Consider the following 279,251-nt stretch of genomic DNA (forward strand, 5'->3'; position numbering starts at 1 on the left):
AGGATGATTGTGTTAAATAGAGATATTTCTCTTCATTCTGATTATAAGCATAAATAGCGATGGGAATTCTTTTTATTAGCCCCGGAATCATCATTTATTGCTTTCCCCGCGCATCATGCCTCATATCTATCGTATCTCTCAAGAGGCCGGCTTATAAGGTGGAAAAAATATGTAGGTATATAGCTAAAATGTATATTTTTGTAGGAAAAAAAAAAGAGAAAAACTATATAAATGGGGAGGAATTATATGTGCAATTTCGCATTATGCTCAACTCTACACTATATGTCACACATCTGCTCTGTATAATTAATTTTTACTGCTGTTGTGTGCATTATATCCTTTTTCCTCCGTGGTGCAGCACCTCACAAAAGTAGCGTGAGAATATGATTACGCGCTCTCATTCTATCTTGCTGTACACGCGCTATAACCCACTCTTTTAGTTCCATCATCAATGTTTTCTCCTATTCTCTTTACCCATGCACCCATACATTTGAGCAGGGGCAAAGGAAATGATGCGAGCTCCGCCTCAAAGCCTGAGGTCTCGCCGGAGGTCCAACATTGCAAACAGTAGGTTTCTGCCTGCCTTCCGGCCTGCATGTGTTTTCGCCCCGCTACCGCTTTAATACTGAATATTCGTTTTGATCGCTTCGCGGATTTTTAGCGCTATGCGTGCTTTAATTGTGGGATTAGCGCGCGCGTTGCGAATTTCATAAACTCTCCAAGTAAAAGTGTCTTTAATCTGCATTTTTGTGCACCTTGTGCGACGTTCTCATTATTTAATTTTTATTTTTTTATGCTACGTGTGTGAATTTTGTGGATTTATTTAAAGAAATAAAGAAGGAATAAAGTGATTGCGATAGAGCGAAACATTGTGAAATACTTTAATCACAAGAATTAATGTTATGTGCTCAAAGTGTAGCACATGAGTGTTAAAAAAATAATCAGGAGCTACGAGGAGAGCTATCAGTTTCATGGGACATGGTCTCAATATTTATCAATTATGCAACAAATTTTACTATGTATAGCATAAGATATCCTCATTGCTATATATGTACAACACGCACATAACCCACTCAGTGAACTCAACTTTGTGTGATAACTTTGCACAGCACTCGACATTTCTCGTGCATTGAGGGATATATATACAATCTCCACGTTCGTCTTGAAGGAGGAAGAATGTTCTCAAAGTCACATTCCATGATATGAATAATTTTGTGAAAATTTACCCAACATATTTATGGTGTTTCAGATGAGATTATTTCAGTGATTATCCCACATGGTGCGTGCATTAAATTATTCTTCTGCTCTACATTATCACAAATTAGCCACACAATTTTACCTCCATAAATTCATTCAAAAAAAGAAAAAGAAAATTTAAAGAAGAATAAATAATGTACAAGTGCAGTGTACGGACAAGGATTGTTGTAGTACTTTCTTCACACATACCGAGTGTGCAGCAATGATTTTAATAATTACAAAACACATCTTCTTCGACGACGACAACTTCCTCAAGTGGATGTAGTGCAATTTAATGGCATATTTAACACACATGTGAAGTAACAAGAAAGAAAAGAAAAGAAACCACGCATCCCAGTGGATTTATTGTGACAATATGGGAATCAACAATTTCCGACCTTGGATTTTTGTCATTGCACTTTTGATTGAATTCGTAGTCCAAGTAAGTTCCAACCATTTCAACCCATCTTCTTGTCTAAACGGCTCTGAAGACGATTTTAGATAATCTCTCTGCCGGAATCGCTCGCGTGCTCACAGAGTGTGGTGAAGAAGAGGCAATGTCAATTGCTCGCGGGTGTTTCATCAACTTGCCACTGTTAGTAGCAGGTTCAATGTGGGATTTTTTTTTAACATTTCATTCATTCACAAGAGGATGAATATATAAAAATTTATGTAACACTTTGCAAAAGAAATGAAGCAAAATTAAATTATGATGCGCCCAGGTGGCTACATAATGCCGTGAATATTGCTTTAGGGGTTGAAGTTGTTTTTCATTGGATCTTGAAACTCATCTTTGATTATGTATGAGAGGTGAAATAATGTGTTGAAAAAGAATCACAACCTAAAAGAAGAAGAATTTTCAAGCTTTCGGAAGAGTTAAATGTCTTTTGATGACTTATTTTCTTGAGAGTTAAATCGGTCTAAATACGTTTAAAGATTTTTTTAATGTTTCATTCTTTAAGTCTTATAAAATTTAAAAAAAATATTATTCTTTTTTTTAATTTTTCGATTTACTTCTTACGTTAAAAATTAGGGAAGTTTCCAAAATAAACGATTCATAATAGAGAAATATCCATTGACAATTTTTTCTCTTGGTGAAATCATCTTTTCGGTGAAACTCGATATAAAATAAATAAAAAATAACAATTCATTCTGTAAAATTTTTCCCAAACTATTTTTTAAGCCTTTTAATTTTGAATCAGAATTCTTGAATTGTTTTTTTTAAGATTGACAAAGATTTGCGTTGCTTAGTCTACCCTAATTATTCATTCTTAAGTTTTAATTTTAAGTCTGAATCGGGATATTCCCAAGATCCCGAAAATGGCAATTTCTGTTTTATCTGGAGCGCTATTAAAAGAAAACTTCCGGTATTGTGGGAAAGTCCCAATTTCGACTAAGAGTTTTATGCACAATACATGGGGCAAGCCCCCTTGCTATAACATTTAAGGAAAACCTTTGGTTAAGAAGAAATATTCATAAAATTTTATTGTTTTTAGAAGACTTCTAAAGGAATCTTTTCAATTAAAACACTTCTTAACAAAATTTATTAATTTTTAGAAAATATATTTCACGTGTAACCTCATTGTAGCTTTAAGAAGGACTTGGGTACCAAAAAGTTAGGAAAATGCATTTTACTTTGTTAAAAATAAAAATTATATAGTGAAGAGACTCATGGGAAAATTTTCTGTGCACAAAATATCCTCTAAAACTGGTTTATTTAAAATCCACTATAATATGTATTTAATGTCGCATCATACAATGTACATAATACGTATAGAAATAATCTTCCCATGAGGATGTTATGTAGTACAATCTCATGGTAATTTGCTAATTTAAATGCTTGCAAAAATGAGTCACAAACTATTTTACATTATCTCCCCTGAAGAGATAATTCCAAGAATAATTTTAATATGTATTCTGGAAGCACCAGCGATATACACTTTTATGATGAAATAAAAATGCGAGCTTTTTCATTGAGAAAATGATAAGATTTTTGTTTTATTATTTTCTTTACGCTGCGATCGGTCAGAGAAACATTTCTCACATTTTCTTAGAGTTGGAATTTTTTTTCTTTAGATAAATCTTCGATCTTATGAGTTTATAGGCTACACATAAATACTATACTCGCTGCTTCTACACTTGGCATGGTTTTTTTCTTATAATTGCAGATAAGCTCTTTTATATAAAAGAAACTCGAGGGTTTTATCAATTAAATTCCTTCCATGCGCGTCTCATGAATTTGTATTTTTTGCATAGAAATTTATTCAGAAGGATTAACCCTGAAAATGAATTCTTTTTTGCATTTTTTCTTCTTCCATCTAATTGATATTCTTATGTCTGAAAAGGTTCCCCATAAAGCTCGTAATATTTTATGACCAGAAGCACCACCTCGGAGATATTTCAAGAAATATTTCTCCTGCAAAATGCCCTTAATTGTTAAGTTCATTTCAATATTCGCGTAATTAAGTGAATATATAAAATCTAATTATAGGCTAAAGGCAAGCAAATTGTAAGACAAAAGGGGGGTTGAACACCCAACAAATATGTATATTCACATGCGGTGGAAACTCAAACCCTGCGTCCGAGTATAAGGTCTTCTTCTTGTATAAACGTTGTATGAATGTTTTTTTTTCGAGAACTTTTGAGAAAGAACAAAAAGTTGTTTTCGCAAGAAAATACATAAATGTAAAATACTAAATGTTTTTAATGTACAATGAAGAAAGGCATTATAATGTTTCTTCTTTCTTATGTACAATCCCATGATAATTAGAAGAGCGCGGCGCAATCGCCAAAGAAATAGCTCCTCTTTTACCCCATTATGTTGAAATGAACCGTGATTTCTTCTACGCTTAATAGAGTCTTCGCGGCTTCTCTCAGCACTGTCTTCTTTTTTTTCTCTTCTATTTTACCCAACAATAATAAGCAATTTAATTTTAGTAAAAAATCACAGCTCCAAACTACATTTTTGAGAAGTTCCGTATACTGTTTTGTCTGCAAATATTTGCAAAAATAATATAACCGTGCGTGGAAGAGGCATTAAAACTCTGTCGAAGAGCCATTGAAGTTCATTAAATATCTCTCTATATAATTAGTTTACTGTGAGACTATTTCATATATAGTTATGAAATTGTCTGTGAGAGAATTAGATTTTAAAGAGTAATTCTATTTCAATAGAACATGAAATTAATTGGAGTTGAATGTGAGGAAGTTGCAGTAAATTCTTTTTTTAGTATTAACTCGGAGTTTTCAGGAGAATATTCTTCCACGATCTAAATTGAAATTTATGTATTTGTTACTATGAGAATATTTTAATTAAATCTTCTCAAAATATCAAGAGAAAATTGAATGTTTTGAAGTAAAAATTTAGATAACAATTCTTGAAGATCTTACGGGATTTCTTAGATTTTCTTTAAGGAATTCAGGCAGATGCTTTAAATTATATTGAGAAAATATGTAATGAAGGTTTTTTCCAATTTTTATTTTAAAGAGAATGATTAAAAATTAATTAGAATCTATTAGAATTCTTCGTCATGAATAAATTTTTAATTCCAAATAATCTTACGTACAATAGAGCCTGATGATGGCAATAAATTTCTCGAAACGTTGTTGTAAAGCATATGCTGCAACAGGGATCCCTTTCTTTTCGTTTTGACTTCATATCAATTAATGAATTGCCTTAATTTATTATTCAAACAAAATGTTCAAAAATAAATAAATTTTACACAGAATACAATGCGAATTCCCCATAAAAGCTACTCAAAAAAAAAATTAACATTGCATTCTTTCTCAATTAAGCGATTCATTTGTAACACGCAGAAAAATGAGGAAGATGCATTTTTTCCATAATGTCGGACAAGCAACTTCCAGAGCATATAAACATTTATTGCTGGGGTATGTGGTATGCTAGTTGGAGATATAACTTTCATCGCCACGGCTAAGGTTAGAGCAATTAAATCTATGCTGCAAATCCACGCGACTAGTTGAAGCGCCAGACCATCATTCCTTTCCTTGTAAATCACTTTGCACAAAAAGGGGGTAATGCTGTGGCAGAGGTAAGCACGAGAGGGAGGACAAGTCTCTTTTGACTGACTTTATATTTTCAAAACAAAATGAACATTGCACTGCGCCTCATAAATATTAAACTCCTCACACCACACTCTGGGTGAGCATAATGAGCATGCTAATTGAGTGCAAAACACTTTCATGAGACGACAAATTAGCCGTATTTATATGCTGTAATTAAGTGATAATGTTGTTTTCTTCGTTCATACATAAAACCAGGTTTCCTCAACTGGAAAATTCGAATTACAAATCTTGGAAATATCCAATAAAAATAGCCAATTGTTGACGGGATATTGTTGTGGAATTCCAATGGAAATTAGAGCTTCACGATTGAATGGTAATTAGATATTTTTTCTTAATGCTTTAACAAAAACTAAATTGTTTTTTTCGTTTCAAAGGATGCCCTCCCTGTGCCACTGCCTTTCGGCTATGCTTAAAGGAATATCAAAGTTCACTCACAACTGTTAAAGGATTACTAAATGGATGCTCCTTTGGGAATGCCAGTACACCTGTTCTTGGTGGTTCAAGCTTTGTTCTCACCGATCCCCAAATCAGTTCGATTGTTCTTCCATTTTCTTTCCGTTGGACGGTAAGTCATTCTCACAACAACAAAAAAGCTTCTTTTGCATGCAAAAAGTGCGAGAAATTGTCATCACTTGGTGCACAAAGTTCCTCCGCAGGGAATGCTTCAAAGTTTATATGTAGGTACACTACACATAGTCTTGTTGGTAACACACAGGAAAAAAATTATCCTCAAGAAATCCAATGTAAAACCTTTGCAATTGCAATGATGAAATGCTTCCCATATCTTCGCCTCTCTTGTAGCTTTGGATGGGGTTTCGGCCAACAAGTATGATAGATAATGCCTACAAAACAATGGGCAACATTCACGAAGTAAAAGACAAAAAGTTCCCTCCATGTAAGAAAGATTTTATACATGCAATCAATACCCCGTTTTTCAATTCTTCCTGGGATGGATACTTTTTTTTATAACTATATATATAATACCTACATAATATTTAAAATATGGGACATGTTTAAAGGATCTTTCTCTCCTCTTACTAAACTTTGTCCCCCTCCCCTCCCTCCTCGCCCCGCCGATCGAATTGTATGTTCTTATTGTTTGAGAAAATGTTGCACTTTTGACAACAAACCCCATATTTCAAATCGTGTTAAATCTAATAGTACCTATACCTTAACATATCTCTCTTGCATCGTGAGTTGCTGCATTGTACAAAAAAAAAGATCATAGAGAGATCGGAATCAAGAGATGAACAATGTTTGGTTGCTATTGATTACGAATGCCATCTCAAGTGGGTGTCACACACGGACGGCAATTAAAATCGTGTTTTGTGACTCTTGTGGCACTTGACACTGCTTGAACTAAAAGAGTTGAGGAATCTCAATGAAAAAAAAATATGCTGGTTTTTTTTATTTAAATTGAAATTCATTTTATTAGAATTTTAATTGATTTAGAGAAATTTTTTTCAAACCAATTAACGTCGCTATAGATGACAGAACGTTGAAATGTCTGTCAAAAAGTCCTGTCAAATACTTCTGTCAAATTGGAAACTTCTGTCAATTTCGAAACTGTCAATCTAGGGGTTATTGCTGCTGTAAACTTTAAATAAAAAAAAATATCAAACTAATCAGTAATAAAAAATACATAAAATATCGAATCGATCGGAACTCATTAGGGAGGCAACTAAGAAGAGCAGGAACCTAATAACGTAACGTCATTAACTGGATTAAACCATCACACACGGTGAATTAATTCAGAATCCCTCGTAATATATAGAAGAAAGAACCCCTCTCATATACCAATTTCATCTGTACATCCGCCAGTTTGTGCTTCTTCTTCAATGCTAATTTATAAGTCATTCATAATAATTGGAAATACCGCGCAGAAATATGTTTTGTAATGGAAATATATTTGTCTCACGACTACTTCGCATAGGACTCCCTGTCATACATATTTCAAAATCAATGTCTATTCCTTATCTCTTCAAAGTAATCAATTGCAATAACTTATGCTTTAAAAAAGAACAAATAAAAAAATAACATAAATGTTGCTTCCCAATAATAATAAAAGTTCATTCTTTCCTTTGGGAGAGAGTGAGGCAGAGAGCGAGAGAGAGAGAACCGTGGTGGAATCACAATACCCCCATAGTTTAAAAGATAAATATTTCCTTTTTGATTGTATCAGGGCGCGTGTAAAACATTTATGAATGTACAATGTTGGCAGCATCGCAAGCATATGTATTTGTGCTTTGACTATATTTTGATGTTTACGATGCAAAAACATCCACAAAAATGTACAACAAACCTCCGAAGACATATAGCATAATTCTTGTATGTATACCTACATTATATATATTTTTTCAACCTCACAACATATACCTACTTTTCATTAGCGAAGACTAGTCAAATAATTATAAGTTGAAGAGCAATAAATTACAATTAGTTTAAATTTTCCTTGTTGTGTGTTTCCAATTTGACTTTGATTGAATGTAAATTTTTATGACTTCGTTAGAAAAAAAATCAATAATTATCCTATACGATGCTTTCGGCATTAAACTCCGCGAGCTTTTAATCCTCAATCACAAAACCTCCATGTTGAGCTAGCAGAGAGAGATTCCTAACTGTTCAAAGCATTGAGAAAATCTTTCAATTAATTTTTGCCTTTTTCTTCTCTTTTTTTATTTAAGTACTCAAAAAACATCAACATAATGTCAAATAAACCATTTTATGGGATTTAGAATTTAAACAGAAAAAAAAAGTAATCCCAATAAATCTATACATGTTGGAATGAAGTGCAAATAAAACGTGTAGGATGCAGAGTCTTTTTGCCTCACAACAATCTTCTTGGAGCGCATCAAGAAAGAAGCAAAAAAAAAGTCTTGAATATGATGCCGCGAAAAATGCTTGTATATTTGAAATAATTAAGCATGAAAAAAGTAATAAACCATTTTCATCTTCTTCACACGAAGATCCCCAATGTTTCCACCGTGAAGAGTTTTAAATTTATAAAGTACTAACAAAATAATTCATTGCCGTTTTGCAATATATCTTGTAAAACAAATGTGGTCATAGGCTTTCCTTTGATTTTCAAAGCGCAGCTTCGTCTTGTTTTTTTTTCTTACTTTATTTTCATGGAAATAAATAAGAAATTTTTAATAAACCGTAAAATGGAATATTACCAAGCTATGTATTATAATTCGTCTCATTAGTTCTTGGAAGCTTCTTCCTAAGCTTAATTATATGTATTGTTCTGTGTTATGTATTTTTCTGTCTTTTAAACAAAACGTCTCTAAACAATACTTTTAGTTTTTACTGGAAAAATCCTCATTCAAGTTTTCTGGGAATTTTTATAATTAATTTAATTTATTAAAAATCACTAAACAGGAAAATCGAATTGTAACAATAAAATGCGTGTGTACGCTAAGAGTGCTGGCAACGAACTGTTTATTTCAAATATAATTCAAATATACGTTACATCTTTTACATTTTTTTTTTTAAAGAAATACTAAACAAGAGAATTTAAAGATTCAGCCTATCAGGCTTCCTCACCACCCTTCCGGATCGCGTTGTGACTTGGGGTTGGCTTCTACCTGGTGGTGCAGATGGTGCTTCCACAGTTTCCGGTACTACTTCCTCAGCCATGTTACTTCCCAATGGTTGCTCTGCTACTGTTTCTGACATCTCAGGGAGATCCTCTTCCAGACTCAAGTTCTGGTCCTCGATAGAGGGCGTGGGTTCGTATCCCACTTCTGACACCATGTAACAATAAAATGCGTGTGTACGCTAAGAGTGCTGGCAACGAACTGTTTATTTCAAATATAATTCAAATATACGTTACACGAATAATTATTGATTGAGGAAACTTTAAATTCAAAAGCTTCTTTCCTCTCCAATACTTTTTGCCTATATATCCATGCACTTTCCTATACAAAATTGAAAAGCAATTCCCACAAAATTTTCAAACGAAACTCAATTTAAAATGCAAATCAAAGCGCGATGGTTTTTCTATTTCGCGCATCATGAATAAATTGTAGCATCACTTTCAGTGCTCATTATTGCAAAATGCAGGCGAGATTTTGTTGCAAAAAACACGCGAAATTTGAATTTACAAGCAAAATGGGAAATAAAACTTCCATCATCAATGTCTTTGAAATTTAATTGACAAGAACTTATAGGATTTGCATTTAACATGTCATCTCGTTAAATTCTTGTATAGCATAAACTCTCCTGACTACATTATCCTTCTCATTCTTTTACACGCTCATATTGACTTCTTTGCGCAATGAATGGCCCTCTTTGGTCAGATTTAAAATTAAGAAAATACATATAAGATTGCAATGTCTGCAGACTCAATTAGCAGTTTCTCCTTCTTTTACATTTTTTTCTCCTCTCTAAAAATTTTCATTCATTCAAAAGGAAAGCACATTTTATCGGTTAAAAGAATGAAGAGGGAAAAAAACACAGAGACTTATCTGGCGTGTTTTCTACATCATAATATTTCCGCTAGAAAATTTTGTAAAGAAATAATATTTTTTGACATTCAAATTGTTCCATGGTGAAGTTGCGCGATAAGATTATACGATGCGAAAGAAATGGAAGCTTCGTTACAATCTGAGGAGGTTGTGTTATTAAAGAGACCACCGCGGAATGCTACAAAAAATATGTATACAACATACATAAATATATGTATATATAAATCGTTAGGTGATACAATAAGTTCAACATTGGTGCCGATAATAAGAAAATATGCCTGAGCGCGTTATAAGCGTCTCCTTCTCTTCATGGCTGCATATTCATTAGTCTGAGGGAAGGCAAAAAGGAGCAGCCAGAATAAAAATCGATGTATGAAATTGTACAATTTTCTTTATGTATCATCTTCTTCTTCAATAAGTTTGAAAGACTTATCCACGTATTAAATACGTGTTATCCCATACATCCGATGTTCGTGACTACTTCATCGTTTTATATTTATATAGACATACTACATATCTTGTGTTCTTCGCTTGTTCCTTTTGTTATTTCATTCTCTCCTTCTCCACTTAATTTAACGTTAACTATTTTATCTGACCGTCCAATAATTTTGCTTCTTCGTAACCAATGCAAGGTGGTCCAACGTCCCCAGAGAGATGGACAAAAGTCTTTTAATTTTGCTTTTTTTTATTACTTGATAAGCTTATTAGGCAAATACCGATATGGATGACAGTTTTAAACAATTTTCTCAATTTAACCCTTTGGGGACCATTCGTAGAGAAAGAAATCATTTGAAAGCAACCACAGAATTAATAAAAAGTGACAAAAAATTAATTTATCAATGTTTTATGCCTGTCGTGAAAGTTATAAATCTATACTAATATTGAAATGTTAAATCAACGCACTTGAAGCAACAATGAAACATGAATTTGAGTCTCCGAGCAAAATAATCCTAACTCGAATGTTTTTTAGTGATAAATCGTATTTCAAGAATTTATCAATAATTCTGCATAGAATTTTTAGAATAGATCTTTATCGCTTCTTGGACTATTATTCTGTCCAGCTTTCTTTCAGAATGCAGCTCTTGTATCTTAATTATTTTTAACAATAAAATCATTCATCTAATTAATCTAATAATTTAAAAAAATTAAAACACTTTAACACAAAATTATTTTTAAGCAAAATTGACCTATATAAAGCAAACCCAACATTGAGCAATTAAAGAAATAAAACTTCTGACCACCATTCGGCAAAATCTGGACCACTGTGCCATGTATGCAATTCTTTAAATGTAAGAGGCCATCATACCATCATGCCACAGCACTTGTTTTGACATTTAATCGAATTTTTCTCAACAATTTTCAATGAAAGGTCCAAACTCACAAAAAAATTACTCCTCTTCATAAAAGTCATTCCAAGTTCATTATCGACTAAATACCATCTGGTCTTGTGGTGAGTTGAGAATGAAATGCTCAATCTTTTTTTTTCTTTCTCATTCTTATTATTTTATCCCGTGGCTCACCCGCCATGCGAGCACATCGCCAATACCTCAAACCTTCGCCCTTTGATTTTCATTCTTTCTTCTTTTTCTTTTTTTTCTCCCAAACAATCCCAGATTTATCTGATCGTCTCTCCTTGATACATTTCCTAACATTATTTGCTACAACACAACAATATTGACTCTACATGTTTTGATGGGTTTCATGTAGTGCGCTGTGTTACCCAACTTATCTAAGAAGATCGCATTGGTCAGCAAATTTTCATGCCACAACAGCTATATGTTTTAGCATTTAAACAGGCAACATAATTGATATGTCTGCGAGATGCGAATGAGAAGAGGTTCAGGATGCAACTGAACTTTTATTTGGATAAACTCTACCCTTTATATACTACAATAATAAGAATGTTTGATGCACAATGAAATTCGGTTGAATTAAATTGTAAAGCTATAGTTCCATTGCCAAAAACTCCTTCAATATTCTTCATTTTTTTCTTAACACACACACAATAGACAAAATGCGGCTATTTATTGTGATTCAATCACAAAAGACACTAGCTGTGAGGCTGAATTGTTGGTTAAACTTTGAAGCATTCCTTTGGACTAATTCGATTAATTCGATTTTATAGTTAAAAGATCTTTTAAAGTATGCGCTGTGAAATTAATCTTTATTTCTTATTTTATTCCAGAAATCATTTACATTGATATTGCAAGCTTTGGATTTGTACAATATATCGTATCCAGGTAAATTTTTAATAGAGAATTTCTTCCATTTTTACTGTCTTGAGGGGTGAATTTGAATTTACTAGTTTTTAGGGCAAAAACTTTTGAAAAGAAAATATCAAAAATATTCAAAGAATCTCAAATTCTTAACCATTTCTTTAACGTTTAAGTTCTAGCTTTTCCTATTCTAATTAGAGTCTCTGAAAAGTAACCCCACATGACAGTAAATTATAAATTTATCTTTAATAAAAGGAAAACCTCCCTAAATGCATTGCAAATTCAGTTTCAGAGCGATTAATTGAAGAAACAACATTCTCCGGTGTGATATTCCCATCGCAAGAATGGCATACGCTCAATCCCAAAGGGAAGAATGCCAACATCACCTACAGGTACGCGTAACGTAAGAAATTTACACACCTGATGCGATAAAATGCTCCAAATTTTTACGATTTATTCAATAAAGTGATAATTTCACGTGATTTTATTTCCCCCTCAGGGTACGCGTTCAGTGTGATGAGAATTACTACAATACAACCTGCACGACGTTTTGTCGGCCGCGTAATGATACGTTTGGGCACTACACCTGCGGCGAGAAGGGAGATAAAATGTGCTTAAACGGCTGGCAAGGTGTCAACTGTGAGAAAGCAATTTGCAAATCCGGCTGTGACCCAACGCATGGAAAGTGCGACAATCCTGGGGAGTGCGAGTAAGTCATCAAATCTTTTAATGCCATCTTTTTTTTTAACAACACTCAATAACAATTAAAAAGCGCATGTGCTGAAGAACTTTCCTTTCTCAAAATTATTTGCATAATTGGGAAGAATTTATTTGTTGTGTAAAAATTAAGCCGTTTTGCAGTATGAGATTTTTTAAACAAATAAAATTTCGTTCAAAATGGCGGAAGATAAAAAAATTTTAAAGTCGTTATGATAGTTTTTGGACGCCATATTGGTTTAGGTGACATTCAGATGACATTTTCAGCCTCTTTTGTTCGTTTTAATTTAAATTAATTAATGTAAAATTTAGTCATCGTTTCGAGTTACGTCTAACGCCGACTTACCACAGCTAGCTTACTAGGGAAAACAGCAGAAAACCTCATTCTCCACCCGCACGTTCCATTACAAAAATTCCACCAAATCACGAATTTAATTTTTAACAATCAAACTAAACATTCAAAAGGAAAATTCAAAGAAAGGAAGATCAGAAAGCGTTTGTAGGTCGTCGTGTTTAGCCACCACAAAAAGTGATTAAGAAGTGCGCAATTTAGTTAATAGGGCGCAAGATGTATGTATCATTGGTGAAATACACAAGGGGTTAATTTCCGCATAACCTCGCGTTGCAACCAGTATAAATATTTATACTGTTTGCCACGAGAAATGTCACTGAATAGTGTGAGAAATTGTTGCATAAGGATCAGTATTAGATCCCAAAGAACTAAAACAATGGCATGTCTCGGGAAATTTTTTTGCAGTTATACATTTTCGCGATAGGGTATTGGTCTTGTTCAAGCGTTCCTCATCTCTTGCTCTCTCTCTCCTTTAGAGAGTTGTTTGGTTGATTTTTTTTTACTTAAATCGCAAAAGGTTCTTTTGATAGTAAAGAGAAAGAAAGACCCTCCTGAGATATATACTACATAATTGAAGGTATATAGCAGTAGAGGAGGCAGATTTTGTTATTCAAAGATAAATGGACACAAAAACACATATATGGCTTAAAGGGGGGAATACAATGATATACGTAGAAAGTAACAAAGTCAAATTCCACGTGATTGTGCGAGAAAAAGAGTAAAAGTCAAAGTCGCAAAGAAGTATAAGAAGGAATTGTAAATTGTAATTTAGAAGAACTGCTTAGGATGTTAACACTCTTGAAAACTATTATTTCTCCTTCCACCCAACAACATATTGGTTTGGAGGAGCCCTTTGTGTTGAACCGTGCACATGAGATGCTATATGCGCAGGGATTGGGAACATGGTATCCCAAACTACAAGAGAGAGAGACGTAGGAACTATGTGCATAGTTATTTGAATTAATTAAAGTCTTGCAATTAATTAAGGAAAACACCAAACAGAGTTAATCGCCATGTAATATCAACATATTCTACTTCATCAAGTGCTGTTCTGAAACAAATTTAAGTAATACCTTTTGCCAGTTTAAATGAGTGCAATGAGAGATCTCACGAGACTTAATGCATATTAGGTAGGTAATATTGTAGCTTGAAAATTATAATCATCAGTGCAGCATTTAGCAGGTATTTAGCACACAATAAATGTCACTCAAGTTCACACAGTGGCACCAGAGTGGAGAAAATTTACCTACTACACAATGGAATCATGAACAGTTATATTGGATTAAAAGAAAATTATTTGGACTTTAGAGAGTTCAAAGAAAAGGAAGTTGATTAAATTGATTTTCCACTCTTTTCTCTAATTTCCTTCTTGTTGCGATTTAATGAAACTCATGAGTTTTTCATGAGTTCTTTCCTTAGTTGGTTAACTTGGGGGTTTCAAATCCGAAAGGATCTTATAAATTTCTTAACATTTTATGGCAAAAATGACCGTAAAAAACATCTTCTAACTAACTTCTTCGACAAATAAGTCATTTAGTGGGTATCAAGATGAGAAAATAATTTTCCGCATTTAATTTTGACCGTTATGAGGAATTTTTCCAAAATGCAAGTAAAATTTTTCATCCCACAACTTGCACACATCGCACCACCGAGATTTCTCGATTGTTTTTTACCTTGGTGAAGATCCCCATATATGGGGAGAATAATTAATACATAAAGTGCATAGCACTTCAATTTTTCATTCCTTTGCCAACTTTCTTCTGTTTCCCCTCATGTTTTTCTCATCTGCGCGATACCATCGATACCGCGTGTTGTTAGATTGTTTGGGGAGGGAAGGAGGAGGACTCTCTGTGTTGCCCATCAAATGAGGAAATTGCATATGGTAACAGTGGGTACCGTGGTCCATAATCACAGTAGGAAAATTGATCAAAATCGCTACACGATGTCAGAAGTTTATACTATGTGGCTCTCTTTGGGTTCAATCATCTGGCATCTTGTGTGTTGTACATCGCGCGCAAATTGCAACAAAGAGAGGCATAAGAGGGATTTGTCAGGGAGATGGCTTTCATCTGCTATTGGTTCGGTATAGATCACCTTCTTATGTTTTGTGCGCACCCATTGTGCACTACAATGCAATTTTTCCGCGCCAATTGAAAGACATGCTATATAGCCACTAGTTTCAAATGTAAATTCCACGCGTGTGTATGTTGGGAGATACTGAATATATAGCGCCTCTGTGTTTTGAATTTATTATAGGTATGTATAGCACTATAGGTAGGATACCCAAAATACCGCCCACAATTTATACTCTGTGAACAATTGAGAAATATTTTGTTGAAGAGTGAATAAATTACTTGGTAATAAAATCACATATAATGTTATAGGACAAGACGGGCTTCACTCTTTTGCTGTTGTAATTGGGTATTATTGTTGGGTTGTATTTATGGACGTTTTGACAAGATAAATTGGATTAGAAGAGGAAGTTTGTGTTGAAGGAAAAATCACAATTAATTTGAGGAACTTTTAATAGGAAATTTTAAGGATTTATCCTGATAGAACAGAGCTATGAATTATCCTTTTAGTGTTTAAAAGATCCTAGTTTTTCCTTAAAGGACTTAACTCTCCTCCCATAAGAAAACCTCTCATTCTAAGCCTTTAAAATAATCACAAAAAATTGCTTCAATACATTCAATTAGAAATAAATTCAGCATAAATAGCATAAAATGGGAATTTCCCACAAATTAATTGGCAACTTCCTAAAATGTGCATTGCCTACATTTTCCTCCCAACACTATCACTGTATTAAATCTTGCAAGAGGTGCTAGAATTATGTACGACGCTACAAGCAGAGCTCTCTTTGCTCCATAAGGTGGGAGGTCGACATATCATAAAATAAAATGGATGGAATATCCATCGATAAGACGACGGTGAACTTTGCAAGGAGTGCAAACACGCTCTAAACCCCCCATCGTATCTCCCAACTTCATCTGCAATATTGTTAAATGCAAACTATATTGCTTACTGTGAGTGCAAAGTACTTGAATAGAGGGATAACTTAATTTTTCATTTGCTAAATTAAACTATCTGCATATTCCGCGCGACGAGAGAGACCTTATCTCGGTCCCTGAATCTGCCATGTGTGTACTGGCACAGCTTCCTCGATGCAATTAAGAGATGGAAGTTTTCATTTTGTAAAGTATCGCGCATAGAAACAATAAATTTTAGCAAATCACAGACCCATTAGAAATATATTATGCTCAATATGTGATCACTAGTAAAAATTTATGTATCCTTTTATTACATACGCGGTGTTAGTGGAAGATGTAAAACATTTGTTTAGATTCTTTAGAAGAAAAATCGTTTTTCTTTTCTTATTTTGAATGGTTTTTTTTAAATATTCTGTGAGATTTTAAGATTAAAAAAAAATATTTTGTTGGTTTTTAGTCGAAATATATAATATGAAATAAAAGAGGACTAGTCATTTTAGTATGAATCAGTCCCCAAAGAGGTAACCAAATTTAATTTTTAAATTATCATAGGGCATTGTCAAAGACTCAAGAAAAGCGTGGTCATTTCCCGGAAAAGCGCTGGGAAATATACGAATTTTCACATTTTATGTCAAATCGGGTGCAAACTTTTTTGATTTTTTTTCTTAATTTCTAGTTATTCTAGAAAATTCTTTTCTGTGTCATATGAAAGCTATTTAAAGGCCTAACAATATATATTTAAACCATTTTCCTACGGTGGAAAACTCGCGAGATTTTCCGGCATTGAACTTTTCTTTCGCTTCCCATTTCTCCAATATTGAACGTGACCAATTTTAAAAAATCTCATTTTGTAGCATTTTTAATTATCTTTCATTTGATATAGCACTTGCAGGGGAAATCCGCTGGGAAAACTCGCTACAGAATGATTTTCCAAAGTTAAGCAGGTTTTCGCGTTGGAGGAAAAGAGATGGCCAATTTTTTTCTAGGGGAATTCTTAGAACATTCTGGAATCATCAAAGAGAAAAAATTACCTATCTCTTTTTCTCCAACGCGAAAACCTGCTTAACTTTGGAAAATCATTCTGTAGCGAGTTTTCCCAGCGGATTTTCCCTGCAAGTGCTATACCAAATGAAAGATAATTAAAAATGCTACAAAATGAGATATTTTAAAATTGGTCACGTTCAATATTGGAGAAATGGGAAGCGAAAGAAAAGTTCAATGCCGGAAAATCTCGCGAGTTTTCCACCGTAGGAAAATGGTTTAAATATATATTGTTAGGCCTTTAAATAGCTTTCATATGACACAGAAAAGAATTTTCTAGAATAACTAGAAATTAAGAAAAAAATCAAAAAAGTTTGCACCCGATTTGACATAAAATGTGAAAATTCGTATATTTCCCAGCGCTTTTCCGGGAAGTGACCACGCTTTTCTTGAGTCTTTAACAATGCCCTATGATAATTTAAAAATTAAATTTGGTTACCTCTTTGGGGACCAACTCCTAATGGTCTGACTAACCCTCTTTCAAGATAAAAGATCATTTTTAAAAGAATCTAGACAGAATAAAAGTTAAATTGTGTAAAAGAAAAATTAAAGTTTTTCCTAAGTACAAAGAATTGATCTTTGTAAGGTTTGGAACCACTTTTAACGTTTTTAACTCTATACTTTTTAACTCTACTTTCTCGAATTTGAATGAATTTATTTATTTTCTTTGATTAGATATACATCAAATTCATATAAAAGAGACTAAAGAAGACGTTCTGACTAGAAAAAGTCTTCTGAAAACATCTTAGACAATAAATATCATGATAAAAAGAGGTCATGTTTCAATGTATCAATGTTTCACGTGGACGCGAAAGGTACAGTGATACCTTCGCATTACGAATTTAATAAACTTTACTACTCTCTGGGTATGAGCAAATCTGGGTTAACCTTTCAACCGAATTTAAAAAAAATCTTTTAATTGAAATTGATTTTACAACGACGTTTTTCGTCTATTAGAATTTTTGGCAGACACTGGAAGCAAAAATTTTTATTATTTTCTATTTTAATCAATTTCTGCGATACATATTGTGGCGATTTTCTCGCCGTAGTGCTAAACTTCGGCTGAGTACCACAACGCCCCTCCGAATAAAACCCCTTGCACGGTGTGTTCACAGTTCAGTCTGGGATGAGACGCGAAGAAGAGCACACCGTGCAAGCAAAGAATACGGCGCAAAAATTTGGACTCCAAGTACCCATATCGTAACAAATTGGTGTCAGAAGTGGGATACTTCTCTCCGGCACCAGCGATTCAACTGCAAGAAAACCCATTGACATGGCGTCAACCAGAGAGGTCTGTGCTTATCTGGATGAGCTAAAGGAAAATCTCAGACGAGAGATTGATGCGCTGCAGGTATCCTTCCAAACCACTACGGTGGATCATCTAGGGGAGTTTAGGAAGGAAATGGCGGACCAGAGGCGCCTCATAAACTCCATATTGGAGCGATTGGAGCATACCCGCTCCAGCGGTTATGAAACTGCCCTGCAGACGGATCAGCCTCGCGAGGTGACTCAATTAAACATACCCCCTTCAAGCGGTCAACCAAGGAGTTGGGTAGGCGATGATGGTGCCTCGGCCCCAGCCGAGTGCCCTCCGCAATTTAGAGACTCCATACCGGGGTCAGGAGCGGCTATCGGGGGGGTAACCTTTGCACCAGTGGGTGTGGACAGCACCTATGACCAGATAATGAATTATTTAGACGAGACGGAGGTAGGATTTCCTTGTTCTAAAGAGGCGGACGCATCAAACCACCCTTGTTTACCGTTATCCACGGCAACAAGACTGCCAGATTCCGATGGAGCTTGGGGTGGAACAACCCGGGCGAATCCTCAGCGGAATTTCCAATTCAGCCCAATCACTACGATCACCACGAGGCCAGTACCGATGCCTAGGGAGGTATGGACCCATCCGGTTTCGGGGGTGATCACCTGTTCGGTTGCTGGCACCAGTAAGGCGCCAATAGGGACTATCCCTACCAGGGTAACTCAGCAGGTGTACATGTCCCCCACTAGCCCAGTGGCAGAGCAACCTTGTGGCACTACTCTGAAAAAAAAGGTTTGTATTTGAGTTTGTCAAAGTTTGTAACTCCCATACAATTTTTGACAAACATGGAAGTGAAAAGGAGTCAAAGCCCTTTTTTGTCAAAGGAGATTACTTTTTAATCTCCAAGTTTGTTATTTATAAAAATAATACCCAAGTTTGTAGAAGTTTGTTATTGTTTGTAAAAATTTGTATGAAAATCTGCATAGCACTCCTTACAAATCTTAACAAACCATTACAAGCTTGTTTGTTATATTTCGTTGCTTTTAAAATAAGAGACAATTTTTTTTAAAAAGAATCATAAAATTTTATTCACAATTTTCTATTATAACAAACATAAGTTCCGGTCGTGTCGTTGATGATGAATTTGATCTGAAGATTTCTTTAAATGTCCATCACGGCGTTACGTCCATCCATATCCTTAGACAGAGGTATCCCTGCCACAGCCAAAAAGAGTTTACAATGGGGTTCCGTGGTGTTTCCGGAAGTTTATTGGCGACGCTACTTCCTCCATTCGCGGCGAAATTTCACTTTGGTGGCTGCGTTGATGTAAACCAAACTGAAGTCACTCTCCTAGAGTTCCTCCAGGAACTCCATAGTTATCCAATTATCTATAAATAAAAAGAATGTTTAATTCGAGAATGATTCCATACACGATTGAGGCTACCTTGAAATAACTTACCATTCAATTGTGTATCTGCCTCAAAAATCCTAAACTGCATGAACAAGTCAAAAAATTGAAGATTCTCCATGAAATCATAAATGAATTTCACCTCCATTTGTTCACAAAATATCACTTTTTCTGGTTTTTTTACACTTCTCTTAAACGGCGTTCCTTTTTTTTCTATTTCTAATGAAAATATACCAAAATAACAAACTTTACAAAATTGTTCGTTAAAGCTTGTTAATGCACTAAAACAACAAACCTTTTAACAAACTTTATCAAAAATGTTTGTTAATGTTTGATTTTTTAAACAAACCAGCATACAAACATGTTTGTAAAGTTTGTAAAGAGTTTGTTCTTCCAATTAAATTTAGATTTGTTTGCAAAAATTTGTAAAATGTTTTTTAAAGTTTGTACTTTTTTGTATTTTTTCCTCAATTTACAAACTTTTTACAAACAATAATCCCCAAATACAAATAATGTTTGTTAAAATTCATATTTACCTCCAAATTAATATCCTTTAACAAACTTTGACAAACCTCGCTACAAACTACTTTTTTCAGAGTATAGGCGCCCAAGTGACCATGTTCCCACCTGAAGGCTATCGATCACGGATACCACGAAGAGTTCCCCCAGTCCAACTACAGCCGGCAGCGGTAGATGAGAACCGGTACTGGTTACGTGCAGAGGACAATACCAGGACTACACTGCCGAGAGGGTCCCTGAGACTCAAGGTCGACCAGTTTGATGGCAGCCAGCCTTTGGAGGAATATCTCCTTCAGTTTGAAGTGGTAGCTTCAGCATTGGAATGGGACATGACGGAACGGACCACTATGCTAGCGGCCTCTTTGCGAGGCCCAGCTTTAGCGGTTCTAGGCAACGTCCCCGTTAGTCATAGAAGGGACTGGGAGAGCTTGGTGTCAGCCCTCCAAGTGAGGTTTGGGCGAGACCACTTGCAAGCGCTGTCTCACGTAGAATTTAAAGCCCGAAGGCAGCGAGGCAAGGAAGAGCTCTCGGCCTTCGCGGATGAACTGAGGAAGCTGGTGCGTAGGGCATTTCCGGAGTGCCCCCCAGCTGCCCACGACCGGATAGCAGTACAGCAGTTCCTGGATGGAATCGCCGACCTGGACGTTCAGGACTGGACACGTATGACCCGCCCCCAGACTCTGGATGAGGCGGTGGTAACCGCGTTAGAGTGTGAGTCGAGTCGACGAGCGACCCGCTCTAACCGCCCCAACGTCCGTTCTGGACAGGTACATCCATCCTATCGGGCGAACGTGGAAGAAGAGTCAAACGTCAAACGACCGCCCGGACCCACCATGGACCCCAGAAGCAATGGGGGAAGGACACCAGCCCGGAGAAGGAGGGATAGAAGGCGACGCCTGCAGGAACGCCTGGGCAACCCCTCTGAAGAAGCAAATGCCCAAGAAGGAGCGGGAAATCCTGGCAGCGACAGAGAAGAAGGCACGTACAATGTCCGTAACACCAGCGTGGAGAAGGTTCCTCCGGGAAGGAGGCCAGGAGCCGACGGACTGAAAGTCCCGGGCATGGTAAACGAGGTACCGTGTGAATGCATCATCGATACGGGCGCTAGCGCGACAATTATAAGTCGCGAGTTGAACAGCAAACTAGGAAACCCAAACGAGCTGCAGCCAAGCGCCATTCAGCTGGCCCCGATAGGAGGCAATCCACTGCCAGTACTGGGGATAAGAATAGTACACCTCCGCCTAGGGGACCGGACCCTGGAAATTCGGGTAATAGTAGCAGATATCACAAGTGAGTGTCTGATAGGCATGGACTTCCTTTTACATACCCGAGCAGTGATCGACCTCCAAAGGGGATGCATCACCCTTACCCCATCGAGCGACACTGATCATATCCGGGGAGTGCAAGTCTTGAGACTGACAGAGGATGTGCAGATACCACCACTGAGCGAAGCGATAATCCATACCGGTGGAGTGGTAGCACAATCTGAGGGTATGATTGAAGAACTCGATTTTAATTCACACATGCAAGTCAGAGTGGCTCGAGCAGTGGTGGTGGCCTCTGAGGACGGGGTCCTGGTAAGAGTGGCGAACTTTAGTAAGCGCCCCGTGACAATGAGAGCTCGCTTGGCCGTGGCTCAATGGCGCCCGGTAGCTGAGGTGATTGACGTGCTCAGGGTGGACGAAGGGGTACCCATGGAGGAGGAGTCTCAGGGCCACATTGAAGAGTTACTAGTTGATTCTTTGACTCAAGTTCCGGAGGAGGAAAAATCACAAGTGCGGGACCTCTTGAGCGAGTTTCAAGATGTGTTTGCCCGAGGACCAACCGATTTTGGCCGGACCAGTTTGGCCAAACACAAAATAAACACCGAAGAAGCCTCCCCAGTGAAGATCCCGGCGAGAAGGTTGCCCCCTGTGAAAACCGAAGAGATGGAACGGAAAGTCGAAGAGATGCTCAAGGAAGGGGTGATCGAGCCGTCGACGAGCCCGTGGTCAGCTCCCGTCGTCCTTGTAAAGAAAAAGGATGGTCAGTGGAGATTTTGCGTGGACTACCGGCGGCTAAATCAGTTAACCAAAAAGGACAGTTTTCCGCTCCCCCGCATCGACGATACTCTCGATGCGCTGCAGGGAGCCACCTGGTTTTGCACGATGGACCTGCAGAGCGGGTTCTGGCAAGTGGAAATGGATCCCCTGGACAGAGAAAAGACGGCCTTCACCACCGGCAGAGGACTTTACCACTTTAAGGTAATGCCGTTTGGCTTAACCAACGCCCCCGCCACGTTCGAAAGGCTTATGGCAGCGGTATTCCGTGGCTTGCCATGGGATACCTGCCTCGTCTACTTAGACGACATTATCGTGTGTAGCGGTAGCATCCGGGAAGGCATAACCAAGCTGCGAAGGGTCCTGAGCCGTCTGAGAGAGGCTGGCTTAAAACTGGCCCCAGGCAAATGTGTTTTTTTTCGGCGGTCTGTAGAGTACCTCGGTCACGTAGTGTCACACGAGGGGATCCAGACGTCTCCGAAGAAGCTGGAGGCCGTGGCTACTTGGCCCGCCCCTACGAACAAAAAAGAAGTGCGCCAGTTCCTAGGCTTTTGTTCCTACTATCGCCGCTTTGTGAAGAACTTCGCAGACATAGCACGCCCCCTCCACGCACTAACGGAAAAAGCAAAGGCATTTAATTGGTCGATGGACTGTCAAGTGGCGTACGAGAGGCTGAAGACCGCGTTGGTAACTAGCCCCGTACTCGCCTACCCCAGAAATGAAGGAGATTTTGTGCTCGACTGCGATGCTAGTTCCGTGGGAGTGGGAGCAGTCCTTCACCAGGAGCAGGAGGGCGAAGAAAGGGTGCTGGCATATTATAGCCAAGCGTTCTCAGGACCAGAACGCAATTATTGTGTGACCAGGAGAGAGTTGTTGGCTGTGGTTAAGTCGGTAGCCCACTTTCATCATTGGTTGTATGGGAGATCTTTTACAGTGCGAACCGACCACGCCAGCCTCCAGTGGCTGACCGGAATCAAGAACCCCGAAGGTCAGATGGCCCGTTGGTTGGAACGGCTGGGCGAGTACAACTTCCGAATTCAGCACAGGGCAGGTCGCACTCATACGAACGCCGACATGCTGTCGCGGCGTCCCTGTTTTTGGGATGCTTGTTCCCATTGTGAGAAGATTGAGGCCAAAGAGAGCCAACGCGAAGACGTGGCGGCAGTGCGGATCGATCCAGTCTGTCTGCGTGAGCTGGAGGAGGAACTCGAGAGGGATTCCGACCTGGCTATAGTAAAGGAGTGGCTAACAGAGGGCAGGCGCCCCCCATGGGAGCAGGTATCTTCAGGAACGGAGAGGCTGAAATATTTCTGGGGAGTTTTTGACTCTCTCTCTCTCAGAGATGGATGTATCGAGTACCTTTGGGTGACCTCGAAACCAGGGGAAAGGATACCACGGTTAGTCCTGCCGAAGAAGTTAGTCCCCATAGTTCTCTCGAGATTACATGATCAGCCATCGGGGGGACACTTTGGGGTGACGAAGACGTTGCAGAGACTACGGGAGAGGTTTTATGTTCCCCATGCGGGCGAGGAAGTTAGAAGGTACTGCCGGAACTGCGACATTTGTGCTGCGAAGATGGGCCCGCAACGAAGAACACGAGGAGAGTTGCACCCAATGGTTTCGGGATACCCAGGAGAAAGAGTCGGAATGGATATCCTGGGCCCTCTTCCGCGGACACCAAGGAATAACAGATACGTGTTGGTCCTTATGGATTATTACACGAAGTGGCCGGAGCTGCTGGCTCTCCCAGACCAGTCCGCGGTAGCAGTGGCAGCCGCACTTGTGGAGCATTGGATTTGTCGCTTCGGAGTTCCGAGGGAGCTGCACTCGGATCAAGGCAGGAACTTCGAATCTGAGGTCATGGCCGAAGCCCTGCTTGTGTTAGGTGCGGACCATACAAGGACCACGCCCCTTCACCCCCAATCTGATGGAATGGTGGAGCGGGCGAATCGGACGATACTACAGTTTCTTTCCAAGTTCGTGGAGGAGAACCAAGGCAATTGGGACGAGCTGCTGCCGTTGTTTGGCCTCGCTTATCGCAGCGCTAAACACGAAGCTACTGGTTTCACCCCGGCTCGATTGACTTTGGGTCGAGAACTCCGAGTCCCCTTGGATCTCCTGTACGGGAGGCCAGTGGAGGATCGAGATCCACGGGAGTTTGTAGAAGATTTACGGGAGAAAATGGATGTGGTCCACGAAGCGGCCCGTCAGCACTTGCGAAGACAGGCAGAAGTTATGAAGACCAGATACGATCGATTCTCCCGCCCGTTGCAATTTAGGGGCAGTGACCTCGTGTGGTTTTTTAACCCGAAAAGAAGGAAGGGACGATGCCCTAAGCTGCAAAAAGATTGGGAAGGACCCTACTCTGTTTTGGAGCGGATAAACGACGTAGTTTACCGCATACAATTAGATCGAAAGCGACCAAGGGTGGTTCATGTGGACCGCCTCGCACCTTATCGGGGTAGCCCCATTGATCGGGGCGATCAATGATTAACCCATCCTCACTTTTTGTATGATATATCATACGCAAAATTGGTAATTTTTGTTTAATTTTTATGACGCGAATTCGCAAAATTTTCCTTCCGGGTTAGTGTTTTCCACTTTTATAAACCCTTAACTCTTTATATTAATTTTCCTGGGTGTCAAAAACATAAAATAATGTTATTTTTTGACAAAAATCTAAGTGTATCCAATTGCAATGTTGTCCGGGAACCAAAATGTGTGTATTTTAAGTGACAATTTCCTTTTTCTCTGCAATATTTTGTGCAAAATCACTTATTTATTAATAAAACTTTGTGAATTAACCAAAATATCCGTCTCCGACCGCAAATTATTTAATTATTTTGCGCGATAAACATCTGCGTATGATATATCATACGTTGGTTGAATTGAGGTACTTTTTAGGTTATAGTGCGAGTTTATTTCTGTGAGAGAAGATCTAAGGGTTTGGGAATAAAAATTAAGATTGCAGAGAAAAGAATGCCAGGAAGTGCTAAATCGGATACATCGTAAGTATTAAGAAGTACCTCACACCAGGAAATATAGAAATTATAGCGAAAATCTTGATTTTTGTAGGTCTGAGAACGAAGAAGAATAGCACATCCGGCTCTGTCCGGAGACTTGTCAGCATGCTCACAAGAAGTATTCGTCCTAGAGCAAAACATGCAACATGAGGTGGTTATTTTACTTCCTGGCTAAGCATCTATTAGCGATGAGGATAACTGTGGTAATCACGACAAGTTCAGTCTCTATATTCTTAGAACTAGAACTCTACAAGAACGCGGTGAGTTGATTGTGAAACCCAAGGATTGGACTTATAATGGATCAATTAATTAATTCTGGTCCAAAATCTAGCCAGAATACTTAATTTCAGCATAAATTATGTAATTTATGCATTTAAATAAATTAAAATCTTTGTTTCAACACTGAGAAAAAATTGAATTTTTTCAACCCCCTTTCGTTAAACGTATGATATATCATACGGTGTCTACCGACGCCCCCATGGGGGCTAAAAATTTTTTTTTTCAGGAATTATATTTCTTATAGGCTTATTAGTCAAATTCTATAAAATGAAGGTCCTAGGTACAGAAGATCTATGACCTCGTTAGCATGGGTTAAGTGGGGAGGAGTGTGGCGATTTTCTCGCCGTAGTGCTAAACTTCGGCTGAGTACCACAACGCCCCTCCGAATAAAACCCCTTGCACGGTGTGTTCACAGTTCAGTCTGGGATGAGACGCGAAGAAGAGCACACCGTGCAAGCAAAGAATACGGCGCAAAAATTTGGACTCCAAGTACCCATATCGTAACAATATGTATGTGTCTCATTTTCCATGATCGCTAGAAAGCCGATATTTTAGTATTATACTCAAAGCATTTAATTTCCATAAAACTAACCTACAAAATGTTGCAATAAAACATATAAAAATGAAATATTAATTTAAAAATTAAAGAGTTAAAGATCATTTCCAATGTAAGAAATCAATGTAAAAGATCCAACATAAATTTTTATTGGTATTCACGCCTTGCGGGGCCATTAGGGCTACTTCTAAATGACCATGCGGGACCTTTTGTGTGCATCACAGCACCAAAGATGGGTTGTTCTCACATAATATAATATTCAGATGTGCAGCAAAGAGTGGCAATAAGTGCAATAAGTCAACTTTTATAATAAAGGGAAAATACTGGGTGGAGGGGAAAACAAGACAGAGTTATGCCCACTCAGCGCATCATCAATAGATTGGTGATTGCAAATACAAATTGGACAGAATCGTGGAATAATTGCAACACCATAAACGGAGCAGAGCTCCTAACCATTTTGCTGCCGTTTGGTGCACAGAGCCATTCAAAATATGTTGGAGTGCTATCTTCTCTTGTTATTTACACTATAATTCCCAACTCTATGCTACGAGCGGTGGAGTATAGTGGAGTCTAACTGCAGCCCTCTGTGTACTGAATTTTATGCTATATGTGTGTGGCGATGGAGATTCTTTTTTGAATTTCCAACTTACTCCATACTCTCCTTTCCTTATGGACATTGAAATGAATATAGTGTATTCGCGGTATATAAATTGTTTGGGATCTCTCTGTGACTTCTCTAAAGTCTCCCCCCACCGCCTCATCGTCCCTCCTTATGCGCGACTTCCCCCATATAGCATTGAACCTCACTGAGAGTGCCTAATTGACTACAAAGTCGATCAAATTTCCACACTGTGCGCTCTGGGTAACGACACAATGTACAACAGTTGGGTGTATAAAATGCCATTTGTGTGTTGTATTACACGGAAAATGTGAAAAGAGCAATCTTCCTCAACTTTACCGCTCAATAAATCTTATTGAATTGCTTTCGCATTTTCTACTGGTAATTTTTCTTCGTCCACTTTGCACCCATTGTCTCCCCGGCAATACCATACCAATATGGTATGTTGTTGTTGTGTATACCTATGTAATATATCAAACAGAATGTATGTAATGTTTACCTTGTGAAATTGCCCCGAGAGGAGCTAACGACAATATTTTTGCCAAAGAAGAAGCCCCCCACAATACAAAAGACTCATCCACCAATAAAACTATACAATTATAACACCTGTGATGCTAAATTGTCCCGATATTTCCTTTTAGTTTTTCGGCATGCAACAATAAAAATCTCATTGTTTTCTTCTTCTCCCCGAAAAAAAAAAAGAACAAGACAGTCCGCGAGTTCACACACCGCAAGAGGAATGGCAGAGACGCCAATAATATACTCTCTATGCTGTGCAGTGCGGAGAGTCTTCTGATATTTTGAATAAATTACGCCCCTGGGGTAAATGGAATCAAAAGACCTTTAAAACCTACTTAAATTAGTATTCATGGTGGCACCCTGTAAATGAATAAACTACTAATTTGGGAAAATTAGTTGTTCTCATCTTTGTGAAAGATAAACGAACCATTTGCACGTAATATTCCGATTCACCTGCGATGCGAAAAGACATCATCGATTGCGATTAATCTATTAAATCGGAAATGAGATTATTTTGCAAATTGCTCAGAGGGAGATTGACTAAAAAGATACCTACCTAATGCATGAATATCATTGTTAAAGATTTTAACTAAAAAGGGAAATGTACTGGTAAGCTGACCAAGCTTACGAGAGCTGTGTTTCTTTCAGTGTACCAATTTTGTGAGAGTAATCTAGAACGCGAATTAGTTTAAATACGCGCAAAGTCGGGAAAAGTTGAAAAGTCATACCCTAAGAAATCTTTAGAAGGCCATATCTCGAGAACGGATCCATAGATTTTCATAAATATTTTTTTGTTTGAAAGGTCTTGAAGTCAGCTATAACATATCGAAAAATGAGAAAAATTTATGTCGCCATTTTCGAAAAATTCGAGTTCGAAATTTTCGAAAACTTTGTTTTTGACTTTAGCGCCTCTTACGGTCATTTCTCGAAGTTGCAATGTTCTAGACATTTGTAGGGTTTCTCGAAACCTTTCATTTGCGCTTGAGTTGATCAAGATCGGACCTGTAGAACCCGAGATATGACATGCCAACTTTGGAAGGCTATATCTCGAGAACGGCGACATAGATTTTCTTCATTTTTGGCATGGAGCTAGATAATATAGTCAGCTATAACATATCAAAAAATGAAGCAAATCGATAATGGCGTTTTCGAGATATTCATCGAAAACTCATCGAAAATTTTGTTTTTGATTTTTGGCCCCCTAGCGGTCACTTTTGAAACTTCGGATGTTCTAGAGAGTTGTAGGGTTTGTTGAGATCTTTCATTTGACCCCGGGTTGATCAAAATCGGTCAAGCCGTTTTCGAGTTATGGTCGATTTTCGATGAAAAATTGTGGCGGCCATATTGACTAAACGGCTTGACCGATTTTCGAAAATGAGGTATCGTTGGAAAGCTCTTGATGGCCCCTACAACATATCAAAATTTCAGACCTCTAGCTATAATAGGGGCTGAGATATAGGCAAAACAAAATTTTGAGGTTATTCAAAATGGCGGACGGGGGAGTGGGGGGTGGATTTGACCTCATAATCGGACGTCTTCCAGTCGATATTTAAACTTTGCCGTTTACCGCAAGTCTCTATCTATTACCGTTCTCTTGCAATTTAGCGTTATACTCCGGACGGACGGACGGCCGGACGGCCGGACGGCCGGCCGGAAAAAAAATTTTTGGCGCATACGTTTTTTGGAATGTGGGGACCCTAATTCGTGCTCATCCCAAGTTTGAGCCCGATCTGACGACTTTCGATTTTGCTCGGTACACAAAAGCTGTGTCTGAAAGAAACACAGCTAAAACTCGGGGGGAAAGGAGACCATAAATTCCGAATATTTGTGAAATTTTGAGAATACTTATCATGCTTGATTTAAACTCGATAATTAATCGATCGAATATTGAGAATATTGCAACTAATCGTCTAATTTATTTGTTTTTGAATGGAGAAATATTCGTATTATACGAAATACTTTGAAAATGGAATATTCGTAAAAAGAATTTTGTGGAAATATTCGACAAAATTAACGAAGATTATATGAATATTCCGAATAGAAAATAAATAATTTTTTAACACATATTTTTGTTGAAGAAATATTTTTTCAATGTTCGTTCTGTAATGCACCAACTGTTGAAGGAATTTTTCTAAAAAATATATTTTTCTAATACCTTTTTTAATGTTTTCCTTCTAGATGCCGTCCTGGATGGAGAGGTCCTCTCTGCTCCGAGTGCATGGTCTATCCCGGGTGTCGTCACGGATACTGCAACGGCAGCCCCTGGCAGTGTATTTGTGACACAAATTGGGGTGGAATCCTCTGTGACCAAGGTAATTAGTTGGTGTTCCACTTCGTGGCCAACACCAAGTATTGTAATCGTCGGAAAAACCGACCACCTCAGATCGGGCTCAAACTTGGTATGAGTACGTTTCAGACAACCCACATTCCAAAACTGGTGGTGGAAAATTTTTGATCCGGCCGGCCTGCCGGTTATCCTGCCGGTTATCCTGCCGGTTATCCTGCCGGTGGTCGTCATTTTGCCTTATAACGCGAGAACGGTAAAAGATAGAGACTTCCGGTTTGAAGTTTTCTATAGAAATGTGGGTGTAAATTTTCATTTTTTTGCATTTTCAAAATCCAATATGGCCGCCGTCCGCCATTTTGAAATACTGTCAACCACTTCCCTTATAGCTAGAGGTGTGAAATTTTAGTATGTTGTAGAGCTCAGTGAGACGTTTTCATCGATAATTCATACTTGAAAATCGGTCAAGCGGTTTAGCAAATATGGCGGCCTAAAGCAAAAAGTGTTTTTTCGATATATCTCGAGAACGGCTTAACCGATTTTGACCATCTTGGTATCAAATGAAAGGTATTGCGAAGCCCTACAACTGTCTAGAACATTTCAAGTTCCAAGAACATCCGCAAGAGGCGCTAAAATCAAAAACAAAAATTGCCTAACTTTAAGGGGCAATATCTCCCAACATCTGTTATCGTTTTCCTTTAAATTTTGATATGTTGTAGTCTGACTCAATATCTATCACCAGTCCGAAAATGAAGAAATTCTATGTCGCCGTTTAGAAGATATAGCCATTTGAAAAATTCTTGAATTTGAAAAGTTCTAAGAGTCATATCTCCTGAACTGCTTGATCGATTTTGCTCATCTTAGTATCAAATTAAAGGTTTTGCAATTCTCTACAACTTTTTGAAACATCAGAACCCTCTAGAACCACTTCTTCGAAACAAAAAATTCCAAAAACTGTTTTAGTAAAACAAAAAGTCGCCATTTTGTGTTCTGGAGATGACCTTGAAAATTATTGAAATGTATGTCAATTTATAGCCTGTTTTAATACCTTTCCAAAACTAGTCAAGAAATTTCTGTAGGTCTTATAGAACCAAAGATATGACCATTTTTATCCATCAAATTGCCAAATTTTACAAAAAAAATTAAAGTCTATACTAATTCTGCTCACAAATAGTATTACAACGCATAAACAAATTTCTACACGTTGTGGGACACCAACTCTTATAACTGGACGCGTTATGATTGACTTTCAATTGTCCTTCTCTAAACATTTTTGAATTGTATCCCACACACTGCACTCAATTGATTTTAGATATTATTTCTATTTTTTACAATGCACCCCCCTTATAAGCACTTCCCTGCACTCGGTGTGACTTGCTCGCCGCAAGGCCACACATAAAACACCCCTCGGGGAATAGTTTATGGAATCAGTTTGCCCTGCATATGGGAGAGCCCTACAGACATATATAAATCCAATTGAGGTCGCAACAATACAATAATTTTCTATACAATTTCACCCCTAATCAGTTTTTGCTTCTTGGCAGTTCTCAAAATGTTAGAATGATGATCTATTAGGTCACAGTGCAACACCCCATTCCCATCGGGGGTAGTTTGTTTGCCACAACAAAAGCGCACACACTCATCCCTCCTGTTCACAAAAACTATATGTATTTTTTTCATCCTTTATCACTCATTGTTTGCATGAGATGCAAAAAAAGAACATGTGTGAATTGGAACAAGTGCAAATGCACTGGCAGGACTATTTTGGAAAAATATTATAATGTAGACCTACTTTTGATACACTTCCACTTCTGTCGATGAGCACAGAATAATAAAAAAAAGAAGCGACATTTGTTCACGCACACGCCAAAGTTCACACGTTGGGAGATGGTGAGATATATGTAGTTCATTTAATCCTGTTCAAGTTTATCAAAAAAAAATTATAGGGATTAAATACAATTAATAGTTTGGATTTTACAGTCATTGCTCATCAATTATGGGGTTCAGAGAGGGGTTATGAAGCAATAAAAAACGATCCTTTAATGTGGAAGATAATATGTGGATTATTTATTTAAATTAGGGGTTGAAATTAGGGCTAAAAATTCAAGAGTTAAAGGTTTCATTGCAAATTGTAGACTGTAGAGGTTTTTTGGAAGGTTTTGTTTTACTGATTTTATTCAGATTTAGAAGGTTATTCTTCTTTAAATTAGAGTAATAGTTAAGGGATGGAAAAGATGGAAAATTGACGCCAAATAGGGCTAATTTTGTCTCTTAAATTGTGTGGGGTAGGTAGAGAAGATATTTGAGTGTCTAACACCATTAAACTTTAGGTATTTCATAGTTTTTCTTTAAAAGTTAAAATCCAGAGTAAATTTAATTAATTCCAAACAAAAAATTAAATGAAAAAAAATTAAAAATGTGTTATCAGACGTTATAAACAAATTTTGAAACAGAAAAAAACGTCAAACGTTAGAAAAGGTATTAAACGTTGAAAAAGAAACGTCCAATTTTAGAACAGAAAGAAACGCCAAACGGTTTTGTATGCCCTGAAGAAGGACTTAAGAAGTTCGAAACGTCAGCTTTAATAACACAAATAATTAACCTAGCATCAGACGGAAAATTTGTTTTTTTTTCAAAGACTCCTGAAACGTCAAACGTTAGAAAGGATAAGAAACGTAAAATCTTAAAATTGATTTGAAGTTTAGTAAGTTAAATCTTGAAGAACATTGATTACAAATACCTTCTTCTTCTTTAATTTTTTAACGTTCCTTAAATAAAAAAAAGAATTCTAACTAACCCCCTGATATAGCCAATAAAAAAACCTTTTAATGCTCAATTTATTGATCATTCACTTAACGAATTTATTAATTTAATGAGCAAAAATATTTTTTTGATTAATCCCAAAAAGATCTCAACTATTGTGGCACTCATGAGCCATGTATGCACGGTGGGACGTGCGAGAATACAGCACCAGATCAGTACAGATGCACATGTGCTGAAGGGCTCTCGGGGCTGCGATGTGAAATCGTGGAGCATCCATGTGCCACGCAGCCGTGCAAAAATGGTGGCACGTGCACCCTTCGAGATCCCACAAAATACGATGCAGCAAAGAATTTGAGTGCTATAAAAGATTTAGTAGCATCACCCACGGCGGTCACGGTGCGACGGATGCGTGGTATGAGCTCAATGGGGAAACCCGCCCGCAGCAGAACAATCGACAAGGATCACGTGAGAGCACCACCAATGAATCTACCTGCACCCCCGGATTTTATATGCACCTGTGCCCCAGGATGGACGGGACCAATGTGTGAAACGAGTAAGTGAGACCCAAATTAATCAATCCAAGAATGAATGTTAACCACAAAATGTGGGTACAAACACAAACACTCATACAAAAAATATTTATTATGAGGCGTTTCTTTGAATGAAATATTTTTCAATTTGTTGATGCTCGCGGGCTTGAATGCTGGGAGAGAAGTTATTCAAATGGCATTCAAGTATTTTGCTTCCGAATTCATCATTTCTTCAACTCATTCAGTCAGTCAGTGTATGTATAAATGCCTCCTTCACCCGCGAGGCTATTTGGTGGGTAATCAAAGTCATTGAAGTGACGAGTGAAGAAAGCAAAGAAAGAAAATCCCACTTTATATATCCTCCTCCTCCTCCTTCCGTGCATAGTGAGAGAGAGAGCATTAAAATGAAATGAAATGTATGAAAAAGCATGAATTAGACATGAATTAGAACTTTTCACCATTCTTCCTCCGCGTGCTGCATAATGTAGCATTTTATAATAAATTGAAAAAGAGATATACTTTTGTGTTAAATATTAGAATTAAAATGTACTCAAATGAAAACATTTATCTACATGACGTGTATATAGTAGTTGGTAAGTTAGCTGTCGTGACCATAATCGCGCCGGAGTGCACACCACAAACAATTTTGTGTAGGAGTACCTAATGAGGCTCACACTCAAAACGATGTTCACACTACATTTTAATGCAAAATTCCGCCTGGTAATTGCTTTTAATCGGATTTATATTTTCTGTTGCTTTCACACTCCACATTTCTTTGCCCTCTTCTCCCTCTCTTTGTGCCATTGAAAAAACATTTTATTAGGTGTACAACGCGAATTGAGATGGGACCGCGGCGTACTATGTATAGATACCTATATGTGGTGTGGTGTATTAAAATCATGTTTAATTGAAAAAGGGCATTTTATACTTTTCAGAGATTTAAATAAAGTCGTTTTGAGATTTTTCCGACTCTTTCTCTCTCCACCAAACACAAATGTTCATATGGATATAACACATTATGTACACAATGAGCATAAATCTCTCTTCATTTTGCTTCTTCCTTCTCATATATATGTTGGCTTCTCCTACAAAATATCCATTACTTGGTGTGCTAGTCACACAATCGTTTGTTTTAATTTCATACAACGGTGGGTGAATTTTTAATGTACTTTTTGTGTGTGAAAGAAGAAAAAGATTGGACAGATTGCAGAAGTGCAACATTTATTCCATTTTAGCGCGAATTTTGCTACCATCGCGGACTTCTTTTGCCGGCATCGCACACAACCTGTTGAATGCATATGTACATATATAGCACACAGGCGCTTATATGCTAACAAATAAATATTGCAGCATATCAGGATTCTTTTCCATTGATTTAACGAAAAGGAATTTTTGGGAATGAAATATTAATCTTAATTTAGAATGGAGCCACAAAAGAGATTCATTAATATAGTTTCTTCGGGTTCTTTTTTCGCATATTTTTGTAGAACTTTTTGACTTTTTAAGAAAGTAATAAAACTCATTTAGGGTATAGGACAGTTCAATAGTTTTTTTATTTAACAAATATAATGTAAAAGGAAAGAAATATGAAGACATTGAATGATATTTAACCAAGTTTTAATTTTTTTTACATTGAAAATTGACCTAAAAATAGGTAAAAAAAAAGTCTCTAATTTTGAACCATAAATGGTAGAATTAAATTATCCAAAAGCTTGGATTGTAAAAAAAATCTTTAAAGGGTTAAAAGAATTTTATAAGAAATTCAAACTAGAAGAAAAAAATTGATTTTCGTCTTTGAGAATTGTTAATGATTAATAAAATTATATATTTAACTAAATCAATGCGAAATAAATCGGAATATTTATGCTTGAACATTAATCAAAATCTACAAACAATGAAGGCAGATATTTACAACTAGGCGCCTCCATTGAAATTTTATTAATTTTCCTGCAAGTCCCCAAGTACCAGGCGTCTCCATCACATTTTACTTTTGACTATTTGCTAAAATTAATTCAGATTATTCGAGTGAGAAATTAAAACTGTATGTCCCTGAAATTCTATTCTAACTCATCTAAAATCTCTAAATATAATTTTTTTGGCTGAATTTATCATTATTAATTAAATTCAAATTTGCCTGGGTTGAAAATAAAATTTTCAGCTTTAGGCGCTTTAAATTTTAACTAAAGTGAAAAACTACAAAAAGAAATATTTCTTTTATGCATTTTGCATTAAAAAAAAAGTGCATTTGACGGTGAAATAAATTTCCCAAAAGCCCCAAAAGCACCTTACTCTTTCATTTATAACACATTAATGAATGATTTATAATTTTAGACACGATACAAAAGGCATATAGGTAAACATCACCATCCATTGTTTGGAATACATTATTAGTAACTTTAAAAGCAAAGAGAAAGAGAATATTTGCTCAAACAGTGGAATTCAGCTCTCATGGGACGCGGTTAAATTCCTTTTTGAAAAAAAAAAAGAAAAAACCTCTCGAAGCGCATATTTTGTGTGTTTCTAATCGTAAGTGGTATTAATGGTACTTTGAGAGTTTTGTTTATCCCTCCTATAACTCCCAAATATATCATAAAAACGAGAGAAAAACTATATACAATGAACAAGTAAAACACATATCTCGAGAAAACAATATAAAATGTTATTCTAAAATGCTTCTTTTTCTCATCATTTTTTTTCTGCCCTTCACAGCACTTCTATATGTTTGTATTTTTATTTTATATATAGATATTGATGAGTGTGAAGGAGGACCCTGTGAACATGGGGGCACATGTATTGACCTAGTGGGTGGATTTCGATGTGAATGCCCACCTCAATGGAGTGGTGACCTCTGTCAAACAGGTGAGAATATTTTGACCTTTATCGGTCAATTAAATTAATCCGTATTGAACTGCAAATGATAATGTCTTCTTGTGGATTAGATGTGGATGAATGCGAATCAAATCCAGCTTCAGCTCTTGGGCCGTGCATTAATGCCGAGGCGTGCGTTAATACACCTGGTGCATTTAGATGTTTCTGCCTAGATGGGTGGACAGGAACAACTTGTGCTAAAGACATTGACGATTGCATTGGACAGTGCAAAAATGGTGCAACCTGCATTGATTTGGTTAATGACTACTACTGTGCCTGTGCTCTTGGATATACAGGTAAGTTTCTCTCAAAATAAGAATCGTTTTTAGAATCATTCCTTCACGCAGTGTTTGATTAGAATATTTTGAATTCTTTTAGAACTCTATAAAAAAAAACATTTCATTTTCTCTTTCTTATTAGAATATTTCTTGAAAACTCGTAGTAAATATTGAAAAAGAAACTTTTTATTGAAAAGAATTATTTTCCTAACAATTTGGAAAATTCTTGTAGAGAATTCGCCCATTTTTCTCAACGAAGATAATTTTCATATTATTTTAAATTAAAGATTTTTTCAAATGAAAAATCTTTTCTTTAAAAAAAATCGAGAATTTAGTATAAAAGATAATAAAAAACTCACCGAAAACTGTCTTATTCCTCCCTCAGGACGAAATTGCGAAATGGACATTGATGAGTGCGTCAATCTGCCTTGTAGAAATGGTGGAGAATGCGTTGATATGGTTGGAACTTTCAAGTGCATCTGTCCAGTTGGATATTCCGGAACTCTCTGTGAGGTAAGAAATTTTCATTAAAGATTTTTTTGCATTAAAAATAATCTATTTTTTTAAGGAAAAAAAACTTTCTTAAAAAAATGATTTTTTATCCTTTTTATCTCAATCAATTGACCCATAAATGATGATTACATTTCGAAAATCAACCTGTCTGCATGGTCTATGTAAAAGCTTTATTTCATTCCATCCCACATCTAATCTCTCGTTTTTTGAAATTAAACTCTCGTGGAATTCTTGGTGAGAAATTCCATCATTTAAGCCAGCATGGTATGGGAGGGAAATGTATGCCGCGACTAATAGTCCTATCACTAACATATTTCTCTCTCAAACAACGAAAAAAAAAGTGCCTCCACGGTCGTTATGCATTATAATAATTCATATCTTGGCGAAACAAGTTATGTGTTATTATGTATTTATATTTTTATACAACATATTACAAGATAGCATAACACGAAGTATACCGCGAACTCTGTGTACCTAATATTTCAATCATGTGCTATCTTTTTCAATATAAAATTACAGCGTTCATTATTGGGACTACCTATATAATGTTGGCCAGGGCTAGTGTAGGGAGGGAGATACATGCCGAGATTCATGAACAAAGTGTTGATCATGCAACATAGCAAAGATCAAAAGCACTGCTGTGGCAATATTTCGCTTATGGGTACCACCACGGCTACATTTTTTTTCTCTCTTGATCTTTCTTTCCTTGACTTGTGGTGCACACCACCGGCACAAAGCTTGGAGATGATCTAAATTTTATAAAATTCATAGAGGGAAGAATAGAAGGTGATTTTTGTTTAGAAGAAGCTGTATGTTATGTAGAGAGTTCAAAATGCGCAAAATGTTGTTTTATATTTTTGTGAATAATCTATTGTTGTGTGATAATTTTTTTTCCTCATAATATAATATTAAGAATATATTGTTGAAAACAAATACTTCCATTGAAAAGCGTGACTTATTTGACGTGATTTATTAAGAAAGCAAAAACGTACATTTACCTATTCATATCTTATTTCTCAAAATTGTATATCTATCTATCTCCCCGCGCGCATTTGTGCCCAAAGAGATGGATTTTATAAAAGAAAGAAACTTTTAACATTCAAAGCATACAATTGGGTTCCATATATACCAATGTTGACAACGATGGTGTGGTGCGAGTGTCTCTAAATGGGGGAGGAGGTGTAGGTACTGTATACAAAAGTATATGAGAATGAGCAAAAAAGCAAGTGGTGGAAGACATGAATGAAGCTTTTTAATTCTTCTGGCAACAATAACAACATTTTAAATTGTGAGAGAGGTTGTACAACTCAAAAGGAAATTAGTCCTCCTGCCTACAGAAGAATAAATAATTTATCAACAGTTAAAAAGATTGATTTATATTACCAACCATCTCCAAATGCTCAATGGCGAGCTTTTCCTCTTCATCACACTTCTTAGCTTTTAGCTTTTGCTCAAATCCCTCAATGTCCAATAGGGCTGGTTTTTGAGCATCTCTTGCGCTCTCTATTCAATGTGTCCTACTGTTTGTTCCATACGAACAGAATGTGTTGTACTTTTCATCTTTTAAACCACCTCGCGCGTCATTGCCATGTACAAGAGACTTCACAGCTATTAGTCATGTTGGTTAAAGTGTTCATGATATAAACTGTCATCTATATTAACACTCTTCTATGCACAAGAGATATTTCAGTTGACTGCATTGCCTTAAACTGCCTTTTAAACTGTAGGCATGTGTGCAATGAGGTACGGCAAAATGTGAAAAGGCGTGATACATACAATTGCCTGATTAATACATGCCTCTTAACAAACGGAAAAATAATCCGATTATGCTTATTTTACATTTATGAATACATAGCTTGCTCTTTAATGTACCCAAATAAGTCAAATAAAATCCAACACCAAACATCTTATTTACTTTCGCGGGCTAAGAAAAAGCCGCGCACAGCATCTCAAATGAGTGTCACTTTTCGGACAGTTGAATCGTCAATTCTGTGCTGCGTAAACCAAAAGACGCGCCGAAGTGAAAGAAAAAAATTTCTTATGAAAAGGTAATGCGACATGTGATGAATGGACGTGCAATCGACTGTAGAAAGAAATTATTTTATTTTTCTTGATTCTTTAGTTTTCTTATTTTATTGTATGAGTAATGCCCCCAAAAATCATTCACAGTGATGAGTTCACATCTTTAACACACCGTTACTACCATTAATCCGTTAATTAAATTCAAATTATGCCTAATTGCGTGCTCAATTTTCAATGAAAAAGGACGCCATATTCCGCCATGTTGAAAAGACTTTTTAAATGTGCAAAATGGCTGTCATTTTGAAATCCTGAGAAAAAAACTGATTGAAGAATTGAACAGAATCTGGTTTAGAGACCACACATGTCTCTGTAAGATCTTTTAAACCTCCTATAAACTCTTTAATACCTTTAATCAAGACTTGAAAGTTTTTTTAACTTTTAAAAAATGCAAATTAATCAGATAAAATTGATTAAAAAAACAACGTTTTGCTTCTTTGGAAATTCTTTAAGAATACTTTAAACCAACTATGTTTAACTCTAAACGCATAATGTGGCTAAAAATGCTAAGAGAATTAAGAAAAGAATTATTCGAAAAAACGTTAATTTGCTATTTTTTTTAAATTCCTTAATGCCAAATTGAGAGAAAAATGTTTAAAGGACCTCGAGAAGACCGAAAAGTCTTTATTAAAAAAGTGATTTCCTTCATGAAGATTTGACTGCATTGGTTGTAAAACTTGTAATATTAATAAAAAAAAAGAAATTCCGTTAATTTACCATTTTTGAAGGAATTTATTTAACGTTAAATATCCTGTATTTTGATTTCTTTTAACAAGTCAATCATAACGCGTCCAGTTATTAGAGTTGGTATACCACAACGCGGATGGGTCAGTTTATGCGTTGTACTTTTATTTGTGAGCAGAATTAGTAGGCAAAGTTGATTTTTTTAATGAAATTCATCAATATGAAAGATAAAAATGCTCATATCTGAAGTTCTATAAGACCTACAGAAATTTCTTAACTAGTTTTGGAAAGGTCTTGAAACAAGCTATAAGTTGACATATATATCAATAATTTTCAAGGTCACATCTAGAACAAAAATGGCGGATATTTGTTTGACTAAAACATTTTTTTGCACTTTTTGTCCTCAAGGAATGGTTCTAGAGGTTTCTGATGTTTCAGAAAGTTGTAGAGTTTTGCAAAACCTTTAATTTGATACCAAATTGAGCAAAATCGGAGAGACCGTTCAAGAGATATGGCTTATAGAACTTTTCAAATTCAAGAATTTTTCAAATGGTCATATCTTCTAAACGGCGACATAGATTTTCTTAATTTTCGGACTGGTGAAAGATATTGAGTCAGGCTACAACATATCAAAATTTAAAGGAAATCTATAACAGATGTTCGGAGATATAGCCCCTTAAAGTTAGGCAATTTTTGTTTTTGATTTTAGCGCCTCTTGCGGCCATTTCTGGAATTTGAAATGTTCTAGATAGTTGTAGGGCTTCTTGAAACCTTTCATTTGATACCAAGATCGTCAAAATCGGTTAAGCCGTTCTTAAGTTATATCGAAAAAACACTTTTTGCTTTAGGTCGCCATATTTGCTAAACCGCTTGACCGATTTTCAAGTATGAGTTATCGATGAAAACGTCTCACTGAGCACTACAACATACTAAAATTTCAGACCTCTAGCTGTAAGGGAAGTGGTTGATGGTAGTTCAAAATGGCGGATGGCGGCCATCTTGGATTTTGAAAATGCAAAAAAATAAAATTTTACACCCACATTTCTATAGAAAACTTCAAACCCGAAGTCTCTATCAGTTACCGTTCTCAAGTTATAAGGTAAAGTTTGGACCACCGGAAGGCCGGCCGGCAGGCCGGCCGGCAGGCCGGCAGGCCGGCCGGATCAAAAATTTTCCACCACCATTTTCGTAATGTGGGATGTCTAAAACGTGCTCATACCAAGTTTGAGCCCGATCTGAGGTGGTCGGTTTTTCCGATGATTACAATACTTGGTATGCCACGATTGTGGTATACCAACTAATAAGGAAAAAATCTTTAAAGCAAAGGAAACAATTTGATTTTATTAAAAAAAAAAAGACTTCTGGAATTCAAATCAGAATTAAGCGAAATAAATCAGAGAAAAAGAAACTTAATTCGACATTTTGGGAAGACCTAAAATTGCCCAAGAAAGCAGCGATATTGTAATCTTCTAAGTCTTTAATCTGTTCAAACTTTAACAAATTAACAAAACTGAATGAGTTCAACGAAAGAAATGAAGCCATTTTCCGTCATGTTTGAAGAACTTCTAAAAAAACCGTTAAGAATCTACCAAAAAGAACGAAAAAATCACAAATTAACACGCAATCCTACTACTTGTTGAACATTTTGTAGGAAGCAAAGGACTACTGCACACCATCACCATGCCTCGAGGGGCAGTGCCTCAATACACCCGGCGGCTATTACTGCCACTGTCCAGCAGGACGTTCAGGACGCCACTGTGAACTTCCCCGGGTATCCTGCCAGAATCCACCATGTCACGGTAACACATTAAACTACATTTGCATACATAACAATTTTCCTATCAAACGTTATTCCTTTTCATATCAAATTGTTGTTAGATTATTGTGAATTTGCTTCCGCATGCAATGCATGAGATTGGAGTGTCACTATGTCTCGGCATCACGCAATATGGCTCTTCGCAGTATTTTAGGAGCACATTTTGGCGCGTTGTAATTGCAGTAAATTATATATAGTTTACCTATAGTGCCCTGATGAGTGTGTGAGAGGCTCCGCAAGAGATTTTGTGTATAGTAGAGAGTCTCAAGCTGGAGAGTATAGGGTAATTAGGGAAATTGACAGAACCTATATAAGAGAACGTTATTGTTGCGTGGCGCATTTCTTGATTAACGACATTTCTATTTTATTACAATCGCCACGGGAGAGAACCTCACAGCACAGCACAGCATCCCCGGCGCAACCGTGGAAGGAGATTCTCTTGTTGATTGCATTCACGACTTTCTGTGCGAGATACAATTACAAATCTTTTTCACCAAGGCATGCCTTTTTGCCCTGATGCAAAATGAACGTTTTATATGTATATTTATAATGCAATAAGATACACATATCTATTTCACAATTTTCTACCCATGACACTCGTAAATCACGAATCTCTTTCCCTGATAAAAAAAAAACAGCCAGAAACCATTACATCTCTATTCGTTCGGTATGATATTTTAGTAGCGATGGGACAAGACATCGAGCTTTTACAGCATCTAAAAGTCTCTTCTACAACATCATTTTCTTATGTTTCTTGGCCAAAAAAAAAATAATTCTCTAAACAAGATTCATTTGATCAAGTAAATGCTACACAGAGCTTCATCTTCTTCGTCTCATCCTCTTTGAAGATTCTGGATGTACACCACCGCAACTCAATGGGACAGACTTATCAATTCCCTGCAGTGGCAATGGGCAGTGTGAAACATTTATGAATGGACCATTTTGTGTGTGTCAACCAGGCTATACGGGTCACTTTTGTGAGCACAGTGAGTGTCGCTTCTTCTCATCCCAAAATGAGCACAAAGAAGTTAATTTAATTTCATGCCATGTGATCCTCCTAAATTCATCGAATTCTTTTCTCAGATCTCAATGAGTGCACACCAAATCCCTGCAGCAATGGTGGCATCTGCTTTGATGGCGTCGGTGACTTCACATGCGAATGCCTACCAGGTTGGGCAGGTAAGAAGCTAAAACAAAAAAAGAAATGGGAGCACCGGGAGCACACACCTCCCCGCGATTTGTACAAATTACCATAAAACACCATTTTGCAGGCAAAACCTGCTCCGAGAGGATAACACAGTGCATGCCGGGTCAATGCCTCAATGGGGGCACATGTGTCATTACTCTAAGTAATTCACAGTGTCTATGTGCTAGCGGCTGGGGCGGTGCCTTCTGCACAGACCCCCTGGATCAGTGTCAGGGTCAACCGTGTCACAACGGTGGGAATTGCGAATCAGGACCCGGGTGGTTTCGATGCGTCTGCGCCACAGGATTCTCAGGCCCGGATTGTCGGATTAATGTAAATGAATGCTCACCCCAGCCATGCTTGGGGGGTGCAACCTGTCAAGATGGTATTGGGGGTTTCACGTGTATCTGCCCGCCAGGAAGGCAAGGGACACGATGTGAAATTTGTAAGTATTCACCATTCAATTTAGCTTTGCACCACAAGCTCCACCAGAATATCGTTTTTTTTTTTTAGTTTGGTTTTTGGGAGGAGTTTATTTTATTCTCCTAAGAAATTGCAGCTGAAACATATTCTTAAAAAAATTACAATTAATTAATTTCTGAGTTCTGTTTGTTTTACCTGGTAGAACTTTAGTGCAAAGTTGAATTGGATAAACTTTATAAAACCAGAAAAAAGTACATTGATTTTTGCAAAAATTTTATTTTAAGTAAATTCAATTCAAGTTTCAATTAACAGAATAAAAATGGAGATTAATCTTAAAGATTTCACAGAAAAACTCCCCTTATTTCTCTATTCTTGGTTTAATTTTTAGTACATCATTTAGCACAGATTTAATTTTTAATTATTATTAAAATTCGAATGACTTAGAATTTATTCCAATGACACCGGTATGATTAGAACTAATAAAAAAACTTTTCAGCTATTTTAGCCAAAGACAATGGTAAGCTAAAAGCGTTAAAATGACCAAGACGTCGCTGGCCAAATAGAAACGAACAAAAGACACCGCTTATTTGTACTAAAAAGTACTACAACGTTTATGATTTTTGTTGTATTTTTAAAATCTTATTTTTTATGTTTTTATGGTTTTCGTTTGCTATGTTTGAATTTTAAATTTTAACAGTTTGAGAGTGAATTCTTTGTTCTAATTTTTTTTTAGTACTTTATAAAAATGTCCCCCATGCAATCATTCAGCCATATTGGAAGTTGTTCTGGTAACACTGGTAATCATGACTGTTTGAAATTATGTATTTGCAGTGCTCTCAGATCCAGCTTCCGTGTGCTATAACTCATCCACACTTTCACCCTACAACCCACTAATCATCTCACCGATTGCGGATGGTTCAGTGAACGGTACAAGAGATGCTGTGGATGAGACAAAGTGCAATAGTTGCACGTGCGTCAATGGGAAGCCAAAGTGCACAAATATTTGGTGTGGTCTACCCAATTGCTCAAGATCCACCAAAGCTAATGCTTCCATGAGTTGCAGCACGCACGAGGTATGTGTACCAGCACTGGTGGAGACGTGCCTTGCTCCACCGTGTGATGCACGTGGTGATTGTCGAGCACTTGAACCATCACGCCGTGTTGCTCCACCAAAGCTACCAACGTCCACAGACTGCTGGCCGAATCAGGCTATTTTGGGGGAACAATGCTCACGCATTACCATCCTAATGGATCCTAAGCTAATACCGCGGGGGACAACAGTGGAGGGCGTGTGCCTACGCCTTAGGAGACATCTTGCCGATAGACTGATCAAAACACCACACCTAGAAGCAACAACGGCATTCATTGTTGTTCTCTGTGATATCAAAACCGGAAGCAATGATACGATAGAAGTAACATTGGTAAGTTTTGAACAGTTTTGAACGTTTTTACAGAGAGTACTAAAACTAGCCCTACTCTTTGCAGTCTTCTCCCCCTGGTGGAGCAGCAGGTTCCACAGCTATAAAGGAAGCTGTAAAAATTCTCGGGGAGATCCTATCGCGCCAGGGAACAAATCTAAGTAGTGCCACCGCCGAAGCAGCTTCTTTTGTATCCATTGTGGAAGTTAAGGTTGAAACAGCCATGATATCCAGTGAATCAAGTAATTCCAATTACTTGGTTGCCGTAGCGTGTGGTAGTGCAATAGCAGCCCTATGTATAGGTGCCATAGTTACATTAATGCTCAAACAGAGAATATCCGGACAGAGTGGTTCGGGTGTTAGTCTATCCGCTGCAACAGATGCAAGTCGGCATGAGGAGGAAAAATCGAATAATTTGCAGAATGAAGAGAATTTCCGACGGTACGCTAACCCATTGAAGGGAAGTTCGAGTTCCCTACGAGGTGCCATGGAGTTGAGCCTAAATCCAGCACCTGAGATTGCGCCAGTAAGTAGTATAGCGGGTCCAAGTGCCCACCATCGATCGCAACCGCTCTTCCCGGCGTGCGATGCGGATTTCAGCGAGAAGGATACAGACAATCCAAATGGGCATCGAGGATCACAGAATCTCCTGTTCAAAGCTCAAAATCCCGAAGTGCGCAACAACACCGTGGGGACCTTTGACAATTCCCACAAAGATTTCGGGAAGAGAGCAATAAATTGTCAAGCTACAACTAATATCCTACCTCCGGACTCAGATGGGCTCACAGTTCACGTCTGATGGAGGGAGATGCGGTAGCTCTGATCCTATACTCTATGTTCAAATAAATCTTGCACTTAAGCTCCGCCCTTCAGATAAGGACGTAATGAAATACAAATAAATAAGAAGAAGAGTGAAGTATACGGATAAGACTTAAAGAATCAGAACTCTGATTGGCTGAAAAATTCTTTTGGAGTATTTTTATTTTTCAGTGCAAGGTTGATTCGAACAGAGTGTACATTTAGTTAGACACGTTTTTTTAATATTTGCCCACACGACTATAAGAATTTCTTTTGCATATTTTTGCCAATCAAGTTGCCATGACTTCCATATTTTTCCGCTGAATTTTTTGAATAAAAATATACAAAATAAAACCTATTTTTATTAAAAAGAAAAACATTTTGTAAAGAAATTTAAAAAAAAGAAAGAAATCCCGAGAAAACTGTTTAACGGAAAAGTGTGATATTAAAAATATTTTCTTATGGAAGAAAACATTCTAATTAAATTATTGTAAATATAGAAATGAAAAAAAGAACTATGTAATAAATTAAATTCTTTTTTATTTTAAAAATGTAGCAATAAAATAAGAAAACAAGCAAAAAAAAAACGAATTTTAGATGAAGAAAAAAATAAAATAGTAGGACATAATAAAATTAAAATAATAACTGTAAAATAGATTTGCAAATTGTATTTAAAAAAATGCTTGTGATGAATTTTATGAAATGAAACACTTTTAAATTTAAATAAAAAATAGCCATATTTTAGTACTTAAATGTTATATAGCTTTAAAACGCTACACACATCACTGAACAGTAAAAAATAGGATTTTATTGCACTTTTTTAGTAATTCCCATTAATTGCATTTTCTTCTTTTTCTCTTTAATTAATAGTTTTTAATAAAAAGTTGTTTTCATTCCCCGTGAAAATCATTAATTTTTTTTTCTTTTGTAAACGATGATTGTTTTCAAGCAAGACATAAAAGGATTATTTTCTTTATGTAAAACAATTTAAAAAAAAAAAAAGGTACATAAGAATCTCCCGAAGGACGCAATTACAAGTGCAAAGTATTCAAATGAATAGTTTTTTTTTTATATTATTTATAATTGCATTTAGAGACAATAAAAGTTTTATATATTAAACTCAATGTAATTCAGGATTGTATTTATTTTCCACGAAATCAAGTCTGATATAAAAAAAAATGAAAAGTAAATAATGTGAAGTATAAGGAAATAAAACTGTATTACCGCATATTTTATGAAATAAAAATTTACAAAACAAATCATAAATTTTTTATATCAATTTCAGCGTATTTGAATGTCTTGAAACATAATTTTATGAATTTATTATTAGCCTAAAAGTCTGAAGAAGGGATAAAATTCTACGAAACGTCGAGAGAATGTCACGATCTTCTTCTTTGATCACTTTTAAATTAAAACGAACATATTTTTAAATTGAAAGACTTTAAATAATAATGATTTAAAATTTTATTTCTTTACTTTTATTATTTTACATTTTAAACTCATTAAATTCTAAGCTTTTGCTCTAATAAAGTTTTTAGGAGAAAATTTTAAATCCGCTAATAAATTCTCTTCAAAAGAAAATTTAATTAAATTCAACATTAAATGTTCAAAGAATTTCTTGAGCAATTCCATTAAATTCATATTTAAAAGAAATCATCTCTTCTGTGTGATGCTGGTGCTTAAATTAGATAATTAAGGACAAGTTGTGCCTTTAAAAAATATATTTTTGTGAAAAATATGTTATAGGTAGCAATTTAACCTTCAGCCTATTCCCTCTTTTTTGGCCAATTTCATTTAGATAAGTTTTAATTTTTTTTAAAGAAAAATGTCTTTAATACTTAAATTTTTTTTCAAAGAAACTCTGATAGTATCAACAGGGCGTGATGCCTTTTATCTCATAGAAAAAGTAACATTAACCAATTTATTGAATTTATTGGTAATTTGAGGAAGAAAGGAGGTGAAAATGTTTATGTTATATTTGCTCAGCAGATACGGACTGTATGCCAACTGTTTCGGATGGCGTAAAGACCTTCAGGAGGCGCTCCAGGTATTCCGGGAGGTAGAAGAAGCTGGAAAAGGTGAGGAGTATCACGATGATAACGACAAATGTATCTGTGTGGAATACGAAAGAAATTGAGGTGTGTCAGTGGGGCCTTCTGATAAGAACAGCTTGTGAGTCCAAATTGCTACGATACTCACTGACAAATCTCCTCTCCCATGGCTCCAGAATTGATATACAAGTTGCCATTGTGTAGCGATAGTAGAAATTTTCCAAACTCTTCTTGATACTGCTAATCATAATTCTTTTTTTTTTATGAGGGTGGAATGTCTTCTTTGGTTCTCTCTAACTTTATATTATTTACAACAAAATCCCAACTTGTTGGCACTTTTGCTCAATATAATCACAATTCACGAGGAATTTTCACAGAGTTCACCTTTCTCGCAATCACACAGGTGCAATGGATTAATCACAATATTAATAACACGACGTTTTTTCTCCAAACCACGATAAATTCCAAAATAAAAACAAAACTTTCCCAAAGAGAATGAATTGTTTCACTGCGTATTATTATTAGGCTGTCCCCACTTGGGGGTGTTCTAGAGAAGATGATTCATGTGTGGAATGTTGTGGAGGTTTTTTTGGGACCATCAATAATGTTTCATTGAATGGCCGTAGTAAACGTAGTAAAGTTAGTAAAGTAACGAATGAACGAGATGGAATGAGAAAAATACTTTCCTTTCACTCTGGCATTTTGTGTAGGTGAATTTTTTTAGTGTGTGCGTGAAATGTTTGTTTGAACTTTAACGAACTTTTTTTTGCATTTCGACAAAATTCGCGATTTCTTTGTTTTTCCGCCATTTTTTTGGCGTAAAACGCATTTTTGGAGCTCCTGGGGCACTTACAGGTGCTCTTGCGACCCCGGGGAGCTCCTCCGTGCGAAATTTGGGGCCGGCGGAAATTTTGACGGTTGGGGATTTTACACGCACTTTTTTTTCCCGGAAATGGATTTTCGCGACTTTTGGAATTTTTGATGCCAATCGACGCGGCGTCGCTTCCTGGTCACAAAAAATACAATATACCCGGGAAATTCGGCGGAAAACGCGGGAAAATTGCAAAAAACTGAATGTGTGAGGGAGACGGATAGCGGTAAATGCATCCATCTCATTTTCTCTTCAACAAAATGTACCAAAAAAAGGCGCCAAATTTAAAAAGTAGTAAAAAAAAAAAGCATGAATTTTGTATGGGGGCGCTATGAAGGGGCGCTCTGGGGGGGAAATGAGTACGCCCATTTGAAAGCGCCTAATATAAGGAATCTTTGTACCAAATTTCATCGCGATCGGACCAACGGTGTAGAAATGCATAGCTGAACAGACACGAAATCTTAGAGAGAAGATTTTTCAATAATTTAATTTCTTTTAAAATTTATGTAGTTTAGTGTAGAATGGAGCATAGAATTTAATTCTTTTTTTCTTCAATTAATAACAGAGATTTTTAATCAATAAGAAAGATTTTTAAGGAAAGAAAAAGATCTTAAACGTTTAACGTTTAAGTCTTTTCTTCAATAAATTTTGCTAATCATTGCTTTTTTCACCCTAAAACAGACGAATTAATTCGCAAATTAAATAATTTTAATTCATCATGTTTTCTGTTACTTACGTAAAGTTTATGCGTAGAATAAAAAAAGCTCTTAGCGATTTTTTCTTCTTCCAAAAATCAACCCAAAAAATTTTTGCTTTAACATCTTATTCAATTCAAATGCAAAAATCATAAGCTTTTGTCTCTTGCCCCTATGGTGACCTTTCGGTCCTGAAGGGATCTTCCTCAGGTCCTTGAATTCTCCAAAAAAAAATATGCATAAGGAAAATCAAAAGACGATGAAATGAGACCAAATTGAGGGCTTAAAATTCATTAGATTTTTCTTTATTAAACAGATATTTTTATTGTGAGAATTTTGTTTAATTTTCAAATAGTTCTTATCAATCAAATTCAACTCTATTCTTCCCAATTTAGAGTCTAATTTGTAATAATCTAAATTAATAAAATATTGAAATTCTTGTAAATTTATTTCAAATGTTTCTTCTTCAATATTAGAGCCACCAATAGCTCTTGAGCCTCTCACTTTCTTCAACAAAGATTTTATGATAATTTTTTGATTATTTTTGTCCATAAAATTGACTAAACTATCAGATTGGTTTCTTAACTAAACAATAAATCAATAATATTATTGAGAGATGCAAAATGATAAGCTAATTGACCAAAATGACCACATTATATTGCAATCTAATGAATCAAATCCATTAAATACCGATAAAAAGAGAGATTCTAATCACAACTATATCGACATGTTCGATGAAAGTGGAGCATTATTTAGCTACCAAATTCCAATCAGTGCTGACCATGCCCAACATATTGCAGCCCAATTTTTTCAGCATAAAATTTTACATAAGTTTTGTCGTTGTTATCATTTTAATCGGACTCTTGCAGAATTCTCTGCAAAACCTATGGAGGGCATTTTATACGAAATCTTTTGCATTCACCGTTGATACGAATTAGTGAGTAAAAGTTTTCTTTTTTTTTTTTAATATAAAAAGGAAAGTAAAGATTTCTTCTTATTTAATGGGAATTTTTTCTCAGCTTGGACTGGAATACTTCCTTTCCAGCTGTATCAGTCTGTGAGGTCTTCAATGGGGAAAGAATGTGGGATCTCAATGAGAAATACTTCGGGGCGGATAGAGATAAATTTCAGGATGAATTTGTGGCTGATATTGCCTTCTTCAATGGGCTCTGTTCATCCTGCAAGTCCTGCATGCAGAATCAGAAGGTCGAATGTGGAGGGAATTTTTCCGCAATTGTCCAGCAATTTAGGACACCGTGTGAGCATCTTATAACAAATTGTGCTTGGAATGGAAGGAATTTTAGCTGCTGCGACGCCTTCCTACCACTTGAGACGGAATTTGGGCTTTGCTACACCATCAACAGTGTCCACACGACCCCCAAGTATGGCTTGAAATTGCAGAGTAATCGCGATATGGGGCCTGGAACATTGGATGTATTTGCCCTGGAAGATGTACAAATTCATCTTCATTCCCCAAATGATGTACCCTACATCAATACCGAGCATGACCTCCAGGAGACCATCTTGTGGGGGCTGCAGAAGGAAATAATTTTCAGTACAATTGAGATCTTCAATGATGCGAATATTGTGGAACAAGGACTCTTCCAGAGACGCTGCAAATTCCCCTTTGAGTTTGCTGAGGAAGATGGTTTGAGGCTCTATAGTAGCTACAGCTACTCAACATGCGTCACATCTTGCGTTGCTGAAGCCCAAATTGCCATCTGCAACTGTACTCATCATCTAATGCCACCTAATCTTGCGCCTAATCAATTTGGTGAGTGGAAAAGGAAAGGACTTTATGCTTAATTTATCAATCTTGACCTAAAAATATTGAGTGATTCCTTATTTGAGGAGTTTCCTTATTCTTTTTCGTATTTATTTGTCAAGGAAAATTAATTGAAATGTCATTGATAAATAAACAAATTAATTTGGAAATTCTGGAAGATTTCAATCAATAATTATCTCTTCTTTCAGAACCTTTGAAAATCTGCAATGTTGAAGGATTGCAATGCCTTACGGAAAATTTTGGTAAAATGATTTTTTGAAAATATGAAAATTTTCTGACCTAATTCACCCCCGTCTTCCCTATTAAATTAATGTTTTTTTTTTCTTCCAGAAATATTAACAGAAATTAGGAGAAATTGCAAATGCTTCATTTCGTGCGAGGAACCGGAATATAATATTGTCTACAGTTCTAACGAGTAAGATATTTAATTATTTTGAAGGATTATTCTCTTAAAATTAAATTAATAATTCTTTTTTGCTTTTTAGTTACTTTGGTGATGATTTGGGGAGTCCTATAACGATTAAATTGGTTTCACTCCCAACTACGAGATTTATAAGGCACACAGTAAGGACCACGTTGGATTTTATCAGTAAGTTGATCCTTAATTCTTCTTAGAAAATTCATTTTACTGTTTAAATCGTTTAAATTTTAATTGTTTTAGTTTCAGTTGGTGGCATTTGTAGTCTTCTCTTTGGAGCATCAATTTTGAGTACAATAGAATTCTTGCACATCTTTAACAACACTATATTTAATTATGTCAAAAGATTCATTTCAAGGAAGTGCTGCAGTTCAACGAGGAATGCAAAGAAAAATAAGAAAATGTCGAAAATGTATTTGAAAAATTATTAAATACCTTACAGTTCTTTTGGGAGAGTAATTTATGATTAATTTTAAATGTAAAAATTGTGTTTTCTGGATTATAAGAGGCTGATGAAGGTCGCCTCACAATCGAAACGTCAATGGAAAAAATATTAAAAACTAAATTAAACAGAATTGAGCATTTTTATTCGTTTAAATTTGAATTAATTCCCTTAAAATATTTTTAGAAAAATGATAAAAATCCTTAAAATTTTATTTTTTTGATAAATCGTTTTATGACCGTTATTCAATTTTTTTTTAAATGTAAACATAACCTCTCGGTTTGTTTTTATTTATTTTTGTGTTGTTTTGGAAGTTCGCACGCATCAAAATGAATGTTTTTCTCAGTGATATCCTCCCACTCCTGACCAAAATACTCAAGGATCCAACAATCCCTGAAATTGAGAAACTAAATAATTCTCTCCGGAAGTGCAATGATGCCCTTCCTGGTAAAATAATCAATGAAATCCTCCTGAGAGTTATTTCACAAATTGATTCTGATGAAATCCGGTAAGAAATTTTCCCGTGAAAATCACAATAAATTCATTAAAAAAAATAAAATTTGGTTTTGCAGGAAGAAAGCAGAGATTCAGTGGCATCTCATTGAGACAGTTGAGATCCTCCTGGGAAGAATCATCGTGGACAAGGGTAATTGTTTCAGTACAATCCTCATTGTTCTCCTGAGGCAACTCTATGACTTCAAATCCGGGAATCTCCTGAAGACTTCGGAGGAGCTAAAAGGCTCATCAGTGCGATGTATAAGGACTCTCGCACAGAGAGCAGCAAAGGATGTCATTGAGGAATTTTTTAATGTTAAAAATCGTACATTTGTGGCCAATTTTCTCTTTACCTGCGTCCAAATAATTGAGCAGGAAACTTTTGGAGGACTAAAGAAGGATGTCATTGAGTGCATCCTTAGTTTCCTGCAAATCGACGATAAGGCAGATCGGGGGGATGTTGTGTTGCGAAGTCAAATAGCCGATGTGATCTACACATTGCTGCCGAGAATCCTCAAATGTCTCATGCAAACAGCCCTGGAGGATTCAATTCAGGGACATCAGCTCATTGGTGTCAGTATTAAAGCCATTGGGCAGATAATTTGCTTGATTTTGGAGAAAACTGAAAAGGATTTTGATGAGAAATCTCCAGAATTTGAGGATTTCGGCAGAATTATCAAAGAGCAGGAGGAGGATTCAGAAAAACCAGATATTCTGAAGCTTCCTCTGAGTGAAGTTGATGGGAAAAGAATCCTCCGGAAGGATAGGGAATGGATTGAAGCAGTGGATAAGAAATTGAAGCCCTACTTGGCCAAACTCCTTGTCTTCACACAGCATGATCATGAGAATGTTCGACGGGAAGTTTTGGCTGTCAGTGAGGATTTGCTGAGGAAGTGTTCGGATAATTTGCCAGATTCCAATCAGAATCTCCTCCAGATTGTCTTTATTATGTGCTTTGATGAGGATGAGGGAATTTCTAACCGTTCCAGGGATTTACTGCACTTCCTCAAAACTCATTCATCGTATGATTCCTTCGTGAGGGATGCAGAAGCAATAATTCAATCCCTCCTGCTCATCCTCCCACAGGGAATACTCCGAGAGGATGACTATAAGCAAATTATTGGATTTTCCATGCTCCAGAGTGCCCTGGATTTTATCTCAGACACTGAACTCCTGACACTGATTGTGGATGAATTTTTCCTGGAGAAACTCTCAACTATCCTTATCCTGGGAGCGGAAATGGATACAAAAAACTCATCTTTGCTCGAAGAGAGCCCCTTTCCGGATAGTTTAAGACATCCTTGGAGGAGATTCAGGTGGCTCATTAGCAAAAAGCCCCAAAAAGCTCTGGAAAAGATGTGCAAGGCGCTCAATAGGGCAGAAGTGAATTTAATTGTTTCCTCACACTTCCTGAAGATCCTCGCGGAGAGAAACCAGGGCAGTAATTCCGTCTTGGTGATCCTCAACTTTATGGCTTCAAGTTCAAATGATCAATGCACATCATGGGTGCTAGAATTCTTCATGGAACTCCTAAAAGACGTCCATTGGAACCTATCGCTGCAGATTCATGCAAATCCCAATCAAGAGGAAGATCTTCTGACCATTGAAGATGTAAAATACAACATTATTCATTCCTGCTTAGTCCTGGAATGTGTGGGGAATTGTGCAGCTAAACTTGGATCAGTTTTTCATCCATATCTCTTCAAAACCATCCATCGTGTCTTGGCAAAAGCAGGAAGTTCCAATTCCTGCGTAAGGGCAGCTGCTTTCACAGCTCTTAACCACATGAAGGCATCCCTTGGTTCATCAAGCATTCAGGATTTTATCGGTACAAATGCAGACTACATAATTTTCTACATTAATAAATTCCTCAAGAAGCCCTACACGTACGAAGATGGTCTTGGACTGTTGCAGATAATCTTGGAGTACAGTTCAGAAGATTCCAGGAATTCCTTCTACTTGGAAACAATCCTGGCAGGACTTTTGCAGAACAGCGCAAAAGCTAAAAATCCAGAAATTCAAAAGACTCACTTCAAAATCTATCATTTGTTCTTGCTGAAAATCCTGAGTTGGAAATCAGGAGATGACCAAGGGGCTAAAGATGAGACAGAGGAGGAGATTTTGCAGAAATGGTTGGAGATTTTGCAGCTCAAGGATGAAATGGAAATTGAGGAAATTCACGAAGAAGAACAAGAAATGCTAAATTCAGATAAGTTAGAAGAGCAGAAAGGAGACGATCTGACGTCAGATCAACTTCAAAGTAAAGCAGAAGCTGGAGAAAAAGTTAGAGCAGAGGCAGAAGCAGAAATTGAAACAGCTGCCGAACCAGAAAATCTTCCAAACCACATAAAACTAACAGATGAGATAGTACGTCTAGTCAGCAAGTACATTTCCTCCAAAGATCAAACTCTATGCCTTCTCAGCTTGGAGCTTCTAACGTCTGGAATTGCAATTCTGACTCCCTATGAAGATAAACTCCTTCCTGTTGTTCATCTAATTTGGTTCCCACTTGCAGAGAAGTTTAAAAGTCAAAACCCAATTATTCTCCGACAATGCTTCAATCTTCTTTGCCTCCTTGCACAATCATCGCGGGATTTTATTCACAAAAGAACAATTTCCGATGTTATTCCCACAATCAACAAATTCCTCGCTGAAGCTGCTAAGAAATCTCACCTTAATTCACAGCAAGGGATGTACAGGTGAGGAAACAAAATGGAGGATCCTTTTAAATCTTTAGTTTTGACGCGGAAGCTTCAATTGGCCATTTATTCACACATTCTTTCTGTTTTTGTATGATTCTTTCCTCTTTTGCTCTATTTAGATGCTTTAACCTTCCTTTTGAACAGTTTTGTTCATCTAAACCCAAGCTTTTGTGTTCTCTTCCAAAATGGCTGACTTGACGCTCAAAACTTAACCTCACATAATTTGAATGTCTAACCGATCTCCAAATGAAACATATCTCTCTGACTTTTCAGATTCAGTCAGGAATTCAAGCTGATCCACACGATTCTCTCCCAGTATGGCCAGTTGATCTCAGACATTCAAATGGATGAGAAAAATCTGGACAAATCCATTAATTGTGCTTTGCGCTTTCTGGAGAAGAATCAACCGGAGGAACTTCAGAAGATCGCCTTGGATTTCTGCCGATCTCTCCTCACCTACGACGCACCCACAATTTACCTCAAACTCTACAAATATCCGAAATTTCAGGAAAAATTAATCAGGTAAAGCAAGAAAAAATTCTCTATTCAATAAAATCTAAAATTTTATTTGCAATATTTGAAATTTTGTACTGAAAATTTCCTTGAATGGGCCTATTCGTTTTGAATGAAGGACTCCAGTTGCTCCTGGAGCTTCATATTGATCCTTCTGAGGGATTCCTTGGAGAGATCTCTATCATAGGTGCTCTTTAGCATTTGCATGATCCCACCAACATTTTCTATGAATTTATTGTAGCGAGTCTTAGTCTTCTTTAGCTCTTCTGATTGAATTCTAACGACTTCTAACGTATGCCGCAAGAGAGCTTCCGTGCACAGATCGCCTAGATTTTGAAAAGAATACTAATTAGAATCTTTTTAAGAATCTTTTGGGGGTTCTTTGATGACATACGACTACTTAAATTTTGTCCAGAACGTCCCAAAAGTCTCCTCTCCCTTTCCGATAGATTCCTACTTGATCGCATTGATTGATCTAGATCTGAAGAACTAACATGCGGAAAGGATTCTTTATCAATTTCCCTCGAAGATGATTTAAAGAGGTCATCTGTTGGCATTTCGTGTGATTCCAAGAAGCTTCTTTCGCTTCGATCTCTCGAGAAGGATTTATCTAGAATCCCAGGAGTTGCACTGAGATCAGGGAAGGATTCATTGGCTATATCTTCGAGAGATTGCTTGAAGATCTTACTGAAGAATCCTTGACCACTTTGAGTACTTTTCTGTGCAGAAACTTCCGCACTGACCATCTCCGGAGCAGACTCTTGACTTAAATTCTTATCAATTTCCAAGACAATATCCTTCCTCGCAGTAGCTCTGCCTCGCATTGAAGGTGGAAGTTCATGGAGACTCTCTCCAAAGATTCCTCCTGAATCCATTTCCTTGGATGTTAAATAACTCCTATCACGTCCTGATCTACTGGATAGAGTACTCCCTCGGCCCGTGCTTGCAAATTCAGGCACGGATTCATCAACAATTTGACTGAGACCCTCAACGATTTGACCATCAAATTTCTGAGCATCCCCAAAACTTCCTGCAATCCGAGATACCCCTGAGACGTCCCCAAATAATCCTCCCGTACTCATTTCGTGCGATTTCAAAATACTCAAATCTGAATCAGCTTCCTTCATCACGGAACTCTTTCCCGGAAAATCCTTTTTTTGCCTGTCCAGGGATAATTCAAAGCTCGAATACTGTGGAATGGATTCATCTTGAATCTCACTTAAATCGTCCAAATCTCCTTTTGATGCTTCCGCAGGACCTAAACTAGAGAATTCCGGAGCTGATTCTTTCCCAAGTTCACTGAAATTCTCAAAGAGTTGGCTAAAATAGCCTTTTTGACGCTCTTGGGATTGATTTTCTGCCTCAAGGGATTTGAAAAGATCATCCGTTTTCATATCATGTGATTCCAAATGACTCCTTTCTCCGCTTGAAAAATCCCTTCCGGATCTACTGGTGAACGCTTCCTCTGGGAAAGATTCCTTCTCCAAATCACTACTGGAAGTTAATCCAAATGAAGGAATCTCAAATGTGTCAGAACTAATCAGTTCTGGGGAAGATTCTTCTTCTAAAATGGAAATATCCGGGTCAATTGTGATCTTAGGTATGGGTCTCTTGAAATAATCATCCGGGATAACTTCCCCGAACTCTGTGTTCATTTCCGCTGAATCCAGGAAACTCCCCGCATGTCCGGAAGAACTCAAATCCGGGAAGGTTTCCTTTGATAAATTACTCAAACGTCCAAATGAATTCTTCTGGGCATCTTGGAGCTTCTTATGTGCACCAGGAGACAACTGGGGATCAGTTGTGATGAGCTCTGGAAAGGATTCTTCATTAAGATCACTCAATTGTTCCTCAATCTCTGCAAAAACTCTTCTCTTTCCGGCAAAAGGATCTTCAGGCACTGCAATGTCCTTAAACAAATCCCCCGTATCCATTTCTCCGGAAGTGAAGAAACTCCTATCATGGGGCTGTGAAGAAGCATCCAAGGATGAAGCTAAACTTGAATATTCCGGCATTGATTCTTCTTGCAATTTATGGGATAAATTGGATAATTCTTCCACAATTTTCTGCATATTTGTGCTTGGGATTTTCTTTAAATTCTCAAAGTAACTATCCGGTGCGGCTTCCCCGAAATCCGTGTCCATTTCCGCTGAATCCAAGAAACTCCCCGCATGTCCGGAAGAACTCAAATCCGGGAAGGATTCTCTGGATAAATCACTCAAGCGTCCAAATGAATGTTTCTGGGCATTTTGGATTTTTTTGCTTGCATCAGAGCGATCGGAAGTTCCCTGGGGGTCAGTTGTGATGAGTTCTGGGAAGGATTCCTTGTCTATTTCGCTCAAATTATCTTCTATTCCTGCATAATCTTTGCGATCTCCCACAAAGGGATCTCCTGTGTCCTTAAATAAATCCTCCGTGTCCATTTCCCCGGGTGTTAGGAAGCTACGATCCTTTGAGGAAGCCCCCAAGGATGACATGTCAGTACTTGAGAACTCTGGCATCGATTCTTCTTCCAGCTGATGAGATAAATTTGCCAATTCTTCCACAATCTTCTGCATATTGCCCCTGGTATGGGGATCAGATGTTTTTGGGAGGGATTCACGACGCTCCAAATCAGGGTAGATTCTCTGAATCTCAATCTGGACATTTTTAATCAGCTGCAAAAGATTACCCAGCCTCTCTTTGTCGGGAATTCTGCTGGAACGAACACTGGATGCAATTTTTATGACATTCTCCAGGAGATCATTGACGATCTTCGTTTGGGCATTCTCAATTGCCTGGATTCTCAGCTGTGACCTACTGGTGGTGGGTACTTTGGAAAATCTCAATTGTTTGGGCCTTCCGGGAGCTCTCTGGGTATTCTGAACAACCCTCTGTTGTGCAGTTTGTGCAGCTCTTGTAGGTGGTTGAATCTTCACATTAACAGCTATTCCTGGAAGATCCCTAATTCCTTTTTCTCTTGCTGTCGGAGCTACAAATTCAAAAGGATTTATTTTAAGATAAGAATCCTTTATCAAGGTATCCCATCTTCTCACCAATTCTTCGTTCCTCAACTTTCTCTTCCCGGATTCTTTGCACTTTCGAATAATTAATTGGCCTTGAGGATTTTCCGTAGAAAAAATCAACTTTAGAACTAGAAGCATTCTGAACTGCCACATATTCCTTCCTATCTGTTGATGCCTCATAGTAGTAGGAGGATGTTGGTATTTTACTAAGCCGTGGGATTTTTCCTCCACCTCGAGCTAAAGACATCGGAGGCCGTTACAATTTTCAGACGTAGACGTTACAAGAAACAAATTTTTAAAAATTGGTATAAAAATTCCGCAAATGAATTTTCTCGCCTACTTTGTGTACACTACCGCCCCCAAGTGGTTGTAGTTTCGTCGTCATCCCTTCCAGAGAGAAAATTTTGCATTTTTCTCGTGTAATTTTAAGTCATTATATTTTGTTGTTAAAAATGTCTCAAGAGGACCCCGGCAAGGATAGCAATAGTATTGAGATTAAGGACGAAAAGAATCCCAAAGCGGAGGAATATAAGGGCAAAGCAAACATACATTTTAATAGTAAGTAAATCGGGTGACTTTTTTTCTCATTCTCCAACTTTGACATAACCTCACTAAAAATTTATCATGCAAAATCAATGCGATATGATTTTTTTGTTGTTGTATTCTTTTGCAGAAAAGGAATACGATAAGGCCATTGAGTGGTATACAGAAGCAATTAAATTGGACTCTGACAATGCAGTTTACTATGCAAATCGGAGTTTAGCTCATTTGCGGCAGGAGAGCTATGGATATGCCCTGCAGGATGCAATTTCTGCCGTCAAGGCTGATCCAATTTACATCAAAGGTGAGGGGGATGTTGTGTTGTGTGGGTGGTTGTGTGTAAACCAAATGTTTTTTGCTTGTATTTTGGTAGGGTACTATCGGAGGGCAGCTGCTCATATGTCTCTAGGAAAATTCAAGCAAGCGCTGAGTGATTTTGAGTATGTTGCCAAGAGAAGACCTCAAGATAAGGATGCTCAGATGAAGTTCAAAGAATGCCAGAAGATTATCAATAAACAGAAATTTGAACGAGCAATAGCCACAGAGAAGAAGGAGATGTCTCTAGCACAAATGTACCGAGATTTGGATGGAATTTGTAAGTAAAAGAAGCTCTCAGAAGCCGGCCGGAACTTTAAATAATAATTTAAAAAAAAAAATGCTTCTCCCCCAGCAATTGAGGAAGACTACACGGGACCCAAATTGGAGAATGAGAAGGTCACGGTGAAATTCATGCTGGAACTCATGGAATTCTACAAGGCTGAGAAGAAGCTGCACCGGAAGTATGCCTACAAGATTCTCTGCGATGTCGATGAGTATTTCAGGAAGCAACCATCCCTGGTGGATATTCGTGTGCCCCCATCGCAGAAATTCACCATTTGCGGCGATATTCACGGGCAATTCTTCGACTTGATGAACATCTTTAAGATCAACGGCTTGCCATCTGAATCAAATCCATACCTCTTCAATGGAGACTTTGTCGATCGGGGCTCCTTCTCAATTGAATGCATCTTTACGCTTTTTGGCTTCAAACTCCTCTATCCGGATCACTTCTTCCTGGCACGCGGCAACCACGAGAGTGTCACGATGAATCAAATGTACGGCTTCACGGGGGAAGTTGTGGCCAAATACTCCAGCACAATGTCCGATATGTTTACGCAAGTCTACAATTGGCTACCACTGTGCCATTGTATCAATGATCGCGTACTCGTGATGCATGGGGGGCTCTTTTCGCAGGATAACGTCTCCCTGGATGATTTGCGAAAGATCGAGCGCAATCGTCAACCACCCGATGAGGGGCTAATGTGTGAACTTCTATGGAGTGATCCGCAGCCCCAAATGGGCAGGGGACCCTCAAAACGGGGAGTGGGCATCCAATTTGGACCCGATGTAACTGAAGCCTTTTGCCAGTTCAACAATTTGGACTACGTTGTGCGTAGCCATGAGGTTAAGCATCTCGGCTACGAAGAAGCCCACAATGGGAAATGCATTACAGTGTTCTCGGCGCCTAACTACTGGTAAGTCAGTTATTATATTTTTTTTAAATATTTATTTTGTTGCATTTATTAGTTTTATTTTTTAATTTTGAAAAACTTTTTTGCTCTTTGCAAATACGGGGTTTTAGTTATTAAAAAAAAAATAGAATTTGATGCATTAAAAATGCGATTTTTGACGATTTAAAAGTATCATTCTTGACGGCTTTAAGAAATTCAAAAAATGGGATTTTTAACAGATTTTAAAAGTAATTTTTGACGTTTTAAACATGCTTTATTTCATGTTTAAAAAAAAAGTTTAAAATGCATTTTTTAAGTTATTTTCAAACGCATTTTCTGAAGTTTTGAACATACGGTTTTTTTTTGTTTTGGAGGAGTAAACAGACCTTTCCATCAAAATCATTTTTATATTTTTAAAAAAGGTTTTTTTACGTCTTATGAACACAGTCTTAGATGTTTATCAACGCAGTTTTTTGACGTTTTGAAAATGCATTTATTCTATTTTCAAAATATTTTTTGTATACCCTAAATAACGACTTTTTGATGCTCTTGAAATGTTTTCTTTTGCTTTGTTTTTTTTTTTCTTGAAAATATGGTTTTGAACGTTTTAAATACGGAAATTTTGACATTTTGTAAAAGCGATTTTTGACCTTTAAGAAATGAGAACTTTTGACGTTTAAAGAATGAATTTTGTTATAATTTGAAAACGATTTAATTTTTGTAAATCGATTTTGGATTGATCGCATATAGCCCTTGTTGTTGAGCGCCTTCAAAAGTTTTTCCATAGTGATGATGATGATGACGATTTTGGATTAAACGTCAAAATAACTTGACATTTCGAGAAAACGCGACATTCTAGCGACGCCTTGCTTTAAGAATCTTTGTTTAAAAATGATTTTTTTGTTAGTTCCATTTCACTTTCACTTTAATGGGTTTCTTTTAATCCATTCTTTCATGCTTTTCAACAGTGATACAATGGGTAATATGGGAGCCTTTATCACAATCAAGGGAGACGACTTGAAACCTAAATTTACAACCTACGAGGCTGTGGTGAGTGTCTAAATTTATTTTTCCCAAATTTAGCAATTTTGCAGCAAATAAATAAACTTTTTTGTCTCAATTTGCAGCCTCATCCAAATGTAAAACCAATGGCATATGCAAATTCCTTGCTGAATTTGCTGATGTAGTCAAAATTATCCTAGCGTGTAAATAAATTTGGTTTGTACACGAAAGTTTTAGGAATATATAGATGCGAGATGATTTAGGGTTACAACAACAACAACAAAAGACAATGTAATGAAAATTTACAGAGTCCTTTAAGTAAGAAAAAAAAGAAGAAAATTTATATACACCCTCCCAAACCCCCTTAGTAAGAACAAAGAAAAATATATAAGAAATTGTGTAGGTTCTTCCTGAAAAAAAAGCATTCACACACACTGAAAATTTGAAAATTATCAAATTTTCCATTGCTATATACTTTTCAAATTTACTTTTTTTTTCAATTTTTAAGAAAATATAAAAGAGAAAAATTATAATTGATGAAGGTTTTAATGATTTGTATAATTTTAGTTTTGTTTTCTTTTAACACTCGGAGGACCGGGCAATTTTCACTTACGCGGAGGATGAAATTGGACAGAATGACCAACGGTTTTTTTTCAAACATTTCAAGGAAATATGGAAGATTGCATTTGCAAAATAACTATGCGTGCATATTTTATTCAATTAATGGGGGGATTTATTGCGCTTCGCGCAAATTTTGGATAAAAAAATATTATAATGGAAGATTGAAATCAATAGACAATCTAAAATATTGGTTTTTATGGGTGCGCTGAAACCACTTATCAATCTCAAAAGAAAACAATTTATGGAGGCTACCTGAAGGGTTTTTTTTTTAGATTAATCCTTGTATTTGCTTATTTTAAGTATTGAATTTTCCGGAGTTTTTATGTAAAAAAAAAAAGTAAACAACACTTTGACAATTGTGCAAAAGAGTATTTCGACGTGCCCGAAGATTATGAACCATATTCCTATCTTTTAACACAGGAGTATGGTTCATAATCTTCGGGCGCGTCGATTTTTTTCGAAAAAAAACCGTTGGTCACGGTGACCATTTTCATCCTCCGCGTATATTTTCGACTTTGACCTTAATTATCTTTTAAAAAGCAAAATATTTTCCGGATTTTCTTTAGCCTAACTTAAAGTAATTGAAATTCCTTCACATAGACGTGGTATTTATAACGATAGGTTCAATACATTTTAATCTATGACGATTTAAAAACTCGAAATGGACACGGTGTCCACATAAATCCTCTAAGTGTTAATAGATGCATTTTTTAAGATTCCAAACTGATTTTTTTTCTTTTTGAACGTGACATTTCGGAAATGTCAAATGTTTTTGACAGCTAATTTCGAAGTAATGTCAATTTTTGTGATGAAGAATTAATTTTTGATGCGGGACTTTTTTTTTGTCACATTCCTATTCGCAATCGATCCGTTATAATTAATAATATATTCATATATGTTTCACCATCACACTGGTTTAAGCCGAAACTAGTGAGTTTTTGGTGATTAAACTAGCCCCGAGGGCGGGTTGAGACGTCAATTGAGAAAAGAAAAAAAAAAAACAAGTGCGTGTCGTTTTCGGTCTTATCTTTTGTTTTCGTGCACTGGTGTGAAGAAGAAGAATGTCTGGTGGTAATAATTTAACAACAGACGGAGAATTGAGATATATGATTCAGTGGTTCAATGAATGGAGTGAGCTACAGCGTCAGGACTTCCTGCCGATCCTCCTGGAATGCCTCTCACCTGAATCCTACGTTAATGGTCTTGTGGGTGGAATGGCAGAGGCATCATGCAACGATAAGCCAATGAGTCTCTTTCAGTGTCGTGTAAGTTGTTGTTGTTGCTCTGAACTTAATTTCCTCAACATCTAATGCACTTTTAATTGATTTAAATAATCTTTCTTTCTTTCTTTCTCTCCGTTTGCCCTCTCACCGTGCAGGTCAAGTTGTTTCGTGAGTGGTCAAGTAAATGGCCTCAAAATATCAAAGAGAAATTGAGTGAGAAAGTTGCAGAAATTGATCCAACATTTGGTGATAAATTCACAAATGAACTACAAATCCTCCAGACAAATGGAACCAATTCATCAGTGTCCGAAGCCTCTGATGCTGTTAATGATCACAATGATAAATCCCCAACAGCTACGCAGGAGTACTAAAGCAACAAAATTAATTTAGACTTTGAAGGACCTAACTAGGACGCGCCCTAGCTCTACAGAAGACGAATAAGGTTGATCCTAACATCCAATTGCGAACCTCCTTTGCAGCTCTCTTTACTAAAACATAATTTATATTATTATAATCTAGTAGTTTCAGTAAATTTTATACATACTACTCCCCATGGAACCTTATCCCACAGTCCTCACCAACCTATACTACCCCGCCAAATATTTATAAACATAATCATTATATTGGAGCCTACATTCCATGTGTTTCAGATTGTGATTGACACATATTCAAAAAAAACGTTAGAAGACATTTTTTCTAAAAAAAAAAAGAAATATTTTTTTGAAATAATTTTTATTATTAAAAATATATAAAATATGTAATTTCTGAATTTCCAGAATAAAACATAAATTAATAAAAATTCTTGTTTTATTGCGCCTAGTGGTGGGTATTTGAACTAATAATTTTGACAACTCTGTCACTAAGCCGCCACCTCATCTGTGGTGCAAAACGTCAAAGCCCATGGCGAGGAAGTTTGGTATTTAGCGGAGTGAAAGTTTTCAAGAAAAGGGAAAATTAAGCACAAAATGCATCCGTGGATAGTTAAATTATTTATTTTGTGCATCTGCGTATTCGGCGCACGTGGCATAATGTTCAACCTGCTGCCGAATACGCAGAAATGCCTGCGAGATGAGATGCAACCGAAACAGCTCGTAACGGGAGAGTACGAAGTGACGGATCTGCCGGGTCAGAAGGTTGACTATGTGGTGAGTAAATCCCTCCAACATAAACCCCCTAAATCCTCAACTAATGGCACTTCCTTCGCCAACAGGTGCGCGACTCAAAAGGACACATTTTGTCACAAAAAGATCAAATCTCACACGGGAAGTTTACATTCTCATCAGAACACTACGAGACCTTTGAGATTTGCTTCGTATCGAAAGTATCTCCACGTAAGTTAAATTCTCCTTCTTATCCACGTTGAAAAAATTCAATATGGGATATTTTGATAAGAAAATTTGCCAATAAATTACCTTTTCTATTGATAAACAGATCAACGTGGGATGAACCATGACGTGTACCTTTCAATCAAGAAGGGCATTGAGACCAAGACATATGAAAGTGTAAGGAACTTGTTATTTTTTAATATTTCGGGGTATTTTTTAAGGAACAATCAGCTAGTTGATTTGTTGAAAAGACAGGAAGTTATTTAAAGAAAAGATTTAAATTAAATAATAAAGCTTACAGAAAAATAATTATATTGTTCAAAGCCAAGAAGAAAGTTGTAGTAGGTTTGGAATATTTTAATATCAGGTTTTTGTTTAGAGAATAAGAGTTTAGTAAAAAATTGTAAATGTTGAAATTTGAAGAAAATTATGAAAAAGTAGAGGATTTCTGATTTATTCCGCTGAGCGAGATATTACGCGTTATTGACGCAATCTGCCAAAATTAGACTTTCCTGACCGCTGAGGAAGACGCGTAAACTGCGTCGAAAGCTCCGGAGATAATTGTTTTAATTAGGCTGGATTAAGACGCGGGTTCCCTGCCGATGCTTCCGGAAGGAGTTCTGTATTCCTAAAGTCTCCTTTTTTTTGTTTAAGAAAACGTCAAATTATGTAGTTAGACTGAAAATCAATCGTTAAAAAAATAAATGTCAAATGTCAAAAATAAATTATGTCAACCGTTAAGGAAAAAACTTCAAATGCTAGAAAAGAATCATCTGTAAGGTTATAAAAAAATAGTCAAATCTTAAAAGAAAAACAGCTAAGAAGAGGCTAAGAAAAGCTTTGATATAAATAAAAATAAAGAAACGTTAAATAAAGTTAAAAATTTTAAAAGCTAGAGAAGAATCGTCCAACGTTAGAAAGAAGTGTCAAAAGACAGAAAAAACACGTCAGAATATAAACAAAAAGCGATAAAGGTTAGAAACTAATCGTCAAAAATTGTAAAATCACATTATAAAGTATCTTTTCAGACTTTATGTCTTAAGCAAATGGAATTATTTCATTAATAATTTTTATTGTTAAAATTTAGACTTAAACAAAACCAAAAAAAAGCCCTTAACACTGATAAAAATTTTCGATCAGCGTCGGGATTTGAACCCACAACTTCAAGCATAATTTCATGTAGATCGTCTCTATCATTGTGCTACAGAATTACTTAAATTCGCTCAATTAAGGGGTCGATTCTGACAAATATCTTTTCTTAAGATTCAAAGCGAGAAAGAATCTTTTTTAATTTAATAATTTCATTTTAAATCAATTCAAAAGATCAATAAATCAAAAAGTTGATTGTTCCATTTAATTCTACATTAGTTTCTTAATTTAAATGAAAAATATTCTAGCGAAAATTTAAAGTTTTTTATCTCTTTTTTTGGGTAAAAATTCTCAGTTTTTTCCGGTAAATATATTATTGCTTACGTTTTTCCTTTCTTTAAGGATGTGTTGAGTTGTTTGCACTAAATTACAGAGTTTGGAGTATTTTATCCTTCACTAATCATCAATCCTTTATTTATTTATTTTTTCATTTTTTTTTAAATTTCTTTCATAGCTTAGCTTTTAGAAAATTGTTTAATTTTTATTAAAATTTCAAATTAATTTTATTTCTTAGTATGGTGAGGCGGCAAAATTGAAACCACTGGAGATCGATATGAAGCGCCTTGAGGATCTTTCGGATTCAATTGTTCAGGATTTTGCCATAATGAGGAAGCGTGAAGAGGAGATGCGTGACACGAATGAGTCCACAAACAGCCGCGTGCTGTTCTTCAGTATTTTCAGCATGTGCTGCTTACTCGGGCTGGCCACGTGGCAGGTTCTCTACCTGCGGAGGTACTTCAAGGCGAAGAAACTCATTGAGTAGACCAAAATTCTACGATTTTCTTTTCTTTTCTTTTTTTTTGTGAGTAATTAAGTGTTGCGAGGGGTGGGGAGGGGGGTGGGTGCAAGAAATGAAATAAAGCTTCGCGCCAGATCATCTGCCGCATCGAATAAATCATAAATTCGTTTCGCGATATCACAAAAATAAATTATTAGCCGGTCATGAAAAAAATAAAATCTCCACGGGAGGAGAGAGATATTTACTTATGTATGACTTTTTTTTGTCTTTGAGGGTAAATAAACACTTAATTGTGCACTTATTGGGCTTTTCACTACAATTCGTTCCACACCATCGCATTTGGCACGGGCGTGAAGTATTTTATTAATTCGCAAAAATTCAATAAAAATAAAATTTCGAAATTAAAATCGCTTCATGAAGGTGGCCCCCTTGAAATGTGTGTGCGGTGCCCCAAAGGCAGCGAATGGAGAAGCTGAAAACCGGCTTTTCTGACGTGTCGCGCATGGTCTTTTCACGAATTTTAGTTCCGCTGGGAAAATTCGTATTTTCTATCTCTTCAACATCGACGTTTCGGTGTTATTCATCTCACAACATGCCCACACAATAAAATTTCCGCAATGATTTCAGGGCATGATAAAATGCTCGTGTTTCGGATTTCTTGGAAGAATATTAAAAATTCTACAAAATACATAATTAGGTGATGCGATGACTCCAACAAGAGGAATTTCGTGGATTCTCTTTTCATTGCGGATTCTTTTGATAAGAAAGGTGATTTTTTTTCTTGATGATGAGAGAAAGATTCCCAATTTAGAGACTCAGGGGGATTTATTTGTACCAATTCTATAAGGAAATAGAATAATTATAAAAAAGAATTCTGTATGATTTTATAGAATAAATCGCAATTGAAAATAATTATTGTTTTTCAATTAAATTAATAAGATAAGTTTCCACGTCAACTAAACCTTCTACAGCTTTAAAATATGCAGCAAGATTTAGAAAATTAGCTTTAACCATCATAATTTTTTTTGTCTAAAATTTGCGCGAAGTGCAACAAATCCCGGCGAAGCGGGGCGAGGTAAATTGGAGCGAAGCGACAATTTACCTCGTAAAATCTATAAGCAGAACACGAGAAACCGATACGTTGTTTCTTTAGAACACCTCAGAATGTAAAAAATAGAACTAGAAGAAAAAATAATTCTATAAAGCACGAAATATCATAAAAATCGTAATATAAAACGTATAGTACGTAGATAAATCCGAAATTATTTTCACGGAACATGAGAAACTAAAGGATTGTTCCGTAAAATATGAAAAAAAAAATCTCTAATAACGTTCTACTGAATAGGAGCACTGTAAATTCGTTTACCCGAATGTGAAAGATCATAAGAAAAGGTAAAATAAATAAAACAAGTTCTGCAGAACATCAGAAACCAGAAAAAACGTATTTCATTCAAAAGAATTTTAAGTTTTTGAAAGTCTTTCAAACGTATTGTGAAAGAATTTTCTCCTATTTTGTTTTAATGGCGTATAGTAAAACAGTTGTACCAGCCGGGTAAACTTTTTCTACCGTATGGTAATTATTTATTTTATTACACGTCACGTAAAAATCAATTCCCGAGAAGTTCATGCGCTCTTAACGTGTTAAGAAAATATTTCGTTAATCCTCAAAATTACACAATTTTTTGATAAGTCTAATCCAGATCTTAAATTCAGATTTAAACTTCTCATTCTGCCTATAATTTTATGATCACAAAGCGTTTTATTTAGCATTATTTTGAACCTTTTAAACGCACAATTATTCTTCATTTTATTTTTTTTTTTTTGGATTCATTCCATATCAGACCGAATAAAATCCACCACAATTGAGAACAACAGACAATGCCTTAACTTAACCACATCTTGCTGCCAATTTATTTTGTTTTAATTAAACCTCTTGAACAAATTCCTTTTTTTCCAAAATGAAAAATAAAAATTAAAAATTTTCAAAGTCGTTCTGTGGTTTTCACGATGGCCACAGGCGCGGAAACAAGACAAACTTCTCTCACACATCTCTTATTTTACCCAAATTTTCGCACTAAAATGCCCATTCTTTTTGAGAAACCATAATTATGCGAGATGTTGCGGGAAACATTGAGATGATTTTTCTGTGTGATGAGTCCATTGCGTTGAGGGGAATCACCGGCGTGATCATGGCGCATGGCTCATTGGCAAATACACCGCAGAGACATTTTTGTGGAATAAATTAAAGAACAAGATTTCCCGCATGAAGATGTGTGGTATGTTGCAGATGGAACGTTCTTGGGATTTTTTCTTTTACTTGCGGATTATCCACAGTTGCAATCAAGTAAACAAGTTCACCTGCAGAAGATTGCTGCACAAGAGGGATAAAAAAGATCTTTCCCTTTTGATGGGGAAGACTGTGAGGAGAACTTTGGGAAGGAATAGCCAATTTAATTGAAATAAAAATCAAGAGAGTGGGGGATTCCGCACACGTATAGTCGTATCGTCGTCTGGTCATCGTCTGTGCGGGTTTCTTTGGTGGAGCTCTTGCTGAAGACAGCGGACTTCACGGTACACTTCCACAATACTACAGTCTCATTTGGGCTCTTAACGAAATCACAAGCACTGCTGGAAGTTGGAGTTGTGGTGTGTTTTGCCATTAATTGCTCATAAGTCTTTCCCACCCTGTCTTGCCTATAAAACTAAGCATCGACCGGAAAGGCAGATTCAGTGTTGAAATCAGTGCTCAGTGATGTGTTTCCGTTTTATCACACAAAGAACTTTTTCAAGGAAAATGTAGAATCTTTCAGTGAAATAGAATTCATTTCTATTTAAGCTCTCTCAAAAGCCAAAATTAATTTAATTTCTTATTAAGAAATTTTCTCTGTGCACACAATGTGCTTTAAAGACTTTTTATTTATCATGTGCTTTGCAATGACCCGAAAGATTTTTTTCTCTGAATGATTTTTCTTCATTTCGCGTGTGTCTCAAGAAAACAAATCTCAAGTACTTTTGGTGTACTCTCTGTGAGAGATAAATAAATAAAAATAAAATCAAACTTAATGTGACAAAAGCAGTTACAATTTGTGCCTTAAAAAATAAAATCTTCAATATAAATCCCTGAATCACTTGAGATTTACTGCAAGAAGTATTCGGGATTTTATTATAATTAATTTTATTTTAAGTATTTGTGTGTAATTAAAGTTATTACGTGTTGTGTGTGCCTTTAAAAATGATCATCTTAACGCTCTTACCCGTAGTATTATGTCTCACAAATATTGGTGAGTTGAGCTCAGTTGAGAAGAACAACCCATCATCGTAAATTTAATCACCTGACGAGGTGGATTTTACAGTTACAAATTTAATGCCAAAATAATGAGATTATGCAAAATGAACATTGCAAGAAAATATGCAAGAAGATCTCTTTGAAGACATTTTATGTGATTAAAAATAGTCAAAGTTCATTTTCCTTTTATGATAAATAAATTCTTGAGAATATTTTCATTGAGTAAAATTAATCTGATTTGTATTGATGAATGGAGAATATTTGTAGGGGAAGATGGGGTAAAATTGGGCTGAATAAAATACAAAATTGAGATAGATTTGGAATTTTAATTTTGATATGTTAAAGCTGACCTCAAAACTCTTAAAACAAACGATTAAAGCCAAGGAAAGAAAGTAAAAAATTTATCGTTGGTTTAGAAGTTGAAAATTCCTTGTAAAATTTAGTTTTTAGAACTGAATAGAACTGAATGATTGATTCCGCTTGACCGAATTTGTTCCAATTCGACTTTAAATCAAATGTTTTGGAAAGATCTGAATCCTAAAAACGTACACAGAAAATTTCTTCCGGACTTAATTTAATTTAATTGGAATTTTTTTTATTTATTGAATTTATTTTTTTTTTACAAATTATAGTTTTTTTAATCCATTTTTTTTCATTTATTGATTAAACAGTTTTTTAAAGAATTAAAGAATTTAATAACATTGCAAATAATTAAATATTAATTTAAAACTTTGAATAGAATATAAAATTCCAGGCTTTTATTTGTTAGTTCATTCAGTCAATGGAGACGCCTGGTAGTAATATATGTATATATCTTTCTAGTATCTTATTTAAATATAATAAATTCATCTGGAGATTGCAGTGGAGACGTCTAGTCAAATCTTATTCATTTTATTCAAATAAATTATTAACAAAAACTCAATTTCTTATTGCTGTAAAAAAATTAATTTTGTCCCAATCTTCCCTATTAATTTTCAATATAAAAACGGATAAAATTCAAAACATTTATTGAAAAATAAATTATTTAATCAAATGAAAGACTCAAAAAGCCACCCAATTTCTAATCAAAAATCTTTCGGGACTCAATTGAATGTCTTCAACAGCCTCTGCCTGGGATGACTTCAATTACTATGACCCCTATCCAGATTATTTGTACAACAATCGACGATCCTACAGGAGGTACGATAGCCACGAGGAGGACATCTTCGACAGGCCGTGTCAGTGCATAAAATTAAAATACTGCCAATCATTCATTGATATCCTCTCGCGCACAACAACCACAACAATCTCCCCAATTCTCGCAAAGAAATTCCGAAAAGCCTCCTGTGGATTCCGCAATGCTGAGCCTGTTGTGTGCTGCCCAACACCCAGCACACGGTATGGGCGATTTAATATAAATAAACGCGATCGTGGACCAACAACGGAGGAAGCGTGGGTGTGGGATGTGGAGAAGGAGGACAGGGACACAAGCAATGAGGGCTATGATGGTTGGGCTGGCCCAAAGAATCGTTTCAATCCCAACAACTTCCACCACTATGATCATCATGATTACGACCGAAAGCCCGGGGGAAAGTGGAGAAATTCCTACCATCCCCACTTTGAGGATCCCGACACACGGAAAAATTGTCCTCCAGGATTCTCCAAAGAGTTCGATCTCCCAGAAACGGTTACTCCCGTTGCTGATGATGCAGCAATAAGCACCACCGCTACACCTGAAGTGTCAACAATGGACACAAAACTCTCCCTGATAAATTCGGAATTGTGTGGAATTTCAGTGAATACGAGAATCATCGGAGGAGAAGATGCTGGTCCAGGACAATTCCCATGGATGGCAAGGCTGGCATATAGAAATTTGAGTGAGTATTTCTTTCTTTTCTTGAAGGGGAAATAATTTTGTTTTTCTTTACAATAAATTCGGGTTAATCCCAAACGGGGATTTACATTGAATAAGAAGAAAGTGAAGGGATGGCCCTGTGAGGTCATTCAATCATGGACAGTAAATGAATCACATAATATAGAGAGACAAAATATAGGTAACTGAATCAATGGAATGCATCATAAATTCCGGATTTTATTAATAAAAATTTCAACAACCTGTAACATAGGGTGTCCAGAAGAAAACGCAACTCATTATTATTTTTGAATGTTTTTAGATTTTTTTTACAATAGTTTTTTAGAGTTTGTAGAATAAAAATAAGGAATAGAATGGAAAGATTATCCTGATTATTTTTCAAAAAAAATCTCCGTTTTTGGAAAATATTTCATTTAAATTTCAATTGTCTTACAAAATAATTTTTTGTTTTCTTTTCCGAATCTTTTTAGCTTGAAAATATGTTTAAATTTTTCAAAAAAAAAGTCTTTAAATTGTATTAAAAATATATTAGTTGAGGGAAAGGGGTTTATTCATCTTGGAGCTCTAATGCAGCTTTTAATGAACAGGTATAGGTACAGCAACCTCGGAAAATCTCGTAAAAAAAATTACACCGAATTTTGAAAAAAAAAGTCATAGGTAGAGTTTCTTCTTTTTAATTTTCCTTCTGAGACAATTGAAAAAAAATCACGCGAGATTAGTTAAAGAAATATTAAACCACGCCTTTAGCTAATTTACAATTAATATTTTCTTCCATGAAGCATATGCTTCATTGGTTTTATTTTAATTATATTATGTACCAAGAAAACTATGAGAGATCATTGATTGATGATTAATAATAAAAATACCTATGCTTCATACGGCAAGTGGAAAAGAAGTAGGTTCAAATAAGGGTGTGATTTATGTTATTTTTAAATAAAATTTTGCCCAAAAATTAAATAATAGATTAGACTTATTATTAGTTTTTTTTCCATCTTCATCTCCCTAAAAACCTTGAAAAATATTTAAAATTAATAAGAATCTCTCAATGATATCGATTATATCACATCGCAGCGTCATAATGAATAAGCTCCTCCTTTTTAGCCTTTTATGTCAACATTAAACGGAACTAAAATGTATAATCTCAAAGACAATACATTAAGCTAATGCACTACTTCCGACAAAAATACAGAAAACAAATTAATATACAAAGTGCTCATCTGTCGCTCCAAGAAGGGTTTCAAAAATATGAAAAAATAAATAAAATAAGATTCAATTCAGCGATAAATAACTCAACTCTTAGAAGTTCAGGGAGAGAAAAAAAATAGCCAAGGCTGCGGAAAGCAAAATTATGAAAATCCGAAAAATTATTGTGCTTGTGCCGATTGTGCCATAGTGATAAGGCTAAAAGCTTACAAATTAACAATTTTTTATTATATTTCGTGCACACCACACTATAAGAGCACATAATGTGCTCTAAATGTTCAAAAAAAAAATGTGACGAAATATCGTTTGAAAAAAATGTTTTCGAAATTTCTCGTTTGTTGAATCATAAACTTTCAATTTTTATTTTTCATTTATCAATAAAATTTCGCATTGACTTTGTCTATAGGAGGGGAAGGAGAGTCTGGGAAAGTTTAATACAAAATAATATAAAATTTAATTAAATGCTGAACAAAAGACAAAATATTTATTAAGATCATGGCAAAAAAATGTCAATTTAATCACACACCCGCACAATGATGTTTTTCTTCTATTTTATGCTACGAATGAAGAGAAAAAATCGCAATAAAAACAGCAAAAATTAGGTATTTAAATCAACTTCCGTATTAACTTGTGCCTTTGTTGCCAACAAATCTCTTTTTTTTGCAATTAATGTACTTTGTGAGCTTTTTTTTTCGCTCTTCAATGTGGAAATTAATTCTGTAAATTCATTTATAATTTTTTGTAGCGTCTGGAAAGGTAACATATCGATGTTCTGGATCAGTAATATCAGATAGATATATTGTGACGGCAGCTCATTGTGTACGAAATTTAATTGATGATCTTCAGGTGTAAGTAAACTTGTGGAATTTTTATTTATATTCTTTTCCTTCTTCCCAAAGAAAAAAAAACAACAATTTGCTACAAATTGGATTTGGAAGCGTTTCATTGTTAAAGAATTTCTTCTTTTTTTTCATTCGCAGAGTTATGGTGCGATTGGGTGAATTGGACACGCGGTCAGATATTGACTGTAATGCCGAGCAAACAAGGTGCACAGAAGCACAAGATTTTGAAATTGAGAGGATTATCCCGCATTCAATGTACGACACACCAAAATATGCAAATGATATTGCGCTCATTCGGCTGAGAAGACGCACAAATTCATGTAAGAAGCTCATTTTCATTGCTAATTAATTAATTGATCCAGTGATTTATTTATAGCGATAGTGCTTGTAAAAAAACGAGTAGTTTTAGTAGAAAAAAAAATATTCAAGGGGCAGACAACTGGGGAAATATTAAACTCAAAAACACGAATATTCATTTCATATTAAGAATAATTGTTGTTATTCTATAAGAATATTTTTCCATATTTGAATTTGAAAAGTATTGGGTGTATTTTAATTTTTTAATGAATATTCTTGACAAATATCGAGAATACCAGAAATATTTAAAATATTTAACGAACATTTTTGAGAAATATCACATAATGAACCTTATTCAGCCACCAATAAACCCTTGAAATCTTTGAATTTTGTACTGAAATTTCAAGATTTTAAGCGAATTTCAAGGGTTTTTTGGTCGCTGAATAAGGCCCAATAATCCCTATTCTTTAAAAAAAAATCTTAATTAAAGTGAATATTATAATATTAATTCAAAAATATTTGTAATATTTTCAGACTATACTTCACAAATATCAACAATATTTGTCATTTTGTAATATTGAACTGTTACAGGTTGATTCGCTTGATTTTGAAATATTTTGAATGTTTGCATTGGCGTTACTACGAATATTCTTGAGGAATATTGATAATAATAAAGAATAGTTTAAAAAATCGTTATATTTGAAAAGAATATAGAGATAATTCGTAATATATTTTCAAAATATTATTGAAACATTTTAAGAAAAGTTTTCGAACAAATTATTCATAAGATTAAAAATATTTCAAGAATGTAACAATTATTATTTTAAAGCAAATTTTTGTGAATATTCCAAGACATAGGATTTTTCTCACATGTTAACCCCTTTAAATGAGGAATTAAAACTTCAGTAAAAAGCATCTTGTTCGAGTAAGAAATTCATATAAAGAACAAATAGAAGTTTTAGGGGAACCAGGGGCTAACAAGAGACTTTAAACTTATTTAATAAACCTCTTAAATTTGTAATTTCCAACCACTTTTCAAAAAAAAAAACTTCAAAGAAGTCTAAGATTTTCAAATGAATTTCTTCCTTCCTCTAACAGCCTTCATAAGTCCTCTGTGCCTACCCACTGGTCAGTACGCCAATGTACCACAAAATGCTGACACGAGGGCCATTATTGCCGGTTGGGGATCGATGACCGCAGGTAAGTGCAAAATACCTCAAATAACTTAATTGAATAATTCTATTCTCTGGCACAAAACCAACATCCGTCATTACCCCCATTCCTCCGGAATTCTTTTCTTAATCAAAAATCCCCTCTTCCCTCCCCCTCTCTAGAACACGTGATGAAATATCTTTTTTTTTTGATTAATTAAAATCTGTGTGCGCGCGATTAGTTCTTGCGCAAATATTTTTCTGAATTATTGGAATAAATCAATTTTAGAAAAAAAAGCGAATAAACATTAAATTTTTGGTGACATTGAGCGGATTTTGACGAGATGAAGCATAAAAAAACCCGAAAAATATGCAAAAATTAAATATTTGTGTTTTTTCTTTCCCCACATCCAGCGAGCAATACCCCAAGTCCAACGCTTCAGTGGGTGAGATTGCCAATTGTGGATAACACAGGATGTGCCGATGCCTATAGGCGCTTCAGTGCAAATTCCCGGACTCCCATTATCGTCTCTGATGCCCAGATGTGTGTCCAAGGTAGAGAGAATATGGACGCGTGTCAAGGTAATTGGAAATTTATATTTGTTGTCAATGAAATGTCTTTTTCGATTTCAAAAGCCAACAGAAAGAGCAGCAAAAAAAAGTCTCAAAGTTAAGCAAGAACAACACAGGGCGACAAAGTTTTGTTTTTAGGGATTTTCTTTGTGAGAAATTTTGTTGGTTTTTTAGTCAATTGATTATTAATTAATTAATTAAGTATAGAGTGAAAATGAATAAAGATTTGTCAGAAAAAGAACGATAGAAAAAATGTAGAGAAAATTAGTCAGGATCGTTAGGACTATTAAGGAATAATTTAATAATTCTTTCATTCTTCAGACGTTTCGTGGATATTTTACCACCTTCATCAGGCTGATTAAGATTCAAAAAATAAATAACTAATTTTAGTTTATAAAAGTAATAAAATGAATTGAAATGAATAAAATTAAATTCCTTTTCAGGTGACAGTGGTGGCCCACTAATGAGTGAGGGTGTTCCAGGTGCCGAGCGGTATACCCTACTAGGTTTAGTCTCCTTTGGACCACGTACCTGCGGTGTGTCAAACTTCCCCGGCGTCTACACACGAATATCCTCGTATATTGATTGGATTATGGAAAATATACAAGTTTGATATTCATTCACTAAAAAAAAACTTTTAGTTCTTACACGTTCCCTCACACAATAGACTTTCTCAACATTGTGATGTTTAAGAGATTTTTTTGCAATAAAATAAAGAAAATCTACCTCCAGAATGTAAATAAAAATCCCAAAAAACTTTTTATTTTTAAACGTAGATTTAAGAAGAAAAAGAGATTAAAGATAATGACGTAGGTTTATAATTTTTTTATATGTAGTGCTTTATAATTTATAGACAAGAAAATGCTTTATATAATAAATTGAAATAAAAAAGTAAACAACAAAGTGTCGGGAAAATCCCAGACACGAGTTGAATATATAGGAGAAATAAATTAAAATGTTTAGTCCAACGAGATTTCTTTTTAAATTGCTCTTATTGGATGCTAAAAAAAATCTCTCACATAGGTGTCTGATGGTCAACAAGGCAGCAACAGGTTTATAAAATAAAATTTTAAACAGTCGTCCCAGAGCATTCCACAAGTGCTCATCGTTTTACAGTTTCCTTGTGAATCCACACCAAAAGATAAGTTCTTTGGGGGATTTTCTTTTGGCAGCAAAAGTTTACATATAAAGAAATTCTGAGAAATGAGTCTTCAAGTGAAACATCTCTGTGTTCTAATCATTCTGTGGATAAGTTTAATTAACGCAGGTAAGCTAATAATCTTATCTTAACAGTATCGAATTTAGAAGAGATTCATCTTCAATTTAAAAATAAAATCTCGTTCAATCATTGTGTAGATGATGATCCAGCAACAACCGCAGCACCTGTTACACCTGGAATATGCATAACACCCGAAGGACAAGCAGGAGTTTGTGTAGACATTAAAGAATGCGCCCATCTCTTAAATATCCTTACTAAGACACCCTTATCAGACGAGGACACGAAATATCTTCAAGAGAGACAATGTGGATTTGTCAATGGAACTGCTACTGTAAGAATTTACTAAATCTTCTCATTTAGCTTTCAAGCGGCGAAATAAGCCTGTAATTCTTGGCCTTGACCGCAATATCATTCTAGGTCTGTTGCGATGTTGAAGAAAAGAGTCCCTAATCCTGACTTAGTTGATCTGACTTCATCAAATTAGACGCACAATCAAGCAGAAGACAATGGGACTGTGTAGGATTAATAACTATCTTTCAGAGAACACTACGAAGCCAATGACTATCCAGATGTTTACACAAGACTACCTATGTTCGTCTACTGGATCTCCAACATCGTCAGAGCATAAATTCATTGCATATTGTACCCTAAAATCCCTACAAAATGAATCTCGCAACTATGATTTTTTATTGCCCAATTAAAGCATTTTAAAATGTAAAATATTTTTTAATTTATTTTAAAATTAAGTAATTAAAAATAAACTTTTTATCTCTGGATATTTTATTCTATTATTAAAATGTAAAAAAAAACATCTTATACCCATGTATTATCGGTGTATTGTCACCCTGTAAATTAATATTTATACAATATCAAGTTTTTGTTGATGGTGTATATAATTACATATATTTTTCTTGTAGATGATATGTACTAAAAAATCTATCGTATTATATACCTACTGCCTGATGGTCAACCAGCAACTGGTTTTCATATTAAAATTTAAACAGTCGTCCTGGAGCATTCAGCAAGAGCTCATCATTTTATAGTTTCCTTCTGACAAAGTTTCATGTTCTTGAGATCTTTTCTTTTGAAACAGAATCCCGTTTTAAAATTCCCGAAGAAATGAATTTTCGTGTTAAATATCTTTGTGTTCTAATCATCCTTTGGATAAGTTTAGTTAACGCAGGTAAAGTCTTTAATTTAGTCTTAACATTAAATTACCAAACAACTTGAGCATCGGATCTAGAATTTTTCTTTTTCAAAAAATCCTTTAATTGTGTAGATGATGATTCAGTAACACCCGTAACACCTGGAATATGTATAACACCTGAAGGACAAGCAGGAGTTTGTGTGGACATTAAAGAATGCAAACATTTGTATAATATCCTTGCAAAGAAGAGACCTTTAACGGATGATGATAAGAAGTATCTTCAGGAGAGACAGTGCGGATTTGTCAATGGAACTGCGACTGTAAGAACTTATTAGCCAAGCGAAACAAGCCTGTAATTCTTGGCCTTTACCGGTATATTTTTAATAGGTCTGTTGCGATGTTGAGGAGAAGAGGGAAAAGAGATCAGTCAACAGTCTCCTACCTAATCCTTACGAAGGAAAATGCGGTGCACAAACAACTTTCAACCGACTAATTGGTGGAGAATTCGCAAAAATTGATGAATATACCTGGATGACTCGCCTCAAATACAAGTCACGTATGTAGATAACACATAGTACAGACAAAGAGCAAGCAAAGACAACGGAAAAAAATATTTTTTCAGCTGAAAAGGAACCTAGATTCCTCTGCGGAGGATCTCTAATTAACGATCGATACGTCTTGACTGTTGCGCATTGCGTTCGGGCTGGTAGGGATTGGGAACTGTATCAAGTTCGTATAGGAGAGTACAACACATCTACTGATCCCGATTGTGAGGAAGATGACTGTGCTCCAGCTGTAAAGGACATTGCAATTGAGGAGCAGATTATTCATCCAAATTACAATTTAAAAACAAGGACAGGCGATATTGCCCTGCTTCGACTTGAAGAAGCCGTTCAGTTCAATGACTTTGTTCAACCCATCTGCCTCCCAATTGCTGATAACCTTAAGATCAGTTCCTTTGACGGAAAAACTCTACACGTGACCGGATGGGGAACTGCAGGAGGAGGTAAGCAAAGAACTTAAGCAATTTGATTTTAGACTATAGAACGATCCTATTTTCTACGTTGTATATAGCCTTAGGAGCTGCCCCTACCGAAGTTAAGCAAAATGTACGAGTACAAGCAATTAGCCTTGAAAGGTGTAATGAAATTTACAAACCCTATAAGGTAGTTTTAGGACAGGAACATCTGTGTGCACATGAAAAAAATGTAAGTTTTTGCTTTTTATCTATCCTAATATTTATATAAAACATAAAATATTTACTTTTTCTTAATATACAGCCCAGTGAAAATTGTAAGGGTAAGTTAACTGATTTAGGATTTATTTTTAAAGAAATTAAAACTTTTGACAACTTCATTTTATTTCCTTTTATGCAAATTCAATTTCTAGGTGATTCTGGTGGTCCTCTGATGATTCAAAGTAAGTTTATTTTGATCGAGAAGAATTGAAAGAAGTTATCTGATGGACTAACTAACTTTTTAAAATACTTTTTATAATAGATGCAAAATCAGGCAGAGGACAGTGGTACTGTGTGGGATTACTATCTTTCGGGGCTCGTTGTGGAGCACAGGATTATCCTGAAGTTTACACAAGAGTATCTGAGTACGTCGACTGGATTTCCCAGACAGTCAGAGCATAAATTCATTGGATATTTTTCGCTAAAATTCCTAAAAAATGAATCTCTGTTAAATATATTTCTATAACCCGAATAAAGCATTTTAAAATGAAAATCTATTTATAAATTATTATTAAAACAAAAGAATTTTCCTTTTAATTTATTAAACGTAGTATTTTCTAGATAACAAAAGGAATTTATAGAGGTAGACTTTGTAGGTCAAATTTTCCGCCACATTCTCTGGAAAGTCTTGTTATCATAACGAACAGTAGACGTACAAAATATTCCGCAAAATAATTTGCAAATAAATCAAATTGAATTTTCTTTATGCAATAAAATAGTTTCTAAATCACAAAAATGACATTCAAAAATGCATTGAACGTGACACATTTTATCAGTTTCATATTGAATTTACGATTTTTCCTCAACTGTTATCATGAGAAATGTTTTATTATGTATTTCTAACAAATAAAATAATAAAAGAACAAAATGAACAAATACAAAGTTAGTTCAGCTATAAAGATTTAAATAAATTGTCTATCTTGAGCGAAAATTTTAATTGCTTCCCATGGGATTTTAAGAGGGTGCTACAAAAAAAAACCAAATTAGAGTTTAACCTAAAGTTTTTGTTAAGATTTTAGTATGACTTGTCCGGTGGTTCTAGGTCATAAAGTTTTTTTTTGGTAAGCCCGTCAAATGAATAAGAAAAAATGGAAAGAAAAACCAACACGAGATTGTTTTTCAACGTTTTAATTCGTAAGAGCAAACATTTTTATTTTAATATCAAGGAAACGTCTTAAATTGAAAATAACAAGAAAAAATCAAAATAAATGTTAAGAAAAAATTAGCTTATGAAGGATTAAGTTAATCAATAAGATCAATTCATGGAAACATTACAAAATTAAAAGAAAAATTATTTCTCATAAACAAATAAAATTCTACTGGTTTTCTTTATTTACTTAACCCATTAGATACCAGTGTTTGGGTTTTCTAACCAAAAACTTTATTATTTTTAATGAATTATTCTAAGAATTAATTTTTGATCTAATTCAATCGGTAAGAAATGTTTTATTTGAAAAAAAAATCGGGAAATAAATCACAAAAAGTTTCAAAACATATAAAAGGTTTGCCAGAATTCTTTCCAGGATATCCGTTGAAAGAAGGTTTTATCCGAAAGATGAATTGTGAAGAATTTTTAACGTTTTTAAAGTATTTTTTTTTATAAGGAAATCTTTTAGGTATGCTTTTGAACGTTTTAAAGTTTGACAGAATCGTCCTTTTTCAGGACATTCCTTACACGTTTATTGTAGGTTTTATCATTGAGTAATTCAAGAACAACAGGCTCAGAGAATTATTCAAGAAAGCTCCACAACTTAAGCAAACCATGATAGCCAATGAAAGCCCTATGTCCGATTATTTTTAGCCAATCACAGGTCTTCTTTCGAGCATAAATTCTTCTTCTTATTTATTTATATTTCAATATCAATATTTATTCGAATCAAATTATGGAAACTAATGGGTTAAATGCCGATTAAAGTAATATCATGAGTATGATTTAGTAACTAGTAAGTTAATCTAATGTCATGTAATTCTATCTTTATATAGGTAATAAAGTTATTACATTGAATTGATTATCATTACCGCATATATTTATCTTTTAGTATTTCTTCTTATTCATTTTCATATAAACAAGTAGATTGGAAAAGCCACACGGAAAGTATATAAATAAAAAGAATAAAAGATTGAACTACGAGTTTTCCCACAGATCAGAATTCCCAGAAAGCTTCATCATCTTATATACTTTATCAGCTATGAACTCTGCGAATGAGAAGATCATGGATCCCTGATTAAAGCGCGCGTGTGTTTAGCCTTTAGAGAGTAAATATCAAATATTTAATTTCAATGATCTTCAATGTATTGTCACCCTGTGAATTAGTATACAATCTCAAGTTTTTGTTGGTTGTATATACCTATATATTTTTCTTGTAGGTACTATAAAATCTATCGCATTATATACTGTCTGGTGGTCAACCAGCAACTGGTTTATATATTAAAGTTTAAACAGTCCTCCCGGAGCATTCAACAAGTGCTCATCGTTTTGCTCTTTTCTCGTGCGTTTTTGGTAAAATAAAAATTTACCGGAGAGACCTTCTTTATGGTTTTTCCCCTCTTTTTTTTTTTGAAAAATAAAAGTATAAATATAAATATTATTCTGTGTGTGCCAAAAGATCCCAAAATGAGTGTCCAAATAAAATACCTCTGTGGTCTCATTATTTTGTGGATGAGTGTCGTTAAAGCAGGTAAAGGTCAAGTGCAAAAGTCACGGGGAAGAAGATAATTTCTTCTTCAGATTGAGAGGAAATCGAGGGAATTTTCTTAGAGGAAAAAAAGTTATTTAAACTTTAAAATAAAAGAGAAAATTTCTACTAAATTAGCGGCTAAACAGCGGGCTATGCGTCACCAGTTGCTTAACGACTTTTCGGGGGATTTTCATTGCAAACCCCCACAACCCATGGCTAAATACCTATACTATGGTAGATGGCATAATCATATCTCTCTCTTTTTTTTCTACTTCTTCATTTTTATTTTAAATCACGTTTCAATATAATAATATGTAAGATATCCCCCCATTATATGCTCGTGGTCTGGCAAAATTTACTTGCTAAACCAGCTACACGACAATATGTACACACAACTCCTTCTCTTCATGTGTTTAAGACAACGATCTGGGAAATACATCCATTAACACACAGAGAGTAGAGTTTTTCAATGCCAAAAAATCTTTCCAGCAACGACATACACACAACTTTTTTTTTTTAGTCATTCCTCTTCATTGTAACAAATAAATAAAACAAATTATCACTCGGGCACGATTTTTAGGAATTCTTCTTCACGACAATGCGAAGAAATGCCCATTTTTATTCTTCTAAAAAAAAAAAACGTTTTTAAATGCAAAGTTTGATTAGTTCTGCTTAAAGGGAAAAAAATCTTTCTTGTCTGGTTCAGCCTTTTCAGAAAAATCATTGAGTTTGCTGACCTGAACTCTTTGGGACTTTTTTCTTATCTTTAAAAATAAATTCTTAAGAAAGTGAAGAATATTCTGCGAAACCAATTGCTGGATTTTTTTTGTTCTTCTTTCAATGATTGCATTTTATTCAATGGAAGTTTAAAGAACAAAAGACTTGGACTTGTTTTGACTGCAAGTTCTGCAATTTTTTATCGCAAAGAACTCCATGAACAAGTACAACATTATTTTTGAAGGAAAACAATTTAGATAAAAGAAATATTACAAGTTGGTATACTTTTCGTGTTTTCCTCAATAATTTAAATATTCCTTTTGATAACCTTTAAGGAAAAATTCGAAAACAGCTTTGAAGCTTTCAAAAATTGACGAAGTTTTCAATGAATTCACGAAGGAGACCATTCATTTTGATGCTTTTCTAAAATATTCTTTTCAAATATTTAAAATTTTTTAATCATAAAGAAGTCTATTCATGTTTATTCGTCTTCAGTTGTAGCTTTTTGATGAGCTTTAAATCACAAAATCGTTTAAGAAGACAAAGTCTATTCATGTTTATTCGTCTTCAGTTGTAGCTTTTTGATGAGCTTTAAATCACAAAATCGTTTAAGAAGACAAAGACTTTATTCGTTTTTTTTAATGAAAAATTTTATAAGGATTTTCGAATAATATTGCAAAGGAGACTATTAATTTTTCAACTATTTCAAATAACTAAAAACTATTTAAGATAAGTCAAATATACTTTTAATTTTTCTCTCTTATAGTTAAAAAAAATTCAAAATGAAGAAAAATAAGCAGAAGCCACGCCCCTATTATCTTACTTTTCCTTTTCAGCTATGAAGCATATGCTTCAGTGTTCTAGCAGATAGTTTATTGTAAAAACAACAAATCAAATCAATCAAAGCACTGAAACGTTCACCCATCGCAAAACAATAAGATACCTATGAGTTTTAACATTATTTTTACAAATTTTTCTGATAAAAAAAAACTAATAAACATAAAAAAAAATTCTTTTTCATACAGATTATTCCGAAGTTTTTGGATACTGCGAACTACCTGAGGGTGGACAAGGAACATGCGTTAAATTGCACGAATGCAAGGCTTTGTACGATATTCTTGCCAACAAACGACCCCTAACTGAATCGGACAAGCAGTACTTGCGGGAGAGGCAGTGTGGTTACTTCGATCCAACAGTTGCTGTAACATTCCATCTTAACCGACTTTCTGAACGAAATTCAGTTAATTCTTTTTCTCTTGCAGGTTTGCTGTGCCGTGGAAATTAGCAGCAATTCAAACTTCAACAACAACCTCCTGCCGGATCCGGAGCAAGGAATGTGCGGTATTGATACGTCCAACAGAATTTACGGCGGAGAGATAACGAAAATTGATGAATACCCATGGATGACATTGCTGAGATACAAGAAACGTAAGAAAATTGACTCCTATTACATTTTTAAGTAGCAGAAAAGCTAAAAGATTGAAATTTTCAGCTGGAAATCGCTTTGGATTCCACTGTGGTGGTGTTCTGATCAACAACAGGTACGTCATGACGGCCTCGCATTGCGTCAATGGCCGTGATATTCCCGTGGACTGGACTCTGTATCAGTGTCGTCTTGGCGAACACGATACAACGAAAGATCCCGATTGCGAAGAGGACGACTGCGCACCAACACCAAAAGACATTTTAATCGCTGAAAGGATCCCACATCCCAACTACAATCCAACCTCGAGGAATCAGAGGAATGACATTGCCCTACTCAGACTATCCACAACTGTGCAGTTTAATGACTTCATCAAGCCCGTTTGTCTACCATCAGCTGCACACCTGCGAACAAGTACCTTTGTTGGACAATCCATGGATGTTGCTGGATGGGGAAAAACTGAGAGTGGTACGTACAACTTTCAAGCTCTCTGATCTAATCATCTGCTTTAAACTTTTTCGGATCTGATCATCTCCTAACCTTTCTTTGATTTAATATTCTCCTAAGCTTCTAACCTAATCATCTCCTAGGCTTCGTTCGATCTAATCGTCTTCTAACTTTTTTCTGATCTAACATCTTCTATAACCTTTATCTGACCTACACATCTCCTAAGCTTCTTCCGATCAAATCTCCTTTCTTTCCTCTTTACAGTAAGTGCCAGTAATGTAAAACTAAAGGTTCGCGTTAATGGAGTTAGTCAAGAGAGCTGCAATGCAATTTACAATCGACAAAATGTAATCATAGGAGAAGGACAACTCTGTGCTGGTGGTGAAAAGGTGAGTTTATGATCAATTTTTTTGGCGTCAAAAATGGCGTTGTAACGGATAAAATTCAAATAATAACGATTCATATATTTTTCAGGGTCGTGATTCTTGCAGAGGTAATTTGTTGACCTTTTTTCCTTCTTTTTGTTTATTAAAAATTGCTAAATATTTTGTTTTTGTTAAAACATAATTTTAGGTGACTCTGGTGGTCCTCTTGTTGCACTGGGTAAGTTTTCATAAAAGTTTATTCAATACAGTCTTGAATTTCTTTACGATGAATTTCAAAAATGAATTTTAAGTCTATTGACAGAGTCTTCTTGACAGAACCTTTCTGACATAAAATTTGACAAATTAAAATTTTAACTTTCAAACCTCTACTGTCAAAAATCTGACAGATCTTCATAAAATTCAATTTTTGACAGAATTTTTAAAATGTTTTTTGTTTCTTTGTAATTTTCAGATAACAAATCAGGCCGACCATACTGGTACTGTGTAGGTCTTGTATCATTTGGACCCTCACCCTGTGGTCTTGAAGGTTGGCCAGGTGTCTACACGCGTGTCTCTGAATACATTGACTGGATCTCTCAAACCGTTAGAGCATAAATTCTAATGTGATTTTATCTACAAAAAAATGGATCTTTGTACTGCTGTTTTTTTTATTATTATAAATAATTCAGACTATAGGCATTTTTTTAAATGTAAAAAAAAAGAATTTTTATATAGCAGTTCTACCAACTTTTTACTTCCAATGAAAAGAAAAACTAAAAATTCTCAATAAAGTGAATTATATTTTATGAAAAATTAAACATCTTTCTTTTACAGTTCTAGTTAAACAAAATGGAATAACTTACCGGGATGAGATTTTTTTACAATTTAAATTCTATGATCATTTATTCCTTTGAGAGAGTTGGATATTTTTATGGTCTTGTAGTCACTTCGCAACTGGATGAAATTCATCACGACTGATTTATCCAGAGAGTTCTGCAGACAGATTTAAAAAATTAAAGATCTTCAAACTTCCTTTGAGGAAAAGCAGTGTTAAAGGATCTTACCAGAGTTTCTCCTCCACAAACTTCTTGGAGATTTTCGTGCTTTACAAGCAAAAGATTGCACAGAGCATGTAGAACATCAAAGAGTTGTGTCACAAGTGGGCTCTTGAGCTCCCTCACGCACTTTCTGTACTCATTTACATCGCAAATTGCACACATTGCACCTAAAAAGGATTAATCTGGTAAAGTTTTTGACTCCCTGGAATGGTTCAGGCACCAAATTCACCTGCAGTGTTGAACTGAAATTGCTGAAGATGATCAAAGATCACTCGATGCAGCCTCACACCCATCTCCGTCATGATTGACGTGAGATTCTCCCCATCAATGCAGCACTGAATCTGCTGAATTGCCGGCATTAGTTGCTGCACAACATGCAAGCATGCTGGCGATGCAACTGTATCAATATCCGTATCGGGTTTAAAGTCTGACTTTCGCTGCTCATTCTGCAGGTAAACCTTCACCCATCCAACCAAGGCATTGATTGATCTGTCCAAGCCCGAATCAAGTTTACTTTCAATCTGATCCAGCATAATCCGCTTCTTTTCAATGCAATCAATATATCGCGGCGTTGATCTACGGAGATTTGCATTTTAATCATTTCAATGGGAATCCCCCCAAAAAACCTGCTTCGAAAAAAAAACTTACAAAACACACGGAAGAATACTTGCGCTGTATGTTTTCTCCAAGAGATGCACAACAGTGTTGCTCTTTTGGACACAATCGAAGAAGTAAATTTGTGGATGAGTCTTGCTCTCGGCAAGTGGAATGGCATGGAGGCCAAGCTCAAGGGCATAATCAACATGTTCGTGCATTAGGTAGCGCAGAAGAATATCCGCCAGACGAATTGCATTCGATGGCAGTTCAGTTTTCTTTGATAACTGCAACGGAGATTTTATTTAAGTCTATTCTATGCTGGTACTGAAAATTGGCTTAATATTGAATCAATGATGATCAAATATTGATCAATCTGATTGATGAGCAATAATTCCTCAATTATTGACCAATTATTGATCAATCATTAAAAAAAATCAGTGCTTTGCGTGGAAATTTATTGAGAAAAAATTGAATTAAAATTTGGCAATTTAAAAAAAAAGTTTGTGTGGAAAATTACTTAATCGTTGATCAAATATTAATTGATTCATAATTGGCTCAATGTTAATTGTATCAATATTGAATCAATGTAGGTTCACATAGATGATTAATTATTGATCAATCCGATAGATAGAAAATAATTGCTTAATAGTAGATCAATTATTGATCAATCAATTAAAATCAGTGCATGGAAACTGATTGAGAAGAAATTGATTAGAAATTGAACAACTTAGAGAGGCTTCGCAAATATTAAGCGATTGACCGCGGATTGCATGAAAATGGAGTAATTGAGCATAAACTGTTTGATTGATCAATTATGGACCATAAATTGACTGATTGATGAAAAAATTAAAGAACAACATTTGATCAATAGTTGATCAATCTTTGACCAATTAATGATTTTTTAATAATTGGCTCAAAAGAGAATCAATTTACGGAGTAATTAGATTTGACCTAAGATTCATCAATACTTGATCAATCGATTGACTCAATCAAATGATTGATTAATTATTGATCAATATTTGATCAATCTGATTGATTCAATCACAATTGACCACTTATTGACTCAATCAATTTGTTCATAAGGATAGTTTGATGAGCAAAGAAGGAAGACTCACCAGGCGGCACCTCTTGAAGGCCATTTTGGACTCTTGAAGAAGATTAATGGCCAATTCCTCCGAAAGAAATGTCTCCCCGCCATAATCCTCAATCTGGGCAATATTTATATTCGCCCTGGTGCCAATGAGCGCCTGAACATCCCGCTTTAGCTCCTGGAATCGCTCAGTTTGCTTCTTCTGATGCTTCTTCCCACGATAAAACTCTCGCAGCTCCGTTGAGCACTTTCCATCCAAAACTCTCGCTTCGGTGTCAATGTATGTGGCCAGATGCTTCGCAAAGATGTTCATTGTAAGCTTAGCCAGGAGATCATCATCACTCTCCATGGTGAATTCCGACAAATCATTCGAGAGCTTCATTGTACGTGAGTACATGTCGTACAGTGTTTTGAGGTATTTATCCTCATCCCGGCGATCCTCGAGCTTTGTCTGCGCGTACTGATTAATCTTCAGCTGATAAATGTTGAGGATGAACTTGGACATCACCTGATCAGGGCTGGCAAAGACTTTCTTTATTATTGCATAGTGATGCCGACACATGGGGAGGATTCCGCCAAAAATATCCTTCCCCCCATACGTGGAAGCCTGACTCTGCTCAATGTATGCATCCACACACTGTGAGTAACCCTTGAATTGCGACAGGATCGATGCAATGTGCTTCATCTTCTCAATATCCTCCATCTTTTGGGCATTAGCAAACTCCTCAATGAGTGCCCTCTCAATTTCATCGTACTTCCCCTCAATTTTCTTCTTTGCCTCCCCAAATTTATCCGTTGGCAAGTCTTGGGAAATCGTATAGAGCTTCTGAATGATGTCTGCAGCCTCAAATAGTTTGGTTTTGTCACTAAAGATGTCATTTATTATCCTTCCGGGAATGAGGAATTCACTCATGTGGTTGAGCAGCCTCTGTGCCTCAACTGTTCTACTTCGGGGCGTATTGACATTCTCCAGCTGCTCTCCCAGGTGTATTATCTTCCCCGCAACGGAATTTATCTTCTCATCCAACTGATGGAACCAATCAACAGACGTCTGATGCTTCTCCTGCAATTTATCCACATTGCTCCCATGAAACTTCTGCTCCTCCTTCAGGGCTTCTTCGAGCTTTTCGCATTTTCTCTGCTGCCTCTCCTGGAGGATTGTTAAATCCTTAATTGTTTGCACAAAGGTCTCATGCAGGAGATCAGGATCAAATTCATCCGGTCCCAGCTCATTACTTGTCCTCCAGGTGAGCCGTTCAATAAACTCCGCCACATCAAAGGGCTCCTAATTGGGGAATTTGTGATTTATCAAGGTGAATGTCTTGTGGATTAGTTAATTGCCATTACCTGCTCCAATTCTTCCATATGAGACATCATTTTCACTTCTTTTTATTTGCACAAAAACACACCATTCAAAAAATCAAAATATTTTGCTTTGCTACGAAGCAAAAAACAATGAGAATCAGAATCACATAAAAAGTGATTCATGGAGTGATTCAGCGAGAATCAAGTGACGTGAAAGACCCATTGCATTGTTCTTGTCAATTTTGTACAAGTTTTTCGTGATAATTTCTTCAGAAAAAACCATTCTTTGTGCTTAAAATAGTGCTGAAAAGAATCTTAAGTTATTCTATTTTATCAATAAGCATTCAGTGTTGCGAACAATGTCTGCAATGAGTCCCGAATAGTAAGTTTTTCCGCACCTTGTTTTTCCACGGCCCTCCCGTCGTCGAGGTGGCCAACATTACGTCGTCGTCTCTGTGCCACCTCCATCTCTCTCTCTTCTCTTTTCAAATCATCAAAAATTCCCAAAAATTCACTAATTTCCCACCTCCTGCCCACTCTTTGGGGCTTCCCAGTGGCATTGGGGTGACTTTTCCGGGCTCTGCATGCCCCCACCATCCTCCCGCAATGGGGGATTTTGCGTGGAAAAAGGGGCAGAAATGGGGGCTTTTTTGACAAGTAACAAAAGAGTCGTCAGCTCCTCGTTTTTCTCAACCATCATCACCACACAATACGAATAATGAAGACAGAGAGCGCAATTCGTGATACGAGACGCGCATTTGATGAGTCATACGGAAGAAAAATCACTGTGCGGGGAGACATCCACCAAAATCGCCCCTCATGCTTTCCGGAATGGAGTACAAAGAGCACACAAAATGACCCAGAAATGGGCGTTTCTCTGTGACCCCTAAATTCCGATCAAATCTCTCACTCCAGGAAGACCACAAATTGAAACCCTTTGTTTTTTTGTCTTTTAATCTCTACTTCCAGTGACTATCTGTTCAAGCTCCTCCTCATTGGTGACTCTGGTGTTGGAAAATCCTGCTTGCTCCTGCGTTTTGCGGTAAGTCAGCTTCTTCTCCCCCAAACACTTGTCCTCACGAAGCTCTGAAAAGTGAATTTAAAAAAAGAAAGAAATCTAAAATGTTTTTTTTATTCCTTTCAGGATGACACCTATACAGAGAGCTACATTAGCACCATTGGGGTAGATTTTGTAAGTCAAGAGATCCCTTTTTAAAGACACCCAAAGGACCCTACATACTAAGAATGTCCCTCTAATCCCTTTTACAGAAAATTAGAACAATTGAACTCGACGGGAAGACCATAAAACTGCAAATTGTAAGTTTATACCTGCTTTCATGCCTTTTCTTTCTTTTCTACGACAGTTTATACTCTTTAAAATAGTTAAGCAGAAGAGATGGAATTCTTAGAATTTTTTCTCTCAATAATACCTTGAGGATTAGTCACAATATTTAATAATTAAAACATTATTAATTAAATACGTGAGAACTGGGGAGAGAATAAAATTTGAAAACTTCTTTTTGATTTCAAAATAGAGCAATTCAATTTATGAATGGATTCTTATCTCAGTTCTTGGGATGTTTAAGAATTCTGCAAAGACAATACGGATTTTCAAATTATAATAAAAATAAGATAAAGTCCCAAAAAAAAAACTTCCGAGACAAAATCTTCGTTTATTTCCTCATTAAATTGCTTTTTGTGCAATTAAAATTCATTTAGATGATGTTAAGACAATTTTTTTTTAATTTCCAAAAGAAAAGATTAAAGATTGGTTAAAGGTTTTGTTTAAAAAAAAAAAGAATTTAATGATTTTGAGACACTGATTGGAGGAAAATCTGCAGTAAAGTTTTTAAAGGAAATAAGCTCAGAAAAGTTCTTTAAAGAAAACCTTTAAACAAGATCTTTTAGAAGCTGACTGAACTCAAACTTTGGTCAATTTTTTCGCTTAATAGATAAAATTTCATTTAGATCTAACAATAAAATATATTGTTTATTATAACATAAAATGACAAAGAATTGTTTAAAAAAATAAGAAGAATTACGCATTCTAGACAATCTTAAAAAAAATCTATTAAAGAAATGCCTGAAGTTAGCTCTTTTTATTTTAGTTTTTGCCTTAAAATCAATTTAAAAAAAACTGAGAAAAACATGATCTCAATCACTCTTATCTGATCCTTTATACTCCATTCTTATTTCACGTGTTTTATGAGACATTTAAGCCTGGTGAAGCTTATGGAATTTATAATTGAAAAGTAACTGACAAGGGAACCCTACAAAGAGCACAGTACTAACAAATTTTTTTTGAGGAAAATTCTTTAAAAAATAAAACAAAAGCTCGTACTAAAAGTCATAAAGCACTGAAAATTCTTTTTAGTTGCATTTTTCAATTTTTTTTCGATCAAAAACTTAATTTTTTTTAATGAGCAATAAATTTTTATCTCAATAAACTTTGAGCTAAAGGAAGTCATGCAGCCAGTATGGGCAAAGTACCTAATTGAAGGAAACGCAGAAAACAATTTTAACCTACCCAGTCTTGTAGGGCATCAAAAAAGGATAAAGAATCGCCAAAAATATTTACCATTTTCCACTGGGGTCACAATGAAAAAAGGCAATAAAGTTTTGTAAAAATTCAAAAAAATTTGCCGCCATTCGCCATTTTGTTCATTTCAATGCATGAATCATATGTTTCAATGCTTCGTCATGAGCTTGTCGATGACAGTTTGACATTTCATTTATTTTTTTTTTGGAGAAAATAAAAAAAAATTGCGTATTTTTTTAATTTAATTATCGTGGTAAATGTGTTTTACGTGTTGTTCAAAAGTGATTTTTACATTTGAATACCTGAAGGATGAATTCCCGCACAGCTTGTGACCGTCTCAGCGAGCACATCTCTCGTTACAAAACAAAGCAATCCAAAAACATTGGTCGTGGATCGTCTGGAAGATGGCTTTTTCACGAATTGAGAGATCCTCTGCGCTGGAATCCTTTGCGTTTCACACTACCACGACGGACAAGACGATGGATTGCTGGTTTTGTGATTCCCTGGATGTTGTCACGCAAAACCTTACGATGTTTCTTGGCACCACCTTTCCCAAGACCTTTTCCACGACCAATGATGTGCTCGCTGAGACGGTCACAAGCTGTGAGGGAATTCATCCTTTAGGTATTAAAATATAAAAATCACTCTTGAACAACACGTAAAACACATTTACCACGATAATTAAACTAAAAAATACGCATTTTTTTTTTATTTTCACCCAAAAAAAAATAAATGAAATGTCAAACTGTCATCGACAAGCTCATGACGAAGCATTGAAACATATGATTCATGCATTGAAATGAACAAAATGGCGAATGGCGGCTAATTTTTTTGAATTTTTACAAAACTTCATTGCGTTTTTTCTCTGTGACCCCAGTGGAAAATGGTGAATATTTTTGGCGATTCTTTATCCTTTTTTGATGCCCTACAAGACTGGGTAGGTTAAAATTGTTTTCTGCGTTTCCTTCAATTAGGTACTTTGCCCATACTGGCTGCATGACTTCCTTTCGTTTTTTTTTTTTTTTTTTTTAATATTTTGCATACCTAAGCCTAATTTGATTTTTTTAGGCAATTAAATTCAAAGGAAAATCTAGTCTTTACCGGACACACTATAATGTTCCCTAGTAAGAGCATTAAACCGTTTCATTAAAGAAATTTTTACTTATATTGGGTGGTCAAGATAAGATGAACCGTTCTTATGGGCTAAACCTAAAAAAGCGGTCCATGTTACAACCTATGCAATGTTTAGTTAGTTATAGAATGTTCGAAAAGAAACGAAAAAAAAGATATCTTTAAAAAAGATTTAAATAAGCGAAAATAAAATAACCAAAGATAAAAGAATAGGTATCTTAGGGCCATGTCTACGGTTAAAAGTTTGTTAATTTTTATCTCTCAAAGTTTTGTCTTCTAGACAATTAAAATATTTTTAATCTTTAAAGTCACCAAAAGTCTGATTAAATCACAAATTATTGTTTCAATATTTGAGGAATCTGTGCTCTCTTTCTTTGCGTACACTGCTTTTCTTATCAATTTAGCCTCAATTCCCAATTAATGTGAATTAGAAGAATTAGAGATTACGAAAGGAAAGAGAAAGAGGGAGACAAAGATCAAATTAGCTTCATTACAAAGCCATTATAAATTAGTAAAACTTATTGAGCTTTGTAATATTTTTTAAAGGACATTTTAAAAGAAATTTTAACCTTGTTTTCATTAATCTTAAGAAAATTATCTTTAGTAGCAATTTTAACGTTTATTAACTCAAACGCGTGTTGTTTGAACAACAAATCTTTCGGTGCGTCATGATTTTTTTTTCAACATTAAAAATGACGTCATCTATGCTATTCATCCAACAACCTTGCTATATGTATAATCTCATCCGTCTCCACCCATGAGTGACTCCCTCAATGTTTTGGTGATCGTTTGAAGATGAAATATTGCAATTTTTTGCATCATAAAATGTTTAAATGAAAATTCGTTGCAATTTTTGAAATTTGAATCCTTCGTTTTTTGACATTTCGATCTGAAAAAGGATTTTCTTCAGCGTTTTGAATTCTCAGAGAAAAAAAAATTGAATAAATAAACACACGATCTTTATGAAGTTTTCTTAGTGAAATTGACTATAGAGATAAAGGCAGAGGTATTTTGAATAAAAATAAATATTCTATACTCTGTTCAAATTAACTTTGCACCGGGGACAAACCCAGAAAGCGATCGGTAGTAAATGAAAACCGTTTCATTGGATTTCTCAGCCAATCAGAAAATGTCTTCTTAGTAGATTCTTCTTCTTCTTCATTTACATTTCATTCATAATTTATACCTACGAATAAATTCAATTCTAACAAATAATTAAAACTTTTGGAATAAAAGTGAATTAATAAATATTTCAGTGGGATACTGCTGGGCAGGAAAGATTCCGTACGATCACGTCGTCCTACTACCGTGGCGCTCATGGTATTATTGTTGTGTATGATTGCACAGATCAGGAATCCTTCAACAATGTGAAGCAATGGCTGGAGGAAATTGAGCGTTATGCATGCGAAAATGTCAATAAACTTCTCGTAGGCAATAAATGTGATCTCACAACAAAGAAGATCGTTGATCATACAACGGCTATGGTAAGTTTTTTTTCTCTCTTTATTTTCTTTTCTTTTATTACTAAAAGGATTAGAATTTAATGATAGAAGTATAGGGAGAAAGGATATTAATGCAATGAGGATTTAAAAAAAAATTCTTTAGGAGTATGCAAGCCAATTGGGCATTCCATTCCTTGAGACATCAGCCAAAAATGCCACAAATGTGGATCAGGCTTTTATGACAATGGCCGCGGAGATTAAGAATCGCGTTGGACCACCATCGAGTGCAACGGAAACTGCTGGGAAATCAGTGAAGATTGATCAGGGGCGTCCAATTAGCGATACCAAATCTGGCTGCTGTTGAAAGACCTACGTGCGTGCGTGCGTGCGTGCTGTTTTGTAGAAGAGGGGTGAAGGCGACGACGGCGGCGGCGGCAAGAAAATGTGCACCATCGGCATTTCGTTAATTTTTCTTTTTTAATTCCAACCATATTTTTTCTTTTTTGTTATTTCCTTTCTCACACACACACACGTTGGAAAAAAAATCAGAAAATCAGAACAGTTGAAGATGATAAACAAACAAACATTCAACAATTTAACTTGAATATAAGGAAGCAAAAAAAAATACAATTTAATATAAATAAAAAAAAATAGTGGAATGAGTATCAATTGAGGTTTAAAAGAAGAAAAGATTTTAAGATAAACTTAAAATACGAAAAAAATATATCAGAGGGGTCTCTGAGGCAAGATTATACATAAATGAAAAAAAAATAAAGAAAATATTAGAAAAAGTAAACAAGTTTGGATTAGAATGATAAAATCCAAGAACTTGCGGGGGAGATGATTAAGAGTGTTGTAATTTAAGAATGAAGAAAAGATAAAAAAAAATATTTCACACATAAGATTTCATTATATTATTTGAGCGCAAGTATTCGATGGTTGGCTGAATGCAGCAGCACTATTTTTTTCTTTTAAAAATTTATTAAATATCATTGAAGATTTTTTTAATAAAAAAGAAATAAAATGAAGTATTTGGCGAAGAAGACAAGAAGTTTTTTTCCAGGTTTTGTGGACCCACACAGACACACAGACGCTAAATCTTCTTTGATATTTAATAAAGAAAAAAAGAAAAGAGTTATAAATAAAATATAAATGAAAAAAAAAAATGACTAAGAAGTAAATAAAAAGTAAAAAATTTGTGAAGATGGATTTAGATTCAAATAAAATACACACGTAACAAAATTTGTTTTTTTATTAATTAATTTTTTTTAGCATTGGCGCACGTTCTGTTAATTTAATAAAAAAAAATATTTTTTGCAAAATAATTTTGCAAGAAAAATCCGTGACAATGCACAATGGCCAAGAGAAAATAAAACTTGAAGAAGTAAAAAAAAAACTAATTTTTCATTTTTTTTTAAAGTACATTGTATTTTATAATTTATATACATATATTATAAAAAGTAGAAAATATTTTTTCTCTTTATTCTGTATCTCAATAAAATAGAGAGAATTTTCTATGATAAGAGATCAAAAGAAAATCTATGTGTTATGTGCTAGTTAGTCTAATTTGCATCGTATACATATTTGCTTATTGCTGTTCCATCTTATTATTTTTTCTAGACTCTACATTTTAATTCTAAAAAAAGAAAAACAAGAAATTATATCTGTAGGTCCTAAAAAAGAGGAAAAACCCAAGCTAGGTCAGCTAGTTTCCAACACATTCGGTATATAAATAAATTTAATTGATTAAATCCAAATCTAACGTATCCTTGTCGTAAACATTGCTTCCTGATGGCTCCTCTGGCGTTGTCTGCATTTCGTCTTTGTCCTTTTGCAGCTGTAACCTTGTTCTAGGCTTCTCCGCTACCTTCTGCCTCTTGGGCAAACTTAAAAGGTTAATTTCCTGTGAACTAGCATTGGAATCTTGTGAATCCTTCTGGGATTTTTTTACAGGATGCTGCTCAAGTTCAATGCTCCTCATTGATGTATTCTGTGACGATGAATTGACCTTTAAACCATCCTCCAAGGATGCAATGTGGCGTTTTTTGCTATTTAGCAGCAAAACCATCTTCGACAGCATAACATTTTCCCTCTCATTACTCTTCTCGATGAATTCCTTAAATTCCTCAGAGCACTTCCCATAGATTCGCTGCAGATCCTTCAGTTCTGTTGTCTTGACCTCCAATTGCTTCCTTAACTCAATAATTACATCCATCATTGATGTACGAATATCAGCCTCTGGGACTTCCGGCAGCTTCGTCATCCGGACAGACCCGTAGAGAATCTTTACATCCTCAACATGTGTCCAGGTAAATTCATTATTCTCCTCGGAGAAGTCGTAATGGAATTTATCAGCTGCCGTAGTTAGAGCTAATTTGGTACTCCTGAAGAATTCCTCAGGCGGTACTTCCAAGTCTTGAGCCTTGCTCTCTACCTCCCAATTTGCAAGGAAGCCCGTCCATGCAATTTTCGGGGATGTCTCCTCGAAGATCAAGAGCAAATCAATTCCCGTACCCTTCCAGACACTTTTCACAAAAACTTTTTTACCATTTATCAATGAAATGCAGCAAAAATGAACATTTTTGCAATCTAATGCGATATTCTCGTCCATTCTTTTGCTTTATTATTTTGCCTTTTAAATTTTGTATAAAGTGAGGATTTATTTGGGAAGCCTCTTATATACCTTAGGGGTTTATCAGTTTGGAATTTCAAAGTCTGCTTAACTCATTGAACAGTAATGGATCTACCGGGATCTACAAGATATGGAAAATGCCCTATGAACTCTGTCTTTTAATGAGCTTAACATTTCTAGAGTTACGTGAGAATTTCTTTCGGTTTAATTTAATTCAAATCTTACTTATAGAACCAAAGATTAGATATGACCTTTTAAAAGGTCCTTAACTATAACACTTCTCTAGATTTTCAATTCTGAACTATCATTCGATAGGTCTCATCCTCAACTAAAACATTAAATTTTGGAGAAAATCGGTAAAGTATGTTTTAGATATTTTTATAATTTTTCAGAACTTCCATTTGAGCCTTATTTGATCCAAATCGGTCAAATAGACCCGGACCATTTTTTGATTCAAAATTAAAGTAACCATATTGGTTAAACGGCTTGATCGATTTTGAAGAATAAGCTTTTAATTTAAAGGTCTATAACATACCAAGGAGTGAAATTCACGGATTGAGTCTCTTTAGCCAGGTGTTTTACTGTTCTTTATATCAGGAACTAGTTTTTTACATTATGCCTAATTGTTTTAGTCTAACCTTAAGCTTTCTAAATCTACACTGAAGTTTTTTAGTTAGGACTAAGTCTTTTAGGCTAGTTTTAAGTTTTTTAGACTAGACCTTAACTTTCTTGGCTAGGCCTAAATTTCTTAAGCTATGCCTAATCAATAAATTCAGTTTAAGTCTTAAAAGCTTGGCCTTAAAAAAAAACTTTTGGCCAGCATAAAAAACAAAAATCTAGTTTAAAAAACTTTAGCATGTTTTAGGAACAGACTTAGCCAGATAAGATAAAGGGAATTTCACTCTCTTTAAATAATCTAAGTAAAACACATTTTAAAATAAATGTGATAATGATAAGGTTAAAAATCAAATACCGCAAAGAACCAAAAACGTACAAAATGAATAGAAATCGGTCTCAAAGTCTACTTATGGGTCAACTGGGCTGTTCGAATGGGAAACGAAGCCGTGCGAACGACTTCTTCGCTCTCATGCGTATCAGCTGTTTTTATATACAACCGAACGGCTGCTTATGTACAATAGTAGCCCAAGAAGCAGCACAAGTTGTCAAATCCTCGCGTAATCTTCATTCATGAGAAAACACGCAAAACCCTGAGCTGATTTTTCTTCTCTTATTTTTTTTTTTAAATTGTGCAAAAGTCTGTTGGTTGTTGTAAAAATTGCGAAATGCTTTAGAGAAAAGTGCCTCAAACCCGGTGTGGCTTTTTGCTTACAACAATAAAGAAATCCAGTGATTGAGGTGAGTCTCCTCATTCATTGTTTGCTTTCTTATCTCTCATCGTGAAATTTTCCTTATTTATTTTGTTTTTTTTTAATTTAATTTCTTCTGGGAACACGAAGAAGTTCTTTCAAGAGATAGGGGCAAGCTTATGAGTTCGTGATAGAAGCTCTCTGATTTATCATTGGAGCTGTGAAGACATGGCACAGAAAGTGAGTGAGCAGGAAGACAAAAAACTTGTGCAGAATTTGTGGATGACCTACAATAGTCAAAGAACCTCCACCAATGAAGAGGTAAATGTTAATGGGTGTTTTATGTAATTTTATGTTTAAAGAGAAATCAAAAAATTCTTTGTTTTTGCAGACCATTTGGTTGGAATTATTTCTCTTTCACCTACAAAAGTGTTCGGAAGAAACATTCTCGTCCATAAGGGACTTTTTTTCAACCACTGATTATCCCCTTGGGCAAATTTTAGCGAGTATCTTTGTTAATTTTATCAATGGGGATGATGGTGTGGCACAGAGAAATCGCACAGTGGCACTCCAAGTGCTGCAAAAGATGAATTTTGACCAATGTGATGAAATCTTTGCCATATCACTTGTTAGAAAGCTAAAGGTCATGCCATTTGGGCTAACAGACACAGAGTACCTTCTTGAGTTTCCCATTTTTTGCCCAACAATTAATTTGCTGAATTTATCGAGTAAATTTGGGATAATTCACATTGCTGAATGTGCAAAAAATGAAAATTCCTTCTGCCAAAGTTGTCCGAGGAAAAGTCTTAAATTTGAAGAATTTTTAACGGATGAATTTAAATATTTTCGTGATAAAAGAGTTGGGGAGAAAGAAGAATTTTTGGCTGTGTTGCGAGTCTTGCAGAAAATTCTGCAAACTCAAGAAATTGATATAAATAGGAATTATTTATTTACAATGGAATGTCTCGATGTGACTGCCATAGGCATTGGTGGTGGTGATGATTGTGAAAAAGTCACTAATTCTCAACTAATATGGATTGATATTTTATCCATGACACTGCAGAATATCTACTCAAAAGATCTAGCCTTTATGCAGAAGATTTCTCTGAAGAATCTAATTAAATGCCTAATTGGGAAGCATAAGGATTCAGGACGTGATACAGCAACGTTAATTTACTATTCCTACCATCTCTTTACCATTGTTAACAATACGTTTTTCGTGGAGAATGCCAGTGGGGATGAGAAGGAATTCCGGGAATTTATCGTTGAAATTGAATCAAGGCGGGGGCTCCTAATTGAAACCTACCGAACTTTAATGGAAAATAATCCCGAAATGAGTGCGAAGATTGTTAATCTCTGGATTGAGATTTATGTGAATTTCAAAGAAGTAGAAGTGCAGCATATAAAGGAAATGCAAAAGAATCAAGTTCTAGATCTGAAAAAGGATCTATCCCATCATTTTGCAAAGCAACAACCATACAGAAAATTTATTTGCTTCCTTGAATGCCTTCTGCTGCATATTCTGCCTTTTTGTATGACCAAACAAAGGGGGAAGATTCTCACAACGCTCAAGAATATTGGCCTGTGTTGTTGCAACTGTGCTAGGTGGTCTATAAAAATCTTCCTTGATCTCTGCACAGACAACAAGCTAGCTAAGCAAGTTCTGCTTCTCACACGAAAGGCAATTTCGACGATTTACAGAAGTAACTGCCGAATGTGCTTTGAGAAGACTTCTATGCAATTTGCAGACGATGATCTGATCAATAACTACCGTCTAGCCGTTCAGACTATCCCTGAATCCTTCATCTATGCCCATCTAGCTAGTTTGCCTCCATTTCTTCCTTTCTCGCTTCAAAGTAGAATTCTCCTTGACATCCTCTGGCCGATTTTTATCAAAATCTCCAATTCTAAAATTCCTGAAAATCAGGACTTGCGCCAAACTCCTGAAAGAGGCTTGCTCCTTCAGACAATGTCTTCCTACCTTCAGGATCCCGTTCTTATTAGAATTTTCCTTAATACCGAAACTCTCGATCATTTGAAGGGCTCACTCCACGTGCCAAATTCCTTCCCTCACGTCTACAGAATTTTTCAAAATTCCCTTCAGCACCTCTCAAAAATTGAAGATCTCGAAAATGAGACTAAATACCTCCTGGAGAGGATCATTGAAACCTTTGTTGAGAATACAAAATCAACGGCTCAAGTACTTAAACTCTATTTCCGTAAAATTCATCCACACATTGTGTGTGAAAATGAGAATCAAGATGAACTCCTAAAAGGACTTCAATCAAATTCAATCCTCAAAACTCTCACATCAGGGGGATTAACGATAAATGACGTGCTAGATCTAGCTCAAATGCAATGGACAATGGCTCAAAAAATTTCAATCTGTGATTTGGGGAATTTTGAATGGTATTTCCGGGAGAAATTTTTCAATTTGAAAGATATTTTTGCATTAACAAAAATCCTTCTTTCATTCCTTCTAACTTCTGCGCGAACTTCCCAATCAAATTATCAATCCAAAGACTTCCTAAATGAACAAACTGTTGAAACTCTCCCAATTTATGGGAAACTCACTCAGATAAAAGCAAAGAAAGAATTGAGAATTCGTGAAAGTTCCCATGAAGAAACTTCCAAAGATTTCCCAACAATTTTCCCCATAAGGTATGATCTTGAATATGAGAAGATTTCTGCAGAAATTTTACTAAATGAATATTTTGATACATTTGCAAATGAACGAAGCCCCACTGAGTTTTGCATGCAAACACAGCATAATCATGAGGTTAGTGGCAATAGAGAAATTACGGGGATTGTTGTGAAAAATGATACAATGCTCGAGAAGTTCAATAAGTTCTTCCTCAATGGGATTCTGGGTTTTGTCTACCATCCAAATGAGAAGAATCTGGCCAAGAATGAATTGGCTGAGTATGAAAAGAGAATTTTTAACGCATCCACCGAAGCACAGAAACCCAATGAAGTCACAAAGAGGAAAATTTGGGATATTTTTGAAGCAATTTTCGGTACATTTGTCGCGTTAAATTGCGAAAATGGTAAGTTTGTGTTTCTTAAGAAAATTTCTTTGTGGTTTAATGCTTGCTTTGAGATTGAATTACTCCGCTGCACGTTCTTTTTTTTTGCTCTTTTACCTGCCCATACCTTCTTTTTATTACTTTTTAATGAGGGGGAAGCCCTAGAAAATTATCTACTCAATAGTTTTACCTTCTTGCACGCAAATATTCTCTCTTTACACATCACTTTAATTTTAGTTTCTTCACGACGCTCTGAGAAGCATGTTCAGAGTTTATTTTGCAAAGTTCTAGAAATTTTCTTGAATTTTTTGTTAGAAAAAAGAAATTCCTCAATAAAGAGGAAGAATTGTGGATTAATTTAAAAAAATAAATCTTGCAGATTACAAAATGCTACCAGCTCTGTTGGAACTCAAAAAGCTCATTCATCAGCATATAGAAACATGCAGCTCAGTGGAAAGTGCCAAAGCAATTGTGTGTGCCTTAGAGACAATTCTAACGGTTGGGGATGTGTCGTCCCCCCAAAAAATCCTCAATGGCTCAGCAGACACCCTCCTCCTTGAGGAAAGTGAATCCTGCGAAGACTTCACCACCCCCACACAGAGTATTGATTTCGATGTGAATGACGGAGAACGAAGTGATGAAGACACCACAAGTAGCTATATAACAGCCGAAGGGAGTATTTGTGAGAGACCAACAAGCCAAAATGTTGAAGAAAATGTTGAAATTCATGAGAATTTCTGCAAAATTATTCTTGATGTTCTCTTTGAAATCTCAGAGTTGTGCCTAAAATCCCCCACAATATGGGAAGATCAATTAATTGGATTATTTGTGAAGCTAAAGAGTGTCAAGCACATCAATCAGCTCCCAATGTACCTCATCAAGGGCTTCTCCACACTTCTACAGTGCCACGACAACAGACTAATTTACGTACAAAGAGCAATTTTGGATTTAATCACAAATTTGGACACAACAGAGGCACTTTGTGCCTTCCTGAAGCTCTTCATGGGCACAGATCCGCCCGTGGAGTTGCTCCTGCAGAAATTTGCCAAATTGGCAACATCAAGGGATGATATCAACGTTCTCGTTGAGATGAAATTCCCAACAATAAAAGGTAAAGAATTTTCGAGAAATTTTATCTACTTAATTCAAAGGAATCTATTAATTTTTTATTCTTCTCACGAAAATTCGGAAAAGGGTAGAGAAATATCCAAGAAAAGCATGAAAAACTTAACTTTATTTTTCAACTGTGGGAGATTTGAAAAGAAAATAACAGAAAATACATAAGCCACGCCCACATTGTATGTTACTTTTTATTTCAATTTATAAAGCTTATGCGAAAATGTCTGTTTTTTTTTCAAATTAATTGATTTAAGGATTTAAATTCGAATTGATTAAATAAATTTTCTGCATTACTTATTTATTGTTTAAAAGAAAAACCAATGAAGCATATGCTGTTAGTGATTAATTAATGATCGATTTAATGAGCTTAAAATTGTTATTAGAATTTTCGGCAATGAGAAACAATGATTGGAGCACATAAATACCTTTCTTTCTCTTTAATACTTTTTAATATGTAATGCATTATGCTTATGCTTCAGAGATCAATGATAATTTCGACAATCTTTTATACTTTTCAAGCCCAAAAATTGTCAAAGTTTTATGATTTGAATATTCTAGACGTGAAAACTAATAGAGATAGTTCCTCTTTATGCGTAAAGCTTATGCTCCAGAGATCGATGATAATTTCGACAATCTTTTACAGTTTTCAAGCTTAAAATTGTCGAAGTTTTATGATTTTAATATTCTAGATTTGAAAACTTCTAGATAATTCCTCTTAGTGTGTAAAGCAGATGCGTCAGTGCTTAGTGGATGATTTTTTAAAAATCATTTTCAAGCTTGAAATTAAATTTAAAAGAATAGAATATTCTAGACTTGAAACACTTAGCTTTAATGCTTGATCGACGATTTTTTATTTTTTTAAAACTTAATTTTTTGTTTGCTTCAAATGCACAGAGCCTATGCTTTTATGCTTGACAGACAATTTTTATCGTTATAAAGAGGACAAAATGTGATGAAAAATGAATAAACTCCTTCAAAATATTACTTTATTATTTTTTTATACAAAAACAATTCTTCAATATTTCCTTAAATTTCAGATTACATGATAATTGAGACTGAACCACTCACAAATGATCGGATGCAACAGATTCAGATGAGATCCTCAGTGGTTGCTCCATTGGATTCAATCCCATTTTTGCCGTGGAAAATGCTTGGATTCACCGTGAGTTTATGGATAAAATTCAATAATTTCCCGGATCGTGCAGACGAAGGTGTTAAGGAGGCAAAAAGACTAAAACCAATTCAAAATTCAACGCATATCTTTTCAATTGGCTCCCAGAAACTCATGCTGTCCATTCAGATTGACAACGCTGATCCCACACTTTTGCACATTCAACTGATTAGACCCAAAAAATCCCTCGCTAGATCAACAAGCCTCCAGAGTTGTGAGAAGATGAAGGGAAATTACCCATCTGGGATGCAGAGTATGCTACATTTAACAAAGAGCGCCCTCCGGAGTAATTGGAATTTGGCAAATCTCATTAATAGAGATGGAACAACGGACTCTGGGGCATCATACCTGCAGACTTCAATCAACATTCACCTCCCAACGGAACGATGGACTTTTATGACATTCACCGTCATTCCAGGAGATTGTGAGATAGCCCTGGAGATTGCTGTTAATCTCAAAGAGAGATACTTTGCAAGAATCCTTTGTGAGGAAGTACCGAAGGCAATTAAAAATTCAAACATCAGCCTTCTGGCTGTTGGAGACACTCAATTTGCCCAAACAACGTCTTACCAGGGATTGGGGGTGAAAAGACTCAACTACAGCATTACGAATCTCATGGTTTTTAAGGAAGCAATAATGGATACAGCTGCACTGGCGAGTTTTATGAGTCTCGGTCCAAATTGCAATAATCTCATTGCTGGACAAATTGAAAATTCAATTCCAAACTTTGGATTCGTGGCTCCGGCTTTTTTTAGTGATAACATCAACACAATTGAGATTATTCGAACCCTTCGGGAGTATTTACTCTTCTCATTTTCTGCTGAAAATCCTTCCATTGTCATGGAGTACGTGAGTAATGGCAACTTCGGGACACCCTTGGAGGTAACAACTGGGAAGCAAACTTGCAAATCAAGCAGAGTTAATTCATTTTACACGGCTGTGCTGCAAATTGGAGGACTGTCTTCATTGCTCTTCCTCTTTGCGCGTACAGTTGAGCTTACAGACAGTTCACGCCTTCAGGCTGAAGCTCTGAGGATTCTCCTGAATGTAGCTCATTCAAATGTTGAGCTGTATACGGAATTTATTAAAGGAGAATATCTCAATACAATTGGATGTGTTCTGAGAAGTGCCAAATGCTGCAAAGATCTTTACATGTTGCAGGCAGTCATGAATACGGCATTTGATCAACCAATAATGGAGAATGTTGACGGTGCCTTTGTCCTGACTAGCAACAACAGCAGCCTAATTTATCCTGAATTAATAATTTTCATCATAAACAACTACAACGATTGGCACGGAGAAGATGGAGAAGTTCTCGAATTCACCTTGATGATTATCAAATCTCTCACAACTCGATCAACAAAGGACATCAACATGCAGCAATTAATGAATATTGATCTTCTCCCAAGTCTCATAAATTTCTGCAAAGTATTTTTCGTCGGAGCCACCCCACCAATAAATATTACAGCTAAATCAGCAAAGTTAATTGTTGAAATTCTCTCAGCATTCGGTCCAACACCCCCAACAACATCATTCATTGATGAAATTGCGAAGCTTCTACTACTCCTACATGAACCCAGCTACACGTACATCACGCAAGATCGTGCAAACTACTACTACCTCCTGTCGAAGACCACCCCAAGTCCACCGAAATTCAATAAGATCGCCAAAACGGCTGAAAGGATCAAATCCAAATTCCACATTACGAACAAAGGGAACATGTCACCGTACAACCTGCTACGCCGGAGGATGCGTAGTGTCTCCATGGATTGCGTTTATGTTGAAAGTGAGAGTAAATGTGGGGATTTTGATGGGCAAAAGGAAAACTTCCACGAAACATTGAATGAAATTGTTGATTTAGCAAAATCCGACAATCGCATCAACAAATTATCAATGCGCGATGTCAAGAAGTTGGGAAAGAACATGCACATTGAGAAGATTCTTAAAGGGAGGCGATCACTGCAGAAAAGTCGAAGCTACAGCAGGAATTCACTGGAATTCAAGAAAAGTGCTGCAGTTCTCAATCACTTGCAGGTCATTTCGAAAGAATGCGAAGCAACATCGACAGCTGCAGCAACAACAACAACAAGCAAAAATGCAATCAGCATTGCAATTGTTCAGAAGGAATTAGTCAAGTTGATGCAGAGTTTTATCATTATTGCGCCTGATTGTGCAATAAATGAAGTCATTACACACTATGTGACCTTTCAGCTGCTCCTAATTTTAGCCAACAACCCAAATGGTTACGTCAGAGCGGAGGTTGTCGTACTCCTGGCAAATCTATGTGATAGATTGCCACAGGATCGTGTAGTTCAGTACTTTAGAGCAAATTACTTCCATCACATTGCCAATCAAATTTCAATTTATCCGGCAAACTATGCTCTCATGATGTCTTGTCGGAGTTTAGTGATCAACAGTCAATGCTGTGAAGCTTCAAAGCTGAAACAACGTATTGGAATTGTTTTGTTGATTGCAATCCTTCCGCAGTTGATGCACTCCAACAAATATTCTCTGAAGTCATCGCTTCTTCTCATTTGCAATTTGTACGAGAAGAATATCGAGCTGCGATCATTCCTGATTGAATGTGGACTGTTGCCGTCGCTTGTGAAATGTGTCATCAACTTGTACGTCAAGGAAAGTCGTGTTAATTTTACAAAAGGAGTCGCATCGCACATTCTTTTCACATTGTACTACTTGGCAAAGATGTTTCTAACATCACTCGATCAGCGTCAGGTGCAGTACCTGTGGAGTCTGCTGAACTATCTGGATTACACAGAGAAGGAAACGTGCTCTGCATCAGTGAGTCAAGGAGTTAGAAGTACCCAAGCACGAATCCTCAACGGATTGCTAAATGCCTGCCAGCAAAAATATGGCTACGTCAAGATTCTCCGGGAGCGGACAATCAAGTCAATCCGTTCAGCTATCTACCTGCGCAAAACCAAACTAACTCTCACCGAAATGAAAATTCGTTTTCAATACATCATGGAGAGGAGTGTGATGTTCATTCAGAAGAAAGGTATGATTAGAATTAATTCTTATAAGAATCTTTTAGTAAAATAATTGTAAAAACTTTTCTTCCAGACTCCAAATACGAACTTCAGGATGAAGAAAATGAGCTTGTTCGGACAATAATCAAGTTGGGACTTATTGGGAGAATTAAAATAGGATCCATCATTATATGGTCACTGTGTCCTAGTCGTGGAGTTGATCTTCGCTTCTTCATAATACGCTGCCTATCGCATCTGATGAAATCAAAGCACGTGATAACTTTTGGCTTCAACTTATCTCTTGTAAGTTTGTTACTATCAAGCCTGTTTCTGAGCAGCTTCAACAATTTTTTACTTTTCTTCAACAGATCAGGACTTTTGCGAACTACTTCTACGCCGTTGTAAGTGAAATGCCAGGCTTTATCACAACGAATGAGTTTATAATGCTGAGCAAGTTTGTAAAATTCATTGGAGGCTCAAGCAGTGCAACTAATGCTGACATTGAAAAGGTAAAAGACTTCTTAAGAAACAACAAAAAGCTGGAGACACGTACATAACAACATTTTGTTATTCTTACAGGCCACACTGCGAATTGACGAAATCAGCCGGGATATTGATACAATTCACTCAATGGAGATTGAAAGGACAGTCCATGAATTTGAAGCAATAGCCCTATCTTGCGTGGAAACATCCTTGAAGGTTACGCGCCTGTATTCAGAGCTCCAGAATACCGAACGACGAAGTCTTCTAAACCAAATGCGTTGTGAGAAGAAGTCCACATTCAACTGGAAGTATTTTATCAACCAAATGACCCACGAAGGGGCTCCATTCTACAATGAACGCTACTCAACGGTATCCTGGGAGATTGACGATACGGAGGGACCTAGTAGAATGAGGTTGCGGTTCAAGAGATGCAATCTAGGCATTCCTGATCGTTTCCTGCTTTCAGAAGCGAAGGAAAAGTACAAAAATGTCTCACCTACACCACCTCTGCAGTACTTGTTGGAGTCTCTTGAAAGGGAAAAGAATGCTCTATCTGATCAGGTCTTGTACAACTTCCCTGCAGCCTACATTACTGCTGATTCTGAATTTCTCGGAGATTTAGTTGTGACGGAGACAACTGTTAAATTTTTCCCAGATGATGAGAAGAGAGAAATAATTATTGTGGAAATTGCAAATATCCTGGATATCTGGCTAAGGCGATACATGCACCTGAATAAGGGCGTTGAGCTCTTTATGGTTTCCGGACGATCCCTCTTCTTCGTGCTGCGCGAGGTGAATGACAGGAAGATTTTCACAAAGTATTTCTCAGACAAAATCTGTGATTCCTCCAATACAAAGTGGCACTACTTTATGCTGCAACAATGGCGAGATGGGCAACTAACAAATTGGGAATATTTAACGGCACTGAATCAACTTAGTGGGAGATCATATCAGGATTTGATGCAGTATCCGGTGTTTCCGTGGATCCTTTCGGACTATCAGAGCAGCGTTTTGGATCTCACAAATCCAAATATTTACAGGAAATTCGATAAACCCATTGCCATTCAGCATCCTGACTGTGAGGAGCACTTCAAGGAGATGTACGACTACCTATCGCAACCTGGGAACCGGAATGTCTCCCACTTTGCCTACCACTACAGTTCACACTACTCCAATTCAGGCACAGTTCTCAGCTTTTTGATAAGGATTCCCCCTTTTACGGGGATGTTTATCAAGTACCAAGACAATAACTTTGATCTGCCCGATCGAACATTCTTCTCCGTGCGGCATGCATGGCGTCTTGCAAGCAAAGACTCCCAAACTGATGTCAAAGAACTCATTCCGGAATTCTTCACGTTGCCTGAGATGTTTGAGAATAGTGAGGATTTTGACTTTGGCGTTCGTCAATCGGGAGAACGTGTGCATCATGTTACCCTTCCACCGTGGAGTAACAATTCCTCCCGACTGTTTGTCCTCATCCACAGGCAAGCCCTTGAATCGGACTACGTGCGAAGTAAACTCCATTTGTGGATTGATTTAATTTTCGGGTACAAACAATCCGGGAAAGCTGCTGTTGCTGCTACAAATGTCTTCCATTCAGCCACATATCCGGAATTTCCGGAGCCCGCATCGACAGATCCTGTCGATAGATCAGCCTATACGACAATGATAAGGACTTATGGGCAAATGCCGAAGCAAATAATTGCCTTCCCACATCCACCGGCAACGAAAACAGATCAATCCTACGACTACCAAACTTCCTTTGGGACGTACACAGTTAAGGGATTGAAATGGGGCATCTATACGGGATCACCGCAGCTTCCTGTTCCAGAATGCGTTGCAATCTACCAACAATCAGACGTGCAGCTAAGTAGGATTGTCTGCATGGAGACAACGAATGCAGCGTATGGCCTGTCTCAGTGCGAGAACTACATGCAGGGCATTGAAATTGATACCTTCTACTGCATTACGTGGAATCATGAGGATAATATTGTAAGGATTAGATCCATCGGGGAGGACGTATCGTACGCTAAGCCACTCTTTCAGTCCTCCAACTTTGATCCAATTACCACCTGTGGCACCAACGTCAATTCCAATCAACTCTGGTTCGGGCATCAATCGGGGAAGATTGTTGTGTATCAATGCAGTGATTTTATTCCGGAAAAACTCAACAAAACACGCTACATGATGCACTCCCCCCTGGCCAATACCATGTCCTACAATTCAGCATTCAGAGTTTGCAAATCCTCCGGAACATTGGGCAGGAAGATTAATGAGAGCATCAACAGGCAGATACGTGATGTGGGGAGCTTAAAGTGGAAGAAACCAACAACGCTGCTCTTCCACGATGGGCAGGTATCAGGGATAAGTATCTGTGTGGAATTCAAGATTGCCGTTTCCATTGGCATGGATGGGAAGACGGCGATTTGGGACACGAATACTCTTGAATTCATCCGACAGATCTCCCCGCCAAATACTTCAGCGCAAATGCCGATAACACTCACAGCAATTAGTCCAACACTTGGGGACATTGTAACTGTGCACTGCAACGAGAGTGGTACAGAGCAGATCTCTGATGAGGAAATTGAGGTCGATGAGGAGAGCTACGAAGTCACAGAATCCAACATTGATGACTTTGTGAAGATCTCCATGAATTTAACTGGGAAGACCCTGATGAGGATCCACACAATCAATGCTAGCTACGTCAGTCATGTAACGTTGAATGAGAACATTCTATCTGTTTGCTACAGCAACGTCAAGGAGGGATCGGGGATCAATGTGATAGCAACTGGCCTAGAACGGGGTATTGTGAAGCTCTGGTCGAGTTGGGATTTAAATTTAATCCGCGAAATTGATACACAAATGACCGATGTTGTGGATATTTCCTACTCAACATATCAACACCTAATCATCCTAACACGTGATAACATCATCCAAGTCTGGCAATCACCGTGTCTTCTGGGGAATGCCCCCAAATTCCCACAAAGTATTTTTCGCAATAGCCAGTGGAGAATTTTGTAAATAACAAACTAATTTTCCCTCTTTATTTTTTGAATAGCTAGGAAACTAAATAAAACACAATATTTGAACAAAAATGGATTTTTGAATAAAGAATGTTAATATATTTTTTAGAAAGAAAAAATGTCTTTTATTTTACTTTTCTGGGATTTATTTTCGAGAATTTTTCATTGGGAAATTTTCTTTGTTGTTTCCTCTTTCATTTGCAACTGATTTCATCAAAATCGGTTGGCTAGAAGTCGAGTAAAATGTTATTTTGTGTTAAAAACTTGCTTAGCAAGAAGCTGTGAGAAAATTCAAAATGGCGGATAGTTAGTTGACTTTAGACTTATAATACTTTTCAATTCCTTAATAAAAATTCCATTTTTTACTACAAAAAATCTCTTTTATTCTACTTTAGAATCCTTAACAATTCCTTAATCTTATCTTTATGCTTATCCATTAAAATTATGCTCAATTGCGATGTATCCACGAAGGTGGCAGTAACAATGTTGGGGAAATGCGTTTCCTTCCCGGATTTGTAGTTAAAGAGTAATCTCTTACTCAAATAATCCCCATGGAAGCTCACGCTGGCGACTTCCTTGTAATCCCCATTGGTGGTGGATAACATTTCAAGGGAAAGTCTCATCATTTCGGATGAATCTAATTTTTCCGGAGAAGCATAAATCATGCGAAAATGCTGCTCGAACTTCCCATAAATTTCCTGAAGATCCGCAGTGAGCTCATCAAATTTCTCTTCAGCTTCCTTTACAGTGGACGTGGCACAGAAGGCTTGTACGGAATTTCCTTGACTCCTGGAATCCCCTGCGCGGGAGTAGGTTCTTCCATTGGCAACCAAGGAGAGGGGTAATTGTGTGGAGAAAATTGATAATCTTGTGATGTAGCTCAAGAAGCTCATCATTGATCCACCTCCGGAGAGGTGTAGAAGATTAATCTTGCTCTCAGCATCATCTTCGAGGACACGAAAAAGCCTCCCCTTATCTACACCAGCTGCCTCCACAATGACTGATCGTACAAAGTCCGGATTAGCGAAGTAGACAAATCCCTTCTTTGCCAGGAATTTTTGGCAATAAATTGGGAACATAAATTCAAATCTCGCCAAATCTCCGCGGGAATACAAGCAGTGATCATCAACTGTACTGACCATGCTGTGACATTGATCTTCCGCAGCTGGAACTTCATCCTTTACTGGGCTATCAAAGATTATCCCTTCCTGCGTACGAGGATGAATTCCATTGGGAATTTCGAGGAATTTATTAATAAATTCCTCTTCAAAATTGTACGAGTTCTCCTTGAGATCTTTCAATGTATTCCTCAGGGCTTTTCCTTCGGCTTTTAGTCTTTCAATTTCTTCCTCCCTAAGTGCCTGATTCTTTAGACTCTCCGCAATATCAATCCTCTTCCTCTCCAGGGTGCTTTTCTCCTCCTGGAGCTTTCTGTACTTATCCCATTGCTCATAGAGTTTAGTGAGATTTATTTGAGACTTACGTTTTGCTAGATTCTCCTGAAGTCCCTTCCTATCCCCGAGGATGCCCTTGAAGTCCAAATAGGGATGAACTGAAGCATATTCTTCCCTGGCTTTATCACCCGTAAGGTAAAGTGCTGAATATTTTCGCAATTGCTGCCAAGAATAAATGTTGATTCGCTTCAAAAGCATTGCTGGAATATTGCAAAATAACTCAATTAAATATTTCTTTATTTTATTTGAATTTATTAACTTACCTCTCATTGATAAATCTCCCTAAATTTCACTGAATCCGGAAGGAAGTGTATGATATTCCTTTTTATAAGAAAGTTTGGTTATGTTTTTGTTTACACCAATTTGACAAAAATTCGCGACAGCCGGGTTTTTATCACGCTTTATCAGATTTTTTTTTCTTATCAATAAATTCCACCTCAATTGCGCCTGCAAGTCTACATAAATACCGCATAAATAGCAAGGTATGTTTATCAGCTTTATATCCTTTTTTATCAGAAGCATTAAATAGTGAGATTTTTTGCATAAAATTCATAAAATAAATTAAGGTGTCTCAAAGTTCCCAAAACATATGTTAATTAATCTTTCTTACAGGTGCTGAACTCTAGCAGGTACTACTAAAGATCAACATAATCAGTCGTCTAGATAGAGTCTACCAGTGAGGGTTAAAAGCAACAGCAATGAGTTCTTCAAACAACCACATTCTCTACGGGGGCCCTGACCCAGACATAACAGATGGTGAAAAATCTCTCGGAGAGCTCGTCTTGAACCGCTGTGCCCTCTACAGCGACCAAATAGCCTTGGTAATGGACTCTACCTCTTGAGTAATTGACAGAGTATGAGGTAATCCACGTATTAAATTAAATTTGCACAGATTGATGGCGTCACAGCGGAAGAGCTAAAGTACAGCCAGCTTCGGCAGAGGAGTATTCAATATGCCAGGATTATGCAGGAAGAGGGTCTCAAGGCAGGTGACGTGATTGGGATTTGCAGTGAGAATCGCTTGGATTTTCCCTGCGTCCTCTTTGGTGCCTTCTGCCTCGGGATCACCGTTGCCCCACTCAATTTAACATATTCCGACAGTGAGTAAACATAAGCATTATTACCTCATTAGCAAACAAATTTCCCTATCAATTCATACCATGTTCAGTTCACCTGCGATAACGTCCAGCCAATTAATACCACCCCCCCCCCTATGCTACCACCTATTGACTTTTGAAACACAATTTTATTTATCTCTTATCAATTGAACAACGATAATAACTAGTTGAGAGATATCAGCAAAAAAGGCAATTCAATTGATTAAAACAAGAACCCCCGCAATCCTTTCCAGGTGAACTTCATCATTCCCTGAATCTATCAAAGCCAAAATATATTTTTGCATCACCATATGTGATTGAAAAGGTCGCACATGTGGTCAAGAAGAATGCCTTTGTGCGGAAAGTTGTGGTTTTTGGGGAGGATAATTTCTCCCTGAAGGGTATTCAGTGCAGCAAGGATTTCCTCGAAAGTAGACGCTACCCCGATGGCCTGCCCTTTTATGCAAAACCCATCAATATTAAGGACACTGTTGCCCTCATTTTGTGCTCCAGTGGAACCACTGGACTACCAAAAGGTGTTCAGCTAACACAGTATAACATCCTCGTGGCAATTGCTCATATTGGGTAAGTAAAAAATATTCAATTAATTTTAAAGGAGTCTATTCACTTTTGTACTTTTCGTGGAAGAATTTAAAGAATATTTTTTTAAATCTTGCTAAGAATCACGAAACATTCAAGAAAAGCCAGACAATCGACCTTTGTAATTAGCTGATGAGAAAATAGAAAAAAAAAACAATTTGCATTAAAAATAGGCGAAAGCCACGCCCCCATTGTATGTAAATTATTTTTTTATCAAATACATGCAATACGTAATTTGATGGAAAATGATCGATTAATTGGACAAGAATTCTATATAAATTTAAAGGAAAATTATGGCTAAAATGGAGAGTATTCTTCTTGTATTTTCCATTATAATATTTTTATAATAAAAAGTGAATGAACTCCTTTTATTTATTCTTAAACTCTTAAATTCTCAAAATATTAAAGAATTTTTGCGATTTATGAGCGTTTTGGGGTAATTTTCCACACCACTTCCCCTTAATTTATACTTTATTACTTTACAAGTTAATTAATTTTTTTAATGCTCAAAGTCTTTAATTAGTTGTTGTGTATGGCGCAAGAAAATTTAAAAATAATAACTATTATTTTTTTAAAGCTTTAAGAAGTAATAAAACAAAAATTTAAATGGCATAAAATATTAAAATAGAAAAAGAAAAATTATAAAGTCCTAAAAGTAACCTTTAAACCAACAGAAAGATCAGAAAAACATTTTAAATTTTCTCTTTAAACTACAAAAATTTTTAAAATTATTTTTCCTTCAATTTTTGTAGAATTAAATAAGTAAGAAAAATATCCTTTAAAAAGTTCTAATCCTATTTAAATTTCCTTCATTCTATAGACTGGGAGTCTTTTCAATTGATATGCCCAGGAAAGATATGGTGATCCTTGGAATAATTCCTTGGTTCCATGCCTTTGGTAAGCTCCTACCTTCATCTTTTTTTTAACGTTTTAACCACTCCTAAATTTTTCCGTAAATAGGTTGCCTAACCCTCTGCGGAATGTCTTTATCCGGCATTCGGATGGTTTTGCTGCCAAAGTTTGAGGAATTCCTCTTTTTGAGCTGCATTGAGAACTACAAAGTCACCCAAATGTTCCTTGTACCCCCACTAATGGTTTTCCTGGCGAAACATCCACTTGTTGACACATACGACATGTCAACTGTTGAGGAAATTATCTGCGGAGCTGCACCACTTAGCAAAGAGATTGAAGAGGCAGTGTCAAAGAGAATTGGAGTTGTTGTCAAGCAGGGATATGGAATGAGTGAAATGACTTTGAGCACATTGTTACAGACTAACCTCCGAAAACCAGGGAGTGTTGGGAATCTTCGTCCTGGGATGTGGGGGAAGGTAATTGATCCGGAAAATGGAAAGATCCTGGGGCCAAATCAACCAGGAGAGCTTTGTTTCAAGGGATCCCAAAACATGAAGGGCTACATTGGAAATGATCGAGCCACTAAAGAGACTATTGATGCCGACGGATGGCTGCATACGGGGGATATTGGCTATTTTGACGATGATGAGCAATTCTTCATTGTTGATCGTCTGAAGGAGTTGATCAAGTATAAAGGCTACCAAGTACCACCGGCTGAAATTGAGGCTCTACTCCTGACCCACCCTAAAATACGCGATGCAGCCGTTGTGGGACTTCCCGATGAGGCTGCTGGTGAACTTCCCTTTGCTTTTGTCGTCAAACAACCCGATGTTGATCTCACTGATGCCGAAGTCATTGACTTTGTGGCAAAGAAGGCATCACCGGCTAAACGATTGCACGGTGGGGTTAAATTCCTCGAAGAAATCCCCAAAAATCCCAGCGGAAAAATTCTTCGTCGTGAATTAAGAGGCAAACTTAAACAAATGTTTAAGTCTAAATTGTAAAAAAGATGTCAGGAAGGAATTTTACTTTGGACTAAACTTCCGTTTTTACTGTCTAAAATTGAATGTTGTGAAGAAAAGTATATAAAATTCACAAAGATATACTCAAAGAAATTTTTAAACACAAAAGTACTTAAAGGTTTTTAGTGGCCAAACTTTTTTTCAGGGAAATATAAAAATAAATTCTTTTTAAATATATAAGTTGAAGGCAAGAAAAATTTTATTGTTCTCTGTCTGTGAGTCTATATAAACCCGTAACCAGTAAGACATTAAACTTATTTGTCAAGTGAATGTTGTAAGATAGAGTTCTGTGTCTCCAAAATGGATATTAATGAGAAAAATATAATTTTTGGTGGTGAACAAAAAACAGATTTGGTTAAATTTTTTGGTTCTCTCGGAAATTATTTGTTGTATGAACTTAGCAGGAATAAGGATAAAGTTGCAATTGTAAGTGAACGGGTTTACTCTTGGTTTTGGTTGTTCTTGACGCCTAATTTGTGTGCAGATTGAAGGTGAAACTGGGAAGGAAATAACGTACGGAGAAATTAAGGAGAAAGCCCTCAATTTAGCCAAGTTTTTCAGTGAAAATGGAGTTAAATCAGGAGATGTGATTGGAATTTGCAGTGAAAACTGCAATGAATTTATCTTTACAGTGTATGGAGCTATTTTTGCAGGTGTTACAGTAGCACCTATTAATTTTTCCTACACGGAAGGTCAGTTTGTTCTCGTTTTTTTTTGTGAACTGTTATAAAAACTTTTATTTGCTTTCTTCAGATGAATTTAAACACGCTTTTCAGCTGATAAAGCCTAAAGTTGTTTTCGCAACACGATTTAATATTAAAAAGATCATCAACATCGTCAAAGAATGTCCTTCAATTGAGATGATCATTCAGTACGGATGGCCAGTAGGCTTAAAAGAAATCTCATATTTTTATGAAATTAATCGCAATCAAAGGAAAGATTTAAAATCAAATGAAGAATTTGTAAATCCTTCTGAGAATTTAGACCGAAATGCCGTGATTGTCTTGTCCTCAGGAACAACAGGATTACCAAAAGGAGTTCAAATAACTGAGAGAAACTTTTTGGGATTATTTACTCAAAATATGTAAGAAGCTTTAAGCGTAAAGAAAACCAAAGACAGACTAAAACTATTCTCAATCTTTCAGTGATGGAAAAGCACTAAACGGCAACGATGAATGTGTAATGTCCTGCCTTCCTTGGTTCCACATTTACGGTCTTATAGGAATCATATCTACTGCTACCTTAAGAATTGTCCTCGTTTACCTTCCTAGGTTTGAAGATCACATTTTTCTCAGTTGCATCGAGAAGTATAACGTCAAAAGCACATTCCTAGTTCCACCTTTGATGGTTTTTCTAGCCAAGCATCCGTTAGTTGATAAATATAACCTGAGTAGTTTGTATGAAGTACACTGTGGAGCTGCACCGCTTAGCAAAAAAGTCGAAGATGCAGTAATGGCTAGGATACCAAATGTAAAAATAATCAGACAAGGATATGGTTTATCCGAAACAACGGCCGGTGTATTAATAATGCCTAAAGACAGATACAAAACAGGTAGCGTTGGAACTGTCGTTATCGGGACTTACTGCAAAGTTGTTGATCCTGAAACAGGGGAGATCCTGGGGCCAAATCAATCAGGAGAACTCTGCTTCAAAGGACCTCAAATTATGCGAGGATACATTGGGAATGATGCTGCAACAAAGGATACAATGGACAAGGACGGTTGGCTCCATACAGGAGACGTTGGATACTACGACGAAGATAAATTCTTCTTCATTGTTGATCGTTTAAAGGAACTCATCAAATACAAAGGCTTCCAAGTTCCTCCTGCTGAGTTAGAAGCTCTCCTTGTGGCTCATCCAAAAGTCCTTGATGCTGCTGTTATAGGACTTCCAGATGATGCTGCTGGAGAACTTCCTCTGGCTTTTGTTGTCAAAAAACCCAACACGGATGTTACAGAGAAGGAAATTAAGGACTACATCGCCAGCAAAGTGACCAACTACAAACAACTACGCGGTGGTGTACGCTTCATTGATGAAATACCAAAGAATCCAAGTGGGAAAATTCTACGAAGGGAATTAAGGGACAAACTAAACCAAACCAGATCCAAATTGTAAAATCAGACGCGAATAAAGCTACCTAAAGTTTAGATAACTAGCTTAGCTTAAATTTTTCGACATATTAAAGCGTTAAAGCCAAGATCTATCTGAAAAAGGCCAGGATTGCCTACATATAGTATATTACCTAGGTTTAATAACGAAAAAATAATCAATAATGATACTTAAAAAATTTATTATAGAATAAAGTACTTAAGTGTGTTCGATGCGAAATTTTCAAGCTTAATTGTATATGAAATTCAAGATAAAAATTTTATAGTCATATCTTGACTTTATATAAACAGCAAATCAGTAAGACATTAGCCTTATTTGCGAGTGGTTGTTGTAAGAGATAAAGTTCCCTGCAAATGGCTAAAAAGACAAATATTATTTTTGGCGGTGAACAAATCACAAACTTTGCAAATTTATTCGGTTCTCTTAGCAAATATCTCCATTCAATACTAAACACGAAAAAGGATAAAGTAGCGATTGTAAGTTTGAGATTTATCTTTGATCTTTACCCTTTTATGCTAATTTGCTCTTTTACTTTCAGATTGAAGCTGAAACTGAGAAGGAAATAACGTACGGAGAAATTAAGGAGAAAGCTCTGATCTTGGTTGATTTTTTCCATAAGAATGGAATTAAAGCTGGAGATGTGATTGGAATTTGCAGTGAAAATTGCAATGAATTTGTCTATACGGTCTACGGAGCTCTCCTTGCAGGTGTTACAGTAGCACCTATTAATTTCTCCTACAAGGAAGGTGAGTTTTAGAATTATTTTTTTAAAAATTCACCTAATTTTTCACGCAAAATTTTTCTATTTAACAGGTGAAATAAGTCATGCCTTTCAACTAACAAAACCTAAAATAATTTTCGGAACAAGATCCAACATTGACAGGCTTATTAATGTTGCCAAAGAATGTCAATTTGTGGAGAAAATTGTCCAGTTCGGATGGCCATCAGGAATAAAAGGAGTTTTATACTTTCACGACATTATTAATGACCAAAGAAATGCTTCAAGAACAAACCAAGATTACGAAAGCCCTCATGAAGATTTGGATCGAAATGCTGTGATTGTCTTATCCTCGGGAACAACAGGATTACCAAAAGGCGTGCAGATTACTGAGAGAAATATCCTGGCATTATTTGGGCAGTTTATGTAAGCTGAGCTAACTATAAAAAGGCTCTAAAAGATCTAACAATTTTCCATCTTTTTCAGTGACGATAAATTCTTTGAAGGTACAGGAGAACGCATAATGTCCTGCCTTCCTTGGTTCCATATTTTCGGCCTTGGAAATATCCTGGCTTTAGGAACTTGTGGTATAACTTTAATATCTCTTCCGCGCTTTGAAGAGAAACTCTTTCTCAGCTCCATTGAAAAGTACAAAGCAAACAAAATACTAATGGTACCACCATTGATGGTTTTCTTGGCAAAGAATCCATTAGTTAGTAAGTATGATTTGAGCAGTCTACGTGAACTATACTGCGGAGCTGCACCGCTTAGCAAGGAAGTGGAAGATGCCGTAAAGGCCAGGATACGCAACATAAAAGAAATCCGTCAGGGTTACGCCTTATCCGAAACAAGCCTCAGTGCGCTATTTTCCAAAGGACGAACTAAACCAGGAAGCTCTGGAACTGTTGTTAGTGCGACATACTGCAAAGTTGTTGATCCAGAAACAGGAAAGATCCTGGGGCCAAATCAACCAGGAGAACTCTGCTTCAAAGGACCACAAATTATGCGAGGATACATTGGGAATGATGCTGCAACAAAGGATACAATGGATAAGGATGGATACTTTCACACAGGAGACGTTGGATACTACGACGAAGATAAATACTTCTTTATCGTAGATCGTCTGAAGGAACTCATTAAATACAAAGGATTCCAAGTTCCTCCTGCTGAACTGGAAGCTCTCCTTGTGGCTCATCCAAAAGTTCTAGATGCTGCTGTTATTGGACTCCCTGATGATGCTGCTGGAGAACTTCCTCTGGCCTTTGTCGTCAAAAAACCCAACACGGATGTTACAGAGAAGGAAATTAAGGACTACATTGCCAGCAAAGTCACAAACTACAAACAGCTACGCGGTGGTGTACGCTTCATTGATGAAATCCCTAAAAATCCAAGTGGAAAAATTCTGCGAAGGGAATTGCGGCTCCTTATCAAGAAACCACAATCGAAGCTTTAAGAAATAGCTGAATGATAAGTAACTGATTAGGCGGAATATGGGTATCTGTATCAATTGATAAGCAATCTTCAGTAGGTTTTTGATAAATAAGCATTTAGTTGTTGGAGAAATTCAAAGCTAAAGGATTAAATGTAGATTAATTTGCATTGTGTTCGTTACTATAGAGTTAGAATAAACAGACTTGGGACAGACTTCTTTACATAAAAAATCAATTTTAATTTTTTTTAACAGATCAACATGAAAGAATTTATTAAAATTAATGTTCTAATGCAATTCTGATTCAATAAGACTTAAGAATTTTATTGATGTATCGGCTTTGAGCATTTTTTGCTGGCTGGTTACGCGCGCATAGCACATTGGTTGCATAAGTTTTGTTGAAATAGTCAATGGAAGCAGCGACTAGAGCTCGTTCTTCGTGTTTTTCCGTACACAACTCGCATGTGGGGTTCAGAGAGCAACCACTTTAAAGTCATATCTTAGTCTTGGGCGATGTTCAGTGTCGCAGTTAATTGAACCGAGCTGCCCGTGAAGGTTGTACACAACAAGCAGCACCATCCAAGCAACAACAATGAGTGACGAAGAAAAGTACATAATCTTTGGTGGAGAACGAACCACGGATTTTACAAAAATCGTCGGATCCCTTGGGGAGCTTCTTCTCTTCCAATTGAACAATAATGGTGACAAAGTTGGGATTGTAAGTACATTAAATGAGCTCTTTTTCCAAATGTAATCATGACCTAGTATTTGAGATAAGGAATATCTCATTCTTGACTCCCACAGATAGACGGGCTGACGGGAAAGGAGACAACTTACAGAGAAATTAAAGAGAAAGCCCTTCATTTGGCTGAATTTTTCCGTCAGAATGGTGTTAAGGCTGGCGATGTTATTGGAATTTGCAGTGAAAATCGCATAGAATTTCCCTTTACCGTGTTTGGTGCTCTCCTCATGGGGGCCACGGTAACAACACTCAATCTCCTCTACACTGAACGTGAGTTTGTGTGCGCAAAAGCATAATCAATAGAAAGTACATGTGTTTTGTTAAAAAAAAATGAATTGAATCAATTTTCATACCCAAACGGTCATTCATTTAAAAAAGCTCGTAAATTTGAGATCGGGTCGTTTTACTGAAATTAAATTAGGGAGACCTAAGTTGAGTAAATTTTAGGTGGCTATCCGGCTAATAACTTTAACGGGTTAAAAGTGATTTAAAATTAAATTAAGGAAATTAGTTTCGTGTAAAAAATATCAGAATATTACAAATTATGAGATAAAAGTATCTGAATTCATAATTCGGGTCTAAATTAAACGTTTAAAGTTCAAAGGAGATATACAATTTAATTAATTAAGATACAAAGTATCTTAAACAAGTTAGAAATCCTTAAAAGAAAAAATCAAATTGAGTAGAAAATTAACAAATAAAATACAATGATTGAAGCATAAAACATTCTTTAGGTCCGGAACTATCTAAAGCTAGCACTACAATTTAAAAATTAAACTCTGATAAAACCCAGGTTGACTTTCTAGTTCTAGAAAATTTATTTCTTCAGAACCATTCTTATAAACTTCTTTAAGAGCAGCAAAAAGTCAGTTCCAATCATTTCTTGTCGTTATAAATAATTTTTATGTGATATTTATGGACTCGTGATGAACCGTGAAAAACTGATACCTTAGTCATAATTACTCTATTAATTGTAATCACTACAGCTAGTTTTTGTAAGAATCCCTTTAACAACTGCTCTATCATCAAACGTTCTCACGAGAAAAATTAGTCGGAGCCGTTAAAAAATTACCCGGTTTAGGGCTCTGAATTCAATATATTCCCATTGCTTTAATTCTACTTTATTGTGAATTCTCATAGAAATGTAAATTGAAATAATGCATTAACTTTATCACTTCCAGGTGAAATGATCCACACACTTCAACTGACGAGACCTAAAGTTATTTTTGGAACTGAACTCGCCGTAGAAAGGCTAATTGATGTTACGAAAAAATGTCCATTCGTTGAGAAAATTATTCAGTATGGCGACACGGAGATCGTTAAGGGAGTGCTGCTCTTTCAGGACATCCTCAAGGATGGCAGGTATGCCAAGCCTGAAGATGAGTTTGTAAATCCACCAGAAAACCTCGACCGTAGTGCTTTGATAATGATGTCATCGGGAACAACGGGGCTGCCCAAAGGAGTTCAAATTACCGAAAGGAATATCCTGGCAACGTTAGGGCAATCAGTGTAGGTTAAATTAAGCTCTGACTTAAAGAGAAAGCACAATTAAATTTTCTTTCCTTGGTTCTTGTAGAGATGCACGAAGTAAACTCTATTCAGAGGATATGGAGCTGATCATCTTGAGCATCATTCCGTGGTTCCACGTTTACGGTCTAATGACCCTTATTTCATCATCAATCGGTGGTATCGTCTTGATCCTGTTACCACGATTTGAGGAGCACTTATTCCTTAGTTCAATTGAAAAGTACAAAGCCACTCATGCCTTTATGGTGCCACCATTGATGGTTTTCCTAGCCAAGCATCCGTTAGTTGATAAATATGACTTGAGCAGCCTTCAGGAATTATTCTGCGGAGCTGCACCGCTTAGCAAGGAAGTGGAAGATGCTGTGAAGGCCAGGATTCCCAATATAAAGGGAATAAGACAAGGATTTGGTTTATCCGAAACAACCCTCAGTGTTTTGTCAACAAGTGGAGAAACAACGAAACCAGGAAGTGTTGGAACTGTCGTTATTGGGACTTATTGCAAAGTTGTTGATCCTGAAACAGGGAAGATCTTGGGGCCAAATCAACCAGGAGAACTCTGCTTCAAAGGACCACAAATTATGCGAGGATACATTGGGAATGATGCTGCTACGAAGGATACAATGGATAAGGACGGATGGCTCCATACAGGAGACGTTGGATACTACGACGAGGATAAATTCTTCTTCATTGTTGATCGTCTAAAGGAACTCATCAAGTACAAAGGCTTCCAAGTTCCTCCTGCTGAGTTAGAAGCTCTCCTTGTGGCCCATCCAAAGGTCCTTGATGCTGCTGTTATTGGACTTCCAGATGATGCTGCCGGAGAACTTCCTCTGGCCTTTGTTGTCAAGAAACCCAACACTGATGTTTCAGAGAAGGAAATTAAGGACTACATCGCCAGCAAGGTTACCAACTACAAACAACTACGCGGTGGTGTACGCTTCATTGATGAAATACCAAAGAATCCAAGTGGGAAAATCCTTAGACGAGAATTGCGACTCCTTATCAAGAAGCCACAATCGAAGCTATAAAAGCAATTTGCCAATCATACTAAATTTCTAACTGATAAGGTGATTGTAGTCATTTTTTATGCCAATTTTTCAGGTGATTGTTATGTAAAGAGAAATAATTATATTAAAGAGCGGAATAAGATTAGAGAGTGAGTTTGCAATAATGGAGAAAGTTTGCTGGAGTTTCCAGAGATGGTAGGTACTCAAAAAAAAATTACTCCCGTATCTGTTTAATTATTTTGTCAACAAGGATCTTAAGTATGTAATAACAACCATCTTCTCTTTGTCTTATCAGTATGATAAAGTCTGAGACGTACTCTAAACTCGTTGTGAATTTTCTCTTCACGCTCAGTCTTCGTGAGATTCTCGTACGCAGAAGTAATGCCTCAAGAAAGTTTCGTGATTTACGGCGGACCCGCTGTGATAGACTATTCTTCCAACTACAAAAGTTTGGCTGAATATGTGCTAAAGACTCTCAAGGAAAATGGAAATAAAATTGCAATTGTAAGTCCACCAAATATAGAAAAGAAATTGAAAGAAATTAGGCCAAGAATATTCTGCTTAACAGATTGATGGAGCAACGGGCGAGCCTATTACGTACACAAATCTCTTAGACAGGGCATTAACCTTGGTTAAATATCTCCAAGGGAAAGGTATTGGGAGAGATGTTATTGGATTATGCTGTGAAAATCGCTTGGAATTTGCAGTAGTTGTCTTTGCAACTATTCTATGCGGAGCAACACTGTCTACCATAAATCCGCGATATGTTAAACGTAAGTACAGCTTTAGAGCAAGGTCAGGGCTATTAAAAAAAAACTCGCAAAGTTTTTCAGGTGAAATAAAGCACGTCGTTTATTTAACTACACCTAAAATCATTTTTGTAACATCATCGGCAATGGAGAATGTTCAGGAAGTCTGTAAGGATGCTCCGTCTGTTCAGGAGATTATTCATATTGGACATACTTCGGGAATTAATTTATCTAGGACTCCGAACTTCAAACAGATCCTCAAGGATCCAAAGAATAAAATGACCGAAAGGGAGTACAAACTTCCACAAATCGATAAAGAGCAGAATGATGGATTTATTTTGATGTCATCAGGAACAACAGGCTTACCAAAAGGCGTTGTATTGTCTGACCTCAACATGCTGGAAGCTTTGGGAAATTTAGAGTAAGAAAATTTCTTCTCTAACATTTGAAAGAAATTAAAATAACTTTCCCTTCTTTTGCAGAGAAACCAAGAGGTCAATGTTCACGTTACCAAATGTGTGCAGCCTTGGTATTCTTCCATGGTTCCATTCTTATGGTCTCGTAACACTCATTTGCCTAATTACCAAAGGTGTGAGAATTGTCTCTTTGCCGCGTTTTGAGGAGAAAACATTTTTGAATGCAATTCAGGTGTGTTCATCACATTTATTAACACCTTCAGTTGCTAAAAATTTCTCTTTTACATTTCAGAATTACAAAGTTACGCATGCATTTGTCGTGCCACCATTGATGGTCTTCCTCGCGAAGAATCCGAATTTGATGAACTACAACCTGAGCTGCTTGAAGGAACTTTTCTACGGAGCTGCCCCACTGGGGAAGGATACTGAGGATGAAGTTAAACAACAGATTCCCAGCTTAACGAAAGTCCAACAAGGGTATGGTATGACGGAGACAACGTTAACGGTTTTAGGATCAAGAGGATCAGTTCCTGTTCAGGGAAGCGCAGGAGTTATAACGGCGAGAACTTGGGGTAAAGTTATCGATATGGAAACTGGAGAAATACTTGGACCAAATAAGCGTGGAGAACTCTGCTTCAAGGGTCCTACAATTATGAAGGGCTACTATAGGAATCCTAAAGCAACGCAAGATACAATTAAGGACGGTTGGTTGCATACTGGGGATGTCGGATACTACGATGAAGGAAAGAACTTTTACATTGTGGATCGCCTAAAGGAGCTCATCAAGTACAATAGCTTTCAAGTAGCTCCAGCTGAGCTAGAAGCTCTCCTCCTAACTCATCCTGCTATCAAGGATGCTGCAGTAATTGGAATTCCTGATCCACAGACTGGAGAACTTCCCACGGCTTTTGTAGTCTTGAAGGACAATTTAAAGGCTTCAGGGGAAGAAATTGCCAACTTTGTAGCAGAACGGGTGTCAAACCCAAAAAGATTGCGTGGTGGGATACATTTTGTTGAAGAAATTCCAAAGAATCCAAGTGGAAAGATTCTACGACGTGTTTTGCGAGAAAAGCTAGCACAGCCAAAAGCAAAGTTGTAATAAAATGATAAATTATTTCTTGAGCTAATCTGGGGGGTAATTCAACGACAGGAGTATTCACTTGACCTAATGTTTTATTATCGCTCATATCTGTTTTAGAGGTTTGAGAAGTAGAAAAAAAATAGCCGCAAGATAAGATGTTAGTTAATAAAATTCTCAATTGGTTCTCTACTCCGTCAGTAGTTGATAAAACGCCGTCTTTAAAGCACTCAGTTAGAGATTTTATTGTTGAAAAAAATGGAAAAGAATATTCTTTACGGAGGCGAAGTTCTTGAGAACTTCCCGCAAAAGTACAAATCTTTGGGGGAATTTTATTACGACAAGTTGTACGATGCTGGGAATGAAACTGAAATTGTAAGTATCCTTATGTCTTGTACACTTAAATTAGACCAAGATTAGGATTTTTTTTGTTGGCAGATTGATGCAAATTCCGGACGCATATTATCCCGAAAGGAGCTTCTAGATAAGACTGAGCGCTTGGCAGGATATTTAACCAAGCTTGGAATAAAGCCGGGACATTCAATTGCTATTGTTAGTGAGAATCGTTTAGAATTCCCTGTGGTTGTCCTTGCAGCTTTTTTTAGCGGAACTGCCCTGAATCCTCTAAGTCCCACTTATACGGAAAGTAAGTACAGACAATCCTGGTGGATCTGAAGATAATCCTGTTAAAGAACTTCATTAAAAATCTCAGAAGAAATCCTTCATGCATTCACCATTGTTCAGCCAAGAGTTGTCTTTGTATCTCCTGCTGTTATGGACAAAGTCAAGGCAGTCCTTAAGAAGTTAAATCTAAGGAGCATCCTAATCCAACTGGATGAGGATGGAAAACGTGGGAGACAAGCATTCAACTTCAGTGACATCATCAAGATCGACAGATTGAAGCCCAAAAACAAATTAAAACCACCAACTGTGGATATTGCTAAAACTGTTGCTCTCATTCTTCTATCCTCCGGAACTACAGGACTCCAGAAATGCGTCCAAATAACTCATCTAAATCTCCTGGCTGCTCTTTCAAGCACAATGTTAGCATCCACCAAGATTTTGGAATCTTTAGAGATTTTTGGGATTAACTTATTCTTCCTTTTAGGGAATTATTTGTGCACTTTGAGAGAAACAAAGATGTGATCCTCACAGTGATGCCATGGTAAGGAATCCTTTACTAATTAAATAGAATTTCAAACTAATATTTTAATTCCCGGAAGGTGCCACTGTTTTGCCCTGATGACTACGCTGAGGCTTTTGGCTTTCGGTGTAAGGATTGTATCCCTTCCACGATTTGAGGAAGGAAAGTACATAAAAGCCATTGAGGTAATTAAATGAACATAATCCACGTACCTTTCCCATAAAGCCCCAGAGATTTTGCCCAGAAAAGTGGTCAGAAGAAAAGCTTCCGGACGTTAAACTCAGGTCTTGATGATTTCTCAGTAATTCTTGCACAATTTATCACAAAAACACTCACAAATACTTTCAAACATTTAGTGAAACATTTTCTTATCATTTGGAAAATTAGGGAAATTAGAAATCACAAAAAATTGAATATTATTTCGTACAGAGAAAAACTAACCTTCAATTTCACAAAAAGGGCGCGAAGCGCTCTTTTTCAGAAAGAACGCATGAAGCAAATGCAGACTTGCTGCAAAGCGTACTTCTCTTTCTCGCGCTCATTTTTTTTCTGTGGAAAGAATTATTTTTCAAGCAAAATTGAAGTGCTAAAAATTAGTTGATTTGTTTGATTTTCAATGAAAAACTTTGAGAAAAAAGGTTCTAGACGTTAAAAGAAGGCCGAAAAGGGAGAGAATTGTGAAAATCATCGAAGAAAACGTCGAGTTTGAGAGGTTTTTTGGCAACACTGTGGGTGAGTTGTGTTTTATCGTTACAAACTTCCTTATTATTTTATTGAAATGATTGAAATATTGCGGAAAATCTTTAATTATGGCTATATTTGCTAAATAAGATTAATTAAGTGTCTTAAGAACAATTTCCATGAATATTCTTATTTATATTCTGTGCACAAAAATAGAAAAAAGTAAAAGAACTCTTTAAGAATTGTTCTGATCCGGAAGTTCCACTTCCGGATATCTTTTAACTCACACACTTCTCTCTTGATATCCTGGCTCTCCTGACTACATTCAGGGACCAAAGATTCAACAGGAAAGTTCAGTTTATTCTTTTGATGATTTACCAACAATTTAGAAAGAATTTTTCATAAATTCACAATGATACAAACTTCGCGTTTCGTCTGGTCACTTTTCTGAGCAAATCCTCGTGAAATCATCAGTATTGGTTAACAAAATCCCCCAAAACTGTAGGATTACAGTGTCTCAGTGTGTTTTGTGGCACCTCCGGTGATGCTTTGGTTCAGCAAAGCTCCAATTCTGGAGAAGCACAACCTCCGGACAATCAGGGAGATTTATTCAGGATCTGCTCCACTTAGCATTGAAATTGTCCAAAGTATCCAGAAGCGCATACCTAATCTCCAAGTTGTCTACAATGGGTACGGTTTGACGGAAACAACCACCGGAGTGCTGCATGCAGATTCCCGGAAAAGCAAATCCAACAGCATTGGGTGCCTCTGGAGGGGAATTTGGGGGAAGGTAGTTCATCAGGAGACCGGGGCTGTCCTGCCGCCCAATACTCCCGGGGAATTATGCTTCAAGGGTGGTCAAGTAATGCTGGGCTACATGGGGAATGAAGAGGAAACAAGGAATGCAATAGATGCCGATGGATGGCTTCATACAGGTGACATTGGTTATCACGATGACGACAAGGAGTTCTTCATTGTTGGACGAGCTAAAGAGTTGATCAAGTACAAAGGCTTTCAAGTGCCTCCTGCTGAACTGGAGGCTCTCCTTCTGGGTCATCCAAAGGTCAAAGATGCTGCTGTTATTGGACTCTCGGATGAGGTTGCTGGGGAACTTCCAATGGCATTAGTTGTTAAGAAATCAAATATTTCCGTGCGGGAGGAGGAGTTGATTTATTTTATTGATGGACAGGTTTCCTATCCCAAAAAACTCCGAGGTGGCCTTAAGTTTGTAGATGAGATCCCAAAGAACGCAAATGGGAAAATTATGAGACAGGAACTCAAGAAGAAATATGGGAAAATTAAAGGATTTTCATCTAAACTCTAAATTAAATAAATTAATTGGGAATTATAGGTTCTCTAGGAGTATTAAAATATTAATGCTATAGTATTAATAATTTCATAATTTTCTTAATTGATTGACTAATTTATTACACGTCGCGTAACAAATAATTACGACGTAATCTTCAAGCCCTTAATGTGTTAACTATATGTACAATAAAATTTAACACTTCAATGACCTGAGGATGACGTCGTAAATATTTCTTACACACCGTGTAATAAAATATCAATCGGGTAAGAAATACTTACCCAGTTAACTAATGTTTCAATGATTTTTTGTTGATATAAATAAAATTCAATAAATTGTAATTTTCGTTATTTTTTAGTTCTTACTTAAGCTAAATCATTATTTTATTAAATTCAATTAAGGAAAAAATTGAGAATCAATAAATAAAAAGATTTTAATGATAAACTTGTCCTAAAACACATACGGTTGTCACATTATTGCCAGCCGGGATATTGTCTAACAAAAAAATCCGAAAAATTTTTTACAGAAGCGTATAAAAATCTAAAATGTCTTAAAATTACTTAAAAAGCAGGAATTGTGTTAAAATAAAATAAGAAAAACAAAGAATAAGGATTTATTTGATTTTATTTCACATTACTTTATAAGTATACACTATTTTTACATTTTTCTCAATAAAAGGGTTTTCCAAAATTTTCAGTTGTTTTTTTTTTACTTTGAAATATCTCTATTTACATGGATTTATTCGTTACATGCATCTACCGGTGTACGTAAATGGGTTGCGAAAGTTCTAAAAGTTTTTGTTTTTTATTATTTTTACTAAAAGATAGACCATTACAAAATTTATGTATTGCCGTTCATAGAAATTTGATATTTTTTGTTGTTTAAAATGCACCATACAAAAAAGTTCTAACTCGGTTCTAACCACGTTATGAGTTTGTTTTTTTTAATATGTTGTGTATTGTATGGGAGTACGCATAGATTAGGTTTTCATGTTGATTTTTTTTAAATCAGCTTTTTTTTTGCAAATTACATTATTATGCATATCACATCACATTTTATCACAGTTTTGCAAATTTTTAAAATTTCCTACATTTTATGTTACGCTTCGTAGAACAATTTCTAAATACACTTAAAATGTATATGTATGTTATGTATATATCCAACAAGGATTAAATGCTAATTTAGGTTAGAAAATGAAATTAATTTTTTTCGCAACTACAGGCTCGTTTTTTTTTGTTTTTCGTTCTTACAAATTGCTTTCGAAACTACTTTAAAAAAAAACTTGTTTTTTGATTAACTTTAACCACGTTTTACGTTTTTTATCATTTTTTTTTTAAATTTAATAATAATTAAATTCAATAAATAAAGGAATATTTCTACCAACACGTTCACCTTTTTTTTAAATGATTTATTGCAATGCCTTAAATTAATATTAAATGAAAATAATAATTTATTGTTAAGCACACAATTTGATTTTTTGTTAATTATTTATTTTCTTGAATTCTTTCAAGGATTCATTATTCATGAAAATATTGCAAAACAGATAGAGACTAAAAAATATTTATATCATATTTGATATGAAATTTGATATTCTAAATCAGGATGTATACATAAAAGTTTTTTTTTTAGATATGTTTTTTGCATATTGTGCCAAGAGTTTTCAACATAGAATTATAATAAATTTTATGCTTATATATTAAGGAAGATAGATAACTTGTAAAGAGAATAAGGAAGTCAACAGACTATGTGGAAGTTGATTTCTTTTTCATAAATTCTTAAAACAAAAAACTTCTCCCTTTAAGAATTTCTTTTCAAAATTTGATTAATTTGTCTCGATTAACGGTCCAAAATTTTTATCAAACAAAAAAGGAAAGAAAAATGATATTTTGCAGTAAATAACAGAAAGAGAAACATTATTATGTACATCTTTCATTCAGTCTTGAGTAGTTTTATTGCATTTTCTTTTACTTCTGCAAAAGATGGGGAGGTGATTTATCTTCTAATATAACACGAGCTAATGTTATAAATTTATCCTCATTCGTGGGTGGAAAAGTACAAATTCTACAATAGACAAATACGTCGCTAAAATGGACTAGCAAACAATGGATCTTGGGTCCTATTTTATTTATGTTTAGTACACGTTAATACGGAGGTTTTATGTACAGAGTTTCTTTAGTAATTTTTTTTTATGTATGATTGCATAAAGAAATATGTTAAGTCTTGAGTGGATTAATAAATATGCTATTTGTGTGTAGAAAAGGTTTTCTTTTTTGTTCTTGAATTTTCGCCAAAATGTTTTCTTCAGACTATTTTTTTTAAGCCATGTACCATATTAAAATCTTTTTTTTCCTCTTAAAAGATTCTTTAATTAGTAAGTTGTTAGTGCCAAATTTTTTGCGGCTTCTTGACTAGAATTTCTGCGTTAGTTTTGTTTTTACTAGACCAGCAACTTAGGCCTTCTCTCAGGTTAGTATATTAGGGGGATTATTTACTGCGATGGATCATTTGTTTCAGCATAAACGCATGAACTTTCTTCACTGCATGAGCAACACGTATCGGTGTCTTCACGTGATGCATAACAGTCACTATTATTTTGATCAATAAGTTTATCATTTGTCGAAGAATTGTCATCATTTCGGTTGTATTCATAGTCATGGGATGTTGAAATAATTGGTGGATTCTCTCTGCCTCTTTCACCACGCTCTGGTGGCTTCTTTTTCCTCTGGTAGTGCCTCGTACATCGAACAGGTTGCCTCAGTGAATGCTCAGAACATTCCGATGAACACGTATAAATTATGTTGTGCTGATAGTCTGGATTGTGGAGCTGCTGGTGCGATGCCAAAGCATCACAACTACTGAAATTGCATTGATACGGATTATTGCACATTTTCTCTTTTATTCTTCTACAATTTAATAAAAGGTTTTAAACTAGAATTTTGCAGTGAAGGAAGTTAGAAGGAATTGGCAAGAATATCTCGTTTTTCTTTCAGTGTATTTATTGCAACAAATCTATTTAACTAATTCAATTGGAATATTCTCTTTAGGATTGGATTGAAGCTTGAAAGGTTTTTTTAGGCTGTGATTACAAAAAAAAAAATTCCGGTTAAGGATTGTATCCGTCTAAGAATCTGATGCTTAAAAATTTAAGTTCGATTTAAAAAAAAACTCAAGTTAGGTTTAAAATTTTGGCCTAGCCTAACTTAGGCCTAGTTTAACATAAGAACTAAAGCCAAGAGTTAAAACCTTAAACTAAGCTTATAAATAGGCCTAGCCTAAAAAATAATGTCTGGTTTTAAAATCTAGAAGAAACTGAACTAAAAAACTTAGGACTAGATTAAAAAAGTAAGAGCCAGATTACTAGACTTAGGCCTAGCTCAAAAAACTTTAAATTTAAATATTTAATGTTGGCTTTAAAAATTAAAATCTGGCTCAAGAAATTTTTTTTAGACCTAGCGTACAAAATTTAGCTTCAGCTAAAAAAAACACTTTATGTTAAAATAGGAAACTATAGCTATGTAGGCCTAAAAAGCCTTAAACCGAGTAAAACTAGGCCTACATTAAAAAAATTTGGGCCTAGCTCAGAAAACATGGGTTTAAACCGTTTAAACTATATTAAACTTTAAGCTATATTTAAAAAAATAGACCCAGATTTAAAAACTTTATTTATTTTATTTATTTATTTATTTTATTTATTTATTTATTTAAAAACATGCCCTGAGTATAAAGGTATACATACATATAGCGGACTATACACCAACCTATTTCAAAAAACTTAGGCCTAACTCCAAAATTTTGGCATCGATAAAAAACTAAAACCTGGTTTAAGAAACCGATCTAAGCTTACCTACTTATTAGTTCTCATTACATTTTCTTACGTCATTAAATCTATGAAACATTAGCGCTCATGTTTCATCTCTGAGTCTTGATAAGGTACATTTGAAACATTTTCCCAAAATTGTTGTTTAATTTATTTAATTATTTAACATACTCACTGAGAATTGTTGCAGTAGTTAATTTGTTGCTGATTGTGGCGTTGATAGTCGGAATGTTGATTTGCATGGCATTGCTTATGATGTTTAGGAACATGGTGATTATTTGGCATATTTGAGACACAACATGTAAAATGACCTACATTTTGGCAGCATTTCTGATATTGTCCACCCACCGGATAGGGTAGTAAACTATTGTAAATGTTTTCAGTGTTGTTCAGTTGCTGATGGACATCCCATGGGGTGTAACTTGAAACGGAATTCCCGCATGATGATCCACTATTTGCCGAAACTTGCGATGTATTCATTGCACTGTGGGGGGAAATTTTGAAAATATTTTCTGCATTCAGAATAAAACTTTTCTGCGGGGAAAATTGTTCTGGAACTTCTGAACAATTCTGAACTTTAAATAAAAAGGGGAAAATAATGAAAAGTTCTTACAGTCCACCGCATGATTTAGAAGCTTGCTGGGCACTTCTATCCAATTGATGATTATCTCCGGTGTAGAAGAGTGCAGGATTTGCACTTCCTGGTATTGGGGGTGGATGTTCCGGTGGGGGTGGTAGGAAATCTGTCCAATTATTGGGAACTACTGTAAATATTATTCACTTTACACACACAATTGCCCATTCTAAGGGACACGTATGACTTACTTTGCGGAAATTGTGTGTACGGGATTGACGGCTGAGGTTTACCACCCTGCAAGGCATTCGATGTGGGACTCGATGCTCCCGATGAGTAGGGTTCTCGGCTGCAATTGGAACGTTTTGTGCATGTATCGCTGGATGATCTACTGCTCCCACTTGGATTACCATTGCTAATCAACATTGTTGTTGCATAGGGTGTCGGGTTCTCAGGAGATTGCTACAAAGAGGAGGGGGGGGGGGAATGGTGCAAAAGGATATTATTACTAAACTTCCTGAGGTCATTTATCGGTGCCAATTTACCTTTTGGCAACTGTAGAAGGTGCTAAGATTCCTCGTGTCTACTTCAGCATAGTCCGTGCCAATTTCCCCATAAGATCCAGGTGTGTTGGAATTATTAACAAGGAGTTTTGCTTCACTAAGTCCAGAATCTTTATCCGTATCACCAGCACGCCATCCTCTATCAATCCAAATGCTTTCCTTTCCATTGAGAGCCAGAGCTGCAATATCGCTCGCATTGACGCTAGGGACTACAAAGGAGGAATTTAATTGAGTTTTAATAGTTTTTAGTGCTTTCCTTTCTTCAAGAACTTCATTTTGAGGTATTAGTGAAGGACTTTACGCACAATGTATGGTGAAAGTTTTATAAATATAAAAATTTAAATTGAAAATTAAACAAAGCATAAATACAATTAAATAACTCCGCTAATGCTTTTTTGCTGATTTGTTAGTGATTTTTGAGAAATAATTTTAATAGGCAAGTAAAAAATAAAATAATGACGTCATTGTTGATTTTTTTTGGAAAAAAAAATTGACAAAAAATTGTTAATTAAAATTAAAAAAAAAAACGAAGTCTCTTTGGCGATTTATTATTGTGTTGTACTTGTTTACAGAATTACACTTATCCAGCTTATTGCTAAATAAATAGTTTTTGTCAAGGTTTTTGTAATACAGAAATGAATAAACCCCTTTAATAGGAAAATTCATAATTTATTCATCCAATTTTTCGTTTCAAATAAAATCTTTCAATCTTAAAAAAAAAATTAAAAGAATTTCAAATTAAAAGAAATTCCCATACATGGTGCATAATGGCCTTTAGAAAAAGACAATAAGAAAAGTGGAAAAACTTACCATTTAAGTGATTCATCCCTTTGCTAAGTCGATGCTTTTTGCGGAAGAAAATCATTGCTGTTCCCGATGCTACAATTATTGTCACGAGCATAAGGATTAGGAGGATCATGAACCATGGTTCGTGTACAATATCCCTCTTTTGGGGATCCTCAGATGTGGATGCTGAACCACTCGGGTGTGCTCGTGGTGGTGAAATAATGTACGTGGGGTCCATAAGGAGTGTTACTGGTTGCGAATAGGGCCCTGGGCCGACTCTTGTGTACGCCACAATGCGAATACTGTACGTGGCGCCAATTGTGAGATTGTTAAGCATAACAGACATTGTGGTGGCATTGAGTGTCATTTGGGCGAGAATTTTCGATGAATTCCCAGCCTTCACTTGGATTTTGTACCCCAATATAGCACCATTGTGATGCTGATTCTGCGGTGGCAACCATCGTACCCATCCAGCTGTGAGATTCAGCATACCCGTCTGCACATTGTCAGGTGGTGCAGATGGAACTGGAGGGAATATAATGTAATGAAAAATTGAGTAAGATGGATGGTATGAGCTTATATTTTTATAATGATAATGCCTCCCCCACTCACCGTCTTCCAGTGTCTGCACTATTTTCGAATTACTCGGTTGACCTTCTACACTTTGGTAAAAGGGTGCAATGAAAAATTCATATTTGGTAAATTTCTTTAAATTCCCCACAACGTGCGTCTCCACTTTGGGGTGCATTATTGTGATTATGTTGTAATTCTGTGAGCCACTGCTTACATCACGAAAGCGTAGGTACAAGCCCTGTATGTATTCCTCATTGAATGTGATATGTAGCCTCCAGTCCAGACGTATTGATGTTGAATTTACAGCCACGGCATTTACAAGTTCAACAATCTACAAATTGTTTACATAATAACAGAAAATTCTCTTTTATAAAATTTTAAAGGAAAGCATATAATATTTCATGCTACAAATAGGGGAGAATTGTATGTGATGCGGAAATTGAGGCACGTTTAGGTGAAAATTTATGAGGAACAAAGTGTCACCTTTTCACTGAGAACACCACGGGCTGCAATTAATTTTGATTGTGGTATTATTTCACTGCTGGCACCCAATGTCTTAACACTGTGAGACAATAGCGATGGTATAGAGAGTCCATAGATATTTTCAGCACGAACCAAAAATACATAAGAAGTCGCTGGCTTTAGTTCAGTTATCTACCAAAGGAAAAAAGAAAGAAATTTGCGGGTTGTATGAGATGTCCTTTTATATAAATATAGGTACCAATTATCTTTCGTCTTTTATTCTTACCGTAATTGTTTGATTTGGCACGCGATGAGCAGCAACCACCCACCCTGTCTGCAAATCTGAACTAAAATATTCCACAGTGTAGCTAAAAGGAGAATGAAGGAAAGCAATAAAATAAATTCAATTGAAAGGTTTTCTTTAATAATAAAGCAATAATAGGGATCTATAGAATATAATGTTTGCAATTGAGAATTGACAAAAGATTTGCTGCTTATTTAACTGCTTGCGATTTTCTCTCTCTTTTGTGTGAATTATTCGTTTTATTTTGTAGGTAATTTGGAGGAAAAATTGATAAATTAGGGGAAGTGATATAGTAAAATGTAAAGTAAAGAGGCAGAGTAAACGTAGAGAGAAGAGAAGAATTTATTTTGGAATTTAGAACAAACATTAGGTTGAAATTTTAATTGAATTGTGCTCTTTATTAGCGGCACAGAAAAATTAGCTTTCAGTGAAATTTAGAAATTATTTAGAACTTTAACGATGGAGGCGCCTTGTAGTCTTTGGATGTTTCTCTTTATGAGTAAATTTAAAAGAAAATACTGATGCTCACATTTTATAATAATTAATCAATTAAAAAAATAATTTTTTAATAATTTTAAGCAAAAACTTTACACACAAAAATCCTAAATAATTCTTTAAAATAAAATATTAAATCAAGTTCAAATGAAAAACTTTCTTTCGCAATAACATTTCTCTCCTTTATATTTATTTGGTGTTGAAAAAAATTGAAAACCTTAAGAATAATGACCATCATTTATCAGACATAGTATATACGAAGACTCCGCTTAATGTTCCAAAAGAAAAATCTCTACAATATAAAGGTTTATAGAGAGGAATCGAGAGAATACGGCGAAGCATTCTCGTAAAAAAAAAAGTTTTGGACATAAAGTCGCTTCTATGGTGCGTAAATGGGCTGTAGCCTGAGTGCGTATGTGTGTTTAAGACAAATTAGAAGCAATATTTAATGAATTATGTACATTAGGGATTTAATGAAACAACACTCACCCAATTAGACTGGAAGCTTCCTCACTTTGATTCCTCCTCCAAGTTAGTGTTATAGAATTCTCGGTGATATTAATGATTCTGGGTGCTGAGGGGGGTGCTGGGAAAGTGCTCGGATCGGGTATTCGGTGAAATATGGGCGAAGTACTTTTCTTCACACTCAATGATGCTGACCACGATGTTTCACCACTCTCCGATGAGGCTGTACATGTGTACAGGCCAGAGTCTGATAGTTGTAGGTCTATATAGGGAGGAAAGAAAAGGGAGAGATTCATTTGGTGGTTGACGATGGGGAAGAAAGAAAGAAAAAAGTTTATGTATTTTGCGCGTTTCATAATTGATTTAGTCAAGGGGCATAAAATTTTAAATACGCCATTTAATGATGCATGATTTATGGAGTTTATCTCGTCCCTCGCGTGTGATGGTGGATAAAACTCACTCGTTATACGGAGAGATCCATTTTGCTGTATCATAAAATGCCGTTGCCCTGTAGCAAGTACCACCCCATCTTTGTACCATTTTATAGTGGGTGGCGGGGTACCAATTGCCTGGCATGGGAGCTGAGTTGCGCCACCGACTGGCAGTGTTTGGTTGCTTGGGCCGATTTGAATAATTGGGGGTGGTATGTCATCAACGGATGTCACCTGGAATAATTAATGATACACTGATTAGTCCATTAGTGTCATATTGTCCTGATATGTGAAAAACACAAAATAGCAAATTAGGTGTTTGCCATTTCCTCCCGCGGCTAAAATGTCTGCTGTTTTGCGCGCGAGGGATATCATAATTTAGTATGGACAATGTTATAATTTTATTGTTTTGCCCACCCCCACCCCCACCCCCATGGCAGATTTACTGTGTGGTCAGTGGGTGAGAGAGAGAGTCATAAATGTAACAGATAGGTTTGTCGGAATTTCTGACATGCCCGTCAACTTTTTGCTTTAAATACACATCAACCCCCCGAAATTCTAATGAAGATAAAGCTGGATGAGGTTTCAGCATATTATTTACCCCCGTAGGGATACATAAAGGACATGTTTATTATGCAAAAAAATCCTTTAAAATGATTTTTTTAAACAAAGAAAAAGAAAAAAATGTTCCTCTTTAGGAAGATATTTTAATTATTATGAAAGTCTCTTGAGAACAAAGAGACACAGTTTATTAACATTTTTCTTGAATAATAATTTCCTGGTGTACCCTATTTGTTTCTAAATTGAATATTTCTCAGGTTTCATAACTAATTGGAAAATTTTTAAAACCACAAAAAAGCTCGTGCGCCCATGGGAATAGAACATTAGCTTTTATACCTTGTACCCTACATTATATTAGCACAAGAATCAAGAGGAAGAAAAAGAAAGAGCATACCAGGAGCGTAGTCAGGGATTTTTTTTTTGGGTGTCTAAATACCCTAAATGTAAAGAAATTGATTTTTAGCTTAAGTTGGATTAAAAAAATCACGAAAAAAGGATTTTCAAATGAATAAAAATTTTGAAACGTAAAAAAAGTAATAATATGTTAAAACAAATGTCAAAAGTTAAAAGAGAAATGTCAAACGTTTTTCAACAAAAATATAAAACTTTAATATTCTCTTAACACTATATTTAAAAGATAAGAAACTTTAGAATCTTCAAATATTCAAACATTAAGAAACGCGCAATCCATTACAAAATGAAAGTTAAAAATTTGAAAATAAATGTCATACGTTAGAAAAATATTGTTAAATACTAGAAAATAAATCTTAAGATGTTAATTGAAAACTGTTAATTCAAATACAATATTTGTTAAACTCAATCATATTTAAATCTTGACTTCTAAATCATTTTTTTAAATTCATTTTTAACATTCTTTAAAAGAAAAAAAATCTGAAAACTCCTCCTTGAATAAATTTCTAACTACGTCCCTGGCAGCGTGCGCGAAAGTAAAATTGATACTTAATGTAAATATTATACCTGCAAGAAAGCACGTGTTGTTGCGGAACCAGCTACACTAAGTGCTGAACAAACAAAGTACCCGGCATCTTCTTTCTGTACACCACGTATCTGCATTGTTCCTTGGGATGTGATATGTATGTGACCGTATGAATTATCAGGAAACATTAGCATTTGCGATCCTTCCTTTGTCCAGAATACCGATGGAGGTGGATTACCTTTGGTGAGGCACTCAAACATTGCAATACCATTGAGGCCGACTTTTTTATCTTGTGGCCGTACAGAGAAGCTCGGAGGTGCTACAAGAGAGATGGGTTGTTTATTCATAAATCTTTCTTTCTTTCATTTTTTTTAAATGGTGAAGAAGGAGGAAATTTTAAAGTCATTTTTCTCTTACAATTGACAATCAAATGAGCTCTTGCACTTATTTGTCCCACGCTATTGTGTGCCTCACAAATGTACATTCCCTCATCCGTTAAAGCTACATTCTTTATTATTAGGCTCTTGTCACTTTCCAATATATCCGCCCTGGAAGTACATAATAATAAATTGATAAAGAGTGTCGAAAAAATAAACTGAGAGATTGTTGTGCAAAGGGGCAAGATTGTGTGTATGTAAGAAGAAGAAAAAAAGGCGAGGAACATGGTGTTATACCTTCCCACCGGCATGTTTCCATCATCTTTTCGCCAGAGAATCTGTGGCTGGGGGTCTCCACCCACGGAACAGTGAAATTGAACGGTCTGTCCACTTAGAACAGTGATATCCGTGGGTTCTTTATTGAAGTACGGTTTCACTGTTTGAGGCACGAAAAAAAAGGAGAGAAACATTAAAATAGGATTTTGAAACATATGCCAATTGCCTTCAAAATTTTATGCAAGACTCATGCATAAATATGCATATGGGAGCCAAGAACATACAGCAACAAGAACAACCAAGAATATATTTATACCTTGGACAGTGAGCTTGGCGTAGGCACTCTCCCTTGTACCTACAACATTCTGTACAATACACTGGTATCGTCCTTCATCAAGTGGGCGCACGTCGTTGATCAACAAATTTCCACCATCCACTATTCGCATCCGGAATGATGGCAAGTTGTGGCTGGTGTGTCCCGTATCTAAATCTAAATTCATCCCATCCTTCTTCCATATTAGTGTGGGTTCGGGATTCCCCTTTGGTGGGCCACATTCCAATAGGGCTGTCTCACCCGCCGCAACTCGTGTATCTTTGGGTTCCACACGAAAGTCTTCCCTCAGAACTATAAAACAAAATACATAAATATGTATAGATGTAATGTAGATATATAGCTACATATATATTATACTTGAAAGAGACTTTCATGTAAAACCGCCAAAAGCATTTGTAATAATACTTGTAAACTGCATTCAGAGAAAACTAAGTCTCTTTTGTGTTAATTGCTTCTACTAACACATTTTCTTGGGTGTTTGTCATCAATATTTATATTATTACAAGTCTTTCAGAAAGTTTATGTCTTTCAGTGACATTTATTTCAATTTATGGCTTAAAATCGTGTTTTAGACAAATAAGCACAATTTTTTATGATTGACTTCTCTCTCACTTCTACGCGGAAACGTTTAAATCTTTCTGAATTCAATGAAGATGTTAAATCGTTTTTAATCAGATCAAATAGTGTTGTCAGGAAGTGAGTTTAGAGTGTTTCTAAACAGGTACCTTAAAAGTTTAGCTAAATTAGGGTTAATTTTGGAGGTAAAATAAACTTTTTTCTCTTCTTGAATTTACTTAAAGACTTTTTTTCTTCAAATTTTGTAATAAAAAACGTTTAAGTTAGAGAAGAAACGTCGATGTCAAACAATAGAAAAGAAAGGTAAAAGACCTCAAAAGTAATGTCAAACGTTAAGGAACGTCAAACGCTATAGCGTTTCATGATTCATAAAATAGAGAAAAATTGTAAAACGATAGAAAAAGAAACGTCGATCGTTAGAATTTCACAAATAGTTTGTCAAAAATTGTTAATGCGAATGTAAAAGCCGTTAATATTCGATTTAGTGATCTAAATATTCATAAACCAAGACGATATATTAGGTCGTCCACTTTTAATATATTTTTAATTTTTTTAATGATTCATTTAATTTTAGAAATAGATCGTTTTTCTAAAAAACTCTTTTTACTATTTAAACAGATTCCTAAATACGTTTTTGTTTACCAACTAAACTAAACTGAATCTTACTAAAACACTTTAAAGCATTTTTTAATTAATTTTGTAATGAAAAAAAACTATCAATGATAATGCAGTAAAAGCTGAAATTTCGATAATAAATTATCCTTTCATCATAATCGAAATATCTTTTCCAATTCTTATCAAACAACCTATATACAGCATTATATAGGCCATGTAGTCAAATATAGACTTCTCTAAACCCATCCTTATATAAAAGAAAAAAAAGGAATGATGAATATAAAGAAGAAGCAAACTCACCTGCAATTTGCAGGGTGGCATTTCTACTTTGTGCTTTACCAGCAACATTTTTTGCTACACACCAATAAACTCCGGCATCCTGTTCCTTTTTCCCATGTACCGTCCTCAGGAAAAATAGGGAACCAGATGGCAGTAATACTCGATGTGATTTATTGTCATTGGGGCTTGTCTTCACGGATTCGCCATCCTTTTGTGCAAAGAAGAAGGAGAAGAATGGGAGAGCAAAAAATGTAGATGAAGTGTTAACATAATTTCAGTCCTATGATGAAGTATCTCCAACAACGTCTTTGTAGCGAGTATCTGACAAAAGTAATTTTTACCTTAAACCATTCTATCGTGGGCTCAGGTCGGCCTTCGGCTTTGCAATTGAGTGTGACAGGCTCCCCTTTGGGTACAAGAATATCCGATGGATGTTCAGTGATTCTCGGTGAACGGTATTGAGCTGCAAAGATATGAGAATCAATATTAATTTTCAATTACAACCCCAGGTATTCACAAAGACAAATTCTTATCTCTAAATCCACATTAAATTTAATATGCATGGATGAGCTTTAGTTGATAAAAAAGACGCGCATGGCTTTTTCTTTTACAAGCAACTCAACGTATACGTTACTCAAGTTGTTATCTGTGTAAAAGATTGGTATTCAGAAGAGGAGTGACAATTAACAATCTTCTATACGCTAAGTAGAATGTCTCAGAGCTTTATGTACATCCATGCGGATACATATAGGTATATACGTTTTAAGTATATATTCTGTATGTATGGAAGAACAGAAATAAACAATGTAGTTATTTTAAACACTCTGGCTAAGAGCCCAAATGAAAGTGTACTTTTAGCATACCTCTTAAATACTTAAATAGTTAAATACCATTGCATATGTGCGCTTCTCTCTCTCTCACTCCCTATGTGCTGTACATAAATCTCGCGTATGTTCTAAAACATTAAAGACGCGAATAGGGTGAAGAAAAACCTGCTAAGTTGTGAATATAATTCGAAAATTGCATTAGGATTCATGTTCATCGTCATGTCATTTTACGTTTGTCTCCAACAACGAAATTAACACGATAATACGGTAAGAGGCAGTGAGAGAGATTTCCGTGAGATTTTCAAAGTCAATGGTTTGTGGCATAAGGAGGGTATGTTGTATGTATGTATGCGGAATTCTCGCGCATATTTCATGTTTTACCTTTATTACTTGTGGAGGAAATGATATGCAAAATTTTGTTGTTTGCATGAAAAATATAATGCTATTTATGAGCGGTAGTTCCGCTGCAGTTAACGACACATTATAATACATACAATGTTGTTTGTAGGTATTGTTAGTCCTTTGTGACGTTTCGTTGACAACTTAGATAAATTTGAAACTAATTAATGTTGACTATTTTTTCTAAATTTAAATATATTTAACCAATAAACATAAAGAAGGGTATGATGAATGATCTCCATCTTCTACATAATAAAGAAAAAAAATCTCATTCCTATTCAGCTGATTTCTTCCTTAAATATTATATATATTTTCAATCAAAATCCATTTTTTGCATTTTCTGGCTCTCCTGTAGATTTTAGAGTAAATCTGAATGGATTTTTGGGTCATCCCGTACCCGCAGGTTCATCAATTAGGCTGATGTAAAAAAAATGTAAAAAAAAGAATTAAATTTTCTTTTTTAGCCCCCCTTGAAGTAGGATTAAGTTAAATTCAGCTTGATTCAGAAAAACAAATGAGAAGATATGAAACCAAACAGAATTAATAATAAATTAATTTATATTAAAATAAACAAATAATCAGAATTAAATATAGAAGAAATAAAAATTCCATTAATGCCACGCGATTCTCTAACACGTCGTCTTGTTCTTTTTCTACTATTTATATACATAAAAGTCGCTTTTTATGGAAGGTTCCCACATTCTATTTAACTGTATTGTTTTTGTAGAGATAACATATTTTTTCTTCATGTTTTATCGTACAAATGTTTGATGCTGCATAATATACAATCAGTTATTCAGCAAATAAACTATATTAGGTACCATATGTATGCTTCTATATCTGGGGAAAATGCATAGTGTATATAGCTGAATAATTTTGAGTGAGAAGCAAATATTTATCAGATAAATAATAATTCATTTTGTTTGCATAGTTCTTATTTGTACTTTGCACCTACGCATTCACACTTAATTAACATAATTTAGTTGACCTTTGATGATTACACCAAAGTACCATTGTTAATGCATATGCGGTGAAGATATGTGGCTTTTGTATTGTACACGTTATGTTGTGCGCACACCGGGCGCAAGGTTAACGAAAAAAGTGTGAAGAAATCAACGCGTCTTCAGAAGGGATTTTCTCGTCGTTCTCGCGCTGTTATTGTTCGTCATAACAAGAAAAATATTTTCTGTAAAAATGATTAAAGCTATAATGTTTAATTTATTCATAAATTCTGTACATAATAACATGAGAAAGATTGAAATACTTCGACACCCTTCTGTTTTTCCCTATGTGTAACTCTCTTTTGGGCTTTTGATAAACATCAAACTTGCGTGCACACCTCAAAGCATTTCTTTCCCTTCTTGCTAAGCTTTTTTTTTGTTCGTGAAAATTAACTTTTCTCTCCCTCCTTCCCTCTGTTCTTTTTTAAATGACTCATTATAATTAGATTAGAATTGTATTCACGTTGGAATTACATCCAAAATTAACCTACTTATCAGCTAGTTCTTTATTTTACGTATTACAATCTTTAAACATAGAGCAAATTAATACAGCTTATGTACAACTTGTGTTATGGGTTTAATAAGATGGATAGCGAATTAAAATAATCCCCAATTTATACACGAAAGTGGTGGGTGTTTTGTATACCTTGTGCTTATAGTAATTACGACTTTTCACGCATTTTCCAAAGGCTGACTTTTCCACACTAAAGCGGTGGGAGTGACAGAGAATATTTTTTTATTCAATGAGTAAAGGTGTAATTAATTATTAATTTTCTCCCCTAGAACTATTTTTTTTTCGTGCTGGCTGCTGTAATATTTGCCATGCCATAAATTGATAGGGAAATCAGGTACCGCACGTCTACTCCCTGACTGGCCTATTCACATAGTATATTTATTTTGACATTCAACGTGCAGCTCCCATATGAATATCAATTATGATATGCATGAATTATAACGAAGCATCTGTCCTAGCGATGTTGTCACATATGAATAAACAAGATATAGGTTTGGACTACACCCACCCACTATATCATTTTAGCTCCAAAAGCAAAAGGCAAAAAAAAAACTGTCAGTTGGTGGGCCCTATGCGACGTGGAGAGTGAGAGAAAAATCATTTCAATCCCGCATCGCGTGTGATAACTCTGTCCATGCGACCAACAATACTATCATACGAGGAGTTATAAATATCTCGTAAATTAGCGCACGAAAGAATGCATTCCACGATTGCAGACATGCTTTATAATCTGAAATATTAATGGCGCTTGAGATTAGAATTTTTTTTTTTTCAGTAATATAATTTAAAGAATTTTCGCCACACTGTGTGACTGTGAGGAGGTGTGAATGCATGCAGTGAGAAAAGGTGGGGCCTTTTTGTATAAAAGCACCAAAGCAGCGTTCATATAATAAAATTTTCTTAATCGTTTCGTCTCCAGACGGATTAAGAAAGTAGCGGAAAAATGTTTCTTATAAAATTTGCGTGGTCCATGAAAGGGAGAGAAAGGATGACTCACAGCATCTGAAATGTTTAAGTGAACCGCTAAAACTAATAAAGGACACTATTCACACTATATTGGATAACTTTCTATAGTCTCAGTAGAATTCACTACGTAGCCCGACTTAAGTTTACAAGACCGTTAAGTATTACGGTTTAAGAACCCTAAACCCTTAACAGACTAATCTTAAAAAAAACTTAAGTTCGGCCTAAGAAACTTAGGCATCGTATCAAACAACATAAACCTAGTTTAAGACAATTTAGACCTAGCTTAACTTAACTATAGCCCTAAATAATTGAATAAAAAATTATTGCTTAAAACATTGAGGCCTACGTTAAAGCTGTGATCAAGGATATTTTCAATAACGCAGAAAGCTTAGGTTAATTTGAGAGACATACATAAGTCTTATTTTGAGCTAAGGGGCCTGAGAATTTATAAAAATACTTTTTTGATAAATTTAAAACTTATTTCTTAATTAATTAATTCGCGTTAATTTTCACGAAAGAAGTAGAAAAGAAAAAAACTTTCGTCTAATGTTCCTAGAATTCTAAAAGGAGTGTCTGTGCAAATTCTCAAATCTTTAAGTTTAAAAATTCACACATCTTTCTCAAGCTCCTCTGCTATTTTAACTCTTTTACAAGAATATTTTCCCAGGTGTGCATTGAAAAGTCTCGTGTGTAAAATGAATTACCTCCTTTCTTCAAAAGAAATTTTATTTAAAATTTAAAATAAAAAAAGAATAAATAATTAATTTAATGATTAAAGAAATTACAAGTTAATAGCACAAATAATTTAAATACTTAACAGAAAATACTCCACCTACACAAATTATATTCCTCAAAGGGGTTTCCTAATTTGGTTAGAACTTACAAAGCTCCGAAAGGCGATGCCATTTAGGGATAGATATTTTTGTATGCAGATCATACGTAAGTTAATTATAAATTACACATCTCGCTGGGGATTTTATGGGGCAAAAAATTACGTAAGGAAAAAAGAGACATGTCCTATTGTTTGGTTGGAGTGTGTCAAAAAATAAATCGAAAAGTCGCAACTGACAATCTTTAGCATATCGACTCAACAATGGTTCATGACCACATTTATCTATCATTCATTTGTAACGTACCAACTATAAATAATTCATGTGAATAATGAATTCAGAACAGATCTACGTCTTCGTGTGTTACTGCATACATAAGTTATTTAGGTAAATAATATACATACATATGTATATAACATTGTAGTACCAAATGCTTTTCCAGGTAAATGCCAAAAATCTTCCACATGAATAAACGTGGTCTGATTTATTTTAATTATTTTCTTTCCTCCCCAATCTTTAGGTGGTTTTGTATGTTATATTCTATTTATCCATTTATTGTAGTGCAAAAAAGTTCTTGTCTATACTTGGAGGGATATTTGATATTTCATATCTCTCAAATAATACGTGATGTGTGCTTGATAAATTACATACATAGGTACAAAATATGCATCGGACATTTATGTACAACAAGCATGTTGTGTTCTTTTTTGCATATACGTATATCGCGGGCGCACATGTAATGCCAAAAATGACAGGAAAACAGTAAATCATAATTTATTCATACAACAGAGCAAATAGTGTTACATTATTGGGCAATACATTCGTTATATTATCACTCTTTTGACAAATATTGGGATATTTTGCAATTGATGACACATAAAGATCCTATCATTTAACGTGTAATGTTCCCGCTTAGACTGGTGCTTATGGGTGTCGCCATAAACGAAGACATTGAGCAAAAGATGTGTGTGGAAGAGAAGATGAGTGTTCGAGAGGGAATATAAATCTTTCATTTTTTCTTCTTCTTTACATGGAGCTTTAAACGGGAAACTTATTTACGATGAAAATTAATCGTAATATATCATATTTTTTTGAAGAACAACAAACTTAAGTTATTTTTATGAAACATTTAATAAATTGTTTTAAAATCACTTAAAATTGCTTTTGTACATTGTAAATTAGATGAAAAAAAGTTTCAAATCGGGATTTGAACTCAAGGATATTTGCTTGCAAATACCATGCCTTATCCCCTGTGCTAATTAACTTGCTTAAAACTCATCAAAGTGCCGGTTATTGATGTATTCATTTCATTGGGTATTCAACTACTTTTTCCATTTCTAAAATTAATCCTTTTCACCGATGATGTCGCATTACTGTCGGGATTTACGTATAGTAGTAAAAAAAAGCAAAGAAATCAGAGATTTATACTGACTTTAGAACTTCATTTTGAATTCTCTTTTCCATTGCAAACGAATAAATTGATGTTTCTGCTTTTTTTATCCTCTTTTACACAGTATAAATTTGAGAGATAGATATGTTAAAATTTTAAGAAGACTAATTAGAAACTCATTCGGCATTCAAAAAAAGAATGATTGATTATAAAAGCATTTCATTCTGTGCGCGGCGATACATACCGGCATCTCAATAATTTGATCAACTAATCAAATCTATATATGAGAGCTCTAACATTTCTTCATGAGAGCCATGGAGAAGAGGAGAAAGATGTTTCCTGATGCATATCTCGCTTGATTGTCATAAGAGTATTAAAAATCGTGATTCCACAACTTTGTACGCTTCCATGTGTATATAAATTGTGTGTAGAAAAATAATTTTCATGAAAGATACGAACGTGTATATCATTTTTTTTCTTATTTTCACCGCCCTCCGTAAATTTCTCTATGAAATATTTTCATGCATTTATTCTTGAGGAAGAAAAAAACATAACAATATTTTTACTTGTGATAGCATAAGTGGAAATTCACAACATATCATCTTACCGGGAGGATCATGTAATACTTGAGAAATGTAATATATTTCGTCAGGTCATACGAAATGTGTATGCTGTCTAATGGTTCTCCCCCTTTTTTTGCAATGCTTCCTCTCCTTGTTTATCGGTACCACCGTACCGTATAGCATTGCTTGTACTTAATGTATATAAAGACGACTTTTGCTCCCTCCCTTTGCTTGATATATGTTGGGTACTTTGTGAAAATGTCACATTTTATACGTACCACATAATTCTAAAATGAGAAGTACCGCGCTTTTACTTCGTAATTAAAAGAAATGAAGCCGAATTTTAAGACACGTCGTGCTAAAAATTCAATTACTCCTCCGAACACCATCTTTCATAATGGCCAACATCTCGACAAGGATAAATAATTATCAATAATTAACAGGGTTGTCTCGTGAGATTACTGTTTTGGCTACATAGAGTCTCAAGCTGAGAGTACTTACCACGGCGGCGGGGGACACTTTGAAATTCTTAGGAACATCTCATTAAAAATTTATGCTTCAAATTTTAATGTTTAATAATTCAGATGGAGAGGAGGAGAAGTTAATGAAGACTTTAAATTTTTTTGTTATGATATTTTTAGTTTTTGTATTCTTTCCATAAAATTTTGAGATCAAATCTTAAGAGTAGTACTACGAGAAGCTGTAGTGTTTGATTTCTAAGCATCTAAAAGCTCGTGGAAGCTCATATTTGTCTCAAGAAGTTGTAATAATTTATTTAGAAGGGACTTTATAACGTTAGAATAAACATTCAACTAGAATAAAAATAAAACGTTAAATAATCGTTAAATGTTAAAACAAACGTCAAAATAATAAACTAAAATTTAAATTTTAGAATAAACGTCAAATGAATGAAAATTTTACAAAATAAATTTTAAACTTTTGAAAAGAAACGTGAAATGTTTAGCAAAAAAGAAAAGGAGTTTTGAGCCCCTAAAAATTCTCTCATCTTTGGTCTCCCAATTTAGCTGCTTTTGCATTAAAAAATGTCCTCAATTATAAACTCACTCCCCTCAAATCAGATTAAGACATAATAATTTTAGAGTGAAGAAATGGGTAATGCATTTGTGCCTCCTTTCCCCCAGCTCGCAAATTGATCTAAATAAATAATGACAGATGACTATGTGGAGCTATTCTTGCCACCACATAGAACCACAATACAGTCAGGTATTGATTAACGTCGCATGGGATATACTCTTTCCACTCATTATTATTAATGGGTGGAAAGAGTATATCCCATGCGACGTTAACCAATACCTGACTGTATGTTGAGAAAATTTTTGTGGAACTTTTGTGTGCGAGATGATGAGAAAAAAAAGAAGTCTTGGCCATAAGAAAAATAATCGTGATTTTTTCAAACGGAAAAACTTCTCAATTCATCATATTTCAAGGCACATTTATGCACAGATGTACATATTATGTGTTCCAGTAAAAATTTTTTAGTCAAATAATCATTTTCTCGGTGAAAATAGGACCATTGGGGGGCACCAGGATAAATAAACGATTTTGGGAGGCGATTGAAATATCTTTTGCCTGCAGTGTGTGCAACTTTTACGCTCGTGCAATGGGAGTTGAGGGAAATATTGAGATTGGAAGAATAAGAAAAAAAAATTTAATTAGTTTAAATGATAAATATTTACATGAATTTCAGGCTACACACAGTGAAAGATGATCTCTGCCGATATGATTCAGTGGCGAAAGGGATAAGAAAAGTTCATAGTTGGTATATTTTTTCTTTGGTTCTCTGCACTTACTCTCGTAAATCATTGAATGGATGTGGCGCGATGGAGAAGTATTAAGAGAAGATATTTTAGAATGAAGTTTATGCAGTAAATTGTTTACATTTTACTTTGGCTCAAAAGACGAAAGTTTGCGAAAGGATTGAGAAATTATCTTGCATTTTGTGGTGGTATAGGAGGGAACTTTATGAATTAATTAAAATTGAAGGAATTTATTCATTGAAGGCTATGCAAAAAAAAAGAAAGATTTTATTAAATCGTGTGAATTTGCAGAGGAAGGTTGTATGGCAATAGTTTCTTTAGCTTTTGCGCCTCTCTCTTGGATATATTTGCTATTATAGCCGCTCTTGTTTATCTCTTTGTCAATTAAGAATTATTATTATTGCCGATATGATCTTTGCTATATTACCCTTGTTCGAAAAGCATTTAACAAAATGTACACATTTCCTCCGGACTGTGTCGGATAAAAAACTTGTATATAAAAGTCCATAAAGAGGGAATATCAATTTGATATCATAAAACTGTCGCTCAATCCTGGCATTTGATGAAAAGTCCACCATATAAAAATATATCAAATGTAATAAATCACTTTACTATATTTTCCATTTTTTTTCTTTAGTAAATAAATACCTACGTTGGTATTTTGGAAATAGTGGTAAAAGTGCTATTTAATGAAAAAAAATCAAAAGGTAAATAGTGTGAGGAAATATGTATGATAGGTGTAATGTAATTGTATATAAAACGATAAGCCATGCCTCTTCTTAATGCACACACATGATAGTTTCCTCCAAGACAAAAATAAAAAAGAAGAAAAATTTGTCGCGTCTTCTGCATGGAGGTGGAGAAAATTTAATTAAATATCACTCATGGAAATGACTAAACCACACAATCTTTGCTCCTTTGGTGTTCCCCAATGCTATATAGATAATAAAATCAATATCCACGCGAGAGAGAAATAAATTCCTCCAAGTAGAGCTCACCTATATATTACATACATACATATATTGCTTTCTAAAGTAAATGCGGGGAATATTGTTCTTTGCGGAGTAACATATCAAAATTAGATTCACGACATATTGGTGATTTCTTTGTGAGGAGAGACTTGTTACGAGACATAACTGCTTCTTGGAGATTAAAAGAAAATAAAATTCGAATGTAAAGAAAACGACATTTCGAACATTTTTCTTTTTTTGGAACGATGTGTTTCGTCGTTTTTTTCTCAACTTCTCCCAAATAGCGAGAATAGTTTTGACAAACAAGCCCAATATACGTGCATTTGTATATAAACCATCTATTTGGTTTGGCTTTTAAAATTGAATAGAGAGAAAAGGAAAAAAAAGTACCACTGTAAGCTTTAAGAATTCTGTAGTAGCTGTGATTCTTTTGTTGGCCGTGGGTGATTTATACCCCTGGATTTTATATTCATTTTAAGCACGTGAAACTTGAAACCGCTATGTTTTGTTATTAGTTTGTGTTTTAGCATTACGTAGTACATATTTTACAATATTTTGCATATTTGACTGGAGTAAAAATCTGTGTTAATCTTTATATTGAAGTTTATATTTAGGGAAATATTGAAATTGGTTATGTGTTACTATGTAGATTTATTCAGTTAAACACTTTCAATCTAAATTGTATTTCTAAATCTTTTTCTTAATAAAATAGAGCCTGAAGATGACAACAAATTTGTCAAAACATTGCTGGACATGGCAATTGAAAAATTATTTCTTAAGCTAGTATTTTTAGGTTATGTAGACAATTTTTTATTTATTTATGATTCTAAGAAAATTAATTCGATTTGAGTAAAATCTTCTACTTCTTAACCGATTTCTTTTAGAATAAAAAAAGAAGAAAATTCTAACCTATCTAACATATTTGAATACTAAAATAAAATAATTTAACAAATATAAAAAAAACAAAATAAATTTTTATCTTAATGAGAATTTCAAGAAAACAATATCTTCTATAAAAATTTAATAAATATTTTTTAAGGCTTGAAACTCCAAAAGAAAATAAGGACAACTATCGTAGTCACTTACAATAGCTGTGACGTGTATCAACACATTAGTGCAAAGGAAACTAATTCAGCTGTTTGCGATAAACAATTAAACGACAACTAATAATTTAAAAGCCGTAAATGTCGTTGGTAACACTTACCATAAACATGAATAAAAAATCTGCACCAAATAATCAGGAATGATAAATTTAAGTTCATTTTTCCTCGTTGAATAATTTTCTTCCGAGTTGTGTGAGATGAACGTGGTGCCGACGGTCGCGTTGTAAATCCTCAAATTAGTCCTCGCATTGTGAGAGGTTTTTTTTATTCTTGCAATGCACTCGTGCCACTCGTGAATATTTCTCACTCAGAATTGCACATTATTTTAAATAACACAATTAAATGCAGGCGCAGTGCTCACACAATTTTCAACAAATCTTCCATCTGCAAACCTTGATGCCTTTTTTTCTTCACACAAAACACTCCCAATTCATGACGAGGTGAGTCCATTGAGAGAGAGAGTAAAATATTCGCCACTTGTGTCCTACTACACAATCATTTTATATAGGTATGGTTCAATGATTAATTATTTAATATGTATTGTGGTGGTGTCACCACTAAATGGATCTGATGAATGGGAGGGAAAAGGATTAATTATTGTAATTAAACAAATGCTATTAGATTTAACTTGCGAGGATATGTGGAAAGAACCATTTAGAATGATGCTTGAGCGATAACACACATAATGTATCTTATATGTATTATTGCTACATATATAGATATCATTATATATGGTAGAACTTTTTAAGGGATTTTATGTGCTACTGCCCACTACAATACATAGGTAGGTACATATTTTGTGTGCGCGTTTTGTAATTAAATATATACCTACATACATACATATATAGTATATAGGATTTCCTTTAATTAAAACAACAATATATATGCAGTATTTTTGTTGTTCCGAGAACTAAAACAATTTTCACTTTCCTAGAGTTTATCTTTTGGAGAACATCCAATTTAGTCAATTATGTTGAGCACGACTCATGCCTCTTTACTTGAGAGAGTGTGTAATTTTTCTTTGTGTTGTTTCGTATTCCGATAACCAACTAAATTCCTCGCATTGGGGGCTTTTTTTGCCAATCTTCTCCGCGCGTATTTTTTTTCTTATTGTTGTTGGGTATCTCTTCCACAGAGATGCCGTGGCAGAAGAATTTAAAAAAAAAATGATACAGAGGTTGAATGTACGTGGAGTATGCAAAGTGAAAAATAATTTGATGTAATATATTGTTTGAATGATACTATTGATTTGTGGCGGGATTTTAAAAGTAGATTTATAAGAAGTTGTAATAAAAAAGAGCACACTAGACGTGGTAACAAATGGCTAGTTTTTTCACAAATTAGTCAGTCATAAATCTAAATTTGTTCATCATTATGTGAATTGAAAACAAAGATTGTAAATGATTAATGATGTACTTGTGAAATAAGGTAATCATACATACCACAGCGAAATAGTGGCTTTCATTTCAATGATTTACATAAAATCTTCATTATATTATTTCGTTCTTTTCATATTACTGAATAAGGTGGTGGGTGGGTATAAAAGTTTGTGGTTTCTTTGGGAAAAAAAATTAATAATAATTTTACAGTTTTACATGATCTTTGAAATTTTGAAAAAGAAACTGATGATTCATTTGATTTGCTTAAAATTTAACATAGGATTGTCTTAAGACATATAGGCTCAAGTTTCTTAAGTACAATAATTAAAGTTGATGTAAGCTTGTAATGTAATGTAAGTTAGACAATAGTAAATTCTGGTCAATTGATTATTTTATATTATCTTGAAAATACTTTCAAACAATCAATTAAAATTATGAATCAATGCCAAACGTAAAAGAATTAAAAGAATCTAAATGTGCAAATTTTTATGCTGCTTGCATGTAGATTAACAATGCGGATGATGCTGAGACCTAGGATAGGTTAGATATCATTAAAACTGGTCAAACTCAGTCGCTAAATAAGTTTGTATTTCAAAGTTTAATCTGATTCATATGTTTTTCAAATTATTATTATCCCAATGTGACTATCCTTAACTGAATTAAAAAAAATAATTTTTCGTTTTAATTAAGGTTTAATTTTAATTTTTAATTTAGAAACTGTCAGATTTTTGGTATTCTGTGAAAAATATTTTAATTTTTTCGACAGTTTGTTTCTTTCTTTAATCGTATCTATCATACTTAAAATGAGAAATATTATTTCAAGAGTCTTTAAAAAAAGCCTTTTTGAAAGAATTCTGAGATAGCAATTCTTTTGTTTTTCTTTCAAAGCAAATCAATGAAAACTACAACTGTTGAAATCTTTTGAAACAACTTTCAACGTTATAAGAAAAGAAAGTTTTGATAGAATCGATCCCAAAATTTTTACTTTGAAACTAAAAAATAAATAGAAAATAATAATTGAGCCACAAACTTTTCAACCCACCCTTCATCCTACATTTTGATGGGATGTATGAAAATGAAAATATGAATGTTTTATTCAGGCCAGTCATCTCATTCCAATCGTATAATATATAATACCTCCCAAAAAAAGTAAAAAGTATATTCGCCTGAAAAAGCTCAATTTTTATCATATCATGACATTCAGTGAGTGAATTTATCAGTCGTCTTTATGAAAAATGAAGACGATGGTTTTTTGTGCTTTTGGGTGAAAGAATAAGGAGCTAGAAAAGCAATAAAAAAGACATTCTACAATGCAACTTCTTGAAATATTTGATGAAATATTACCATAGCATAGAATAGGTCGTTTTATAAATCATTTATATCACACACATACACACTATTTTCGTCTATTAAAGGGAAAGATAATTTCATAAAATTCCCATTAATGTAAAATAGTGACAAAAAGTTTTGAAAATATTACTTATAAGTTATCTATATAACTTTTAAAATATATAGCGCTGGCTGAGTATTGCACCTTTATATCTCTATTCACAATATTGAGCTTACATATTTTACGGATTAATGCCCATTAGACAGACAAATCTCCAATTTATTCCTCTTTTGAATCTTTTTAAATAATATTTAAATAAAACTATCATGTATTTCCCATCATGTGAAGTGAAGGATTAACCGGAAAAGAACTTTTTTTAAACAAGGAAAAAAATTCACAAGAAAAACTTTTTGGCAGTTGCACAGAAAATGTTTCACTTAATTGGGAGCAAATTCGTGGATTTTGTAATTAAGATATAACCCTGCTGAGCACATAGCACAATAAAATATCCCCCAAAAAAAGGGAGGTAATTGCACAGAAAATTAAATTTAACTAAACCACACTTTTATATGCTAGATGATTACAATGCAAAAATCCGGATGATTTTCAGTCTTTTCACGTACTTGGATACCAATTGTATCCATTTATTTTTGGGTAACACACAATGCACATATATGAATTTGGATCCTCTCTGCTGTATGGCAGAATTATGTATATATATATAGGAGATTTTACTCCTTCTCCCACATATATGTATGTATGACTTTTACGGATAATTAGAAAGAGCGATACCGATCAACGTAAAACCATGACGCACCTCCTGATAGAGCGGAATCCCACAGCGAACTGAGCACGAAGGTTCCAGTTCTGGGAAAAGAGACCGCGTTTGAGGAGAGAATATATGTAGTAGAAGCAAAGCAAAGCCAGGGGCGAATTGGATACATAAACATGCGTTGGTATATGAGAACGGAACGCATAATCGGGCACGAGAAGCACCAAAACCTTTGGGTATAAAATAGAGGAGAGAGACACCACACGGATGGGGTATTGTTGGAGGGGAAATTGTCTGCCTGTGTATTTGACTTTATGTTGTGCTGAAAAGTGTTAATATCTTTTCGTTGAAGTAGCATCAACAGCGCGCAGTGGGTAATGCGCAGAAGTGCAAGGGGTCAAAATACTATGGGAAATCGTGTGTGTATGTTTTTGTTTTAGTTATTTAGCATTGTAAATATAATTCAGGCACTAATTGTTGTCAAGATAACTTCTAATTTCCCGAATATATCTATTAGTAATGGTCGGGAATATAACAAGCGCACAAACATTAACCCCGGCATTTTAGCTTTTGAATTTCAACAACCAATGCTACGCTATATGCTGTCGTAGTTCCCCATTTCGATATAAACAATGATGAAGATTGGCTAAAACAAAGACGCTCACAAGAAGGAAATGAGTCCTCTATACAGAGGATAAGGAATATGATACAGGAGGAGTAACGACGACGACTAAACTGGATTAGATTAGTATCTCCTAAATAAATTTATGAGTTCGTTTTACCCCAGTGGATTATTTTTATTGGAGGTCTTTCTCTTACGTGTCTCCTATGTACCTTTATTCAGTTTGGAGCAATTGCAAATTTAGTAGGGTCTTTATACTAATTATTTATTGCTGGAGAACGTTTAAATAATTGCTAGATAATCGAATTATTTACTTGAGAACTAGGATTGAAGGTATTGGTTTAGTTTTTAAATGAAATATTGGTATAGATAGGCTTAAGAATACCTAGTTGAGAATCCTAGATAGCTAAATAGTTCTAGTCGGAAGTCTTGAGCTTGCTTTATCAAGTGGGAATGTTGGCCTGCGACTTTCTAACATCTCCTACTGTAAAATCCTTTCTAAAGTCTTGTTCTATGCTAGAGTTCTCAGGTGAGGTGAACGCTTTAGAAGTTGTCTAGATTTAGTAGTCTAGTCTGGGACCCCTCAGCAAAACCGTTTTCTTTCCGATTAGCCGAGAGGTTCTAATTGCAACTTGTACAATGTATGATGCAAAGCTAACTATCCAAATGACTCCAATTCGAGTAATAACCGATACAGCTTCCTGTTTCAGTTTTTACCATAATCTAATGCTCCAGAATAGAAGCAAGACGTTTCTAATGAAGCTTTAATAAAATGAAATACAAAGTTTTCTTACGATTATTATGATGATCAACTAAAGCCATTAAAATCTATAATATATAGAACAGAACGATACTTCCTTAGAGAGAGAGAGGAGATTCTAATTTAAATAATAAAACGAAACACAATAAAATGATAAAACCATTTATATTCTTCTAAATCAAATCTGAGCGTTAAAAAAAAGTTTTGTGAAACAACCATTATTGAGGAGAGAATATCTTCATATTGAAGATGCCCCCTCACACAACATTTATACACATTGGCTTTAACTGCTCTCGTATAAAATGAAAATGACTTTCGAGAGACTTTGGTTTTGCTGAATATTACGCTTCTGGTTGGAATATACATTATACTTTTTTTCTTAATTCCTTTTTTTCTGTATCTCTCTCCTTGCAAGAAAGTTAAAATAAAATCCCACGATTTTATGAAATGAAAATGCCATTGATTCTGTTTATCATTTTGAAACAGAATATTTTTGCGTGGGTCGTTCTTAGCAATTTTGCAATAAATAACACCACGGAGATGTTTGTAAAGTCAACTTTTAAATGCACCCAATATACATGCCGCCAGTCTTATATACAATTTCTTTTACTCAATGTACTCTGACTATAAAATCTTAATTTTCTCCCTGTCTCGTCACCTTCATGGGTAAAGCCAAGCAGCGCTTATGCTATATATATTGCGAGTAGGAGTTTTTTTCCTCAGCTGCTGGTATAATTTCTTATCAAAAACCATTATCTGACACTTCTTTACCTCCTGTATACAGTTGCTTTTTAATGCTACCAAAACATAATCTTCTAGACTAACGTATAGCGAATTATTTCGTAAAATGTTTTCACACTGACATGACAATCTGATAACTTGCTATATGATAAATTTATTGTTGGTACTGAATGTTGTTACAGGAAAAAGTGTAGAGACTACATTTATTTTTTTTCATACAGTGCGGAGGGAAAAACGATCCCCGCAGAAGTCATTCATAAAGATTATCTTATATATAACGTGTATTTTGTACATAATTTTTGAGGATTTGCAAATCAATAGGTGTTATTGTTTCAAAACTTCATATACGTTGCGAAGAGTTTGTCATTGTCAGACTTATTTATTTTTTACACATTGAATGACTTCATGACTCTCGGTGTCAAACATATTAAAGTTTGTTGTTTTATTTTCGAAGTTTTATGATTTTTTTTGCTACTTAAACACTTGGCTGATGCAAAAATTCCATAGTTTGTTTGCATTTAATAGCTTCAAAAGTGAGAAAACTTATTTTGCAAGTTTTTTTTTGCTCTTTTTTTGAGCCTCTAGTGCCATGTAAAATTTTATTAGATACAAGTTTTTTCATGTTTTCGTGAAGAAAGTGATTTATTTTTTAATACAGAACTTAAAGGAAATCAGAAGAAGGATATTTGTGTGTCAGAAGAGGTTGAAATTTTTTTTATGTGATAATTATTTATAACAAATAACAACGGAATTTTGGAAATTCATCTAAAATATTTGAATATTTAAAAAAAAAAATTAAATAAGTAATTTCAGCGATAAAAATGCAAATATTAAATTTTAGTAGAGTTATAATAAATTATGAGTGGAGAACTCACACCTGACACCAATTGTAGGGGAATAAGGGTTACAAAAAATAAACCAATTGTAAGTAGACCAAAACTTTAAAAAAAATCACTCGGCTATTTTAGGTTTTGTAACCTGGAGGTATCTAGACGTCGCTAGGAGATTTCAGCTATTACAGCTACCATTGTTAACATTCGCTGAATAGTGAGTCAAAGCGATACAAAACGATGCAATTTTTTAGTATAAAAATATAGAAACGAATATTAATTCAATAAACAATTTCAGCTACAAAAGAACATAAACATTAGATATTAATACCCACAGAACCCACACCTGACACCAATTGTAAGAAGAAAACAAATTTCTCAAAAAAAAAAGAATTAAATAAAACAGAGACAGTAGCATAGTTTAATTGGGTTTAACAACCATGGATTATTTCCAAAAAAAAAAAATTAATAATACCTGCATAAGTCAGGTAAAACCCTACATAGACCTTCACCTTAATTGTTTTCAATCGAAACTAGTGAAGAGTCATGCGGAGAGGTGCATGAAATTTTATTACTAATTAAATATTATACATTTATTCAACGTAAAAGTGTTTGGAAGTTTTATTGCTTTCTCGTAAACAATATAAAATCAAATTAAAGGTTGATTTTTTCTCCTCCTTCTTCTCAATCTTTGCTTCACCCATTATAGCTATTGTGTTGAAGCTATGGGCAATAGTATATAATGTGTTTGTATATAGCAATGGGGCGAATACATGCATTTCGACATAGATGTAGTACGTGCCAGGATTTTAAGTACTCGGAAGTGATTCACTCTTCGGGAGAGAAAATTCCAAAATGCTTTCACAAAATTTTCTTTCAATCTTTAGCTTCTCTTCTCTTCAATATCCCTAAGATTGGTGGAGTCTTCGTTGTTTTTTTCATCGCTTCATCCCTCAAATATTAGATTTTCTTCTCGATGGAATTTACGGACGTTTATTTTTATGAGCGCGAATTTTTTTTAAAAGAAAAGCATTATTGGAATTTCCATAGAGGGGTCGCGCTCCGTTCCATGCGATTGGTGAAAAAAATATAGCTCATCCTATTGTTTTCCACCACCTATATATCAATATTGTGATTTTGTCACGAATTTATATATGTATATAGCACAGATAAAATTGGTATGAGAAGAATTTTTTGCCAACTTTTGTGGCTGAATATAATTTTATATTTATTTGTGTGGCTCTACAATAGAAAATTATCGCCTGTAAATCTATGGAAGTATAACTACCTATATATGTACATATGTAGCTACTATATATATAATTCAGCTTTTATATGTTGGGTGCTTAAACCCCCCTCTTCGCGCTTTGGCTGTTTTAGCAACCAAATACCATTATGGTTACCGTAGCTGAGGGGCTAGTGAATGTGCAATGAATTAATGGTCTCATTGTTTAGATCCGTGTTCTCAAAAGACGCCCAGCATATATACAGTGCAGTTTGCGCATATAATTACTATTATCTGCCTGTACTGGACAATTGTTTGCCAACCTCATAGTACATCAGAGAGCTCGCGAAATTTTATATTTCGCGTATACCGCAACTGTATCAGAAGGAGCTCTTACGGAGCGTACATTGGAAGAGAAGCGGACTCTTCTATGTAAGACACACATAAAAGAATGTTGCATAAAATAGGGCTGTTCTGAAAGTTTATTGATTTTTTTTACTGCTTTGAATCTTTTTTGTAAATCCTTTTTTTTTAGTTAAAAAATTGTTGTTAAAGTTGACTATTTGTTGGCTTACGAGCTTTGAGAGCTTTTTTTGTACTTTAATTGTAAAATTCTTTATTTGGTAAAGCAAGCACGATTTTTCAAAAATAAGTAAGAAAGGCCTGAAGATGTACAGAGAATTCCCCAAGACGTCACTGGGAAACTAAGAAAAGCGACATCTCTTGAGTAAAATCAATCCCTTCCGGTTTACCTTTAAACCTGTAAACTTTTTGAACAGCCCTTCATTTGCTTTATTTCCTTCAGCAACGATGGAGAAGACCGATACGTTGGCGATTTTTTTCTTGACTTTGCTCTCTTTTTTTTATTCTACTTTTCCTACACATAAAAGAATTTCTTTTTTATCGTCTTTTTATTCGCTCTCTTTCCCGTGAATGTTTATCTCTTGCTAGGATGTTTGCTTATACACAGGAGTGCTGAAATGTTTTCTAAACTTTTCACAACTCCAAACGAAAGAATATATCCTTGATGGGAAGAAATTATGGTGGAATTGTCTTCCATGCTACAAAGGATATGGTATGGAAAGAAGTTTTTAAAATAAAAAAAAAAGAAGAAATTATTTGCAATATCCTATATTTTGTTAATAGAACACAAACTGTTCGATTTGTTGAAATTTAGCATAAAATGCATTCTTGAGAAAATGGCAAATTTTTGCCCTCAAGACAGCTGATGCAGCATCATTTTATTAGTTAGTCTTGAGATTGGTGTACGACGGTGTGTGCATAGTTTTTAATGTTATTTTGCCCCTGGATAGTTTCCGTTTTATCTTCTCTTCCATTTTTATAATCATTTTTTTTTCTCTTCATTTTACCTTTTTTTTATTCCTCTTTCCTTTATTCCTCCCAAAGAATTCGCCCCTCACAGTCCGATCAGTGAACCCCTCTTCGTTATAAGTAGTTAACTTACATATGTATATAAATCCCTGCGCATATTAATATTATGCGTTGGGTACAACTCTTTTGACGCCCAAAGCGCTTTCTTGCATTCTTTATTGCTTTAGTATGTTAATTCTTTACGCATATGGATAAAAAATCTCTCTCATTACACGTGTATGTACATACAAATTAAGTATCTATAATGAACTGTTATTATAACTTAATAAGTATCCTAAATTCACGTTCCGCTCCCCTTTATGATTAATATTTTATTATTAAATATTAATAAATTGTAATGCGCTGAGGTGGGACATGTTGTACCTACTTGATATGTATACAATGTAGGTATGAGAAAAGAAGGGTGACAATGGGAAATAGAGAAGTTATTCAATACTTTTTCTTGATCCTCTTTGATGGTAACTAAAAGTCATAAAATTCTCGCCTTTGTACTTTTATTTGCTGGTTCTTGATTATCTCACAGAGTCTATAAAAAAAAGCTCTATAAAATTCTCTTCTCTGCAAGATAATTTTGTATGCAAAATTTGATGAAATTTTAAATCTTTTTTTATTCTTTAACTTTTCCAATTTTTAAATGATAAGGAGTTTATTCATTTTGTGGTTTTCATGAAGTTTGTTGGAGAAGATTTTTTTGTAATGAATATTTCACATCTGTTCATCTGTCGAATTTTTTTTTGGCGAATATTTCATTCAATTAATCAAACACAACACCCCTTGCGGTTGCTATAAATCAAATAATTTAAAACAAAATTTAGTACACTTTATTAGGTTTGAATTTAGTACTTCTTAGGCTTGAATTTAGTACCTTTTTGGACTTAAATAAAGTGTTTTTAAGTGATTATCTAACAATAAGTGATTATTTAAGTGATTTAAGTGTAAATCTGAATGGAATGATTTTACTTCTCAATCTGAGTCTCTTTAGAACTAAAAACCAAAAAACTTTTCACGCTTGAATTTAGTACTTTTAAGCTTAAATGTAGTAATCTTGAGGCTTAAATTTACTGTATTTTTAGACTTGAATTAAGTGATTTTTTAAGCTTTTTCTCTTCAATCTAAGTGAATCTCTTTAGGATTCAAATCCGAAACTATTTTTTTGTTTTAATTTAATCCATTTTATGATTAAATTTAGTATTTCTTAGGCTAAGAGGTGTTTAAGTGTTGCCGAATATTTTGATTTCTTTTTGCGAATCATGCGAGCATTTCCATTCAAAGAAACACCCCTTACCTCCAATCTTATACGTGTTGTATTAACTTCCCACTATCAATTCATGGGGCTTCTAAAATGCATAAACTCCTTTGTAAATTACTAAAATTTTAAAATAAAAAAAATAAGCATTCTAATGATTTTTTGTCGTCTAATGTTTTCATTTCAGACAACATTTGCATTTCATATTAATCCCACAAACAATTTAGAGAATGAAATAATTTCCTGAGTTTGTGTGCATTAGAATTATAACAAAAGGATTACCCGAAAATTGTCCAACTAAACCCCTACACAGCAGACACAAACATTTAGCAGTGATATAACTAAAATAGTTTAATTGGAACTACGTAGTATTGACACACAATAATGGATTCTAATGACACAATTGAGAATTTATCGTCGATTAATCAAGATTTATTTGAGGAATATGAACACTTGCTCTCATTATGTTGGGATTCAGCAACACTCTCGGCAACATTTTACGTTATGCAGACGATGGAGATGTTCATTGTGCCCGAAATTACCGATCTACGTCCAATGTTTTCCTACACGCACAACCTATTCCGTCAACTGAATCCCATTGCAGTCATGGCGAGTGGACATGAGAGTTTCCTGCGTGAAATAATGAATCTTCTCAAATTTCCTGAAAGTGCCTGCGCAAAGGATTATTCCGTGAATGTGGTGCTCAATAATCCGGACATGAATAAATTTGTGGTTTTCCCCCAGAGTGAGAAGAGTTTCCCCGAGAATCATCGACGTCTCTTCAATGTAAACGTTGCAGGTGAGTGAGAGAAATTTAAATATTTTACTTTAAAATTTATTAATTTTGAAAGAATTTAATTTAAAATTCGTTTGTGCGACATTCCTCCTCCTTGTGTGTGGGTGGATTTGGTCGGGAAAAAATCATCTTTAGGCTTTGAGAATGAGTCAGAGAAGAAGACATATTTGAATACGAATATTCCGCTACATCAAAAATTGGTGATTCAGAGTGCGGGCAATCTTTTGCGGTATATGGAGGCAAATTGGAAAAGTATCTCACCTGACAATGCAAAACCCATCATAAGTTCCCTCAAGGTGTTCTCCCTTAAAAGTCAAGTCTTAATCGATGATTCGTCGTATCTTGCGCTGGAAATCTTCAATACTGCCCCCCATCCATCGGGTTTTATGAAAGGCATAAAGGGTACGGAGCAGATTGGATTTTCGCTATATCGCCTCCTCAATCATTGCCAATCAAAAGTTGGTTGTGATGAATTGAAAATGATTTTTCAGCAACCGACTAATGATATTGCCGTCCTGCGGAAGAGGTATGACACAATTGAGTGGTGCTTGGATCCACGGAATGCTGACACAGTGGGGCAACTGCGGAAGGTACTGAGGCACGTGTATGAGATAAGTCGGTGTTTTAAGAAAATTCTCGAGAAGCCGGACAAGATGTATTTCTGGAAGATTTTCCGTACGAGCATCACAAATGCCTTTCGTGTGTGCGAATTGTGCAGAGATAGCACGGAACCTGAGCAGAATTGTGGTATTGTTGGGGATTTGCGCGATGCTATTGAGTGCCAGGTTGACATAATGGTTGTGTTTATGGCAATCAATGAAATTATCGATATTGACGAAGGTATGGAGCAGAATAAATTTATCACACTCGAGGGTTTCGATGCGGAACTCGATGCAATGAAGGCAATTCTCCGTGCTGCCCAAGTTTCCGTACCCGATGAGACAAAGGACATTATACGGAGTATTTTTCCCGTGTATGAGAGTTGTGAATTTACCCTTGTACCCGAAATGGGATTCGTTGTGGCCATTAAGAGTCCCATGATCACCCCAGTTTCGAGTGATTCATCAAGCACGGCAACATCGAAGAGTGGTGTAAAGTTTATCTGCCACACAAAGGAGACGTACTACTACACTACACCATCGTGCAGGGAGCTAAATGACAAATATGGGGCAATTTACAATGATATTTGCATGCGAGAGCAGCAAATTTGTACGGATCTCATTGCATTTATAACGAAAAATCTCCCAAAGCTTCTTGGTATCATCAAGAGTTGCGCTCAATTGGATTGCTTCATTGCAATGGCCACCGTTTCGGGGAAACGTATGTACGTTCGGCCACAAATGCACGCAGAAAAAGGGCTTAATATTGTCAATGGGCGCCATGCACTGATGGAGGAATGCAAAACAGTCATCCCCAATGATGTACACATCTCCCCGTCAACGGGGAATCTCATAACAATAATTACAGCACCAAATTCCGCTGGGAAGTCCATTTATTTGAAGCAAGTTGGTATTATTGTCTACTTGGCACACATTGGATGCTACGTACCTGCCGCCTCAGCGGAAATTGGAACAGTTAATGCGATATATTCACGTATACACAGCAGTGATGCTGTTCACCAGGAGATATCGTCATTTCTCTATGATCTCCACCAAATGGCGAATATTATTGCAAATTCAACGGAACGGAGTCTCATACTAATTGATGAATTTGGAAGTGGAACAACCGTGAATGAGGGAAAAAGTCTCCTTGTGGCATGCATTGAGGATCTCTCGAGGCGTGGTGCATTTGCACCCATTGCAATATTCTCCACCCACTACCTCGATACGGTGGATTTGTGTGAAGTGCGGGAGATGCTGAAGGAAATTACCATTGAGAGCCATTTCGATGACAGTGGAAAGCTTCAGACGACCTACAAGATTATCGATGGGAGATACCCTCAGCAAAATGCAAATGAGCTACACAATATTCGTAGTTCAGTGAAGAATCTCGATACACTAACCGATGAACGCCTCAAGAGTATTTTGGAGAAGATGTATGTTGCTTGCTTCCAATTTTATGCTATGTTTGCCCCGAAAGTGTTGGGAATTTTGCATTACAAAGGGCGCCTTTATCGCACTTTAAAAGTGCATATTCTCTCTCTCTCTCTCTCTCTCTCTCTTTGATGGTTATTATGATTGTACGGGGTTAAGTGTATGGTATTATGTACAATATGTAGTTTATGTACAAGTTGTACGTACACTATAACCCTCGTACAATGCTTGTAATATTTTATTTATTTTTTTCATGTAAAGTTGAAACGCATGATGTTGCAAAAGAACTATCAGTCGTTAAAAGATTGCCAAGTATAGAGTCTATCGTTAAAATTCTAACGTTAGAAAATCGCAAAGAAATATTAGAGAAAATTACCTGGTTGAAATTAAATTGTTCAATCTTTTTGATGATCAGAGAAAATGATCGATCGTTAGAAATTCTCGAACGTTAGATAAATCGTCGTTACAAAATCTATAATTAAGAAAAATATCCGTAATACTAAATATTACGTCGATCTCTCGATAGGCAAAGAATTTTTTTATATTTTATTTTATTTAGAATTGTTTTTTTATTTAAAAAATTCGGTGTTTGATTGCAAGATTTTAGCTTTAGGGATCGGCTTGAATTTTTTAAAGACAGGCTTAAGCTCTTAAGGCCTAAGACCTCTTTTCTTAAGCCAAACCTTAGTTTTTTTTTAGGCCAGACTATTAAGACGTATTCAGATTCAGTTCAGTTCAGCATGATCTAACCTTGAAACCTCAAAAGCCTGACCTTAAAAAAAACTTAAGTCAGTCTACAACAGAAGCCTTGCTTAAGAATCTTAGGACTGACCTTAAAAACTTAAACCTAGTTTGAAGATAACTAGAGATATTCTTGTTTAGAAAAAATGAGATCTGACTTAAGACGATTGTCCTTTAGCTAAAAAAAATCGAAAATTTCTAAATTACAGAGACTTTTTTCAATTTCTTATTTTTTAGTTTTTAAATACTGCCGAAAATTAAAGCAAAAAATTGAAAACCCTAGAGGTAGTCTCTAGGAATGATATCTATCATATCAATAGTTCCTGACAAAGAAATTAAATTAATTACATACATTACAATGATTTTTTTTAAAGAAAGAAATTTTAAGGAAATATCCTTAATTCTCCTTTTAACAAAGCTTTCAGCTTATGCAGGAACTAGCTACCCAGGTGCGCCCATAAAATGCAAAAATTGAAATAAAGACATTGTCACTGAAGCAGAAAAAAAGGGGGAAAAGAGAGAAAATTCTCAACACTTTTCTAAAATCGATTACATTTGAATTACAAAAAACTTTTACAAGTAGGTACTTATGCGCAATTTTATGTCATTTATAGGAACTCCTCTTCATCTGCACCACCTGACTCCGATGCATTGCTAAGGGAGAAACTTCACTGCGCCTACAGCACATTGATGACGTACCTAGATACGAATGCTGATATCCAAGCGACTATTGATAAGTTTAAATCTTTTGACTTCTTTTAATTACTCGTTAATTGACGTGATTCCGCCCATAATTACCAATTAAATATCCTCCTCTTACACTGCCATTGAAGGTATAGTATAGATAATATAAACTTGAAGTGAAATTGCACAATTCTCTTTGCGCTTTCCATTCGTATTACAATCAATATTTAATATAAGGTGTATTATAGAAAGCCGAATAGTCGCATATATTGAATAGAGGAGAAAAAATTAAACGCAATGTCTCGTGTGTTACTTTTATTCTTGATGATCTTCCATCGGTAGAGGAGGCAAAATAGAGAAATTGAGAGACTTTTACGTTACATCCATTGTTCTTGAACACAAAAGCCGGAGAGATTGAATATTCTTATGAGACATTATGTGCTAAAAGCAAGTAGAAACGAACGAGACTTCCATTTTCCTTCTTCTCACTACTAAAACTCCGAATGAAATTCTCTCTGTATCCTCGCTTTTATTATTATAATATTAAATACATACATACATACGACAGGGGGGTATGTATATTGCAAAGGGGAGCTGCTATATATAGGGTAAATCTTTACTTTCTCGAATTTTATACGTGTAATAGAGTGGTACTATTTACATAATTAAAATCCAACTTTGGACATGCTCCTTTTAATTTGAATGGCAATGTTTCTTTCATGGCTTGAGATTCTCCTGAAGGCACTCTAATTTAAATATCGTTGATGGCATCCCTCTGCCGCGTTCCTCTACACACTGCCTGTACGAAGGCACGATGGTCCTTTCCTTGTTATCGTAATAGGAAAAGTTTTTATATGTTTTAAACTTATGCGAGCAGTCAGAGCATTAAATACTTTGATGAAATAGGAAATTGTTTTTCGTGTCTCACCCGTGCGGGGTTTGATTTAAGAAATACGTAGATGGTTGGTTAAAATCAATTTGTTCTCCCGGTAAAATTATAGCACAATAAAATGCAACAAATTGCAAATAACATGGCAATAGAAATTAATTAATAGGAAAAATATTTGACTGCGTAATGCAATTTATTAATAAAATAAAATGGAAATTTAAGCAAAAGTGTGCAAAAAGAGAAAAAGTCAATAAAGTGCATTAAATGTCGATCATCCTACATGATCCAGTTACAACTTTTCATTTCGTGATATTTCAGCCAGTGTGAGAGAACTTAAGGCGTAATGAAATGTTGTTAGTGGCGACAGGGTACACATATCTATGTATTTTTTTTATTGAACAATGTCTGAAGTGCTGCGGATTACAATCACAGTCTGTTTCATTTTGCAGATTTTTCTTAAATATTTTTTTCTCTTCCTAATTCTTATGTTCTCACTTATTTCGTATACGATTTAATGGCGAAGTTATTTTCTTCGCCATTAAATCGTATAGTTAGGATGTTTTTCAAGGAAAGTATGTAATTAGCATATGCTTCTTGGACATAAGCTCTATGGAAAAATTTTAAACTGAAGTCATGAAATCAAATAAGAATGAATATACAAATATTTATCACGAGTGAGCAAGAATTAGTAACATAAATTTGGAAAATAATAATTGATGAACCAATGAGTAAATGATCTGTATGCTTATGCCTCTTCTACTTATGATTGTTGAGAAATTATTTAAAACAAATCACATAAAAAACAAAATAGAAGGAAACGAAATAAGCATACAAAAAAAAAGTTATACATAAAGAAATCAAGATATGAAGTTTATGATTTCTATACTTATGCTTCTTGCACGACTGCTTTATGGAAAAAAAAATTATAACGGTAATGAAAATTACTAAGATACAAAAATTATTAAAATAGTTTTCTTGCAACGATAATAGGCAAAACTTTTAATAAATAATTTCTATGCTCTTACTTATTGCACATGCTTTAAAGAAAATTCTATGCCAAATATGCATAAGCTTCTTTAGCATATGATTCATGGCAAACTTCTATTGAATTTTCAACGACGTTTCGCTTTTCTTTTTTAAACATAGAATAATTTAAACATAAAATTACAAGAAAAGAAAGATTTTGCGAGACAAACTGTGTAAATTCGCGCATGTGATTGAGAGTTGGGGATTTATTCATTTCAAATTTAAATAAGTATAAGTATAAAGTTAGACAGGCGTAGGTTTTAAAATGCAAAATTGAGGAAGACCTGTTGCCAGTTGCCGACTCGATAAGAAATAATAGGTAGTATATAAAAGCCATCGTCTCCTTAAGTGAGGAGTGGTGGATATAATGTTGTATGTAAATAGTTTTTTTTTTAATTAGCAACAACCCGCGAAGACACACCAAGGAGACTAATTTTCAGGCAACTAAATGCCTTTTGTGGCATCCGCACGAATACAACGGGGGGAAATATTATGCAAAAAGTGGGCGGTTAGTTCTAAAAATATAAAATATTGCATGGAGAGACAACAATGATTTTTCTCACAAAGAAGACATTATTCTTGCGCGAGTCCACGAAATTAATGTTTGTGTGTGCGTCTTCCTAAACGTTGGTGGAAAAAGGTGATGGCCTATTCCTGAATACGCCGAACGAAGAGAGTAAATGTTAAAATGGCAATTACTTCAATTACCCAGCAATGCAATCAAACCTAATTGATTATCTCCATTAAATTTCTCCACTTCCTCAACTGATAGCATGCTGCACATTCACATGGTCACATATCAACGAAAGGAAGGCGATTATATAGTTGACTTTTACGCACTTTCCGTGTACGTGGGGCAATAATTTTTCGTCACTCTTTTGGACCTTTTTGCTGTAGCGCGCGAGGGAGGGATGTGGGGAGGAGGGCTTGCACAAGGAATTGGTTAAATTGTCTTTCTCCTTTCTTGTTGATTTTCCCGTGTGTTGTGTGTGGTGTGTAAATGTAATGGACTCTAAACTGAAGTTCATCTGTGCAAGGTCTGCGTGAATGTAAATCTTCAAAGTAAATCGGCATCTTTTGAGCCCGCGTACTAAAGGCAACCTCTGGTAATAAATGTAAATATCCGGAGGCATACAATATAACTGCATTACCAATGGCTCACCACACACAGAAAAGTCTGTCACTGCTTAAGAAAATAAAGTAGATAGATACCACGGAGGCGCTCACAGGAGGGCAAAATACACGGCATACATTTTTTCTCTTTTCCCAGCAAATATCTCCTGCTTGATACTTCTTATTTTTTACATGCTTATCCATCCTTCTCCATTAATGCCTTCCAGTCATTATTTTTCCTATAAATGTAAATATATTTTTCTTATTTTAATTTCATTCACGTTTATTCGTGGGATGATGCAGTAGTTGAGGAGGAGATTTGAGAATTTATTGAGAAGAAAAAAAATCAATGAAGCATATGTGTAAGAAGCATGTGCACAAAACGTATAAAACTAGAATTAGATTTCATGTACGGTCCTGCAAAACATAAAAAGAAGAAGAAGAAGAAAATTTCATGTATTATTTGTCAGAAGCATTTGTATAAAAAATATGTCCAATTGATTTTTTTCAATGAAGTATATGTCATCATCATCATATGAATATGTTGAAGAAGCATGTGCACAAAACGTGTAAAACTAGAATTAGATTTCATGTATTATTTGTCAGAAGCAAGTGGTGTAAAAAATGTAATTTTTGCTTAATTGATTTTTATTTCAATGAAACATCAGAACTTCAGTGAAACATCTATTAAAAGAAATTAGTGAAGCTTATGCTTCTCATGAATGATTTTTTTTTTTCATTTGATTTTTTATTTAAATTCTATTATTTTGTTTTTGAACATACATAATCTATTTAATTACGTCCGGTCTATAAAAATATAAAGAGAATGTTTTCTTTGAATATTTTTGTTCAAAGTTTCTTATTTTTCCTTTCCAGCATATGCACATAAGACACATACACAAAAATCTGTAATTCTTTACATTTAGATTAATTTTCATCCTTATAAATATCTTTTGTAGCTTATGCATTTGTAAGCTTTATGCTTCATCAACATAGTGTATCCCATTAAAACAATCTTAATTCAAAAGAATTTAATTTTTCTTTTCAAAATTCAAAATTAATCTATCTCTCGCTTGCAAAATAAGTGACCGCACATCAATTACAAATGGCTTGCAATTCCTCGATTCTGTGATTGTGAAATTCTTTACAATACACACGAGTGCTAATTTCGTCTGCAGAAGACCAAACTTCATTCCAGGGCAAATTCTTGGACCCTCACCAAATGGCATATAGGAGCATTTGGGGCGTTTCTGGCGTTCCTCTTCGGTGAATCGCATTGGATTGAAGACTTCGGGATTGGGATAGATGTTGGGATCGCTAAAATTGGTGAGTTGCAATTGAATGGAAAATGTTTTGCTATAAATTTACGTTTTTTTTTCTTGTTGTTGTTAAAAAAAATCCATGAGATTCTTTATACACTTACTGGTGAATTGAGTAGATGGGTATGAGAATGGGTGTTCCTGGCTGTAGGACAAATGGCTCCTTTTGTCCTGGCAATTTGGGTAGCATGTAGGGTTTTGTACATTTCTTGTGCATTGTTAGCCCCACCGCATTTATACGGAGTGTCTCCTGAATGACCAAATCCAAGTAATTCATCTCGCTGAGTGCCTCGAAAGAAAGGCTGTTGGCATGTTTGTGCAAAACCGTCACAATTTCATCCGAGACTTTTTTCTGCACATCCGGATGACGTGCCAATTGCCACAGTGCAAAAGATAGGACGGTACTTGAAGTTTCATATCCATCGACAAAAAACGATAGTGCATGACCGGCAATGTGATCCTGTGTCAAGTTGTACTTATCCTGAACACTCAGCATTATTTGCAGCATATCGTCGTAGTTTAGTGTTCTATTTTTGCGCGATGCCACATTCTCCCTGATTAGCCGTCTTGCCCATTTGTCCACATCTTTTGGCAGGAAGGAGAGTGAGAAGAATTTTGCGATGTAGGGAAAGAAGAAAAATAGCATAAATTTGATTCCCATCCAAAAGGACGGTTGAAAGATTTTCTTTCCCATCCTCCGAAATTCACAATCACCATCCTCAAAGCAATTTGCATTCAAACTAAATGCACACGATGCTACATTTTCCGTGGTGAATTTTGCAGAAAGCTGGTGGAAGATTGAATGGAAAAATTATTGTCTGAAAAAAACATTCTCCGATGCCAAAGTTCAAAGAAATCTTTTACTTTTTTTTTGATAAGAAAAAAATCTTCTTTATACTCACACTTTTGGCGTCAATATCCGTATCAGAGTCTTGTTGTTCAATGTACTTAATCAATTTATCGCATGCCGTCTGCATAAGTGGAAATATTGATTTCATCTGCAAAAGAGATGTTATTTGCATGGCAAAATCAATCAATTGTGTGTTGTACACAAGAGTACATTGAATGGATGAAATGCTCAGCGGTGGGGGAAGGAATATAAAATGAATCAAGCATGAAATGTAATTGAAAGTGCCTATGAATATTCCATTTATATTTATATCGTACTTTGGTTGTTGTGAACATGGGAGACATCACAGTACGACTTAATTTCCATTTCTGCTCATCTGTTTGAACAAATGGATTTACAGTCAATAATTCATTCGGATCATCATTTGAGAAGAGATCATTTGAATGAAATGACGTGAAGTCCTTTATTAAAATATTCTTCACTAAGTCCATGTCTCGCACCATAATTGCCGGCGTGAAGGCTTTGTAGTACCCAATGTAGGGTGCATCTGCGTACTTTCTGTGCAAAACACAACGAAAATCCTCTTTCAAAATTATTTCCACACCACAATACTCACCATCATCCCCCCTCATCTGAAAGGGAGTAAAAGGGATTTTCTGCAACTTACTTATACCACGTGTCCGCCATCAACCCAATGTGATCCTTTTGCTTGACCACAGGTCCCAGGTTTCCCACGAAGAATGATGGATTTGGACCGGGGACACCATTTCTCTGCCAAAATGAATAATTCCACTTTTGCCACAGGTATATAAGGCCACAAATAATTAACACAACACTCCAGAACATTTTTTATTGTTGTTATTTTATTTCTTTTTTGCCAAAAAAAAAGAACAACAGAATATTTCTGGCTCTCCTCTGTGGTGATATTAATTCAGCACAAGAGATGGTTTGCAACTACATATCTCCACAGAGAGACGTGACATGGGTGATATTGAAATTGGAAAAAATTGAATGAGATTAGTTTTCAAGGCTTCAGTCAATTACGAGTCTTCTCGACATTGTTGATGCTGTGTGCCATTCATAAAGCCCAAAGTTCCCAAAAACACTTGTATGTATAAGGGAGAAATAAATTATTATTATTATTAAAGCCCAAAGTACTGCGGTCAAAATTATAAAAATTAAACATTAATAATTCAAAAGGATTTTTATTTGCGAAACCCAAAAAAAATAAGCAAAAGAAGTCTTAAAGATAGTCTTAAAGGGTTTCAAAAGCGTTCTAAAAAAATTAAATTCTGTTTTTATGATCATTTTGTTCTTGTATAGAGTTTACAGAAATTTTTGATAATCCCTTTAGCTAATTCAATTTGACCCAACCGTTTAAACGGAAAATAACTTTGTTCAGCATGTTGATCGCAAAATTCAAAACTTTGCGCAAAGTTTTTACGTTTTACGAAACTCATTTTTTTAATTTTTTTTTAATTCTGCGTATTTTATGGGTTTCGTCAGTTTAACGGAAGAATAGTTCAATGAATATTATAACCAGGCGTCTCCATCTTTATTCGTAATTTTATTAGGCACTCAATAAGTTTTTAATTTTTGTTTTAATTCACAAAAAACTGAGTTAATTTTAATAAATAAAGAGTTAGGATGATTGATTCAAGATTAATATTTTAAGACATTTCTGTCACGATGCAAAATGAATGCAACACACTGTGCGGGTGAAATGAGAAGCAAACAATTTTTTTTTTTTTTTTAAATGAAGCTTATCGCAATATACTCACTCTTGGCAGTCGCAGACACCAAAAATACTGAATTATTCAATTGTAAAGTTCCAACAACGCCAGGGAAAAGAGATGTATTCTCGGTTGAATACATTGCTCCATTTCTGGGTGAGAGCAAAGGTTTCGCCGTGCCGACAATATTGGATGTGACAGGGTAATATGGGTGCGATAATGGCAATTGTGTGTGGCAATATATAAAACCGCCACAATTTCGCGGGGGGAATTTCTTTGGGAAGTTGTAGGCAAAACTTACAATATATTCCAGGGAATCCCATCATTTTAGACAATAAATTATTAATCTAATTTGCTTCTTTGGGATGGTGGTGTGTACTAAATAACAACTTTGTACATAATTTATTTAAATGAAATTTTAGCCTGGTACACTGGGAACATACTACCAAAAGCATTCATGGTTATGAATTTTAATTATGCCACACCAGCACAAGAGAACAAGGAAGGTCCCCTGTATAATCTCAAGTGTGGTGAGTGTTGGATGAAAAAGTAATGAAATTGTAAAATAATATTATGGACCCCACAACTATGTCTACTCTATACACACCTCTATTCGAAAGCTTTTCACAGTCTGCACACCATTTCCCTTTCCCGGAGCAAAAGAAAAATCACAACGATGAGCTTTTTCTTTTCTCTCACTTTCTCTCATCCTTTTGTTCAAAGAGAAGAAGGAGAAAAAAAAGTCAATAAGGGAATTTGTGGCTAAACTCAAGCCAACAATCAGCATACAATCAATATAAAATGGAATTTCTATTGATTGTGATTATATTCTATGTAAATATACGGAGGATACATGCATTGGGGTACTACCAGGGATCGTCATATACATATGTTTTAACTCACTAGATGATGGTATTAGCAATAAATTCAACGTAATCCCAGTCATATGTTATTTTAGACATTTTGCTGTAGTGAGGAAAAAAAGAAAGATTTGGACGGACTCTAACCCAGAGCAAAAGTGAGTTTTTGCCTGTCATCCTTACTAGCAATCCTTGTGGCAGGCAAAAGGGGGATCCCCATTGCTTCTTTCCCGCATTTATATCCTTTCCATTATGCTTGCCTTTTTCTTCCTATCAGTTTCACTTTATTCTTATCGAAATTACCTTTTTCTTCTCAAATGTTTTGGGTATGATGTTGCAAAGCTTTTTCTGCTGAATCTCCGCAACATTATTTCCCCGCCCGTGGGCGCCTACCCCAACCCTCCCCCAAAAATTGTAGCAATATCATCTAATGATGGCTCCAGAAGGCCTCGTTTTGTTTGCAATTTAAGAACAATTTTTTACACCACAAATTCTCGCTTAAATTTTCGGACCCAAGCGCGCCCCATGAATATAATGGCAGGTTAATCAATTCTTATTGAAATGTTATGGGTATTGAATTTAAATTAACCCCCCGGGCTTCTTAACTCACCGCAGATAACAAGTAATTTGAATGTTCTTGAAGTAAATTGACGATATACATGCGCTTTGTGCAATATACATTACACTGTGGGACTAATTTGTAAAAGGAGACTATTCATGTTTATATGGATGTTGCCCTGATTAAAACAATTTTGACCAACATTATGATTTGGATAATAAGGAAAGAATAAGGAAAAAGCCGGCAAAGATTACCTAAAAACAGGTAAAAATATTGGCGGCCATTGTTCATTTAATCCCCTTTTAAATGTTTCAAAACACTCTCGTCAATGTTTCGTCAATGAGTTTGTTTTATTCAGCAACCAATACATCCTTGAAATTTTAAGAATTTCTACTGAAATTTCCACAATTTCAAGACTTTCTTGGTCGCAGAATAAACGATCCAGTGTTTCATAGCGAGTCATAGACGAAACATTGATGTGAATGTTTTGAAACACTTAATGGACAAAAAAAATATAATATAATTGGAAAATATAATTTTTTGACGAGTTCTTGTTCTTTCTTGATTCTCTAAATAATAATTTTGGTTAAAATTGTTTCCTAGAATCCCAGCAAAAATTCATAAAAGCATGAATAGTCTCCTTTTTGAGCATAAAGTTGCTAAAATTATTATCAAAAATTCTCCATTTTTTGTTAAAATTTTGGCTCAATTGAGAGCTGCGGAACAACTAAAATAAATTTAAATTCTATAAATATTTCCAAAAAAAATTCAAATTTCTCCGGAAAATTCACTTTAAACCGGCTTAGTCGTCGTCTAAACTGAAGCTTAGGATCAATAAAAAATCAATTTTGTTGTACAGCGTAAAGTCTGTGCCACAACGACGAATCCTGAGAAAGACATGAAAAAAAAAATCACTCAACTTTCTCTTGTGCTTTTTCTCTTATTTATCTCTGATTCAGGTAATACATAGATGCTACACATAGGATGAAAGGCGAGGAGGGTGGGACGCATACTTATATCTCAAAAGGTACGAACGCTGGTGACTGTTGAGTGGGGAGAATTGTGTATATACTCCACTATGGAGGGTGCTATGTATGTAGGTATATATTAGGGAGTACAACACACAAAATATTTCGTTCATGCTGGGGCGAGAGCCTCCCTGAGGACTCCTGAATTCACAGCGAGAGACGATGATGCGTTTCCATGACGATAGGACACCCTTTTCGGGGGTAACAACCAAATACTATGCTGAATTCATTCACAGGTTTAGTTTTATAATCTCAATTTCTGACTTCCTCTGTTTTTGCACCGAGGATAATTCCTATTCTAGGGCGGAGGGGGTGGTGTGATGATATAGCGATAGAGATAGATTGGGCAACCATCGCCGTAGCGTAGCCTTTCATACCCCACCATCTAGTCTCTGAACAATAATGGAGCATTCGGTGTAGATTTATCGATTATATCACACACAGGGGGAGAAACCCAGGGCAAGAGCTTCCGTGAACACGATAAAAAATTGACGTGGGAGAAATTAATGTTTTAAAAAGAGTTTTAGAGAGGGAAATCTAAAAACGGAACGCCCAAATTTATTGGAATATTAGGATCCATATATATGATGGAGCCATGTGGGGGATGGGCTAAAAAGGTCCTCAAATAAATCTAATATAATATATACACACATGGCGTTCTCTCTCTCTCTCTCTTTCTCGTTTCTAAGGGTGTGGGGGGAGCTCCCTGTGTGACATACACCGTGTAATATTTTTCAAACCCCCTCCCACCCTTGTCATACATATATATATGCAGGGGGAAGAACTTCACAAAAATATATAGAAAACAATTTCAGAGAAATATCGCATATATTTTTGTACTTTTCATGAATCACCCACCCTCCCACCTCCCGCCAAAAAAAGCCCTCAAGTGGAGGGTGTTGGGGGTTTTAGCAATTCACCATAGCACGGGGTATAGATTACACACACACCGTGTCTGGGTGTTAAAGCTCCTTATTCTATTTAAAGCTCCATTCTCTCCATGTTTTAGCACGGGAAATTCACTCGCTCTCCCTTTTGCCACCCAGATCGAGAAAATTTATATTCTCCACACTCTATGTGTATGTTTGTTTAGGTATAAGAAGAGGGCTCAAACTACCGCTTAGGCTTACGATGTTAAGTGAAACATTTTCAGAATTACGATTTAATTACAGAGTCCACATTAAGGATATATTCCTTTCTGCGTCTCTCCTTTCGGTTTGCTCTTCCGCCACCACCTTTTACCCGTTAATTTACGATTACAACCACCCACATTTTAGTCAGCCGCCCTCATGGCGCGCATTTATTAAAATATTGCATTTTTAATTGCAGATTTTAAATCCAGAAAATATACAAAAAGATATTTCCACAGAATTGCAATTTTATCCGTTGAAATTAATATTTGTGTTTTATTCTTCCTTGTTTTATTTTCGTATATTGTTGAAGCAAAATGGGGGTGGTTTAGTGGCAAAAGGGGTTGTTTTTGTGTATATTCAGCAGCAAAGGGGATATGAATAGAGAGGTATGTTCTTCTATGGGCTTTTTCCATTGATTAAAAATCACAATTTTTCGGGATTTTCTCATTTAGGATAATAGCAAAATAAAATTAAACAGGTTAAATTTGTTTTTTTATTTGTTAATTTTTTTTTCTAACGATTGACATTTGATTTCAATTACTTATAATATTTCTTTTGTAATTTTTGACGTTTCTTTGTTTTATATTACTTTTATCGCTTTACATTGATTTTGTAGCATTTCACGTTTCTTTCGGAAATTATTTTTAACGTTAGACGTTCTATCTAACGTTTAAGGATTTTTTTCTAACGTTTGATGTTAGTATAAAGTTGTGTGTTAATTTTAACGTTTGACATTTTATTTTTTTAATATCTGTTTTTCTTGTAACGTTTTACGTTTTTGTTTAACGTCTCAATTTTCTTATTTGACGCTTATTCTAGGTATTGTTTGAATATTTCCCATTTAAGAAATTTTATGTCCTTTTAACCTAAAAATTATTTCTTTTAACTCCTAAAAAGAAAAACCTAAATTGCCTGAACTTTTAGAACATTCCTAAACTGTATGAGACTTAAATACTCTCCCTTCTCCACCACTGCTTTCTATCCCAGTTAAACTATTTTGGGAATTTTACTTTATCTGAAAAGGATGATTAATACTTGACTCAATGCATAAATTAATTAATTTATGCATTTATCTCAAAACATCCTTTAGAGTAATTCATTAGAACAAAATAAATTGGAACTTTTTTTCTCCAATCACTTGCAAACAAAAAGCTAAGACAGATAATAAACAAAGTTATAATCCACATCGCAACATCAACGAAAAATATTTCCAATTAACTTGCTTTCGTCTAGAGTGAAATATTAAAACATAGAACAAAACCGATTTTCTCCAAACTCCATCAAAGTTAATTACTAGCTTGTCTGACGATAGTTTGCTAACGCTCAATTATGGGGGAGGGGGCAGGGAATGGTATATGTATCTAGTGGAGTAGTTGGGAAGGAAAGGAAAGAAGATGGGAACTTTTCCACATGCGGATTTATGGTGGAAACTGGTGAGTTTATATTACAAAGTTTCTTGGAGTTTTGCTCGCTTCATAAAAAGAACGAAAAAGGAGAAAGAGTGCATCAGTGAAATATGTACTTGTGTGTCTCCTACACTACCCTACACCCACTACATCTTTCCTACCTACTCCCCAATGGCATCTCCTTAACTTTCTCAAACAAATAGAAAAAAAGAAGTGATTCTCTGTGAATTGTGTGTGGAGAGAGATGTACTCGATCTGGGAAAAGTTTCACCCATCATGAGAACAAGAAGAGGCAAGAACTAGCTTGAATCTACCCTGGAGGAAGTAGTTATGCGGAAAAGACAATAGATTCCACTCAAATGATGTTTTCCTTCAAGTCAAATTAGTCCCCTTAATGCCATTAGTGCGTTGTTTAAAAGTCAATAATGCACCCACTTATTGGCAAAAGAATATCGATTATGGCTGTACGATGGAGGAGTTTATTAACTATGGCATTGTGTAGGAGGATAAGCCTGGCAGGCTACGGGAAATGGGGGAGGGAGTATATAAAATCAATTAGGTGTGAATTTCAGAGACGCATCTGATGAGATGCTCTCGGGTTAGCTTGTGAAGTACCAGAAAATTGAGAGAGGAAGCACATGTTGTTGACATGTAGATGATCACCCCCGATGATACCATAGGAGCTCGCACATCAACTTGAACCCAATGTGGAGTCCCCTTTCGATGTCCTCGTCGTCCTCTCACTCACTGCACACTGTTAGGAGTCAAAATGATGGAATTTGTATGATAATGTGGGGACCCTCTCCTGTCCAATTGAGCATTCTTTATTTTTTTTCTTCTTCATCTTTTCCTTATGCATGGGGAGAGACTTTGTATTCCTCACGCCCCATACGGAGTGTATCGAATAAAATTTACACACTATAGCAAGAAAAGAAGCCTTAAATCACACATAGAAAGATGTTTTTGGGGAAGTTCCATGAGAAAAGATCATGGAGAATTTAAAGAGTATCTGCGGAAATTTCTTTTTGTTCTCTGTGGAGAAAAATTAATTATTCTCAAATTAAATTGAAATTATAGTTAGAAATTCTTTTCAAAAGTTTGATTCTTTAAACACCTGATGAAGACTTAGATTGAACCGAAAGAAAATGGAAAGGATTTCTTTAAAGATAATCTCTATGATTTTTAACTTTCTGAAAATCCAATATTTTTCCAGAATAAATTATCATTATTATTGATACCTAAATAATTGATAATAAATTGTTCATTCACATTCTATTCTGATTTTACACACTCTTTTTAATACCTACTTATTATTATTTATTAATTCAGCCTAATTCAATTTTTTTATGGAACTCAATCAAGGAAAAATGGTGGAATATTTCTGCAATAATCCGCGGAATTTTCTGCATTGTGTTGCGAATAGTTTATTTGATTTTTTTTATTTTTATTGTTTAATGTTTATTTTTTTTACTTTAAAATTATTTTTTAAAAAATCAAGAGAATTGTGGGAATTGCTCATATTTTTTTTTAAATCCTGATCATTTAGCCTCCTGATGAAGGCTCAAAATGTGTCGAATTGAAAAATCTGTGTTTCTTTTTCTTATTGACTTCTATGAGTTTTTCTTCTTGAAAATCAATTCATCCGAACAATAAATAAAAATTTTTATAACTTCCAATAGAACGTCGTAGGAAATTATAACAATATTTCTCCACATACTATTTCCATATGAAAAAATTCAAGAGCAATGTATAAAATATTCTCAAAAATACGTGTTGTTCACGATACGTATATCAAGTGCTGTATATCACACATATTTGTCTGTTGTGTATTGTATATTACGCATAGTCTTGAGGAGATTTTTCACCCATCATCCACAACATAAATTGATTTACCTTTATGGAGGGTTGTGCAAAAAATTGCGTGCTTGCAGAAAGTACCTAAACTGCTGAAAGCACGAAGTTATAAGTGGATTTGTATCAAATAAGAAGAGAGATTCCTTAAAAGAAGAGCACATGGCATAAATTTATTGTCTCACGATATTGGTTTTTTTTTTGGTTGAAGATGAAAAAGAAAAAAGGCCGTCCTGTGTGAGACAAAATACACCGCAAAATCATGCAAAGTCTCACAGTTTGACGCCATTGGGTATTTTTTCTTTCCTATGTTCTCTTGTTTAACAAATTACATGTGAATTCTTTCACTTTGCATAGTGCGAGAGTTGGCACTTGCTTGAGCGCGAGGGAAGTTTCAAAGTGAAGAAAAAAGAAGAAAAGAGTTTACTTTATATCCCATCCGAACATTCATCTCTATTTGCGCAAATTTATCTTCCTACACAATTCAATATGTTGAGTATTTGTCATATATTGCCAGACGTTTGGTGCGCTCTTTGCTATAAAAGGGGGAATATTGTGTGTATATGTATATAGTATAGGAGAAAACTTGTTGATAAATTAAATGAAGCTCAACAAACAATGCAGAAATCTTTTAGGCATATAATACCTCTCTGAGAGGGAAATTGTTACAATGAAATAGCAAATTTTCATGAATTCCTATCATACAACTATGCATAACTTTAAATGCTCCGCACCAGCTCTATATGCAATGTTTTATTATGTATATAAATATGTACACACAATCTCTGGTCTCTATGCATTCATCAAACACAAAATAATTCAAATTCATAGAATATTTCACCATAAGCAAGTTTATTAAGTTGGAGGATATATTCCCCATTATTATGGCACAGAGTGAGGAAGCAATTCTATAACAAAGGGGATGGGGAGAAGGTGGCTGAAGGATTAATCTGTATATTATTTCAAGTATTAAGACTGTGAGGCTTCACCACACAGTGTGTGTTATGTGATAATTTTCATGCGAGAGATAAACTTGCTTTACTTTAGCAAATCGGAGGAAGAGCATAAGCTATCAAATGCAGAGTCACTCCCTTTTATACCAAAAGCATCATACATATAAATTCCATCGTATATCGAAACATTCTAAATGAAGAAAATATTTATGTATATATTTGCACTCTTTGAACTCACCGTTTTTCATTATCGTGTTATTATATAACAAGTACCTGATACTTTTCCCAACGGCATACCAAATGAATCGCGCTCTCTAAACATATCGGGGCAGCAGCAGAGAAAAGTTTTCATGTTGCTCGCACATTTGTGATATGGCATGATTATGTGGAGCATGCAAATAGCACTTAATTTGCGATGAATAAATATACAAAACTGACTTTTCACAGGACTTTCAATTACACAAATTTTACCAGAAAAAAATATATATAGAAAGAAGAAAATTGGTATTCTAATATGCATTTTCTGAGAAATATTTGCTAATTGGCATCCACGGGAAAATTCAAATTGCGGTACTTGTCGTTGGAAATATTTAATGATATTAAATTACTTAATTTTCCTTTAAATACACCTTCAGTTGCATTTTCTACACACAAAGGCAAGATTCTTTGAAAGTAATTTCGTTCAAATCAATGATAAATGTTTCGATATAATTTTTTTTGAATATAAAACGTAAAAGGAAAGGTTTTATTCTACATTGAATTTTCTTTTTAGAATTTGAAACTTAGTTTTTGTCTTAAAATTTTCTAATTTTCTTTTTTTTTTTTTAAATTGATTACAAATGCTGAAAATTAAATCACTTTTATCATTTTAGAAAAAAAAACTAACTAAGGTACCTAACCTAATCAATAACCTTTATAGCTTAAGCTTAATAAAAAGTGAACAAAAACTACTAAATAATTCAGTAAAAAAAATAAATAGAAACTAATTAATCAAGATGAAATAAAACAGTCAAAATAATGAAAATTAATCAATCAAAAGAGCAAAAATTAAACAGTTCAAGAGAAAAATCATCAACAGAATAGAAATTAATTAAACACTAATAAATTCAGCACAGTAAACAGCTGAAAATTAAACAACTTAATCATTTAAAAGAAGAAATGAATCTAAAAAAAGAAAGAGTCAAAAGAATATAAAGTTAATCAGTAAAAATGAAAAATAAATTAATCAAAAAAGATTTAAGGAATTTAAGCTAGTCAGTTTAATAAAACTCTGTAAAATCAGCCAAAAGAACCTCAAGTTGATTAGTTAATAACAGAAATTCATCACGTAAAAAATACAATTTAATCAGATAAAATAATATAGGTAAGATAAACTCTCTTTAAATTATATTATTAACTCTCTTATTCAATTTACATTTTCCTCACAATATTTTCATACAGAATAACTTGGAAGGGTACCTTGAGAGAATTTTGATGCAAATTGGCACATTTATCTCACCTGAAATTGCACAAAAAAAAAAGAATTCTATCCATATGTTTTTCTTTTATTAAAGGTACCTACGTAACATATTTGTCTGTTGAACATTTAGCTCAAATAATGATGAAAGAAGAATAAGAAAAAAATTGAATTTTTGCTTGAAGAAAAGCACTTAAGAGAACATAAAAGTGTATTACATTCTTCGTAATTGTAATCATAGCATTTTTCTTTGGAAAAGGAAGCCGTATATATATTTTTTATCTGACATTAATAGCTTCTTGTGTAATTTATTGCATTCAACGTGCCACTTGGGGAGGAAATGGGTCGTCTCTCTCTTTTTTTTATTTGGGATTAATTAAACTCTTTTCATTGCTTATTATTTCTAAAAATTGCTCAATGAACTTACGGCGAGAGGCCTCTTTAAAGTCTCGGAGTGACTTTAATTTTTTTTTTATTTCTGCACAAGAATTATTTATTCAGGTTGGAATGAATTTAAAGTGGCTTATTTATCGTTGGGGTTTTGGCTTTTCTTGATAAATTGGATATTTCTCCTTTATAATTGAACATATCCTTTGGGGTATTTGCGGATGTTGTTGCGCGCCTTGGAAGGAGGAAAGAACCTGTTTGAGGTGTTCTTCTCTCCCCTACATAGAACAAATAATATTGGATGAAGCGAAGAGTAGCTAAAAAGTTCCCCGCCATCGTCTATTTGTGGAGGTTTTGTTGGGCGATATGTGGAATAGCTGTTGATATAACGTGGAGTCTATAAAAGAAGAGTTTCTTTTGACTCGTTTACTCATCTCACCAGAAGATGGTCTCTTTTTTTTTGCACCAGACACACTGTTTGCACGCCTTGAGCAAATAAAGCGAGTGCTTTCTTACACGAAAAATTGAGGTAAAATGCCATGTTTCAATGGGATTTTGTGACGAATTTTTTCACCCAACACTTCTGCAGACGAGGAAGTGCTCGTGTTTCTTTTTTTGCGTCTATGTGTAAAAACTCTCTCAGTTTGACCAATTTCAAATTCTCCCGGGAAAAAAGAGATGGTTTGTGATGCCTTTTTGGTGGTGGAGGTGGGTAAAAGAAAATGAATGGCAAATAGAGTTTTGCTAGAGGGGGTATAACCATGTAGGAAGAGGAGACCTCCGTCTTTTGGTCTCTTTGGCTTGTGTTTCATATATGAAATCAATTTTTTCGTGTAGTACTACAAGTATACGGAATAGGAGCAATAACAGAGTGGGAATAAGCGAAGGAAACAAAACACATAATTTATTTATGCAATAAAGACGTCTGGAGAGGAAATTTAGTACACCGCCGGTGTTTGCGCAGATTTTTTTTGGGTACTGGTGTGCTAAACACTCCTAAACTTTATCCGCAAATTGAATTTTTTCTTTAATTAGAAACTAACGTCCCTAAAAGATTTATGAGATAATTTTTTCTCACTCTCTCTCTCTCTCTCTCTCTCATTGAATATGTAGTAGGTACATATATATATTTTTTTTACGACAATGCACTTTTTCTACAGCCTAAAATTTATAGTCAAAATTTATGTGGAAAACATATAGCTGTGAAGTAGTTTAAGCAAAATCACGCTCATAGTGGTGGAAAATATCAATTGTTGCCACATAGCTCGACTATTCAATAAACATTTTCACAATATATATTTCACAATTTTATGATTATTGGCTTTCAATGGAGTTCTATCGCCCCCAAAAATCCTTCTTTATATGGTTATATATAGCTTGGTGCTAACGGAAAAGAATTGGCAAAATGGAGGGGTGTTGCTTTCTATTTTATGTACTACACCGACGACGATATAGTCCCTGGAGCTAGTCACAGTGTGTTGTAGGGAGAGACCTATAACAAAGTGTCTGGATGTGTAGAAAAATACAAAACAAACTCCTAAATAGAAGCTACCACAGAAAGCTACCAAAAAGCTACATTCCCCAACTATGCATGTATATAACACGCCACAGAGAGCAAAATATGAAGACTTAAATGCTTTCTATGCGAGAGAATTTTTTTTTACCAACCAACCCACCCTCTTGCTATATATACATGGGTGTTTAGACAATGAAAAACGATTCTACATAAAAATTTAACTCGACTGCAAGTGGAATTTTAAACGAGATTTTCATTTGATGTGTATTTTCGTCCCTGGCCAATTTTTTTCGCATACATACATATATACTCTCAGCTGCTTTATGGGCAACAAGCCAAAAAAAAAATGTGGACGTAACAAAGCCTAATTGATTCACATCATTTGATGGAATAATTAATTTTTTCTGTGTATATTTACTTTAATTTACATTTTGGGGAATATGTAATTATGTACAATGTGGTAGCATAATATTATGTATGTATACATGCAAAAATAATCAGAACGATTTTTTTGCAACATCTCTATTTAATTTTGAGCTCATTGCATTATTTTTCCCGATTTTTCCACTCTAGAGGCGTTCTTTTTTAAATATTCATAATGAATTGCATTAAATTATTTTTCGCTTGTTTTACGTTGATATTGAATCGTGAAAATTCAATTTTTTTGGGAAGCCTCTGCTTATTTCACTTATTTCATTAGTTACATAAATCAAAAGGAAAATTCAGCGTGAAAACAAATTTTGATGTTTCATGAACGAACTTGAAACAAGGATAAAACAATGTCGAAGCTCCGAGTAAAAGAATACTAACTCAAGTTTTAATGCTTACAATGTTGTAATTCAGTAAAAAAAAACATAATTATTGAAGAATCATCAAAAAAATTTGGAAACTCTCCAGGAACGTGTGAAAATTTTAAACAATTTTTTCTTGAGAACAAAAAAAAACATTTTTAAAACTACTAAAAATAATAAATTCTAATTAACCCTTTAACGTCCAACGTGAAACATAAAAACATTGAAACATGCGCTCTTTTATCGCGATTTTTATTCTATGAATTTTTTTAGAGGACTTTTCTCACTCAGAACGTCTTCTTTGACCCCTTATGCGTGAATTTGATGCATTTGAAACTTGGAAAAACAATTACATTCATAAATAATTGAAAAAATAAAATGTTTCACGTTTGGGTCAGCGTATGACCCAAAAAACCTTAAAGGGTTAATAATTAGGTATTTAACGAGAATAGCAGCAAATCTTTTATTTCGACTCGATAATCGCCCTTGAAATTCCCCAAGTTTCCAAGAATGTTTGACCATTCCTTATCTGTAGTTTCATGAAAAATAATGAAAGAAGGAGCATTTACTCCAAGTAAAAGAATCCTAACTCGACTCTTTTAGTTTTTAAAAATGTTATATTCAAATGAATGCTTGCTTCTTACATGAAAACATTATCTTATCATATGAATGCAGGAAAATTAATTTTCTTCATTAAGCTTCTCTTAAAAGCTCCTTTTCTGACTTAAGCTAGTTGCCTTTAAAAATTCCTGCTGTTTTCTAAATTGCATAAAAACCCTGTTAAACAGTTATAATAGGTGCTTTTCAATAAAATAGTTAAAAAAAATTAAAAATACACGAAATATGACTCAAACACCCATTAGCAACCCCCAAAAAATACATAGTACATTGGAAAAAAATTTGTATGATATAGAGATACAACCCCATCCTCGCAGCAAACACAATGTATTCATTTGCAAACGGTCAAAAAAGCAAACACGGAAATGGTAAATATTTCAAAATGATAAAAATTGTGTACACCAAAAGGGGTGTGTTGCCACTTCAATTAAGAAAAGTCGAAACATTATGCTACACAGGAAATATTGATTTTCATGTTTTCATGGTGCGGAGACTCGAATATTAATTCAAATATATACGAATGGGATAATTAAGTGAAATTTATTTAATGATAACGCCAACCAAGAGTCATCAATTGGAAATATAAATTACTGCTTCTCTCTCTCGAGCACCCCTTTTTAACCGGAAAATATCGATACAACATTATTGCGGGGGAGTTGTGCATGTAGGTAGTGTAGTGTAGAGACTAGAGAGATGTACTCCAGGTAGTATTGGTTAAAGTTTAAGAAGGGTTTTGGGTGATTTGGGCAATGAGTTTTAGCTGTAGAGAGATGGGCCAATACATTTCTTGGTTAATTTTCTTTATGTCTACAATTAAATGAAAATGTGTGTTATTTTCCAAGGGGTGTTGATGTGTTGTGTGTGTCGCCTTTTGCCACCCACTCGCACCGAGTACACAGCCAGCCCCCCAACAGAAAACCCTTAGACAAACCGCGCGTTTGGCAAACAGGGAATTTGGATTTCTACCCAAGCACAGTCATTCCCTTATTAGATACATAGCTGTAGGTATATATATAAATGTGCGGTGGGTTATATTTATGGTACAACAAGGAAAACGAGGGTCACCCCCGACAGAAGAGACTATATTCCTTTTTCACTTTCCTGCCACTTCAACCCTCGGAATAGATGAAGTTTCTCTTTTGGTTTTCGGGGGCGGCAGCGGTGGCGAAAGAATGTGTAAATGCGAAGAGGTTGTGCTATGTGTGTAGCATTAAAATTCGAGAAACAAAGGTAATGGCCATGTGTCCAGAATGCTAAATTCCAACCGGAGATCCAATAATATGGACAAAGTGTATTGGAATGTTTGTTGTGCGCTTTTTCCACCTACCTATATATGTTTTACGATGCGGGGGTGGAATATAACCTTTCCCGGACGGGGAGAGGACGAGAGATTAACTATTACAGTGAATGGCACATGGGGGAGAAAATTGTACTTGGTGGATACTTTTTCATAAAAAGAAACAAGGCGAAAGACCATTGCGTTTTTCACCTTCAACCCCGAAGAGTCCTCTCATGCTATATACAATATGGGAAAAGTTTCAATGTTTTCCTAGGGCGTACTCCGCACAGACATACAACCTTCCTCACCTTCCTCATATCCTTATATCTGAAACAAACATCATGCTTGAATGTTGGAAACGTTACACACCATATAGCACATAAGGTTATCCTAGTTTGTACCTACATATTTTTTTCGTGCCATATTTTCTTCTTTTTTTACTTCTCTCTCGAAAATGTAATAACATATCAAAGAGAAATCCCATAAATACTAAGCGAAAATACGGTATATACGAGGTTTTAACGTGAGTTTGAGGGTGTAAATAGCAGACAGAAAAATAATAACACAAAAAAAAAGTCTGGGGAGGCTCACAATAGCGGATCAATATTGAGGAATTGAAATCTTCCTCGTCGCTTTTTTTATTATTTTTATTTTTCTGTTTACAGCTCCTTTCTCCAGAGAATAAAATCGCGCACACAAGGGTGATGGATAAATCCGCAAGCTTTCACCCCGATTTCATCCTCCCACTACTCTACAGAAAAAAAAACAAAGAAAATCCTTAAACACTCAATCTTTCTTTTTAGATGATTTAAAATGTGAATTTAGGAACAAAAGAAAATAATATATATAATCAATTAACGATATTAATACAGCATGGGGGCACATGGGAGGTTTTAATGTAATTAAAATGGGTATAATAAATAAAATGTATAAAGGTAAAGTTGTAATGTGTAGTTGAACACGATAAAAAAAGGGCTGCCGCCTAAAACCCACATATATATCGAGGGTTGGAAAATATACTATACTAACTCATTTTTGTTGATTTTCAGGAGAGCGATTTGAAGTTTGAGATTTACATTGCTTCTTATGTAAAATTTTTTACAGTTTTCGCTGTAACTTTGTAGGGAACAAATATTCGAATTTGTCCTTTTGAGGGAAGATGAAGGACATCAAAAGCTATCGAAAAATGCGTTAAAAATATACTATACTAACTCGACTTAGTATAGTGTATTTTCCAACCCTCGATATCTACATATACAATGTTAGGTACTTTAGTTGTTTGGCGACGACGCTTTCACTATAGTTTGGGGGATATTGTAGTTTATGCTTTCGCTGCACGCAATTTCACAACTCATTCTTTTGTTCCTCCAAAGCTTGTCTAAATATATATCTAAACTATGTACATTATATTATATTGTGTATATATATGTATGTGAGTTGTATTTGAAAAGAAGAACAATCATTTTTGTGATTGAAGTTTCCATTTTTGTTTCCTCTAGCTTATTCATACTGCGGGAGGAAATGATTTGACGAGATAAAAAAAATGAAAATTGAGGTTACTAAACTATATACAAAGTATGGATGCGCGGTTGTGACAGTCAAATTAGTTTCTTTCGACAGTTTTCCTGCAATTTTCTAACGTTTGACATTTTAAGAATATTTTTAACATTTAGTATTTTAATATTTTCTAACGTTAGATATTTATTTAAGTATTAATAATGTAGTGTTTTCTTTCTTAAATTCTAATAAAATTGGATTTACGCTTAATTTTAAACAAAATAGTTTTTTTTTAAATGTATTACGTTCTGTATCTCCTAAAATCCCTAATGTTTGACATTACATTCAGATTATTTCTCAAAGAAACGTATAAAACTTAAGCATTTTACAATAATTCTAAAGTTTTCTAAAATTATTATTAAATTGTTAAGCTCACAAACAATTCGCTTACCAAACGTATTTTTTTGCACAGATTGTAAAATTGAATTCCAACAGGAATTTCTCTCTTCAATTCACCCCCATTTTCGGGAATAATTTTATCATCTCCACACACACCTGGAATTGTATACAAAAAAAAAATAAATTTTATAAATTCAATGCGAATTAAATTGAGTGGAAAAAGCGAATTATTTTCCAGGTATCCGCGTGGAGCTACCTGAGCATAAAACTGGCTACCTATATATACTTTTTAGCCATGAGAATTTTTAGATCGTATAAAAATAAATCAAATTAGAGCAATAAAAGGATTGGGTTGGAAAACGTGCCCGTACAGGCGAAAAATTGCAAACTTCGTATATAAAATTTTCAACTCTATACTTGCGAAAAATGTAATTCAACTTTAAATTAATAATTTCACGCAACTGTTTCACAATTTTCTTGCTCAAGAAGGGAATAAGCGCATTTTTCCGGGACTTTTTGGTGGGTGGGTGGCCTTTCAACTTTTTCGTTTTTCATTTTTTTTTTTTGGAAATTTCACCGTGTTTTACGGTGTTGAATAAAAGAAATGGAAAATGCAAAAAGAATGCTTTTGGGGTGGTAGAGAAGAAAAAGTTTTCTATCCATAAAACTAGATTGTGTTATAGTTGCTCTTCTTCTGTCTTTGTTCTTCCACAATGATGGCCATGGCGGGAAGAAAAGATGAGAAAAGCGTTCTTTTTTTCCCCATTTTCAATATTCCCCGTAGTGTACTCAAACAATGTAATATAACTGAATTTGTCTTCCATTTGGCTCACTTCTATGCTTCTCTCACAGTCTTGTGCCATCTCCTTCTGCAAAGCAACTTTGCAAAATTCATTACATACATTGCTGAGTGAGAAGAAATTCCCAATGAAATCTGCACGCGGGTGGGAAAAAATGTAACATTGACACACCACGGACTGTCTGACAGTGTCTCTGAGATTGAATGATGAGGAAGAAGACGCCATGGAGTTCCTCACCATCTTCCATGCCAAAGAAAGTGGGATGATGTTACATTTGATGTTTAATTTTCTGTAAATCCATAATTCGATTTTGTGGCGGGACAAACTTCCAGAGAATGCGATTAGGGTTGTTGAGTACATGTTAGCAGCATAGCTAGCTAATGTAGCGCATTGGGTTTGTTTTCGTGTGTACATTGAGAGAAGTAGAGAGAGAGTGAAAAAAAAACTTTAATGAAATTGACTCAAATAGCTTAATCCAATCGCAAGATATTAAAAGTGTTTACTTAAATAATTGATTTTCCTTATCCCACACAACGTCCAAATGGGCGCACTGGGGTGAAGCAAAGGGGGGAATGATGAGGAGGGGCACAGTCAAATCGATAAGTTTGTGTGTGAAAAGCACGAAAGGTATGCATATAACAATCAACTTTGATGATGGATTTCCTTCATTCAAAGAAATGCTAAATTGCTCATTTCCTAAAATGTAAAAATTTTTCCTTTTTTGTGTGTCATTTAACCCCTTTTTTGGGAGGGTCGGGGTCGGGTGTTTGATGGCAAGGCGAGCATTATAAATTTATACATAAAAACGAACACATTTTAAATGGGGATGAGGGTTGACATTGCTGTCCACTTTATACAGCCCCCGACATGTGGGTGAGGTTGAGGTGAATTAGGGAGCAGGGCACACAGAGAGAGAGAGAGAGAGAGAAAAAAAAAGAGGAGAAGTAGTATAGTAAAATTGGTGTCATGAAAGTCTTATACAGTCAGTGTGCAAAAAGGAAGATTGGATGTGGGGGCTGTTTTATATATAGTTATTTGTATATAGTTGTACACAGTATAGCCGCTACTGAGTGAGTTAGGGTGGGATATTGCCAACGACCGTACAATTTCCGCCACGATATTCAATGTGTCACGAAGGCATCGATTTACCATAAATTCCAGAATTGTAAGAGGGTGTTGGGGCAAATTTACTCAAAATTATACTCACAATACGCGTCTGGTTAAATAAACTCCACTCTCTCCCTCTCTATCTCGCTCTTGCTCACTCTTATGCTTTTGGGGCTACTGCATGCTATGTATACATACATAATGGCTCTATTGGTTGCCCTCCCCGCACGAAAATGTTATATATTTTGTATAATAATTTGGCGAAAAAGGGGAAATTAAAATCACCTCACCGACAGATTTAAAATTTAAATTGCAAAAATGTGATTTCACCTCTTCAATGGCATTCTCTCGCGCGCGCGTACCCAATGAAGCCATTGAGAGGTATTGATAATGTGTTTATTTTGACCATAAATTTGCCATATGCTGAAATACTGATTTAATTGCATTCAATGGGATTCAATGTGATAAAATTGCACCGAATACATAAACATACTTAAAAGCCATTTATTGTGTCCCAAAATTATTCATTTATTATGAAAAAAAATTAAAAATAAAGAGATACTTTTTAGTGCGTAATATAAAAATATGATTTATTGAATTAATTAGTAAACACACACCCCGTAACATCAGACAAATTATATTGTGTCTCCACACAATCCCTCGTGATAGCATTAATCAATTGATTTGCAAAAATGGATGGGGTTGGAGGTGGTGGTGCAAATGGGTTCGTAATTTTTATGGGAACACGCTCAGCAATATGCGTCGTTTACGAGTATTTTGAAAGGCAAATTGCAGTGCTGCCTAATTGGAAAATTTCCAAAACATCTATGGAATGTCAACAAAAACACTCATGAGAATTAAAATAGAAACACCACTTGCTTTGGAATTAAATCCACAAGAGATTTTCAAAATTCTTTCCCATGACATCATTGCATTAACGATGATGTAATTGTTGTTGAAGGATCAATGCAGATAATAAGGACACATTCTCACACATATTTCCCCAGAGCTTTGAAAGCTTGAAGAGTTGAGCTTTGTAGTTAATTTATTGGCCAATTTATTGCGAGTGTCATAAAAAGGGAATTTAATGAGCACAAGGAAGTCAAAGGGTTTAATGAGAACATGAGAGCCAAAAGGGGCTTTCAATTGTTGAATGTTTTGTTGAATTGTATTCAATACTTAATGAATGCCTTGACCATAGTCAATTGGAATATGTCTTTTGCTCCAAATTTCAAATTCTTGTAACCTTGATTGCGTTTCACATCAGAATCTACCCACTGGCCTATGAACATATTCTGAGAAGAAATTAACTTTTAATGAACCCTAAATTAAAAATAGTTGACGATGGAGGCGCCTGGTTCAGAACTTTTCCTTTGAAACTTTCTTCCAAAGCTCTTCTTCGACTTTCTATTCAACTATGAATACTGGACCGATGTTAATTAAAATTTCTATAGATCATCCTCGATATGCTGAGAAGTATTGAAAAACGAGGTAAATTGTCGCTTCGCTCCAATTTACCTCGCCCCGCTTCGCGGGGAATTCTTGCGCTTCGCGCAAATTTTAGAGGGAGAAAGGAATTGTGATGAATTGAAATATATTTAATGGAAGATTTATTCGTTGGTAAAAACCGCCTGGTATCAGTAGTCTCTGTACCAAATTTCATCACGATCGGACCAACGGTGTAGAAATGCATAGATGAACAGGAACGAAATTTTAGAGAGACCTTTCTTTATTATATAGATGGGCCACACAAAAAATCTCCAACAGATATTTCAAAGGGAAAAAGTGAATTTCACACACCATTTATGGCGCCAATTTCAAAAAGTAGTCAAAAAAGCGTGATTTTTATATGGGGGCTATGTGAAGGGGGGCTCTGGGGGGAAAATGAATGCCGTTGGTAAAAACCGCCTGGTATCAAGAGTCTCTGTACCAAATTTCATCACGATCGGACCAACGGTGTAGAAATGCATAGATGAACAGGAACGAAATTTTAGAGAGACCTTTCTTTATTATATAGATCAGTTTCAGAAATCTTTATACAAAACCCCAAACCTATAATTTGAAATAATTCTCACTCCAATCTTTCTGAAGCAAAGTTTCATTCCAAAAAGTTTTGAGAATTAAAAAAACCTCAAAACTGTCGAAAACTTATAAATAAAATGAATTAAACTATTTTCTCCATTTTCTCAATAAATTCTTTGCTTTCCCCTCTGTGTGACCCTATCATTGTACCCATGACTGTAGGAATTCTTGCCAAAATTACTATTTACAATCCTTTCTCGTGCGACCACGACCTTTTCACCACTAATAGTGTCAATCATACAATTTTCATTTCAATTTATCATCCCCATTGAGTGGATCTTTCAAAATTGTGTACCTCAATTAAAGAATTATATATGGAAGTGTGTTGTATATTGAAATTCCTCAATTCTTCGACATCGCACTTGGTGTGCTCTTGGACAATAAAAAAAAACTCAAACCATGTAGATTATAATAAATTTCACATGGCAAATATGCAAGTCACCATACGGTTGGGTCTCTCTCTCTCTCTTTGAAATTGCAATCAATTTAACCATCATCAGCGTGGCACGAAAAGATTAATAATATTGTAAAAGTTTTGTGGGATGGAAATAGTTGATGTGCTCAGAGACTGTGCATAAAAAAATCAAATAGAAGTGCTGTGATAAAGAAGAAAAAAAATAGAGAATGAAGAAGACAGCTCTGTGAGAGATTTGCATAAAATCTACTCGGTTGTATGTATATAATCTTCTTCTGTCGAAAGTTATTTGGGTGCTATAAATTGATGAGGAAATAAAATGAAAAGATATAATTTAAACGACTTCCCATATTTTTGTTCACTGCACACAGCCAGATGCCGGGTTTAATAAGCTGGTCACGTCCCTATGAATGCAGAAAGGTATAGTTTTTCCACTCCCTCCGGGGTCTTTTATAGTTTTTGATAAAGTTTTTCCCACCCACCCGAAAAAGCAGAGTTCCTCCGCACGTTCACTCCTTGTACATTTTATAAATTTTATATAATATGAATAAAGACATAAAGAAATTTTACTACGACGTGGTGGTATATAAAAATAGAATGTAATCAATAGGATTCGCTGCATCGCATTTGTAGTCTCTGTGTGAGTGTTTTTGCGAGAGAGAAAAAAGCTTCTTCTATCCTTATGGGGGAGACATAGTCTCGTAAAAATTGATACCTTTCTCATACATACTTAATATATATAAAAATTGTATAGAGGAGTGGAAACTTTCTGATAAAATGTACCTACATTTAATACGGGATGAAAGAAGAGGGATGAAAATCGTGGGGAATTTATGCTGCAAAAGATGCATAAATGATGCAATTAAAAATCTAATTCTCCAAGAAAATTATATACATACATACCTTTATGTATTTATGTATGATGGAAAAAGCTCACCCAAGATGAATATGTAATTCATGATTTGACTTCGCAACACAATCGTTGCACATACAGTCGTAAAGCGACATAATACATAAGTTGGAACGTGACTTTTTGCTACCACGACACACGACTTCACTGGTGGAGAAGACGTAGTTGGGATGAAAATCCACCTTGATGGAGGCATTTTATGAAAATTGAAAAGTTACAAAGTTGCTCTTCTTCAGACATCCCTCTACCAATGATGCAAATTTATTGCTTCAAACTATTCCAAGTTTTTTTTATACCTCAAACATTTTTTTTAAAGCCCGTTGGGCAATAAAAAAATCCAAACTAACCAAAATTATGAGGGTGAGTGTACGTTGTTGGTATATGTATGTAGCTGAGAAGCCCCAATGTGAATTTCACACTTTAATCCTACCCGACAAAATGAATGAGCTTCGGAATCGCAAATATGGGCGAGAGAATAATGCTTTAGGTGCCCAATTCTCGTCCCATAACTTCCGTCAAGGGAAATTTTCAACTATGCGGCTTATTAAAGTTGGATAATCCTTTCCTTGCCATGCCTCTGTGCAGCCCCAACATCCCCCCTCGACATGTACAAATAATTTCCTCTTATAGTACAACAATGAATGAGGGGGTGGGAGGAGGTGGCCATATATATAAATCAAATTAACTATATTCTAATTTTCCACCCACTCACACACAATTGTGTTGGATTTGCGCTCGTCTTTCTCCATCGTCCTGTACCATGGGGAAAATGTGGCAGATGTGCCATGTATTTTATTCTCATCCAACTATGCATGCATCGTACCACCTCCTCCTCCCCTTCGTATAATCCAAAGAACTCCACACCCCAGCCCCACCGTTCAGCACAGGTGCTTTTAATATGGGAATCACCCAAAACTTTTCCACGTATGCCATACCAAACACCTACCTATATGTAATGCATACCTGGATGTGGGAGAAAATGTTTAGCACTTTCAACTGCGGTTTCATTCACTCTCAGAATGTGTGAAATTCGATTTTAACCAATAAAATATCGAATGGGTTATATGTCGATATGCTCTGTAAAGTGATATTCCATTGCATTTTCAATTTTTAGGACCCTTTTTTATTGCCTTTACATCTCTCTCAGTCACAGTGCAACTTTTACCGCACATACTGATATTTTTCCACCCCCCACCCACTCTCAATGTAAACTTTTGTACGCGCATTGATATATAAACACCCAATGATTGAATAAACAATCACGTGGGGGAAGAACATTTTGGGAATTATGAATTGCAAATTTTGCAGTGCTTGAATTTTAATTCAAAACTATCTCCTTTTTAGTGACTTAATTTGTTCAATTCTTAATGGTTAATGTGCGTAGAAGGTAATTAATTTTTATTACCTAAATTATTGGTGTTAATAGGTAGGTATAGAAATGAAATTGGATTCCGGTTTGGGAACTCGTAGCGTGCAGACGTATCTACTCAAGCTCTCTCTCCAAGTGATTTTTGATTAATTTCTCTCAAATTTTTTCCTAATTAAATCTTCTGAATTGAACTGAATTACATTGTATATATATATTATTAAGTGAAGAAACTGAAATTAAAAGAAATAATTGAAGACTCAAGTGTTGGTGTGGTGCCACGTGTGGCAAAGAAATGTTCAATTTCGTTGCTTCGAAAAGCCGGATCTTCATCAAGTGCTAAAAAATTGTGCTTAGAAGCAGAAGCATTATCTACAGAACTTCCAGAAGAAGAGGAAAATTTGGCGCAAGGCAACATGGATTCTGATAGCAGCATGGAATATAGTGTTGCAACGAACAACCAATTTGAAGCATTGCATAATGCGCCTGAATCAGTTGACAATGGTGGGGGCAAGCGACCTTCAAAAGCTGGAACTTCATCGAAGACAACAAAGGATGATGTGAGTAAAAAAGTTGCTCCCCTGATCATAACCGGTTCATCGAGAGATAAAATCAACGCTATTGTGAAATCTCTCAAAATTTCGTCATACTCACTGCAGTTCATGAGTATTGGCATCAAATTGCAATTGTCCCAACCGGAACATTTTGCCTTGATCAGAGAGGCTTTGAACAAAGAGAGCATTGAGTACTTTTTTTATCAGCTATCTGCTGATAAATTGGACAAGTTTGTGCTCACTGGTTTGTACAATATGCCAGTTGAGGAATTGAAGATTCTTCTCAAAAATGAGAAATTGACCCCAGTGGACATTAAGCCAATGCAGATGAAAGTGTCTCGCTACACAGATCATATGAATTACATTATTTTCTTCAACAAGAAGAATATCACTTTGAATGATCTCAAGAAAGTCAGGGTCCTTGATAACATTTGTGTGAAATGGGACATCTTCAGGAAGAAGGAGACTACTTCATCCTCCAACATCATCCAGTGTGCTAAGTGTAATCTTTTCGGGCACATGCATCGCTTTTGCTTCCGCTCAGCAGTTTGTGGGATTTGCAGCCAGAAGCATCTCACAGCAGATTGTCCACAGTCCAAAAATCCTGATGTGATTGCAAAATGCTCAAACTGTGGTGACAAACATATTGCGCGCTCTGCAAATTGCCCGAAGAGATCAGAATATCTTCAGATTCGTGAGAAGATGCAGCCACGACGCCAAACTACTCAGAGAGGTGCTCCTCGTAATACAGCGCCTGCTCCAAACATTGAATCGGAGACTGATTTTCCTCGGTTGAGGCGTCTGAATACTCCAGCCCAGGATCATCTGGAAGCTTATCAACGTAAGGTGCGTGAAGAGCTGCAAATTAATCGACCAACTCATTTGGAGATGACGGCTGAACAGCAAGCAGCTGGGACTTCTTGCCCAATGGCCATTGATGAAATTGATGATGGGAATCAACCTACAGAGGCTCGCCGAAGTCAGCAAGTACCTTATAAGAATAACCCAGATCTGTTTTCTTTGGATGAAATCATGAAACTAACTAATAGAGTAGTAATTGAACTTGCAAAATGTACTAACAAAGTTGAGCAATTCAACACAATCATGAGACTTACTGTTGAATTCCTATATAAGCAAGATGAGTAATGATCTTAAAATCATTTTTTGGAATGCTCGAAGCATTAAAAATAAACAAGCAGAATTTTTTGATTTCTTGATCGAAAATTCTGTTGATATTGCAGTCATAACAGAAACATGGCTTACACATTCAGATAGTTTTTCAAATGCTACATATAAAATAATTCGAAATGATAGAATGGATAAAAGGGGTGGTGGAGTGGCAATTGCAATTAAAAGAACATTAAGATTTTCTTATTTAAAACAAATTAAAACAGAAATTATTGAGTCACTTTCAATTGAAGTTATGACTACTAATAACAGAAAAATTTTAATAATTGCAGCATATTTTGCTGGTTTTGATTCAAAAATGGATAATTGTGGGCAATATTTTGTGTCCGACATTAAGAAGTTGACAAATCATGGAGGGACTCCTTTCTTTTTATGTGGTGATCTAAATAGTAGGCATCGATTTTGGGGTTGCCTACAAGCTAATAGAGCTGGGAATTTGTTGTTTGATGAGATGTCTCATGGGCATTTCACAATAAACTTTCCAAATTCACCTACATATGTTCCTCTTTCTTCAAAAATTAATCCATCTACTATTGATATAGTTTTGACTAATAGTCCAAATTATATGACTATGCCGGAGGTGCAATGCCGCTTGTCTTCGGATCATCTTCCTGTACGTTTTTCCATAAATTTTTCTGAGGAGTTTGAGAAAAACAATTTTATTTTAAAACATAAAAATTATAAGAAAGCTAACTGGAAGAAATTCCGTAAAATTCTTGATGAAAATATAAATCTTAATGAATTTTCAATTGCAGATATAAATTCTCCTCAACAAATAGATGAAAAAATTGAGAAATTTACTAAACTCATTTTAGATGCCGAAAATTCAGCTGTCCCTTTAATTACAATAGATAATTCATTCAATGAACTTCCTCAAGAGATAAAGAATCTTATTAAAATCAAGAATGACCTAAGACGTCATTGGCAAAGGTCAAGAAATATTTTGGATAAAAAGTCGGCTAAAGAGTTACAAGTTATTATTAGTGAGAAAATTCGTATTTGGAATAATCAAAATTGGGGCAAGCTTTTGGCTAAATTTAAAAAGACAGATAGACCATTGTGGGGCCTTATTAGAAAAATCAAACGTCGGGGTGGCAAAATTCCACCTCTGAAAGATAATAATACTATTTTGAGTTCACCTAAAGATAAAGCTGAAGCTATTGCTAATTATTTTGTTAAATCTCATAAAATCACAGAAAATTTTAGTGATAATTCTACTAAAGAAATTGTTGAAAGTTCAAATGCAGAAATTAATAATGATATAAATTATATAAATTTAGATGCTAATACTTTAATAAAACCAAAAGATATTAAATCCATTGTTAAATATTTAAAGATTTCTAAAAGTCCAGGCAAAGACGGCATTTCTAATATTTCACTAAAGAATTTATCTAGGAATGCAATTACATATTTGACTAAGATTTTTAATAGCTGCATAAGACTATGTTACTTTCCCTCAGCCTGGAAACTAGCAGTAGTCAAGCCAGTATTAAAACCAAACAAAAATCCTAATGAGATATCTAGTTTTAGACCAATAAGTCTTCTGTCTAATTTGGGGAAAGTTTTTGAAAGAATATTGAAAGATGCTATTTTCTTTTTTACTGATATACATGATATTATACCAAAACATCAATTTGGATTTTGTAATTTCAAATCCACAAATCATGCTATCAAGAATCTAACTATTCATGTTAAAAATAATTTCAATATTGGAAAATCTACGGGGATGGTCTTGCTGGACATTGAGAAGGCATTTGACACCATCTGGCATGATGGATTGTTACATAAAATGCTTCAGTTTAATTTTCCAAAATATTTAATTAAAATCATTTCATCATTTCTAAAAGATAGATCATTTATTGTAGATGTTGAAAATCAGTTTTCTTCTGAAAAACACATAACTGCCGGAGTTCCTCAAGGATCTATATTGAGTCCTTCACTTTTCAACTTGTTTTTGTCAGACATAAAACCTAGTAGTAACTGCAAACTCTCGCAGTTTGCAGATGATACTGCACTCTATGCTTCTCATAAGCGCCCAAAAGTAATAGAAAAAGATCTGGTAAAAGGCCTTAAGGAAGTTAAGAAATATTTCTATAAATGGAAAATTAAAATTAATCCTAATAAAACACAAGCAATGTATTTTACACGAAGGCGTAAAAAATGTTATCTTCCTTATGGGAAGCCTCTAAAGTTTGACTCTAACAATATAATTTGGCTAAAAGAAATGAGATATCTTGGAATCATCCTAGATCCAAAATTGCTTTTTAAGAACCATATTGATTTTCTTATCCAAAAACTTAACAAATATATTAAAATTCTTTACCCATTCATTTCTAGATATTCTAGACTTGATAAAAATATTAAGCTAAATCTTTATAAAGTAATGTTCCAAAGTGTTTACAACTATGGTTCTCCAATATGGTCTTCCTGTGCGGCAACGCACAAGAAGAAAATTCAAATTCTTCAAAATAAGATTTTGAAGATGATTCTTGATTTGCCTTGGCGCCACTCCACCGCCTCTCTCCATTCTGATTTCAAAGTAAAAACTGTAAATGAAATGACCACTGATTGCAGGGATTCATTTGATAAAAAATTTACACCTTTGAGTGATCAATAATATTTTCTTCTTAAAATTTCTATGTCTCGTGATTGTCTTGTTTTGTTCTCTTTGTTATTTCTTTTCTTTTCAATTTTGGAAGAGTTTTTCTCAATATTTTCTCTTCATATATTGTAATGAATTTTGTTTATTAATTTTTCTTTTTTTTTCTCTTTATTTTGTAAGCTGAAAACAGATCTGTGAACTCTTAAATAATTTTGTATATTTAATGAATAAACATTTTATTATTTTTAAAAAAAAAGAAATGAAATTGTAGTAGATTTAATGCCTTATGAAGTAAACCTAACAGCTGTCGAAACGTCGTATTAAGTTAATAAGAAATCAAGAATTTTTTTTAAGAAGGAATTTGCTGAAAATAGAGCCCACTTGATAGTTAATTAGTCGTCTCATCTATATAATAAAGAAAGGCCTGTTTGTTGGTAATCGTCGTTCCGACTTTTTTATACAAATCCACACCGTTTGACCGATCGCGATGAAATTTGGTACAGAGTCCCCTTATAACAGGCCGTTTCAGATGGTCGTATCCATTTTCCCCCCAAAGCCCCCCTTCAGGTAGCCCCCATAGAGATTTCATGCAGTTTTTGCAAACTTTTGAATTTGGCGCCTAAAGTGTTGTATGAAATTGATTTCTACTCTTTCCGAAATTTTTCTCCGGGATTTATAAGTGGCCTCAATCAAACCATCACAATTTTTTTTTCTTCTAAAATTTGCGCGAAGCGCAACAAATCCCCGCGAAGCGGGGCGAGGTAAATTGGAGCGAAGCGACAATTTACCTCGTTTTAATTAATAAAAAGAAAAGAGAAAAAGAAGATTTTTGAGAGTGAAGAGTGGAGGCGCCTGGTAAAATTCGTTTTTGGGGAAATAGAACAGAATATATTCGATTTCTCTAATTTTTTCATTATTTTTTGATTTTTAATAGAATTAGGCACGATAGTACGGAAAAATGAAATGAGAAAATGTTGTAAGAAAGTAAAATTCCTATAAGAACAACCTATTTAAAGCTGATACATTGAGTTCTTCTTTATTCTAGGATTTAAAAATTCCTTAACAAATCAAGAATTTCCGATTGCTTCCCATTAAAAATATTTAATAATATTTTGCTTCTTTATGAATTTGTTAATTTTTTTCTGTAAAAAATTTAACGTTACTTAACGAATATTTCAAAATTTAAACAACTTGCATGCCAGAACCTCTACGTTTCATATTTGTCTCGCTTATTTAACCCTTTTAGGACCACTATTCGTTGCATTCATTGAAAGAAAGAAAAAGAATTCTAAAAAAAAAATATTATAAGGGATGGTCACGTTATTTTGGAAACTCTACAGGAACAAAATGGCCAAAATGTGAGAATTTCAAATAAATTTTTTGAGCACAAAAATTTATTTTCTAAATCAAAAATACTGAATTCTTATCAGTATTTGGCCATTTAACAAGAGTGCAAGCAGATTTCAAAATTTTGGTTTAAAAATTGGCTTGAAAATCGCTCTTGAAAGTCCCCGAGTTTCCAAAATAACGTGACCATCCCTTAGAAAAATTCCTCAAATTTTTCTACTTCTTACCAATATAAATTAACAAAAAGAAATAATTTAGAGGAGATTGGGGTGAAGTGTGTTAAATTATATGAAATATGTAATATTTGAAAATTTTATATCTTTTCCCAGATTTGTCCATTTCATTTATTTAACTTACAAGGTTTAGCAGTTTCTCAAATTTCGAATTTTTTATTCCTTCTTCATCAGGCCTACAAAGTGTACTACAATCAGATTATTTTGTACATTTTAGCAATAGAGCGTTCAAAATCTTAATGAAAAAAACTTTCAAGAGAGAAAATAAAGGTTTTTGTTGGAATCTGCTTGTCCTAAAAGGGTTAAACGGATTTTTATTCAAATTCCAATCGCTCGATGTGACAGAGAGTGAGATAGTGAGACAAGGCATCTCTTTCTTGCACTGTCAAGCATAACCTAAGAAACTTTGATCTTACAAAAATTGTTGATATCAGAAGTGTTGTGACTTTATTTTTCTTATTATTTCTCTTTGTTTTAGTTTAAGATAAATCCAGGTAATTTGCCCTTTTTAATCTCTTTTATTTACTAAATACTTTTAAAATATCAATTGAGCCTAATTTACCTGTTCCCATGCAAAAATAAATTAAAGAAATTTTTTCTTTATTGCATTTTATATAATTTTCCATTAGACGACGTGTTATCTGTAAGATTAAAATGAATTATAATCCATATCATGTTATCTCTGGCTCATTGCAGTACTCATGTTAAATTATGGTCTATTAGATAGTGAGATATTAATTGATAAATTAAAATCCTTCATGTCACGATAGGAGTTTATGAATGGGGGAAGGGTGGGCTCAATTGAGTTTAGCTGGTTTTCTTCACGCTGACCCCAAATGGCTTGATAATTAATTTAAATTGACTATATTACTCCAGAAAGAGGAATGAATCACAATGAAAGAAGAACAATAATTCTATTAGTGGCGCGATTTCTGATCACTCGTTGTATAGTGACATAGTTTTCTCTTCCGGTCAATTTGTTTTAACACATCCAGGACGGTTTGACGCACATCGGCGTCCACTGACAGTTCTCAATTCTGTACGCTGTAACAATTTGCCACTCTTTTTGCGTTTGACATTTACCCGGTAGGAAAACTTCTCCAACATTTTTTCAGCCAATTTTGATTGCTGACTCGTGAGGTGTTCATATATGATTAATAAATTTTTATTTATTAAATTTCTGAAATGTGTTGGAATCAATTTGAAATGATTTGAGATTGATAGTGACAAGAAAATGGAATATCTAGAATATTCTATTCTATTAATCTTGATATTGACAATAGAACGAATAGAACATTCTTAGATATTATTATCCTATAAAGAAAAAAAAAATATGAAAAATATCATGACAGGAGAAATAAAATTTTCAAAAATTAAAAAAAAAAACAAGAAATAGGTAGAAGGATATTTAGAATATTCTAGTTTTTTTTAATTGCTAGAATTGCTTAATTTTTAGAACAAAAAAAATCAACCTGCTCGTTCACGTTATCATTACCATTTATTTTTAATATAAAATAATGTAAATGCTAGAAAATTCTCAAAATGGTTCAGAACGGATGGCGAAGCAATTTTTTTGACATATCTGGTATATTTTCTCGTTTCAACATAACCTAATTTTTATTCTGGTGCCCGAAAAAAGTGAGAATTATGGAATAAATTAGCAAAGAAAAGCTTCCAGAAGTTTCCCTTTAGGCTATAAAATAATGTTCTAGCTGAAAATTCACATGGAAATTTAATTTTAAGTGTTTTATAGCGGAAAATTTCACCGTGTAAAACTTTAGGTGAGTTAGGTTATATATTTTGCGAAAAGAAAATTTTCCTCTTACATAACCTTAATTTAATTTTTGTGGTAAAAAAAAATGCTACATAATGTTTAATAGAATAAAGGAAACTCGTCTAAGAGATTTTCACTGAAATTATCCCATAAATCTGACTTTTTCCCACGTAAATATAAAAGTGTGGTTATGTTGGAATGAGAAAAAAATGCCAAATATGTCCAAAAAATTCTCTTCACCAATATCATACCATTTAAACTATTCCTCTAACTGTTCTGTAAGCTTGAATTTTATGTTCAACATACAACAGTTAGTGAAATCTTAAAGAAAGATTTTTGAAATTTAAATTGTATTTTAATTTGAATATTATTCTTTTTTTTATTGTTTAGTTTTCGATTATTTTATGTTAAAAGAATATTTGTGTTTCACTTAAGTGAGTGAGTATTCTCTCAAATAAATATTTTCTGATAACGTGCGAAGAACATAAGCACACTATGGTCCCACCGGGTAACATTTCTGGACGCCAGTGACTAATTGTTACATGTCGCGTAAAAAACCTTTGGGAAGTATTTTACCCGTCGTCAGTGTGTTAATCAATTTCTTTGCTGGAGTGAGGTGGTCCACACCTCACCTTGTCTAGGAGGAAAGGGATGACATGAGGAACATGTTTATAGGTATCACCTAACAGGTATATTATTGCAATCAATTAGACATGCTGCTAAAAATCATTTATATGTAGGAAAGTGAGAAAATATTGAAAGATCTATGCAACAGATGGTAATTGCACGCAGCACGATGAGATGAAGAAGATAGGAGAGGTTTCTTCTTGAAGAAGAATCTCCTGTGTAGGTGCAAAAGAAGAGTGGTGTGGTCATGCAAATGTTGCCATTTGCAAAGTACCGCCATTCGTGAAATATTACGAATATAAATTAATCAGTTTTGCGGACAAAACATCAGGAAGAGCAATTCTTGATAAATTAGAATTGGATTCTTCATCTTCGATGGGTGTGCAATCTCACTCAGTGGTGTGATGATGAGAACACGCGGGCACGACCCTTCCTGAGGGGGTTTACTACACCACCATATCATGTAGCTGTTGTATCACGCATTGGTGTGGTTTTATGAACTGATTACACCTTCTCGGCATTACCAGCAGAAGCAACATCAACTCATAAGCACTTAGCACCTCTTTCTCGGAAGATTTCCATAATTTCCCATCAATATTCGATTTCACCGACTTATTTGCTCCTCCAATGTACACCAGAGATTACATTTTAGTGGCTTGCCCCGAAGAATTTGTTATTAGTTTTCAAATAAGCTCATAAATGCTTCAATAACATTCACACTTTACCTCAAAATTACATACAACCCAACAAACACCTTGCAACTTTAACTTTGGAAACTCTGAAGCAACGTTGCAAGAGAGTTTACTTCTTAGTTGCTAAAGTTGCGAATATGGTTGCATGGAAAACGATGCAGTATACTTTATCGCGATGTTGCCAAAGTTGCAAGATTTTTTTTATTATTTCAATAACTTGAAAAATTTAAGTGTTTTTGCATTCTAAAGTCTTTTCTACAACTTCTCAAAGAATAATTTACCTAAAAACACACTAAAATCTTAATTTTAAGCAAAATAATTAACTTTGAAAAAATCACCTTAAAAATAGTTGCAGGAAAGTATATATCAACGTTGCACTAGTTGCAATAAAAATTCGAAATAGAACAAATTTTCCTTGAAATTTAAGTTTTTTTGGACTCTAAATGAGTTTTATGCATTACTTATCCCTAAAATAGTTATTTTTTATTGATAATTTATCAAAAATTGTTAATTTTATTAAATATAATTTATTTAGTTGCTTAAACGTTGCATCAGGGTATGATGGCGCAACCCAAGCACGTTTTGTGCCTATGTTGCGCCTTTCACCGCAAGGGGCGCGTCTATCGCGAGAAATAACCCAAAACAGACAGAGAGTGAAATAGAAAAAAATGAGTCTGTCTCTTTCATTTATGTTTACAAACAGCAAAACTAGCGCCGCCCTGGTGGGTTGCTACCGAATCATTTTACAACGTTGTTGCAAAGGTTGCTGCATCGTTGCCTCAGAGACTCAGAGTCAGAGTTGCAAAAAATGTCTAACATGGCCGACGGCATAAAAAAGTTGATTTTTATTTCATTATTCCGAGCAATTGGGAGCCCAAAATGACGTGGGAAGGCTTTCTTAGGGATAGTTGGGTGCATTACTTGTGTTTAAATAATTAATTGAAAAAAATTAAATTTTTGACCCCTAAAAAAAATAATTTTCGGTTAAAAAAATTAAGAAAATTGAGATGGGAGCATCATTTAAGTTCCTTTGAGGCGATTTCATGACGGTAGAACCGCATGGCATATTTTTTTTTCATTTGGAAAAAATCTAAAAACTCTATTATTAAATAATATAAATTATCCATTAGAGTTTGTCATTTATTATGATGGGAATATGGACGCCATATGATTATTATGGGCGTGTACCATATTTCCCTCCATTTATGACAGCGGAATGTTTTGAAATATTTTTTGAAACATTTTTGTTTCAAAAAATTTTAGTTGCGAGACGGTATACGGGAAAGGATATTTCAGAGTTTTGCAACGTTGAGATTACTAGTTGCGGCAACGCAGATATCTATTGACCATCTACTTCGAGGCAACGCAGATATATACCGTTAGGCATGGTTGCATTGTAGTAAATGTAACTCCGCGCAACGTTTAGGCAACTATCAATGGTTTGTTGGGAACATACTACATAGATTGTAGAGATGAATTGTGCTGAAAGTTCTCAATTTTAAGCTTATTTCGTTTAGTTTTGCTATACTTTAGGACATTTGTCCATCCTTCTACAACACTGAATAAATTATGATGAGTAAATCAGAAAGGGAGTTTCCTCACCTTGTGGGGAACTACTTAAGTCGCGCAACAGACATCATTTTGACACCAATAAAGTTCTTTGCGTGAAATACACCGGAAGTGGTACAATGTGGTGGATAGAAGGAGCTCATTGATTTGCAATTTAAATACAAATCCGTCGTTCTTCTCTTCCTCCCCATGCTTTATATGGCATTTGTGTGCATAAATTAATACACAAAATTTCTTTTGAAAGAAATACACCCGAAGAAGAAAAAAATAAATACCCATTGTCGTCCTACTAGCATTAAAGAAGCACCAGTTGAATTACCATTTGTACACACAGTGTGTTCCATTTATTAAGCAAAGAGTTTTGAAGAATAAAATTTATTCACGTTTTATGCTTTTTGTCATGTAGAGATTAGTTGTGGGAAGTCAGGGGTAGACGCAAGGTTAACCTATTTACGTTATTTTTTATTTATTTATTTTTTCAATATAAATATTATTTCCCTGGAAAAAAAATACATTGAAAAACAGATAAAACTAAAAGATTTAATGAGTATGAACACAGCAAAGAGATTAGGCTAAAATATTTTCTAATAGGAAGTCTAATCTTTGTAAGCAGACTCGAAGAAATTTCTAAACTATAATTCTTTCCAGAATTGAGAAGAAATTTCTTGATCAAACTTTTATATGATTTTTTTTTTAATATTCTGGTGTTTATTCATGAAGTTAAATATTTTAAAATATTGACTAAAAACTCAACAATTATTCAGTAGGTAATTGATTTTGTAATCTAGAAAATTTTTTTTTATACAATTTTTTGATTCTTTTGATATTGTCTGCAAAATTACAATAATCCATTCTATTCATTTAAAAATAGTTTTTTTTTACTGAATAAAAAATATCCATTCGCCATTTTAAATATTATTTTGAAAAAAAAAAAAAAAAACATTTTTTTTAACCCTGGAGGATTTTTCTGGCCAAAATGACCAATCCGGCTTTTTTTTAATCGCCATAAAATTAAAATTTATCAAACATTTGTGAATAAATTGTACATCTGTGTATAGGAAAGTTTCAATACTTCAATATCGTGCAAATAAAACTTGGAAAAAATTTTCATTTGAGAGAAAATTAAGGTCAAAGTTTTGAGGTTAGACTCAAAACACTCTCATTTAAAACATTTCAATTTAGTTCAGATTTAAAAATTAATTCCAACAATTTTAATGAAATGTAAAACATACAAATCATGCTGCATTACGATTGCAACACACTGTGATTAATTCAATTGAGCGTGAGGGAAAACTCTTATTTAATAGACGCCTCTTCCTTCTTCACAATTTGATAAAGTGGTACTAAAATGTTTTTTAATGAAGTGCCACAGCTGATGTACAATGATAATAAAGGGCTATTGGATTTTTATTTAAATTCTTCCTCAATCTACGTCTTGGAATTTCTCTCAAAAGTACTCAAAAATTTAGATGACAAAAAATTGTCCAAAAAGAAGTGAAGCACACGCAAAAATAAAAAAAAAATTTGAGCAAATGAACATGCACCAGAAGAATTATTTCTTGTACAATATGCGCTATATGTATTATGTTGATGATAAATCTATAGTGCAGAGGTACACACTACAACAGCAGCAAAGGCAGTGTTGTAAAAGAAATCAACACCATACAATCCAACAAGTATTTGGGTGTAATCAAAATATCTTTCCTCGCACAGAGCCTCTTTCTCGACGATTCAAGCTCGATGATTTCTCTCCTCCAAAGTGGAAGCACCATCTCTCTTTTATGCCCTCACCGTACACAGCCTGTGTGTACTCTCCCCCAGCCCGGAATTATATAGAACAAGCATAAATGAACATCGAATCATAGCCATATAGTAATCTCGCGCTCTGGGCTTGTGAGGTATTCCTACCAAAACCATCCCAACAGCCAAAACGTATACATTTAAAACAGGGCGGAATATGTGACGCTATGGTCGTTTCAGAGATGGCTCTTTATACAAAGTAGATATGTGTGTTGGAGGAAGAAAGGCCAGCAGAATGTATACACACGGGCTTCTCCAAGTTCTGGAGCTAAGCATTGCGTTCAGTTCTGTTCAACCACTTGACCGGCATAGAAGAAGTTTTCCTTGAGGAGGAAGTTTTATTGTGGTTCAAATTTTTCTTGGCTCTTTTTGGGATTCCACATTCGCGCACTCTTGATGAGTGCTTAAGTTGAGCACAAGAATATTAATTGCAAGTTCTCGATAAAATTTATTTCTTTTCTTCTTTTGTTGTTGTTTGCTCTCCAAGAAAGTAGTTCAAGTGTTAATGTGTGATTGGGTATGAGAATTGGCAATGTAAGACGTACAAATTGTGGTTACTTTTTGAGAGAGATTTCTTTAGAACACCTCAAGAATTCTATGCAGAATTTTTTTCTCGTGGATGCTAGAAAGTGATTTAATTTATTTTTCAATTAACAAAATATTCTATAACTCTGAGAATATTATGAACAATTAAGGAAGAAAATCTCTTTATGGTGTTTTCGTGGAATTTGTGGAGTACAGTCGTAGGACAAGGAAGATTTCAATGCGAGTAAGAAGAATTTATTAATACATAATTATTTTGCTACTAAAATATTAGTCTAAAGAGAAAACATTCAGGGAGATTTTAAGAGAGATTCTTTTTACATTTTTTTTTTCGTTGTATTTATTTCAATTCAAACCTTTTCTACCTCCTCATGTGTGTTGTTATGTCTTGTCTTATTGTATAAGAAAGAACTGGCAATCGCTTTCAAACAATCATCAATCAATCAGAAGTAGGAGAAGATACATTTATCATTTTTATTCATATTTAACAGTACTTTGGTAGATGGTAGAATTTTCTTACATTTTTTTATTTTCTTATTAAGAAAAATGTTCCACAATTTTAAGTGCCATAGACATGTCTTTTTTTTCTCATTCGCTTCTGGGTTATTCCTCTGGGAGATGAAGAAAATATTTTTGCAATGTTGCGGGGCGTTCTTGTGTGCTATATGCTTTCTGTGCAGCAGTGATGAAGATGGCGGAATTTAGTACCACCAGAGTGCATCAATACCCTTTATCATTATTTTACAATCTTGAAAACTCGCAACATATAGCGCATATACATAACTTTATGCAAAAAAAAAACATACCTACATAAACTCCTCAGCGATATATAAAGCCGGGGTATCCCTTTTGCCGAGAGATGATCTTTTCATTAAAGAGCTCTTTAACTCATGGCGCACACATTCTTTCTCGCAGAAATTGTCTTGATTCTCTGCATTCTTTTAGTCTTTTTCCCCTTCGCGTTCTCTTTTTCTTCTGAAAGAGAAAAGGGCAAAAAATGATTTTTTTCAGGAATATTTTGCTATTTATTTCAAAAATAAATTGCATTCCAATTTAACGTGGATGGGATGGGGTTGAAAGATAATTTTTGATATGGAAAATTAACCCAAAAACTTCCACATGATGGAACATTTGCATTTATTATTCCACCTGCATTTAAAGCCACGGCAATTTAGGTGAATTTTGTAAATGGAACAAACTATTGTTCTTGCAGCAATAATTAGGATTTGTGTGGAGAGTTGTATCACATTTTCTTTCACTTCAATTCACAAATTCAATCCCCATTTATGTACATACTTGTACCTGTACCTATGTATATCAAAACATTAAATTATATTTCATTTCTCCCTCTCTCTCTCACTCTCGCTATGCTATTATATTGTTTATGTTGATGACTTTGAAACAATACTTTGTGATACATAATTTATTTTATATATTAATTGAAGGGACTCTCCACCCACCCCCACCAAATAAAGCTGACCAAATGAATTGAAAGGAATTATTTTCATTTTCTAAAAAGCATAAAGCTCGGGCAGAGTTCACGTACATAATACACCTCTATATAAGTACCAATATTTTGAACTTATTGAATTGGAAATTCAATTTAATTTAATATTATTTCCACAAAGAAAGTAATGTTTGGTGGGATACAATAAAATTAATGTTATTATTTTGTACACATCACACGTTGTATGTAATTAGAAAGGTATACAAGAGCGCAGAATAGTGTTCTGTCGTGTTAAAATAAGTATAAAAGAAGAAAGGACATGGAGGGAAAAATGAAAAATCACGCAGGTTTAAGATTACCTCTTGGAGAAAAGTTTCGCATTTCTCTCAGGCAATTTGAGAGCGCGCGCGAGGATGCTTCTTCTCCTAAAGAACAACAAGCACGATAAATTAAATTGGGGATAAACACACTACACACACCTCATTTAAAAGGAAACACAACAAAATAGTAGAGAAACTTGTCAACCAATTCAGCAATGTTAGGTACCTATATTTATTTAAATTGATATTGGTTTTAGGTAGACAAATCGCGCCAAATTTAACATAACAGCACAACATTTAGGGGAACGTGGCCCAATTCGGACCGCCGCCCAATTGCGACCGCCCCTTTTTCTCGTAAATGACGAAATATTATAAAATTAGTGTCACTACATTATGAAGATATTATAGTAAGGTAATGTTAGCGCCTAAAATAAATTAATTTGGTACACAACAGGACGAATTAAAAATCAAAATTCATTTTCAGCACTTGGCCGACATTTTCTGATTTTAGAAACTAAGTTGATATGAGTTTTTTTCCCACTATTATGTCTCATATTATGCCACGTTTCTGTAGCTTAGAGGGTCTAGTTTATTACTTGATTTACAATTTTTTGAAAGATTTTAGGTATATTAAATAATTAAGTGAAAATGTTATACATGCAGAATGGTCTAATTGCGACCCCCAAAATGTTCCAATTCGGACCGTCTATTTCCACCACTCACCACGGTAAAGCTGTCGCGCGTGCGTGTAGTAGTGTAGAAGTGTCTTTCTCACACAGACCGCGCTGTGTTTTGATTTCGGGAAAATCAATATTTTTTCACGTTTATTGAAAGTTTTTTCGCAGTGAAAATGTTCCTAAAGCCAAAGGGGAGTGTAGTTAGTGTAATTTACGCATTCCTCAGAAGAATTTTCGTGGATTTTCTGCGAATTACGTCAGTGAGTGCGCAATTGTCGGTGTGTGTGAAAGTGTGTGTAGTCACCTCAAGGGCGAAATGTCAAAACAAATGTGGGGAAAAATGAAAATAAATTCTTGATTTTCCGGCTTTTCCGGGTAATTTATGATGTTTTTCCTATTTATAGTAGTGATAAAAGTGATCTACTAGTGAAAAACCCACAAATTACGGCAAAAACAGGGGGTCGCAATTGGAACACTCGGGGGGTCGCAATTAGAACACCGTGGTGAAAAAGTGCAATTTTAGCAACTTTTTTTAATTACATTATTTCTCAGAACAGGTAAGAGTTAGAATATTTGCATCTATGGAACAAAGTTAGCCTATTAAATGACCTTTCCAATGGTACCACACTTGGGAAGATTTAATTCCTTTTTATAAGACTTTTTCCAATCCTTCTGAAACAGAATTTAGGGGGTCCGAATTGGGCCACGTTCCCCTACCAAGAAAATCCTATATATTTATTACTTAACGTGCGATAAGAAGAATGGTACCTATATAGTACATATATCTACATATGTATATAGTATAAACAGCCTGCGCACATAAGGCGTCCCAAAGGCACGTTTTTCATGTTAATTCGCTTTAAAATAGCGAAAAACAATTCATGTTTATGATATTCAGCTATGTTTGAGCATTAGTTTTCCCCGTGAAGATTGTCGTTGGTGCTTATCTTGCGAGAAATTCATGCTAATATTAAAATATATTCGTAAAATTAGCTAAATATTTCAGTAAATTAATTCTTTTTAAATTCTTTCGCACACAAGTATTGAATTAAATTATTTTTCATTCTGTTTTAATTTCTTTTTTTTTTTCAATTAGAAGAAAATAAAAAAAATTTTTTTTATTAAAAAAATTTTAAATAAAATATCTGGAAGCTCACAGAATTTTTTATCGACAAGAATTTTATGGCTAAAAATTTAAAGATTAGTTTATTTTGCACGTTAAATACTTTTTTCCATTGCATATTTTAATTTAATAAAAATGCAGTCAATGTTTTAAAAGATTACAAACTTAATTTTACATCCTAACCCGAGATTTTCCAAAAGTATCAGCCTTAAAAAAATTCATACAATATGTGACAGCCGGGTAGTTTCACAAAGCGTATAAAATTTAGAATCACATGGCGCTTGTAGGCGTTAAGCGGAACAGAATATGTTAAGTTTATTACGCGAACAATAAAAGGATAATACTCTATTATCATAAATCTAGAAGAAAGTGGAACAATTACTGTAATCAGGTGAAAAATCTTTGACATTCTCTGCAAATAAAACTTAATAAATTTTTTTGAAAGAATAAAATGAATTTTCTCATGGAATCTTGAAATATTTCATTATGTAAAAAAAATATTATCTACAATTTTACCCCTCAAGTAATCTTTATGACTTCATTCGAAGCCAAATTGTTTACCATGCGTTTAAGGAGAGGCAGAAAGAGTTAAAACCATATCTAAAGTAAATCTAAATCATTCTTTTAATTTCATACAATGTAGAAAAATATGTAACTGGCATACCTACCATACCATTATATATTTTTTATTGTCTCAAAGAGAGAGAAAAAAATTAGAAGTGGTTGAAAGATATGAGCTGAAGAGTTGTCGTAGATTTTTTCCTTTCGGATCTTCTCCTTTCTCCTCCTCCTCCACTTAAGCATCCTCCTTTTCCCATTATATTGTTAATAATAAATTATGCCAAAGCGTTTTTTGTGTGTGATCCATGCGCGCGTTGTGTGCTGAAGTGAACGCGCCAATTGCAATTTACACACTATAATTATTCGAGAATGTGTGACGCCTCAGCCTAAAGAATATTGAACATCTTATGGCGGGTGACTTGTGGTTAAAATATCTAAAAGAGAAATTCTCCAATAAATTCACTCGTGTATATGTTTCGTTTCATTTATCCATTTTATGTTTAACGCATTGTGTGTCGATGGGTTTTTGAGGATGGATGGTTTAGGGTGGAGGAGGTGGATGAGGTAGTCGCATGTGTTGAAATGAGCAAAATATTACAATTTATACCTCCACTACAATTCCACCAAAAGCAAATATATGTACCTACAGAAAAAAATAAAGAAGAAAATGCTAATAGATGTTATTTACTTTTTAAATGATTTCTTTGAGAGATGTGTTGTATAAATGTTCATTTTGTTGCTTCATTGTTGGTGGTGTGTCTTCTTTGGGTGCCTCATTCTTATTCAAATTCGTTTCAATTATTAATTTAATCATTTTGTGTCGCGATTGGCTACCATTCTCCACCAATAATCTACAAGTTAGATAAGACTGAATTTTTGAGTTGTACGCTTGATTTACATTTATGAAATTCAAATGGCGCGACACGAGTATAACAAACAACGAAACCATATTTTTGCCCGTAAGACATTCAATATAGAGATCCCAACCACATGAAGGCACCCCGAAGAATTGAATAATAAAAAAAAAATCCGCGAGTACGGAACATCCTCACAATGCAAAAAAAAGACGAATCGTAATACAAGATAAGACACTGTAGATTAGGGCGAACAAATAATGTAGGGGAAGTTGGGGCTATGTGGTTGATGTTTCATTATTTAGTCAGTTAATTAGTTTGTTGAGGTATTAAATTTTCATAGTCTGATACCATTTTATTTGAAAGATCTTCAATTTAGACTAGTATGTATGTAGGTCTCACGATCGTGTCTATTGAAAGATTTCTTAACCCTTTCACGTCTTGGTGAAACATAGAAACATTGAAACATGCGCATTTCTAATCACGATATTTATTCTATGGATGGTTTTAGAGGACGTTTCTTAGTTAGAACATCTTCTTTGGTCTCTATTGAGTTAATTTTGTGCATTTAAAACTTTGAAAAATCATTAAATTATAAAAAATTTGGGAAAATGAATTGTTTCACGTTTGTGCCGTTTTGTGTCTAAATATAACCCTAAGAACGCGAAAGGATTAAACTTTGATTTTCGGTCGGTTTATTCTGGTTCAAAGAATTCTATTTAAAATCGACGTAATTAAATATTCTTTTCATGTAGCCCCCCTTTCTCCTATTGTACATAAAGCGTATAATCATTAAATTCACATATAAGTAATATTCTTTTCTCTCTTTTTTTTTAATAATCATTCCAAACGTTTGGTTTATTTTCAGCGGGGCGTTATTTGTGAATAATTTCGATGTGGAGAATTATTGAATTGTGGCGAAGAGAGCTAAGAAAGAAGACGAAGCTGCTGATAACGTAGTCTCACTGTGAAAGAATAAAAAAAAGCTACAACCCCCTTCTCACCACAAGAAAAGAAAACGCACTACCTTTTTTTCTCTCGAGATTATCTCCCATATACATATAAATCACATACTGGTGAGTTTTCTCTTTCTCTCTTTTAAAGAAAAAAAAACTTTCAAAGATTAATAAATTGACAAATTTGCAATAAATTCAAAATCATAGAATGTCACAATTGTATGACCCTTTGACAATGTGTTGCGTAGTGGAGGGAAAGAAAAGAAAAGAAAATGCCCATTGATGGGTGAAATTGTGAGAATCAAATGCGCGGTTTGTGCATTAAACTCCCAATTGGCATACATAGACAATAAATAAAATTTGTGGTTGTTTTGCAATTTATTAGCATAAAGTATAAGAGGCAATGTATAAATGCACAGACGTGCGAACGATTTGTTGCCACGATGGCAGACACTTTACCTATCAGCAGGTAGGTATCTATGCGAAATAATGGTGATTTAATTGAATAAGTGCGCGTGCGAATACCATAATTCAAATCTCCCGCCATACATGCTGTTATTCCCTTTTATACACTTTAAAATACAACACAACTTAACAGATTCTTCCGCACATATTTCATCAAACTCCACACCTCACGCAAGATGCGTATGCAGAGAAAATTTATTGAATACCTACCATGAATACATGAATTCCGTGTGAAAAATATTCTTTTCCTCATCATGAGCATTAAAGAATTTTGTCCACGAAAGCACTTTTGTAGAATTTTTCTTTTATTTAACAATTAAGCAATGAAAAGTTGGTAAAAGCAAATGAAAATCTTGATATTTGCTCAATAGAAAGAGAGAGGGAATGAATGAGGTTAAAAAAGAGCAGAAAAGAGCAGCAACAAGAAGTTTAGGAAGTATTTTGTAGCAAAGATTTCTAGACCACCTGAAGAGTTGATCATACATCCGTCAGTCACCGTTTTTTTTATTCTTCTTATTCTTGCCCTCCTCTGTGGTGTGCCATACTCGATAGAAATTATACATTTATTTTATAAAATCTATAAATCATCCTCTTCTTATTCATCCTATGTACACACAATGACCACACAAGAAAAAAAAGTATATTCGTCGTTTTTTTTTTGAGGTTCAATGAAAATCCAAATGGAATTTGGGCTTTCCAATCTGTCTGTGTAAATCTTTTAGATTTAACAATGATGCAAAATTTTCAATCAGTTTATTGATCTTAAATGTGCAGGCAAAAATTATTCTTTAAATTGAGATAAAATTTATTAAATATCTACAATTTATTCAAGAGAAATTTGTTTGAATTGCGCAGTTTTTTTACCGCTAGAGGGCTTAATCAAATAGCAGAGACATCTAGCTAGTGTTGAAAACAGTCTGAATGTTTAACTATTTTTTGTGTTCTTTTTTTCATTCGAGATCTGTCTAAAAGATGTTTTTTTTATTTATTCTTTTATTTAATAAATCCTTGTTAAAGTCTTACAATTTTTTAAAGTATATTTTTAGAATATGAAAGCAAGGATGTTTTATCGCTAGAGGGCCTAATCTTATAGCAGAGACATCTAGCGTCAAAAAAGATCTAAATTTTTAATTAAAAAAATCTATTTTTTCATTGAACAAATTTTTATGAAATACCTAAAAGCTATTTGTAAAATTTGTTGGAAAATAAATCCTAGTTATTTGCTCATAGAGGGCTAATTCTTATGGCAAGACATCTAGTATAAAAAAAAAAACAAGATAATAAATATTTTCCATTTTTTTTTTCAAAATAAAATACAAAGTTTTATTAAAAAACTTAAGAAAAAAACCAAAAGAATTTATTAAAATAGTCTATTATACGAAATATTTCTATGATCATTCCATAGATAATAGCCCGCATATAATGATTGTAATTACATATAATACACCTCCCTTTATACACACAAATGGATGCATTACAAATTTCACATTAAAATATTTATATTGTGGAATAAAATATTTATTCCAATTTTACAACCATAATAAAATATTTATTATTTAGCCGCATTAAGCAAATATCTCGGCAAATAATATTTACTTTTTTGCACGCATTACTCGTTGCATTAAACGCCGCGCGGAAGGACAATAATAATTTAAAGTGAGGGGAAAAATTAATTATAGATGAGAGAAATAAATTTTGTAATAGCTTTCCAATGGGGGGCACCTGTCTTTGATGGAAGATTCTAATGAAGACACGGCGGCTATAAATGTTCCGTTTTAGTTGAAAGTTGATTTTTCTTCCTTTTTTCTACATTCAACAAATCACGCGGAGTTTTTTAGGGAATCAAATGCAAAGAGAGATGAAGAAAAAGTTTCCTTCACGTGCATTTTCTGTGTGCTTCTTTAGCCGTGGTGTGGTGGCAAAAGAAAGGTTCCCTCCAAAGGTTCACTTTGGCAAAGGGAAAATGTCTATTAGTAGATCAAATCGTCAAAATGCACACCACTCTCTCGTCTTCCGGGATCGTGATTTCTCCGTCTCCATTGAAGAGATTTATCATTGCACGGTTATGTGTTTTTGCAATTATCCTCTCCAGTATGTATATAAGGTACATATACAATGTACATATTTATATGAAAATTCATGTGTCTGGATGTCCCGAAATATTAAATTGCCCAAGCGACATCATTTTCCATGAGTCTCTCTCTATTCAGGCCAGACGTGTGTTGTGTTGTGTTGGTTGTTGTGTATTATGTAGTAAATGTTACACAAAAAGAGTTGTCAATGGGTGAAAAGCATTAATTACTCTCTGGGAGAAGACTGTATGGGGCAATGGAGAGAGATAACGAGGAGATAAAAGTCCGCGTTTAAACTATAAAGCACAATAATTGGTTTTTACAATCCCCATGGAAATGTACGATGGTTCGATGATTTTTTTCCAAGACCCCGGCTCTATTTACATCGTCTACTTATCAATTTCAATAATGATTCTTGTTTATCTCACTAGATAGGAGCTAGACATACATATGTACATTTTGTATATGCGACTATACGCGCCATTTACAGTTGAGTGACGCTGTAAAGCCGTAGTTGAAATAGTCTTTATACGAAACATTTTATTTTACAACCGCTTTAGGCGTTTAGAGCTTTTCCTTAGCATTTCGCATATTATATAAATAATTTATAAAATAATTACTATTTTTTGATTTTTTGGCTAATAAATGATTGATTTCTGAAAAAAAAGATCCGTATTCTCTTAAAATTTTCAGATTCTTCAATACAATTAATACTTCTTCTACTTTTTAAAATTTAAAAGTTTTTGGGTTGACAATGAGCACAAGTTGAAAAAAAATTTAAAAACTTAAAAAATTAAAGGAACGAATTATTCCAAAAAATTGATTTTCTTTTAAATTCTGGTTCCGGGGAGTTTTTCACAAAATTTTCCGGGGGTTTGTTTTGAGAAATTAATATTTTTTTTAAAAACTTTCTTCAAACGAATGATTTTTATTAACTATTTGTTTTAATAATTCATAAATTATAGAAAGATATCAGAATTTTTTGTAATTAGTTTATTTATTTATTTTTTGTTCCGAATCTGGTAAATGTCTTGGCTTAATTCTCATAACTTTCTAATAAGTTTAGTGATCATAAAACGATGGAAAATATTGTCTTCTAAGAACAAAAAGCACATTTTGAAACGCTTAGAAATATTTCTAAAAGAATCAATCTTCAAAACGAACTTGTTAGTTAGTAATTTTGGAGATAAAAGGCTGTAGTAGGAGACCCTACTGTACACTGCTGTACAATGCAATATCTACGACTATGGGACTTATGACATGAGAATATGGTATTCACGGCATAGTGCACGAGTAATAAGAAGAATAGCAATGATAATTGGGAAAAGAGTGTCTTGCTAAAAGGGGTGGGTACATTGTACATGTACATAATATTTGTATTGTGAAATATCCCAACAACAGCCATGATGACGACAAACCCATAAGACGGATTATTGTTGTTACGGGAGAAAGATGAAGAAAAAAGTCCCATAATTCGCGTCTCTTTATCAATAAGCACGGTGTAATTTTCTATCATTATCCCACTGAAATCATCAATTTAATACACACAATAATTTACCTTTGAATGTTGCTTGAGTGAGGAGAAAGATGGGCGTGACATGGCTTATGAATGAATAGGTCCATACGTACAGAGAGGACTGATGAATATGTCAATCAGAAGACAATATTGTATGCTTTACATGAAGCGCAAAAGATATAAGCGCGAGAATATTCTCCTTGTCACTTCTTCTAACATTCTAATGCTCTCCCTCCATCATGGGAGGAGGAGGAGGTGGGGGGTGGAGGGTATCAATTGGAATTTATCTGTGCAAGCATTTAGCGAACACGGAAAATATGCATTTGAATGTGGACAAGTCTTTTTAGTTGGTAAGAATAATATGATGCTATTCTTGTTTTCTTGTTCTCTTTTGCAGAAATAAAATGGTTCTAGTGTTAAATGGTGTACTACAAGATGATTGCCCATTGAACACAACATCGTTATTCCTACAGCATCCCGTCTACAGAGATCATGCCAATCAACTTCTATCAATACCCACTAAAACGGTATGTTTTACTTTTCTACGTCTTAGTGGTTTATAAAGTAATTTTTTGGTGTTAAAAAAATATTTCTTGAGAAATTGTTGAAATAATTGAAAAATTAAATTTTCTGTATTGTAGAAAGAAGTTTATTCATTTTAAGGGTCTATATTTTTCAAACAGATTGAAAATTTTTTAATGATAAAAATATTTAGAAATTATATCAAAAAAAATTGTCAACTTTCACACCGCGATAAACTGAAAAAAAAAGCTTAAAAACATTTACATACTACAAAATACAAAAGCAACGTCTCCATTGTAGATTTGCGCAAAAATGCAAACAATGACGTCAGTGTATTGTTTCAATGCATGAAGCATTTATATTAATGTTTCATCGATGATTTATATAATAAGGAATCTTTATATTTCGTGTATTAAGAGACAAAAAATTACAATTGTGACGTCATTGATTATATTTTTCGTCTTTTAACCGAATCCCACCAGCTACATAAATTGAAAAAATAAAAAAGTTTTTCTTTGTGTTTTCTAATTTATTTCTTGATCTTATCCAAGATTAACCGTGTTCAGATCGTTTCCTCAAATAAGGAATTTTTCCATACAACAGTGAATAAACTCCTTTGAGTATCACTTGTTTATCATTCAAGAGTTATTAGGTCGTATTCTGCGTTAAAGAAATTCCTGAAATCGTTGAAATTTCAATATAAATTATCTTTTAAAATTATATCTAAATACCCTGATCACATTCAAAAAGTTATTTATCGACGTTTAAGTAAATTTTAATTTTTAATTTAACTCCTTTTAAAAGGTCGGTCCTATTGGACTCCTGTATGTCCGCCAAAGAGAAATGGCTGCTGTTGCACCGCACGATAAAAATGTAACAATAATTGGGTCTGATGATGCCACAACGTGCATAATTGTCGTTGTTCGGCATTCAGGATCTGGGGCTGTGGCTTTGGCGCATCTCGATGGTGCTGGAACAGATGAAGCTGTATCAGCCATGGTGACACGTGTTCAGGAATTGGGTATTGGGTACCCTGAGGGGCGCATTGAGTTGCAACTGATTGGGGGCTTCCGTGATCAAAAGGGTTATTCGGAAGATCTCTTCTACAACATAATGCGTAAGTCTCAACCCTAATCCTTAATTACATATTAGCCAAAACATACATAATCTATTCATTGCAATGTGAGTTGATTGTGATGATAATCATGCGGTTGGTGTGAGTGACGTGAAAATTAATTAATTAAACCTTGAGAAATTGGATCAAGATGTGTGTGTGGCACTTTACGTATTATTATGTACATTATATGTGCATTGAAGTGTCTTCCTGGTTTGGATGTACGTACACCAAGGAGGAGTGAGTGGGTGGATGGGATGACGTGTAAAGAAGATTATGCTGTGAGCTTTACGACTCTTCTTACATCATTTGTTTACTCCGGGAAGATGTATAACCACACACAACTCAATTTGAAGATGCAGAGAGGTGGGCAAAGGATTTTCGCATCTCACCTCTTGTGAGGAGAGAGTAGCAACAGCCCATATCTTGAGAGCCACATTGTAGGTACTATATGTTGTCTGTGTGTGTATAGATTATTCATCCTAATGATGTCCAGTTAGGGGCAACTTGAGATGAGAGCTTAAAGATTGTACCTTCCGTATCGTATATGGATTCAGTGTTCAATACATAATTATTTAATGTTTGTAAAGTAAAAGAGGCGGTAACGATGAAATGACCTCACTTGTGACCTTGCCAAAATTTATTTTAAAGTCCACAAACTATCTCCTTACTTCCTGGAGATTAAGGAATATTCTATAATACATTGTTTATTTGAAATTTAACATCCCAGAGAGGATTAAGAGAGAAAAAGGTTTAGGATGTATGCAGCAAATTGAGACATAAAACAATTTGAGAGAGAGTGCAAAGTGTAGATCATAAAAATCATTAATGTCAATTAAATGTTCTGCAATTAATGCTGCAATTTGGAATCATTAAATAAGTAGAGAATCAATGGGGCTTTAAATGGAATTGTGCCAATTTTACAAACTCCTTCACAATTGGCGCACACGAAAAGGTACAACGCGATGATCTCTGGATTATCCATCAATTTAATGTTTTATATATACCATTCTATGGTAGTTTCTCTGTCCCTCCATTCACGAGATTAATTGATGCCATAATTCGTGTAATTGATATTGCACTCACTACCACTGCTGCATTCAATTTTTGTATAAAGAATCATTGAGAAATTAATTCGGTCACTTTTCATCGTTTCCACTGCTATGTTGGATTTATATATAAAAGCCATACAAGTATGTTGGGCAATTGGGTATGCCACTGTCAGAGATTTTAATGGGTCTACTCTTAAGGGACGAGTTGTGGTGACCAGTATTTAACCTCCGGGAGAAATGATTGAATTAAGGAATTATGTTGGGGATTGAAATTCAATAATGGGTCTATATTCACTTTATTTCCCGCGTACGTTACCCCTAGCATTCAATCAAAATCACTTCTCCTTCCACTCTTTGATTCATTGAGAAGAAAAAATAAACCACAAAATCCCGCACAAAAGAAAGAAGAAAAAAATTCCTGCGGGGAAGATGAAAAGAAAAAAACTCATGAATGGATGCAAAGCTAATTGCATGAAAAACTGACCATAGCAGTAAATTAAATGGAATAATTAGTTGCAGAGTAACATGAGGGGGGAAATTGTGTTAAAAGGAGGAAACAGGGGGTATCCTCATGCATATACAGATAGTTACTCTCTGTGCGTAAACACAAATTGATGGTTTGACATGCAACAAGGCACCAAATTAAACTAATCAATTTCTTGAGATGGACGAGAATCCCTTGTTTAAGGCAACAACACAACATCACTGTGCTATTGTGAAGGGGACAGAGTGACGATTATCCCTCCACTTCTTCGAAATAACATGCCCAGCAATGTTCAATGACCATCGTAATCGGTACTATTTGTCTGGAGAATTTATGTGGGTGGGTGTTGTAGTTCTATGTTGTTTAAAAATATTTCAACTAATAGTTAATTTCTCTTTTAATACATTTGTGAGAAGGATAATGGAGGAGGAGGAGGAAATGTGGCTTAATGGATATGGAATTTGTTAGAAGGGAATTTCTCAATGAGAGCTCACGAATAATATTCGTCTGTGAGGTGAAATTGATCAATAAGCATCATTTGATTGAACATGTGAAGGATACCTATATTTTCCCTCACAGGATGTATGAGTCGAGGTGTTCTGAATTAATTTATTTACTATTATTTTTACATCCAAGAGCTTTTAATGATTTTTTTTTCAACTGAGATAACTGAACTTGTTTGAAAGTTCTGTTTGACTTAACCCTTTAAGATCCATTAACCCTCCTAATGCCATGAGGGGTAAGTGACCAATCCTGGAGTTATAAAATCTTAATCTTTTGGAAATACGTTCATTGGTTATCTGGGAAGATAGAGTAAAAAAATGTCAAGTCGATTCGACCACAAAAAAAAAGTTATTAATAAAAATGTGAAAAGACTTCAAAAATTGACGCAACGGTCTTTATTCGTTTCTTCAATTCTCATTTTCATAAATTTTCTTATCTTCTTCATTAAATACTCCCATAATGTAAATTTTACTAGACAATCTTAATCTTTAAAAAGCAAAAACAAAAACTTTGAACTGCCAAAATACGAATATTCACGAAAAAATTCTTTTTTTTTCTGTAATTTAAATTTTCAAATAACTTTCTCAAAAATTCTATGCATAAATTTCCCTTCTAAAGTCACTAAAAATCTATTTTAAAATTATTATTTTGCTAAAAAATGGACAAAAGACTTCTTAGAGTTGTCTAAAAGTCAATAAAAATTCATTTGACTGAAGAAATTTCCTTAATTTGCAAAAGAGTCTATTGGGTTGGTCATGTACCCCGTGGCAATGCGCGTCAATGTTTTGATAATAGCGTACAGAGGGTTAAAATTTTTCTTCATGCAGATTTAGGCTTAAGTCTCAAATTCTATTAATTCTAATTTGCTAATTCTTTGCAAAATATTAAAACACCTCAACCACCAATCCCAGTAGAGAACATCAAATAGAACTATTTTGGATTAGTTTGGGGTTGCGGCTACATCCATACATAACATGCTGTAGATAGCATATGCTGGTGTATGTTGAGCAAATATATATGCATATATGTTTGGATTTGTGGGGAATAATTTAAAAGTGGGAGGATGGGAGTTTGGACATTGGAAACAGATTGATTTGCTATGGATGAAAGAGGACAAGCTGACCGCCATTCATAATGGGACAAATCTCTCTCTAACAAAGTTTCTCTGTCCATCAGTCGTTGTCTATTCCCATCGTTTCTCAAAGATTTGTTATTCTAACATCTGGGGGTGAGAGTGGAGAAGGGGATGCGTTAGTTGAAGGTAAAGGAGATGGATTGAGTTGTATTTGCGAGAAATGTGAGATTTTGGTCTTTGCCATTCCCTCCATAAGATCTATGTATGTGTGTAATAAGCTTTTGAAAGCTATTTATTGGATCTAAAGATTTGATTTGTTTGGCCCTATATCTATCTCTTATTTAGGATATTTTATGTAGGTTCTATAACGTTGTAGTAAATATTTACATTGAATTTTGCATACAAAATGCAGAAGCATTTCACAAACATCCGCTGGAGATTGATTTGACTCAGGCGTGTGTTATGGACCTCAATACAACTGTTCGCGGTGATATAAATTGGCCCATAATCTACGGTGTTGGTGTTAATGTGAAGAATGGTGACATCTTTCCTGCAACATTTCCCGATAAGGGCCCAGATTTGCCTCTACGCCAAGCAAGGAGTTTTACAGGAGGCCAAACAGTTCGTTGAATGTTTTTTTTTCTTCTTTAATTAAATTAAAATGTTTAAAAATAAATAAATAAATTTAGGTACTGGACATTTATGATTCAAATGTGGGAATGCTGCGAATCGGTCCATTCAACTATGATCCCCTACGTGGGGTCGACCTATGGCTGGCGCAGAGTGATGAATTCCTGCTGCAGCATCTCTCAACTAGTCCTGAAGTTGAACCACCAACATTCGCCATGCAACTCCGGTCCACACTTCGATACATTCAGGACAATCAATTCCCAGCCGTGACGGTCTTTCCGGACAATCGGCCGCACTACTACCGACGTGACGAAGCAACGGGATGCTGGCAGTTGGTGCGCTACTGATTTGTTTTTAATTAATTATTAATTTACTGTCTATAAGAAAATGTTACAAAACTGCTGCTCCGATGTGTGAAAAAAAAAAAGAAGAAATCAAAAAAAACTACAAGGAGTAAATTAAACTATATAAATATAAAATAAGTTCGATGGAAAAATCAAGTGATATATTAAAAAAAAAATGAAATTAGATAGAGTAAAAATGGTTAATTGCAATATACAAGAAAAAATAAAATTGAAGAAATTAATCGCTCTGTGAAAAATCCAAGAACTGAGAGCGAATGAAGGAAAAAAGAAAATATCTGAGACTTTAAACTCTTTCTTTTTGATATAAATAATGTTTTGTAGAGGATAGAACTGATAGCATTGAGCAGGAAATGAAATTTATATTGTTTTCATTTTTTTTAAGTAAACTTTAACTACACTGTACGTAATTTCCACAATAATGAGACATTTTTTGTATATAAATGATGTATTTTTTTTCTCAGTTACATACCACTTGCCATAATCTAATTTATTGAGAGAAATCTTCTTTTTTTGTAGAGAGCTTTGCGATTTTATTATTTTCTGTATATCAGTTTCTGTCCAATTTGTTACAAGAGAGGCGATTTTACATGGAAAAATAGAGAAGAGTATATCTGTATGAAGAAAATACTTGGACGCATTTTAAAAATGAAATCATGCTAATAAATAGATATGCAATATTTAAAAATTTTGTTTTCTTTTTTCAAAATGAGTTAAGAAATGTTTAAAATTTCTTTTAAACTTTTAAAATGAATTTAGTAGATGCTTGAAGAAAATTTCCATTGAAAATCCATTTAGAAGATGCTGAGAAAAACCTTTTTTTTTCATGCAAGAAAGTAATTTTATGGAAAATCTAATAATAAAACTGGAAAAATCTTCTTCAGAGTTTCTTCAATCTTTATAACAATGATTTTAAAAAGAAAATCCTCTTTCCATAATCCCATGAGCATTTTGCAGCATGAGCAGAATTCTTATTTAGATTCTATATCTATGTCTATCATTGACCATATTCTGGTCACGAATAAAATAAAAAGAAATATTTCCAGGCTAGTTCAGTCGATAGAGCATAAAAATAACATAAATAAATTTATTTCTTCTGCATCTTTCTATCACAAATTGAAAATTCTAATAAAACATTTATTTGAGAGTTATCCCAATTGGCCGGCATCTCATCTATCCTTCTCCTTCTGTTCATCCTGGGGCTTGCTGATGTAATCATTATAGAGTTTCTTTGCTGCCTAAAGAAATATTATTTGAAAATTTATTGAATTTCTCAGAGAATTTTCATTAGGAATAAAAGAAATCTTTTTTGAACTGCTTACAATAACAATGGGAAGATCTGCCTTTTCATCCTTATCTACGAGACTCTCAACATTCTGAATTTTTGTCCATCCAATGTGAATTGCAATGATTGAGGGAATCATAACAATTGTCACCATGTACTTGTTCACGAATTGTTTCAAAGACATCCTGCGGGAATACTTGAACTCCTGATAAAATCTCTATAAGAACTTCTCCGGGAAAAGCAGCTGATCAAAACAACTTGAGAATTTGAGGTTATACCTTCGCAGGCTATTCCCGGCATACTTTGAGCCTATTCAAAGCTCCAGCGAAAGCTAATTCGGATGAATTCAAATAAAATTCGTTAAAAAACGAATGGCAAAATCAATTTAATTTTTTTTATTCTTTTTATTCAACAAAAAATATTAACAAAAAATTATTTATTTACATAATTATTTAGTATATCACATGACCTTTTTTTTCTTTAGTTTAGAGGATTTAGAGGTAGTACCAGTAGGATTTATTATTGAGCGTTGTATACCTTCGGTTGTCGTAGTTGTTCGTAATGAGGATTGTTGTATTATTTCTCAATGGTATATTTGCATCCGTCTCTGCGGGCAGAGCAATTTGACTAGCATTCTTCATTTGCATCCTCTGTCGCTTCCGGCTGAGCTGGAAGCACAGCCACATGGACACGGGGATGATGGCAAAGAGAATGGGAATGAGGAAGAGGAGGAAAAATTGATTCCTCACATGCTTCCTCTCGGGACCAATTACATGTAGCAGTGTCTCCTGAATGCGGTAGCCGTTGTAGTTCATGCTGACACACACATAGATCCCACTATCCTCCTCTGCGACGTTATTTATAATGAACTTACTTAAGTACGTATCACGTCCCACGAGCTTCTGCCCAGCCGACTGAACACTCTCGAAGGTGCTCTCTAAGTACTGGATGACATGCGTGTAGCTGTCACCCGTGAAGGATGGGTAGTTGCTGCTGTTATCCTGCCTACGGAACCATCGTATTGACGGTGGTATCCTACTGAAGACCTTACACTGCAGCACTGCTGTCCCATCCAGCGGTATGGATACATTTGCTCCATGCCCAATAAATTCCGGCGGAGAATCCGCCATATCGGCCGACATCACATCCAATTGGTACGTATTGACCACGTGAATCCCGAGCACGGTACGATTGTCTGGCCGGTACGGGTTCATGCTGCATCGGTAGAGCCCGGAATTGGCTTCTGTGGGATTTTTAATCACCAACGTAGGTTGACAGGGAGCACCATCGCATGATAACCTTGTCCATGATTTATCTGATTCGGATTTGCACGATGTCTTGTTGGGAGCATTGCCACATGCCTGAAACGTTGAATTTACAAGAAAAGATGTCGTTTTTTCAGGACAGTTGAGGTTTGAATTTTAAATAATGTTTTGCGGTGAACTTCATGGAGAAGCGTTAAGAACGAATTCGTGTAATAAAATGCTTGAACTCCATTTTCTTTTATAAAGTTTGTGAAAAAGAAAAATTAATTAAAATCTTGAAAATAAGAAAATTACGTGGTTAAGAAAGAAGATTGTTCAAGAATTAGTTTTCAGGATAATAATGTTAAAGAAATTCTGGAGTTTCTAGTAAAATTAAAACAGAAAATCTACCAAATTGAGAATAAAACTAATTCTTCGGATGAATAAAGAATTTGTAGGAATGTGAAACTAATAAATTAAACAATAAATTATTTATTAATTAATAACAAAAATAGTTAACCCAGATTTTCCCTTTTATGCTCGGTCATTTTACATTGTTTACTTTGAATGCATAAAGCATGAAAAGTTTTTAACTATGACAAAAGTTAAATAAATTCAATTAAAGGATGAGTTTTAGAATTTCCTAACCAAAATTTCAAGATCATTGATTGAAAATTAACTTTTCAGGAGACTTTGCATATTTTTCAAACATTTTCTGGAATTATCGGGGTTAATTAAAATTAGAAAGGAATAAAAAGAATATTTCTTCTTCATCTTAATTTTGTACGGCTGTTGGATTCCTTCTGGATCCATATAGCCAAAAGAATATTTTTGCAAAGAAATTGGTAACATAAATGTCTTAGAATATTCTTTAAACATTCTATTTTACCAGAATAATAATTATTCAGTGTAAAAAGGATCAAATTAATTAAGCAAAAACGTTCAATTAGATCGATTTGGTCTTTTTAATATTTAAGGGAGAATGGACTAATTTCGACCTTTAATCATTTCGAATCAATTCTTTATCAAAGAAAAATAGGTGCAAATTGTACCATAATATCTTTTATATTCTCTCTTATTCTCAACGAAATTCTCACCTTAAAAAACCATTCAATCTCCGATGGGACCATATAATCCGAATGTTCATTCCTTATTCCACATCTCAGTGTCACTTCACTTCCCTGCACTAGTTGAATGTGTTTCAATTGATCAGGTTCTGATTTTATGCGTGAATTTCTGCTTTCTTTAAACAAAACAATAAAGGAAAAGAAGGTATAAATGACATTGAATCCCACAGCTGTCACCATTTGTCTTCCAATGATTTTTTTTTCAAATTAAATATATATTTGTAAAGGAATTCTTTCACTTACCCGCCTTTATTGGGGGCACCAATGCAAGGAGATAGATGCCAATTAGGGTGAGAATAGAAGGATTCTTGCCAGGAACAATTCTCATAGTGAATGTCCATGTGCTCACAATGTGAAAAACAATGTAATTGTGGTGGGAGCAATTAATTTCATTCCATCTGGGATGCCTTGCGTCGTGAATTTTTTTTTCTCCTTTGCGAGCTGTGTGGAAAATTTATTGGGATGAGGTTTATTTTCACATATCTCACGCAAATGATGGTACTCAGCGCGCTGGGTTGTTTAGAAAGAATGAAAACTCGCCCAAATAGAAAACAAACAAATTCAATGGAGCGGTGATTTTGTGTGTGTAATGAAGAAAAAATCGCAAAATTTTGGAGGAGGAAATTAATTGGGTGCGAAGAGGTGCTTTCAGCAGGATTATATTTTTTTTCTAGATAGTTCTAGATAGAATATTAGTTAGTTTTACTCCCACACAATTTTTTCTACTTATTCTTATTATTTCTTTAATGCGACACGTGGATGCATGCGGAGAATTTTTTTTCTACGCAAAGAATAATGATTCATAGAGGAGCCTAAGTCTTCTTAATCACTGATTTTGGCACACATGAGAGAGAGAAAAAAAATTGAGAATCTGGATATATTGTGTAATTATAAAATGTACCCGATAAATCTCTCTGCAACATCAAAAGATTGTGCCGCTATAAACATAAACTGATAAAAGGAATGGCGATAAGTGAATTTTAACACTTAAGAGAGACTTCTGTGCTACATATAAATTACCTACATACATAGCTTACCTACCAATAGAAGTTTTTTTTTGTGTGGATTATTTGCCCTTTTCCACGCATAAAAATCGCATCTTCAAAGAGCACCCACCACGCACTGGGGCTTTATACGTATGTTTATACAATTTACTCCACCAAATAGTTGAATGAAAATATATTTCTCGCCTCAATCACTCTTTGGTAGTGGAAAAGAAATGAAAATTCTCGAGGAAAAAAAAATACACTGCTGCGCGTTTTTTTCACGCCGAAGGAATCAATTGCGAATCTCGGGGGCAACAATATGCTGCTGCTGGCTATGCTTCCTCTAACAATCCACCACGACTCCACAGATACGACTGACTCGGCGGTTGCTTTTCCACAATCTAATCGCTCCCACATACAGTGTATACACCTATGTAGTATATTTTCCAATCCTCCTCAAGGTGTTGTATTTTGGTGTGTGCGCCCACATTGGGATAGCGAAGAATGGACACTTGTGTGTGCTTTTGAGCACAAAGTATTGGGAATATTATCAGACAGAAATGTGCGCTGAAACGGTGCGGAAGAAGGGGGCGCCCGGGGGATTTCGGTGTATACACAAATTGATAAAATTGATAAGTGGACAAAATGTTCAATTCAGAAGTGAATGAAGAGTTATTCAATTCGAACACATCAAAGAGGAAAGTGAAGAGAGGCCAATAAATTAATTTGCCGCGGCAAGTACTAAAGCAATAAAATACCCTATCACTGTGCCCAAGTAATTAACTTCCGATGAACTCCATTTTTTTAAATTTATTTATTCTTCTTTCAATTTTAGTCTTTTTTTTGGGGAGGTAGAGGGAGGAAAGTTTAAGAAAAGCTCTCGAGAGATTTAATCCATCTTTTTAGAGGAATAAAAAAAAATACCGCAAGAGGGCTTTTTTTTGTTAAGAAAATTTCTACAGGTCGAATGAATGGAAATTATGATTTTAGAGTTTTCGTAGGGATCTTCTAATTACTTATTCATTTAGAATTCATTAAGTTTTAAACTATTTTCCACATCAGTTACATACAAAACAAGAAAAAAGCTTTTAAAGTTTCTTGTAAGTTCAAAGATTTGATTAAAAAAATCTTATTTAATTGTTAGAATTTTTCCGTTCCTGGAAAATTTTCTTCATTGCTGAATTTTCTCAATTGAATGGTTTAAAGAGCTTAAAGGAGAGGATATATTTGAAGAAATAAAAGAAAAATAATATAAGAAATCTCTAAGTTAGAATTTAAATTAAATTAAGATGAGGACTTCGGGTAAACAGATAGTTAAAGACAAAGCAAAAGGGCAAATAATTAACCGAATGTAAAGCAATTATAACATTTTAATTTGTTTAAAGAAAAATTTCTTTTAGTAGAAAATATATTTTTTATTACTAAAAAGAATTAGTTTTTGAAATATTATTTTTTAAAGATGTAAATAAAATAAAATCTTGATTTAAATAAAGTTTAAATCAAGTTGATTGATCAAAATTCAAAGAAATTTCTTTTCTAATTTAATCGATTTTAACAACAAGAGGATAATGAAATAAATGAGACAAAATTCCTTTAATAAGATTTTTGTTCTATTAATAAAAAAAATTTAAAATCTCATTTTTAAGCAGAATTTCAATCTATTTCAATATTTCTAATTTATATTATCGATTTTCTTCAATCTATTAAAAATCAATTTAGAACTAGGTAGAACATTAGAAACTATAAAATCGTTCCGTAGAAAGAAAATAAAATCCGTAGAACATCAAAAACCAGAAATTATCATAAAAGGAGGATGGTATGAATTTACAGTTAGTTCCATAGAATTTTAAGAAAATTTTTTTTAGAACAAAGAGTACTACAGAAGGAGCATAAAAAAACTTTTAGAACGTTAAACACCTTTATCTGTAAAAACCAAAAAAATCGTCAAAAAAAAGTTTAATAAAATCTAAATCACTTTCGCGGAACATGGGAAATTCTTTTGAAAGATCTTACTGTATAATAAGTATGTAATGAAAATATTTTTATAACGTAGAAAAATGTTTCAAAGAGGTCAGTAGAAGATTTATCCTATTCAAAAGTTCTGCTTAATATAACATTTAAATAATCATTTACAGATTCGTCTAGACTGTTGATAGATAGATACGACAATAGATGATAGATAGACCAGCTGTGTGAAAGTTCTTCTACTTCATGTAATTTAATAAGTGTCGCATAGAAAATTAATTTCAGTGTAGTAAATTGATCCTTAACGTGTTAACAATAAGAATTTAATTAATTTAATTAAAATTGTTGACTTAATAAGCAATTTAATCCTTTAATAAAAACCATATAAAAAGAATAAAACTCAGATTTTCTTTTATTTCATTAAATTCTCCTTTATTTCATTCAATTCAACTGTATTTTCCGTCAAGAGATCCACAAGAATATCAATTTTAATCTTCAGCAAATTATTTTCTTCGGTTAATTTTGTAACTTTCTCCCTCAGCTGCTGCTCATTGCTGGCTGTTCCTCTGCTACTTGTGGCAGATTCCTTTGTCATTCCCTCCGTCCAGGCACCATTTGCAAATGTATACCCACCTTCGTCGAGATGTAGCTGAATATTCCGGAATTCCTCCAGCTTCTCATGAATCCGCGGGCAGTCACTTTCGAGGACTCTTCTATTCCGCGGTGGGGCACTTTTGTAGGAAAATTTCTTTGAGAAAATTGGCATTTTTTTAAACGAATTTTCAGAGCTGGAGAAAAGTTCTTTTGGTAACTTGTTGGCCTTGTTGGTAAATATCCCATCTCCCTGGCAACGTTGCCATGAAAAACATTCCCTGAACGACGCGAAAAAGCCTCCGAGAGGGAAATCAAGTTAGTGAAATTAAATGTTTTTTTCCGCTCAAATTAATAATAAAAATATTAACATTTTATTTTATATTATAAAATATACAATTTTTCTTTATAATTTAACGTGCTGTGGTGCAAAGCATGTAAAGGGGAACACATCTGCTGCAATCTAGTTAGTAGAGTATGTCCAGAGGAACACCTGGAAGGGAGAACAACCATCAGGATATCAAGTGAGGGTTCATTCAACCTCCTTTCCTCACGCACACACAGAGCTCATTTTCTTATCTCAAATTTTTTTTAGCCACGTTATCAATCGCTACGAGGAGTGCATTGAGAATCAGCAGCGTGAGATTGAGTTCTTCCGGGAGGAGAATCAGAAGCTCAAAGAGAACGTTGAATTCATCGTTGAGGAGAACAAACGGCTCGCATCGGAGGTGAAGATTAAGAATGTCTCCCAGGAGGAGATCTTCAGGGGAATGGATAGTGAAAGGCAGATAAATGAGGCAGCTCTGGAGAATCTTCGGCACCAAATTGCCCTGCTGAAGGAAGAGAAGAATGACCTTGAAACCCTCTGGACCCTCTCCAAGGACACCGTGAGGAATCTCGAGAGGGAGATTATTGAATACAGGAAGCTCCTCAATGAACCCAACTCCATACTCAGCCTCAAGCGTGAGTATTCACGCACAATTCGCACCCTTGAGGGCAAGATTGCCACACTTGAGAAGAATCTCGAAGATGAGCGTTCACTCACGTGTAGCCTGCAGCAGAGTAGGGAAGAGTTATCCAGGAGGATGTCAGTGATTGAGCTGCGACACTCAACGAGTGAGGAAGAACTGGCCAAGAGTGAGGCATTCCTCCGGAAGACCAAAGAAGAAATTGTCAGTGTTATGCAGGAACGGCTGCAGCTGGAGAAGAGCCTCCACCGGAGCTACATGCAGGTCAAGGAGTACGCTGAGAGGGAAACCACAGCACTGGCAAAAGTTCAGGAAGCTCTCAATATTGCTGAATGTGCCATTGCAGAGAAGGCACGAGCTGTTGGCAAGGAGGAAGAGATGCGGCAGGAATATGAGAAATTAGCCAGTGAAATGACGCGAGTTATCACGGAAGCAGCTGGGAAGGTTCAAGAGGAGATTTCACGCACCAAATCCAGATATATTGAGCGAATAAAGAGTCTGGAGGAAGCCAATAAGAAGGTAAAGCTTCCGGAAAGCAACTTTTTGTCACCGGAAATGATCCTTTTCACTGTTTTTTCCAGGCCAAAGAGCAATTAGCGCAGGAAGTGAAAAAGACTGCCATGGTGGAGAAACAAATGAGCCACCTGGAAGAACGTCTCAGGGATGCCATGCAGAACAACACAGTCCTTGACACAGATCTCCAGATTGCTTCGCAATCAATTGTAAGAATTCCCAAAGAACTTTTTTCAGGGATTTTTTTTTAGAAAGTCTTTTGTGGGGAATTTTCTTCATTTGCAGATTGAGATGGAAGTGAAGCTGGAAGCATTCCAGAAACTCCTCAACACAGGTCAAAAGACAGCAAATGTCTGCGAGGAGAGAACAAAGGAGCTGGAGAACTTCCTTGACAATCAGCGACGTTTAAAAGAGCAATGGAAGAATGTGGTTAATGAGGTTACAGCCAAGCTTCAGCTGGAGATTACGAATCTCCAGAAGGAGAATGTTTCCCTCCATGCAGAGAATTCCAAACTTCGGAGGAAGTTGGACAATCAGGGATGATGGATTCACCTACCTTGTGCCGACTAGTCCTTTGGGAAGAGACTGGGGAAGAAGTAGGCTGGTGCGTCACCCTGTAGATCAACCCAAACAAGCCCATCGCCAATTATTTTATCCATCACCTGTTTCGCCCGGAAATCCGTCCATCTGCAAAACGAATTTATTAACCCTTTTCCTCCCGATTTTTTTGATAAAATTTCTTTTAAAAGGACTCACTCTAGTTTCCTGATAATCACTTCCAGCGTTATACTTCCATCTTTCTCCTCTGCAGCAGCATTGAGGACAGCTGTGGTATCTAAGCTCAGCTCTCCTGGCACTGATTGAATCATATACTTGCTTGGCCCCACAGGGAGTACTTTGAAGCCATTCCCAAAGATTTTCAGCTTCTTCGTGGCCGTGAGGATGTCATCCTTCGTGACTGCCTGCTTATTGGCACCCCGTGAGGCATTCAAGCGCTTCTTCAGGTCATCCAACTCAATGAGCCCTCCGGTGTCATCATTAGCCGCCAGGCAGACCTCAATCACTTGAATAGCCAGTTCATAGTAGAAGTCTCCCATACCAAGAATACTCCAGAATCCCTTCCCTGACACCAAAGGATCAACCCCAATTGTGGCGCACATTTCTTGGAATTGTCGCCTAAATTGGGCATTCTTCTTAATCTCATTGCGATGCTTCATGGCGAATTCCTCCAGATTTGTCCTGAAGACCTCCATTTGCCGGGACATTTGCTCAAATTGCGATTCCTGAATCTCAAATCCCTTATCTTTGTACTTTTCAGCCTCCAGCTTTTGCTTCTGAATGGCCCCAATGCCAGCACGTCGACGCATCTCTGTGAATTTCTGCAAAATCGTTCAATTAGTTACTAAAGGATTAATTTTTGTAATTAAATTCATTTAATTACCTCAAGATTTGTAGGAAAATGAGAATTTTCTTTGAGACTTTTGGGATATCAGAGAGACCGAGAGAGACTTTGTTTACAATTTTACTTCTCAGAATCATCACGGTGGCGCAGTAGTCGCAAAGAAGTTGACGCATTTTTGCAAAACAAAACGTTTGCTTATCAGCCCAATTTGTTAGTTTTCTTACAAATAAGTGGAAAATCTTAGGGAAATTTAGTTTGAAAAGAAAGGTAAATGATTCTTCTTTATATTTTAGTAACAAATTAATTAAAATAATTAGTCAATTTGATGGAAAAGTCAATGTGAAGCAGTGATGCCGGTTTGTGAGGTTATGTTGTTCAAAACATTCAGGGCATTTTCAGGAATTTCTGGTGGAAAAAGGGTCAAGAAGAGCTTTAATTTGCAATCATGGATCAAGATTTGTACGATGAGTTTGGGAATTACATTGGGCCAGACTTGGAGAGTGATGAAGACGACGATCAGAGCTTGTATGGGCAGCAGGATCAGCAAGATGACATGGATGTAAGGAGATTTACCAGAAAATGATTCTTTGAGGGCTTCTGGGATTTTATAATCTGAAACATGATTGATCTTCTTTCCAGGATGATGCAATTGAGGAGGATGAAGCGGAGGTGGATGATGAAAAACGCTCCCGGGCGATAGTTCTGCACGAAGATAAGAGATACTACCCAACGGCTTTGGAAGTTTATGGGCAGGATGTGGAGACAATAGTGCAGGAAGAGGATGCCCAACCGCTGGATAAGCCACTCATTGAGCCCGTGAAGAAGATGAAGTTTCAGCTGAAAGAGCAGGAACTTCCGGAGACAACGTATGAGATGGAATTCTTGGCTGATTTAATGGACACCCCACCGTTGATTAGGAATGTCGCCCTCGTGGGGCATCTTCATCATGGGAAAACAACCTTCGTTGATTGCCTCGTGCGTCAAACTCATCCACAATTCCAAGGGATGGAGGAGAGAAATCTCCGCTACACAGATACTCTCTTTACGGAGCAAGAGCGTGGCGTAAGCATTAAAGCTACTCCAATCACCCTCGTCCTGCCGGATGTGCGTCAAAAGAGCTACTTGATGAACATCTTTGACACTCCTGGTGAGTTCTGGAAGCTCTGGAAGCTTCCTGCTTCAATAAAATTCAAATTTTCTAATGAGAAATCCTTCCTCAGGGCATGTAAATTACTCGGATGAAGTAACAGCAGCGCTGAGAATCTGCGATGGGATTGTGCTGTTTGTGGATGCAGCCGAGGGAGTGATGCTGAACACCGAGAGACTCCTGAAGCATGCAATTCAGGAGAAGATGGACATCACCATCTGCATCAACAAGGTCAGTTTATTTATTTTTTTTTATTCAAAACGGATTTATTTTTCACAAATTCGTGAAGCTCTTCCCGTGCGTGAGATGAAGAAGCAAATCTAGAGCCCATTTGGGTTGATCCAGGGGTACCATATGTCCAGCATCTCGTACGAGGATCTCAATTAAATTCCCAGCTTCTTTCACATACCCCGCAATGTCCCCGTCAACACGCCAAATGTGTCGTTTAGCTCGCAAATATTCCTCCCTGTCCCTGAACTCGAGATTCTGGAGGTAATTTGTGGTCAGTGGGTAGGCCACAATGATGTCCAGCTGTCCGTTGTAGACCACAATGGGGTAATAAGTTAGGAGATCCCCCACTAGGCCGCTCACAGACTTCATGATGTCACTAACAAGGAAGATTTCGACTTTATTAACGTCCAATCCGTGAAAGGTTTTATTCCCCACGTGGATGGCCTTCCGCATCTCAGCATTCTCAATGAGTTTCCCCATTGCGGCTGATCCGTCGTCTGTCTGTGTGCTGAGATAGTTGTAGTATTGCTCGAGTCCCGTGAGATTCTGGAAGATTGACTTTGCATCCCCATCGCCGTCAATGAGACGATCAAGGAGAACAAAAGCCGCCGTGTAGTCTCCATTCTCAATCAAACTTTCAGCTTTCCGTTGATACTTCCCAAAGAGATCCCTCGCATTGGCATCAATGAGTCCTATTTGGTAGAGATAGTCCCCATAGTTGAGCTGATGCAGTGGATCTGTGAAGCCATTCCCAATTGCCATCCCGCGGAGATTTATCACCTCCTCCTCCGCGAGTACTTCCTGATTCTTCTGGTGAATCTGGAATGCAGCAGCAGGGATGTACTTCCCCGCATAAGATTCCCCCGTGATGTAGAAGGGATTCTTCCGCAATTCCGGGAAGAGTTTGAAGAATTGCTGCAGAACATTCTGCAGATTCTCCCCAATGGCAGTCTCCGTGCCTGAGTAGCCCATATCGTTGTCCGTGAAGCTAAATCCCGTCCCAACGGGATTATCAATGTAGATGAGATTGTGATTAATGTGCCACGAATACTGTCGTGGTGGGTAATCCAAATCCTCCGTGATGGAGAAGGGTCCATTCTCGGCGAACATTCCAAAGAGCGAAGACGCTCCAGGGCCACCCTGAAGCCACAAGACAACCGGAGCTGCGGCACTATTAATCTTTGCCCTGAAGAACCAGAAGAACATGTTTGAATTGTACTTCTTGTTCACCGTGATGTAGCCCGCATAGCTCTGGAGCCAATCCAATTTCCGGTGCGACACAAAAGATAAATTCTGCGCCAGCTCAATGTCCCCAGATTCAATGAGGGGTGTCAAGAACAAAGGCTCTCCGGTGTCTTCATCACTTCCTGGGGTGTGAGATCGTATCTTTGGGTAGGGATTGTAAAATCTTCCACACACAGAGCCAGCCAGGAGGAGGCTAGTGGCGATAATCACTGAGATTCTCATGTTTGCCTATCAACTGCAGGGAAAAGACTAACTGAGTGCGAGACGTCAAAGTTTCAATTAAGAGCCTCTCGGGTCAGGCGAGAATAGGGAATAAAGCATAAATGGGTGATACATAGAGACGAGATAATGAGGTCACAACGCGGATTATAAGAAAATGTGACGAGAAAGAAAATAAAAAAGAGAAATTCATGAGCAAAAAATCATTAGATTTTTATTTACTTTTTAATTTTATTATAAAGTAATTAATTCTGGTGAAAAACATGAGAATCTCTGTAAGGTTTAATGAAATCATAAAATAAATTCTTTATTCTTTTTAAGAATATTGTTTTTAATTAAGAAAGCCTGAGCTCAGAATAAAAATCAAAGAGGCAAGAGACAAAAACATTAATTTCTGGCAAGAAAAAATTTTAGTTTTTTTAAGAACAACATAGGGTAGAGCGAGCAGCTAGAACGTCTACAGATCAAGTTTTTTTTAACTAGGCAGAAAAGCAGAATCTTCAAAATATAGCCTCGTCTAGAATCTTATAGAATTCTAAGAATTTTCTTAAAGAAAGAAACAAAAATTGATTTTTTTTTAGTAAGAAATTAGACAGAACTAGCTATGAAAGTAATTAGAATCTTCTGAGTTTTTGACATTTTAAACGAGAAAGGTCAGATTCTTTTAATTCCTTAAAGTCTACCTTAAAAAATCATTAGAATCTTTAAAGTTTTTTAAAGTTCTAACTAAAAAAAAACTAAGGTCAGATTTTTTTTAATTCTTGAAAAGCCTGCCTTAGGAAATCATTAGAATCTTTCAAATCTTTAAAAAAAATAAATAAAAAAGATTAGTCAGATTCAATAAGAAAACGTTCTGATCAGGAAATATTGAAGTTTAAGACATTTTTAAATATTCTATAACACACTAAAAGCCAGATTCTTTAAAAACTTTAGAGCTTTAAATTAATTACTATAAAATAATTCAATTCTTGAATGTTTTTAGAATAAAATTTTTTTTTGTGCATTTTCTAATCGGAAAAAAAAGAGTTTAAATTAGATTACTGGGGCGTTTTAGCTAGAATTTTAAATGGTTTTTAAACTTTTCAAATTTCAAGGGCTAAAAGGTCAGTTAAATGACTTAAATGCGTTTTAATTCCTTAATTTGCTAGCTAAAAATATTCAGAACATTTAAATTTAAGAATATTCTACCTTTCTATTCGTCAAATTTTTTCTAAATAGATTATTTAGATCAAAATCTTCAGATTCTTGAGCATCTTGTCCTGATTTTAAATTAATCAAGATCATTAACTTTCTAGTTCTTTTCTTTGTTTCTATCCGTTCTAGATCTATTCTCTAGAATAAAACATGAAGTTTTAGAACATTTGAATTAGAATTCTTTGAAGCTTCTAGTCTGAAATTGATCAGAATCTTTAAATTTCTGGGAATTTCTGATCCAAAACTAATCAGATTTTTTTAAATTTTAATTTTTTGGCTACGATTTAAGAAGAATTTTAGATCTACTAATCACAAATTAATAAGATTCCTGAATATCTCGCCTTTAATTCTAGACTAAAAGTTACCTAAATTCCCAAACTTATCGTTAAGAAAGTAAAGGAAATTAGCTATAGAAGAACTACCTAACTTACCTAGTTACTTACTTAATCGACACTACAGCTGGTCTCCAGACTTGGCCTGATGAAGGATCCTCGTCCAACTGAACTATTCGTCTCCTTTTCAGATTGATCGCCTAATGCTTGAACTTAAGCTGCCCCCGCAGGATGCTTACTTCAAACTGAAGCACATTGTGGAGGAGATTAATGCCCTGATGAGCATTTATAGCGGTGGGAGTGGCAATACGCCGGTTATCTCACCAATCTTGGGGAATGTTTGCTTCGCCAGCTCTCTCTATGGCTTCTGCTTTAGTCTGAAGTCCTTTGCCAAGATGTACGCTGACACGTATCCAGGAGTGAATGTTGTGGAGTTTTCACGACGTCTCTGGGGCGACATGTACTTCCATTCGAAATCCCGGCGTTTCACAAAGAAATCTCCCCACAATTCGGCTCAAAGGAGCTTCGTTGAGTTCATCCTTGAGCCGCTTTACAAGCTCTTTGCGCAGGTTGTTGGGGATGTGGATACCACACTGGTTGACACGTTGACTGAGCTGAATATTAAACTGACAAAGGAGGAGTCAAAGAGCAACATACGGCCGTTGTTGAGGTTGATTATGAATCGTTTTTGTGGGGATTTCTGTGGATTTGTGGACATGTGTGTGGAACACATTAAATCTCCGCTCGATAATAGCAAGAATAAGGTGGATCACATCTACACAGGGCCCAAGGATGGGCCATTGTATGAGGATATGCTGAAATGCAATCAAAATGGGGCTCTTATGGTGCACAGCTCCAAAATGTATCCCACGGAGGATTGTACGTTCTTCCAGGTACTTGCACGTGTTGTCAGTGGTACCCTCCATGCGGGGCAGGAAGTACGTGTGTTGGGGGAGAATTACTCACTGCAGGATGAGGAGGATTCGCGTGTGCTGCAAGTGGGACGTTTGTGGATCTATGAGGCTCGCTACAAAGTTGAATTGAATCGTGTCCCAGCGGGGAATTGGGTTCTAATCGAGGGCATTGATCAGTGCATTGTGAAGACGTCGACTATAACGGATGTTGATCACTCGGAAGACATGTACATCTTCCGGCCACTGAAGTTCAACACACAGAGCATCATAAAGATTGCCGTTGAGCCGGTGAATCCGTCGGAATTGCCCAAAATGCTCGATGGCTTGCGGAAGGTTAATAAATCCTACCCATTGCTCAGTACGAGGGTTGAGGAGTCTGGTGAGCATGTTATCCTGGGCACGGGGGAACTGTATCTGGATTGCGTGATGCATGATTTGAGGAAAATGTACTCGGAGATTGATATAAAAGTCGCCGATCCCGTTGTGGCGTTCTGTGAGACAGTCGTTGAGACGAGCTCGCTGAAATGCTTCGCAGAGACGCCGAATAAGAAGAATAAGGTGACAATGATTGCTGAGCCACTGGAGAAGGGTCTTGCGGAGGATATTGAGAATGATGTTGTGTCCATTTCGTGGAATAAGAAGCGCCTCGGGGAATTCTTTCAGGTTAACTACGATTGGGATTTACTGGCGGCCCGATCAATTTGGGCCTTTGGCCCTGATGTTACGGGTCCCAATATCCTTGTGGATGATACGCTGCCGTCGGAGGTGGATAAAACACTGCTGGGAACGGTGAAGGATTCCATTGTGCAGGGATTCCAGTGGGGTACACGCGAGGGGCCGCTGTGTGAGGAGCCAATAAGGAATGTTAAATTCAAAATTTTAGATGCAGTAATTGCCAATGAGCCCCTTCATCGTGGCGGTGGTCAGGTCATCCCAACAGCACGTCGTGTTGCCTATTCAGCCTTCCTCATGGCCACGCCGCGTCTCATGGAGCCCTACCTCTTTGTGGAGGTTCAAGCACCAGCTGATTGTGTCTCAGCCGTGTACACAGTCCTGGCCAGAAGACGTGGGCATGTGACGCAGGATGCACCAGTTCCCGGATCACCTCTGTACACGATCAAAGCCTTCATCCCTGCAATTGATTCATTTGGGTTTGAGACTGATTTGCGGACGCACACACAAGGGCAGGCGTTCTGCCTATCTGTCTTTCATCACTGGCAAATTGTTCCTGGAGATCCACTCGATAAGAGTATTGTAATCCGCCCCCTGGAGCCACAACCAGCCACTCACCTTGCCAGGGAATTCATGATAAAGACACGACGGAGGAAGGGCCTATCTGAGGATGTTTCCATTAATAAATTCTTCGATGATCCCATGTTGTTGGAGCTGGCACGTCAGGATGTCCTCCTGAACTACCCACTGTAAACAGGTAAAGAAAAAACTTTCCGGAACATTTTTTTTTTCAATATGATTTATTATTTCATTTAGCTTCATTCCCACAGCACAATACTTCTTCGTCTTTGGATCATTCGCTGCTGATGATGGTACTGCTGGACTTTCTGGAAGTGCACAAGGAGGGCATCAAAATCAATTGAACTCTGCTTCTCAATGGATTGCGTTCCCTCAGCCTGTGTGGCGTGCCCCCAGTACATTGGGACGCACTGTAGGCGATTCTTCAGCAGATGAAAGGCATCCGTTTGGGGGAGAAGCATCAAAATCCCAAAGAGAGCTTGTGCCAAGTATTGAGCATCCTGGGATTTCTTATCTTGCGATATCAGCGTAAGGCGTAATGCTAAAGACGAGGAATTTTATTCTGTTTAGATTTAATACATAAAATGAGAAAAGAAGGGATGACTTACATGCAAAAATTGGGGATTCAATCAATTGGACGAGTTTGTCAATTTCCATGAGGAACTCCACAGTTACTTCCAGATTTCCGCTAAAGGAAGGAAGACGTTTGTTGAATTAGGTGAGTTTGTAAAATCGGTTTAAATGAGAGAGAGATTCAGAGAAATAGAAACTTACAAGATGACAACGAGGGCGGAAACATGCTGATAACACTGTGCCAGGAGGCAGAGGGATAACGTCGAGACGGGACAATGAGCCCAGCATTTGTAGAGGCACTCAAAGAGTGTGGCAGATTTCTGGAAAGGAACCAATTTTAAATGAAATTCCTCAAGGAAGAGAAATCGGCATATTCCTTACCTTATTCCGGATATCCTTGAGGGAATTCCGGAGATCAAAGAGTTCAGAAGACGTAAGGAGGATGGTGTTCAATGTTCGCACCATTGTTGATGCAAATTTAATATTTGTTGTTTCTTCGCAGATAATTTCAGCAAAAGTCCGATAGATCAGTTCAGCATTGAGCAGGACGCAAAGCTGACGAATTATGAGGGATCCTTTATTTTCAAGGAAGGATTTTTCCTCACTGAACAAATTGAGGAGACTCAGAAGGAATTTCCTATACTGCGTTTGCTTGAAGTCATCATTTGCGCTATTGGAATTGATAATTTCCGCAAGGACAACTAATCCCTGGAGCACAACATCGTCAGAACTGTCTGAGAGGACACCAAGGAGAACGGGGAAAAGGCTAACCGAATGAATGGACATCTCTTCGTGGATTTCTGTGAAGAGATGATGAATCCACTTGAGAACAGCCACTTTGGTATGCACAGAACTATGTCCCAGATACTGCCGCAGGACTTCCATCACTGAATCCAAATCGAGGTTCTTCAAATTATTCAATTTGTCCTCCTTCGATGAGACCAAATCCAGTAAATCCTTATTCACCAACTGAGCGCATTCCCGGATTTCTGGAAAGATTTCTTTTTCTTTTAAATTTTAAAGGAAGGTAGGTATCCTAACCACTAGACAACATGGGAAATTTTTATTTATATAAGTGAAAAAATAAAGAGGAGTGCGTGGATGTTTACTTACGTTTCCGGGAGTCTTCGTACGCCAAACAAGGGAGAATTGCTGTAAAAATTCCACTGGCAAACTTCATCATCCTCGGCCCGGATAGCTGAACAAATTCACTAATCCACGTGATTGCAGTGAACTGGATGAGCTCATTGCTTGTCTGTGCATGCCCAATGAGGATGTTTGTCATTGCGGGCATATCAGCTGAATCGGGATCATTGCGTATACTACGGAGGAATTGTGCCAGCAACGTGCCGCACATTCGATGAATCTCCACCATATTATCCTCAAGCATCTGGAAGAGTCCGTCGAGGATTTCTGGCAGGTACACCACCATATTAATTTCCGGAACTGCATTGAGGATCTGCGGAGAAAGAATAAACTTTGAAGGATTTTCCGGGAAGATTAGGCAAAAGGAATCTGAATCTTACAGAGATCCATGAGATGATAAATTGCCTGGCAAAGGAATTTTTTGCATAAATTCTCTCCCGTAGGAGTGGAATGAATGAGTCCAGAGCAAAAGTCTGTGAAGATTCGGTCACAATGTCCTGAAAAACAAAAGGAAGAATTTCAGTATCAAAATAAAATAGAAAAATGATAGCTTAGCGCGGTACCTTGAGGAGTCTGTCCAGTAATTCACTGCCATTCTTAACATTCTGATCCGGGTCAGTGACAAGACGACTGAGAGCTGAAAAAATCTCCGGGAAGATGGGAATGATTGAACTTCTTGCCACTTTGACGACATTGTACAGAGATTCCGTGGCAGAGTACCTAACTTTAGTGTCAGCATCTGAGAGGCAATTGAGGATGGGATGAACGAGGTCATTTATGAAGACTTCAGTGTCCTTGCCAAGCCCAATACTGGCACCGGCGAGTGCAATTAATCCGCCCTTTTTCTTATTCAAATCTCGCGACGTCACAAATTCTCTCTCCAGCACTTTGAGGATTTTCTGGATTTGTTTTGTGTTCTTTGCATTGTTGAACTCTGCGACCATTCTGCAAGAGAAATCCAGAGTTATTGGACAAAGAGGAGCAGGAGATTTTATCAGCAGAGGAACGTACTTTTCAACTTCCTGTGAAGCTAATTTTCTCTTATCGTACGTCTTGTCGCTCAATGCTTTGGCACAGGCTTCACTCAATGGGGCGTAAATATTATCCATTTCACTCTTAAATTCATCTAATTCCTATTATTTTAACTAAAAAATAGCAAATTCGTGAATTTTTTTTTGACTTTACTACAAAAAAATTAATCAGCCTGGAAGGATCGTGGAATGTTTTACTATGACTTCCAAGCAATTCATTCAAAACTTCCAGACTTCCAGTGGAAACAAATCGTCAACAAAGCTTACATTTTTGTCGCCCTCCACGTAAAATCCAATTAAAATACGTTTTTCCGGTGAAAATATTCAATGAAAAATCAAGAAAAGTTCCCGAGAAAGGAGGGAAATGTGAAAAATCTCTGTGAAAATTTGCAACAAAGGAATTTTGTGGGAAAAGGAAAAAAGTGACGCTTTGAGGTTAGGAAATTTTTCGGTGGGAATTTATTTGTTGCCCTGAAAAAGGGTTTAGTGCACCCAAGATGAAGTGCTGCGTTCCCGGATGTACCAGTATAAATATAATTCAGGGTGGGATAAAATTCAAACAATTCAGCTTCTTCAGGTAAGCCCGGATGATCCATTTGGAAGGGATTGTTCAAGGACGCCTGCGGGTTTTCTTTGCAGATTCCCCTTTGATAGTGAACAGGAACGTGAATGGCGTGAGATTTTGAAGGTAAAGCCCGTTCCGGGTGTGTCTCAGAAGATCTGTGAGAAGCACTTTAGTGAGGAATATCTCGTAATAACGCCGGACAATAAGAAAAGTCTCAGCTGGGATGCAGTTCCGTTGGAATGGAAAGAGGTGAGCAAAAATAGAGACTTCTCTCCCGTCCGGAAGGGTAAAAGTTTGTTGTTTTTGCAGACAAATTACTGGAAGCATCGAATAGAGAAGCCAAAGAGGAAGGATCCGGAAGTAACGTTGGATTTTTACAGAGTCCTGGAGGAGTATAAAAGGGCAAAGGAGAGATATTTTGAATATTTGGGAATTCCAAAGGAATTTGAGGATGATTTTGATGATTCAGAATATTTTGGGATACACTACGATGGGCTCCCCTGGTGGGCACGTCCTGTTCTCAAGGAACCATCACAGGAGGAAGAGATGTGAGTTGTTTTCTGCCTTCAAACTGATGAAAAATGTTTCAAATTTGGATTTATTTTTTCAGGGAATTGGAAGATAATGACCTGACAAAGAAATTATGCAGCATTTGTGGGAAGATGGAGATGAATTATGATCTCCATATGCTCCTTTTTCATCCTCCGGAGATTCCGGAAGACACCACGGAGATTATTGTGGAGGAACCGTGTGTTATTGAGGAAGAAATCCTCCCGGCGGATGATAAGGATGATGATCCGGACTTTTCCGTGGATGATGTGAAGGATGAAAAGGACGACGATTATGAGGGGAAGGATGAAGATGAGGACACGACGCCGAAGAAGAAGCAACAGTACATGTGCAGTTGCTTCAAGATTCTCCCCTCAATTGAGCTCCTGCTGGAGCATATTGCGAGATTCCGCTTTGGGGAGTCGTCAAATCGACACAATCTCGAATGTATGAATTGTGAGGCTCAATTTAAGGATTTATCCCTGTTCAAGAGGCACATTGATGCCGATGGGACGTTGTGTTTCAAGTCAATTCGTCTCAAGGGGGACACACTCACCCTCCCACGGAGGCTTCGACCCACGCGGCTGCAAACGACGGCCGGGAAGGGGAAGATGAAGGAGTGCGAACGATGTGGAATAATGTTCCCATATGGGCACACTTTTATGGAGCACCAGCGAACGGTACATGGGGTGGATTCAGCTGATGAGCTGGCGCTGTATCTCATCCCACCGCCGGACTTCAATGCCCTCGATGAGGTGTACACGCAGGAGATTGAGGATGATGAGAAGAAGAAGCAGCGTTTGAATTATTTCCGCAAAATGGATATTCCGTGGGAATTTATGCGGGATTTTGACAATGTGGAGGATTTTGGGGTGCACGAAGGGCTTCCATGGTGGGCTAGGCCCATCATTAAGGAGTCCCCCGCGAAGAAGCGGTCCCCGGCGAAGAAGAGGAAGCTCAATAAGGAGAATGAGGAGGAGGAGCAGCAGCAGCAGCCGGAAGTGAAGGAGGAAGAGAATGAAGGAGAGGAGGTTGAGTACCCGGAGCAGTCGTACAAATCCGGACGAGATAGAAAGGATGTTTGTGAGTACTGTGGGCTTGTACGGGCGCACATTGTGAAGCATGTGCATCAGAAGCATATGCACACACCTAAGCCGTGCGAAACATGCGGCTACAAGGTGAGCATGTGGAAGAAGCATGTGTGTCAACCCTTCCCGCGTCGCAGGACTGCCTGTATGTGCACATGCGGTGAAGCTTTTGCTCTCCTGGAGCAGCTTCATGCGCATGTAACAGTGGAGAATGGCAAGGGAAGGGCCATTCATCGCTTCAAGTGTGCCCGCTGCCCGGAAGCCTTCGATACGCGCGATGAGCTGTACAATCACATGCAAGAGCACTATGGGAAGCACAAGTGTGGGCTGTGCAACAAGGGCTTCCCCAGTGCGAGTAATCTCAAGAATCACCTGAAGAAGCACACGGCTAAGCGTGAGGCGGAGTGCAACATTTGCGGGCAGAAATTCAAGGATGAACGCTACGTGGAACGACACATTGAGGTTGTGCACAAATCCCTACCAGTGCCCTGTCCCCACTGCGACAGGATGTTCAAACCCGGACACTCCCTGAACAGCCACATCCGGCGACAGCATCAGAAGCAACGGGACTACGTGTGTGACATCTGCCAGAGAACCTTTAACCAGCTTGGCGCCCTGAAGTACCATTTGACCATTCACACGGGTGAACGCACGCATCCCTGCCCCTTCTGCCATCAGGCCTTCAAGTGCAACAAAGATCTCCGGAGGCACTATGCAAATCACAAGGATCTCACCCTCAAGTGTCCAATGTGCAAGAATTACTTCCTGAATGAGGAGGAGCTCAAGCTCCATTGCATGCGCTATCACAGCATCGACGCGAATGTTCAATCAATTGTCCAGGTGGAGGATTACGTCACGGAGGAGGTTATCGATGAGATTATGTAAAAAAAAAGGTCACAGGTGAGTGTTTGATCCCATTTTTCCATTGAAAAATAAAAATAAATGAAAATGAAAGGAAAAAGACTCCTTTTAGAAAATAGTGTTTATAATTTGCAGATTTTATCACAGAAATAAAATGTATCTTTAGGTTGATAATTTTGCATTTTTTTCTTCAATCTTACGAACTACGGAAAATGCAAAATTTGATCCAATTAAAGAGCCTGATGAAGATTATTCTTTTGTAAACGAAATGTCAGCAAAAGGAATCGTTTTTAACGGTCAATTTTCAAAATATTTCATTGACTGCACTATCCAATGTTCAAAGAGGTGAAGATGTTGAGATATTGGCTACAGCAAGCGACGAGAAATGAAGCAAAAATATTAAAAATTTGTTTAGATCCTTTAAAAAAAATGTTAAAAACAGTGGGAAGGTACGAAACAGAGGAGAAAATCTTTGTAATTAAGGTCAGGACAAAGCAGGAGCCTGCATGTGTGAATATCATTGATACCACGGATGAGTATTTTGAGGTAAAAATTCGGGAATTTTCTCAGAATAAACTTGTTCTTCAAAGAATATCATAAAAATTCTCAGGAATTTGCAATAATTCCCGTGGATTCGGATCTGGAGCCATGTGAGGAGTACACGGAGAAGAGGAAGCAACAAAGGTTGGTGGAACATCAGCAGGATCATTCTTCCGATCAGGGGGAATCCTCGAGATCATCGGAAAGCTGCAGGATGCAATCCCCGAATGCAACAGCCGGCAAAACATTCTCAGTGGGGGACAAGGGAGCTACTGCTGCTGCTGGTGCAAAGAGACGCCCCCAGATTTGTGAGATGTGCGGAAAGGTGGTGAGTAATATAACGCAGCACCTGAAGCATCATGACAAGGAGAAGGAGATGTGTCAGGTGTGCAGTAGACCCGTCCGGAAGGTACTTCGGCATCGTCATTCGTGCAATTTGAAGCTCTACGGGTGCTCATGTGGTGTCTCCTTTGCACTTAAAGGGGAAATTGAGGCACATATGAGGGAATACGGGGCCACAAAGGAATCCCACAAGTTTCAATGTCGCCGCTGTCCAGCTCTCCTGGCCAGTACAGATGAATTCGACGGACATCTCGCGGCTTTACACAAAATTCTCATTTGCCTTCAGTGCTACAAGCAATTCCTCACACCGGAAGCTCTTGCTGTTCACATTGAGAATCATGCTGTGCGCGAGGTCATTAAATGCACCATCTGTTCGGTGGAATTGGCCTCAAGGGAGAGTCTCAATAGGCACGTGAATAACATCCATCTGACGCAGGAGAAGATTGTCTGCCCACTCTGCTGTACGAGCTTCACGGCTAAAGATAACCTCCGGAGGCACATTGAAGCAGTTCATGGGGATCGGAAGGACTTCATTTGCACAGTGTGTGGGAAGTTGTTTAGTCAGGCATCCAGTGTGACGCGCCACATGGTCATTCACAGCGATCTTAGACCCTTCAGGTGCGCCTTTTGCTTCCAAAGCTTCAAACTTCCGCGTGATCTCCGGAAGCACAATGCAGCTCATCGGGAGTTTATGATTAGGTGCCCCTCGTGTGAATCCTTTCATCTCAATCAGCAAGAGTTGAGTCTACACCTCAAAAGGCATCCCAGTCATAGGAAATTCGGAGAAGGAGGATATCTCACAAGCGGAGAAGGGAAGTCTTCAAGTTAATTTAGGAAGAGGATTAACCTTTGGAATGCGGAGCGGGGTCGTTGAACGACCCCAGCGCTATATTTCGTGCTATAACTCTATAATTATAAAAGATAGCGTTTCCATCTTTTGGAAATAAGTTCCTTGGTTATCTGAGGAGGTTGTGTAAAAATTTCAGCTCAATCCGACCACCACAAGAAAAGTTATTAAGGAAAATGTAGAAGAAGGGAATTCAAAAATTGGTGTAACGGCCATGCTGCGGAAATTTTTTTAGAATGAAGTTAGTCACATCATAAATCATATGGTTGAAGGGGGTTGAAGGGTTGTGTTTACTTTCTCACTTTACCTTCTCAGTGTCAGAATTATCGCGAATAAGTAACATAAACAACATAAAACATAATTAGAAGCATATAAATGTGCAAAACAATAAAGAATATTCGAAAAATATTGCCATTTATCACGGTGAGGGAAGTGAGGGGAATGATGGGGAAGAGTGAAAAAATAGCAGTTGCGGTCAACTTCGTGGCAAATTTCTCAAGAAGAAATTGTGAAAAATGAGTGAAAAATGTTTTTCCCTAATATTTTCTTCTGCGTGTTTCCGGGTGGCGAATTTGTGGTGCAGGGTGCAAGAGGACTATATAAGGAATCTATAGGCACTAACCCGACAACTCCAGGTTGTATAGTTTGGGAGAAAATTGGCCTTCTTTTTTAGGTCGTTCAACGACCCCACCTTCGCATTCTACGTAACTACCAAGGCCTCCGCATTGCAAAGGTTAAAAGGGTTTTTCATTAGGAGAAATTATCCTTTCTTCAAGGGAGGATTTTGGCTTTGTTTAGGGGACGATTTTTAGCTTTTCTTTGTGGAGAAAATTTAAGTTTTCTTCTTGAGAAAAATAAATCTTTTTTGGAAGAAAATTCAGCTTTTCTTTTGAAGAGAATTCAGCTTTTTTATGAGAAAAACTATAGTCATTCTCTTTGAAGAAAATTTAGTTTTTCTTTTGAAGAAAATTTAGCTTTTCTTTTGGGAGGAAATTTACCTTTCTTTTAAGAAAAATTTAAATTTTCTTTATGAGGAAATTTAGCTTTTCTTTAAAGAAAATTCAGCTTTGTTTTTGAAGAAAATTTAGTTTTTTTTTTTCAATGAAATATTAAGATTTTCTTCAACAGAAAGATTTGCTTTTCTTCAAGAGAGAATATTAAATTTCTCTTCTTGTGAGGAAAAGCTAAATCCTCCATAAAATTAAGACAAAAATCTTCACTAAAAAGACTAATTTTCTTCTGAAGAAAAGCTAAATTTTTCTTTGAAAAACTTTTTAAAAAAAATATGAAAGAATTTAATTTTTCTTCCGAAGAAATTTCAAAGATAAAAACAACTTAAATTTTTATAAAAGCCGTCATTTTATTTCTCAAAAATTAAGTATCAAATTGAGAATGAGAACTTTAGAGAAGAAATCAAAAAAAAATCACCTCCTGGTCCCCCTTTATGATGGAGGATGGATACGTAAGGCATCACCACGTGCATCAAGTAGCAGCATCTTCAAAATGAAGAGCACCGTAAAGAAGATCAGGAGACAAATTACTCATTTGGCTTTCTTCTTCTTCTGCTGCCCCTTGGATTTTTTATTGCGGAAGTACAGCGACAGCAAGGCCGTGAGGAAGGTCAAGCCGAAGCCCAGGGAGATGAACAGCACTACGTATGGGTAGTCATCAATGGCCTTCTTGGCGAATGAAACAATCTTCTGCAGAATCTTTACGCCCAAATCCACGAGGTTGTCGCTGAAAAGAGGAGATCGTGTGAAGATTTGCGTTAGTTTGATGTTTGGCTGGAGGTGAAGAAGGGCACTTACAAGGGAGTCTGTGGAACAGGGACACTGTGTGGTGTGGCATTCTTGTACCATTCAGACGCGAAGGTGACAAAGGATTTCACATCGTACTTCTTAATCTCATACTTGTAGTACTTTCCTTGGCGGATGAAGATAAATTCCGGAGTTCGTTGGATGTTGAAGCGACGAGCAGTGCCGCTTCCGAGATTCCCTTTATTGATTCTCGCCACATTGAGACGTGTCTTGAGGTTCGCCCCCACAGCCTCCCACACGGCATTCAAACGCTGACAATCCACGCATTCCGGGGAGTAGCTACAGAGGAGAGAAAGCACAAAGATTTATGACGCACTGTGGGCTCTCTAATTGAATCGTCATGACTCACAACATGATGAACCAATCACCAGTTGTTGCCCCACTGGATGCCTGTGTGAGATGTTCAAAGGTCTCATCGGTGAGCTCCTTGACGGACGGATCTTTATTCTGTTGGAATTGCTGCAGGATGGCATCCTCATTCAGTGGCCCATCGTACAGCAGAGGTACCCCATGACGGAAGAAGACCAACGCTGGCTCCTTTCCTGGACTATACAACCGTGTCAATTGACTATTTACAGCCTTCACAACCACAGCATCCAGGGAATGTTGGAAATCCTCCTGGAGGATTGTTGTCAGTCTTTCGTACGTTGCGCATGCTTCACAGTCTTTCTTGCCTGCAAAAGGAAACCATAAAGCTTAAGGAATTTCCCAGGAATAATTGTCAGGATCTGCAAACTCACTGAATAATGTTATGAGGAAGGATTGATCTTTGATGAGATTGACCAGGCTGAAAGAATTTTTATTTTTGAAATTATTATTTAAAATTGACGGAAGGACTTTTCTCTGACTTACTCCTCATCACTGACCAGCTCCAGATCCACAGAAAGGACCACGGGCAGGAGACAAAGAAGAAGCACCAATTTAATCTTCATTTTCAAGAAATTGGACACGCCGGCACTCCCATTAAAACTTTCTCTTGTTATGTTGATCATGGGGTGTGGATATTCCTACGACATGTCGGATGGTTTATTGGAGAATTTGGTGATTTGAGCAGGAGATTTTTCGCGGCTGTTTTGATATTCTTATTATTTGATGATTTTCTGAGGATTCCAGGTGTTTTCTGGATTTTATGGCTTCATTGACATCTTCCTTGTTCTTTCCTGCAGAAAAACTATGGAAAACATGAAAAAGAACGTAGAAAACTTTGGTGATCTACGTAGTTTGAATTTTCGCGGCTTTTCAATTCATTCTTGGTTCATTCACATCAGGGATGAATTTAGGGTAAAGGTTTTGAGGGAGCAAATCACGTTGGATTGATTTTATAATTTCTTACACATTGTAAAGCAATAAAAGGCTCAATTTTTTTTATTATTTTATCAATCAAAAGGCAGATTTTTAGAAAAATAAGTTGTATTATTTATTTATTGTTTTATCAATAAAGAAAATTAAAAAAAAACCTCCCCCTAATCGTATTACCTCTGAGTTCACCCCTGGATTCCCATTGGGCGATTTGACAGAATATTTTCTCACATAGTAAATTTTTTTTCTTGTTAATTTTTCTCAAAGAAACCAAGAATTTCTCATCAAAATGGTAAGAAAATTGCAAAATTCTTTCCCTTAGAATGTTGTGCTTGTGTTTGAGATGAAATTCCGCGTGTGGGGGTGGTATTTAGTGGTTAAATTTTAATATTTTCTGGTCACATCATCAGTCACTGCGTCATCGACAAACACACGGAGGATTCCCGGATGAAAGAAAAATTTTAATAATTAAAAAACATACTTTTCAGATGCTTTTTATGCTGCTATTCAGCCGACAGGGTAAATTGAGACTGCAGAAATGGTATGTGGCACATCCGGATAAGGTGAAAAAGAAAATAACTCGTGAATTGATTACAACAATCTTGGCGAGGAAGCCCAAAATGTGTTCATTCCTGGAATGGAAAGACTGCAAGATTGTCTACAAAAGGTAACTAATGAAATTCTTGCTCCAAAGATGCTTCCGGATAATGATTTTCTACTAATTCTGCTTGATTTTCCAGATATGCGAGTTTGTACTTTTGTTGTGCAATTGAACAGAACGACAATGAATTGCTAACATTGGAAATCATTCATCGCTACGTGGAGCTCCTGGACAAATATTTTGGAAGTGTAAGTTCCTCCCAAATTCTTCTCTTTATAAAGATTTCTCATTGATTGAGGATTTTTTTCTCGCTGTAGGTGTGTGAATTGGACATAATTTTCAACTTTGAGAAAGCCTACTTCATCCTCGATGAGCTCCTTGTGGGCGGTGAGATGCAGGAGACGTCCAAGAAGAATGTCCTGAAGGCTATAGCTGCCCAAGATGTACTCCAAGAGGTCAGTACGCCTGATGATACTTATGATTTGTAGATCTCCCATGAATCTCTCTCTATCCCCATCCACATGACAAAAAAAATGTTCCTCGTCGTTTCTGTGTGCCTTTTTTTGCTATTACTTCCTTTATGGAACTGTTCTGTTTTTTTTTTAAATGTTGTTTTGTTGCTTTTGGGCCAAGAAAGAAAAGTGTTTCGTCTCTGCAAAGCTCTGCTATTGAATTTTAGAAAAAACTTCTCTCTCAAAAGAAAAACTCTGACATCCATTCAATATTTCTATATTCAGATTTGCTACGAATGGGATTTTTGATCGGCTAAACAATTTAACACAAAATATTCACATTTACACCCACACACGCCTTTCCGCTAATCCTGCTTTGAGGGACTTTACGGGCGGATGAAATTAACAAACAGACGACCAAACTAACAATTAAACAGAGAAAAAAGAGAAGAAAACATGTGAGAGAATGTGTCCTGTCCTATTTTGCTTTTAATAACAAAACAAATCATTTTCTTAACATTTTGCAAGAGTCTCTGTAAATAATTTTTAAAAAACCTCCCTGGGGTTGATGAGAAGGTTCTAAAGCTTTAAGATTTTCTTGTCTTGCTTAAATAAATAATACTATTTTAGTCTTTATTAAGCAATGGAAGGTTATTAACAATAATAATAAAATATAGACTCATCATACAAAAGTTCCAAGTGCTTGACATTTTATAACATCTGCATGAGAAAGAAAGAAACAACGTACTGTTTCCTCTCATTCTTTTGCATGTAAAATGTTCTTAAATGCTTGAACTTTGAATGTTCTAAAGTAGAATGAAATTGAAGCAAATTTAGTCCAAAAAAATTAAGGATTCAAGAAACAAGAAATAAAAAAGAAAAATCCTTTTTCGAAAAGGATTTCGGGAGAAAAAAAAAAACAAAACACAGCTCGATTCGAACCTGTGTATGTCTGCTTGTCAAAATACGTGCCTTCCACTGGACTAATATTTCTTACATTTTCTCTAATTGAAATACTATAAAAAGTTCTTGCTTCAAATCAATTTTTTTATCATTTAAAAATATTTTAAGAGTCGAGATTTTGGAATTTATTTCAAGATTGAAAATAAATAAAATTAATTTATGAATTTTCAAAGCTTTCCAACCTTCACATCAACCCTCATTTATTTTCAATACTTTTATTCAATCATCTGGGATGGTGTACAAAAATAATACCTAAAATTATACATAAAATTCAATTCATTTTGTAAATTTTTTCTCTTGTCTATTAACATTAAAAAAAAAGAAACAATCATCTTCATGGTTAAGAGTTTAAAAATTCAAAAATTAAAAAAAAAAAAGTTAATTTGTTTTCTCGACACTAAATCTCTTCTCTTCCAGATGTACGACGATGACTTTTATGCATATGATTTGTAGATGGATTGTACTAAAAAAAAAACAAAAAATAATCAAGCATGAATTGGCATTAATCAGAGATTTTTTAACACCCACATTCTCCCACTTTTTGTAGATAAACACTAAAAAAATATCTACACAGTACAGAATAATTCTTTAATAAAAAATAAAGAATAAAAACTAATGAAACTAAAACAGATCTATTTAAAAAAATAATTAGCAAAAGAAAACACACAGAAACTCTTCTTACAGAAAACAATTTAATGTGGATAAATATCATACAAGAAAAAATTAACATTTTATTTAGCAAAACAAAACTATTAAAAAATCTTTTTATATTTTAATTTAATTATTAATTAAATGAAGCAAAATTAATAACAAACATAAAAAAAATGAAAGCATGATGAGAGATTAGAATTTAAAGAGAATGCAAGAAGAGAGAGAGAAAGAGTAATAAACGAATAAGAGGCTAATAGAATTACCTGCATGCAAGCATGAATATTACATACATTATTCTTTTAATAGCATTGAATATGTCCCAAAGTTAATTTTTTTCTTTTATCTACCTTTGAAAAAAAAATGATTGCAAACATCCCGCCCCATTCATTTATTTTTTTCCGTATTTTGTTATCTATTTTAACTACATATTATATTATCTATCTTTAATCTCTATGCTGTATTAGCTGTTAACAAAAATTTATTTAAAAAAAACAACAACTAAAATTCTTTGAGAATACAAATAACAATAATTTAAAATAAAATCAGGCTGTTTATTGAATGTGCAAAACAGTTTAAGAAATTGCTCTTCTTATTTCTTTTTTTTTCCTATTTAAACTAAGAAAAATTTTAACAGAAAATATTAATGTATTTTTTAATGCCTACACAACATACCAGGACCTCAATGAAACACTAAATTAGTGAAAAAGAATTCTTTTTAAATTTGTTAACAATATTTAATAAAAAATATATTCCAAAACGTTTAAGAGAAGAATTCATTCCAAAACATCTTCAATTACCTGCGAAAACAGTTTTTTTTACATAGGTAATTGAGATTTTTTTTTTTCTAATTAATTATTGCTACATATTTATACATACATAATATAAGAAAATTAACCTTCTCTTAAGATAAAAGAATATCATCCTTGTAGTCAATTTGAGCCAAAATCCTTTCCACCCATGATATTGCCAAAAAAAAAAAGAAATCATTGGGAAACAAAAAGTATTGCTTGCTATATATAAAAAAAAATATATAGTCTCTCTCAGAGAAAAAAATATATAGTAAGAGAATAGGAAAGAAAAAAAATGTAGTCTAGTCCTTATTGCAGCTAGTTCAAAAGAAAGCACATTATTAGAGATAAATTCAAATTGCTCAATAAACTGTTGAGATTTTATTTCGGCTTAAAAATAGACGAAAAGAAAATCTTATAAAAAAATATGTTTGAAAGAATTTCAATATCTGAGAGGAAAGAATAAATAATTTTCGGGATATTCCTTGAAAGCTTTGCATTTTATCGAATAGATTTTACAATTTAATATTAAGCTAAATTGTTGCTTAAGTTATCGAACAATGAGGTTGAAACTAAAAAATTTGAAAGTCTAACCTTAGAAAACTTAGGTCCGGCCTAAAAAACTTAGGCCTAACCTAAAAAAAAAACTTGAGTCTAGTTAAAGAAATCTTAAGACTAACATGAAAAACTAAGGCCTAGCTTAAGTAAAGGACTTAGCCGAACTTTTACTGTATTGAAGGCTCTCAAACTATCAAACAGTTAGAGCCCTAATGCAGACTTGTTTTAAACAATTCAAGAAAAAAAATCTCTGCAGTTTATTTTGTAATTTATGTTAGATTTTAGGCATATTAATTCGTTCTGAGAGGACATTAAATAAATAAAATGAAAAATGAAATTATTTCCATGTCAAAAAAACAGAGTATAAAATAAAAAGAAAAAAATGATTTAATAATTTAAAATATTTATTTCATAAAATGACAAATTTTATTTCAACAAAAAGTAACTTTTAATTTGAGATTTATAAGAGGAAAAGAATTCGAGAAATATCAAAAATAAAGACTCTTTGAGAACGTTCTACCCACATGATGTGCAAAATTTTCCTTGCATTTTCTGTCTCTTTATTTGTCTTATTTCTTTTATTCTTTCCAAATGTACATAGTTCCTTTTGTTGTTTTCTTTTTGGGGTAGGTTTTAACATGCTGCACATACACCCACGCGATTTTTTCGTTATTTATGGCGGAAATGTTTAATGAAAAAAAATCCAAAGAAAGAACTTTTTGGTTTATTTATTTTTCTTCTATATTTTCAATGTCTTTTTAAAAAAAAGTAAAAATTAAAAAAAAAATATCCCCTAATTGAGGACTCTCTGGGATCTAATATAGTACCTAAATAGGTTAATTAATTGGTGTCTCAATGTCCTATTCACACATTATGCGAGAATTAATTAATTTTAATAAATAAATCAAAAGAAACATATCATTTTGGGCGTAATGGGTGAAATTAACACCAAAAAATTCATCACTCTTGTACAAAAAATCATTAATTTTCATTAAAACAGAAAGTAAAAGTTTAAATTAAGCTATCAAACTTCAGTCTCATTTTGGGTCATTCATTATTATGTATATTTAGTTTAGAAATTCTTTTGGGATGTGTAATCCTCTAATTTTTCTTAACATTTTTTTATATTATATGTTCTTCTTCCTATCTGCATCTTCAACACAAACAATTAATTGGAATTTTTCTATATTTTTTCATACTTAAATAAAATTATGAAATACTTTCTCTTAAAGGACGAAGCTGTTGATGGAGCTTTAAGAGATATTGGATTGTTGTAGAAGGGAGAAGAAAATGGCCCGAAAAAATTATTATTTACTTAACTATATTGAGACATGAATGGAAGATATACTCCTCGCACAAAATATTAGTTTCAAATTAATATTTCTTGAAATTTTTTTTAATATTTGTATATTAACTGAAATTCCTTAAAATATTTACGTAATTTTTTTTATTAATTGAATTCCTTAAAAATCGATAATCTCAGGAGCAATTTTTTATTGCAAGAAAGTTACCAATTTTTCAAAGTTTCCATTCTTATATCGAATTTATTTTTCATATTTTTTATACACTTAATAAATTTTTATACATATTAATGTGATTCCATAAATAATGGGAAAAAATGTAAACGTTTCTTGCCAGATTTTTTTTAGCTAATTCTCTACAGGGGTAAAAGGACATTAGAAAATGTAGTAAAGAAATAATTTGAATAAAAAAAATAATCTTTGATTTTTAAGAGAATTAAAAGAAGTATTAAATAAAAATCAAAATGAAAATTTATTGAAACAGTATTGACTTTGTTTTTCCTAATTTTTAGAGCACATTTTGTAAAAAAAAAATAGCAACAAAAAGAAAATAATTAGCATGTAAGAGACAGAAATTAATTAATCAGAGCCAAAACACGTTTTATTACCTACTAATTAAAAAAATAAAAATAAAGCAAAGTTTTTAACAAGTTGTTGCTAATCAAGTGCTTTTAATTAATCTCTATTTGAGGGATTCTAATCTCTATAATTTAGAATTTTATTCTGCAAAAATTTTTATTTGATCATTTGATGACAAATCATTTAAAACAGTTAAGAAAAAAATAAAAATGACTTGTCCAAAAAAACCAAAAAAAAAATTATTTGCAGGATAGAGTTCTAAAAGGAGTTTATTCATAGTCATGCTCTCATGATTTCTTTGAAAGAGCGATATGTATCAAACATTAAAAAATTTTTAGAGAGCTAAAAAACAATTTTAAAAAATCGTAAAAATTTTCAATTTTATTTTGAGGTCATTTGGAAATGTTTTCTTCAATCTTAAATAAATGGTTAAACTTCCTTCATAAATATTTTAAAAAATTGAAAAAATAATCATTTGAAGCATTTATTTCTTGCACAAAGCATAAAATCTCTTTATTGAGACACTTTTTAGATATTCCTAAATGAATCTTAACTTCTTTACTAGATTATCTCTTTTTAATTTTTGAAAAGTGTCATGAGACCTTTAAAAAAATGAATAAACTCCTTTCTTTCACTTTTCCTAAAAACACTTCCACTCCAATTTTTCAATGACTAAAACTAACAGCTAAAATTCTAACGATTCTTCTGCGTTGTCGAGAATGCTCCAATAAAAAAAAAGTTGGAAAATAAAACTAATTTTGACCCAAATAACGAGCTTAATTTATTAGTTGAATGTGTAGTGAATTTAATTTTCTTTTTATTTGAAGTCAAAAAAAAAATACGAAAAACGTTTCCCGCAAAAAAAATACCTCGCAATCCTTTGAAAACAACCAAACTTCTCTCCAATTATTACTTTGTGTGTAGTGTAGTGCTAAATAGTTTAACCCATCCTCACTTTTTGTATGATATATCATACGCAAAATTGGTAGTTTTTGATTAATTTTTGTGACGCGAATTCGCAAAATTTTCCGTCCGGGTTAGTGTTTTCCACTTTTATAAACCCTTAACTCTTTATATTAATTTTCCTGGGTGTCAAAAACATAAAATAATATTATTTTTTGACAAAAATCTAAGTGTATCCAAATGCAAAGTTGTCCGGAAACCAAAATGTGTGTATTTTAAGTGACAATTCCCTTTTTCTCCGTAATATTTTGTGCAAAATCTCTTATTTATTAATAAAACTTTGTGAATTAACCAAAATATCCGCCTCCGGCCGCAAATTATTTAATTATTTTGCGCGATAAACATCTGCGTATGATATATCATACGTTGATTGAATTGAGGTACTTTTTAGGTTAAAGTGCAAGTTTATTTCTGTGAGGGAAGATCTAAGGATTTGGGAATGAAAAAATAAATTGCAGTGATTAGGAGTGCCAGGAAGTGCTAAATCAGATACATCGTAAGTATTAAGAAGTATCTAATACCAGGAAATATGAAAATTATAGCAAAAATCGTGATTTTTGTAGGTCTGAGAACGAAGAAGGATAGTACATCCGGCTCTGTCCAGAGACTTGTCAGCATATTCACAAGAAGTCCCCGTCTGAGAGCAAACCATGCAACATAAGATGGTTATTTTACTTCCTGGCTAAGCAACTGTTTGCGATGAGGATAACTGTGGGATTCACGACAAGTTCAGTTTCCATATTCTTAGAGCTAGAACTCTACAAGAACGCGGTGAGTTGATTGTGAAACCCAAGGATTGGACTTCTAATGGATCAATTAATTAATTCTGGTCCAAAATCTAGCCAGGATACTTAATTTCAACATAAATTATGTATTTTATGCATTTAAATAAATTAAAGTCTTTGTTTCAACACTGAGAAAAAATTGAATTTTTTCAACCCCCTTTCGTTAAACGTATGATATATCATACGGTGTCTACCGACGCCCCCATGGGGGCTAAAAATTTTTTCTTCAGGAATTATATTTCTTATGGGCTTATTAGTCAAATTCTAGAAAATGAAGGTCCTAGGTACAGAAGATCTATGACCTCGTTAGCATGGGTTAATCTTGCCTCGAAAATTGAACGACAAAAATTAATAAATTGAAAAAAAATGAATTTAAAAGAATTGATAAAATTGGGTAGAGAAAAGTAAGAATAAAAAAAAAGAAATTGGAATCCAAACAAGGTATGTAAAATTGTGTCAATAAAATGCATAAGTTAAGAATTAATTGCATCTTAATTGTAGCATTATGAATTAATACATTTATTGTAATAGTAAATAACATCCTTGTTTTGATTCTAGTTTTCTTAGAATGGCTTTAGAGTGAATTAATCCATTTTTTTTTCTTTAAATTTATTTCTGTATTTTAGTAACTAAAAAAAAATACACAAAACCACATTTTTCTGTGAAATTTATTCTTCTTAAGTTAAGAGAATAATTTTTTCTAACTAAATTTTCGTTTTCTTCGCGTTTTTTTCTCTCTTTCTTTTAGGAAGAAACTCCGCAAGGATTTTTTGATGATCACGGATTGGGATAAATCACAAGAAGTAAATAAAGAACAAATACTTTTCATCTCATTGACGATGGCGGTGAACAAATTAATTGAGAAAAAAAAAAAAAAATTAGCATTTAAAATGAGAAAAAGACGAAATTCACAAAAGAAAGAAGAAATCCATCGAGGATCCACCCACATATGAGCTCTAGAAATTCATATCACGATTATAGATCAAAAAATCAACTTGCTCAAATCAACACAACAACAACAAAAGTATTTAATTCCACGTTTTAATGTTTGTATATTTTATTTTAAATTTACTTCTTAAAAAAAATCTCCAAAATTGTGATAATTTCCCCCAAAATAATTTGCTCAAAAGAAAGATAATTTTTTGGAGGAAAAAGAAAACTTCTCTCGAATTACTCCACACAATTTAAGCAAAAAGAAATGTTTTGTTTGTCCCTTTAAAAAATTGTTAGTTTTTTAATGGTTTGGCGGTGTTTGGTCTAATATTGTTTGAGGGTTCAAAACTATTCAAAAGGAAAGGTTTTTAGTGTAATCAATTAAAATTTAACAGAGTGTGTCAATTGAGGTGAATGCGAAAGATACAATTTTAAAGAATCTTAAAGAATTAAAAAACTTTAAGACTACTCTCCTTGATTTTTTTCACAAAAATAAATAAAAACTCTGTAACAATATAAATATTTGTAATATAAATCTTTTAACCCATTAAGAACCAAAGCAGTTTTCTATGCTAAAAAATATGATTTTTCACGAATTTTCCTGGCTTAGATACACTTCAGAATTAGGCAGGGTGTGATTTTATAGGTTCAAGAGTTATTCTTGATTCTTATTTAATCATTTATAAAGGAATATATAGCACAAATGATGCAATTTTTTTCGCGAATACATAAATACATAATTTTTCGTCCGGGAGTTTTAATGGAAAATTCCGGGAGTGAAATTGTGGAAAATTGTGAATGTTACTGAATATGTTTACAATAAATTATTATTTTGCATTCTACCAACTCTTAAAATATTCAAAAAAATATGGATGAACTTTTCCAGAAAATTTGTTAGAAGTCAAAATTGTTTTTTATGGGAGTTTAATATCTCAGGATTGTCAAGTTCTTAAAGTTAATCAAAAATAGTTCTGAGTTCTAAGAAACATAATATTAGTTTTCTATTAGATACTTGAATTGGCAAAATTATAAGCGGATCTAGGATCGAGAACTAATGGGTTAAAAAAGTGATAAAATACATCAATCATGCACTTCAATTGCCCCCCTGTGTGTTTTTTAAAGTAAAAATTCAATTTGGTGTGTTAAAACGCAATTTAAGGGTTTAAATGATCGTTGAATTAATTTTTTAAAAACAAATATTAAAGTTTTATTTTAATGATGTCTCCAAGAGTCTAAAAAAATGATTTTAACGAGAAGCTTCAATTTTCTGGACTTCAGAATAAGTTAAATTTTGAGAATCTCAATTCAGCAGAGAATTTCATTGATGGAATTTCTATACACAAAAATGAAGAAAACGTTTCAAATAGATACGTAAAGACCTCAATCTCTGACTATTTATAGACTTTTTCTTTTAATTAATTCACAAAAGAAAAATATTTGCAGACTAAACACCTCCAAAGATCTTTTTTTTTTTTCAATCTTTAAAAAAAAAGAAATCTTTGAAGAAAATGGTTTTTTAGTATAAAATTAGAGATCTCTTATAAATGATTAAAGTGTCTCAAAGTATATATAACAATACAATACCTACATAAATTATATTGAGTAGTATTTAAGTTGAAATAAAATTGAAAGAAAAAAAATGGATAAATAATTTATGAAATTTTATTATTCCTTTCCAATATTTTTTCATTGAAGAATTAAAGTGAAAGATGTGAATGGAAGAGAATTTTGATATAAGATCCATCGAGCCATGGGGACAGAGAGCAACGGATGAGTCAGAAAGAAGATGAAATGGCCGGGAATTTGGCGCCATCGGTTGGAATTTGTGGAGAAGCTGCGGGTGTGACGTGAGAAAGAGACTTTTTCTAAATTTATCGTCAATCTTCGCATGAAAATGTGTCGCCCACCCGCACAGCACCCCTGGTCCATGATTGCGCGCGGATGGAAAACGCGAAGGGCAACACACAGCCGCCCCACAATTACCGAAAAAGATTTGTCTCCGTCACACGAATGGGTTTGCACGGTGGTAGGGCCACCCTGTGGGAGGGAGATGGTTGGATTTTCATTTGGGGGAGCTTCATCAGTTTTTTTTTCGCTTCTTCGGGAGAAAATCTCAACACGATTGCACGCATGTGTCTGGCGCCACGACGTTCATGCGCACACGGCGTGAACACAGCGGCGTTGACTCGGCACGGGGTATTCGGGAACGCATCGTGTGAGCTCTGGGTTTCCTCTGTAGAGGAAGGAGATAGAGAGCAACAACAACGCGCTGACTTGACCATCATTATTGGGAAAAGTGAAGAACGAAAAATTTTCCACCATACAATTCGCGACAATCGAGAGGTGTGTGTGCTTTTTCTCCGGGGGCGCCAAGTGGAGAGGAAGTGAGTGTGTGTTACGAGGAGGATTTTTCGCAATTAACTCAAGGGAAAAGACAGTTAAAGTTAAAGAGAAAAAAACTCCTTGGGATCCTTCCTCGGTGCGAGAAAAAAAAGAGAAAAGTGGACATAAAATTCGAAACGTACAGAGTGAAAAAAAAAGCTCTGGAAGAAAATTATCTTTTTTCCCACTTGTGCACCGTGAAAAAAAGTTCTTGTGAGTGTATTTGTGTGAAAATTGTCGGAGAACGCACTTTTTGTAGTTGAAAAAAAAATTCAGAAGTAGAAGAAAAACCCACCACCCTCATTTTTTAGAGCAAAAGAAAAACCTCTTTGGAAGAGAAAAGGAAAAAAGAAGAAGAACCAGAGGAGGGCCAAGTTTAACATTTTTTTCTTTTGCAAAAGTGTGACCAAAAACGAAATATTTTGTGGTTGTGATTGGAGAGAAGGAAAGGAAAAGCGAGAGAAGAAAAACGGGGGGGCGGCAGATTTCATCGCCATTTCGCCCAGAGAAGCCACCCGTTTGGGCGCAGATGAGAAATTTTGGGGGATTTTCCGTGAAGGGTGCGTGAAGAGTCTTCGTTGGGTGAAAAAAGGTGTTTCCTCCCTTTCTTTTATGTTGAAAAGTGTTTAAGCATAAAATTTCTGCAGGTGCGCGCCCCCAAAATTATATTTTAAAATAATTTTGTGAAGTGCGTGTGGTGTGCGGAAATTCGGCAGAAAGGAAGATTTGCGTAGCGAAAAAAAAGAGAAATTTTTGGGCTTTTGCATCAACTGCGCGGGGAGACAAAAAAAAGGGAAATTTTGGTACATCATCCCGTTTTTTTTCTCTTCATTTGTCCGTCGTGCTTATACCTCTCCCCCTCGGGCTTGTTCACATCCCTCAACCCCCACAGAACACACAAACACACACACACACGGTTCAAGGAGGGAAAAAAGCTCGAGCAGAGAAGAGAAGAGGAAAAAAAGCTCCTCCACACTGGCCATTTGTGGGATAAGGGTGTGTGTGGTGCATCAACGTTTTGTGCAATAACAGGGCGTGAGAGGCATTGAAGGAGAGAGCGTGAGGAAGTCACGACACAGGCACACCACAAAGCCCAAAAGGAGACATGGATTAGGACAATTTGTGTGCTGTGCAGGGCTCAGTGAAGGAGCAACATCACACACGTAGAGAAGAAAAAAGGGGTGGATACATCGTGGCACAAGGGAGGAAGGAAAAAGGAGGAAGATCCGGTGGTGTGTTGCTGCTGCCGCTGAAGAAAAGTTAAAAGAGAGAGAAAAAACGGGAAAAAAGGTGTGTGCGCTGCGGGAAGAAAATGGATGATGATGCCGTATCGAGTCCGCACTTGATTGGAGTCGCGTGAGCCTCGAGGACCGGCAGAATCGTGAACACACCACAAGATACCACAAAATGGCGGATGGTGGACACTCATTTGGGAAGAAGACATTTCACAAGCCAACCTACTGTCATCACTGCTCAGATCTCCTCTGGGGGCTAATTGGACAAGGCTACATTTGCGAAGGTAAGTTCACCCCATTCCCCGTCAATCTCTATTCTACCTACAAAAAATGCCTCTCTATACATACATATATATTTTGAGACCCCCTTCAGAGCTTTCGCGCAAAGCTTTTCGTCGGCCTTTTTTTTCTCTGTGTATGTGTGTTGCGCTCTGCCTTCGCACAGAAAAGCTCCATGTGGGGGAAAATTTATGGGAGGCTGACTCGCGGAGCTACCACCACCACCCTCCCCCGTCGTCGTCGCAGAAAAATCACCCATCCTCCATCACAATTCCCGAACTTTTAAAATCAAACACAAGGAGCTTTTTCTCCTACAGCAGTGCGTGTTTTGCTCTTTTTATTTCTTATTCGGAAAAAATGTTCTTTTACCACAAAAAAATCAAAGATTGCAAGCTGGACGCCCCCGCGCCTCACCCTCACCACCCTATTTTCTTACGGGGTGGAAAAGTATCCAATATTCTACTATCTCGGCGGTGAGAAGGGGTGGGTGGGCAGAAGAAGAAGCAAGAAAAAAAAAGCTCAAGCACCGAATTGAGTGCTTTCAGGATTACATGATTGCGTGTATGACATTGAAAATAATGTCACCCATATTAATTTGGTCGTCTCCTTCGGCGGCCGTTGAATTGCCATTGAAATGCTAGAAGAGGAGGACGATAAAAAAATATACATACATTATGTAGTAAGAAGAAAAGAGCGAAATTTTTCACTCCTTCCTCAACACAAAAACTGATGAATATTCGATAATTTTTTTTGTACCACGAGACTTTCGTCACAGAAATTGCTAAAAAAAAAAGAAATCAAAATTTACCACAAAAGGGGTAAATTGGTATTTGATTTTATTTAATAAAAATGAGGCAAATTTTTAGTAGAAAAGCTTTAATTTTTCTTGTAAACTTGAAGGAATTGTTATAAAAATTTGGCAATTTGATTTTTTAGAATTTTTTCTCATTATTGTGTTAAAAATACAAAAAAATGGTTTATTTAGTTAGAGTAATATTTCAAAAATATCTTAAACGATTCTGGAATAATCTACATAAAAAATTTAAAAAAAGCTTAGCCTGAAAGACTTTAAGTAATCGATTCTGTTAAAAATTATTTTTTTTCTTTACTTTAAACCTTAAAATTATATTAATATTTTTACAGTTGATGTTTTTAAATTGTTCTATTTTCGTTCTATAAATTAAAAACAAAAGATTTGTTGTTCCAGAAAATAGTCAGAAATATCTTCAAAGAGTCCTGACACCCGATTATGGAGTCACCCATAATTGAAAATGCTGGTTCTAGAAAAGTAATTTTCCTTAAAAAAAACGGTTAAAGAAAAAAACGAAATAAACTAATTGACACAAGAATTGACAAATTTTTATAAGTATAAAAATCTTATAACTGGAAAATTTTCAAGAAAAGAAAAGAAAGGCTTTTTAACAGGATCGACCCCAAAAACTTACTTAATTTATTACTTTAAAAGAGAAGGGAAAAGGTTTTTGACCGAATCAACCAATAAAGTTAAAATATGGATAAAATATTTGCCTTTAAAATCGTATTTCCAACTTAGGGTTCAATTTAGAAAGCTTAAAGCCCAGAATTAAAAGAAATGTATCTCCATCCCTAATACCAAAACTTTCTAAAATGGCATCATAAAAAGATTTTTTTAGAGCTCGGAGTTAAAAAAAAATTAAATGATTAAACACTTTTTTTAAAACAATTTTTTCTTAATAAAATAAAGTAAAAAATTGTTCATGAATTTGTCTTGGAGGTTATAAAATAAATTTTAGCACTTCTTCTGGAAAAAAAACTGCTGAGAATTGCAAAAAAAAACTTCCAGAAAGAATATTCCAAATTAAGGAATTAATCAAGACAGAAACACGTGTTCGCAAATCATAAAACTTCTTGACAGCATTATTAAGTTAAAAATAAAGAAGTTCTATAAAGAACTAAGCATTTCATGTTAAAAACTTTAACTTTCCAAACTCATTTGAAACGGTGGTGTGGTGAGTTATAGTTAGTATGAAAAAAATCTCTAACTAATAATTCATTCATTGAGCGAAAGCCTTAACTTTTAATGTTTAAGGGTGGGGTGAGTTGAGGACTGCATGTGATTTGTAGGAATGTAAAGGGGGGGGGGGAGGTGAAAATTTTCGTTGGGAATGGAAAAGTCTGAGGAGAAAAAAAACATATAGAAAGAACCTCTAATTGATTTGCTGATGGCGCAATGAAATGGAAGTTGAGAGGAAAGTTGGTACATTTCCAGGAGAGCTTTTAATCCTTTCGCGATGAACTTTCTTCTTTTTTTTTTTTCTATTTGAAAGTTTTCTTGGCGAACTTTTATCGTGTTAATCGGACTTTTGGCGACAGATTTTATTTTTCTTTTAAAAAATAAACATTTTTCTGCAAGGAATAAAAATTATGAAGAATAAATGGGGAAAAGAATTCTTAGCACAGTGTGAGAGAAATGTCGTTTGGGAAGATTATAGTAAAAGAATTCTCTTTGCTCATACATACCTTACCTACATATATATAGACTCACGGCAAACATACAATTTAATTATGATTTATTTGCATATACTTGGGACAATAGGAGATAAAGACACAGTGTGAGATTCAAGTCCACGCGATGCAATACGAGGAAATTCTTGTGCTTGCCTTATCAGAGATTCTTGCTTGCCTTTCAGAGAATTTTATTTTTTACGATAAGACACCAAAAAGTGGAGAAAAAATTGTAATGAAGAAAATCTCATGCCGGAGGAAAAATGCATGAAATATTTTTTTATTTCTACTATAATACAGTTTCTCAGAAAAAAGAATTAAGTATATGAATTAAATGAAAAAAAAAAACAACAAACCATCAATTAGGAAGGTAAAAAAAACACGTGAAAAAAATATTCCATTGAGTAAAGCTGCCGTAGTGACGTTGTGGGGGGAAATCATTGAAAAACTTTTCTAACAAATATATATCTTTCATCTAATACGACGATTTGTAATCCGGAAAGAAGTTATGTTATGTGTAGTTTTTCTTGGGATGATGAAATTTCCTCAATTGATATTTAATTTTAGTTTTTTTGCTGCTGCACGTCTCTTAATTTAGTTGAAGGAACTCCTCATGCTATTTTTAGATTCTTTGATGGATATATTTTCCTCTCACAGCCCTTGAATTTTCATGCGGAAAATTCCTGTTGGGGCTGACAGCTTTCTTTTTTTCTCCCTGGAGAGCGAATGCTCGCAGAGAGTGCGAGATTTTTCACTCATTGTGTGTGAGAAATTTTGTTAAAGAGGCACTCACAGAAAAAATAAAAAGAAAAATAACCCCGTCAGAGATTAGGAAAATTTTTATTTGACAAAAAGAAAAACATTTGTTTATTTTTAATTTAAAAAAAAAAATATTAATAGCTTTTGGTCGTCTTTTTCCACATCTATTTTGTATTAATAGCAATTTCTTCTTATTTTCTCTTTTGAATCTCTTCTTTTTTCTGCGTGTGTGCCTGTTGCGAAAATCACGTGAGAATGATTTTCCCAAATCTCTCCCGAAAGAATTTTCTCCCAATAGTTGTTTTTTGTCATCTCCTTCTCTTTCAAAGAATTTTTAATAGGAATTATTAAATTTATCTTTTTCTTACGCAAAAGAGACATTTTTTGGGGAAAGTTTCCCCATTTCGATTTTCCCATCTTGCACAACACCATTGATAGGAAAATTCATCCTCTCCGGGAGACTATTATATACATACTACACATAATTCGTGGAAGAGAGAATAAGAGAGCAAGAGAACGGAGAGTAGAGAAGAGTTTTCCTCAAGAAGCGCGCGTAACAAAATTTCAACACGTTGATGACGCACGAAAGGCCCTTCGACTGTTTTATTCAGGGGAATTCACGTCTTTTGACCTGGATTTCCCGTCTCGATGTGTTTATTGCAAAGACATGGAGGAGGAGGAGGAGGAGGAGGATGCGGGAATGGTAAAAGGAGACCAAGAAATAGACATTCTCCTTCACTATGTGCCACATTGTATCTCTATTTGCGCGCGCGAAGAAACCGGGGGGAGGGAAATTGCAAAATTGCAACCTTTTGCCTCTTCTTCTGTGTACGCTATATGTGTGTTGTATATATAGCAAAGCCAATCTATAAATAAACCACCCATGTCGCGCGATGAGGATGTTCTGGAGGAAGTGACACAGATATCGAATTTTCTTGTCTTTCGTCTCCGTGAGTAATGCTCACCCAAAAGAATTTATGTCCAAGCGTAAGGGGCCACTTTGAGGGAGTGAGGAGGGAATAAAACATCGTCATGAAGCTACTGGAGTCATTAAGGCTGCCTGTCGCGTACTAAATCCCCTCCAAACATGTTATATAAAATGCAGTAGAGTGATAGAAGATAATTTAAGAATGAATGTGTGGATGAGGGGGATTTTTTTTTAATTTTATTTTTAAACTTTTGAGCATTCTAATTGGATTGATTTAATTAAAAATTAATAGGTGAATTATAGAAAAAAATATAATTTATTAATTTATTAAGTTCAATAGTTTCTATCCTATTAAATGATTCTATTCATTTTAAGGCTGAAACAGATAGGTACGAAAAATTTCATATAAGATCCACTTGAGTGAGATAAATTATGTATATTCTCTAGAAATCTTAGGATTCTAGAGAATAGAAGAGGAAAAATTTTATTTTCCTTTGCAAACTGGTGCTTAGGGCGGATTCTAGAGAATCTGAGAATGTCTTGAAAAATAATTTCTAATGAATATTCTTATTATCTCCCAAAAATAATTCTAAGATGCTTCCTTCAACTGGACTAACTGAACCCATGAAATTTCTGACATATTAATGAATGCAATTGTCTACAGTCATACCCCGCCTTAATCAAGTCTTGGTTAAACTTTTCTTACGCATTAAAATTAATGGGTGAGAAGAGTTTAACCAAGACTTGATTAAGCGAGTTTAGAATTAATTTTATTAGAAGAGTAAATGTTCCAATCTCAAATAAAAAACTTAAAGACAAGCTTAAAATGAATAAACCCCTCTATCTACAATTTTATTTCAATCTGAAGTAAATTTTTACAATTTTTAAGTAAATTTCTTTTAAATTTTCTTCCCAAATTCTGTGCAAGGAATTTTAAATTAACAACAAACTATTCTATAATAATCTTTTTATACAAAACTCAATTCATTCTATCAGAACGGGAAAAATTAAAAATTAAAATTAATTAACAATTAACTGTATATTAAATCCCCTCGTCAAATTGACTCAATTTGAAGATGAGATTTTTCCCGCGCAAGGGAAGGGAAATATGATGGCAAAAGACAAGACAGCAAAAGATTCCAAAGAGGACTGAAAATGACTTTTTATTTCCTGTAGGAAACCTTATATTACATCCGTTTCTCCTATACAATATCTCTCTCTATATGTAGGTATATATCTCTCACAACTTCCCTGAAAAGGAAGTTTATCAAGAGGAAATTCCCACCTCTCTTCCCAATTTTCTATCCCTCCGCCATGACGTTCGCAAAAGGGAAAAATCACGATATTCCGTTCATTGATTGTTCTTCCCTGGGCATGAATGTTATTCACCACGTCGCATTGAAGGAGTCTCCGGGTGCTTGTTGGAGTTTTCATGAATGTAGAATCGTTGACACATTTTCCATATCTCCGGGAGGGAGGGAGGGCGGGGGTTGCTTAGCACAAGAGAGGGATGGAGCGAGAGGATGGTGGTGAATTGGAAAATGTGAAGGAAGGAGAGCTTTTTGCTCAAATTGTATACGATATTATATTGTATAACATATAAATGGAATTTCTGGGATGTTCCGGGAGATATTTCTCTATGTATGTATTGTATATAGAAAAAGAGAAATGAGAGAGTGTGTGTGTGAGAGAGAGCCTGGATCGGTAGTGACGTAGGTTACCTCATTTCCTTCCCCGTAAGCAATTTTCCCGAAATGTTCTATATATTCTTTCCTTGCTTCTTTTTTTTCTTTCACGTCAAGAAGGAGTTGAATTTTTCTTCTTCGTTTGCCCTCTCAAATTTTCTAAATTGCACACAGAGAGAGAAAGATGGGAAAGGCGTGCAAAAAAGAACATAAATTTAATGCCCTATATGGACCCCTCACAGAAGAAAAAAAACAGCGTGTAGGTCTCGCAAGCATTTCTGTCTCAATTGCTCAATATCGCACTATAAAAAGTTATTTTTGACGAATATATATGGCATAAAATACATCATATAAAATTCCATTGGAAATATTATTTCATATTTAGTGGTTGGCACATCAAACCTCCCCCCCCCTGTTCCATCAACCCTCTGAATGGTTATGCGTTTTGTACTGCGCTGCTGGGCCCATCCTCCTCCACATCATCGCATAAATTGATTTTAAATTGATGCGTAAGGCTCTGTGGGAAAGATATGTTGCTGCTGGCTGTATGTACTTGTATCAATGAGGAGCTTTTAGTATGATTTGCACGAATGTTGATGTGCTTTTCTCTGTGCACAACCCCCAATTCCATATATTGAGAAGGTTCACCTTGGCGAGCACAAAAAAGGCACTCCTCGTGACACCAAATGAAGCAACAAGCCATCCTCGAATTTTAGCTTCGAGCCCTTCAAATTATATAATTTTATTGAGCCTAAAAATGATTTTTTTCGGAGCTTTAAAGCTTAATAGTTTGTTGAAATAAAGTAATTAAGTAATTGATGAGCGAATGCACTTGTTCGATGCTCGTTAAAGTTATTTTCTTTTTTATATTTTCTAAAAGTTTTGTGCTGAACTTTCCGTTCAAATTTTACTCGAAAGTTCGTAAAAGAAACGAAAATAATTGCAAAGCTGCATTTTTAATTGAATCTTTTAAAAATAAAAAGTGATTTACGTCATTATCTGCATTTCAGACAAAGATTCTTAAGAAAAAGGAATTTATTTTTTTATTCAGATTCAGCATTTTTTTTTAACTCTTATTGATTTTTATTCTTCTCAATTTAAAGAATTTTCCAAATAAATCTCTTCTCAAACCATTTAAAATGTAATCCTTTAAAACATTTAACTCTTATCTAAGTTCTTAACTTGATTAGGATTCTTCTTTAACCACATATTAATTTTTTTAAGAGCCTCCATTTACATTTAACAGCGCAGGGCGTTCTCATTCATAACTTTCCTTTTTGAGAGTCCTGTATTTTTGTGCCACCCTGTAGTACCTATATTTCCCTGAAGGACATTCTCTCTCTCTCTTTCTAAATATCAACAGTTTACAGCCGGTTGTATATTCCCCCCCCCCCCCAAAATCTATTTATATCCCTACGTCATTTGTTATAATTTACATAAATAGAGAAATTCTTTTTCCGGGAGAATTTCCCACGAAAAAAAATATTAGGGATAAAACTTCCCACCCATTGACCAAAAGCTCTGTACGAGTGGGGTGGAAGATGAAATCGAGGAGAAAGCTCAATAAAACATTTATATCACACTGTCCATTAACATAGGCCCATACACAAGAGGGCGAGAGAATAGAGAGGGGTGGGTGGGTGGTTGGGAAAAAAAGGAGATTGTCCTTGTACATTTGAAGGCAACACAATGTATATAAATATAAATGTATGATGTGCAACAAGGAGGGAAGAAAATTTTCATTCATTTTCTCGTGTTTTCTCTCCCTTTTTGTGCGGAAGCGCGGCACGGGCGGAGCGGGGGTGGGAGGAGGCATTGGGAGGAGGAAAAGGGATCTCTCACAACCCCTCGCCTTGTATTTGATATGGAATTCACACGAAAAGCGTTCAATTCTGGTGTGTCCTCCACAACCAACAACAACATCAAGTCATTGAGGCTTCACACGGGGAAAATATAGGTCATTCATGTATTTGCTCCTGGCGCTCTCTCTCTCTCTGTGGTACTCTCTCTCGCAATTTTCCTTCGAAAACTTTCTCTCATCATTGGGGGTTCCTTTTCAGTTAAAGAGTGTGGAAAATTTCTCGCACGAGAGGCATTTCCCAGCGTGCTTTCACAGCATTGTGGCTGATGTGAGAGCGCAAAAGCACCCAACATAAAGTTCTTCCTTTATGATATGAGGGAATTTGTGGGAAAATCCTTTTCACGATTGACATGAAGGAAGTTTCATCCTTCTTCTCTTCTTATGTAATACACGAGAAATAAAATAATTTTTGATTTTTCCAAAATTGAGAGGAACTTTCTCAAAAAGAAAATGTGTCAGCTTTTGATGAATAAACTGAAAACGAGAGAGAGAGAGAGTGAGAGAGCTTTGAGAGAAAGGATATTTCCACAAATATTTTTTTTCTCTGTGTATTCAGAAGCCCAATAAAAGCCACCATTCCCCCAGTGAAATCACCTCTTAACCACCACCCACAGAGGTCATTTGCTGAATTTATATATTTGTTAAATAAAAATTAATTCCAATGACGCTTTTTTTCCGATGATGTGGTACAAATTTTCTCCGCAATGAGGATTATGCGACATTATTCGTCCCGAAGGAGTAAAAGACATTAAAATTAGAATGTTGTATTAAACCGATAAAATGTGTGTGTGCTATGTGTATGTGACGTATGCAAAATTGAAAATGTACGTCATACCAGAATGAATTTCCATCAATTGAGGCACCAGAGCGCTCTCGGTAATGTCGTAATTTTGTGGAAAATGCGTGATTTCATCATGGCTGGCGCACGAAGGAAATATAATGAAAGGCGCGCGGAGGGCGGCAGAAAAGCTCGCGCGCGCTTTTAAAATCGTCACCACGGATAAATATATATGTATATACAAATTTGTATTAATATAATCTCTCACTCTCCCCGTGTCAATTTTGTGATGTTTCTCAATATATATAGATTGGAGGATGCTGAATTTGTTTGGCCTCAATTTTCCACTGTCGTCACTCTTTTTTTTTCTCAAAACTTCTTGTCCGCCTTTTGCCATCGCAAAACACCAATTGATACCTCATTTTCGTCACGCGCAAATTGTTGGGAATTCTTTTTTTGTAGAACAAAAAAAAAAGATATTCTGACTGGCAGCTAAAATCAATTTTCTATTTAATCATCTTGGGGATCTCTCGTTGAAATTCATGTGCAGGAAAAAATCTCCTCTCTATGACCGGATATAGTCATTGTCAATCATGAAAATGATGCTTCTCTGTTGCTTTGTGAAATCTACAGGTAATGTCGATGGAGGCGCCTGGTGTGGAAAATTCATTCAACATTTTTTTTTTGCCATAGTGCAGCAATTATTTTCCGTTTAATTTTCAATTGAAAGATTTTCAGTTTTTAATGGAAATATTATGCAGAAAAAAGGAGAAAGAGAATTAATTTGCAAGAAATTTTCTCTTAATTTTGAGTCTAAATTGCTAATTCTGCGTCTAAGTTACCTAATTCTGCGTCTAAGTTTGCTATAATATTTTATTGCAAAATTAAAAAAATATGGAATCATTCTTATGGAAAATTTCCTATCATGAAAATTGTTTTTTAATTAATTTGTTCATTTTTAATGGAGAATTGACTTTTCCAATATCCCTGCCTTGACCAATTACTCTCCAATGCTCCCAGGAGTCTCTACGTCCTTTTTTTCAATTTTTGATTTTAAGTCAATATTCTGATTTTTTGAGACCCCAGAAATGTTGTTTCTTGGTTTAGAAGGAATGTTATAAGGTTGAGAAGAAGGAGTTTTAAATGTAAAGAATCTTTCAAATTATATCAAGAGCCTGAGGAAGAAAGAATAAAGCTTTAAAGCTTTCTTGAAGTTTTACTCAAAAAGGGCTTTAGTTCTTTAATTTTATCCCTAAGATTGATAAAATCCTTCAACAATCTACTTAGAAAATCTTATCAAAAAACCCCAGATTATTTTTTTTCAAAAAGTATATAAATCATAGAAAAAAATAAAGTTTAAGCAACATGGAAAGCTCTGAGCTTCTCTAGTCTTCCTCTTTGCATAATGTTTTCATGAAAATTCTCAAACACCTCCCCTTCCCAGGTCCTCCACCATCACCATTTTTAGCCTGAATTGGCATGAATGACGACATACACAGAGAGAGGGTGGATTGAGAAAAGAGGAGGAAAGAGCCAAGTCTATTGACTTCCACAATGCAATGAATAATAATAAATTTGTTTATATATGAAAAGAGACTCAAAGTTTTCCCCCCTTTTGTGCTGCTGCTGCTTCGCTATGAAATGTGTTGTCACATTTTATCGTGTAAATGTGCTAGATTTCACCCTCCTCCTACACTCCTTACAGCTCATGTCGTCATTCATTGTTTCTCACCACATAAAGAGGTTTATTTTCAAATATTTCGATTATTATTGTTATTATTATTCCCAATGAGGGACACATTGACGTAGATGTTGGTATAGATATAAATTTTTCATGGATATATCACATATATGTATGTATGTTGAGGGGGAGAAGCATGAGTGATGCTTCTTCAATACACGATGAGGTGAAGAAGGCTCAGGTCTGGGACTGTGGGTGCCCATGGGAGGGTTTGTAGTTGTGGGAGAGGGAGTCAACTGTGTGACAACATACATTCTGCAATTGTTCACCGATTGTATGGCAAACAGAGGAACTTTTTGCACACGTGTACCATGTGTGGGAAGGTGCGGGAACAATTGCCCGCAGGAGAGGCATCAAGTCAAGCTTGTGAAATGTTTTAAAATATTTATCACATAAAATGTATCGCGCGTTGTGTATGAATGAGGAATCATTCAATGGAAGTTGCTGTATGAAAAGCCCATTGCTGCAATAATGTATTGAAAAGCTCCGCCCAACAGCTCACCACCCTCCCCCCATCAGAGCCCATTTGTAGGTTTTTCCTCCAAATGAATTCCTACTTTTCCCCACACCGTCGTCACTCATTTCATTTCAATGTGATGTCCTTTGAACTTATCACACCACACTCTCTTCCTCTCAACCCGCGTGTTCTGGATTTTCTGCATGTGGCATCACTGGCTTCTATTGAGGCACATTTTCCATGAATGAAAATCAACTTTATATATGAGGTCAACTAACACCAACCAGGCGCCTCCATTCATATTATTAAAACATTTCCTTTCGCCCTACTTTCCATCACCACCTCTTTGCTTTCTCTAAAAGCTCATTGAAAAGTTTTTTTTTAATTATTCATAACATAGGGGTAGGTGGTGGTGAATGTGAATCACATCATGCTGATTTTTTAATTTATTTACGCAATTTTTTTATCTTGCATGGAAGCTAAACTTACCAATTTGTAGATTTATTTGTCAACAAAGATTAACTAAAAGTTTTAGAAGAGAATTTTTTTTATAGAAATGTTTTCACTTTTTGTCTCTTAAAAAACACAAAAAATGGTAGAGAAAATAATATTTTTATCGTTGAATTTTCCAATAAAAATATCCAGAAAATTCATTCTCATTAAATTCTTCATATTCTTCATAAATTATTGATTAAATTACTAAATAAACTTTTATTTAACCTTAATAAACTAGGAGAAAGTTTAATTCATAATGATTTTTCTTCATTCTGAATTAATTTTTAATATAATTTAAAAATTTTCTCTTTAAATAAAATACAAAAAAATTATTCTCTTTGCATGGATTCTCAATGAAAATGTATTTTCAAAGAAAGAAAATTCATTTGTCGAATAAAATGAATGGATCTGTACGAAATGTGCAAAATTATCTGTTTACTACAAGAGAAATCCATTGTCTGACTAATTTTGCCCATTCTTCATGATGTTTAAATGCACAGAAATCTGTATATGTCACAAATTTTGTATTTTGCAATGAGAGAAAGACGTAAATTGGATTTTCCAAATTGACGTCTACACACATTTTACCAAAATTTGAATTTTCCAACTCCCCCCCCCCCCCCCCTAGGAAAATTTGTAGCACATTAATTGAGTTGTTTGAAAATTTATTAATACTGCACACAACACACAAGAAAATTCTCTATCTGTGTGCTTAAAATTGACTATTTTGTGAAGCTTTTTGTACTTCCTGGAGGGTCCTGAAAAAGCTCAAAGAATTACAGAGAAAAAATTAAATCATTCATTTTGAAGGGAATAATGTGAGGATTTTGTGAATGATTGACTTTATTTTGAGGGAGGGAGAGCGGGGAACGAGAAAAAAAAGGAACAGCAATTTCCCAGGAATATTGTGTGGAAATTGTGGGTGGTACAATGGGATGAGATGGAAATGAATCGGGATCATGTTTGTTGTCCCACTTTTGTACGCGCACATTCATCTCTCTTCCCCGATGCTTTTGCATTCGGGAACTGCTCTGACGTCATTACACAGCTATCTACATTGAGCTCTATATATCCCCGATATTCCCTATATATTCTCCATGTACCTATATATAATGTGTAGTATATATGTACATATATAATTGCTCGTCAGCAAATGGATGCGATTTGCTCTCACAGCATGCTCACAAGTGAGCTTTTATGCTCCTGTGTGGCTGTGAGGTTTTGCTTTGGGAGAGACAAAATGGGGGAGCTTTTCGTGTGAGAGAGCGCACGCGGCATCCAGCAGCAAAGTCTCTATCGTTTGTACTATATGCTAAAGGGAAAGGAAAAGGACGAAAAGAGATGACAAATCGCAGAGAGGATGATGGTGGTTCTCTGTGGATTCACAGGCGAGATAAAAGGAAAAAAAGCTATGTGTGCGTTTTGAAAAATCGCGCATACTGGAAAGCTCAACCCTATGCTATATATATAACACAACAAAAAGTTCTCCGGAAGAGAGAAGCAAATCATGAGACTCTATGACGTCATGGGAGGTCACCGGCCTAGTTTTAATATTATTCCAAATAGGAACGAAATACGGGGTGGCAGCAACGGGGGTGAGGGTGAAAAATAAACACCGCACGGTGTGGAAAATGTTGCGCTTCCCGCATGAAGGGAGCTTTTTTTCTCTAATGGAATGTTTGCATAGAAATGACGTTTTTTCCTTCATTTTTTTTCGTTCTAGTGTGCAATTTCATTGTGCATGAGAGATGTGTGACGAACGTGGTGACGCCTTGTTCAGGAATAGCCCCCAGCATCATCAAGAATCCCGTTGCCCATTGCTGGTCGGAGCCGACACATCACAAGAGGAGATTCTGCACGGTGTGTCGGAAGCGACTTGACGAAACTCCCGCCGTGCACTGTATGAGTAAGTCATCATGAGAGGATCAAATCTCCCCAATTAAATTCTTTTTCTTCTCAATTTTGTTAATTTTGAGGTACAAAGTATTAATTGAATTGTAGGATTTAGTTAAAAATAAATTTTATAGGGATTATTTTACGAGAGTTTTTTTTTATAGATTTCAATCCGAATTTATCTTAATTTACCCTTTATACGCTGGACAAACTGGTTTTTGTTCACCTTAGTTAAAATTTACAATACTAAGCTCAATTTAGTTCATTTCTGAATCTGAGCTTAAGTTTTTGAGTCAAATTTTTATTTTTTATGCCAGACCGAAGTTTTGAAGGTCAGGCTTTTAAGGTTTAATATGTTTAATAGCTAGGTCAGGTTGAACAGAAGCTGAAGGAATTTTTGGATAATAAACCTTAAAACTTTCAACTTAATTCAACATTTAATCAAATCTCGGTTTGAAAAAACTTAGGGCTGACCCAAAAAACTAATCAGTATAGTTTTAAAATCTTAGTCCTATCCTAAAATACTAAGTTCTAGTTAAAGAAAATTTTAGAACATTTTAAAGAACTTATACCTAGCTTGAAAAATTAAAAATAATTAAAGAAGTAGGTCTAGCTTAAACAACTTAGGCCTATCCTTAAAAGATAAAGATTAGTAAAAAAAAAAAACTTTAGTCCAGCTTAAAAAACTTAGTGGTAGTCTAAAAAAAATTAAAGAATAGATAGACTTAGATCTAGTTTATAAATTTTAAGTTTAGCTAAAATAAATTAAAGACTAGTAAAGAAAACTTAAGCCTGACCCTTGACACCTTGTAGTACTACAATTTCATTCAATTTATGAATTTTTAATGAGCTTAGGACTTAAATAAAAATCTCCTAATTTCCCTAAATTTTAGATTTTTTTAACTTTGAAAATATTTTCTCCCTTTATTCTTATTAGTTTGTGAGTACTTTGCCCATGTGGAATGTCAGGATTTTGCTGTGGCGGATTGCAAGGAGAACGCCACGTATGTCCCCGGCAAGGATTTAGCGTCTGTGAAGCATCAGCATCACTGGCGAGAGGGTAACTTGCCGCAGACATCCAAATGCTACCACTGCAAGAAGTCCTGCTTCTCATCAGAATGTCTCACAGGTAAGTTGTTTCTTTTCTTTTCTATTCTTTCCCTCATGAAGCTTTTGCCAAATGCTTCCTTCCCTTCAACATAAATATATGATTTAATTGAATTTATTACTGTTAAAATGCAACACAGGCTACCGATGCGAATGGTGCGGTGCAACGTGTCACGGCGGATGTCGCAGTCTTGTGAATCCAGAGTGCAAGTTCGGTGTCCTCGAGCCAATCTATTTACCGCCACATGCTGTTTCTATACCTCGTACTGAAGTGCCAATGGAAGCTATTATTGGTGTCCAAGTCAAATCAAGGAGTACACCATTGCAGAGAGACTATTCCTGTCGTAAGTTCCGATTTGAAAAAAAAATCCTTTTCTTTTATATTTATTAATTTTATTTTCGTTTAAAAGAAGACTTATTAAGAAAAACCTTCGGTAGATGGGGAAGAAAATGAAGAAAAATTTGCATCTCAGAGCACACATTTTGTAATTTATTTAACAGACTGTAGAATTTAGCGGGAGGCTCTAAAAGACTTACAGAAGCCTCTTTTTAAAATGAAAATTCAACACAAGACATTTCTGCACTTTTCTTGGCTGAGTTTTAACTGTTTTAAATTTTTATTAAGTTTGTTCAGCTTTTCCTTTTATTGTTGAAAAAAAAACTCAAAGAAAATTGGGAAGAATGAAAAAGAATCATGAAGCATTTCCTTAACCCTTTGAGACGCAAAATTATTTAACAATTAAAGAAATACTAGAAGATTGTAACCTCTCTAGAACTATCAGAAGACGTTTTTACTACAGAAAAGGTTCTTGATTCAATAGAACAATGATACTCTAATAAAAAATTAATTAATATTTCAATGTTTTATCTTTAGTCGTGATCGCGAAAGGGTTAACTCGATAAAAATTATTCAATTAAAGAAAATTGCTTCCATTTCCCTTTAATAAAAAAAAAATTAAAAAAAAAACCATAAATCTTCTATAAGACGTTAGAAATTTTAATGAATAACTTAAACAATTCTTTGGCACCAGCTTTAACCCTTGGAGGATTTTGCTGGCCACTGGGGCCAATTTGAATTTTTTCGATCGCCATAGAACTAAAATCTTTTTCAACATTTCGCGATAAATTGTACATCTGTTTCTAGAGAAATTCCATTACTTCAGGATCGTCAAAAGAAAACTTGCTGAAACATTTTCTTTTTGTGAGAAAATTAAGGTCAAAGATTTGAAGTTAAAAACTCGATCTTCCAAGGGTTAAACCGCTTGTAAAAGCATTCAAAGTCCTCTGAAAGAGAGTTCTAGAAGAAGATAAATCTTATCAATAAATTGAATCACCTTTCACTGTGATAGTTTCCGCTGTTTCCTTCAATTTAACTTCAAAATCATGGATTTAGTTGGGGTAATTTGAAGAATTTTCCTTTTGGCAAAGAGGAAGAAGGATTTGCTGGATGAACTTTAATTTCTCTTTCCTTTAGCATCTCCCGCTGAAAATATCTGAGATTTAAAAAAAAAAATATAACTTCTTGTGCAGTTAAATGTTTCAAAATAATCCCATTCTCTGTGGTTGTGGAGGAGGGAAAAGTATAAAAAACATTCCAAGTTAGATTTCTTACTACATATCATTACATATATGGTGAATGTTGTCTGTGATATATAGTCTGGGCTATTTATTCTCTCTCACTCACTAATTTCTTTCTCTCTCACACACACACTTTATTCTCTATTTAATATAAATAATTTATTTATTTTTTTTTTTTTACAAATTTTGCCCAGTAATTCTTAATTTTTCAGTCTCTATATTGTAGTTTTATCGTTCCCTTTTACCGTATTTGGAATTAGAGCAATGAGAGAACGTTAAACGTTGTTATTTGCTTCGTAATTCGTTGTGCTTATGTGCAATTTATTGATGAAAAAAAACGCACTCGCGCCGTAATTTTCGCAAAAGAAATTTTGCTAATTGGGGGATGTTTTTGCTAATCTTTCTCATTGATTTTATTTTAAAAAAAAAAAGAAATCATTATGAAAAAGAGAAATTCACATTCAAAGAAGAATAAGTGAATTTGAAACCACACACTGAAACGCATTTTTATGTTGTCTCTTTCCTTCACTATTTATTTTTTTTTTGTGATTTTTTAATTTATCCTTCATGTTATATATACAAAATACATATATTATGCATTATACATTGTATACGCGATGTGTTGGCGCACAGCGGAATTGAGAACAATCGGTCTCTGTGATGCGACTGATAGTGAATTATCAATAAGGCATCTCGATATGAATGCCAAGGAGGCACTAAAGCAAATGCACCTCCTACCATCGCCAAGCATGGGAGATCCGAAGAATCGGAGCTGGCCAAAGATTGCCAGTAGACGAAGGGCGGCAGCTGATGGTGATCGTCTGGAGGCACGTGATATTTTGGATATTGATGATTGCGCTGAGGCGCACAGTGATTACTCTAGCTGTAACTTAGATGTAGGCGTACGCAAGGATAAGCGAGCCCACAGTGCGGAGAATGTGAAGAGTGGCAAGATGGGTGGTGGTGGTGGTAGGGCACGGTGGCAGGTGGAACGTCTTAAGGCGTCGGAAATGGTGACACGGAGTAGATCATTTCAGGAGCAAGGTGTGCAGCCGCCATTCCTAAAGAATTCGCGCTTCTTTGTCAATCGTTTGGGTCACTCGAGCA

General features: G+C 35.2%; 37 protein-coding genes across 61 annotated transcripts in view; 24 read left to right on the forward strand and 13 right to left on the reverse strand.

Moving 5' to 3' along the window:
- The first annotated feature begins 556 nt into the window (after positions 1-556).
- LOC129787814 (protein serrate) lies at positions 557-46,226 on the forward strand. Its single transcript, XM_055823615.1, has 17 exons — positions 557-1,678; positions 5,518-5,635; positions 5,697-5,887; positions 11,977-12,031; positions 12,294-12,399; positions 12,507-12,716; positions 29,506-29,639; positions 32,520-32,927; positions 35,650-35,763; positions 35,844-36,068; positions 36,436-36,563; positions 40,978-41,125; positions 41,991-42,128; positions 42,226-42,321; positions 42,414-42,773; positions 43,583-44,172; positions 44,237-46,226. The coding sequence occupies exons 1-17, from the start codon at positions 1,613-1,615 to the stop codon at positions 44,966-44,968; spliced, it is 3,819 nt and encodes a 1,272-aa protein (XP_055679590.1). The 5' UTR covers positions 557-1,612; the 3' UTR covers positions 44,969-46,226.
- Positions 46,227-47,574: 1,348 nt separating this feature from the next.
- On the forward strand, positions 47,575-50,985 carry LOC129794269 (uncharacterized). The gene is made up of 5 exons (XM_055835083.1): positions 47,575-47,601; positions 49,454-49,521; positions 49,604-50,358; positions 50,701-50,785; positions 50,856-50,985. Exons 1-5 carry the CDS (start codon positions 47,575-47,577, stop codon positions 50,983-50,985), a joined length of 1,065 nt encoding a protein of 354 aa, XP_055691058.1.
- A 531-nt stretch (positions 50,986-51,516) lies between these two features.
- On the forward strand, positions 51,517-55,001 carry LOC129787815 (uncharacterized). Its single transcript, XM_055823616.1, has 3 exons — positions 51,517-51,738; positions 51,803-54,424; positions 54,701-55,001. Exons 1-3 carry the CDS (start codon positions 51,560-51,562, stop codon positions 54,951-54,953), a joined length of 3,054 nt encoding a protein of 1,017 aa, XP_055679591.1. The 5' UTR covers positions 51,517-51,559; the 3' UTR covers positions 54,954-55,001.
- On the reverse strand, positions 54,951-58,310 carry LOC129787816 (uncharacterized). Its single transcript, XM_055823617.1, has 3 exons — positions 57,976-58,310; positions 55,335-57,911; positions 54,951-55,266 (listed from the first exon to the last, which is right to left on the reverse strand). The coding sequence occupies exons 1-3, from the start codon at positions 58,190-58,192 to the stop codon at positions 55,040-55,042; spliced, it is 3,021 nt and encodes a 1,006-aa protein (XP_055679592.1). The 5' UTR covers positions 58,193-58,310; the 3' UTR covers positions 54,951-55,039.
- LOC129787826 (serine/threonine-protein phosphatase 5) lies at positions 58,299-61,510 on the forward strand. Its single transcript, XM_055823629.1, has 6 exons — positions 58,299-58,503; positions 58,619-58,789; positions 58,859-59,080; positions 59,156-59,999; positions 60,944-61,025; positions 61,103-61,510. Exons 1-6 carry the CDS (start codon positions 58,398-58,400, stop codon positions 61,160-61,162), a joined length of 1,485 nt encoding a protein of 494 aa, XP_055679604.1. The 5' UTR covers positions 58,299-58,397; the 3' UTR covers positions 61,163-61,510.
- Positions 61,511-62,038: 528 nt separating this feature from the next.
- Positions 62,039-63,620, forward strand: LOC129787834 (uncharacterized protein C14orf119). The gene is made up of 2 exons (XM_055823637.1): positions 62,039-62,863; positions 62,977-63,620. Exons 1-2 carry the CDS (start codon positions 62,660-62,662, stop codon positions 63,190-63,192), a joined length of 420 nt encoding a protein of 139 aa, XP_055679612.1. The 5' UTR covers positions 62,039-62,659; the 3' UTR covers positions 63,193-63,620.
- Positions 63,621-63,683: 63 nt separating this feature from the next.
- LOC129787833 (transmembrane emp24 domain-containing protein bai) lies at positions 63,684-66,331 on the forward strand. Its single transcript, XM_055823635.1, has 4 exons — positions 63,684-63,966; positions 64,032-64,152; positions 64,253-64,323; positions 65,810-66,331. Exons 1-4 carry the CDS (start codon positions 63,787-63,789, stop codon positions 66,056-66,058), a joined length of 621 nt encoding a protein of 206 aa, XP_055679610.1. The 5' UTR covers positions 63,684-63,786; the 3' UTR covers positions 66,059-66,331.
- A 1,761-nt stretch (positions 66,332-68,092) lies between these two features.
- Positions 68,093-76,206, forward strand: LOC129787825 (phenoloxidase-activating factor 3). The gene is made up of 7 exons (XM_055823628.1): positions 68,093-69,315; positions 70,424-71,176; positions 73,121-73,223; positions 73,356-73,537; positions 74,613-74,714; positions 75,080-75,247; positions 75,682-76,206. Exons 1-7 carry the CDS (start codon positions 69,267-69,269, stop codon positions 75,849-75,851), a joined length of 1,527 nt encoding a protein of 508 aa, XP_055679603.1. The 5' UTR covers positions 68,093-69,266; the 3' UTR covers positions 75,852-76,206.
- Positions 76,207-76,293: 87 nt separating this feature from the next.
- On the forward strand, positions 76,294-85,284 carry LOC129794355 (uncharacterized). Its single transcript, XM_055835158.1, has 16 exons — positions 76,294-76,505; positions 76,595-76,788; positions 77,992-78,160; positions 78,227-78,610; positions 78,679-78,812; positions 78,885-78,903; positions 78,994-79,023; positions 79,104-79,241; positions 81,355-81,519; positions 83,262-83,437; positions 83,499-83,664; positions 83,729-84,127; positions 84,371-84,495; positions 84,581-84,599; positions 84,680-84,709; positions 84,944-85,284. The coding sequence occupies exons 1-16, from the start codon at positions 76,442-76,444 to the stop codon at positions 85,084-85,086; spliced, it is 2,355 nt and encodes a 784-aa protein (XP_055691133.1). The 5' UTR covers positions 76,294-76,441; the 3' UTR covers positions 85,087-85,284.
- On the reverse strand, positions 85,252-88,685 carry LOC129787818 (exocyst complex component 5). The gene is made up of 6 exons (XM_055823619.1): positions 88,564-88,685; positions 87,242-88,501; positions 86,178-86,410; positions 85,759-86,105; positions 85,536-85,696; positions 85,252-85,464 (listed from the first exon to the last, which is right to left on the reverse strand). Exons 1-6 carry the CDS (start codon positions 88,591-88,593, stop codon positions 85,357-85,359), a joined length of 2,139 nt encoding a protein of 712 aa, XP_055679594.1. The 5' UTR covers positions 88,594-88,685; the 3' UTR covers positions 85,252-85,356.
- Positions 88,686-94,875, forward strand: LOC129787832 (ras-related protein Rab-1A). The gene is made up of 6 exons (XM_055823634.1): positions 88,686-88,903; positions 89,491-89,563; positions 89,666-89,713; positions 89,791-89,838; positions 93,448-93,675; positions 93,797-94,875. Exons 1-6 carry the CDS (start codon positions 88,881-88,883, stop codon positions 93,995-93,997), a joined length of 621 nt encoding a protein of 206 aa, XP_055679609.1. The 5' UTR covers positions 88,686-88,880; the 3' UTR covers positions 93,998-94,875.
- LOC129787831 (uncharacterized) lies at positions 94,876-96,291 on the reverse strand. The gene has a single exon (XM_055823633.1). It carries the CDS (start codon positions 96,242-96,244, stop codon positions 95,372-95,374), a length of 873 nt encoding a protein of 290 aa, XP_055679608.1. The 5' UTR covers positions 96,245-96,291; the 3' UTR covers positions 94,876-95,371.
- Positions 96,292-97,393: 1,102 nt separating this feature from the next.
- LOC129787811 (lysosomal-trafficking regulator) lies at positions 97,394-109,453 on the forward strand. Of its 4 annotated transcripts, XM_055823604.1 has the most exons (9): positions 97,420-97,621; positions 97,723-97,893; positions 97,964-100,233; positions 100,312-100,619; positions 100,978-101,709; positions 102,755-105,904; positions 105,970-106,178; positions 106,244-106,384; positions 106,455-109,453. In XM_055823604.1, exons 2-9 carry the CDS (start codon positions 97,801-97,803, stop codon positions 109,377-109,379), a joined length of 9,828 nt encoding a protein of 3,275 aa, XP_055679579.1. In that variant the 5' UTR covers positions 97,420-97,621; positions 97,723-97,800; the 3' UTR covers positions 109,380-109,453. The 4 variants fall into 4 exon arrangements, with proteins under 4 accessions (XP_055679577.1, XP_055679578.1, XP_055679579.1 ...); XM_055823602.1 differs by having other exon boundaries at positions 97,394-97,621; positions 97,726-97,893; positions 97,964-100,619; XM_055823603.1 differs by having other exon boundaries at positions 97,406-97,621; positions 97,964-100,619.
- A 286-nt stretch (positions 109,454-109,739) lies between these two features.
- Positions 109,740-111,216, reverse strand: LOC129787828 (serine--tRNA synthetase-like protein Slimp). The gene is made up of 2 exons (XM_055823631.1): positions 111,099-111,216; positions 109,740-111,035 (listed from the first exon to the last, which is right to left on the reverse strand). Exons 1-2 carry the CDS (start codon positions 111,103-111,105, stop codon positions 109,768-109,770), a joined length of 1,275 nt encoding a protein of 424 aa, XP_055679606.1. The 5' UTR covers positions 111,106-111,216; the 3' UTR covers positions 109,740-109,767.
- On the forward strand, positions 111,191-114,603 carry LOC129787823 (uncharacterized). Its single transcript, XM_055823626.1, has 6 exons — positions 111,191-111,317; positions 111,448-111,656; positions 111,728-111,935; positions 112,187-112,517; positions 113,353-113,429; positions 113,493-114,603. Exons 2-6 carry the CDS (start codon positions 111,534-111,536, stop codon positions 114,386-114,388), a joined length of 1,635 nt encoding a protein of 544 aa, XP_055679601.1. The 5' UTR covers positions 111,191-111,317; positions 111,448-111,533; the 3' UTR covers positions 114,389-114,603.
- A 103-nt stretch (positions 114,604-114,706) lies between these two features.
- Positions 114,707-116,521, forward strand: LOC129794475 (uncharacterized). The gene is made up of 4 exons (XM_055835257.1): positions 114,707-114,832; positions 114,891-115,098; positions 115,160-115,490; positions 115,552-116,521. Exons 1-4 carry the CDS (start codon positions 114,707-114,709, stop codon positions 116,519-116,521), a joined length of 1,635 nt encoding a protein of 544 aa, XP_055691232.1.
- A 290-nt stretch (positions 116,522-116,811) lies between these two features.
- On the forward strand, positions 116,812-118,959 carry LOC129787824 (uncharacterized). Its single transcript, XM_055823627.1, has 4 exons — positions 116,812-116,991; positions 117,054-117,261; positions 117,329-117,659; positions 117,720-118,959. The coding sequence occupies exons 1-4, from the start codon at positions 116,869-116,871 to the stop codon at positions 118,684-118,686; spliced, it is 1,629 nt and encodes a 542-aa protein (XP_055679602.1). The 5' UTR covers positions 116,812-116,868; the 3' UTR covers positions 118,687-118,959.
- A 115-nt stretch (positions 118,960-119,074) lies between these two features.
- LOC129787821 (uncharacterized) lies at positions 119,075-122,083 on the forward strand. Its single transcript, XM_055823622.1, has 4 exons — positions 119,075-119,380; positions 119,467-119,674; positions 120,586-120,913; positions 120,981-122,083. Exons 1-4 carry the CDS (start codon positions 119,255-119,257, stop codon positions 121,957-121,959), a joined length of 1,641 nt encoding a protein of 546 aa, XP_055679597.1. The 5' UTR covers positions 119,075-119,254; the 3' UTR covers positions 121,960-122,083.
- LOC129787822 (uncharacterized) lies at positions 122,019-124,373 on the forward strand. Of its 2 annotated transcripts, XM_055823623.1 has the most exons (6): positions 122,019-122,133; positions 122,234-122,442; positions 122,507-122,711; positions 122,772-123,108; positions 123,170-123,335; positions 123,396-124,373. In XM_055823623.1, the coding sequence occupies exons 2-6, from the start codon at positions 122,320-122,322 to the stop codon at positions 124,200-124,202; spliced, it is 1,638 nt and encodes a 545-aa protein (XP_055679598.1). In that variant the 5' UTR covers positions 122,019-122,133; positions 122,234-122,319; the 3' UTR covers positions 124,203-124,373. The 2 variants fall into 2 exon arrangements, with proteins under 2 accessions (XP_055679598.1, XP_055679599.1); XM_055823624.1 differs by lacking the exons at positions 122,019-122,133; positions 122,234-122,442 and having other exon boundaries at positions 122,598-122,711; positions 122,764-123,108.
- A 66-nt stretch (positions 124,374-124,439) lies between these two features.
- LOC129787819 (uncharacterized) lies at positions 124,440-129,191 on the forward strand. 2 transcript variants are annotated; one of them, XM_055823620.1, is made up of 6 exons: positions 124,440-124,556; positions 124,602-124,827; positions 124,894-125,224; positions 125,290-125,346; positions 125,405-125,510; positions 126,512-129,191. In XM_055823620.1, the coding sequence occupies exons 1-6, from the start codon at positions 124,440-124,442 to the stop codon at positions 127,328-127,330; spliced, it is 1,656 nt and encodes a 551-aa protein (XP_055679595.1). In that variant the 3' UTR covers positions 127,331-129,191. The 2 variants fall into 2 exon arrangements, with proteins under 2 accessions (XP_055679595.1, XP_055679596.1); XM_055823621.1 differs by having other exon boundaries at positions 124,620-124,827.
- Positions 125,518-166,698, forward strand: LOC129787817 (mutS protein homolog 5-like). The gene is made up of 4 exons (XM_055823618.1): positions 125,518-126,057; positions 160,564-161,175; positions 161,308-163,207; positions 164,561-166,698. Exons 2-4 carry the CDS (start codon positions 160,761-160,763, stop codon positions 164,706-164,708), a joined length of 2,463 nt encoding a protein of 820 aa, XP_055679593.1. The 5' UTR covers positions 125,518-126,057; positions 160,564-160,760; the 3' UTR covers positions 164,709-166,698.
- On the reverse strand, positions 127,919-153,636 carry LOC129787812 (roundabout homolog 2). Of its 8 annotated transcripts, none has more exons than XM_055823612.1 (20): positions 153,352-153,615; positions 150,181-150,566; positions 140,079-140,200; positions 139,759-139,945; positions 138,250-138,558; positions 137,955-138,093; positions 137,698-137,828; positions 137,322-137,599; positions 135,812-136,016; positions 135,376-135,613; positions 134,374-134,455; positions 134,109-134,279; positions 133,665-133,956; positions 133,077-133,577; positions 132,249-132,475; positions 131,955-132,165; positions 131,743-131,893; positions 131,445-131,613; positions 131,305-131,378; positions 127,919-130,167 (listed from the first exon to the last, which is right to left on the reverse strand). In XM_055823612.1, the coding sequence occupies exons 2-20, from the start codon at positions 150,236-150,238 to the stop codon at positions 129,801-129,803; spliced, it is 3,912 nt and encodes a 1,303-aa protein (XP_055679587.1). In that variant the 5' UTR covers positions 150,239-150,566; positions 153,352-153,615; the 3' UTR covers positions 127,919-129,800. The 8 variants fall into 8 exon arrangements, with proteins under 8 accessions (XP_055679587.1, XP_055679588.1, XP_055679585.1 ...); XM_055823613.1 differs by having other exon boundaries at positions 131,743-131,872; positions 150,181-150,646; XM_055823610.1 differs by having other exon boundaries at positions 131,305-131,613; positions 131,743-131,872; positions 153,373-153,636.
- A 1,686-nt stretch (positions 166,699-168,384) lies between the features above and the next one.
- Positions 168,385-170,853, reverse strand: LOC129787827 (probable cytochrome P450 6a13). The gene is made up of 5 exons (XM_055823630.1): positions 170,495-170,853; positions 170,145-170,385; positions 169,880-169,975; positions 169,082-169,764; positions 168,385-168,975 (listed from the first exon to the last, which is right to left on the reverse strand). Exons 1-5 carry the CDS (start codon positions 170,671-170,673, stop codon positions 168,690-168,692), a joined length of 1,485 nt encoding a protein of 494 aa, XP_055679605.1. The 5' UTR covers positions 170,674-170,853; the 3' UTR covers positions 168,385-168,689.
- A 35,794-nt stretch (positions 170,854-206,647) lies between these two features.
- On the forward strand, positions 206,648-223,324 carry LOC129787829 (protein N-terminal asparagine amidohydrolase). Its single transcript, XM_055823632.1, has 5 exons — positions 206,648-207,128; positions 217,291-217,420; positions 218,220-218,532; positions 222,057-222,265; positions 222,334-223,324. The coding sequence occupies exons 1-5, from the start codon at positions 207,070-207,072 to the stop codon at positions 222,619-222,621; spliced, it is 999 nt and encodes a 332-aa protein (XP_055679607.1). The 5' UTR covers positions 206,648-207,069; the 3' UTR covers positions 222,622-223,324.
- A 385-nt stretch (positions 223,325-223,709) lies between these two features.
- LOC129787835 (uncharacterized) lies at positions 223,710-224,179 on the reverse strand. Its single transcript, XM_055823638.1, has 2 exons — positions 223,959-224,179; positions 223,710-223,874 (listed from the first exon to the last, which is right to left on the reverse strand). The coding sequence occupies exons 1-2, from the start codon at positions 224,103-224,105 to the stop codon at positions 223,806-223,808; spliced, it is 216 nt and encodes a 71-aa protein (XP_055679613.1). The 5' UTR covers positions 224,106-224,179; the 3' UTR covers positions 223,710-223,805.
- A 122-nt stretch (positions 224,180-224,301) lies between these two features.
- Positions 224,302-227,680, reverse strand: LOC129787836 (fibroblast growth factor receptor-like 1). Of its 2 annotated transcripts, none has more exons than XM_055823639.1 (4): positions 227,334-227,680; positions 226,536-226,733; positions 226,263-226,408; positions 224,302-225,282 (listed from the first exon to the last, which is right to left on the reverse strand). In XM_055823639.1, the coding sequence occupies exons 2-4, from the start codon at positions 226,618-226,620 to the stop codon at positions 224,416-224,418; spliced, it is 1,098 nt and encodes a 365-aa protein (XP_055679614.1). In that variant the 5' UTR covers positions 226,621-226,733; positions 227,334-227,680; the 3' UTR covers positions 224,302-224,415. The 2 variants fall into 2 exon arrangements, with proteins under 2 accessions (XP_055679614.1, XP_055679615.1); XM_055823640.1 differs by having other exon boundaries at positions 227,330-227,656.
- Positions 227,681-229,670: 1,990 nt separating this feature from the next.
- On the reverse strand, positions 229,671-230,113 carry LOC129794569 (protein chibby homolog 1; the record flags this gene model as incomplete). Its single annotated transcript, XM_055835369.1, has 1 exon — positions 229,671-230,113. A coding segment is annotated over exon 1 (339 nt), but the record flags the coding sequence as incomplete, so codon positions are not given.
- A 72-nt stretch (positions 230,114-230,185) lies between these two features.
- On the reverse strand, positions 230,186-232,851 carry LOC129787838 (vacuolar-sorting protein SNF8). Its single transcript, XM_055823642.1, has 4 exons — positions 232,757-232,851; positions 232,072-232,694; positions 231,872-232,002; positions 230,186-230,327 (listed from the first exon to the last, which is right to left on the reverse strand). Exons 2-3 carry the CDS (start codon positions 232,680-232,682, stop codon positions 231,882-231,884), a joined length of 732 nt encoding a protein of 243 aa, XP_055679617.1. The 5' UTR covers positions 232,683-232,694; positions 232,757-232,851; the 3' UTR covers positions 230,186-230,327; positions 231,872-231,881.
- LOC129787837 (flagellar attachment zone protein 1-like) lies at positions 230,250-231,876 on the forward strand. The gene is made up of 4 exons (XM_055823641.1): positions 230,250-230,358; positions 230,430-231,321; positions 231,384-231,524; positions 231,601-231,876. The coding sequence occupies exons 1-4, from the start codon at positions 230,312-230,314 to the stop codon at positions 231,856-231,858; spliced, it is 1,338 nt and encodes a 445-aa protein (XP_055679616.1). The 5' UTR covers positions 230,250-230,311; the 3' UTR covers positions 231,859-231,876.
- Positions 232,852-232,868: 17 nt separating the features above from the next.
- Positions 232,869-239,867, forward strand: LOC129787839 (116 kDa U5 small nuclear ribonucleoprotein component). Of its 3 annotated transcripts, none has more exons than XM_055823645.1 (6): positions 232,869-232,984; positions 233,117-233,276; positions 233,357-233,864; positions 233,938-234,095; positions 237,277-239,428; positions 239,488-239,867. In XM_055823645.1, exons 2-5 carry the CDS (start codon positions 233,163-233,165, stop codon positions 239,422-239,424), a joined length of 2,928 nt encoding a protein of 975 aa, XP_055679620.1. In that variant the 5' UTR covers positions 232,869-232,984; positions 233,117-233,162; the 3' UTR covers positions 239,425-239,428; positions 239,488-239,867. The 3 variants fall into 3 exon arrangements, with proteins under 3 accessions (XP_055679620.1, XP_055679619.1, XP_055679618.1); XM_055823644.1 differs by having other exon boundaries at positions 239,502-239,867; XM_055823643.1 differs by having other exon boundaries at positions 232,879-232,984; positions 237,277-239,867.
- Positions 234,101-235,626, reverse strand: LOC129787843 (venom serine carboxypeptidase-like). The gene has a single exon (XM_055823649.1). The coding sequence runs from the start codon at positions 235,560-235,562 to the stop codon at positions 234,138-234,140; it is 1,425 nt and encodes a 474-aa protein (XP_055679624.1). The 5' UTR covers positions 235,563-235,626; the 3' UTR covers positions 234,101-234,137.
- LOC129787842 (protein VAC14 homolog) lies at positions 239,453-242,212 on the reverse strand. Its single transcript, XM_055823647.1, has 8 exons — positions 241,981-242,212; positions 241,533-241,914; positions 241,350-241,466; positions 240,937-241,282; positions 240,205-240,812; positions 240,025-240,143; positions 239,859-239,938; positions 239,453-239,791 (listed from the first exon to the last, which is right to left on the reverse strand). The coding sequence occupies exons 1-8, from the start codon at positions 242,076-242,078 to the stop codon at positions 239,490-239,492; spliced, it is 2,052 nt and encodes a 683-aa protein (XP_055679622.1). The 5' UTR covers positions 242,079-242,212; the 3' UTR covers positions 239,453-239,489.
- Positions 242,213-242,234: 22 nt separating this feature from the next.
- Positions 242,235-245,237, forward strand: LOC129787841 (zinc finger protein 729-like). The gene is made up of 4 exons (XM_055823646.1): positions 242,235-242,577; positions 242,640-242,814; positions 242,875-243,113; positions 243,176-245,237. The coding sequence occupies exons 1-4, from the start codon at positions 242,498-242,500 to the stop codon at positions 245,085-245,087; spliced, it is 2,406 nt and encodes an 801-aa protein (XP_055679621.1). The 5' UTR covers positions 242,235-242,497; the 3' UTR covers positions 245,088-245,237.
- A 202-nt stretch (positions 245,238-245,439) lies between these two features.
- On the forward strand, positions 245,440-247,200 carry LOC129787844 (zinc finger protein 568-like). Its single transcript, XM_055823650.1, has 2 exons — positions 245,440-245,609; positions 245,674-247,200. The coding sequence occupies exons 1-2, from the start codon at positions 245,493-245,495 to the stop codon at positions 246,772-246,774; spliced, it is 1,218 nt and encodes a 405-aa protein (XP_055679625.1). The 5' UTR covers positions 245,440-245,492; the 3' UTR covers positions 246,775-247,200.
- A 932-nt stretch (positions 247,201-248,132) lies between these two features.
- On the reverse strand, positions 248,133-249,599 carry LOC129787845 (thioredoxin domain-containing protein). Its single transcript, XM_055823651.1, has 5 exons — positions 249,462-249,599; positions 249,350-249,396; positions 248,959-249,283; positions 248,601-248,888; positions 248,133-248,529 (listed from the first exon to the last, which is right to left on the reverse strand). The coding sequence occupies exons 1-5, from the start codon at positions 249,539-249,541 to the stop codon at positions 248,334-248,336; spliced, it is 936 nt and encodes a 311-aa protein (XP_055679626.1). The 5' UTR covers positions 249,542-249,599; the 3' UTR covers positions 248,133-248,333.
- A 483-nt stretch (positions 249,600-250,082) lies between these two features.
- LOC129787854 (AP-1 complex subunit sigma-2) lies at positions 250,083-260,130 on the forward strand. Of its 3 annotated transcripts, none has more exons than XM_055823668.1 (5): positions 250,083-250,200; positions 250,397-250,575; positions 250,649-250,757; positions 250,827-250,964; positions 258,298-260,130. In XM_055823668.1, exons 1-5 carry the CDS (start codon positions 250,198-250,200, stop codon positions 258,340-258,342), a joined length of 474 nt encoding a protein of 157 aa, XP_055679643.1. In that variant the 5' UTR covers positions 250,083-250,197; the 3' UTR covers positions 258,343-260,130. The 3 variants fall into 3 exon arrangements, with proteins under 3 accessions (XP_055679643.1, XP_055679644.1, XP_055679645.1); XM_055823669.1 differs by lacking the exon at positions 258,298-260,130 and adding an exon at positions 255,154-255,883; XM_055823670.1 differs by lacking the exon at positions 258,298-260,130 and adding an exon at positions 252,342-254,444.
- A 998-nt stretch (positions 260,131-261,128) lies between these two features.
- Positions 261,129-279,251, forward strand: part of LOC129787846 (diacylglycerol kinase theta) — a 37,114-nt gene continuing 18,991 nt past the window's right edge. For 5 of the 8 annotated variants that reach the window (XM_055823653.1, XM_055823652.1, XM_055823656.1 and 2 more), the window contains exons 1-5: positions 261,129-262,383; positions 275,290-275,472; positions 276,397-276,588; positions 276,707-276,910; positions 278,778-279,251. The exon at positions 278,778-279,251 is cut by the window's right edge and continues 273 nt beyond it. In XM_055823653.1, coding sequence (XP_055679628.1) covers positions 262,272-262,383; positions 275,290-275,472; positions 276,397-276,588; positions 276,707-276,910; positions 278,778-279,251 — 1,165 coding nt within the window. In that variant the 5' untranslated portion in view covers positions 261,129-262,271. The remainder of the gene's footprint in view (positions 262,384-275,289; positions 275,473-276,396; positions 276,589-276,706; positions 276,911-278,777) is intronic. The other 3 variants (XM_055823657.1, XM_055823659.1, XM_055823658.1) reach the window with 1 other exon arrangement.

This window comes from Lutzomyia longipalpis, chromosome 1 (genome assembly GCF_024334085.1).
Source record: "Lutzomyia longipalpis isolate SR_M1_2022 chromosome 1, ASM2433408v1".
NCBI lineage: Eukaryota > Metazoa > Arthropoda > Insecta > Diptera > Psychodidae > Lutzomyia > Lutzomyia longipalpis.

Bases quoted from the DNA above. Each gene is read 5' to 3' on its own strand.
- LOC129787819 (XM_055823620.1), top strand. From the start codon at position 124,440: ATGGAAAAGAATATTCTTTACGGAGGCGAAGTTCTTGAGAACTTCCCG. The intron at 124,828-124,893 runs GTAAGTACAGAC...TAAAAATCTCAG, and splicing joins AAGTCCCACTTATACGGAAA to AAGAAATCCTTCATGCATTC. The intron at 125,511-126,511 runs GTAATTAAATGA...CCAAAACTGTAG, and splicing joins AGTACATAAAAGCCATTGAG to GATTACAGTGTCTCAGTGTG.
- LOC129787821 (XM_055823622.1), top strand. From the start codon at position 119,255: ATGAGTGACGAAGAAAAGTACATAATCTTTGGTGGAGAACGAACCACG. The intron at 119,675-120,585 runs GTGAGTTTGTGT...TATCACTTCCAG, and splicing joins CAATCTCCTCTACACTGAAC to GTGAAATGATCCACACACTT. The intron at 120,914-120,980 runs GTAGGTTAAATT...TGGTTCTTGTAG, and splicing joins GCAACGTTAGGGCAATCAGT to AGATGCACGAAGTAAACTCT.
- LOC129787838 (XM_055823642.1), bottom strand. From the start codon at position 232,682: ATGCGTCGACGTGCTGGCATTGGGGCCATTCAGAAGCAAAAGCTGGAG. The intron at 232,003-232,071 runs GTGAGTCCTTTT...TTCGTTTTGCAG, and splicing joins GTGATTATCAGGAAACTAGA to ATGGACGGATTTCCGGGCGA.
- LOC129787832 (XM_055823634.1), top strand. From the start codon at position 88,881: ATGTCTGCAATGAGTCCCGAATA. The intron at 89,714-89,790 runs GTAAGTCAAGAG...TCCCTTTTACAG, and splicing joins GCACCATTGGGGTAGATTTT to AAAATTAGAACAATTGAACT. The intron at 93,676-93,796 runs GTAAGTTTTTTT...AAAATTCTTTAG, and splicing joins TTGATCATACAACGGCTATG to GAGTATGCAAGCCAATTGGG.
- LOC129787844 (XM_055823650.1), top strand. From the start codon at position 245,493: ATGTTAAAAACAGTGGGAAGGTACGAAACAGAGGAGAAAATCTTTGTA. The intron at 245,610-245,673 runs GTAAAAATTCGG...AAAAATTCTCAG, and splicing joins CCACGGATGAGTATTTTGAG to GAATTTGCAATAATTCCCGT.
- LOC129787837 (XM_055823641.1), top strand. From the start codon at position 230,312: ATGTCCAGAGGAACACCTGGAAGGGAGAACAACCATCAGGATATCAA. The intron at 231,322-231,383 runs GTAAAGCTTCCG...TGTTTTTTCCAG, and splicing joins TGGAGGAAGCCAATAAGAAG to GCCAAAGAGCAATTAGCGCA. The intron at 231,525-231,600 runs GTAAGAATTCCC...CTTCATTTGCAG, and splicing joins AGATTGCTTCGCAATCAATT to ATTGAGATGGAAGTGAAGCT.
- LOC129787814 (XM_055823615.1), top strand. From the start codon at position 1,613: ATGGGAATCAACAATTTCCGACCTTGGATTTTTGTCATTGCACTTTTG. The intron at 29,640-32,519 runs GTAATTAGTTGG...AATCCCAAAAAG, and splicing joins TGGAATCCTCTGTGACCAAG to ATCTCAACTATTGTGGCACT. The intron at 41,126-41,990 runs GTAACACATTAA...TCCTCTTTGAAG, and splicing joins CCAGAATCCACCATGTCACG to ATTCTGGATGTACACCACCG.
- LOC129787825 (XM_055823628.1), top strand. From the start codon at position 69,267: ATGATCATCTTAACGCTCTTACCCGTAGTATTATGTCTCACAAATATT. The intron at 73,538-74,612 runs GTAAGAAGCTCA...TTCCTCTAACAG, and splicing joins GAGAAGACGCACAAATTCAT to CCTTCATAAGTCCTCTGTGC. The intron at 74,715-75,079 runs GTAAGTGCAAAA...CCCCACATCCAG, and splicing joins TTGGGGATCGATGACCGCAG to CGAGCAATACCCCAAGTCCA.
- LOC129787823 (XM_055823626.1), top strand. From the start codon at position 111,534: ATGAGTTCTTCAAACAACCACATTCTCTACGGGGGCCCTGACCCAGAC. The intron at 111,657-111,727 runs GTAATGGACTCT...AAATTTGCACAG, and splicing joins ACAGCGACCAAATAGCCTTG to ATTGATGGCGTCACAGCGGA. The intron at 111,936-112,186 runs GTGAGTAAACAT...AATCCTTTCCAG, and splicing joins CAATTTAACATATTCCGACA to GTGAACTTCATCATTCCCTG.
- LOC129787816 (XM_055823617.1), bottom strand. From the start codon at position 58,192: ATGTCTTTAGCTCGAGGTGGAGGAAAAATCCCACGGCTTAGTAAAATA. The intron at 57,912-57,975 runs GTGAGAAGATGG...TTGAATTTGTAG, and splicing joins AGTTGAGGAACGAAGAATTG to CTCCGACAGCAAGAGAAAAA. The intron at 55,267-55,334 runs GTATGTCATCAA...TTCAAAATCTAG, and splicing joins TGGACAAAATTTAAGTAGTC to GCGATCTGTGCACGGAAGCT.
- LOC129787827 (XM_055823630.1), bottom strand. From the start codon at position 170,673: ATGTTCTGGAGTGTTGTGTTAATTATTTGTGGCCTTATATACCTGTGG. The intron at 169,976-170,144 runs GTACGATATAAA...TCTCTTTTGCAG, and splicing joins CCATGTTCACAACAACCAAA to ATGAAATCAATATTTCCACT. The intron at 168,976-169,081 runs GTAAGTGTATAA...CACCAATTTTAG, and splicing joins CCCATCTACTCAATTCACCA to CGATCCCAACATCTATCCCA.
- LOC129787835 (XM_055823638.1), bottom strand. From the start codon at position 224,105: ATGTCTTTGAAACAATTCGTGAACAAGTACATGGTGACAATTGTTATG. The intron at 223,875-223,958 runs GTAAGCAGTTCA...ATATTTCTTTAG, and splicing joins CAGATCTTCCCATTGTTATT to GCAGCAAAGAAACTCTATAA.
- LOC129787842 (XM_055823647.1), bottom strand. From the start codon at position 242,078: ATGGATAATATTTACGCCCCATTGAGTGAAGCCTGTGCCAAAGCATTG. The intron at 241,915-241,980 runs GTACGTTCCTCT...TTTCTCTTGCAG, and splicing joins GCTTCACAGGAAGTTGAAAA to AATGGTCGCAGAGTTCAACA. The intron at 239,792-239,858 runs GTAAGTCATCCC...CCTCGTCTTTAG, and splicing joins TGAATCCCCAATTTTTGCAT to CATTACGCCTTACGCTGATA.
- LOC129787811 (XM_055823602.1), top strand. From the start codon at position 97,801: ATGGCACAGAAAGTGAGTGAGCAGGAAGACAAAAAACTTGTGCAGAAT. The intron at 97,894-97,963 runs GTAAATGTTAAT...TTGTTTTTGCAG, and splicing joins GAACCTCCACCAATGAAGAG to ACCATTTGGTTGGAATTATT. The intron at 106,385-106,454 runs GTAAAAGACTTC...TTATTCTTACAG, and splicing joins CTAATGCTGACATTGAAAAG to GCCACACTGCGAATTGACGA.
- LOC129787833 (XM_055823635.1), top strand. From the start codon at position 63,787: ATGCATCCGTGGATAGTTAAATTATTTATTTTGTGCATCTGCGTATTC. The intron at 63,967-64,031 runs GTGAGTAAATCC...CTTCGCCAACAG, and splicing joins GTCAGAAGGTTGACTATGTG to GTGCGCGACTCAAAAGGACA. The intron at 64,153-64,252 runs GTAAGTTAAATT...ATTGATAAACAG, and splicing joins CGTATCGAAAGTATCTCCAC to ATCAACGTGGGATGAACCAT.
- LOC129787824 (XM_055823627.1), top strand. From the start codon at position 116,869: ATGGCTAAAAAGACAAATATTATTTTTGGCGGTGAACAAATCACAAAC. The intron at 116,992-117,053 runs GTAAGTTTGAGA...TTTTACTTTCAG, and splicing joins AAAAGGATAAAGTAGCGATT to ATTGAAGCTGAAACTGAGAA. The intron at 117,262-117,328 runs GTGAGTTTTAGA...TCTATTTAACAG, and splicing joins TAATTTCTCCTACAAGGAAG to GTGAAATAAGTCATGCCTTT.
- LOC129787817 (XM_055823618.1), top strand. From the start codon at position 160,761: ATGGATTCTAATGACACAATTGAGAATTTATCGTCGATTAATCAAGAT. The intron at 161,176-161,307 runs GTGAGTGAGAGA...AATCATCTTTAG, and splicing joins CTTCAATGTAAACGTTGCAG to GCTTTGAGAATGAGTCAGAG. The intron at 163,208-164,560 runs GTATGTTGCTTG...TGTCATTTATAG, and splicing joins AAGAGTATTTTGGAGAAGAT to GAACTCCTCTTCATCTGCAC.
- LOC129787831 (XM_055823633.1), bottom strand. From the start codon at position 96,244: ATGGACGAGAATATCGCATTAGATTGCAAAAATGTTCATTTTTGCTGC.
- LOC129787812 (XM_055823608.1), bottom strand. From the start codon at position 150,238: ATGAACTTAAATTTATCATTCCTGATTATTTGGTGCAGATTTTTTATT. The intron at 133,957-134,108 runs GTGACACTTTGT...AACAATTTGTAG, and splicing joins GTGGTGTTCTCAGTGAAAAG to ATTGTTGAACTTGTAAATGC. The intron at 131,614-131,742 runs GTAAGAACTTTT...TTCCCCCCACAG, and splicing joins TCTAAATCATGCGGTGGACT to TGCAATGAATACATCGCAAG.
- LOC129787839 (XM_055823645.1), top strand. From the start codon at position 233,163: ATGGATCAAGATTTGTACGATGAGTTTGGGAATTACATTGGGCCAGAC. The intron at 233,277-233,356 runs GTAAGGAGATTT...TCTTCTTTCCAG, and splicing joins ATCAGCAAGATGACATGGAT to GATGATGCAATTGAGGAGGA. The intron at 233,865-233,937 runs GTGAGTTCTGGA...ATCCTTCCTCAG, and splicing joins GAACATCTTTGACACTCCTG to GGCATGTAAATTACTCGGAT.
- LOC129787815 (XM_055823616.1), top strand. From the start codon at position 51,560: ATGAATGTTTTTCTCAGTGATATCCTCCCACTCCTGACCAAAATACTC. The intron at 51,739-51,802 runs GTAAGAAATTTT...TTGGTTTTGCAG, and splicing joins ATTGATTCTGATGAAATCCG to GAAGAAAGCAGAGATTCAGT. The intron at 54,425-54,700 runs GTGAGGAAACAA...CTGACTTTTCAG, and splicing joins TCACAGCAAGGGATGTACAG to ATTCAGTCAGGAATTCAAGC.
- LOC129787822 (XM_055823623.1), top strand. From the start codon at position 122,320: ATGCCTCAAGAAAGTTTCGTGATTTACGGCGGACCCGCTGTGATAGAC. The intron at 122,712-122,771 runs GTAAGTACAGCT...AAAGTTTTTCAG, and splicing joins AAATCCGCGATATGTTAAAC to GTGAAATAAAGCACGTCGTT. The intron at 123,109-123,169 runs GTAAGAAAATTT...CTTCTTTTGCAG, and splicing joins GAAGCTTTGGGAAATTTAGA to AGAAACCAAGAGGTCAATGT.
- LOC129787829 (XM_055823632.1), top strand. From the start codon at position 207,070: ATGGTGTTTTCGTGGAATTTGTGGAGTACAGTCGTAGGACAAGGAAGA. The intron at 207,129-217,290 runs GTAAGAAGAATT...TCTCTTTTGCAG, and splicing joins CAAGGAAGATTTCAATGCGA to AAATAAAATGGTTCTAGTGT. The intron at 222,266-222,333 runs GTTCGTTGAATG...AAATAAATTTAG, and splicing joins GTTTTACAGGAGGCCAAACA to GTACTGGACATTTATGATTC.
- LOC129787834 (XM_055823637.1), top strand. From the start codon at position 62,660: ATGTCTGGTGGTAATAATTTAACAACAGACGGAGAATTGAGATATATG. The intron at 62,864-62,976 runs GTAAGTTGTTGT...CTCACCGTGCAG, and splicing joins TGAGTCTCTTTCAGTGTCGT to GTCAAGTTGTTTCGTGAGTG.
- LOC129787854 (XM_055823668.1), top strand. The intron at 250,576-250,648 runs GTAACTAATGAA...TTGATTTTCCAG, and splicing joins TGCAAGATTGTCTACAAAAG to ATATGCGAGTTTGTACTTTT. The intron at 250,965-258,297 runs GTCAGTACGCCT...TCTTTCTTTTAG, and splicing joins CCCAAGATGTACTCCAAGAG to GAAGAAACTCCGCAAGGATT.
- LOC129794475 (XM_055835257.1), top strand. From the start codon at position 114,707: ATGGATATTAATGAGAAAAATATAATTTTTGGTGGTGAACAAAAAACA. The intron at 114,833-114,890 runs GTAAGTGAACGG...ATTTGTGTGCAG, and splicing joins ATAAGGATAAAGTTGCAATT to ATTGAAGGTGAAACTGGGAA. The intron at 115,491-115,551 runs GTAAGAAGCTTT...TCAATCTTTCAG, and splicing joins GGATTATTTACTCAAAATAT to TGATGGAAAAGCACTAAACG.
- LOC129787826 (XM_055823629.1), top strand. From the start codon at position 58,398: ATGTCTCAAGAGGACCCCGGCAAGGATAGCAATAGTATTGAGATTAAG. The intron at 58,504-58,618 runs GTAAGTAAATCG...ATTCTTTTGCAG, and splicing joins AGCAAACATACATTTTAATA to AAAAGGAATACGATAAGGCC. The intron at 59,081-59,155 runs GTAAGTAAAAGA...CTTCTCCCCCAG, and splicing joins CCGAGATTTGGATGGAATTT to CAATTGAGGAAGACTACACG.
- LOC129787836 (XM_055823639.1), bottom strand. From the start codon at position 226,620: ATGAGAATTGTTCCTGGCAAGAATCCTTCTATTCTCACCCTAATTGGC. The intron at 226,409-226,535 runs GTAAGTGAAAGA...TTTTGTTTAAAG, and splicing joins GGTGCCCCCAATAAAGGCGG to AAAGCAGAAATTCACGCATA. The intron at 225,283-226,262 runs GTGAGAATTTCG...TCAACGTTTCAG, and splicing joins AGATTGAATGGTTTTTTAAG to GCATGTGGCAATGCTCCCAA.
- LOC129794355 (XM_055835158.1), top strand. From the start codon at position 76,442: ATGAGTCTTCAAGTGAAACATCTCTGTGTTCTAATCATTCTGTGGATA. The intron at 78,611-78,678 runs GTAAGCAAAGAA...CGTTGTATATAG, and splicing joins ATGGGGAACTGCAGGAGGAG to CCTTAGGAGCTGCCCCTACC. The intron at 81,520-83,261 runs GTAAAGGTCAAG...TTTTTCATACAG, and splicing joins GATGAGTGTCGTTAAAGCAG to ATTATTCCGAAGTTTTTGGA.
- LOC129794269 (XM_055835083.1), top strand. From the start codon at position 47,575: ATGATTCATGTGTGGAATGTTGTGGAG. The intron at 47,602-49,453 runs GTTTTTTTGGGA...GGACTCTTGCAG, and splicing joins ATGTGTGGAATGTTGTGGAG to AATTCTCTGCAAAACCTATG. The intron at 50,786-50,855 runs GTAAGATATTTA...TTTGCTTTTTAG, and splicing joins ATTGTCTACAGTTCTAACGA to TTACTTTGGTGATGATTTGG.
- LOC129787841 (XM_055823646.1), top strand. From the start codon at position 242,498: ATGAAGTGCTGCGTTCCCGGATGTACCAGTATAAATATAATTCAGGGT. The intron at 242,578-242,639 runs GTAAGCCCGGAT...TTTTCTTTGCAG, and splicing joins AAACAATTCAGCTTCTTCAG to ATTCCCCTTTGATAGTGAAC. The intron at 243,114-243,175 runs GTGAGTTGTTTT...TTATTTTTTCAG, and splicing joins CCATCACAGGAGGAAGAGAT to GGAATTGGAAGATAATGACC.
- LOC129787818 (XM_055823619.1), bottom strand. From the start codon at position 88,593: ATGATGTCTCATATGGAAGAATTGGAGCAG. The intron at 86,106-86,177 runs GTAAGTTTTTTT...AAATCTCCGTAG, and splicing joins AGTATTCTTCCGTGTGTTTT to ATCAACGCCGCGATATATTG. The intron at 85,697-85,758 runs GTGAATTTGGTG...AATCCTTTTTAG, and splicing joins ATTTCAGTTCAACACTGCAG to GTGCAATGTGTGCAATTTGC.
- LOC129787843 (XM_055823649.1), bottom strand. From the start codon at position 235,562: ATGAGAATCTCAGTGATTATCGCCACTAGCCTCCTCCTGGCTGGCTCT.
- LOC129787845 (XM_055823651.1), bottom strand. From the start codon at position 249,541: ATGAAGATTAAATTGGTGCTTCTTCTTTGTCTCCTGCCCGTGGTCCTT. The intron at 248,889-248,958 runs GTGAGTCATGAC...TCTCCTCTGTAG, and splicing joins GGTGATTGGTTCATCATGTT to CTACTCCCCGGAATGCGTGG. The intron at 248,530-248,600 runs GTAAGTGCCCTT...TCCTCTTTTCAG, and splicing joins CCTGTTCCACAGACTCCCTT to CGACAACCTCGTGGATTTGG.